The 272,224-nt window shown below is 36.3% G+C and overlaps 9 protein-coding genes and 1 long non-coding RNA gene across 11 annotated transcripts in view; 3 read left to right on the top strand and 7 right to left on the bottom strand.

Annotated features, from left to right (window-relative positions):
- Positions 1 to 13,055: 13,055 nt before the first annotated feature.
- LOC137393622 (uncharacterized) lies at positions 13,056 to 28,766 on the bottom strand. The gene is made up of 7 exons (XM_068080258.1): positions 28,611 to 28,766; positions 25,443 to 25,554; positions 23,858 to 24,078; positions 23,037 to 23,271; positions 18,559 to 18,689; positions 17,128 to 17,295; positions 13,056 to 13,562 (listed from the first exon to the last, which is right to left on the bottom strand). The coding sequence occupies exons 1-7, from the start codon at positions 28,726 to 28,728 to the stop codon at positions 13,537 to 13,539; spliced, it is 1,011 nt and encodes a 336-aa protein (XP_067936359.1). The 5' UTR covers positions 28,729 to 28,766; the 3' UTR covers positions 13,056 to 13,536.
- Positions 28,767 to 37,483: 8,717 nt separating this feature from the next.
- Positions 37,484 to 53,946, bottom strand: LOC137393621 (uncharacterized). Its single transcript, XM_068080257.1, has 9 exons — positions 53,660 to 53,946; positions 50,554 to 50,665; positions 48,635 to 48,855; positions 47,822 to 48,056; positions 45,520 to 45,650; positions 43,617 to 43,793; positions 42,467 to 42,601; positions 40,465 to 40,682; positions 37,484 to 38,047 (listed from the first exon to the last, which is right to left on the bottom strand). Exons 1-9 carry the CDS (start codon positions 53,775 to 53,777, stop codon positions 37,937 to 37,939), a joined length of 1,458 nt encoding a protein of 485 aa, XP_067936358.1. The 5' UTR covers positions 53,778 to 53,946; the 3' UTR covers positions 37,484 to 37,936.
- A 6,604-nt stretch (positions 53,947 to 60,550) lies between these two features.
- On the bottom strand, positions 60,551 to 83,535 carry LOC137393589 (interleukin-1 receptor accessory protein-like). The gene is made up of 9 exons (XM_068080215.1): positions 83,236 to 83,535; positions 80,128 to 80,239; positions 78,013 to 78,233; positions 77,203 to 77,437; positions 69,723 to 69,853; positions 67,928 to 68,104; positions 65,086 to 65,220; positions 62,383 to 62,600; positions 60,551 to 61,054 (listed from the first exon to the last, which is right to left on the bottom strand). The coding sequence occupies exons 1-9, from the start codon at positions 83,375 to 83,377 to the stop codon at positions 60,944 to 60,946; spliced, it is 1,482 nt and encodes a 493-aa protein (XP_067936316.1). The 5' UTR covers positions 83,378 to 83,535; the 3' UTR covers positions 60,551 to 60,943.
- A 12,496-nt stretch (positions 83,536 to 96,031) lies between these two features.
- Positions 96,032 to 162,322, bottom strand: LOC137394430 (uncharacterized). Its single transcript, XM_068081149.1, has 13 exons — positions 162,146 to 162,322; positions 160,117 to 160,201; positions 158,630 to 158,737; positions 156,728 to 156,811; positions 156,575 to 156,624; positions 148,365 to 148,398; positions 146,389 to 146,423; positions 133,158 to 133,416; positions 130,878 to 131,121; positions 126,753 to 128,061; positions 124,340 to 124,418; positions 120,008 to 120,835; positions 96,032 to 96,374 (listed from the first exon to the last, which is right to left on the bottom strand). The coding sequence occupies exons 1-13, from the start codon at positions 162,320 to 162,322 to the stop codon at positions 96,265 to 96,267; spliced, it is 3,402 nt and encodes a 1,133-aa protein (XP_067937250.1). The 3' UTR covers positions 96,032 to 96,264.
- LOC137392877 (uncharacterized) lies at positions 108,675 to 109,438 on the top strand. Its single transcript, XR_010978262.1, has 3 exons — positions 108,675 to 108,754; positions 109,020 to 109,085; positions 109,379 to 109,438. It is a non-coding gene; the product is annotated as an uncharacterized lncRNA (long non-coding RNA).
- Positions 162,323 to 174,845: 12,523 nt separating the features above from the next.
- On the top strand, positions 174,846 to 205,819 carry LOC137393325 (phosphatidylinositol 3-kinase regulatory subunit alpha-like). Its single transcript, XM_068079823.1, has 19 exons — positions 174,846 to 174,972; positions 183,276 to 183,357; positions 184,347 to 184,519; positions 185,546 to 185,680; positions 187,262 to 187,342; positions 188,344 to 188,503; positions 189,191 to 189,289; positions 193,320 to 193,436; positions 195,582 to 195,662; positions 196,756 to 196,887; positions 198,578 to 198,782; positions 200,040 to 200,170; positions 201,551 to 201,665; positions 201,800 to 201,901; positions 202,145 to 202,328; positions 202,824 to 203,074; positions 203,561 to 203,737; positions 203,850 to 204,125; positions 205,401 to 205,819. The coding sequence occupies exons 2-19, from the start codon at positions 183,345 to 183,347 to the stop codon at positions 205,594 to 205,596; spliced, it is 2,628 nt and encodes an 875-aa protein (XP_067935924.1). The 5' UTR covers positions 174,846 to 174,972; positions 183,276 to 183,344; the 3' UTR covers positions 205,597 to 205,819.
- Positions 205,820 to 205,878: 59 nt separating this feature from the next.
- Positions 205,879 to 242,432, bottom strand: LOC137393326 (protein ecdysoneless homolog). Of its 2 annotated transcripts, none has more exons than XM_068079825.1 (14): positions 242,259 to 242,432; positions 239,406 to 239,532; positions 238,442 to 238,529; positions 236,127 to 236,305; positions 234,518 to 234,710; positions 233,012 to 233,140; positions 231,469 to 231,615; positions 222,923 to 223,023; positions 218,829 to 218,932; positions 218,010 to 218,205; positions 217,159 to 217,214; positions 213,678 to 213,890; positions 212,716 to 212,852; positions 205,879 to 206,450 (listed from the first exon to the last, which is right to left on the bottom strand). In XM_068079825.1, the coding sequence occupies exons 1-14, from the start codon at positions 242,428 to 242,430 to the stop codon at positions 206,241 to 206,243; spliced, it is 2,052 nt and encodes a 683-aa protein (XP_067935926.1). In that variant the 5' UTR covers positions 242,431 to 242,432; the 3' UTR covers positions 205,879 to 206,240. The 2 variants fall into 2 exon arrangements, with proteins under 2 accessions (XP_067935926.1, XP_067935925.1); XM_068079824.1 differs by having other exon boundaries at positions 205,888 to 206,450; positions 212,716 to 212,858.
- A 363-nt stretch (positions 242,433 to 242,795) lies between these two features.
- On the top strand, positions 242,796 to 253,822 carry LOC137393058 (transcription factor RFX3-like). Its single transcript, XM_068079448.1, has 15 exons — positions 242,796 to 242,837; positions 243,391 to 243,602; positions 244,161 to 244,323; positions 247,171 to 247,240; positions 248,272 to 248,391; positions 249,166 to 249,347; positions 249,484 to 249,658; positions 250,154 to 250,345; positions 250,624 to 250,703; positions 250,790 to 250,944; positions 251,478 to 251,575; positions 251,814 to 251,963; positions 252,672 to 252,880; positions 252,998 to 253,151; positions 253,539 to 253,822. The coding sequence occupies exons 2-15, from the start codon at positions 243,419 to 243,421 to the stop codon at positions 253,722 to 253,724; spliced, it is 2,118 nt and encodes a 705-aa protein (XP_067935549.1). The 5' UTR covers positions 242,796 to 242,837; positions 243,391 to 243,418; the 3' UTR covers positions 253,725 to 253,822.
- Positions 253,823 to 256,416: 2,594 nt separating this feature from the next.
- Positions 256,417 to 257,124, bottom strand: LOC137394429 (uncharacterized). Its single transcript, XM_068081148.1, has one exon. The coding sequence runs from the start codon at positions 257,122 to 257,124 to the stop codon at positions 256,417 to 256,419; it is 708 nt and encodes a 235-aa protein (XP_067937249.1).
- A 14,038-nt stretch (positions 257,125 to 271,162) lies between these two features.
- The window catches only part of LOC137394428 (uncharacterized), a 5,607-nt gene continuing 4,545 nt past the window's right edge, over positions 271,163 to 272,224 (bottom strand). Inside the window, 1 exon segment of the mRNA XM_068081147.1 lies at positions 271,163 to 271,706. Within this exon segment, the coding sequence (XP_067937248.1) occupies positions 271,163 to 271,706 (544 nt within the window).

The raw sequence follows: 272,224 nt of genomic DNA, 5'->3' as shown, positions 1-272,224 counted from the left end.
ATTTTTAAAAGCCACGCACGACATGACGTAGTAATATAAACATGGTTTAGCTGATGTAATAAACTATATAATAAACATACATAGTACATCTCACTAAAATTATATAGCAGTCCCATACAATATATACAGAAAACACAGGCAATACAAAAACTAACAGAAAAAAAATACCGCAGAGGAGACAAATCCTATTATCACATTATCAGACGGGCGACTGTCGCAATAGTTACATTCTCTTTAATAAAGTCGCATTCCACTATTGTAATGTTTTAATGCTTGTCTGTAGTAACCGAGGGAGTAGTATGTTAAACCAAGTTGCTTGAAGCTGTTAATAAGATCTATAATATTTGTGCCATTTTTAAACAGAGCTTTTGTCATGTCCAATGCTTTAATGTGATACTCTAATGCTGCCCTGTAGTCACCAAAAGAGTAGTACGCTGAGCCTATGTTACTGTAGGTTGCAGCAAGATTAGCATGATTGGAATTCTCTCCATGTACAGCCTTCATCATGTCTATGGCTTTGGTATAATATTCTATTGCTGACCTGTAGTCACCCAGAGCATTACAGGCTAACCCAATGTTACTGTAGCTGGTAGCAATATGAGCATGGTTTGTGTTCGTTTCATATACAGATGTTATCATAGCTAAGGCTTTGCTGTGATTTTCAAATGCCAATTTATAATCATCCAAGAGCTGATAAGCAAAACCTAAATTATTATAACTGTTAGCAACATCCGCATGGTTGGTATCTTCTCCGTATACAACCTTCCGCATGTTTAATGCTTTAGTGTGATACTTTATTGCTTGCTTGTAGTTGCCCATAAATGCATAAGCTGCACCAATGTTATTGCAGCTAGTAGCAAGGCTAGAATGGTTCCTATCTTTTCCATAAACAACACTTCTCATTTTCCACCCTTTTCTATAATTTCTTAATGCTTTTTTATGGTCTCCTAGTGAATCATATGCTAAACCAATGTTATTGTAGCTAAAAGCTATATCGGTGTGGTTGGCATCTTCTCCATACATTGACTTTCGCATTTGAAGTGCTTTTTTGTAATATTCTATGGAGAGCATGTAGTTACCTAAGCACTCGTAAGTCGTTCCAATGTTGTCGCAGCAGGTAGCAGTCTTAGGATGATTTCCTTCACGCAAGGTTTCTTTCATTTCCAATGCTTTGGTTAGATATTTTAATGCTCTTCTGTAGTTTCCCAATGAGATGTATACTGTACCAATGTTATTGTAGTTTTCAGCAATAGCAGTATGGTTGGTGTATTTTCCATAAAATATCTTTAGTGTGTCTATGGCTTTGGTTATATATTCTAATGCTAATTTGTAGTCACCCAGTAATTTGTACGCTAAACCGATGTTAGTGTAACTGCCAGCTATAAAAGGGTAGTTAATATTCTTGCCGCATGTAGTCTTTAGTTTGAGCAGGGCTTTGCTGTGATAGTCTAACGCTAGTTGATAGTTACCTAACATATGGTGTGCGTTCCCAAGGTTAGAGTAATCTATGGCTATGTATGGGTGCATCGTATCGCCATACATATCTTTGCTCATCTGCATCCCTATGGTAAAACATTCCAGTGCTTTGTCGTATTTACTTAAAGCTTGATATACCAATCCTATATTGTTGCATGCGCTAGACATATCTGGGTGACCTTCTCCTGCTCTCTCTACATCATCGATCAGGTTTAAGAGGCTTTCCTTTTTGTCCATCTACAGGCATACAGCAGACACAACTAACAGTTATGTTAAAGCTGACAGATTTAAAAAGCAAATCAACTCAACTCGTAAACTTGCATCCCGAATAAATTAAATCTAGATACACTAGCGATGAGTTTAAATAAAATTGGCAAGAACTTGTGGGAGACTGAGTAGAAATGAATAGTATAGCTGCAATTGGTATTCATGAATTGTGATAAAACTCTGAAATAACACTTGTAGTCATGTCTATTGGGAGTATACTTTTATTTGTATGTTGTAAAATAACTTATTAATCCGCAGTGACATCCTGTGCTGAACTTTGTAAAACTTTAACCTTCAAAGTTAAAAAAATAAGTTATCCAGACATATCGCTGGCCTCAGTATGCCATGACCTCGCGAGTTAAGAATAATTCCTGGCAAGTATATACAACTTTAGCTATCTGCTTAAGTCAGAAAAATTACAAATATAGCTACTACAGCACCTATGAAGCTAAGAAGCACTCTCTAAACAGAGTGTCTGCTAAAAGACTAATCTTATAAGAGTAAACAAGACAATTTGAATTGCTAAGTTTTGACTAACTCTGACAGGTACTATGTTATAATTGATGTCAATCCTTGTCAGTCATCAGACCAATGAATTGGCAGTGATCAATGTAGAAATAGCGTAAACATGTAATGTAGATGAAATCAAACCAACCATTTGAGTAGGCCCTTGGTTTCTACATGAGTCAGCGTTGCATAGTGAAAGAGGGGCTTTAAGCCTGGTTCCCATAGACGTTGCAAAGCACCGGCGACAGCACCACAAGCTAGTAAGCTGTGAAATGAGAACCTTAGCGCCGGGTACCGCCGAGGATCGCCGAGGACCGCCGAGGACCGCCGAGGACCGCCGAGGACCGCCGAGGACCGCCGAGGACCGCCGGTAATTGTCGGCAGCAATGCAATAGTTTAGCGACGTTCAAATTTCGCAAAAGACGGCAGGCAAAACCTTCTTGAAATGCACTGTGCAGGTGAAGATCACCATTATAGAAACGGCATGGCGAACTAACATTTTATTTGATTAAGCGATTATGTTTAGCGATGCAGCTTATATATGAACATATGCCCCCGAGCCTAACATCGCAAATGTTTTGCTGCGCAAGTTACCGTCGAAGTATCACAATCGATATGGAAACCAGGCTTTACAGTAAAATGGAGGTCATAAGGAACCGAATAGTTATTTATTTTTATCAAGTCAAAAATCAATGTCACCAATTTAATCTCAGCACTGAATGTAAGACTACAGTAACTGACATGACAGTGATAACTGCTAACTTGTAAGGAGATTAAATCATTTTAAAATGAATCTAGTAGAATAAGTAAATACTGACTAAAGGCCCGTGAAGGGTGTGAAATGGAGGAACTCAAAGATGTCTTCAGTCAGAACTGACTATGAGGTCTACAGCAGATTTAAGCAAGTTAAAATTTGTTGCTAGCATTTCAATGATTTTCTGTTTTCTACCATTTCTTTCCCTGACCTATTTATTTTGCTTTTTAAGGAAACTAAAGAATAATGAAAACATACCTCATCAAGCAGTTGCAGGGCAGCTTGATAGTCTTGTAATTCATTGAAACAGTGTGCAGCCAGGAGGGTCCAGAGACTGCGACGATCTTTCTTTTGGAGAAAGAACTGAAAATACTCTAACGCATACCTGTAGTTCTTTGTATAATAGAGAAGATATGCACACAGTTCTACACGTTTTTTGAAGGTCTCTTTAGGTGAACCTACTTGTGTTGATGTTGAACTGCTGAGTATCTCACAGCATGAGAAGCAGCTGAGTGAGTCAACTGGTTTACCAAGTGCTTTGCTTATCTCAGTTTTGGCATTAGAATATTGACCAGTAAAATAGAGAACTTCTGCCTTTACCCAGAAATCATTTTTAGGGACTTTCATATTTTCAAATATTGATGACATTTCGATTGGTTCTTTGCCTTCAGTCGAAGTAGCCAGCTGAGTCATTTTTGAGTTGACAGACTGTTTGATAGGAATGAGTAAGCAGCCCATGAGTACTACCAAGTGTGCATGAACAGCGTAAGATAACTCCTGGTCACCTTGATAATACTTGTCAATCTGTACAAAGTCAGTCTGTGATTTCATCATGAGATAAGCTGAAGTTCGTATGTATATAGAGAGAGCGAGGAGAATGTTCAGATACTGATGAATGTCTGGGGACAGAAGGCCTTGCTGTCGAAGCTCTGAATAGATATCCCATGAGTGACAACAACCGAGTCCAAGACACATCTTCATATTGTTAGCGAGTAAAGTCGGATATCTGAATATCTTTTCCTTTACTTTGACATTCAGATTATCAGGTGGTTGAAACTTGACAAACTCCGGCAGAAAAACATATTTCTCCATGTCTTTTGTAAACATTTCATAACGCTTCTTTTGGACAACCTGCTTTTCCTTCATCACACGCTTTTCATATGATGCTCTTACAGTAGTAAACTGTGTGTACAGCTGGCTGAAGCCTTGCTCTTTATCATTAGAAAGTAACACAATGGTAGAGGAGAGCATGTCAGATTTATCTGCCAATTCCTCAATGGATTTCTCTGCCTCATTTTTGTAGAGTTCCATAAACTGTTCTACTGTTAGTGTCAGACTCAAACCTTTTTCCTTACCATTCCCTGTTGGGATGTTACCAGAGTTTGTAGTGATTCCATCTATTCTGTATCCAGTGACAGCTGCTTTAGCTAGCTCATTTAAATCACTGTTTGTTTTCAACTCATCGATATCAAAAGACTTCAGAGGACTCTCACCTAGATTTCCTATTCTGAAGTAGCTGTCTACTGCTAGTTTTTCAAAGTAATCTGATTCCTGTTCCACAATGATAGCATATTCTAGATCAGAGTACGGAGTTGCATCCCCCTTTGCTATAGAACCCAATCCAATGATAGCAAACTTACATTGAGCTTCTTTGTTTTTCTTCTTCAGCACATCAATGCTTGATAGGAGAATCTTTTTAGATACACGAATAAGCCCGTTGCGACAGATTTTACTAGTTGAGAATACTTTATCAGTAAAAACCTTTGCATTCCTAAGATTTTTTCTACCAAGTATGTTTTTATTGTTCAAGGCACTCATTGGGTCATAAAGAGTACTAAAGTATTTGCTGGTATCTTTTCGATACTTCTCTAGAAGTGCCTTATGGTTACTTATCATCTGCTGATGTTCATCATAGGTGAGAGGATGGTTTCCTTTGTACCAACTTTCTTCTATGTCATAGACTAGTCTGCGTCTGTTGTCAGTTGGATTAAGAGTCACACAGTAGTTAGCTAAGCCATGTGCCTGTTAAATAAAATTTTAAATACAAGATAAAAATCTTTGAAGTGGTTAGAAATAATTGCTTGAGCAAAATAAAAGATGCAAAAAGTGAAAAACTTTTCCTAATAAATTGTGATCAAGTGTCTTAAATTTGAAAACAGACAAAGTAATGGAGATTGAAGCAAAGTGGAAAAGAAAGAAAGAGAGAGAGTAGTCATAGCCTAACTGCCAATTGTTACTATAATATGAGTTGTGTTCATTCGTCCGGCTGTTTGGAACCACGCTAAATCCGCTAAGAAAATTTGTTTGCTCCTTTCAGAAATAAAACCCAGATATCCAGCTTCCTGCCAAGCACTCTACTAGCTGCACAATACGACCACCTATCCACATTTAAGAACAGTTGCACTGATACTTTTTACATATGTTGACCTCTCACGACACACAAGGCTACCTGCATACTAGTGTTTATAAATGTGAATATTTTTTAGCTAAATCCGATGCCAGCTTCTGGTCAATGCATGAAAATACATGTGTGTATCAGCTGCTGAAAGGTGAAACCAAATGATGTAGTTACCTATGTATGAATGTTCAACTGTATTGTTTATCCATTTGCATGCACTCTTTCATGTATGTATTTATACATTTGTTGGTATATATAATTATCATCTTACTAGCTGTGCTACCCAGCAGCAGGTATTAAAGATCAGCTTACAAATAATGAGAGGTAATGAGAGTTGCCTGTCACCTGCTATTAGCCTGGTGCATTGCCAATGGATAATTTGAGTAAGCTTACTAATAAGAGCTACCGCTACGCCATGACTTTGCGCCATGACCAAACGCGGTAGCTTATTTGCTATCATATAGTGACATATCTTGCCTAATGAATCTATCCAGCTCGTGTGGCTTAGTTGGTAAGGTGTCGGATTTACGGGTGGGACGTTTCGAACACTAATCTTCTGCTTCTCAGGTTTTTTATTCCAAGATTTTAATAGCACTAGCTGGAGGAACACACATACCAAAATTGAGAAATATATTATTATCGTATCATTAAACTCATTACATGCCAAAAAACCAACGATAAAACAGAAATCAGGAACTATTTAATGAGTTGAACAGACGTGTTTTAAAAGTTAGTAATCTAATTGTAATGCAGAAGACTTGGTGAATTGAAGGAGGTTTTAGGAACAGAAAGTTTATAAAATAAAACATACGATGGCGGATGTAGTATGGTGATGTCTTGAAAACAAAATGATATTGATCGTAGATGTGAAAAGATAAATGTAAATATTTTGGGCATAGCTTACGATAATTTGGCTGCAACAGAGAGAGTATAAAATGATTGTCAAGTCATATTATTATTATACAGAATATAGCATTGAGAGCTTGTATCTCTGCTGTAGAGACTCCTTATCTCTTTCAAGCCATTGTTGGCAACACTGACAACCTATTTTGTTTTTTATTCAGTTTCTAAACCAGCATTCTCTTACGAGTAGCTATAAGAGCAGACAGGAAAATAAAGATGAGATTTTTAAATGATGAGTGTGGAGGTAATACCTGATGGGATATGCGGTGAGATGAGAGAAAAAATAAGTTAAAAGAAAGGTAAAAGGGAGGGTATAAAATGCTAGTAAATCAACTTGTAAAGTAGAACTAAAAATAGTGGAGATGAAAGAAAAAAGAGTAAGAGGAAAAGGTGAGGTGAGCAAGAAAAGAGGCTAGAGAAAAAAATAGATAAGACAGAGAGCAGTGGCAAGAGGGAAGTGATAGAGAAGAAATAACAGGAGGAGTCAGAGGTATGAGAAATGAGAAGTGAGAGAGGAAGGACAGGTGACACGAAGTGATAGAGATGATGAGAGAGAGAGAGGAGAGAGAGAAGAGAGAGAGTGAGAGAGAGGGAGAGGAGAGAGAGAGAGAGGAGAGAAAGAGGGAGAAAGAGGGAGAAAGAGGGAGAAAGAGGGAGAAAGAGGGAGAGAGAGAAAGAGAAAGGGAGAGAGAGGGAGAGAGGGAGAAAGAGAGAGGGGGAGAGGGGGAGAGAGGGAGAGAGAGGGAGAGAGAGAGGGAGAGAGAGGGAGAGAGAGAGGAAGAGGAGAGAGAGGAGAGAGAGGGAGAAAGAGGGAGAGAGAGGGAGAAAGAGGGAGAAAGAGGGAGAAAGAGGGAGAAAGAGGGAGAAAGAGGGAGAAAGAGGGAGAAAGAGGGAGAAAGAGGGAGAAAGAGGGAGAAAGAGGGAGAAAGAGGGAGAAAGAGGGAGAAAGAGGGAGAAAGAGGGAGAAAGAGGGAGAAAGAGGGAGAAAGAGGGAGAAAGAGGGAGAAAGAGGGAGAAAGAGGGAGAAAGAGGGAGAAAGAGGGAGAAAGAGGGAGAAAGAGGGAGAAAGAGGGAGAAAGAGGGAGAAAGAAGGAGAGAGAGGGAGAAAGAGGGAGAAAGAAGGAGAGAGAGAGGGAGAGAGAGGGAGAGAGAAGGAGAGAGAGGGAGAAAGAGAGAGGGAGAGAAGGAGAGAGGGAGAGAGGGAGAGTGAGAGTAATATGTAATATTACTCAAATGTAGTAAGATTTTCAAAGTGATATATTTAGAGTAAATACCTGCAGATAATGTCTCCAACTACCGGAGTCCTCAGCTCTCTCCTTGTATTCTCTAGCTAATGTGTCTAGTTGGCTTAATTCATCATCCGCCATCATTTATTCCTCAAGTTCTTCTGCAATATTTAGCATGGCTGACACTATTCTGAGTGTTTAAAACCCAAGGTTTACCTTCTCAGTATTTCACTGCAGCAGATTTATGAAGGAAATAACTCACGTGTTAGTTTGTGTAAAGTATTGTGCAATATTTATCATCATTAACTATGCATTTTAATTTGGGAAGTTTTTGAAGAAGCGTTCTTCTATATGTCGTAAAATGCTTTTTACTCGCAATGAATCAATATGGTTGTTTGACAGAAAAATAGCCTTTTTCCTGTACAATTTGTATATGTAAAAGACAGCTGTACATTTGTATTTGTATTTGTATACAAGCTGTCCATTCTCATGTACAGCTTGTATACAAAAAAGATCTCCACACACATTTGCAAAGCATCAATGAAAGCCTGTGTCAACTTTATACACATGTATTTAATTTCTGTTGAGCATTCAGTTAAATAAATATCTTTACTTTATGTGGAGTTTGTACAATTTAGAGATTGTTTATAAATATTAGATGCTATTGTTATATAATGAAAAAAGACAGTCAAAGAGGTGTAGGTACATGAAAACTCTGGCATTTGCTTGTTCAAAAGAGAAAGGCTTTCAAATACTTTTTCAGCTTTCAATACTATTTTAAGAAAATATGAATTTCAAAGGCTATCTTTAGCTAAAGGTAGTCTGTCGCATGTCTGGTACAGTGTGTCATATTAACCTCTGTTGATATCAGCAGGTATATACACTTTATAAGGCCTCCGTCTTACTCTTTATAGTATTATTATTATTAGTGTTATTAATATTATTATCTACAGTATATCTATAGTATATCGTTATCGAAGAGATAACATCAAATAATTGTGAGAAAGTTAACACATGGAGGTATTATATTGATAGAAGTATTACTATCTGTCTCTATATTATATCATTATAGAACTTATTCCTAAAACGCTACCTACCTTTAGAGACAGAGAAGGATTCCTGAGTCACATGTTGATGATACAGGAATAGTAGCTAGTAGACACACATCTATGTATAAATTACTATCATTGAGACGGCTGATTACAAGACTCCTTCCAATCTGTGTCACATTTTAAGCTCACCTGTTTCTAGCTGTCCCTAATGAATACCAGTCCTCTCTCATTCACTCGCTGTTCAAAGTTAATCATTGCTAAGGGTGAACCATTACTAAGCTCTGCAAACATTGGCTAACATTGCTTGTAGAGTGTACTATCCTTTCTCCTCTGTCTGAGACTCCTTCCAATCTCTGTCACTTTTTAAGCTCTATAGTGTTTCTACCAGCCGCATTATTTATGTTCAAATTCAAACATTAGGCAGAACAAAAGCTTCTAGAACTGAGCAAGAGTGACTCAGTGAATCAATTTATTTCATTCAGAACTGTTTTTATCTCATTGTATGAGATTTGTATTGATGTCATTCAGGCCATTGAAAGAATTCATCGTCATCATAGCAGTCTGTCGATGCCACAATGACTGTCCTCATTTTGGTCTAATCAAACATCGAACTAAAAGCCTTAAATACTGCGGATGACTCACCTTAAATACTGCGGAGGACTCACCTTAAATACTGCGGATGACTCACCTTAAATACTGCGAAGGACTCACCTTAAATACTGCGGATGACTCACCTTAAATACTGCGGAGGACTCACCTTAAATACAGCGAATGACTCACCTTAAATACTGCGAATGACTCACCTTAAATACTGCGGATGACTCACCTTAAATACTGCGGATGACTCACCTTAAATCCTGCGAATGACTCACCTTAAAAATATTCAATAATTTCTTCAAAGCTGTTGCTAAAGAAAGTTTTATTTGCAAAAACATTACAATAGTTTTTATACAGAGTAAAACCTGCCAATTAAAAATTATTAAGAAGCATATAGATGAGCAAACAAGAACGGACAGAAAGTAAATACAAAACATTAACAAGTTCACATCGAAACAGAATATAGCAACTGCGAGAAAGTGGAGAAAGATCAAATAAAAAAAACATTTTTGTGCATAACAAATAATGCTGCCTTCTTTGAAGTTGACAATTACTATGTACAGAATGTTGTGAATCTACAGTGTTATACATGTATTACCTTTATCTAGTGAATGATATTTGCATTTAGAACATGTTTTATCATAAGACTGTAAAAGTTATAATCTATGCTGAATCGTTTTAGCCGAGAACTCGGGAGCCAACACAAAGACAGACAACCGAGCAAACATTATGGTTGTTACCAAGATGTTTGCTTATCTAGTCTGTAGTTCAGTTTGTCCAGCTATAGCTGTTAAAATATTAGAATAAAGAATCCGTATCGCAGATGATATGATCTCAGAACTTCCTGTTCAACAGGCAAATTGCTTATCAATTTAGCTACACGAGATTGATGGATTCAGGGGGCAATATACATTATGTCGTTATGTGGGTGAAAATATGTTATCGCTCTCCGTTACGGCGCAACATAATTTTATGCTTGCTCTGACGGCTCTTATTAGTAAGCTTACTCAAATTAGCCTTGGCAATGTGCCAGGCTAATTGCAAGTGGCAGGCGACTACTTTACCTCTCACTGTTTACAAGCTGATTTGTAATACCTGTGCAATGCCGGCAACTTTGCTATTCTCATATAAATGTCAGTCTGTAAACAACAGCAAATCCAAGTTCCTAAAGATGTCATTTGAATTTTGTTTTTACCAAATAAGACAATTTTCAAAAAATACGCCGCAAACAATCATTGATGAAGGCTCCATGCACACGATAGCACAAAGTTCTTGAGACACTATAACAGCACTGCTAAAAGGAACAGTCTAATCCTTGGTGCACCTTTTCATAACACTCTAAAAATGAACCCATGCCTGAGCAAAAGAATGAAAAACAATAAATTCTTATTGTAGTCTTTTTTCATCAGAAAAATGTTAAAGGTATTCTAGCACATCGCAATAAAATGTTCCTAGTGTGTTCACATAAACACAAAAAGCATAATTACTCTCTCTTTCTCTCTCTATCTTTTTCTATCTCACTGTCCCCTCTATTACTTTCTAATTCTCTCCCCACCCTCTTTCACATGCTTCCTCCTCTAACTCTCTCCTCCTGTGCAGCCAGTCAAGGCAACTAAGATTGTCTATGATTGCGATGTACATATGATAGCGGATTTCCAATCCGTTCAATTATCAGCAATCGTCTGCTACAAGTACCTACATGTCCTACATTTACCTAAGGATGTCGGCCATTTGTAGTAGTTATTTTGTAACTTTAATTCTTTTAAGACTTCTATATTTGTGATCTTATCCAGCCACTAGATGCTGATTACCAAGCGCTAAATAATGCTCTACACAAGGAGTGTAGATCATGGAGGTTTCTACATACGAATAAAAGAGTGTAGACAGATGTTTCTACATATAAATAAAGGAGTGTAGAGAGAGGTTTCTACATATAAATAAAGTAGTGTAGATGAAGATTTCTACATATAAATAAAAGGGTGTAGATAAAGATTTCCACATATCAATAAAGAAGTGTAGATAGAGGTTTCTACATATAAATAAAAGGGTGTTGATAAAAATTTGTACATATAAATAAAAGGGTGTAGATAAAGATTTCTACATGTCAACAAAGGAGTGTAGATAGAGGTTTCTACATATAAATAAAAGGGTGTAGATAAAGACTTTTACATATCAATAAAGGAGTGTAGATAAAGATTTCTACATATAAATAAAGGAGTGTAGATAGAGGTTTCTACATATAAATAAAAGGGTGTTGATAAAAATTTGTACATATAAATAAAAGGGTGTAGATAAAGATTTCTACATATCAATAAAGGAGTTTAGATAGAGGTTTCTACATATAAATAAAAGGGTGCTGATAAAAATTTGTACATATAAATCAAAGGGTGTAGATAAAGATTTCTACATATCAATAAAGGGGTGTAGATAAAGATTTCTACATATAAATAAAAAGGTGTAGATAAAGATTTCTACATATCAATAAAGAAGTGTAGATAGAGGTTTCTACATATAAATAAAAGGGTGTCGATAAAAATTTGTACATATAAATAAAAGAGTGTAGATGAAAATTTCTACATGTCAATAAAGGACTGTAGATAAAGATTTCTACATATCAATAAAAGGGTGTAGATAAAGATTTCTACATATCAATAAAGGAGTGTAGATAAAGATTTCTACATATAAATAAAAGGGTGTTGATAAAAATTTGTACATATAAATCAAAGGGTGTAGATAAAGATTTCTAAATATAAATAAAAGGTTGTAGATAAAGATTTCTACATATCAATAAAGAAGTGTAGATAGAGGTTTCTACATATAAATAAAGTAGTGTAGATGAAGATTTCTACATATAAATAAAAGGGTGTTGATAAAAATTTGTACATATAAATCAAAGGGTGTAGATAAAGATTTCTACATATAAATAAAGGACTGTAGATAAAGATTTCTACATATAAATAAAAAGGTGTAGATAAGATTTCTACATATCAATAAAAGGGTGTAGATAAAGATTTCTACATATAAATAAAGGACTGTAGATAGAGGTTTCTACATATAAATGAAAGGGTGTAGATAAAGATTTCTACATATAAATAAATGGGTGTAGATAAAGATTTTTACATATAAATAAAAGAGTGTAGATAAAGATTTCTAAATATCAATAAAGGACTGTAGATAGAGGTTTCTACATATAAATAAAAGGGTGTAGATAAAGATTTCTACATATAAATAAAAGGGTGTAGATAAAGATTTCTACATATCAATAAAAGGGTGTAGATAAAGATTTCTACATATCAATAAAGGACTGTAGATAGAGGTTTCTACATATAAATAAAAGAGTGTAGATAAAGATTTCTACATGTAAATAAAAGGGTGTAAATAAAGATTTCTACATATCAATAAAAAGGTGTAGATAAGATTTCTACATATCAATAAAAGGGTGTAGATAAAGATTTCTACATATAAATAAAGGAGTGTAGATAGAGGTTTCTACATATAAATAAAAGGGTGTAGATAAAGATTTCTACATGTAAATAAAAGGGTGTGGATAAAGATTTCTACATATAAATAAAAGGGTGTAGACAAAGGTTTCTACATATCAATAAAGGAGTGTAGATAAAGATTTCTACATATAAATAAATGGGTGTAGATAAAGATTTTTACATATAAATAAAGGAGTGTAGATAAAGATTTCTATATATCAATAAAGGGGTGTAGACAGAGGTTTCTACATATCAATAAAGGGGAGTGCAGATAGAAGTCATTGAAATCATTTTATAACTTATCAGCATATGATTTTCTTATTCAGCTAATTGAAGTTTTATAGATTGCTATGATTGATCAGCCTTAAAGATACAAGTAGGATGATCAGTTGAAAAAGGGAAAAAAGGTAAATATATTTGTTCCTTTTACTCATTAAAAAAATAGACAGTCTAATAATAATTTGTAGAGTTAGTTTTATAATAAAAAATAATTGCATGAGACACCTTGGTATGGTTGTCACGGCTATTCAATATAGAATAAAGGAAGACTCATTGAGATACATTAGTTACAACTAATAATAATAATAACAACATTATAACTAATTATTCTGGCTCTCCAAAATTAACAGTGAAATTTTAGAACACTTAGTGGGTGGCTGCAGCAAACTCACTGGAACTATCAATGTTAATAAATTACACATTTGATGTCAAACAGGTGCTATAACTCTAAATACAGTACCACAATGTGTTTGGTTTTATTATATTGAACGTTCACTACATAACTTTATGTCACGGAATTGTCTCAGGTTTGTCATCGAGTGAAAGCATTTGCTGGTACTTCATAAAAGGCATACGGATGCTCCGCTCAAAACCTTCAGAGCATCGGATGCACTTGAGGACCTAAAACAAACCGCAAGCAACCATAAACTCTGGTCTGTATGAGCCCAGATTATTATAAGCTATTTATCCATGAGGAAACACGGAAGCCAAGCTTAACTATCCAATTTGCAGCATAATGTTTGTCAGTTTGTCTGTGCATATGTTCAGTTATAGAGATAAAGTTTTAGAAGTGAAAAACCCACTCTGCACTGGATTTCAACTCACAACTGCTAGTTCTGCAGACAGGCATTTATCCAATACACTACACCAGGGGTGGGCAAAGTTTTTCTCAAAGAGCCAAATTTCAAAGTTGCAAGATTTTTGGGAGCCGCATAATATGTGTATCGGTATAACATTTCATTCTGATAATACAAGTTTGGTAGTGGTTGTAATAAAATTTATTTATTAGAATACTTTTACAATAGCATTGAATAATGTTGAAGTGAGTCTAAAGAGCTTTGTATAACAGTATAACATTTCATGAAGAGCTACATTATAACATTTCATACTGATAATACAAGTTTGGTAGTGGTATTGTAATTAAATTTATTTATTAAAATACTTTTAAAATAACATTGAATAATGTTGAAGTGAGCCTAAAGAGCTTTGTATAACTTAAAGTTTAGTGAGATACATGGAATTGTTTATGGCTGCTCATTATCTCTTGGTAGTCTGGCTCTCTACTGCAGCATGCTATTCTTCGGAGCTGACACAAGTGATCTTGGGTCAGAGTGGATCTCAACTCGCTCTTGATATTATTCATGTATGAAAATGCTGATTCACATATATATGTGGCAGCAAACACAGTGTACAACCATCTTCCTAGTTGAGCAAGCTGTGGATATTCAGCCTTTGTTGAAGCTTTCAAGTAGAACCCCTCCTCAATATCATCTATACCTGTACCTTTGAGGTTACACAACTCCAGTTGCAGAGATGAGACATTAACACTTTTCAATGGCAACTGAGCAACCCACTCTCCATTAGGCTTTGCCTTCTGTGGTGCCTTTATGAGTTGTATGATATGCTTCAAAGATTGAAACTGACTAAATCAATTGCTAAACTTTTGTTGCAGCTTTTCTATAAAGTGAGTGTACTCAGCTGTACAAGACGCCATTTCTTCATCGTCATCTAAAATGCTTTTAGAGTAGGAAAGTGAAGCGTATCACCTGGCATATCCATCAGAAACAACTCCAACTTATGAGAGAAGGCTTGAACAGCTGGTAGTATATTAATGATAGTCTTGTTCTTCCCTTCAAGCTTGAGATTCAAATCATTCAAATGGCCACAGATGTCAGCAAAGAAGGCAAGGTCACTCATATTTTTAGAAGAGCTCATCATCTCTTGAAACTGCCTTGCAATCAGGCTTGTGCATGTATTTAGAAATGAGGTTAGCTCATGACGAATACTCCACAATCTCAACAGAGCATTTCCCTTACTTAGCCATCTAATGTTATTGTATGTTAGTAAACCTTCACAAGTGGCATCGCTTTCTTTGAGAAACTTCCTCAAGTTTCTGTGTCTGAGAGCCGATTGACTTCTGAGGAAGTTGATCATTTTCATAGCCTTACACATTAGTTGTTGAAAGTGATCATTTAGTTTTCTGCATAAAACAGTTTGGTGGATGATGCAATGGAATGCTAGCATTGATGGCATATCCTTCTTCAATCTAGCTATGAGCCCTTGATCTCTTCCAACCATGGCTGGTGCGCCATCTGTTGTTACAGATATGCATTTGTGAAGAGGTATCTTCATCTCGTCAAGTCTTTTGACGAGAGCATCATAGGTAGCCTGACCGGTGGTTTCTCCTTCTAATCCAACCAAAGTAAGAAGTTCCTCCTTCCTTTCTTCACCATCAAAGAATCTGCAACACAGGGTATATGACTAAAGCATAATAATATGCTTTACAAAGAAACATACTGATGCTTCATAAAGAAGCATGTAGTATAAATGTGTGGGTTAGTCACTTTGAAACAAGTATCATAAAATAAGTGCAACATTTTCTACTTGGAGTTGTGTTCTCGCTTTGCTGTCTTTTAAAATGCACTTGTATGACTTCATCTTGCAAATGCATGGTAAAAATGATTACCAGTTGTTAGTGTACACACAGTAGCCTACATACCTTATGAAGACTTCTAATTGAGCTGCATCCATTATATCAGTAGATTCATCAATGGCAATTGAAAAGTAATCCGCCTGGTCTATATGGGTTAGCATAGTCATTCTGAGATGACCATTCATGCTTTCAATTCTACCAGTGGTAGTTTTCCTAGAAAGTGGTATTGCCTTGACTTTACCAATCACATCACGCTTATCTGGAAAAAGTGTTTGCATAGCCTCAACAGTGCATTCTTTTACAATCTCAGCATGAGAACAGGGAAGCAATGCTTTTGCTAGAATCTTTGAGACTCGTAGAGAAGCTTCTGTAGCGCGTTTATCAGTAGCTGGGAAAGAAACTAGTATATTTTCTGAAGAAGTTAGTGATTTTTGAAGTTTATCTAGCTTTGATGTCTAGCTAAAGATCCCAGTGAAAATGTTGCGGTAAACTCTCTGTGCTTTGTCACATGATGTCGTTTGATGTTTGTCTTCTTGTTAGCGGAGATCATTTCCTGACACAATAGACATTGCGGTTTGCCATGCCTAAAAATGAATGCATATTCCAGGGTCTACTCATCTTGAAATTCTCTCGTAGATTCGTTTCTATTTTGTTTACTTTGTGAGGCTTCCATTGTAGCTCTGGGAATGGTTCGTTTTGTTGAAGATGCCATTGCTACCCCCATTGCATTGGTATCACTTCTGTCTTCACCTTCCACAGTCTGTTTATCTCGAACCCAAGCTCTTTGTATTTACCAATCTTCTCATCTTCCTTCTGTACTACCCTTGTGTCTCCAGGTATTGCTATGTCTATGACCTGACATTGTTTGGTTTCTTTGTTTATTAGTATCAGGTCTGGTCTTCTAGCTTCAATAACCTTGTCTGTCTGCACGTTGAAGTCCCATAGCAGCTTCACTTTCTCATTCTCCAATACAGCTTCTGCCCGGTGGTCGTACCATTTTTCTGTGCGGGGCAACTCATGTTTCTTGCATATGTGCCAGTGCACTGCACTTGCCACTTTGTCATGCCACCCTTTATATTCTGTCTGTGCGATCTTACTGCATTCGCTGACTATATAGGTTATGATCACCTCAAACATCAAAAACAATTGCAAATGATAAAAAAATACTGATACTTTCCAATAAACCTTAATAAAATTTATTGTTAAGAATGTTTTTTATGCGTAATAATATTATTAATCTTTCACGACATGTAAACTAATAAGATTAAACTGTGCAATGAAAGTCTACACTGGATGCTGATCCCGTCATTCCCAGCAAGTCAGCACAGCAATCGGTGTTCAGCACGTTAAAACTTACAGCAGTTGTAAAATTTACTAGCTGAGAAGTAAGAATATATTTGCAGCTGCCACAGACATAATTTCAACAAAGTGAAATTAGTATGTTTTCAGCAGCATCACATAAAACAAGTAAAAAAATCACCACAATTTACCTACATGCTTTGGGCAGACATTAATACGTTTCAATATAATTACCTGCTGTTTGTTGAACTTGGCGGAGTATATGAACTTTGTACCAAAGATTTGCGTAGGCATTAAACTTCACCAGCAGAATGGTTGCTATGGCGACTAATAAAACAAGCAAGGAGAGAAGAATTCCAATCTTCAGGGAAATATCCAACTCCCTTATGACTTCGGATTCAGCTGCCAAAACATGTACCAAACAGTTTGACTGTTATATTTTTGTAGAATGATTCTCAATAGTTTCTCAGAGTTATTTTTTTTAGAAGTTAGGATTTTAATGAAGTGTTTTAAATTTTAAGAATTTTCATTAAAATACAAAAAAACATTTGGTAAATATTTTAAGTTTTAATTGTGATCTTTACACTACACAAACATTCTCAAGTAAAAATATGGATAATTTATTATTTGTGGGCTGTATGACAGGGGAATTTCTAGCTTATTATTCATAGTTTTTCAAGTTTTAATTTAAAAAAAAATAGGTTGAACTCCCTTTTTGCATTTTAATCTCTTAGCTTTTGGGTTTTGATTAACGACTTAATTATTTTGGTGTTTATTAGTGCTTCAAACATCTACATTTTAAACCATGATCTTGTTTTAAATGTTACCACTTTTAATCTCAGACAGACGATTGAAAAGTTGGCCAATGATTGAGCCCCCCATTGAAATTCAATTGGAATATTTTAGGAGTCGTTTTCTCCTTGTTTCACATGGTGAACAAAAAGTAAAAAGCAGATGGGGAAGTCTCTAACAACATCTAGTTCAAGTAAATTAGTTTATTATTGCCATATTTCTTTTAGCCTGTAGTCTTCACTTTCTTTTAAACTGCACTTACATGACCCAATGAAAAGCCAAAAAGTTACAAATCATAGGCTATCGCTGCCTATACATATGAGATACAGGAATGCTGTCTGTTATTGTTAGATTTTGTGTTACATGTACTCAATTGGGCAATAAGCAGTTTTTATTTGACATCAGTGAAGGTGCACAAATATTTACGGTAGACTTTTCATAAATAAAGGGCATAAAGTAGTGCAATGAATTAGATTAGAGAGAAGCATGCTCAAGCTGTCACAGCTGACATATAGTATAAGTGCTTCTCGGTGCTATAATGCAAACTTGGGTAGTCAGTTTTAGTGGAGTTAGGAAGTTTCCTCCTCATCACAAACTACTGAGCCAAGCATGAAGATACACACCTCAGAATATTTGTTTCGTTCATCATCAAAACATTTCAAGCAATGGAGTGCGGTGATAAGCAACCTAGAAGTCCTTTAAACTAAATTCTTTCCCCTGATTTACCAGCAATCAGTTTTCTGGCTGCAATCTTGTGTTTGATTTGTGTGACAGAGCTCTTGAACCTGTCCAAATAGTGATCAACTAATATTATTCGTAGATGAACCGTTTGTTAGTCAAGGCAGTGTGATTCATCGCTGAAAATGGTTTTACCTTCTCCACATATTCCTACGAAGAAGCTTCTCTTAACTGTAGGATTGGTGACTGACTGACACGTGTAGGTCTGGTTCAGGAACTCCGTCGTCACATTGTAGATCGTAATGATATACTGAACCTTGCTGAAACTGTAACACAGAGGAAAAGTAAATCGACATGCTAAATACAAAAATGTAGCATTAATAGGCAAAAGTTGTGGTAAGGTCAGCACGGTATGGTGTCACTCAATCAAAAAGCGCCCAACCTGTGAATAATGGTGCTCGGGCTAACTTCCTAATAAGGCTTCTGGTTGTAAGAGCATTCTGATCTATGCTCACCTAATAGTACAAGACTAGTACATTGTAGCCATCCAGAAGAAGACAAACAATAGTTCACTGAATAATATAACCTATACATGTTATAAGTTTTATTACATAATAGAATCAGAAGTCCTATTAAAATGTTGTTCGCTTAAAGGTTGACTTGCAATAAAATTCACATTACAGTTATTTGGTATCAAAAGATTCACCATGTCTTACTCTGTTGTGTTGTAGGTGCCAAATACATGGAAAAGTGATTACAAGCTCTTAAAAGCTCAAAAACGAAAAGCCGCCGTAGATTGGAATCTTTTTATTTATCTGACACATTCATTACAGTTTGGTTATCGTCTTGTCACGTGATGTTCTCACGTGAATTAAAAGGCCAATAAAAAGCTCAATATAAAACTTATCGTAGCACTAGTTTATGACAAACACTTCGGGTTTTACCGAAGACCCTGTATCAAATATAGATGTTCGCTACTTTACAGTTTTGTTTCGGCTTGGACTAATCGTCAAGTCGTAATCTGATCATGTGACCCAATACTTCGAAAATAATTTTTGCAGCACTTTTCGATTATCACAGGTAACCAACAGGCTCGTCATGATTATCAGACAATGATATGTACTCCTTCGAGCTAAGGTTAAAAAGTTTAACGAATTTTGTTGGTAAGTTATAAGATATCAGTGCTAAAAGTGACAGCATTACAATGACAATAAAACAGACGCGTAAGAACAATAGACATGGTTTTATTGAATGCGTGAAGTATATTTGTGAAAATATTTCAACGAATGAGATTGCATGAAAGTGTAAACAGAAACCATCCTGTAACAACTAAGTCCCATTTGAGCCGTTTTGGAAAGGGAATCCAAACTACGGCGGTCTCGTGTGGCTGCGATTAACTGTTCGTTTTTTAGCTTTGAAGAGCTTGTAATCACATTCCCATATATTTTGCACCTACAACACAACAGAGTAAGACATGGTGAATCTTATGATACCAAATAACTGTAATGTGAATTTTGTTGCAAGTCAACCTTTAACAAGTCTAACTTCCATCTCAAAACCGAACAGTGGCTAACAAACAGCAAATCATTTTTCCCTTATCAAGTTATTCTACATTGCTAACATTCTTGGAGAGTGATAAACCGAGTTCTGCATTTGTTAGCTTTTATACATTTTAACTTTAGCCTTAGCATCTAGGCAATTGCTAAATAGGTCAATAGTCTGAGGTCCTAAGCTTTGTCAAGGGCAGAGTGTTAGCACTTCATCGTCATACAGACTGAAACTGTATGCCTTACTTTATCATGTCTTATTCTCACAGTTATTAGTAGTACAGTAGACGTCCCTAGAGCATTATAGGGGCGTCTACTGTACCTGCACTAGTTGTTATATCAAAATATCAAGGCTATACTAGGCTACTACAAGGCTACTACAAGGCTACTACAGTACTAACCGTTTTTTTATTATGTACAAAATAACTATTGTACCGATACTGCGACCTTGTTTCGACACAAGTAATGCCCTCACAGTTAACAAAACTAGCCAATGAGACACAAGCTAAGCTCAACACCAAACCAACATGCTAAACGTACAACCAATGATGTCCAAAGCGTGTGTTGAACACATCAGTGCTTGTTTTTCTGCCTAACAGCAATCTCTGTATCCATGACTTCAAATCTGTTCAAAGCAAGCGTGCTAGTATGAGCTATCTAAATTATAACGTTTTTATAAATTATTGTGTTATCTAAATTTATAACAATGCTCGAGGCCAGACATTCTACTGAATGGCTTCGCTATATGCAAGCTTCAACATTAACGGATCAAAGTGAAACTCTAAAAGTATGATTGGCTTTCAAATGAATTACTGAAATGTCAGGGAGTAATGCATTGCTGGTCAGTTGCCAGCTTAAAGTATTTGAAATACTACAACGATCGCTGCTGGTCAAACTGTAACTACCTATCGCGGCCAAAGCAGCCACAAGTGTCGGGAATCAAACTTGAAAAGTTTACATCGTTCTATCTATTTCTTTTGTATTGTTATGAAACTCTATTGTTTGTTTCCTGAATCTTATTGAATGGCATATTATTTTATATATACTACTACATTATATTACATATAATACATATATACTCATATATACATACACATACATACATATAATACATGTATGTATATACACACATGTATTATATATACACATATTATGTGTATATATAATACTGCATATATACATAATATAATATATAACATATAATAATATTGTAATGAATTTGCTAAGCTCAGCTATTTTTAATAGCCATATGTATCAAGCTATTCTGGGACTAGCGTAGTAATACGCCAGCCAGCTTTGATGGAAAGCCAATAGACTATCACATAACTCAGTATATAAGGAGCTGTAAGCCAATGTTTGACAGGAGGGGTAAGAATATTGCAACAAGTGAAGACACCCTAGTGAGACGGAGAACAAAGAGCACAGGGCAAGTGATACACACTATGAACTACAAAACAAAGGACTGAGAATTACAAAGAGTTACGAATCATTAAGAACAGCTTGGTAACACTAACTTATCTCTGTGCAGCTGTGTATTTGCATATATTTTGACATTCTTACATTTAAAAGTGTAGCTGCTTGAGTATTTATTATTTGTGAACTCAATTCAGCATCACGCTTGATTGTGTCGAATTGTTCTGTCTTTTTATACTTATATAGCTTGTGTAATAAAGAGCCACGCTCATTCACCAGTCACCTTGCTTGAAACAATTACAGTTGTACATGAGAGCTACATTATTACTCATTTGATGTAAGACAACATATACACAGAGCCCACTTGCAAGTGGCTAGTCAGCGCTGACTTCCACAACAATATGCAATCCAATGTGGTTCAAGCTTTGGTTGGAACTGAACCAATCAAATTGTGCGTGACTTAGCCATCCAGTTTGAACCTTTCAGATTTTATTTGCTTTGGCTACTTCTTCCAGCTGAAGATTCCGATGTGTTTTAACAAATAGCAAAAGTTCTTAGTGTTTATATGATCTAGGACTAGGGTGAGAGCCAAAGTGCAGCTATGAATAAATACAGAAACCAAAATACTGCTCTAGTTTTATCCACCATATTAATGACCTTAATGTTCTGCGTACTTATTGCAAGTTAGTCAATTACTACATATTCATATTAGCCGTCAGTTTAGATGCAGTGCAGCAAAGTATGATTTTATAGATTATGACTGCGGTAATTCTATAATAAGATGATGGCGAGTGCACATCTTCGACATTCATTTACAGCGATTTGTTATTTTTCTAATCAGCAAAATCTATTCTGCAAAGTAAAACTAATAACAAATATTTTATACGCCTACAGTGAAACAAAACAAAAATATATTTACTATAGCTATAAAAAGTGGTGCTACTTGTTCACCATCTATCTGTATCCAGGGTTCAAGGTTAGCTTAGAAGATAACTTTCAATGATACTCCAACTTGTGACATTGTGTTTGGTTGACTGATGCTTTAACACCTGCTCTATCCAATCGCCTTCAAGTATTTATGAACAATTGTGCAGCTACCCTATTCTCTGTGTTGTCGACGCATCTACTAGTCTATCATGACGAACTCGCATGTTATATAAATTTGATATGTAATAAAGCAGATATAACGCTATACGTAAGTCTCTTTTTCTTGCAGCGGCAGCGATATAGGCTACCATTATCGGCAGCGATATAGGCTACCATTCAAATCGGATTTAAGAACTCACCTGACTTGACACTTTACATTATATGGAATTTTTTACGTAATACGAAGAAAAAACTTCACTTAAATTCTTTATAATTATGATGTGGGATTTAAGTTATAGAAGGTAAACATTATAATAGGAGCATCTACTGTATATAGATTGTTGTAAAGTTCTTGAGCATTTCAGTTAGTCTGGCAATATTTTCAAGTACATTTGAACTACTGCATAATAAAACAACAAACAGGAAATGACGTCAATGCAAAAACTAATTATAGAACTAAAGCACAAGTACTTGGTTAAACCAAGTGTCAGTATGTAGGACAGCTATTGGCAAGCTCATACAACATCAGCTAATTATAACCAGTACATAGTTCAAGAGCTTCCCCAGAAATTTTTGGTCTTAAGTTTTTTTCGACATAGTTGAACTGAACAGGTGGTCATAACTTACATGGGATCAACAAAGTCCTCAAGTATTCTCCGGGTCTCTCTAGGAACTGATTTATCAATGAGATCAGACACAGAGGTACCATTCTCCATCAACAGTTTTATTTTCTTTTCATAAAAATTCTCATTGCTGTCGTACCAGAGGTAGCAGAAAGCGTGCAAAGTCTGTCCTTCATATAGACATGTTTCCGCAGACGCATTGACAAATTCTGGGACTGATGCAGGCTCGGCAACAAGCTCTAGTAATTCAAGAAGCATCACTCGCACATAGAATTCTGATAAAGTCGTGAGAACACTTGTTAATGATTGACAATTTTTACGGAAGGGATCTATGAATGTTCAACTCTCTTATAGCAATAATTTATAGTTCAACACATGCTTGAAAGAAAAAATATGTTTTTAACATGCAAATTTATTTCTGTCAAATCGGTTTCATTATGCAATTTATATTTAATAAAATATTTTACTGATAATTTAATATTTAGAAATTAAACTGTGTATTTAAAACTATCCCAATTAAATGAGACAATAATTGATTTTCTCATTCACACCCTCTGACTACTAGCTCAACAAGATAACCAAAAAAAGCAAAAAAGAAGAGTTGTCTTCTCAATGTAGCTTTTCATTTCACTGTGTCATCTTACTATCAGCTTACACGTGTATTAATGCATGTCTGAGTCTCTCTTCTGAATACCTTTTCCAGCAAGTAAAAGTTGGCTAATACATAGCTAGGGAAAAATATGCCAGATTTATAGTCATAAAGCTGATATGAAAATTGTGAGCCCATAACAGAAGATAGATTACGACTTAGCCAACAAAACTCACCTTTATCATAGACTGTTACAGTGATGTTTTGGGAGACGCTTTCTGAACTGTTTTCAGAAAATGCTTCGCAGACAAATGTGCATTCATAAAATTTTGGCACTGATGTGTTGCTACAGTCCGCACTAGTGAGCTGATACCAGAAAACCTTTTCTCTGGTTTCTTCATCATTATACTGAAACATGTGGGGAGTTGATGATCCGAGCTTCACTCCACCTTTATACCTGTTGCAAGCGGGTAAAAAAATAAACGGGACAAATTTAAAGGGCTGAGATATATAAGCAATACAGCCTTTATTTTTAGAAAATTACTCCAGCCATGTTGCAGTTAGTATTTATTCTCATAGAGCTTATGACCTCATGAACCTTATGACCTCAGGAGTGGGAAATTTGAACGTAGTATTGCTTTTACAAAACTGTGCCAGGCTTGATTTCAGCATTTGAAGCTCAACATTTGTACACAGAATGTGAGCCAAATTAAGTTTTAATTTTTTTTCTAAAATCATACAAGTTGTGACATTCATACAGGTCGCTATGAAGCAATTTCACGCATATGTCATGTTGGCACACAAAACTGAGTACGTGATATAATGATAACAAGTTTTATGCCCACTCTTTGCTTATGCTAGCCAATCAGCTTGCAGTAAAGTGCTTCAACTGCTATGGCCTGGCATATTTGAATACGAAGTTTCAAGTGTCTGTGTTTTCACTCATAAGAGAGGTTTGTTTGGCAGTATACCATTTTTGCTAATAGTATGGTTAAAAATGGGCTTTTGGAAGGTTGGTTAAGTATAGTAAACTCACTCAACCACAGGTTAATAGCAAGTAGCTACTGAATATAAATTAGTATATATCATTCCTACCATAGCTTTGGTTTAGTGTTACCATCACTCTTCCCAACACAATGATGTGTACCAACTAAACATCAGATTAAAACCAATGCTTTGTTTATATTACAGAAGTGATGTTTTTATGTTTCGTGTTAAATTGAAAACTGTTTTGACTCTTTTGCCATGAATACCGTCAAAGCTTTTTTGCTTTGATATAAAAATTATCAAGTAGGCCTACCATTTTGTAGTTTTTATTAATCTTTGTTATTGCCTCCTTTTGACTTAATAAAATATTTCTTTGCTGTTAATTTATTGTTTCTCAAAAAACAAAACAGCTAAAAATTTCACTAGGTTGAAGTATTGTTTTTGTGTACATGTGGAATACTAAAAATGTAATACTGATATAACATTTTTAAAGGAAGATGGTACACAAAACAGCAAATAGGAGGCTCTAAATCATAATAAAAGGACAAGTTTTAGTATTTCAATAACTACAATGTATCATAGAATAGTTAGTGAGAAATGTAAATACATTTATGTAAAAGGAAAACAAGTTAGGATTTGGGCTATAAAGGAATACAAAAGCAATTATCCTATTTGCATTTACAACTAGCTGATGCTTTAACTCATGTAGTGAGGCAAGTTAGAAGTGGTTCAAGTTCAAACATTCTAATTCAGTGAGCATGAGTTGCATTGCATGTACATTGTTAGCCCCACATAATAGTCTCGTAGGTAAGGATTGTAATATGTATTACTCACCATCTGAAATAAGCATAGCCTGTGGCACAGCAATACAGCGAGAATGGTCTGTTAGCGTAGGTCATCACATTGTTCTGCTTGTCTGTGTGGTTTGCTGATACCATCTCCAAATCTACAAATATATAATCTATCACCTGTTTTGACTCATCTGATACTATTGACTGTTGAATATTACTTATTGAGGATTAAATCATAAGTAATTTTGTGACCTTGTATTTTTTTCTTGTTCACAGGCCTTAGTTCCAAGCTTTACATTTTCAGCCTTAAAACAAGCTGATGTGCGTACAGTTATATTGCTATTTGACAATATGTATAACTCAAAGAGAATGTTGAATCTTTAACTCATCTGGCTCATCATTTTGAAAATATTTTCTAGCGTTTAGCTAATGTCCCCTTTGATGGATCAAGATTAAATAGAAGAGAACTTTGATTTTGGTAAACAGTGAGCTATGACTCTACGTGCAAGCATATCTATTGGTTTCACTAGTTCTTGATTGATAACAAACCAATGTATATCTTTTGGAGCCCAATTATAGGCAGAGAACAAGGGATACAACCAGTTACATTAGTAATGTTGTTGGGTTTAGCTAAAAGTTTCTAAAATGTATGAACACTAGTACCTCAGCAGTCCCGTAAGCAGTTAGAGATTGTCATGAGTAACAAGTATGAGCATAAATATTCTTAAATGCAAATAGGTGTCAAGTGATGCCGATAGCAGCATGCTTGGCTGGAAATTTGAATATTTAGGTTTGATTCTGTGTTGTACAATCTTTTTGCTCTTTGCGTGGATTCGGACTGGTAGACTGACACTCTAACATCTGCACTAATCAATCACCCTTCTACATTTCAGAATACTTGTGCAGATTTGTGTTACACTTTATGATCTTCACGAACTGCTTGGGTACTAGTAGAAAATATATTCAGAATAAAGTGAGTATAGTTTGTGTCTACAAAAACTGTGCGAACAAGTATATTTATCAAGTTGACTAAGTTTGTTCAAGTTCATTTGCTACTAGTGATAACGAGTCACAAGTCACAAGTCAGTTTAAGTTGCTACTATGTACAGCGGTGCAGAACAAAAAAATGAGTTGCATGTAAAAATATGAATCAAGTTTCGAGTCGAGTAATATTTAGTATCAAGCCAAATTTAGTATTTAGTATTAATTAAAATATCAAGTCATATTTTGGCGAGAATCAGCTGATAGGATTTTAATTTTGAGTGTCGCTGAATCTCAGGTTCCTCACCAGTCACTTGTAACAAATACCATTTACCATTGCTAGAACACCTCCAAACGCACATGTTTATAGACTTTAAAAATACTCATTAAAATCCTGCAGTTTAAAATTCTAACTCCAACATTAAAAATAGTAAAATCTGAAACGAGACATGACATATAAACCACTTTTTCAAACTTTAGAATCAAGTTTAACACACTCGTTTAGACCTGTATTGATTGCCAAGTTAACTTGGCTGGTTAAATTTTTTAGTTTCTAGCTTGTTTACCACTGTTAACAAAATCCATGTTTGATTTTTTGTTTAATTGAATTTTATTTTTTCAGCAAGTAAGACAATTACTAAAAATTACATCATATAAATCAATAATGAAGGCTCCACGTACACAATAGCTTGGTTAATTGAGGCGCAGAGCTCAGTTGGCAAGCTGTGAGCAGAGTGTGACTCACATAAAATATATAAAAACCCTGCAATTTAGAGCAAACCAAAAAAGACAGCTAAACAACACACAGACTACTACAGCCTCGACAGCAGGTGCTGCTTCAAGACCGTTCTAAATAGATTAGTGTTTGTAATTTCCCAGATATCAGCAGGCAGCTGATTCCACACTTTTGATGCTTGGTATGAAAGCTAAAAATAGTTCATAACAGCTAGGTTCGATATTCAATACTTTATAAACCATATGCGTTTGGGTCACCCATTAAAGCCAAGATGAAATGGGGTGAGTAGTGATATCCTATAGTGTGTTGAAAAAGAAATGTAAATAGATATTGCCAATAGGCAGCCCTAGATTCTACACGAGTTCAAATGAAACAGTGACAAGTAGAGACTAAGCAAACATACATTGTTCCGTTATGTTCAAAAACTATCACCACTCACATCTTTCAACTTGGCAAATCTGTTTTCTTTATATTAACTTTTGTGATATAATTCTAATTTCCAATCAATACAACAAATTTTCATCTTAACCATGCCTTAAACATGGAATAAAATACAACTATAAATCTAGTTAGGTGGTAGAAAGTCTGTATACTGACATGTGTGTTTATTACGTGTCTATGTTGTCTGTGATATCTAAAACTGTGTCTGTGACTGTGTCTATGTTGTCTGTGAATGTGTCTATGTTGTCTGTGACTGTGTCTATGTTGTCTGTGACTGTGTCTATGTTGTCTGTGACTGTGTCTATGTTGTCTGTGATATCTAAGACTGTGTCTATGTTGTCTGTGATATCTAAGACTGTGTCTGTGAGTGTGTCTATGTTGTCTGTGATATCTAAGACTGTGTCTATGTTGTCTGGAATATCTACGAGTGTGTCTGTGACTGTGTCTATGTTGTCTGTGACTGTGTCTATGTTGTCTGTGACTGTGTCTGTTGTCTGTGACTGAATCTATGTTGTCTGTGACTGTGTCTATGTTGTCTGTGACTGTGTCTATGTTGTCTGTGACTGTGTCTATGTTGTCTTGGATATCTAAGACTGTGTCTATGTTGTCTGTGATATCTAAGACTGTGTCTGTGTCTATGTTGTCTGCGATATCTAAGACACTCATGATTAGCATAGTATTTCAATAGACAAACAAGACTCTAATCAAAGTTTCAAGTACTACAGAAATGAGATAAAAACTTTCAACAATATGTATATCGACAAACTTTAGTGTTCTTTTATATGAGCTCTTAGTATGAGAAACTGCCTTACATAATCTATGACTATCGAATTTAACAATCCATACCATATGCCTCCGTAATATTATCAGATTACCGACTTTTAAAATACTTTTGTTCAACTCACTCAACAACTCCTGATTTCTATTTCTTTCTTTTACAACAAAAAAACATAATTTTGTTGATGCTTACTAATACCACAAAAAGTTATACATACATACAAACTATTTTGAACATACACAACCATATTTACGGTTTGTGAACATAAACTTTACCTGCAGATTGATTGTTTGCTGGACAAACAGGAAGTAATTCCACCCAATTGCTGTTCTGTGAAGAGACAGCATAGATCAGCAATAATCCCCAAAATGCTAGTAGTGGCAAGTCAGCCATGGTGAGCTATGCTTCTCTTCTCATAGCTGTTAGCTTGTTCAAGTCTTGCGACAGTCTGTCACATGATTCTGGTGAGCTTGCATGTCATGATGCATTATCTGTTGAAACCTGAATTGTTGGCTCATTATATCGATGAAGTTTGATTGATAATTCTTGTTTTTGGAACAATGCAAAACACTTCCCTGTTTCCACAGTTGGCATGTCCAATTGTATAATTGCTAGTAACGTAAAAACAACTCACCAGAGCGTCGTGTGAATTATTAATTTGTTTTTTTTTAGATTAGTTTGCTTTCACATCTAATATACAATATCAAATAAATAGGGGACGTTCAAGAGACTGCCCTTCCTTCCAATGTAAAAGTTTGACATAGTGCCTTGCTAGTTGAATTATGACCGCTTACAGTCACCAAACCAATTTTGTGTTATTTTCTTTGCTTTTTTAAATCTCTCAAACTGAAAGGTCAAGAGATTAATTAAAAAAACAAAGAGCTTTGCTTTATTTATGTTTTTTCAATGTGGTATGTTGGTCGTGTTGTGGAATGTGATCCACTGAGAGCTGAGCCTATGACTGAGCTAAGCCAAGCCAGGCTGTGCTCAGTCAGGCAGAATGACGAGGTCAGAGTTTAGCCAAGCCAAAGCCAAGCCAAAGCCAAGCCAAAGCCAAGCCAAAGCCAAGCCAAAGCCAAGCCAAGCCAGAGCCGTGCTGAGTCAGGACTGAGCTGAGCCAACAGATGCCGGGTCCAGCCAAGTAGAGCGGAGGCGGAGCTTACTAGCTATATAAGCTCGAATATTTGTGTAGAAGAGCAGAGCTGTTCTGAGCCTGTTCATTGCCTGTTACTTGAGCATTCTTGGACAGCTTATGAACTAAGCAGAAAATATTTGCATAAACTCATGCACCGAGTCATGTACTAGTCGAGGAAAGTGAAGGTCGCTCAAAACCTTTACCCTGGTGGCAGTAGTGGGATCGCTGACAATCTCAAGAACTCCACCACAGGACTTGCGTCAGGATCACTGGACACTGGGAGGATTACTGGACTCTGGATGAACTGGGCTGCCTAAAAAACGGCGACACTGCTCCTACTAGAAGAACTTCTTGACAACAGGAAGAAACCCAAAGAGAGCTGTGGAAAGCCCTGCGGTATCAGACACAGTAGATGCACTGCTCCGGGAGCAGAAACCTACTAAAGGCTCCGACAGGACTTGCCTGAGGAGGAAGCGAGTTCCTACCAGAAGAACTTCCTACAGGAAGAAACCCAGAGAGAGCTGTGGAAAGCCCTGCGGTATCGGACCCAGTGGATGTACTGCTCCGGGAGCAGAAACCTACTAAAGGCTCCGACAGGACTTGCCTGAGGAAGAAGCGAGTTCCTACCAGAAGAACTTCCTACAGGAAGAAACTTGGAAAGGAGCCGACAGCCATGGACACAGTAAAGGCACTGCTCTGGGAAGAGAGCAGAAACCTACTGAAAGCCAGACATGGCCAATAGGAGAGCAAGAAGTGCTGACACAGGACCCGACCGACTAGTCGAGGCACTAGAACGAGTACTACTGATGCCAAAGGCTCAGGAACTGGCACCACATTTTAGGACTTCCAGTACACTGGAAAGGGAGATGTGGAGTACTTCATCACTTGCTTCACGAAGGTAGTCGATGCCAACCAGTGGATGGAAGGAGCAACCCTATTGCACCTCCGTGAAGCACTGGGCGAACAGGCTGAGGACTGCAAACGGACCGAGGACCAAGAGGCCATTTTCAATACCCTCCGGGCAAGATTCGGGCTATCCGCCAGGCAAGTGTTAAGCCAGCTCAACGCCCTTAGGCGAGAGGAAAGGACGACTCTTCAGGAGCATGCTATGGAGGTCGAGAGGTTGGTACGCATTGCGTACGGAGACCTGCCGAACCGACACCAAAATAGTATGGCTATGGAGACCTTCTGCAGCTCACTAAGGGACCCTGCCCTGCAGCGACATCTGTTGGCCGTACATACGCTCACGCTGGCTGATGCTGTACATGCTGAGAATGACTACCTCCAGATCAAAGGAGGCGAGTGTAAATCCCCCGGATCTTCAGTACGAACCCTGGAGGGAGGAACCTCGGAGGAGCTTGGAGCTCCCCCGTGGTGTTGGTCTGGAAGAAGGACGGGAAGTGGCGCTTCTGCATCGGCTACCGGTGTCTAAACGCCGTCACTGAGCAGGACGCCTACCCTCTACCCAGGATCGATGACAGCCTGGAGGCCCTGTCCAGCAGCCGCTATTTCAGCACGCTCAACCTGGTGAGCCGGTACTGGCAGGTACCACTGGATGCAAAGGTGCAGGAGAAGTCGGCCTTCTCGACATGGTCTGAATTATAGAAATGGAAAGTGTTGCCTTTTGCACTGACGTTCGCCCCGCCACCTTCCAAAGATTCATGGAACGTGTGCTACACGGTCTCCACTGGAGAACGCTGCTACTATATCTGGAGGATATTATAGTCATTGCCCCGGACTTTGATACTCATCTGCATCAGCTGGAGGAGGTCTTCCAGAGACTCTACAAAGCCGGACTGAAGTTGAAGCCATCTAAGTGCAAACTATTGCAACCCTAGGTCCACTACCTGGGCCACATAGTAAGCCAGGACGGAGTCTCTACAGACCCTGACAAGGTGAAGGCAGTCACGAAATGGCCGAGCTCGCGCGCAGTGAAAGAACTCCAAGGATTCCTCGGGACGGTCGGCTATTACCGACAATATATCCCAGAGTTTGCCACTATAGAGCATCCCTTGCACCGACTGACTGCAAAAGGAAAGCTCTGGATATGGACGGAAGGAGAACAGATCTCGCCTTCAATGCACTGAAGGATAGTATCAGCACCGCCCCGATCTTGGGCTACCCGGATCCCCGGAAGCAGTACATCCTGGACACAGACGCCAGCGGATGTGAAGTGGGGGCTGTGCTGTCTCAAGTACAGGCGGGCTGCAAGAGAGTCATTGCCTAGTACAGCAAGACTCTCACCCCCTCGGAATGCATTTACTGCAATGAAGCACTTTCGGCCGTATTTGTATGGCCAGGAGTTCCTCCTACGGACGAACCACGCGTCACTCCGGTGGCTATGCAGGAGGAAGGAACCCTCGAACCAGGTAGCCCGGTGACTAGAGATTCTGGCTGAGTTTCCCTACGTCCTGGAACATCGGTCAGGGACTCACCATGGAAACGCAGACGGGTTGAGCAAGAAAACTTGCGAGGACTGCTGGCAATGCGCGAGCATTGAGCAGAGGGACGGGGGCCCCTCACGGAAGGAGTTGGCAAAAGAACAAGGGCCGTTAGCTGCGTGGGTACCAACCAGTTGCCTGGATCCGACCCCCACTTTCGCCAGGGCGGGATCGAACCTGGGCAACATCGCATACCTCAGAGGGTCGGCCTGCAACTCGCACGGAACTTCTGCCCCAACAGTGGCGGGATTGAACCAGGGTGCAGGAGGTTCCTCCAAGGGGCTACCGGCCACACCAGGGATAACAGAACCAAAGAGCAAGCTGGCAAAGACACAGGCCACCGGACAAGGACCAGTGAACATCATGTATCGTGCCGTCGCCACGGGGGAAGAAGTGCTAGTGGAACACCTGGAAGTCGGGAGCAGATAAGCTGGATATCTTGCATCATATGCAAGGCTCTCTGCGCATAAGACAGGACGGCGCGCTGGAAGCATGCGTGGCCCCGCAGGGCCTCGCCAGATGGTGCGCCATCTGCCCCTCGGCCATGCGGGAGACCATGGTGTGGCAAACACACGTCCTGACTCACTCTGGGGCGGGAAGAACGATAAGCCACCTCCAGTTGATTTGGTACTGGCCCGGACTGACGGCCACAGTCAGACGGCTCATCAAGAGTTGTGAGGTGTGCCAGGCTGCAAAGCATGGAGGGACAAAAAAGAGAAAAAGAAGGCTCTATGTCGGGCGACCCTGACAGAAAGTGGCCGTGGACCTGGTGGGGCAATTTCTGGTCACACCTAAGGGGAACAAGTGAGTGCTGGTCCTCACTGACCACTTGGACCTCACCTCACCGACCACGACCTGAAGGCAGGACGCACTGGCACTACCTGACGCCACGGCCCTGCTGGTCGCAAACGCACTGGATAAGCGGGCCTTCTGCTACCTGGGGTTACCCGAGCAGATCTACATGGACCAGGGAGCGCAGTTTGAGAGCCAACTGATGACTGAACTGTGCTAACTCTGGAACGTGGGGAAAAACCCATACAACTCCTTATCACCCACAGGCCAACGAAATCGTTGAACAGAACAATCGGGTACTCGAAGACTACTTGAGAGCACTACTCCTGGCCCGAGGACAGGACGAGTGGGACCTGCTGCTTCCCCAGCTGATGAGGGCATACCGAGGTACCCCCGCTCCGCAACCGGAGAGACAACCAACATGTTGATGTTGGGACGGGAGCTGAGGTTGCCGGACCAGCTGGAAAGCCACCGACCACTGATCGAGTTCTTTTCTGCCCACGAGCATGCCCTTAAGGTGCAGCGGAGGCTGTAGACAGTGCACGAGGCACTACAACAAAGTCAGATGGAGGTGAGACAGGAGGACCGAGAGGAGCCACCGCTGTACGCCCCAGGCGACTGGGTATGACTCACGAATAAACGCTGGAGACAGGGAGAAAAGCCCAAGCTACAGGCGAAGTTCGTGGAACCATACCAGGTTCTGAAGGCCTGAGGAAACCAAACATAGCTGGTGGAAGGACAGGGCCAGTCTTCCATCCAGAGCGAAGGAAGGCTGAAACCTTATCATGCTTACCCAGAAAGGTTGGGGCAAGCCCCGGCCACCCTGGAGCCAAAGAGAGGTCCTAACATAAAAGGAACCCGACCCAGCAAGCCGGAGAGGAGGCAGGAGGAGGTCAGAATAGACCCTGTACCCATAATGCCACTCCCCAGCTAGAAAAGGTTGCTGCTAGAGGCTGCAGAAAAGCGAGGGCAGGAGATAACTCCGGGAGAAAATCCAGCCGGACCGGAGGAAAGAGAAAGCCAAAGATGCCCTCCGAGTTCTGAGGAAATCAATCCGACCACACGGAAAAAAGTTCTGAGAGAACTTGAAGCAAATCCAGTGGAGACCAAAGAGACCACAACACCAGATCCTATCAACCCCGCAATCCAATCAACTCTGGTCCGGCACAATCCGCGGCCGGCCCAGACCACCAGGAAGCCGGAACAGTACGGAGATGAGGTATGCTACTCCATGGAATTGTCGGAAAATGGTCCAGAAGTCGAACAGGAAGACAGCAAAACGGTCCTCACGAACGTGACCAAAGCTTTCCTTTTAAAACACTTGTTTTCTCTGAACGACGTTAGAGCACTCGAGAAGATGGACAGCGGAAGTAACACCTCCCTACGGGATTTATTGACAGGTCACAACTAGCTTGAAAGAAGCTGAGGTAGCACTGGGTGCATCAGAGCCGGTAGGTGGGGCAGCACCTAAGAGAGATCAGCAGTGGGAGGAGGTGACTGCCGAGGCCGGCACGAGCTGCTCCTGAGAGGCTGTCTCCAAAGCAGATGACGAAGACCTGGACAGAACCCTGACAGAAGAGGAGGAGGTCTGCCGAGTGGCTACCATAAGCTCTCTCCCAAGGTCTAGATTGGAGACCGTGGTCACCAGTGGAGGGGAGAGTGTTGTGGAATGTGATCCACTGAGAGCTGAGCCTAGGGCTGAGCTAAGCCGAGCCGGGCTGTGCTCAGTCAGGCAGAATGACGAGGTCAGAGTTTACCCAAGCCAAAGCCAAAGCCAAGCCAAAGCCAAAGCCAAGCCAAGCCAGAGCCGAGCCAAGTCAAGACCGAGCTGAGTCGAGCCGAGTCATGCCGGGTCCAGCCAAGTAGAATGGAGCCGGAGCTTACTAGCTATATAAGCTCAAAAATTTGTGTAGAAGAGCAGAGCTGTTCTGGGCCTGTTCATTGCCTGTTACTTGAGCATTCTTGTACAACTTATGAACTAAGCAGAAAATATATGTATAAACTCATGCACCGAGTCATATACATGTACTAGTGGAGGAAAGTGAAGGTCGCTCAAAACCTTTACAGTAGTTTATTGATGTGCTTACAACAACTTATGGGCCAACAATCAAAATTATCCCAAACTTGTTCGTATGGTCATTTGTGTTGCAGGTTTCAAAATACTGCATAAACCTTGCCCAGAATATTTGTATTTATCCTTCCACATATGTGACAAACATCATTTTCTATTCTGTTACACAAACATACTACATCCATTATCGTATGTTTCAGTTCATGAACTTTCTGTTACTAAAACCTTCAATTCACTATCCTGATTCCTCTACAATACAATTAGATTACCAACTCTGTTCAACTCACTTAATAATTCCTAGTTTCTGTTTCATTATTTTTGTTGTAGCATGTAACAAAAACATCTTTTTTATGATTGCTAATGTCAATATAAAGTTATACATGCATACATCGCAGCAGTCTTCACTTGTACACATTCCTCTGCTCACTAGATCACTACGATACATAAGTTATATCCAATAACGAGTGGGCTTAGTTATGACACTAATCCACTGTCAATTTTTAATAACAATCAAGTCAATTTACGCAACCACAGGCTAATAATAACCAACTACTGAATGATAATTACTATTGTACGCTCTAGGACTGCTCTTAGATATAATCTGCAGGAAAGGCTAGTGGTGCTCACCTTCACATTGTAGTAGTATGTAAAAACCAAATTAGCTTACAAGCAGGTAGGTAGAGGTGGAACGAGACAGGTTTTTTAAGCTCGAGACGAGACTCGAGACACTGTCTTGTAAAAATTCGAGACTCGAGACACGAGACAGTAAAATAATGAGCATTTGGTGATGATTTCACTACACAAGTACTAGCTACTTGGTATATATAAAATTAATAAAACTCTTTTTAAATTGAATTTTCACCTGGTGTAAACGATTTAAATACAACATTTTAATAGTGATATGCATGTAGTTTTTGTAAACAAAAGTGACACAAACAGCTTTAAAATACCGAAGTTATATATTCTAAGAATTTTGAGCTTGATTGATCATAATTATTATAAACATATTGCTTTGTACATGTATATTTTACTATCTATTGAATAGTTCTTACTTTTTAATGTAATGAAACCGATAGCCGTCGCTCTACAAAGAAATACCGCAACTAAAAGAACACACGATAACACTTTCATTCTTATCGTTTCATTAATGTTAAGTTTTGTTTGTGTATTAGCTGTAGTATGTGAATTATATTTAAATTGTACTCATGAAATTATATTAATTACTGTATACATGCACATGTATATTCTTACATTGAGCTAACAAAACGTCATTGTTAACCGAACACGGACTATGGTCGACACGGCCTTTCGTTCGTTTCTCTGTGTCCGGGCAAGTTTTACCCGCGATTGGTAGTATATACGTAAAAGAGGCCCGAATTTTATGATGGGCAGTTGGTGTTTAGACACGATACGATAAAATACAGATATTTTACCCGCAAAAGTCTAATTTATTAAATTGGATTATCCGAAGAGTAATTAGATACGACCCGGTATCTGTTTTAAGGACACAGAACCGAACTAAAAAATAACAGGGCCGTTGTCCGGACTACATGATTAGACTCAGTGGCCAACATAATCAGTAGCAACGGGTAGTAACGGACCGGGTATAACTTTAAAGGCAGTTGCCCGCAATCCATTACAATATATGGAGTTGTTGCTACCGCAAGAAGCCATGTTATAACAACCGTGCGCAGGCGCTTTAGTTCTATTTCCTGTCTCGAGTTTGGCAATAGTTAAGTCGAGACGAGACCGATACGAGACGAGACAGGTCGATACTCGAGACGTCTCGTGTCTCGTTCCACCTCTACAGGTAGGTGTACGGAATTAAGTATATAACAATTCTTTATTAAACCAAACCTGTGAATCAATGTTACTTATTTCTGTTTAATTATTTATTGTATTTTTGTTTGTATTATGTTATTTATGTTTACTTATTTTCTATTGTTTACTCCTTGGGAACCAGCGTAAGAAACTTGTGGTTAAAATTGTCTGTGATTAGAATACGTCATGTCATAATCTTTACTATAATAAGAACCATGTCAGCCAGTCAGTCTGTCTGTTTGTTTGTCTGTCCAGAGCCCCTCCTAAAGGTTAGGAAAAAAATGTATCTCTTGAAAATCAAACTTGGATATTTGGCTTAGATGATGGATACACTACAAACTGCACCTTGCTGTGGTACAAAATAACTGTGCACATAGTTATTACACCTGATGATCTCTCACCCTGCACGAGACTATTTATATGTTAGTAGTAATATAATAGAGTAACCTGAGTGCTAGTTTAAATCTTAAATAAAAAAATGAAAAAATAGACTGCTGTCGATCATTTACTACTAGCGTACTCACTACTAACCTAGCATTCTGTTACGGAAGAAGTCAACAAAGCTACTCAGCTTCTTCATAGGTGATGGTCTTATACAGTCCTTCAATTAAAAATTTCAAGATTTTTCATGGTTTGTGTCCTCGCTTTTTACATGACGGTTACAAGTTCTCAATTCATTTCAACTTACGTGATATGAACAAATTGCATACAACCACTAGCAATTATTTTAAAAATATCATTGCCAGCTGCTTTAACAATCTTCCACCTAATATACATTCTTTTAGCGGAGAAAGTCATTTAAAACTCTTTTTGTCAAACTATTTATTTGATTTCAATGGCTAACTGTTGCCTTTTTTTCTTTTTTTTCTATTGTTGTATGTCCTAATTTGAAAAGTATTTCTATTTTTGAAATGAAATTTCTGCCAACAAAACACTATATATATCAGTTGAAAAAGTGAAAAGAGATAAATATATTTACTCCCTTTACTCATTAAAAAAATAGACAGTCTAATAATAATTTGTAGAGTTAGTTTTATAATGAAAAATAATTGTATGAGACACCTTGGTATGGTTGTCACGGCTATTCCATTAGTATAAGGGAAGACTCATCGAGATACATTAGTTACAGCTAATAACAATAATAACAACACAACTAATACTTCTGGTTCTCCAAAATTAACAGTTAAATTTTAGAACACTTAGTGGGTGGCTGCAGCAAACTCACTGGAACTATCAATGTTAATAAAGTACATATTTGATGTCAAACAGGTGCTATAGCTCTAAATACAGTACCACAATGTGTTTGGTTTTATTATATGGAATGTTCACTACATGACTTTGTCACAGAATTGTCTCAGGTTTGTCATCGAGTGAAAGCATTCGCCGGTACTTCATAAAAGGCATACGGATGCTCCGCTCAAAACCTTCAGAGCATCGGATGCACTTGAGGACCTAAAACAAACCGCAAGCGACCATAGAGTCTGGCTTGTATGAGCCCAAATTATTATAAGGTATTTATACATGAGTAAACAAGAAAGCCAAATTTATCCAATTTGCAGCATAATGTTTGTCAGTTTGTCTGTGCATATGTCCAGCTATAGAGATCAAGTTTTAAGAATGAAAAACCCACTAGGCACTGGATTTCAACTCACAATTGCTAGTTCTGCAGGCAGGCATTTATCCAATACACTACGCTGTCCAACTGGTTATACTATGGAATAAATTAGGCACACACTTATTACATGTGCCAATCTTTCACAGCTTCATACTCAACACTGCAGCTAGTGTTATGCGTGAAACCATACCAGAAGAAAATTGCATACTCATTATAGGTGAAGAAAAATGCTTACTCATGTAGCCAACAAGACTATTGCAATCAGTATTATTAGAGCTGTAATAGGTACTGCAGCCGGTACAGTATGAATTACACAGAAATAAGCAAAGCACCCTCATCTGAAAGTTAGAATGCTAAATGTTGTATATGATAATTAAAAATAAATTTTCGGTGCAAAAACTTTTTTATTACTCATGCAAAGCTGGACATTCATTTAGTTCAGCTACAAATATTAAGCTATTTGCTAATGTAGCAGTTGGTTTCATTGTGTCAACACCAATAGTTCTATCCAACTTAATTAATACTTATCTTATTATAGTTAAATTTGTAGCATGTTATTGTCATATTAATGAAGGCTTGCTGCGCATATTCAGTGGTAAACATATCAATATACACGTATAAGCATTTTGTTGTTTAGCAGCATATAAAAGTTCAACATATTATTATTAGTATTATTATTATTGTTGTAAAAGTTTTTCTTCACAGTCGTGTGGTGGTAGGTGACTGGTTTTAGTCCGTGTTGAGTCCGGGTCTTAACAAAAGGCCAAAGGATCCAACATCTTCCTTAATTCCACTAAGAGAGAACCTTCCTCAGAATGTGAGCTGTTCCTAAGATGGCTGTTTTCTGTATAGTCTCAAAAGACATGTTCACTCCCACCTTGGCCAAGTATGCTATACGCCTCATTGATATTGTTCCGAGTGCTCCAATCACTATTGGTATCACTTCGGTCTTCACCTTCCACAGTCTGTTTATCTCGAACCCAAGCTCTTTGTGTTTACCAATCTTCTCATCTTCCTTCTGTACTACCCTTGTGTCTCCAGGTATTGCTATGTCTATGACCTGACACTGTTTGGTTTCTTTGTTTATTAGTATCAGGTCTGGTCTTCTATAGCTTCAATAACCTTGTTTGTCTGCACGTTGAAGTCCCATAGTAGCTTCACTTTCTTATTCTCCAATACAGCTTCTGCACGGCGGTCGTACCATTTTTCTGTGTAGGGCAACTCATGTTTCTTGCATATACTCCAGTGCACTGCGCTTGCCACTTTGTCATGCCGCACTTTATGTTCTGTCTGTGCGATCTTACTGCATTCGCTGACTATGTGGGACACTGTTTCATCTTTCTGCTTGCACAATCTGCATTTCGGATCGTTTGTTGACTTTTCTATCTTGGCCTTCCTTTAGTTGGTTCTTAATGCTTGATCCTGGGCAGCAATGATCAGGCTTTCAGTCTCTCGTTTGAGACATCCCCTCTTCATCCATTGCCATGTCTCCTTTGCTGCTTGATCCTCTCTCTGTCTTAGATGTTGTCCGTTCATTGGTTTATCATGCCAGTTTTGCTTTCGTTCAGTTTTCTGATGGTTTCTATACTCTTGTCTTCCATCTTCACTGTTGGTATTCATGATCTTACCCGCTGTTCTTATAAATTCGACTGGGCTGCCTTCTGTGTACTTTTTCAGACTGTGACTTTCGTAATTCACAGTTTCCTCAACACTCGTTAATCCTCTTCCTCTTTGGTCTCTTTCAACATATATTATTATTTTTATTATTATCAATATTAATATAGCGATCTGTCTAAAGCCATGTAAGATAGCTGTCTCATTCTAAAGGTTCCAATCTAATTATGACTTTACAAAATAAGGCTCCAGCTCATACATTGCTAAGTTGTACATTCAAAAGAATAAAATATTTTCCCAGTTTAAATAACAAGTAGCCTTTCAATACTTTAGTTTTTAAAATTTTGTTTGAAAGCTAGAATAAAAGCAATATAACTTTAATATGTTAAATTGGTTAATTTTGTATCAGATCTGGCTTAACAACATTTCCATTAGATCTCAGGGGCTTTGTTCTATTTATTATGCATCTTCTATACAAGCCTTAAAATTACTTTTTACAAAGAATTGTTGCATTAGCCACAGCTCTATGTAATACTATAGTTTATATGCAAAGGCTATGTATAGGTAAAATTTATTACTTGCTGTGAGTAGATAACTCCTTCATGATAAAAAATGATGCGCTAAAACTGTGGTAACATACTTTGAGAGCTGCTCTGATGTCTTTTCTCTTCTTCAGCCACTTCTGGTCAATAACCTCTAATAGAAATAGAACTAGGTGCTTGTTGAGTGCAAGGGATAGACTGAGAGACACGTCTGACCAGTCCTGAACACTCTGCCTGTCTTCAAACATGTCATTAGATAGGAAGGCAACAACTGTTTTAGAGGATTTTAGGCTTTCTGTTATGGACTGTGGTGTCACTGTAATATAAAAAAGATTAGAATGATAAGCACAAGTTAATAAATAATAATTTAATTGTCTTTATTGACCTTTGATCATATTTCCTTTCCAAGATAAAGAATTCCATTTATGCTAATAAATTATGTAATAGTGATACTAGGTTTTATTCAGATAACAAAAGTCAAATTTCATTGTTTATCCAGATAATTGGGCTTACATATATACTTTTATTGGGCAGTTCATAATAATTTTTAGTAAAAATATTTTACATGTGGCCCACAAAAAGAATAAATAAATAAAAAGGTAGTGCCATCTGGTGTCAAAAACTTGCAAAAATTTGGTTATTAGCAAGTTTAGTATCAAACTGTTTTGCTAACCAAGTGAAGCAAGAAGTAAAATATGGCTATATGCTTACAGAGAGCAAGCTCGAGGTAGTAGATATGGATATAATTATGCTTACAGAGAGCAAGCTCGAGGTAGTAGATATGGCTACACGCTTACAGAGAGCAAGCTCGGGGTAGTAGATATGGCTATATGCTCACAGAGAGCAAGCTCGGGGTAGTAGATATGGCTACACGCTTGCAGAGAGCAAGCTCGAGGTAGTAGATATGGATATAATTATGCTTACAGAGAGCAAGCTCGAGGTAGTAGATATGGCTACACGCTTACAGAGAGCAAGCTTGGGGTAGCAGATCAACTAGCGTTTGTCGATGTAAACAAATCATCGTGTATAGCTTTTAGACAATCTTGAGAATCAAAATTAATATGCCTATTTTATTGAGACAGTTTCATAGAACATTCATTTGTTTACAAAGAAAATTGTTTGTTATTTAGGTTGCAATGCCGTGGTAGGAGCTATCTTTAAAATACCTGTGTTATGAAGATAATGTTATTTGAATAATAGCAACATGTTATTCTTATACGTGTAAAGTTCAAGATGTTAAAATATAAAGAATGACAAGCAGGTGCTGTCAAACAGAAACATTCAAATATTCTTACAAACCTAAAATAAACCCGATAAACAAACGAAAACGGAAACGTTAGAACTGATGTACTAGTAAAAAGCATTTGCATTATCCATGTAATAGTTGCAAGGACTCCATGATTACGACCTCTAGAATAAAAGAAATCATGGCAAATGACTCGTAGGAGATGATGACTAGATAACAGATGAAAGTATGCATCCGTGCAGGAGCTCCTAATGCTGCTAAAGGAAGGAACAATACAGAGTTTTCTGACAATATCTAGTTGAGAATATCTTATCCATAAATGGCGCTCACAAACTAGTGCTGTGGTTTGCCACTTTAAACTTAAAAATCTTTTGTGATGTTAGCAAAAAGCCATTCAAGTAAATTTTGAGGCAGTCACACAAACTTATTGATAGCCCTCGGGCAAGGAAGCAGATGATAGCCCTAGGGGAAAGGGAGCAGATGATAGCCCTAGGGGCAAGGGAGCAGATGATCGCCCTAGGGGCAAGGGAGCAGATGATCGCCCTAGGGGCAAGGGAGCAGACAAATAGACAATCAAACATGCATTCAAAAAATAAACAAAATAGCATGAAAGCAAATAGAATAATAAACACTAACAGATGCGTAAACAAAGGGGTTTAAACACGCATACAAAGTAGCAAAAAAGGGGAAAAGTAAATGGTCAACTATGCACAAAGTATCTATCTATAACTATGCAGACAAAGAAAGACTCAAACATTTATACAAGTCAACAATCAGTCACACAGATGACATACAAATAGATCACGGACCAAAAATACACACAAAAATGATAAAAAACAACCAAAACCACAAACCTGCTCCTATAGAAAAGTCTCTCTCAGCGATGCATAGCTTTAGCTTGTACTCGTGCTCCAAAAGCTCAATAGACTGAGCTACTACAGGGTTGGAAATATCTTTATAGATGACATAGACATCATATGAATAGCCACCTGAAATAATGAATAATATAATTATTCAGACTGTGTGTAACTCAATGAAATATATTAACTGAGTTGCTGAAACTCCAACTAAAGTAGCACATATGGAATGTTATGTTTAGGAAGCTTTGTTCTGCTTTAAGAGCTTAGAAATAAACTTAATTAAAGATTAACAATTAAAGATCAACTTACACAAAATTTTTGCAGATTTTATCAGAAAGTAACGGAATTTTTCTATTATTTCCAATTGTTTTTGACGTTTGAGGAATCTGCCTGCCAGGATGTTTCAAGATAAAATTTGACCAAACTTGATCACAATTAAAACTCAGACAAAAGGTGGGAAATGATGTCACTAGTTGCTATCGTTATTAATGATATCAGCTACTGCTTTCAAGTGTTATGCGTCTCTATTCTGTTGAAATATTTCTATCAATAGTTGATATCAGCTATTGTGTTCGAGTTGCAGTGTTACGCCTCTCCATTCTGTCAGTCTCTTTGCAACTATAGACGGCAGCTTAATTAGCACTTTTGCTTGATCTGACCATTTCAAAGGCGATCAAATTTTGTCAAGCTTAATCTTGGAACATCCTGGCAACCAGATCACCTCAAACATCATAAACAATCACAAATGATAAAAAAATACTGATACTTTCCAATAAACTTTACTAAAGTTTATCGTTAAGAATGTTTCTTTTTATGCGTAATATTATTATTAATCTTTCACCACATGTAAACTAATAAGATTAAACTGTGCAATGAAAGACTACACTGGATGCTGATCCCGTCACTCAAAGCAATTCGGCGCAGCAATCGGTGTTCAGCACGTTAAAACTTACAGCAGTTGTAAAATTTATTAGCTGAGAAGTAAAAATATATTTGCAGCTGCCACAGACATAATTTCAACCAAGTGAAATTTATATGTTTTCAGCAGCATCCCATAAAACAAGTAGAGAAATCACCACCAATTTACCTAAAAGCTTTGGGTAGGCATTAATACGCAGACATTAATACGCTTCAATATAATTACCTGCTGTCTGTTGAACTCGGCGGAGTATATGAACTTTGTACCAAAGATTTGCGTAGGCATTAAACTTCACTAGCAGAATGGTTGCTATGACGACTAATAAAACAAGCAAGGAGAGAGGAATTCCAATCTTCAGGGAAATATCCGACTCCTTTATGACTTCAGTAGCAATGCTCGGTTCTAAAAAGGTTTGTATATGCAACAACGTATCAATTGTAAACATGAAGCTATCAAATGGCGATAGATTACTGTATGCTCAACTGTAGTTATTATATAGCTCAAACTTATGATGAACGTCCAGAAAAAACAAGTTGAAAAGTTTGAAGCTATTGCTTAGATAAGCTTTGAAAATAACTTTCATAATTACAAAAAGTTTCAGCTTAGACTCTTTAACATTTGTTTGAAGAAATAGTCCTTGTAGTAGCTAAACTTTATGACTAAAAAAGCTTATTATGATAGTTTGTAGCCTTAGGACCAAGCCATTTGTGAATCTCTTTCCAAGTAAATCGAGGTAGCTTGGGTATCCTTTAGTAGGCTTTACAGTTGTATTTTGAAATACACCTTTCATTTCAACTTTTGCTATCAAACACAGCAAACCTATTCTACTGTTATATTGCTCTACCTATTCTACTGTTTGACTACAAACATGTTTGTATATTCTACAAAAATATAACAGTCAAACTGCTACCAGACAGTTTGACTGTTATATTTTTGTAGAATGATTCGCAATAGTCTTTTAGAGGGTCGTATTATCTTTTTTCTAGAAGTGAGACCTTCATTTCTTATTTTTCTTTCAAAGTTAGACTTTCATCAAAATAAAAAAAACTCATTTTGTAAAGATTTAAATTTTTAGTTGTGATCTTCACACTTTACTCTAATATTCTCAAGTGCAAACATGAATAATTTATCATTCACAATTTTTCAAGTTTTAACCTAAAAAATAATAGGTTGAACTCCTTTTTACATTTCAATCTCTTAGCTTTTTGGTTTTGATTAACTAATTGATTCTGGTGTTTATTAGTGCTTCAAACATCTACATTTTAAATCATGATCTTGTTTAAATGTTACCAATTTTAATCTCAGACAGAAGATTGAAAAGTTGGCCAATGATTGGCCCCTTCATTAGAATTCCATTGGAATATTTTCGGAGTCGTTGTCTCCTTGTTTTACATGGTGAACCAAAAGTGAAAAGCAAAAGTGAAAATGGGAAAGTCTCTAACAACATCTAATTTGAGTACCTTATTTTATTAATGCCATACTTCTTTTAGCCTGTTGTCTTCACTTTCTTTTAAACTGCACTTACATGGCCCAATGAAAAGCCAAAAAGTTACAAATCATGCAATTCATACAATACATATGAGATACAAAAATTCTGTCTGTTATTGTCAGATTTCTTCATGCTACATGTATTCAATTGGGCAATAAGCAGTTTTCATTTGGCATCAGTGAAGGTGCACAAATATTTACGGTACACTTTTCATAAATAAAGGGTATAAAGTAGTGCAATGAATTAGATTAGAGAGAAGCCTGCTCAAGCTGTCACAGCTGACATGTAGTACAAGTGCTTTTAGTTGCTATCATGCAAACTTGGGTAGTCAGTTTCATTACTGGAGTTGGAAAGTTTTCACCACTTCACCATCTACTGAATGAAGCATGAAGATACACACCTCAGAATATTTGAATCATTCATCATCAAAACAATTTAAACAATGGAGTGCGGTGATAAACAACTTGAAATAAATTCATTCTCCTGATTTACCAGTAATCAGTTTTCTGGCTGCAATCTTGTGTTTGATTTGTGTGACTGAGCTCTTGAACCTGTCCAAATAGTGATCAACTAATATTACTCGTAGATGAACCGTTTGTTAGTCAGGGCAGTGTGATTCATCGCTGAAAATGGTTTTACCTTCTCCACATATTCCTACGAAGAAGCTTCTCTTAACTGTAGGATTGGTGACTGACTGACACGTGTAGGTCTGGTTCAGGAACTCCTTCGTCACATTGTAGATCGTAATGATATACTGAACCTTGCTGAAACTGTAACACAGAGGAAAAGTAAATCGACATGCTAAATACAAAAATGTAGCATTAATAGGCAAAAGTTGTGGTAAGGTCAGCAGGGTACGGTGTCACTCAATCAAAAAGCGCCCAACCTGTGAATAATGGTGCTCGGGCTAACTTCTTAATAAGGCGCCTGGTTGTAAGAGCAGTCTGATCTATGCTCACCTAATAGTACAAGACTAGTACATTGTAGCCATCCAGAAGAAGACAAACAAAAGTTTGCTAAATAATATAGTATACCTGTTATAAGTTTTATTACATAATAGAATCAGAAGTCCTATTAAAATGTTGTTCGCTTAACAAGTCTAACTTCCATCTCAAAACCGAACAGTGGCAAACAAACAGCAAATCATTTTTCCCTTATCAAGTTATTCTACATAGCTAACATTTACGGAGAGTGATAAACTCGAGTTCTGCATTTGTTAGCTTTTATACATTTCAACTTTAGCCTTAACATTTAGACAATTGCTAAATAGGTCATAGTCTGAGGCCTCAAGCTTTGTCAAGAGAGAGAGAGTGAGAGTGTTAGCACTTTATGGCTATACAGACTGAAACTGCATGCCTTACTTTATCGGTCTTATGATCACAGTTATTAGTAATACAGTAGACGTCCCTAGAGCATTATAGGGGCGTCTACTGTACCTGCACTAGTATATCACAATATCAAGGCTATACTAGGCTACTATAAAACTACTACAATATTAACTCGTTTTTATAACGTACAAAATAACTATTGCAACCAAGCAGCTACCTTTTCTTGACACAGGTAATGCACTCACAGTTAACGAAACTAGCCAATGAGACACAAGCATAGCTCAACACCAAACCAACATGCTAAACGTACAACCAATGATGTCCAAAGAGTGTGTTGAACACATCAGTGCTTGTGTTACTGCCTAACTGTAATCTCTGTATCCATGACTTCAAACCTGTTCAAAGCAAGCGTGTTAGTTTTGCTTTGTACTACTTTGTTACATTTAAGTAGTACAAAGCAAAAACTTCACTTAAATTCTTTATATGATGTGGAATTTATTTTATAGGAGGTAAATGTTATAGGAACATCTATTGTATGTAGATTGTTGTAAGATTTTTGAGCATTTCAGTAAATCTGGCAACTTGTTCAGGCGTATTTGAACCACTCAATGAGAAAACAACAAGTAGGGCATAACGTCAATATGAAAACTAATTATAAAACAATAGCACGCTGTTTGGTTGAACTAAGTGTCAATATGTAGGGCAGTTATTGGCAAGGTCATACATCAGCTAGTTATAACCAGAGCCGTATAGTTTCACAGTCCCGCGACTAACAGAAGCGTATACGGGATCTCGCTCGATTCCAAACAAACAGGCCACGCCTACTATTTTTATATAAGTTATAATGGAGAGGTCGCAACATCAATCAACAAAAACTACTCCCATTAGCAGTCATTTTGAAATTGATTGTTGTATCATAAACCATTTGAAAGAAAACAAAATTTCCTACAAAAAGGTGCTAACAACGTTTTTGTAAAAACGTAAAGTAAATGCAAAAAAGAGCGGTATTGAGAGTGAGGTATGAACATTCCATTATAGATCAGTATGTCGATCGAGTTTGTTTGGAATCGGACGTTTTTGTTTCCGGTTTTGGTCGCGAGACTTTTTAAAGCTATATGACTCTGACAGTACAGAGCTGTATAACTTCACAGAGTTTTGCTGCTAACGGATGCGCATATCGAAGCTCGCACGGCTCCAAGCAAACAAGCCGCGCCCACTATTGTTTTATATAAGTTATAATGGAGATGCCGCAACACTAACCAACAAAAATTACTACCATTGGCAGTCCCTTTGAATTTGATTATTGTATTATACACCATTTGAAAGAAAACAAAATTTCCTACAAAAAGGTGCTAACAACGTATTTGTAAAAACGTAAAGTAAATGCAAAAAAGAGCGGTATTGAGAGTGAGGTATGAATATTCCATTAGAGATCAGTATGTCGATCGGGTTTGTTTGGAATCGGACGTTTTTGTTTCCGGCTTTTGGTCACGGGACTCTGTGAAACTATACGGCTCTGGTTATAACCAGGACATATTTCAAGAGCTTCCCAGAAATTTTTGGTCCATGTTTTACTTCGACATATTTGAACTGAACAGGTGGTCATAACTTACAGGGGATCAACAAAGTCCTCAAGTATTCTCCGGGTCTCTCTAGGAACTGATTTATCAATGAGATCAGACACAGCGGTACCATTCTCCATCAACAGTTTTATTTTCTTTTCATAAAAATTCTCATTGCTGTCGTACCAGAGGTAGCAGAAAGCGTGCAAAGTCTGTCCTTCATATAGACACGTTTCCGCAGACGCATTGACAAATTCTGAGATTGATCCAGGCTCGGCAGCAAGCTCTAGTAATTGAAGCAGCACCACTCATACATAGACTTCTGATAAAGTCGTGAGAACACTGGTTAATGATTGACAATTTTTACAGAAAGGATCTATGAATGTTCAACTCTCTTATAGCAATAATTTATAGTTCAACACATGCTTGAAAGGGAAAATAAGTTCTTAACATGTGACTTTATTTTTGTAAATTCCGTTGCATTATATATTTAATAAAATACTTTGCTGATAATTAAATATTTAGAAATTGAATTGTGTATTTAAACCTATCTCAATTAAATGAGTCAATGATTGATCCTGTCATTTAGACCCCATGACTACTACATGTAGATCAACATGATAAACAAAAAATGGAAAGCAAAAAGAGTTGTCTTCTCAAAGCAGCTTTTCATTTCACTGTGCCATCTTACTATCAGCTCACATGTGTATGAATGAGTGTCTGAGTCTCTCTTCTTTCCAGCAGGTAAAAAATGACCGATACAGAAGCTAAGGAAAATTATGCCAGATTTACAGTCATTAAACTGATATGAAAATTGTGAGCCCATAACAGAAGAGAGATTACGATTTATTCAATAAAACTCACCTTTATCATAGACAAATACAGGGATGTTTTGAGAGACACTTTCTGAACTGTTTGCAGAAAACGCTTCGCAGACAAAAATGCATTCGTAATATTTTGGCACTGATGTGTTGCTACAGTCCGCACTAGTGAGCTGATACCAGAAAACCTTTTCTCTGGTTTCTTCATCATTATACTGAAACATGTGGGGAGTTGATGACCCGAGCTCTACGCCATCTTTATACCTGTTGTAAGCGGATAAAAGAATAAGCAAGGCAAATTTAAAGGGCTGAGACATATAAGCAATACAGCCTTTATTTTTGGGAAGTTACTGCAGCCATGTTGGAGTTAGTATTTACTCTCATAAAACTTATGACCTTATGACCTCAGGAGCGGGAAATTTAAACTCATTACTGCTTTTACAAAATGGTGCCATGCTTGATTACAGCATTTGAAGCTCAACATTTGTACACAGAATGTGAGCCAAATTAAGTTTTTATTTTTTTATAAGATCATACAAGTTGTGACATTCATACAGGTCGCTATGAAGCAATCTCCCGCATATGTCATGTTGGCACACAAAACTGAGTACGTGATATGATGATAACAAGTTTTATGCCCACTCTTTGCTTATGCTAGCCAATCTGCTTGCAGTAAAGTGCTTCAACTGCTATGGCCTGGCTCATTTTAATACGAAGTTTCAAGTGTCTGTGTTTTCACTCATAAGGAAGGTTTGTTTGGCAGTATACCTTTTTTGCTAATAGTATGGTTAAAAGTTGGCTTTTGATTATCAAAAAAGAATAAAGATCACAAAGACCATCATAATGGTAGCGTAAAATGTCATTAGAAAACTTTTTGCAAATATTGGATTTGTGATACAAACGCCACACAAACCTAGAGATCTCCATAAAGCGAGATCAATAAAATATTGTATTCAATTAAACTCAGAGATTGTATTTATCAAAACATAATTATATATGAAAACATTAATTTTTGTTTTTATTGTATTTATAAATTAGCTGAACTCTTTATCATTAAGTTAGTAAAAGACAGTTTATTTATAAAATAATATTTGTTTCCACATGCCACAGTTTTGACATGCGGAAAGGTTCTTGGAATAAATTAACTTCGTGTTGTGGTTAAGTATAGTAAATTCACTCAACCAAAGGTTAATAGCAAGTAGCTGCTGATTATAAATTAGTATATATCATTCCTACCATAGCTTTGGTTTAGTGTTTATATCACTCTTCCCAACACAATGATGTGTACCAACTAAACATCAAATTGAAACCAATGCTTTGTTTATATTACAGAAGTGATGTTTTTATGTTTTGGATTAAATTGAAAACTGTTTTGACTCTTTTGCCATGAATACCGTCAAAGTTTTTTTTCTTTGATATAAAAAGTACCATTTTGTAGTTTTCAATTTTCTTTGCTATTGCCTTCTTTTGACTTTATAAAATATTTCTTTGTTGTTAATTTATTGTTTCTCAAAAATCAAAACAGCTAAAAATTTACTCAAGAACAAGTTTACTAGAACGAGGTATTGTTTACATGTACATGTATACTATTAAGAAATGTAATACTGATATAACATTTTAAAGAAAGACGGTACACCCAACAGTGATTAGGAAGCTTTAAATCATAATAGAAGGACAAGTTTTAGTATATCAATAACTACAATGTATCATAGAATAGTTAGTGAGAAATGTAAATACATTTATGTAAAAGGAAAACAAGTTAGGATTTGGGCTATAAAGGAATACAAAAGCAATTATGCTATTTGCATTTACAACTAGCTGATGATTTAACTCATGTAGTGAGGCAAGTTAAAAGTGGTTCAAAACATTCCAATTAAAGTGAGCATGAGTTACATTATAAGTACTCATTGTTAGCCCCACATAATAGTCTCGTAGGTAAGGATTGTAATATGTATTACTCACCATCTGAAATAAGCATAGCCTGTGGCACAGCAATACAGTGAGAATGGTCTTTTAGCGTAGGTCATCACGTTGGTCTGCTTGGCTGTGTGGTTTGCTGATATCATCTTCAGATCTACAAGTATATAATCTCTCACCTGTTTTGACTCATCTAATACTATCGACTATTGAATATTACTTATTGAGGATTAAATCATAAGTAATTTTGTGACCTTGTATTTTTTTTCTTGTTCAAAGGCCTTAGTTCCAAGCTTTACATTTTCTAGCCTTAAAACAAGCTGATGTGCGTACAGTTATATTGCTATTTGACAATATATATAACTCAAAGAGAATGTTGAATCTTTAACTCATCTGGCTCATCATTTTGAAAATATTCTCTAGCGTTTAGCTAATGTCCCCTTTGATGGATCAAGATTACATAGAAAAGAACTTTGATTTTGGTAAACAGTGAGCTATAACTCTATTGCAAGTATATCTATTGGTTTCACTAGTACATGATTGATAACAAACCAATGTATATCTTTTGGAGCCCAATTATAGGCAGGGAACAAGGGATACAACCAGTTACATTAGTAATGTTGTTGGGTTTGGCTAAAAGTTTCTAAAATGTATGAACATTAGTACCTCGGCAGTCCCGTAAGCAGTTAGAGATTCTCATGAGTAACAAGTATGAGCATAAATATTCTTAAACGCACATAGGTGGTCGAGTGGTGCCGATAGCAGCGTGCTTGGCTGGGAATCCGCATATTTAGGTTTGATTCTGTGTTGTACAATCTTTTCGCTATTTGCGTGGATTTGGACAAACGGACAGATACAGCTCTTATTATAGTAATGATTCTGCCTTTCAGCTAGAAGTTATTTCAACATCTTTACTATAGTAAGAAAAATATTGCTCTCAACAAAACTTACTCTCCCAAATTTTGGCTTGGTAGACCGACACTCTAACATCTGCACTAATCAATCACCCTTCTACATTTCAGAATACTTGTGCAGATTGGTGTTACACTTCATGATCTCCACGAACTGCTTGGGTACTAGTAGATAATATATTCAGAATGAAGTAAGTATGGTGTGTGTCTACAAAAACTGTGCGAACAAGTATATTTATCAAGTTGACTAAGTTTGTTCAAGTTCATTTGCTACTAGTGATAACGAGTCACAAGTCACAAGTCAGTTTAAGTTGTTACTATGTACAGCACTGCAGAACAAAAAAATGAGTTGCATGTAAAAATATGAATCAAGTTTCGAGTCGAGTAATATTTAGTATCAAGCCAAATTTAGTATTTAGTATTAATTAAAATATCAAGTCATATTTTGTCGAGAGGCAGCTGTTAGGATTTTAAATTTGAGTGTCGCTGAATCTCAGGTTCCTCACCAGTCACTTGTAACAAATACTATTTATCATTGCTAGAACACCACACACACACACGCACGCACGCACTCACACACGCACATGTTTATGGACTTTAAAGATATTCAGTGGAATCCTGCAACTAAAAAGTCTAACTCCAACTTAAACAATGGTAAAAACTGAAACAAGGCATGACATATAAACCAGTTGTCGAACTTTAAAATAAAATATAAACCACTCATTTAGACCTGTAATGATTGCCAAGTTAATTTGGTTGATTAAATTTTTTAGTTTGTAGCATGTTTACAACTGTTAATAAAAATCCATGTTTGATTTTTGTTCAAGTAAACTTTATTTTTTCATAAAGTGAGACAATTACTAAAAATTACACCATATAAATCAATGATGAAAGCTCTATGTGCACAATAGCTTGGTTAATTAAACTGCAGAGCTCAGTTGGCAGGCAGTGAGCAGAGGTGTGACTCACATGGATATAAAAACCCTGTAATTTAGAGCAAACCAAAAAGACAGCTCAACAACACACAGACTACTCCAGCCTCGACAGCAGGTCGAGGCTGAAGTTAGTAGCTGAAGTAGAATTAGGGGAAGTAGTTAGAGGCTGAAGTAGTTAGAGGCTGAAGTAGAATTTAGGACTGCCTCTTTCCAAGAGGGAGTCCTAAATTCTACACGAGTTCAAATGAAGCAGCGACACATAGAAACTAAGCAAGCATACATCGTGACTTTATGTTACAAAATTATCACCGCCCATATCTTTCAACTTGGTAAATCTGTTTTCTTTATATTAACTTTTGTGATATAAATCTAACTTCTAATCAATACAACAAATTTTCATCTTAATCTTCTCTTAAACATGGAATAAAATACAACTAGAAATCTAGCCAGGTGGTAGAAAGTCTATATACTGACATGTGTGTTTACTACGCGTCTATGTTGTCTGTGTTATCTAAAACTGTGTCTGTGACTGTGTCATGTTGTCTGGAGTATCTAAGGCTGTGTCTGTGTCTATGTTGTTTGCGATATCTAAGACTGTGTCTATGTTGTCTGCGATATCTAAGACTGTGTCTATGTTGTTTGGAATATCTAAGACTGTGTCTATGTTGTCTGTAATATCTAAGACTTTGTCTGTGTCTATGTTGTCTGTGATATCTAAGACTGTGTCTATGTTGTCTGCGATATTTAAGACTGTGTCTATGTTGTCTGTGACTGTGTCTATGTTGTCTGTGACTGTGTCTATGTTGTCTGTGATTTCTAAGACTGTGTCTATGTTGTCTGTGATATTTAAGACTGTGTCTATGTTGTCTGTGATATCTAAGACTGTGTCTATGTTGTCTGTGACATCTAAGACTCTTATGATTAGCATAGTATTTCAATAGATAAACAAGACTCTAATCAAAATTTCAAGTACTACAGAAATGACGTAAAACCTTTCAACTATGTGTATATCAACAAACTTTAGTGTTCTTTCATATGAGCTCCTAGTATGAGAAGCTGCGTTACATAATCTATGACTATCGAATTTAGCAATTCATACCATATTCCTCCGTAATATTATCAGATTACCGACTTTTAAAATACTTTTCTTCAACTCACTCAACAATTCCTGATTTCTATTTCTTCCTTTTGTAACAAAAAACATAATTTTGTTGATGACTACTAATACCACAAGAAGTTATAAATACGTACAAACTATTTTAAACATACACAACCATATTTACGGTTTGTGAACTTAAACTTTACCTGCAGACGGATTGTTTGCTGGACAAACAGGAAGTTCTTCTACCCAATTGCTGTTCTGTGAAGAGACTGCATAGATCAGCAATAATCCCCAAAATGCTAGTAGTGGCAAGTCAGCCATGGTGCGCTATGCCTCTCTTCTCATAGCTGTTAGCTTGTCTAAGTCCTGCGATGGTCTGTCACATGATTTTGGTGAGCTTGCATGTCATGATGCATTTTCTGTTGAAACCTGAATTGTTGGCTCATTATATCGATGAAGTTTGATTTGTTTGAACTTCCCTGTTTCCACTGTCGGCAGATCCAAGTGTATAACTGCTAGTAACGTAAAAACAACTCAGCAGAGCGTCGTGTGAATTATTAATGAATTTTTTATTTAGATTAGTTTGATTTCACATCTGATATACAATATCAAATAAAAAGCAGGCGTTCAAGAGACTGCCCTTCCTTTCAATGCAAAAGTTTGACATAGTGCCTTGCTGGTTGTATTATGACCTTTTACAATCACCATACTAACTTTGTGTTATTTCTTTGCCTTTATAAATCTCTCAAACTGAAAGGTTAAGGAATGAATAAAAAAACAAAGAATTTTGCTTCATTTATTTATTTCAATGTGTTATGTTGGTAGTTTATCCATGTGCTTACAACAACTTATGGGACAACAATAAAAGCTGTCCCAAACTTGCTCATGTGGTCATTTGTGTTGCAGGTTTCAAAATACTGCATAAACTTTGCCCAGAATATTTGTATTTATCCTTCCACACAAGTGACCAACATCATTTTCTATGCTGTGACACCAACATACTACATCCACTATCGTATGTTTCAGTTTATGAACTTTCTGTTACTACAACCTTCAATTCACTATCCTGATTCCTTTGCAGTACTATTAGATTACCATCTCTGTTGAACTCATTCAATAATTTCTGATTTCTGTTTTTTCATTTTTGTTGTAGCATGTAACAAAAAACATCAATTTATTGATGATTGCAAATATAGAGTTATACATGTACCTGGCAGCAGTTTTCACTTGTACACATTCCTCTGCTCACTAGATCACTATATATACTATGTTCACTAATGAGTGGGCTTAGTTTTGACACTAATCCACTGTCACTTTTTAATACCAATCTTGTCAATTTACGCAACCACAGGCTAATAATAAGTGAATGATAATTACTATTGTACGCTCTAGGACTGCTCCTTTTAGATATATTCTGCAGGAAAGGCTAGTGGTGCTCATCTTCACACTGTAATATCTAGGAAACAAATTAGCTAACAAGCAGGTAGGTGTACGTAATTAAGTATGTAACAATTCTTTATTAAACCAAACCTGTGAATCAATGTTACTTATTTCGGTTTATTTATTGTATTTTTGTTTTTATTATGTTATTTATGTTTACTTATTTTCTATTGTTTACTCCTTGGGAACCAGTTTAAGAAACTTATGGTTAAAATTGTCTGTGATTAGAATACGTCATAATCTTTACTATAATAAGAACCATGTCAGTCTGTATGTTTGTCTGTTTGTCCAGAGCCACGCCTAAAGGTTAAGAAAAAAATGCATCCTATGAAAATCAAACCTGGATATTCAGCTTAGCCGATAAGCATGCTGCAAACTGCGTCACTCGACCTTGCTGTAGTGCAGAATAATTGTGAACATAGTTATTAACACAGAAAGACAGCAGAGATTGGCTCACATGTGCAAGTCTGTTGCTTTAATTGGTCAGTCGTACTTTCTTGACAATTTTGGATGACATCAGACGCAGAATATATTAGTGCTTGCCCATTCACACAAGGACAGTCCTTTCAGTGTCGTGATAAGTGGGTCTCTCTTATCGACAATACATAATCACTTTTTAATGGGACAATAGGATTTCGTCAGTAGATTTATTATGTCAATAGTGAACACATATAGAGTATTGTGATGAAAGCATTGGCATTTAGCCATATCATTATTGATTGCTTCTGATCCTTATAAATGGTGTGTTCATTGCTATTTTTAAATTTCTGCTTCAAACTTAGCTGTATGTAGACTCTTGATCAGAATATACTTGTAGAAATTTCTGCATATACCACAAGGTTAGAGATAAACAACTGATAGAGGCAGATACCAACTACTGTATAATATGTGAATACAAAGTGACAAACTAATTTCACTTTATATTAGTAGCTGAGACTAGCCGTTGTAACTAGCTGACATAATCTTAGCTAGTAGCTAATCAGCTGTTAGATGTTTTAGTTTGTTCCAGCGTTTAAATAATACAAGAGAGTTAGTTATTAGTTTTAATAGCCCCTTATCATGTGACTCCCCCCCCCCCGCCTTCAAGACCTTTTTTATGATTCTCAAATGAGGACAACACCCAAAGAGCATAAATATAAAAAACCTTGTATTCTATTTGAGTCTCTATTTTGGAACTTTGTTTGAATCAATATAGGTATTTATATCTTACCAAAATTGTGCTAAAAATTCTAGAGCTTTTTTGATAAATACTAGACATTATCTTGATATAAAAATAGAAACAGTCTGAATAGAGAAGGCTTAGTCAAAGGATATATAAACCAATGTATTTGCAAAGGAAAATGGAACTTGGTTCAGGCAAGTTCTGCGTGTATTCAGCTTTCACAACTGGCTCCGTACTCAGTTGACTTCTGGCAGCTGAGTCAGTGAAGTGGCAACTATAACAGCTCGTCCATTCCCAGTCGAGATTCCCTACATGGAGTCTACATCTTGGACCTTAAAATAACATTACAATGGTAGGCCTAAAGAATTTGGTTATAAGAAATGGAATCATTTGATTGGGTGTTTTTTAAAAAGATTTAAAAAATTTTAAATAGGTAACTTAAGACTAGCTATTAAATTTTTTAGCTTATTAATTTTTCCACAAAGTTCTTTAATTTTGTTTTCTAATGAAATACAAAATGAATATTTTATAAAAATTAATGTGCTACAAATTTTCAAACACAATTCAAATTACAATCAACAATAATAAGTTAATAGCAAATAAAAGGGTTTTCATTTATTTCAACAATAGCCGCCAATACGATTAGCTTTGCCATCATTTCTACCCATTTCTACCCATTTATACCATTTCTAGTATGGTAGTATTCAGCTTTCACAACTGGCTCCGTACTCAGTTGACTTCTGGCAGCTGAGTCAGTGAGGTGGCAACTATAGCGCGTCTATGCCAGTCGAGATTCCCTTTTGTTATTCTTGTTTTCATTTATTTCAAAAAGTGCTGCCAATACAGTAAGCTTTGCCATCATTTCTACACATCTTATTACAGCAATAATTTCTCTATAAATATTTATCTTTGTTTAGCACAGCAGCGGGCAGCGATGTTCCCGCAGTTTCTAGTCATATTAACCATCAATTCAAATATTTCTAATACTGAGTTGTGTCACTCATTCTGGTGTAGCTGATAGCTTTCTGGTTCAGAGAAAAACTAGTTTTATTTAGCTGAATGTGTTGGAATATGGCAAACACAATATATAGTCACATTAATATAGAGGAAAGGTTAAACATATGTACATGTATGTTCCTATGTGCTAAAAGTCACTGAGTTTGTATTGAACTCGGCTACAAAAAGTAGAAAATTTTTGCTTGTTTGAAAGCTTCTAGTATATGGGAATTGTGATAGTTTGCATCACGTTGTACACCTGTTCTCTGATTAGATTTCCTTTGTAACCAAACTTACTAACAAATAGAATACCTATCATGAATCCTCACTAAAACTTGCTTTATGTTTGTCAAATAATAGAAAGACATCAATAAAAGTATAAAATAGGTTCACAATTTATTTTTTTACAACGAAATATATCTAGCTTTAACTGAACAATAATTTTTTTTCTTTATTTGCTTTATTCTATCTAGTTTAGTCTCTAAAGTGAAGTGTTTACATTTAATAGTATTTTTTATACTGGAATTAAAAAGGTTAACACACAAATCAAAAGGCGTAGATCAAACAAAAGGTAAAGCAGCCATCTTGTTTTGATAATTGTTGCTGAGTGACTGATAGACAGAAAAAATTATCTTGAGGTCAAAGAAAAAGTGTGTGATCACCAAAACCAGCATCGCGCGTGTTAAGGGATGATCTCAAATTTTTTTTAGCACTCTCATCGCAGCCCCGTACTTCAAAAACACGCTAACCAAGGGATTGCTATACAGTATATTACCATATAAATTATGTGACAAACACAAGTGTGTTATCGTAGTCAACCTTTATATAAGAGAGCTCAAGTTCCGTGTTTATTGCTTTCCTAGATACACATACATGAGGTTTATAATAACAATGTTCAACTTATCACATTTATAGAGACGTTTACATCCTGTACTTCTCCCTATATGTAACTTTATTAAGGCACAATGCAGTGTTATCAGAAGTTATCAGAGTGTTATTGCCACTCCTGACAATCTCGATAGGTCATCATACTTACTGGAAGTACCAAATGTGTTTTGGCTAAAGTTATTTATGCTGCAGATTAAAGGATGTTCTTTGTTAACTATGTGACTATAAACTGGTAATAACCAGCCATGGTAGCCATATATATTCTATAGCTGTTGTTTTACTAAGTTGTGCAGCTAATGCAATTGTTTATCAAAACTGTCAAACCAACTGCGCAACTATTTAAAATTTGCATGTTTCCTAGCGACCTTTTGACAGAACTTTGCAGATCTGACCAAGAACTAACAAGGGTCAAACAACACTCACACAATAAAACTTACAGCTTTTTTTGTAAATATTTTAGTACCTTGGCAGTCAAGTGGTTTGCGGTGAGAGATTATCCGGTGTAATAACTATACGCACAATTATTCTAAAACGCCACTAGGTGGTTGACAAGCACAATTAATAGAGTGCTGGTCTACTACGCTGAAAGTCGTAAGTTCAAACTCTGTATGATATAATCTTTTCTACCCTACGTTCGGCCGTGGCTTCAGATGTTTGGAAATAATTTTTATTATAGTAAAAAGCTGCAGAATATGTCAATGTTAGCCGAGACTTGGCAAGCTGAGACTCTGCACAGCAAACTTAAGACTAGCCAATATTTAAAGCCATTTACCAGCCTGAAAGTGATATCCATACTGGAATCGATTACACCAAATCAGTTTTGGTTTGCCTCCTATATGTAACCTATTATTGTGTTTATCAAAGTGAGTTGAAAAGATAAATATAACTAACTCAAGAAATTAGTTGAGATGCATTCAGCCAACCATATGACTTAGCTGTTGCAAGATGTGAAAGGTAAACATTTGCAACCAGATAAAAACTAATTGTCATAAATTTGTGTTGCGGTAGAGTGTATAGTCATTCATCATGCATTCAATAATGGAATCAGTTTTCATAATTGACCTACAAAAGGGGCAATGGAAAAACCACTTCATGAAGCAAAACAATGATGGCAATGCATAGTAACACACAGCAAGGCATGGTAATGCATAGTAACACACAGCAAGGCATGGCAACGCATAGCAACACACAGCAAAGCATAGTAATGCATAGTAACACACAGCAAAGCATAGTAATGCATAGTAACACACAGCAAAGCATGGTAATGCATCATAAGACACAGCAGGGCATGGCAACGCATAGAAATACACAGCAGGGCATAGTAATGCATAGAAACACACAGCAAGGCATAGTAATGCATAGTAACACACAGCAAAGCATAGTAATGCATAGCAACACACAGCAAAGCATAGTAATGCATAGTAACACACAGCAAGGCATGGTAATGCATTGTAACACACAGTAAGGCATGGCAATGCAATGTAACACACAGCAGGGCATGGCAACGCATAGTAACACACAGTAGGGCATGGTAATGCATGAAACGCACAGCAAGGCATGGTAATGCATAGTAACACACAGTAAGGCATGGCAATGCAATGTAACACACAGTAGGGCATGGCAATGCATAGTAACACACAGTAAGGCATGGCAATGCATAGTAACACACAGCAAGGCATGGCAATGCAATGTAACACACAGTAGGGCATGGCAATGCATAGTAACACACAGCAGGGCATGGCAACGCATAGAAACACATCACATAGGAATAAGTATAATAGTTAACATAAAAGTCAGTGTTGTTTCGTCTGCCAATCGTCTGCCACAAGTACCTACATGTATGTATTGATTTGCATCCTTTTAAAATTCCTCCTAGCTACGTCTTCAAATCAGAGTCTAGGTCTTCCTTGATTCTGTTTACCATCACATAGACATAGTTATAGGTATAATACATTGTAGTTACACTAACATAAGAGTCAGTGTTGTTTCATTCCGTGTACACGACTAAACCATCTGTGACCATTTTTAATAAGGATGTCAGCCATTTGTAGTAGTTGTTTTGTAACTAATTCTTTTAAGACTTTTTTATTTGTGATCTTGATGCTGATTACCAAGCGCTAAATAATGCTCTACACAAGAAGTGTAGATAGAGGTTTCTGCATGTAAATAAAGAGGTGTTGATAGAGGTTTCTACGTATCAATAGAGGTATGTAGTTAGATATTTCTACATGTAAATAAAGGAGTGTAGATAAAGATTTCTACATATAAATAAAAGGGTGTAGATAAAGATTTCTACATATAAATAAAAGGGTGTAGATAAAGATTTCTACATATAAATAAAGGAGTGTAGATAAAAATTTCTACATATAAATAAAGGAGTGTAGATAAAGATTTCTATATATCAATAAAGGGGTGTAGACAGAGGTTTCTACATATCAATAAAGGGGTGTAGACAGAGGTTTCTACATATCAATAAAGGAGTGCAGATAGAAGTCATTGAAATCATTTTATAACTTACCAGCATATGATTTTCTTATTCAGCTAATTGAAGTTTTATAGATTGCTATGATTGATCAGCCTTAAAGATACAAGTAGGATGATCAGTTGAAAAAGGGAAAAAAGGTAAATATATTTGTTCCTTTTACTCATTAAAAAAATAGACAGTCTAATAATAGTTTGTAGAGTTAGTTCTATAATAAAAAATAGTTGTATGAGATGCCTTGCTATGGCTGTCACGGCTATTCAATATGGTATAAGGGAAGACTCATCAAGATACATTAGTTACAACTAATAATAACAATAACAACACAACTAATTATTTTGGCTCTCCAATGTTAACAGTGAAATTTTAGAACACTTAGTGGGTGGTTGCAGCAAGCTCACTGGAACTATCAATGTTAATAAAGTACATATTTGATGTCAAACAGGTGCTATGGCTCTAAATACAGTACCACAGTGGTTTTGGTTCTATTATATTGAATGTTCACATCATAACTTTATGTCACGGAATTGTCTCAGGTTTGTCATCGAGTGAAAGCATTTGCTGGTACTTCATAAAAGGCATACGGATGCTCCGCTCAAAACCTTCAGAGCATCGGATGCACTTGAGGATCTAAAACAAACCGGAAGCAACCATAAAGTCTGGTCTGTATGAGCCCAAATTATTATAAGGTATTTATACATGAGTAAACATGGAAGCCACACCTATTTATCCAATTTGCAGCACAATTTTTGTCAGTTTGTCTGTGAGTATGTCAAGTTATAGAGATAAAGTTTTAGGAAGGAAAAATCTACTGTGCACTGGATTTCAACTCAAAGCTGCTAGTTCTGCAAACATGCTTTTATTCAATACACTACACTGTCCAACTGGCTATACTATGAAATAAATTAGGCACACACTTATTACATATGCCAATCTTTAATGGCTTCATGCTTAACACTGCAGCTAGCGTTATGCGTGAAGCCATACCAGAAGTAAAATGTGTGCCCAAAGGCGAACTTCCATGGCCAACCAGAGTATTGTAATCAGTATAGAGCTGTAGTAGGTACTGCAGCCGGTACAGATGAATTACACAGAAATAAACACAGTACACAAAAATAAACAAAACACCTTCATTTAAACATTAGAATGCTAAATGTTGTATATGTTGATTCAAAATAAATTTCCGCGCAAAAACTTTTTTATTACCCGTGCAAAGCTGGACATTCATTTAGTTCAGCTACAAACATTAAACTATTTTCAATTTTTGCTGTTGGTTTCAGTCCACCAACACCACTCGTTTTAGTGATTTTATTTAATATTTATCTTATTATAGTTAAATTTGTCGCATGCTACTGTCATACTGATGAAGGCTTGCTGTGCATACTCAGTGGTAAACATATCAATACATAAGCATTTTATTGTTTAACAGCATATACAAGTTCAACGTATTATTATTATTATTATTATAATTGTTGTTATTATTATTATGATAGCAATCTGTCTAAAGCCATGTAAGATAGCTGTCTCATCCTAAAGGTTCCAATCTAATTATGACTTTACAAAATAAGGCTTCAGCTCAAACACTGCTAGGTAGTAGAATAAAAAAATAAGGTTTTTCCAAATTTAACATCAAGTTGTCTCAATATTTTAGCTTTCAAACTTTTGTTTTAAAGCTAAAATAAAAACAATATAACTTTGATATGCTTAGTTGGTTAATTTTGTATCAGATCTGGTTTAACAACGTTTTCATTAGATTTCAGGGGCTTTGTTCTATTTATTATGCATATTCTATACAAGCCTTAAAATTACTTTTTACAAAGAATTGTTGCATTAGTCACAACTCTATGTAATACTATAGTTTATATGCAAAGGCTATGTATAGGTAAAATTTATTAGTTGTTGTGAGTAGATAACTCCTTCAGGATAAGAAATAATGCACTAAAACTGCAGTAACATACCTTGAGAGCTGCTCTGATGTCTTTTCTCTTCTTCAGCCACTTCTGGTCAATATCCTCTAGTAGAAATAGAACTAGGTGCTTGTTGAGTGCAAGGGATAGACTGAGAGACACATCTGACCAGTCCTGAACACTCTGCCCTTCTTCAAACATGTCATTAGATAGGAAGGCAACAACTGTTTTAGAGGATTTTAGGCTTTCTGTTATGGACTGTGGTGTCACTGTAATATAAAAAGATTAGAATGATAAGCACAAGTTAATAAATAAAAAAACAATAATTTAATTGTCTTTATTGACCTTTTATCATATTTTCTTTCCAAGATGGAGAATTCCATTTGATGCTAATAAATTATGCAACGGTAATACCAAGTTTTATTCAGATAACAAAAGTCAAATTTCATTGATTACCCAGATGATTGTGCTTATATATATATACTTTTATTGGGCAATTCATAATAATTATTAAATGAAACAATATTTTACATATGGTGCCAAAAAGAATAAATGAGCAGGTAGTGCCATGTGATGTCATAAACTTGCAGAAATTTGGTTATTATCAAGTCTAATATCAAATTGCTAACCAAGTGAACCAAGAAGTAAAATATGGCTATATGCTTACAGAGAGCAAGCTCGAGGTAGTAGATATGGATATAATTATGCTTACAGAGAGCAAGCTCGGGGTAGTAGATATGGATATAATTATGCTTACAAAGAGCAAGCTCGTGGTAGTAGATATGGATATAATTATGCTTACAGAGAGCAAGCTCGTGGTAGTAGATATGGATATAATTATGCTTACAGAGAGCAAGCTCGGGGTAGTAGATATGGATATAATTATGCTAACAGAGAGCAAGCTCGTGGTAGTAAATAAACTAAACAAATCATCGTGTGTAGCTTTTAGACAATCTTGAGAATCAAAGTTAATATGCCTATTTTATTGAAACAGATTTGTGGAACAGTAATTTGTTTAAAAAGAAAAACGTTTGTTATTTAGGCTGCAATGCTGTGTTAGAAGTTATCTTTAAAATACTTGTTTTATGAAAATGTTATTTGAATAATAGCAACACGTTATTCTTATACGTGTAAGGTTCAAGATGTTAAAATGTAAAGAATGACAAGCAGGTGCTGTCATACAGCAACATCCTATAAAAACAAACTAAGGCGGAAATGTTGGATGTACTAAATAAATTATGCAACGGTAATACCAGGTTTTATTCAGATAACAAAAGTCAAATTTCATTGTTTACCCAGATAATTGTGCTTATATATATATATACTTTTATTGGGCAATTCATAATAATTATTAAATGAAACAATATTTTACATATGGTGCCAAAAAGAATAAATGAGCAGGTAGTGCCATGTGATGTCATAAACTTGCAGAAATTTGGTTATTATCAAGTCTAATATCAAATTGCTAACCAAGTGAACCAAGAAGTAAAATATGGCTATATGCTTACAGAGAGCAAGCTCGGGGTAGTAGATATGGATATAATTATGCTTACAGAGAGCAAGCTCGGGGTGGTAGATATGGATATAATTATGCTTACAAAGAGCAAGCTCGTGGTAGTAGATATGGATATAATTATGCTTACAGAGAGCAAGCTCGGGGTAGTAGATATGGGTATAATTATGCTTACAGAGAGCAAGCTCGGGGTAGTAGATATGGATATAATTATGCTTACAGAGAGCAAGCTCGAGGTAGTAAATAAACTAAACAAATCATCGTGTGTAGCTTTTAGACAAGCTTGAGAATCAAAGTTAATATGCCTATTTTATTGAAACAGATTTATGGAACAGTAATTTGTTTAAAAAGAAAAACGTTTGTTATTTAGGCTGCAATGCTGTGTTAGAAGTTATCTTTAAAATACTTGTTTTATGAAAATGTTATTTGAAAAATAGCAACATTTGATCCTTATGCATATAAGGTTCAAGATGTTAAAATATAAAGAATGACAAGCAGGTGCTGTCATACAGCAACATCCTATAAAAACAAACTAAGGCGGAAATGTTGGATGTAATAATAAACAGCATATGCATTATCCATGTAATAGTTGCAAGGACTCCTTGATTACGACCTCTAGAATAAAAGCAATTATGGTAAATGACTAGTATGAGATGATGACTAGATACCAGATGAGAGTATGCATCCGTGCAGGAGCTCTTAATGCTGCTAAAGGAAGGAACAATACAAAGTTTTATATTATTGTCTAATTAAGAATAGGTATCTTATCAGTGAATAGCGCTCACAAACTAGTGCTGAGGTTTGACACTTTGAATTTAAAATTTTGTCTGGTGTTAACAAAAAGCCATTCAGGCAATTTCTGAGGGAGTCACACAAACTTATTGATAGCCTTAGGGGCAAAGTAGCAGACAAATAGACAATCAAACACGCAATCAGAGAGACAAACAAAATAGCAGACAAGCAAATCCAAAAAACTTAGCGTTATAAGCAAACAAATGAACATTAGAATAGCAAAGCAAACACTCAGATGTGTAAAAAATGGGGTTTAAAGCAAAGAAAGAAGCATACAAAGTAGCAAAAACAGAGAAGAAAAGTAAATGGTCAAATATGCACAAAGAATCTATATATAACTACATAGACAATGAAAGACACAGACGCCCATGCAAATAAACAATCAGTCGCACAGACGACAAGATACAAAATAGACAAAAATGATATAAGAAACAACCAAAACCCCTAACCTGCTCCTATAGAAAAGTCTCTCTCAGCGATACATAGCCTTAGTTTGTACTCGCGCTCCATAAGCTCAATAGACTGAGCTACTACAGGATGGGAAATATCTCTATAGATGACATAGACATCATATAGATAGCCACCTGAAATAATGCAGAGTATAATTGTTCAGACTGTGTGTAACTCTTTGAAATATATTAACTGAGTTGCTGAAACTCCAACTAAAGTAAATGTAGCACATATGGAATGTTATGTTTAGGAAGCTTTGTTCTGATTTAAAAGCTTATAGAAAAACTTACACAAAATTTTAGCAGATTTTACCAAAAGTAACAATATTTTGGCGATCAAGTCTTGTCGAGCTTAATCTTGAAACATTCCGGCAGTAAGATCACCTCAAACATCAAAAACAATCACAAATGATAAAACAATACTGATACTTTCTGATAAACTTTACTAAAAATCTGTGCAAGTTCATCTTTAAGAATGTTTTTTATGCGTAATAATAATAATATTAATATTATTATGAATTTTTCACGACTAATATGTAAACTGATATAAAAAATGTATGTAAATAATATGTAAATTGATACGATTAAAGATGTAGTTGCGTCAAAATTTAAGTTGATCTTAAAAGAAAGCATTTTTTTTTCTCTATCAGTTGATATGTTGTTTGTTGTGTTACGCGATCGCATTGCCAAGATATTGGAAGATTAAAACCGAAAAAATCTGATCACCGTAAAAACGCTCAGACCACAAAAACGTGCCCAGCCTCGCCAAAAATGATGTCACGCGTTTGGCAACCTCTCTCTATCTCTCGTATTCACATCGGCTATTTGCGATAAAAGTCTAGTCTTACGCGGCTCTATTGGCATATATCTTATTTTGTATTTGCTCGTGTTGGCTAGAATAAAATTTTAAATCCTGCTACAGATGCATTATTATGAATGTTTAAAAGGCCTCAAATAACGAAAATTGAAAGTTTGTTCTACTCACTTTCTCCAAATGTTGTGTAAACATTTGGGTACCGACTACCAATTCTACCGGTCTACGGTAATGCTGTCTAGTCACTTTATGTAGAACGCGGTCTTTGTATCAGCACAGTTCTGCAGCTACCCATATAAACGATATACAGCCTCCCATAAGCCCCGCCCACATTATGTCGCCTATTACCTACTATTCTTACCGAATGCTAAATAATTGAAATAAGCAAGCCACCTCTTTGAAAAGAATATAGACAGGGATAGAGTTTTAAGGATGAGAAGTCTGCTGCAAACTAGATTTGAACTCACATTCTCCAGTTCTGCGGACACCCATATACCATATCCGATTCACTACAATATTCTGCAAATCATGTTTTGCATTATCTTCAACAATATTATTTTATTATATAATTTTTACAAGCAAAAATATTTTCATCTCGGCATAAAGCTTTTATTAAAAATCTTCATCAAGTCGTGGCCACTCACATAGTATTAGCTGATACAATAAGACAAATTCATCTACTGCAACAAACTCAAACAAAACATCATCCAGCACGCATTCAAGTCTTGCTTTCTCCTTTATAGCAGTTTCCACACTGACAAAGCTTCTTCGGCTGGTGGGACGACATAAACATTCTGTAATCAGTAAAACAAGTAAATGTAAACAAAGAAGATGCAATAAATATGTCATTCATAGATATGTCATTCTAAAGCGTATCTATTGACAGCTTCCAAATTGGGAGTTAAATAAATTGCGAGTGTAATTTTAAAAACGAATAAACATTTAATAAAGGCACAAGTACGCCAAGCCAACGATTCGAAGCTTTGGTTCTGGAAATTAAAGATTTGCAATGATCAATCGATTTTACCCACTTCCTACGTGTGAAAATAATTTGTAATCATGACTCTAATTTACCAAAGAAAATTCGAAAAAAATATTATAGCTAGGTAAAACGGCAGATAAGCTATGAAACGATGATTGGAGATAGCAAAGAATTATCATTTTATTAATTAGTATATGTATTTATGACTAAAAAATATTACATTTACTAAAGTATAGAAGACTCTAAGTTAATTTACCTCCATTCTGTCTTCTTCTGCAGCAAAACGCTGCTGACGCCTGTCAGCTTTGGCCATAGGCTGTCTACTCTAATCTTTTACTAAACGTTGCTCAGATAACTCTGAGTAGCGGTCGCTCGAACTTGAAGCCATTTTAAAACTATGTATAACTTAGTAATTGTTGAAACGCGTTGAATCAGTAACGATGAGCATGAATTCTCTAGCGATGAGAATCTTCGAGATCACAGACAACGCGTTTTACGAGTGATAACATTTATTACGGTCTATATAAAAACTTCGCGATCGTGATTGGCTAACGAAGCGACCTCATATTTATCGCTCGTGGTTTCGTTTCAGAAAACAAACTAGTTACGTCACGAAATTGGCACCCGCTGGAACGTGAGCTTTTTAAAAGAGGGCCTCATTCAAACGCATATATCTCTGGACAGGGTTGGTCTACAAAGACAAAAATGGCATCAAATTGTAGCTGATGTTTTAGCCTTTTATGGGTCCTAATTTCATTTTTGACGCAACTACATCTTTAAACTGTGCAATGAAAGACTACACTGGATGCTGATCCCGTCACTCCCAGCAAGTCAGCACAGCAATTGGTGTTCAGCACATTGAAACTTACAGCAGTTGTAAAATTTACTAGCTAAGCAGTAAGAAAATATTTGCAGCTGCCACAGTCATAATTTCAACCAAGTGAAATTAGTATGTTTTCAGCAGCATCCCATAAAACAAGTAAAAAAATCACCACAATTTACTTAAAAAGCTTTGGACAAACTTTAACACGTTTTAATATAATTACCTGCTGTCTGTTGAACTTGGCGGAGTATATGAACTTTGTACCAAAGATTTGCGTAGGCATTAAACTTCACCAGCAGAATAGTTGCTATGGCGACTAGTAAAACGAGCAAGGAGAGAGGAATTCCAATCTTCAGGGAAATATCCGACTCCTTTATGACTTCAGTAGCAATGCTCGGTTCTAAAAAGGTTAGTATATGCAACAACGTATCAATTGTAAACATGAAGCTATCAAATGGGGTTAGGCTACTGTATGCTCACCTGTAGTTATTATATAGCTCAAACTTATGATGAACGTCCAGAAAAAACAAGTTGAAAAGTTTGAAGCTATTGCTTTGATAAGCTTTGAAAATAACTTTCATATTTACAAAAGTTTCAGCTTAGGCTCTTTAACATTTGTTTGAAGAAATAGACCTTGTAGTAGCTAAATTCTATGATTAAAAAGGCTTATCATGATAGTTTGTAGCCTTAGGATCAAGCTATTTGTGAATCTCTTTCCAAGTAAATCGAGGTAGCTTGGGCATCCTTTAGTAGGCTTTACAGTTGTATTTTTAAATACACCTTTCATTTCAACTTTTGCTGTCAAAACATGTACCAGACAGTTCAACTGTTATATTTTTGTAGAATGATTCGCAATAGTCTTTTAGAGGGTCGTATTATCTTTTTTTCTACAAGTAAGACCTTCATTTATTATCTTTCTTTCAAAGTTAGACTTTCATCAAAATAAAAAAGCTCATTTACTAAAAATTTAGTTTTACTTGTGATCTTCACACTTTACTCAACATTCTCAAGTGCAAAGATGAATAATTTATCATTCAAAATTTTTCAAGTTTTAACCTAAAAAATAATAGGTTGAACTCCTTTTTACATTTCAATTTCTTAGCTTTTGGGCTTTGATAAACTAATTATTTTAGTGTTTATTAGTGCTTCAAACATCTACATTTTAAATCATGATCTTGTTTTAAATGTTACAGCTTTTAATCTCAGACAAAAGATTGAAAAGTTGGCCAATGATTGAGCTTCTCCATTTAAATCCCATTGGAATATTTTAGGAGTCGTTGTCTCCTTGTTTCACATGGTAAATCAAAAGTAAAAAGCAAATGGGGAAGTCTCTAACAACATCTAGTTTATGTAGCTTACCTTATTTTATTATTGCCATACCTCTTTTAGCCTGTTGTCTTCACTTTGTTTTAAACTGCACTTACATGACACAATGAGAAACCAAAAAGTTACAAATCATACAATTCATATGAGATACAGAGATTCTGTCTGTTATTGTCAAATTTCTTCGAGTGACATGTATTCAGTTGGGCAATAATCAGTCTTCATTTGACATCAGTGAAGCTGCCCAAATATTTACTGTACGCTTTTCATAAATAAAGGGCATGAAGTAGTGCAATGAATTAGATTAGAGAGAAGCCTGCTCAAGCTGTCACAGCTGACATGTAGTACAAGTGCTTTTAGTTGCTATCATGCAAACTTGGGTAGTCAGTTTCATTACTGGAGTTGGAAAGTTTTCACCACTTCACAAACTACTGAACGAAGCATGAAGATACACTCCTCAGAATATTTGAATCATTCATCATCAAAACAATTTAAACAATGGAGTGCAGTGATAAACAACTTGAAATAAATTCTTTCTCCTAATTTACCAGTAATCAATTTTCTGGCTGCAATCTTGTGTTTGATTTGTGTGACAGAGCTCTTGAACCTGTCCAAATAGTGATCAACGAATATTACTCGTAGATGAACCGTTTGTTAGTCAGGGCAGTGTGATTCATCGCTGAAAATGGTTTTACCTTCTCTACATATTCCTACGAAGAAGCTTCTCTTAACTGTAGGATTGGTGACTGACTGACACGTGTAGGTCTGGTTTAGAAACTCCTCCGTCACATTGTAGATCGTAATGATATACTGAACCTTGCTGAAACTGTAACACAGAGGAAAAGTAAATCGAAATGCTAAATACAAAAATGTAGCATTAATAGGCAAAGGTTGTGGCAAGGTCAGCACGGTACGGTGTTACTCAACCAAAAAGCGCCCAACCTGTGAATAATGGTGCTCGGGCTAACTTCTTAATAAGGCTTCTGGTTGTAAGAGCAGTCTGATCTATGCTCACCTAATAGTACAAGACTAGTACATTGTAGCCATCCAGAAGAAGACAAACAATAGTTCGCTAAAGAATATAATATACCTGTTATAAGTTTTATTACATAATAGAATCAGAAGTCCTATTAAAATGTTGTTCGCTTAACAAGTCTAACTTCCATCTCAAAACCGAACAGAGGCAAACAAACAGCAAATCATTTTTCCCTTATCAAGTTATTCTACATAGCTAAGATTTTTGGAGAGTGATAACACCGAGTTCTGCATTTGTTAGCTTTTATACATTTCAATTTTAGCCTTAGCATCTAGGCAATTGCTAAATAGGTCAATAGTGTAAGGTCCTAAGCTTTGTCAAGGGGTAGAGTGTTAACACTTCATGGCTATACAGACTGAAACTGTATGCCTTACTTTATCTGTCTTATACTCACAGTTATTAGTAGTACAGTAGACAACGCTAAAGTATTATATGGGTGTCTACTGTACCTGCACTAGTAGTTATATCAAAATATCAAGGCTATACTAGGCTACTACAAAACTACTACAATACTAACTCTTTTTTATTATGTACAAAATAACTATTGTATCGAAACTGCTACCTTTTCCCGACACAAGTAATGCACTCACAGTTAACAAAACTAGCCAATGAGACATAAGCTAAGCTCAACACCAAACCAACATGCTAAACGTACAACCAATGATGTCCAAAGAGTGTGTTGCACACATCAGTGCTTGTGTTGCTGCCTAACTGTAATTTCTGTATCCATGACTTCAAATCTGTTCAAAGCAAGCATTTTAGGATGAGCCATCTAAATTATAGCATTTTTATAAATTATTGTGTTATCTAAATTTATAATAATACTTGAGGTCAGACATTCTACCGAATGGCTTTGCTATATGCAAGCTTCAACATCAACAGATCGAAGTGAAACTCTAAAAGTATGATTGGCTTTCAAATAAATTACTGAAATGTCAGGGAGTAATGCATTGCTGGCCAGTTGCCAGCTTAAAGTATTTGAAATACTACACCGATCGCTGCAGGTCAAATGGTAACTGCGTATCGCGGCCAAAGCAGCCACAGGTGTCGGAATTCGAACTTAAAATATTTACGTCATTCTAGCTATTTCTTTTGTATTGTTATGAAACTTTATTGTTTGTTTCCTGAATCTTATTGAATCGGATAACATATCATTTTATATATTTTACTACATTATATTACATATAATACATATATACACATATATATTTATATATGTGTATATAATTATGCATATATTATGTATATATACAGTATGTATAATACTGAATATATACATAATATAATATAGAACATACACTAATATGCTGCATAATAATAATATTTTGAAATAATATAAAATAATATAGTTTGAAACTTTCGGATTTTGTTTATTTTAGCTGCTTGTTCCAGCTGAAGGTTCTGACGTTGGCTGACCTGTGTATGTAGACTTGTAGCTAATATCTATGTATATACAGTGAAACTCGGATAAATCGCCCTCGGATATATTGAACACATAATTCACTTGAATGGATTTGCTTGGTCCGTTCCCACGCAGTGATAAATGGCTTTAGATAACTCGACCGAAACTCCGTTAACTCGAACAGTTTTTTGCCAAACGGCTACCGAGACGGTTGTTACTATCACTTTAGAATATCACTTTATTCCAAGCAATAGAGATAAACATTGACTTTTAGTAGTTCTTAGGCCTCGTTATTACCAACATCGGCAAATATTTTCATTAACGACTTTTCTAAAGGTTTGCAAAAATCAAATTTTACCAAACATCCGCTTAGCGATAACCCTCTGAAAGCAAAAAAAGCGAGGTAAAATTTGGATAACTTTAAAGTAATATCGGCAAAATTGATAATGAGTTTTTAATAGTAAAGCAGTTTTGTAATAACTGACGTACTGCAAAATTGATCTTGGTTAAAACGCTCGGTAGAAAAATACGTATGTATTTTTTCTGAGCGTTTTAACCGCGATCAAGTTTTGCCAATTTTAATCTGAGAACGTCCTGGCAGTCACATCACCTAAAGCAACAAACAAACCTCAAGTAATAGAAAAATATCTATACTTTCTGATTAAAAATATTTAAAACTTCACACGAGAGACCCTTTAACTTACAACAAGCAATCTATGCTTTTGATTGATATATAGTTTGTATATGTACATGTATCTACTGATAAATACGTGCACTTATGACTGTCCTGATAACTTGAACGCTCTAATAACTCGAACACTTTTGGTTGGTCCCTTGAAGTTTGAGTTATCCGTGTTTCACTGTACTTTCATAGGGGAGTCCATTATCATTTTTATAAAAAAGAATGTCTTACATTTGAGGTTAAAAAATAGATAGATTAAAAGGTGTTACCATGGTGCCATATAAACAAACAGTAATTTATAGAAGGAAGACTTGACCTTACTAAATTTAGGTAAAGATAGAACTTATCTCTCTTGAAAACAGATTAAAAAAATTAGCAATACGGTTGTTGGGTGCATCTTTGATCAGCATCCGTATCCAGGTTTCAAACTTTAACGGTATTCACATTTCTTATGCAGCAATAGTATGTCTTTTAACAAATAGCATAAGTTCTTAGTGTTTTATATGATATAGGACTAGAGTGAGAGCTAAAGTGTGGCTATGGATAAATACAGTAACCAAAATACTGCTGTAGTTTTACTAACCATATCGATTACCTTAACGTTCTTCATAATTTTTGCAATTAAGTCAATTCTTACATATTCACACTAAACCATTAGTTTAGACGTAGTGCAGCAAAACCAATTTAATGCACTGCGGTCTGCAGAATTAATGAATATTTTATGATTTGAAAAACCCATCAGCTCACAAAATTACCAAAACCTGATCTGAACAGGGTGTATTATATAATAAGTAATCACTTATTTCAGTTAACTAAAAAGGAAGCCACCCAATGTTGCTGACAGGCAACTTAAAAAGACAACTTTAATATGAAGAAGCCACTCTTTTCTGATTAAGTTTGTAATATGGTAAATAGCCTTATAGCATTTAACAAACATTTTATAATAAAACACTGAACGTATGACTACAAATTTTATTGCTGATGGCAACAGTGTTTTCTAAGATAAAGCCTGTGGACTATAAAAGTGTGAGTTATCTCTAGGAGATAGAGTATGATGTCTGTTTTGCTTGCTGCAAGCAGAGGCTGTACATGTTTCTATGAGCATTGTTTTAAAAACAATGTCTCTGCGATCTTAGCTGGACATGTCTGATCTCAGTGGCGAGGGAACCTTGACAACTAGAGACATATCCAGTTGCGGAGAGCAATTTAAGATTGGATATTACTGGTGTCACACCACCAGAGGCCTTTTATGGATATTGAATTCCAACCTGTTGTTTGCAGGTGCTCTAGACCATTAAAACTTTTATCAAGTTCATCTCTACGTTTTACTTTTTCTAATGTGATAAAATTTTTCATTAACACGCATTGCTGCTAGTCTGTAATCAAACAATCTAGAGCTCAACTTGCAAAGTGAATAGAAACTACTGCATACCCCTGCATATAGGCCTATCTCCCATACAAATACTTTTGCATTCTAGAATCGGCTTTTATGCAGGAATATACAGTAACTAAATTCAATATAGCATGAAATTAAAGAAAATACGATATCTACGTAAGCTTTTGTTAAAATTTAGTATTTAACTAAATGAATACCTAAAGTTGCATCGGTAATAAAAGAGTATTTCCATTTACAATTTATTTTTAATCAACATATACAACATTTACTAGTCTAACTTTTAAATAAAGATGTTTGTCTATTTCTGTGTGTGTCCGGCCTTTAGCAGGTAATGTAGTAGCCATTGGCTAAGTTTCTTTACACAATGAACTTAAGTAACTTAAGCTAGTAACATAAGCTAATACTTTAATCCATACCATGACAAGAGCCGTGTTTGTCCGAAGCCAATTATGAGCATTTGGAAAAAATATTGCACCTCGCAGGACTCCAACCAATCCATTCAGGTACATGAATATTAAGCCAAACGCACTGTTACTAAACCATGTAGCAACCTTGCCATGCTTTGGAATAATTGTGTAAAAACTAATTACACAGAATCTCTCACGGGCACTAGACTGCAAGCTTGCGTGTTAATTAAACATACGACCAGCACTTCGACCTGTATACAGTAAGCACTCTTACAAAGTAAATAATCCGTACAAGGAACGTTTACGTACGTTACAAGGATTTTACGTTATAAGCACAATGAAATACATACATTGCCTAATCGATTTTAAGATCTTTTCAAACTCACCTCTTTGGCCATACAAAAAAGAACTAGGCTTAACCTTTTAGTTTGTTGGCTGTATCGTAACAGCAGTATTATTGGTTTGCATCGACAATTTTTCTCCTTTTTCTGATCAATTTCACTCGTTTTATAAATGTAATAATTTTGCACTAAGGTGATGGGAAGCGCATATCTTCGGTGTTCATTTACAACATATGTTTGTTTTTTCTAAACAGCAAAGTCTATTCTGCAAAGTAAAACCAATAACAAATATTTTATACGCCTACAGTAAAAAAAAACAAAAATATTTTTATTATAGAAAGCGGTGCTACTTGTTCGTCATCTTTCTGTATTCAAGGTTCAAGGTTAGTATGAATGATAGCTTCCAATGATACTCCAACTTGTGACATTCCGATTGGTTGACTGATGCTTTAACACCTGCTCTAACCAATCGCTTTAAGTATTTATGACTAATTGTGCTGCTACCCTATTCTCTGTTTTGTCGACACATCTACCGGTCTATCACGATGAACTTGAATGTTACATATATTCTATATATAATAGCACAGATATAACGCTATACGCAAATCTTGTTTTCTCACGGCGGCAGCGATATGGATTACCATTTAAATCGGATTTAAGAACTCACCTGACATGACACTTTACGTTATATGGAATTTTTTACGTAGTACGAAGCAAAAAACTTCACTTAAATTCTTTATATGATGTGGAATTTACGTTATACCCTACAGAATGAAAATACTCTTTGGTTATAAAAATTCGCGATTTCACGAACAGTCAATTCCGCGAATTATTAAATTCCGTGATTAATTAGTTCTATTTTTAATCACAAGGTAGAATAACTACTGCATTAAATTAAAAACTAGCTGCTGGGCTAGTTTTAAATATAAATACTAAACGTAGTTGAGTTTCAAAACATTTTTAAAATCATTCCCTGGGCTTTGAGCTAACACCATTGCCAATGCATCACATTTATTTACAAAATTATTCAAGGTTGTCACAAGATATGCAGAATGGCGTCATCGCAAAAATAGCCGCTAGGCAGAGTACTAAACGTAGCCGAGTTCCTAAACTTTTTTAAAATCATTGCCGGGCTTCGAATTTTATTGCCATTGCATCAAACTTTACAAAATTATTCAAGGTTTTTACAAGTTATTCGGCATGGCTTCGTCATCGCAAAAAATCTCTCCTAGTCTTTTTACATTGAAATCAACTCCATCAATCTCTAATACCGAAGTTGAGGACGATCATGATTCTGATCTGGACATTATGGTATGTATTTGATTTGCAGTGCAGATACGTTTTTCCATAATTAACTGCATTAGTTAATTCTTTTGTTTAAAAACTAATCGCTTTCATTAAATACTTCAGCTATTGTTTTTGTACTTCCTTCCCACTTATTAATAGTTGTTCTTTTTTGTGTTTACTGCAGATTGAGAATGAAACAACCTACTTCGATTACGAAAACTGGAGACAAGTAGTAATATTCATCAAGGCAGGAATATTGGCAGAGAAGCAACCAGTCAACCTAGACCCCTTCATCGACAACAACTCCTTGATATCGCTGCAGCAAACATGATTAAATTATATATTTTATTTCATGTATAGATATATTATAATTTATTACAAACTTGAGAGTACAAATAAAATATTTCAAATACAAATAAAGTTTTACAAATGATGAATGGAGTAAATATAAACAGCTTAGTCTATATGGCGGTTGTCTAGAGCAATAAAATTAAACTGATACTTTTGATACGTGAATACTAGCGTGTAATGGTGCTCTCTGACTAGTTATTTTTGTAATAGCAGCTCTATATCGCTGTCACTGTCTTGGGTAGATATTAAAGGCGATTCTCTCGCTACTACATGGCTGGTAAGGAAGTTATCATCAGAACTCTCCTCGTGGCTTACTATTGCAAAGTTCTGCCGGTTGGCCAAAGATTTGTGCTTGTAAAGGCGTTTTTGTTCCTTTTTTAAAACAGCTATATTCTCCTCATAAGTAGCTACGGTCACTTCTACCTCAATTTCCAGACATCCCTGAATGATTGGTGATCTTCTAAGAATGACATATACCACCCTTGAGGTCATTGTGCTTGCGTGTATGATGAAAAATCTCTCTCTCATACTAAAACAAATAATGAAGCGGTAGGGACGGAAAAAAATAAATATTGCGTTTTACCGAAGAACCAAAGTAAAATTCAACTAATTTAGTAAATAGTTTTGAAAAAACTCATTACTTACCACAAATTGTTGGTTCATCAAAGGCCTCAAAATCTATGAATATTCGTAACAACCTCTGAACGTAGCAAAAAGTTTATAGCTTATGACGACCTACCCGTATTTGTAAGCTATAGGGTAAATAGAAAACGAAACACGCAATGCGCGCATGCATGGGGTTAACTCTATTGCTAGACGTAATAGAGTTCTCTTCATAGAAAGTGACAGTTTTCAGTCGCGAATAAATTAATCCGCGAATATGCATGAAATGGCAATTTTCGCGAAATATAACTACGCGAATAAATTCATCCCGTAGGGTAGAAGGTGAACATTATAGGAGCATCTACTGTATATACATATATATGTAGATTGTTGTAAAGCTCTTGAGCATTTCATAGTCTAGCTACTTGTTTAAGAGCATTTGAACTACTTAATAAGAAAACAACAAGTAGGGCAAAACGTCAACATGAGAACTAATTATTAAACAAAAGCACATGTGTTTACCTAATTAAGCTGAGTGTCAATATGTAGGGCAGTTATTGGCAAGGTCAGAGACATCAGCTAGTTATAACATATTTCAAGAGCTTCCCAGAAAGTTTTGGTCCATGTTTTACTTTGACATAGCTGAACTGAACAGGTGGTCTTAACTTACAGGGGATCAACAAGGTCCTCAAGTATTTTCCGGGTGTCTCTAGGAACTGATGTATCAATGAGATCAGCGACAGCGGTGCCATTCTCCATCAGTAGTTCTATGTCCTTTTCATAAAGATTCTCGTTGCTGTCGTACCAGAGGTAGCAGAAAGCGTGCAAAGTCTGTCCTTCATATAGACACGTTTCCGCAGACGCATTGACAAATTCTGAGATTGATCCAGGCTCGGCAGCAAGCTCTAGTAATTCAAGAAACATCATTCATACATAGACTTCTGATAAAGTCGTGAGAACACTTGTTAATGATTAATAATTTTTACAGAAGGGATCTATGAATGTTCAACTCTCTTATAGCAATAATTTATAGTTCAACACATGCTTGAAAGGGAAATAAGTTCTTAACATGTGACTTTATTTTTGTAAAATCCATTGCATTATATATTTAATAAAATACCTTGCTGATAATTTAATATTTAGAAATTAAGCTGTATATTTAAAATTACCTCAATTAAATGAGTCAATAATTGATCCCCTGATTTACACCCTCTGACTACTAGCTCAACAAGATAACCAAAAAAGGCAAAAAAAGAGCTGTCTTCTCATAGCAGCTTTTCATTTCGCTGTGTCGTATTACTATCAGTGCACATGTGTATTAATGCGTGTCTGAGTCTCTTTTAAAAACTGCTTCCAGCAAGTAAAAATTGACCGATATAGAAGCTAAGGAAAATTATGCCATATTTACAGTCATTAAACTGTTATGAGAATTGGGAGCCCATAACAGAAGAGAGATTACGACTTAGTCAAAAGAACTCACCTTTATCATAGACAGTTACAGTGATGTTTTGGGAGACACTTTCTGTGCTGTTTGCAGAAAATGCTTCGCAGACAAAAATGCATTCGTAAAATTTTGGCACTGATGTGTTACTACAGTCTGCACTAGTGAGCTGATAACAGAAAACCTTTTCTCTGGTTTCTTCATCATTATACTGAAACGTGTGGCGAGTTGATGACCCGAGCTCTACACCGTCTTTATACCTGTTGTAAGCAGATAAAAGAATAAGCAAGGCAAATTTAAAAAGCTGAGATATATAAGCAATACAGCCTTTATTTTTAGGAAGTTACTGTAGCCATGTTGGAGTTAGTATTTATTCTTATAGAACTTATGACCTCATGAACCTTATGACCTCATAGAACTTATGACCTCATAAACCTTATAACTTCATGAACCTTATGACCTTAAGAGCAGGAAAAATTTAAACTTTATACTGCTTTACTATTTAAAATTTAACTATAACTATTTACAAAATTGTGCCATGCTTGGTTAAAGCATTTGAAGCTCAACATTTGTATATAGAATGTGATCCAAATTATGTTTTTATTTGTGATAAGATCATACAAGTTGCGACATTCATACAGGTCGCTATGAAGCAATCTCACGCATATGTCATGTTGGCACACAAAACTGAGTACGTGATATGATGATAACAAGTTTTATGCCTACTCTTTGCTTATGCTAGCCAATCAGCTTGCAGTAAAGTGTTTGAATGGCTCTGGCCTGGCTCATTTTAATACGAAGTTTCTATGTTTTCATTCAAAAGAGAGGTTTGTTTAGCCGTATGCCATTTTTGTTAATAGTATAGTTAAAAATGAGTTTTGGATTATCAAAAAATAATAAAAATCGCAAAGACAAAAATAATGGTAGCATAGAATGTCATTAGGAAACTTTTTGCAAGAATTAAGTTTGCGATACAAATGCCAAACAAACCTAGAGATCTTCGTAAAGCGAGATCAACAAAATATTGGATTCAATTAAACTCAGAGGTTGTATTTATCAAAATACAATTATATACAAAAACACTAATCGTTTTTATTGTATTTATAAATTAGCTGAACTCTTTATCATTAAGTTAGTAAAAGACAGTCTATTTATATAAGAATATTTGTTTCCAGATGCCACAGTTTTGACATGCGGAAAGGTTCTTGGAATAAATTAACTTTGTGTTGTGGTTGAGTATAGTAAATTCACTCAACCAAAGGTTAATAGCAAGTAGCTGCTGAATATAAATTAGTATAACATTCCTACCATAGCTTTGGTTTAGTGTTAATATCACTTTTCCCAACACAATAACGTGTACCAACTAAACTTCAGATTAGAACCAATGCTTTGTTTATATTACAAAAGTGATGTTTTTATGTTTTGTGTTAAAGTGAAAACTGTTTTGACTCTTTTGCCATGAATACTGCCAAAGTTTTATTTCTATGATATAAAAATTATCATGTACCATTTTGTAGTTTCTACTATTCTTTGTTATTGCCTCCTTTTGACTTAATACAATATTTCTTTGCTGTAAATTTATTGCTTCTCAAAAAACAAAATAGCTAAAAAATTTACTAAAACGAGGTATTGTTTACATGTACATGTGTGATACTAAAAAATGTAGTACTGATAAAACATTTTTTAAAGAAAGACTGTACACCCAACAGTAGCCTGTCTTGACAAGCTGTTGTTTTTGCGTAGTTGTCCCCCCATCGAGTGGCGAGCAACAACAGTTGTTGTTGTTGCTCGCCGCTCGACGGGGGGACAACTACGCAAAAACAACAGCTTGTCAAGAGAGGCTAACCCAAAAGTGATTAGGAAGCTTTAAATCATAATAGAAGGACAAGTTTTAGTATATCAATAATTACGGTGTATCATAGAATAGTTAGTGAGAAATGTAAATACATTTATGTAAAAGATGAAAAAGTTAGGATTTGGGCTATAAGGGAATTCCAAAGGCAATTATCCTATTTGCATTTACAACTAAATGATGATTAAATTCATGTAGTGAGACATTACAAGTACTCATTGTACTCAGGGTTGCATTACAAGTACTCATTAGTAGCCCCACATAATAGTTTTTTGGTAATGATTGTAATATGTATTACTCACCATCTGAAATAAGCATAGCCTGTGGCACAGCAATACATTGAGAATGGTCTGTTAGCGTAGGTCATCACGTGGGTCTGCTTGGCTGTGTAATTTGCTGATACCATTTCCAGATCTACAAATATATAATCTCTCACCTGTTTAGACTCATCTAATACCATGGACCATTGAATATTACTTATCGAGGATTAGATTATAATTAATTTTGTGACCTTGTATTTTGTTTTTTGTTCAAAGGCCTTAGTTCCAAGCTTTACATTTTCTAGCGTTAAAATAAGCTGAGAGATCATCTTGTGTAATAAGTATATGCATAAATATTCTTGAATGCACATAGGTGGTCGAGTGATGCCGCTTGTAGCATGCTTGGCTGGAAATTTGAATATTCAATCAAACATTCATCTTTGATGAATGTCATTCAATCAATCATTTTGATTTTTCAATCAAAATGTTTTGATTGAAAAAAAATCAAAATGCGGTGCAGTTATTTTGCTATTTGCGTGAATTTGGACAGACGAATGAACTTGGCCCTTATTATAGTAATGATTCTGCATTTCATCTAAGAATAGAAGTTATTACAAGATCTTTACTCTAATAACAGCCGTGTCCATCTGTCTCTCCGAAGCCACGGTTAGGGGTTAGGAAAAAACATGTCAGCAAGACTTAAACTCTCAACCTTTGGCTTGGTAGACCGACACTCAAACATCTGCACTAATCAATCACCCTTCTACATTTCAAAATACTTGTGCAGATTAGTGTTACACTTCATGATCTCCACGAACTGCTTGGGTACTAGTAGATAATATGTTCAGAATGAAGTAAGTATGGTGTGTGTCTGCAAAAACTGTGCGAACAAGTATATTTATCAAGTTGACTAAGTTTGTTCAAGTTCATTTGCTACTAGTGATAACAAGTCACAAGTCAGTTTAAGTTGTTACTATGTACAAAACTGCAGGACAAAAAAACCAACTGCTAATGAAAATAAGAATAAAGTCAAAAAGAGTCGAGTAATATTTATTATCAAGTCAAATTTAGTACTAAGAGTATTTGTAGAAACTAAGTAAAATATCAAGTCATATTCTTGCGAGATTCAGCTTTTAGGCTTTTTAATTTGAGTGTCACTGAATCTCAGGTTCCTCACCAGTCACTTGTACCAAATATTATTTACCATTGCTAGAACACCTTCACACACAGGTTGATGTACTTTAAAGATATTCAGTGGAATCCTGCAACTAAAAAGTCTAACTCCTACTTTAAAAATGGTAAAATCTGAAACAAGACATGACATATAAACCAGTCTTCCTAACTTTAAAATCAAGTATAACACACTCTTTTTAGATCTGTATTGATTGCCAAGTTAACTTGGTTGATTAGATTTTTTAGTTTGTAGCATGTTTACAAAAATCTGTTAATAAAAATCCATGTTTGGTTTTTTGTTTCATTGAACTTTATCTTTTCATCAAGTAAGACAATTACTAAAAAATACACCATATAAATCAATGATGAAAGCTCTATGTGCACAATAGTTTGGTTAATTGATGCGCAGAGCTCAGTTGGCAAATAGTGAGCAGAGTGTGACTCACATTAAATATATAAAAACCCTGCAATTTAGAGCAAACCAAAAAAGACAGCTCAACAACACACAGACTACTCCAGCCTCGACAGCAGGTGCTGCTTCAAGATCAACCTAAATAGATTAGTGTTTGTAATTTCCCAGATGTCAGCAGGTAACTGATTCCATGCTTCTGATGCTTGGTATGAAATCTAAGATAGTTCATATTAGCTAGGTTCAATATTTGTAGTCAATATTTGATAAATCATATCCATTTGGGTCACCTACTAAAGCCAGGATGAGATAGGGCGAGTAGTGGTATCCTATAGTGTGTTGAAAAAGATGTGTAAATAGATATTGCCATGAGGCAGTCCTAGATTCTACACGAATTCCAATGAAGCAGCGACAAGTAGAAACTAAGCAAGCATACACTGTTCCTTTATGCCGAAAAATTATCACCACCCACATCTTTCAACTTGGTAAATCTGTTTTCTTTTATATTAACTTTTGTGATATAAATCTAATTTCCAATCAATACAACTAATTTTAAATTTAATCATCTCTAAACATGAAATAAAATATAACTAGAAATTTAGCCAGGTTGGAGAAAGTCTGTATACTAACATGTGTGTTTATTACGTGTCTATGTTGTCTGTGATATCTAAGACTGTGTCTGTTACTGTCTATGTTGTCTGTGACTGTGTCTATGTTGTCTGTGATATCTAAGACTGTGTCTATGACTCATACACTCATATGATACACACAACATAGACACACGCTTCTGTGTCTATGTTGTCTGCAATATCAAAGACTGTGACTGTGTCTATGTTTTCTGCGATATCTAAGACTGTGACTGTGTCTATGTTGTCTGTGATATCTAAGACTGTGTCTATGACTGTGTCTATGTTGTCTGCAATATCTAAGACTGTGTCTGTGACTGTGTCTATGTTGTATGTGATACCTAAGACTGTGTCTGTGACTGTGTCTATGTTGTCTGCAATATCTAAGACTGTGACTGTGTCTATGTTGTCTGTGATATCTAAGACTGTGTCTATGACTGTGTCTATGTTGTCTGCAATATCTAAGACTGTGTCTGTGACTGTGTCTATGTTGTATGTGATATCTAAGACTGTGTCTGTGACTGTGTCTATGTTGTCTGCGATGACTAAGACTTTTATGATTAGTATAGTATTTCAATAGATAAACAAGACTCTAATCAAAGTTTCAAGTGCTACAGAAATGACAAAAACTTTTAACAATATGTATATCAACAAACTTTAGTGTTCTTTTATATGAGCTCCTAGTATGAGAACCTGCGTTACATAATCTATGACTATCAAATTTAGCAATTCATACCATATTCCTTCGTAATACTATCAGATTACCGACTTTTAAAATACTTTTCTCCAACTCACTCAACAATTCCTGATTTGTAACCCTTTTTTCCGTAACAAAAAACATAATTTTGTTGACGATTACTAGTGCCACTAGAAGTTATAAATACATACAAACTATTTTGAACATACACAACCATATTTGCGGTTTGTGAACGCAAACTTTACCTGCAGACTTATTGTTTGCTGGACAAACAGGAAGTTCTTCTACCCAATTGCTGTTCTGTGAAGAAACAGCATAGATCAGCAATAATCCCCAAAATGCTAGTAGTGGCAAGTCAGCCATGCTGCGCAATGCCTCTCTTCTCATAGCTGTTAGCTTGTCTAAGTCCTGCGATGGTCTGTCACATGATTCTGTTGAGCTTGCATGTCATGATGCATTATCTGTTGAAACCTGAATTATTGGCTCATTATATCGATGAAGTTTGATTGATAATTCCTGTTTTTGGAACTGTGAGACACACTTCCCTGTTTCCACAGTCGGCAGGTCCGAGTGTATAATCGCTAGTAACGTAAAAACAACTCAGCAGAGCGTCGTGTGAATTATTAATGAATTTTTTATTCAGATTAGTTTGATTTCACATCTGATATACAATTTCAAATAAATAGGGGCCGTTCAAGAGACTGCCCTTCCTTCCAATGTAAAAGTTTGACATAGTGCCTTGCTAGTTGTATTATAACCTCTTAAAATCATCATACCAACTTTGTGTTATTTTCTTTGCCTTTTTAAATCTCTCAAACTGAAAGGTCAAGAAATGAATAAAAAAAACAAAGAATTTTGCTTTATTTATGTTTTTTCAATGTGTTATGTTGGTAGTTTATCCATGTGCTTACAACAACTTATGGGACAACAATAAAAGCTGTCCCAAACTTGCTCATATGGTCATTTGTGTTGCAGGTTTCAAAATACTGCATAAACCTTGCCCAGAATATTTGTATTTATCCTTCCACACAAGTGACAAACATTATTTTCTATTCTGTGACACCGACATATACTACATCCACCATCATATGTGTCAGTTTAAGAACGTTCTGTTACTAAAACCTACAATTCACTATCCTGATTCCTCTGCAGTACTATTAAGTTACCAACTTTGTTCAACTTTGTTCTCAAACTCTGTTCAACTCACTCAATAACTCCTGATTTGTGTCTTTTCAATTTTGTAGCAAAAAACACCATTTTGTTGATTACTAATGCCAATAGAAAGTTATATATACGAACATGACAGCAATTTTCAGCTGTACACATTCCTTTGCTCACCAGATCACTATATAAGTTATATCCAATAATGAGTGGGCTTAGTTTTGACACTAATCCACTGTCACTTTTTAGTACCAATCTCGTCAATTTACGCAACCACAGGCTAATAATAAGTGAATGATAATTACTATTGTACCCTCTAGGGCTGCTCCTCTTAGATATATTCTGCAGGAAAGGCTAGTGGTGCTCACCTTCACACTGTAATATCTAGGAACCAAATTAGCTAACAAGCAGGTAGGTGTACGTAATTAAGTATGTAACAATTCTTTATTAAACCAAACCTGTGAATCAATGTTTCTTATTTCTGTTTATTTATTGTATTTTTGTTTGTATTATGTTATTTATGTTTACTTATTTTCTATTGTTTACTCCTTGGGAACCAGCATAAGAAACTTGTGGTTAAACTTGCCTGTGACTAATAATAAGAACCATGTCAGTCTGTCTGTCTGTCTGTCCGAAGCCACTCCTAAAAGTTAGGAAAAAAATGTATCTCATGAAAATCCAACTTGGATATCAGGCTTAGCAGATGGATACACTACAAACTGCACCAATCAACTACAATTGTTTTACTTGCAGAACAATTGTGTACATAGCTATTACACCCGGTAATCTAAATCTAAAATAAAAAGAGGAAACTAGACTGCTGTCGATCATTTACTACTAGCATACTCACTGATAACCTAACATTCTGTTACTGAGGAAATCAACAAAGCTTCTCGGCTTTCTCATAAGCCATGAACTTGCATGGTCCAAACATATTAATCATGTTTGCAGCAAGCTTTCATCCCACATGTTTCTTTTGAGGCATTTCAGATATTTCATAAACAGAAAGACAGCACTGTTGTTTTACTTTCAATTTGTGCATTTATATTTAAAATTGGTGTCTTTGGTTGAAAACATTGAGAAATATGGTGAGCCAGCCAGTGATCAAGTGATCAAAAATCAAATGATCAAGCTTTTCCTTCAAATTCAACAAGTGCTGACTAAACATGATCAGTAAAAATGAAGAGCAATTGACGATTTTTACTCCCTTCATCTGCTAGTCAGAGTGCCTCTTTTCACTCCAACGTCAGACCAGGCCTTTAATACCATCAGTTTTTGTTATACCAGAAGTTAATAATTGTAACAAAAGCAGCAACTTATAACCTCTCTCTCTCGTCAAATAATTATGTTCCATATTCAATAGAGTTGACATTCACAATAAGCTTAGGCAACTGTTATATAAATATGTTGACTTATTTTACATGCACCAGTTTAGCCTGAGAACAAGTTGTATCAATTTCATCATTTCTTTCAACTTTTGCGAAATTTTGCTTTATTCAAAATAAAATCATGACTAAATATTTCCACGAATTTCAGTACAAATTCTTCCTTAAAACTGATTGGTGAAGCTTAGATAGGTGCTGTTGAACTTGAATATTTAATTGTTAAAAGGTTTGAGCAATTCAGTAAATCTAGCAACTTGTTCAGGTGTATTTGAATAACTGATAAACATGAAAACAGGAAACAAGGCATAACGGCAGTAGGAAAGTAACTATAGAACCAAAGCACACTGTTTGGTTAAACCAAGTGTCAGTATGTAGGACAGTTATTGGGCAAGACCATGGACATCAGCTAACTATGAACAGTACGTACGTATTTCAACAGACGGTCTCTGAAGAGGTCCTGAGGACATCGTCACAGTCTATCAATGACAAACACACAAATGACTGAGTCTTATAATTGTTTGTTTGTGAACATTATTTATTGAGGTTTTCATGAGAAAATAGTATTCTGTTGACCTCATAGTTAAGAATTAAAGCTAATATAATGTGGTATAATACGATAATTGAGAATAAGATTGATAATGGCTACAATAATATGATTTCTATAAAAGGGTAATATGATTGAGCTGAGTATATATATATATATATATATATATATATATATATATTATATATATATACTTTGGATATATACTTGCATATATATATATATGTAAGCTGAGCTGATTGAGTATTTAGATTCCAAGTTAGTAATTAGTATAGTCATTTTTTAAGTTTTTTTTAAGGTGGGTGACACAATACTCTACTATTCTTATGTCAGTTATGGTTGTAAAGTGACAACCGATGGTTTTTAATAATTTTAGTTCAATGTTGTTATAGTATACCAGTGTTAGTAAATAAAATATAGAATGGTCAGTAGTCACAGTATGGCCAGTTAATCAATATCAGTTAATTGGCTGTTGAGATAAATTTACCAGTTTCACTATCCAAAAGTTGTTTGTAGGATTTTTGGCACAATGAACTCTCAACCTTCTTGATCATGAACTAGTGACAGTTGAACTGATTGTGTAACTAGGCTTGTGGTAAACTGACAGTTGCCATGGCTTATAACTAGCTATGACATCGAGGTATGACATCGAGGTATGCGCCGTAACTATGCTGATGGTTTTGTAACTTGGCTGTTAGCTGCTCACAGCCATTTTCATATAACTAAAAGCTACTGCAGATTACTGGCTATGGAAGCTGATGACAAAAGTCGCTGTGCTCAACCTTAGCTTTAATAACATCAGCATCATCCATTACCGAATGGTACAGTCGTGTTCATTTGGAGAACCTGTGCGACACTTGTGTTTCATCGCTAGATCTCTTCCTACCAAATATGTCTTCATTTAAATTTTACCAACGTTGACGAAAATGATCAGTTCTTGCGATAATTTCGCTTGTAGCTAAAAATAAGTATTAATTATAAAAACATTATCTTTGTATTTACACATATGATAGCATTTCGGCAAATTGAAGGCTTTGACTGAAGCGCTGTCGATTAGTTGGCAGTCGATCAATAAGTTTTTAGTTGAACCTGATGACCATAGCCTACCTGTTCAGTTAAATCTTTACTTGCGATCACCTCAATATAGGAACTGACTAGCAAGACAAGCGACACACCAACTAATATTAGAGAGAATCTGAGCAGTTTGATTATACCCTTTCAGTAATATCTAGCATAAGACTTTTTTAGAACTATTATAGCTTTGTAAGTGATAGAAAAAAACTGGTTACAAATAAAATACATAAAATCTAAAAGCAGTAAAAATATATAAATTAAGTTGGCTTAAGTTCCCCCTAATATAATCTGAAATAGATTAGTATGCATATTAACACCTCCATCTCTAAACCTGCTCATTGCTGACCATATGTATTTTTTCTTAAACACAGTAAAGACGAAAACTGTTTGTTATAATTTTTTGCTTTTTTTAGTTTAGGTTTTCAAATTCATTTTTATCTATTTTTGTTTATAGGTAATGCATTTCTATTAATGCTATGTTAAATTGTCTGCAGTATATTTTAAAAGGATTCAGAAGTTTCTGAGATGTGAAATAAATCCACCTTCTATTATTATAAAAGTACTTGCTCCAATGTATGACAAATTTAATGATTGAAGCCAATATCAGATCGAGTTAACTTTGCACTCAAGGTTTCACTCTATTGGGAGACAAAAGTGAGTCTCGAGAAGTAAGCGTATTAAGTGCGCCTCTGTGATTCTCACTCAACAACTGGTATAAGTTGAATTAATAATATTTCTATTTATGTCATCTAAAGAATTATGCCGACTGCGCAGTGATTGGCTTACACATGCAAGTCTGTTGCTCTAATTGGTCAGTCACATTTCTTGAGAATTTTTGATGTTAAACGCAGAGTATACTAGTGTTTGCCTATGCACAGAAGGACAGTCCTTTCAGTGTTGTAATAAGTAGGTCTCCATTATTGAAAATTTGTAATCACTTTTTAATAGACCAATATGATTTCATCAGTAGATTTATTATGTTAATAGTGAACACATATAGAGTATTGTGATGAAAGCATTGGCATGTAGCCATATCATTATTGATTGCTTCTGATCTTTATAAATGGTGTGTTAGTTGCTATTTTTAAAGTTCTGCTTCGAACTTAGCTGCGTGTAGACTCTTGATCAGAATATACTTGTAGCAATTTCTGCATATACCACAAGGTTAGAGATAAACAGCTGATAGAGTCAGATACCAACTACTGTATAGTAACTGAATACAAAGTGACAAACTAATTTCACTTCATATTAGTAGCTGAGACTAACTGTTGTAACTAGCTGACATGATCTTAGCTAGCAGCCAATCAGTTGTGTGTTGTTTTAGTTAGTCCGCTTGAGTGTATGAATAATACAAGAGAGTTAGTTATTAGTTTTAAGAACCACTTATCATGTGACTCCTCCCTCCCCCCTGCCTTCAAAACTTTTTTATGATTCCCAAATGAGGACAACACCCAAAAAGCATAAATATAAAAAATCCTTTCTTCTATTTTGAATCTCTATTTTAGAACTCTGTTTGAATCAATATAGGTGTTTATATCTTACCGAAATTTTGCTAAAAATTTCTAGAACTTTTTTATAAATACCAGAAATTATCTTGATATAAAAATAGAAACAGTCTGAATAAAGAAGGCCTAGTCAAAGGATACATAAACGAATGTAATTGCAAAGAAAAATTGAACTTGGTTCGGGCAAGATTTGCGTGTATTCAGCTTCCACAACTGGCTCCGTACTCAGTTGACTTCTGGCAGCTGAGTCAGCGAGGTGACAACTATAACAGCTCGTCCATTCCCAGTCGAGATTCCCTACATGGAGTTTACATCTTGGACCTTAAAATAACATTACAATGGTAGGCCTAAAGAATTTGGTTATAAGAAATGGAATCATTTGATTGGGTGTTTTTTAAATAGATTTAAAAAATTTTAAATAGGTAACTTAAGACTAGCTATTAAATTTTTTAGCTTATTAATTTTTCCACAAAGTTCTTTAATTTTGTTTTCTAATGAAATACAAAATGAATATTTTATAAAAATTAATGTGCTACAAATTTTCAAACACAATTCAAATTACAATCAACAATAATAAGTTAATAGCAAATAAAAGGGTTTTCATTTATTTCAACAATAGCCGCCAATACGATTAGCTTTGCCATCATTTCTACCCATCTCATAACTGCAATAGTTTCTCTATAAACATTTAACTTCATTTGACACAGCAACAGGCAGCGATGTTCCCGCAGTTTCTAGTCTTATCGAACATCAATTCCTATTATTAAGTTCAATAATTCAAATATATACTAATACTGAGTTGTGTCACTTATTCTGGTGTAGCTGATAGCTTTCTGATTCAAATATAAAATAATTTTATTTAGCTGAATGTGTTAGAATATGGCAAACACAATATATAGTCTCATTGATATAGAGGAAAGGTTAAACATATGCATGTTCCTAGGTGCTTAAAGTCACTGAGTTTGTATTGAACTCGGCTACAAAAACTAGAGCAAGTCTGCTTGTTTGAAAGCTTCTAGTATGGTAATTGTGATAGTTTGCATCATGTTGTACACCTGTTCTCTGATTAGATTTCCTTTGTAACCAAACTTACTAACAAATAGAATAATTATCATGATTCCTCACTAAAACTTGCTAATATTGTCAAATAATAGAAAGACTTTAATAAAAATATAAAATAAAGTTAAAAAATTTTTAAATTTAAGTAAATATATCTAACCTTAGCTGAACAGTAATTTTTTTCTTTCGCTGCTTTATTCTATCTAGTTTAGTCTCTAAAGGGAAGTGTTTACATTTAATAGTATTTTTTGTTCGTAATCAAAAAGGTTAACACACAAATCAAAATGCGTAGATCAAACAAAAAGTAAGGCAGCCATCTTGTTTTGATGATTGTTGCTGAGTGACTGATAGACAGAAAAATTATCTTGAGGTCAAAGAAAAATTGTGCGATCACCAAAACCATCATCGCGCATGTTAAGGGACTGTCTCAAGCCTTTTGAGCACTCTCATGGCAGCCGTGTACTTCAAAAACACACTAACCAAGGGATTGCTATACCATATATTACCATATAAATTATGTGACATTCACAAATGTGTTATCGTAGTCAACCTTTATATAAGAGAACTCAAGGCTTGTGTTTATTGCTGTCCTGGACACGCATACATGAGGTTTATAATAACAATGTTCAACTTATCACATTTATAGAGACGTTTACATCCTGTACTTCTACCTACGTGTAACTTTATTAAGGCACAATTCAGTGTTATCAGAAACCTATCAGCCACTCCCTGACAATCTCAGTATGTCTTCTTACCTACTTATTTACTCACTCACTTACTTACTGAAAGCACCAAATAGGTTTTGCCTAAAATTATTTATGCTGCAGATTAAAGGAGGTTCAATGTTAACTATGTAACTATAAACTGGTAATAACCAGCCATGGTAGCCATATATCTTCTATAGCTGTTGTTTTACTAAATTATGCAGCTAATGCAATTGCTCATCAAAACTGTCAAACCACCTGCTCAACTATTCAAAATTTGCATGTTTCCTAGCCACCTTTTGACAGAACTTTGCAGATCTGACCAAAACTTACCAATGGTCAAACAACACTCACACAATAAAACTTACAGCTTTTTGGTAAGTGTTCTAGTACCCTGGCAGTCAAGATGGCCGTGAGAACTTGTCAAGTGTAATAACTATACGCATAGATAATCTAAAAAGCCACTGGGAGGTTGACAAGCGCAATTATTTGAGTGCTGGTCTACTATGCTAAAAGTTTAAGTTCAACACCTGTATGATACAATCTTTTCTCCCCTACGCTCAGCCATGGCTTCAGATGTTTGGGAATAATTTTTATTATAGTAAAAAAATGCAGAATATGTCAATGTTAGCCTAGAGTTGGTAAACTGAGGCTCAGCACAGTGAATTTAAAACTAGCCAATATTTAAAGCCATTTACCAGACTGAAAGTGATATCCATACTGGATTCGATTACACCAAAGCAGTTTTGGTTTGTCTCCTATATGTAACCTATAATTGTTGCGTTTATCAAAGTGAGTTAGAGAGATAATTATAACACACTCAACAAATGAGGATGCATTCAGTCAACCATATGACTTGGCTGTTGCAAGATGTGAAAGGTAAACATTTGCAACCAGATAAGAACGATTTATCGTAAATTTGTGTTGCAGAAGAGTGTATAGTCATTCAGCATGTATTCAATGATGGAATCAGTTTTTACAATTGACCTAAAAAAAGTGGCCATGGAAAAACCACTTAATAAAACATAACAGCGCAAAGTAACACACAACAGGGCATGGTAACGCATAGTAACACACAGCAGGGCATGGCAACGCATAGTAACACACAGCAGGGCATGGCAGCGCATAGTAACACACAATAGGGCATGGCAACGCAAAGTAACACACAGCAGCGCATGGCAACGCAAAGTAACACACATCAGGACATGGCAAGGTATAGCAACTTACAGAAAGACAGAGAAATTCAAACATCACAATGCCTGCTAACATTCAGACTTGAACATAGAAGATATCGAAGCCAGTAAATAATATACAATATAATGTATTCTTCACCAAGCATTACATAGCCCTACATTATAACGTAGAAAATGATATTTTCTTGCACACAGTTTAGTAATATCTTAACTTTAGAGACCTTCTATGGTATATAGGCTCAGCCTTTGACCAAGCACAAATAAATTAATGAAATATCTTAAATACTGTAAATAACCCAAACATTATTTTTACAATTCATCGCTATACGATGTCTAAAAAAAAGCTCAAATACATGCATTTGAAATTAAAATAAAGATGCCACAACGTTAAAACATATTGAACCACAATCACCCAAACATTCGGTTTAAGGTATGTTGGCTCATCAAGACTCACCCAAACACAAAAAAAGAACACATGCTAACGATCCAACTCCGCTAGTTTGATGCACAAAATTAATTGAAGCTGAAAAATTAAAATAGTAAATCATAAAAGATAAAAACAAACCTAACATGCCAAAATTGGTGTCTTCAGATGAATTACAAACTAAAAACAGTAAATATTTTTAGACAGTCTAAAAATAGGAGATATTTTTAAGCTGTCTAAAAAAAGAAAATGTAACTAAACTTTTGTTAGTATTATGTGAATATTTCCAGTGAGATAGTGTTTGACTAGGACAACAATAGGCAGACTTAGCATACTGTTCACTATCTAACCTTAACAATATCTAACCTTAACACCGCTTATAGACAGCAGAACAAAGCCTGGCTTTAATTGGCATGCGGTTCTCTGACAAAACTTCATTAACATTGGAGTTGTCCCCCCAACTAGTAGTCTCAATGTACTAGCCTAAATAGTTTTTATTGATAGAACGGACTTCATCTGAGCTTTCTAACCTAGTTCTTAATCCATGACCATTCAGAGTTAGGGATGTGAAAATTGTGTGATGAAGATTTTTGTCTATCTACATACATTTGTTTATCAAAAACTCTTCTGTTATGTCTCAGCAAATCAATCAGGTACAATCAATTAATCAATCTGATCTATTTTGTCAAGACTCTGCTGTTGTCTCATTTTAGACCAAAAGCTAGAAACTCTCAAGATTGGTCAGGATAAAAAAACACAGCATATCATTGAGGGTGCAAAAGTGGGTGTATGGCATTCGCTGTTATCAAGGTTATCAAAATGTCTCTAAATGTCTCAAAATGTCGCTGATGTCTCTAGGAAGTTTAATTAAAACAGAAAGAATTTTACCACTTTTCAATCTGAACTGACCCCTTTACTAGGTTAGGATGCTATATTTAGGAGTGTTGACTTTATAGTTAATGGCAATGTATGTGAGAGGTCATTTGACTACTTGGCAAAATTAATTTTACATTTCTATGTTAGCTGAGGTAGAACGTTCAACTTGATTGATTTACCAAAATTACCAAAAATATTGCGATTGACCTGAGATAAACCTGAGATAAGTTTTTAAGTCATGCGCTTAAAGGTTGACTTGCAACAAAATTCACATTACAGTTATTTGGTATCAAAAGACTCACCATGTCTTCTCTGCTGTGTTGTGGGTGCAAATTATGCGGAAATGTGATTACGAGCTCTTAAAGCTCTAAACATACAGTTAATCGCAGCCATCACGAAAATGCCTCGAAGATGATCGGAATCCCTTTCCAAAACGGCTCAAATGCGACATAGTTGAACACGATGGCTTCTGTTTACAATTTCATGCAACCTCAATCGTTGAAATATTTTTACAAATATATCTCACGCACTCAATAAAACCAGGTCTATTGTACTTACACATCTATTTCATCATCATAGTAATGCTGTCACTTTGAGCGCTGATATCTCAGAACCCACCGTGAAAAATCGTTTAATTTTTTAATCTTAGCTCGAAAGAGTGCATGTCATTCTCTGATAGACATGATGAGCCTGTTGGTCACCTGTGATAGTCGAAAAAGGCTACAGAAATTTGTCGCGCTATTTTGCAAAAAGTATGGGTCACATGATCAGATTACGACAAGATGATTACACAAGGCTGAAACGAAACTGTAAAGTAGCGAGCATCTATACTTGATACGAGCTTTCCGGTAGGACTCGAAGTGTTTGTCATAAACTAACCCTACCAGACATTTTATATGAAGCCTTTTATTGGCCTTTAATTTTATGTGATAACAATCATAACATCACATATCACAACAATAACCACAATGTTTGAGTATGTCATCGAAATAAAGAGATTCCAAACTACAGGATTTTCGTGATGGGTATATATGATTAACTGTTCATTGTTTAGCTTTCAAAAGCTTGTAATCACATTGCCACACATTTTGCACCTACAACGCAGCAGAGTAAGACACGGTGAATCTGTTGATACAAAATAACTGTAATGGGAATTTTGTTGCAAGTCAACCTTTAAAGCAACTCAATCCAAACAATGCAAGTGCCTAGCTACATGATCAGTGACATGTGCATTTATCACTAGAGGATAAAAGAACAGATAATTCCTCTGGCAGCAATTTGTAAAATTAAATGAGCCATATATTTCTGGCTACATAATTACGAAATGAAAATAAAGCTATGGCTCTTTTCAGTCCAAGCAGAACAGCTAGAAGTTTTGCCTTCAGAAGAGAACCGATATCCTGTGTATTTATTCTCTTTGACTTTAGAGAAGACATACATGTACTCTTAATAAACCATTTCGAATCCCCTTACGCTACATATGTTCACCACATGAAGTACTAGTATGTCTAATCCCCTTATGCTACCTACATCTATTCACTACACGCAGTACTAGTATATCTAATCACCTTATATACTACATATATTCACCACATGCAGTACTAGTATGTCTAATCACCTTATACTACATCTATTCACCACATGCAGTACTAGTATGTCTAATCACCTTGTACTACATCTATTCACCACATGCAGTACTAGCATGTCTAATCACCTTATACTACATCTATTCACCACATGCAGTACTAGTATGTCTAATCACCTTATACTACATCTATTCACCACATGCAGTACTAGCATGTCTAATCACCTTATACTACATCTATTCACCACATGCAGTACTAGCATGTCTAATCACCTTATACTACATCTATTCACCACATGCAGTACTAGCATGTCTAATCACCTTATACTACATCTATTCATCACATGCAGTACTAGCATGTCTAATCACCTTATGCTAAATCTATTCACCACATGCAGTACTAGTATGTCTAATCACCTTATGCTACATCTATTACCCACATGCAGTACTAGCATGTCTAATCCCCTTATGCTACATCTATTCATCACATGAAGTACTAGCATGTCTAATCCCCTTATGCTACATCTATTCACCACATGCAGTACTAGTATGTCTAATCACCTTATGCTACATCTATTCACCACATGCAGTACTAGTATGTCTAATCACCTTATGCTACATCTAATCACCACATGAAGTACTAGCATGTCTAATCACTTTATGCTACATCTATTCACCACATGAAGTACTAGCATGTCTAATCTCCTTATGCTACATCTATTCACCACATGAAGTACTAGCATGTCTAATCGGATGTTTCCGTTGAATATTCTCATCATAAATTACTAGTGGTGCGAGTTGACGGGCCTTGAGTCCGGATCGACTCTCGGCACAGGCTGAACGGCCGGACATCCAAGAAGATGACCAAATGACTCAGAAGAGGGTGCAGCCATGAGTATAAAAGGAAGACCACGACAAAGAAAAAGGCAGAACACTCTTGTGCCTTGCTCATAAATGTACAGCTTTATTTCATTATATACAAATACATACATTGATCATGAACAATCTTGTTGTTGATTGAGATTTGGTGTGATATATAATAGTAAAATAGTCTTTCTGGTTTCCTTTACAGACTTTCCTAATGCAAAAAATCTCTAGATCATGTGATCTTGCAAGTAATTGAGCACTCACAAGAATTTTAGTATTGGAGACTATAACATGTTTGCGAGTGAAAATTGAACTAAAACTTTCTCCAAAGTGTTCCAAACAAACCTATGTTAGGTGCCACTACTTATGAAGATGAAGCACATCAAAAGGGCTTTGAAGAAAATGGTTGCTGTGAATAAACAATTAGCATTATATGTGGTTGATTAAATACGAAATGAGGTCAATAATTGGTCATGACCAAATCTTCTGAGTATCCGATGTTGGATTAAATACTTAAAAAGTCTAATCTAAAATTGAGATAAAAATATTGTCAGAAATTATTTGGGGGTGTGGAGAGGTGTGGTGAGACCGTTAAGACAAGATCATGCAACAAGTTAACATGTCAACATGTTAACATGCCTTTTAACGAAACCAGCACAAGTTTAGAAACATTTATTGTTGATTACCCCACAAAAGTGAGATAGTAAAACTTGTCTAAACCATCACTAAAGAATACGCATGTTCAGAATGGGTATTTACAAAAGACATACTCTACATTATATGCAAGTCATTTGTTAAATCATTCATAGACATAAAGGTCTACAGGCATTGATATAATTAACAAACTTAGAAGATAAACTCGAGCTTAACAAGGAATGACATTCAGCCTTTCACCATTTAGAGCTTTGGGCAGACTCTCCTGTGATTGGTGATGAGGTTTCCAGGGTTCTCTCCTCTCATTAACTCATTGCACATCTTGCATCTGACAGCAAACTTAGAAGGACCGCCTAAAATATAGCACTTTTTAGATAACGCAGCTGTTGGCCAAATTAGCTGTTTGGACTACATGGACTGCGAGCTATATTTGCTTTCAAGGCCAATCAATATTATCAACTTAGTGTCACATTGAGGGGAGAGATCCAGCAGTTGAAAGCCTTGCAATGTAAAGACAGCAGCTTGTAGCACATTATAGATCCTACCAAAGACTGTTCTAACAGATGACTACAGTTGTCATGTTAGCAGGACAAAGGCCAACATTTGGTAATATCTTTGAATGTATTCATAGGCATTATTTAACACTTTGAAGCCTAGTGTCATATATGCTTGCAGGATCCCTGATTCTAGTGTCATAATCTTGCAGGATCCCTGATTCTAGTGTCATATATGATTGTAGGATCCCTGTTTTTAGTGTCATATATAATTTCAGGATCCCTGATTCTAGTGTCATATATGCTTGCACGATCCCTGATTTCAGTGTCATATATGGTTGCAGGATCCCTGATTCTACTGTCATATATGATTGCAGGATCCCTGACTCTAGTGTCATATACGCCTGCAGACCTGTGATTATAGTGTCATATATGATTGCAGGATCCCTGATTCTAGTGTCATATATGCTTGCAGGATTCCGAAATCTAATGCCATATATGCTTGCAGGACCCTTGATTCCAGGCCGTTTTACTGATTTTTAGGGCATTTCTGTGAGACTACGGGCTATTGGAAATCTTATCAAATGGTATCTCATTTTAAAGCTCTGAGCTTGTAGATTAAGGTAACAAACAAAGATGAAATATCGCTGATAATCTTTATTTTTTGATTTCCAAAAACCTCGTTTTACAGGCTGCAGAAAACACTACAGCATAAAAATTGATACCATCCACATCAATATTACTATGGCTTTTGATGAGAACAGCATTGATACCAAGTTACTGTAGTCTGAGTTGGCGTTGAAAGTAAATCATAGCTACGGTTTATACATCATAAGAGAATATAAACTGATGAGGATGAGGCCATGTCCCATGCCAAAAGTACATCTTGCACTACCGCATTCTTCAATCTGCAACACAGAAGTGTTTCATATCATTTATGCATGCATGATGATGACAATCATTTCAACCTTTACTGTGTATTCATTACTATATTGATTATTATGTTTGGCAGTCCCATGCATCGGTGACATCGTAATGAATAATTAGTATATGCATAACTACTTCGTGAGGTGGCAAGGGGATGAGTGGTGAGTGCCGGATTGTAACACTGAGAGTCCAAGTTCAATTTCCATGTGAGGCAATTATTTTTCTAAAGCTCTTACCATGGTCTCTGAAAGACACTGCTCTTATTATAGTAAATATTGTTATCAATCCTTCCAACATTCATCAAGCGTTGTAAAGATTATTTTTCTGATAACGGTTGTATCTCAGTTTTTATATTTAACTTTTTATCATACCATAATAAACTTCTTCGAATACATGAAACTGTAAATTAATGAATACTCACCTTTCAAGGTTGCGTTGCCTGTCAAGATCTGTGATAGGGCAAAAAACACCCCACGCAAAGGGTAACGCCACAGGCCTGACACATCCAGCTTGACTCTTTGCGCACCGGCTTGCCGTTGTCATCTCGTTGTTTGGAGCACTGCGCACACACTTTAGTTGGCCTTTGTTTAGCTGGGGTGGGTGGAAGCCTGATGGGGAAGTGGTCTCCTGAATTATTATACTCAACACAATAATTGCTTTGACTGATATAATAATGAAAATATATTGCGCTTGAAACAATAGCAGTCTTATTTTTTTAACTAAGAATGAATCTACCTACCTGGATAACTTACAAGAAATTCATCCAATGTATCATTAGCAAACAATCTTCTTTGATGAGTCACTTTCATGAATAAGGTTATTTGAACAACCATCACACTTTTGGCTATTTTTCAAGAAATAGTGGTCTAATCTTTTTGAAGCCTTGGCGAGTCATCGGCAACACCCGAAAGAACGATCTTTGCCGTAGACAAACCGAAACACACCGTAAGTGGACAAAAAGAAAGTGAAACTATGCGTCAAAGTTTTTTCGAACTCATGATTAAGTGGGTAAACAACTCTCTAGGATAACTCAAGCATAGGCTTCAAAGTGTGAAAGCCAACCATTCAATACCATTTTACCACACTGCAACCAGAATAAAGCCAAATCTTACTTCTAAATTTTTTAAGGTACGATGTACAAATTAGCAAGTTTTAACTCTACACAAAAATTAATTTTTAAGGTGCACTTCTAAAGACCAAAAATAGAAATAAGATGAAAAATTCAAATAAATACATGACATATGAAATCACAGTTTCTTGACACATTATACTTTTGCTAATCAATACATATGTATAGAGTAATTCTTCTTGAGGTAGTTTAGTGCTACATTTCTCGAATCATATTAACCAGCACTTCATATCTTCCTTTTACAGTTTTAAAATCATGGATACCAAAAAAACTAGGACGACTGGTAGCAGTAGTAAAAATGGCTTTTCTTAAAACAAAAAAATCAGAAATTAAAAGCAAACCTACTCGGATAAATTTTTTAAAATATTCCAAGCTATCCAGCAGTTATTGTGAGAAAAAGTGACACTACTGTGAGCAGTATTTAATTACCTAAAGCATTTATCGTTAGTCTTTGGAACGAATTACACGAAATACAATGTATTCTTATAAAATATTAGATGAATGCCCGACATTGCACTGGTAATACAAAAGGTTTTGGCATAGAAAAATTACTTTTAATCAAAATATTCTAACTTTTTAATGAAGGTGTTTGTTAATTTTTGTGTGTGCTTCAAGTTTAATTAAATTTATGTTATATACATGTATAACCTATATTTATAGCATTGTGGGGAGGTCTGAGCATGTATTTTCCTTTTAGTAGTTTAAGTGTGCTAACAGAAGTGTGAATATTTTAACTAATCGCCATTAAAGATTGGCAGGCGTTATAAGTATGTGCACAATTATTTTATAATATAGCAAGTAGGCTGTGTGGCTTAGTGGATAGCACAACTCTCTGCAGAACCAGGGTTTCGGAGTGCAATTCCATTGCAAAACAGTTTTCTCATTTCTAAAAATTTATCGCTATAACTGGACATATGGATGACAGACAAACAACCTATAGAACTTTGATAAAGGAGAAATCCGGATGTAAGTTGTCCTTAAGGTCGGGAGGATGAGCAGGGGGCATTGTTGAGTACCAGAAAACATTTCAAGGGGAGATCATTCTCTTTTAAATATTTCTTGACAGCAGGACCGAAGCATACATTTACCCAATCAATAAATATGGCCCTCCTGACCAAGGCCTTTTCATTAAACCTCTAAAATACTGAAAGCCTATCCTTCATGATACTGTGTGCCTTGAAGGCATGAGGATTTTCTCAGTAGTAAGCTAGGAGTGGCTAAATTTTCAAGTTGCCACTGGCAGATGATAAAATGTGAGGGTAAGTCTGTCCTTCATCGGTTTATATCCAGAAATCTTCTTTTCTTTGGCAGTGATATATGTACGAGAGGATGATTTCATCCAAAAGAGGCCAGTTTCATCAGAGTTAAACATTTACTGAATAATGCAGCCTTCATTAAAAATTAATTCCTCAAACCTTCAGGAACTTGTCTGCTTCTTTCTTGTCAGAACTGGCCACCTCTCTCTCCAAGCCTGACGACTGAATAAATACCAGTCCTCTTAATCAAACCAACTAGGTTTTCTGTGCTGTTCCTTCATCTTCGCCTTCTCCCTGGGCTTTCTCAAGATCATCAAATATGGCCGTCGCCTTGTGCGGAATTGTCAACTGCATGATTGCATCACCAGCAACTTTTTTTTCTCTTTAACCCATAATAAAAGGAGCCTTTCTATCTCATCGTGGATTGAAGTCCTTCTACTGGCAAGGACAGTCATGATCTAAAAAGCCTTGCTTGCTTTAATGGCTTTCTTGTTTTTGATGAAGGTTCCAATCGTCGATTGGTTACAGCCATATTTTTAACAGTGTTAACAAATCGGGCACCTTCATATTTATTTATTATCTCTAGCTTCTTTGCCATAGTAATCATTTTTGTGCTTCTACCTTTAACAGCATTATCGATCTTAGAACCCATGGCTAACAAATTAAGTTATATACTATGAATTAGTTTGTAGTAAATATTATATTAAACACTAAAATGCAAAATAAATTTGATATAGTTTCACTCACGCCAGATCAAGCCATTACAAAACATGAAGAATACTGAACTGAGGGAGGCCATTGTAATTATTTTAGGCGTTGTGGGAGGGATTTCGGCAAATTGCATATCGACAGCACACAGACCGCCAAAATTAAATTCCGAGAAACATGTTTTTGATGTCATATGGCAAGGAAAATGCCATAACAAAAAACTGCAAAAACTTTGTGTTCCACATAGAAATGCAAAAAAACCAGGGTCCACGGTATATATATATCAACGAGTTCACATAGTTTAGGTTAGACTAGATCTATATTTTATCACTACCTCAACTTATGCATCTGTCTCCTGTATCACCAAGGCTAAGTCTAATTTTCTGCATTTAATGTAAAGATGATAACAACAACGAAATGTTTTCAGTAATCATAACAACATTTTATTTATTTAACTAACTTTATCTATTTAGTTTCTTACATATACAGTAATTCACTTTTTTTACATATTTTTATATAATGCATTTGATTTAACGTGGTATTTAATTACCAAAAGTATTTATCGTTAGGCTTTGGAATGATTTACACGAAATACCATGTATTTTGTGTACTAACTGAATGTCCGGCCCTGCAAGGGTAATAAAGAAAGTTTTTGCACAGAAAGCCTTTTGTAATCAACATACACAACAATTACTAGTCTAACTTTTAAATGAAGGTGTTGGTTTATTTTTGTGTGTGTCTGGCCAATGCATAATTCAAATATTTGAAACCTCGAGGTAAAACAGATTGCTGAAAAACATTACTTCTTGTGCAACACATTCGTTCAAGATTTAAAACAGCTTATAAACAGTGGTAAGTAATTGCCATTGGCTAAGTTGTTTTACTAAATGATTATAACTTAGCAGTAGTATATAGAGAGCAGATCTACACACAAAAGTGACGGATCCAGCGGGGGGGGGATAGAAAAAGGGGGTTGTGAATTAAATTGGCTAGGGGTGTAGATTGAATCGTGTGGAGTTGAATGAGATGTTGGGGTTTGGGGGGAAATTGTGGTGTAGAGTAGGGGGTTGAATTCGAGGGGTTACGGATCCGCTCCTGGCGTAATCGGCGGATTATCTGTGGCTGAGTCATCCGATTAGCGAGGGATGAGTCATCCGATTAAACGCGGATTATCGCGGGATTAGTCGGGGGAATCGTCGCGGATTAGTCGGGCGAATCGTCGCCGATTATCGGTGGAATAGTGGGGGTGAATATCTGGGACATCGAGGGCTGGATGGTTTTCCGGAGTGGATCTCGCGGATTATCGAGGAGAGCGAGAGATTACCTACCGGATGAGTGAGGGGGTTAATATCTGGGACACCGAGGGGTTGATTTTCCGGAGATTGTTATATATTTGAAACATGGAATATATATGAGAAAGTGTTTATGTGCAAAGTGGAGAATGTTATATATTTGAGAACGTTGAATATATATGAGAAAGTGTTTATGTACAAAGTTATTTTTTTTGAAGATTTGATGTTTTTGTAATGTTGAAGCTCTTGAATGGTTAAGAATTTTAAGGATTTTTATTTTCGGTTTTTTTTATATATGTTGAATGAAAGATCAGTTTTATTACAAAATTATTCACTTTAAAAGATATATTTATATGTATTATTCATTATTTCCATCATCATTTCGTTTCAATAAAAATAAAATAGTTTATGTTTAACTTGAAATATATGAAGTGTACAAGTAGATAAGTCACAATAAAGATAATATAGTATAAATGAAACATTGAATATATATAAGAAAATGTTCATGTACATTCTTTAAAACGAAGTTTACAAGTAGATAAGTCAGAATAAAGATAATATAGTATAAATGAAACATTGAATATATATAAGAAAATGTTCATGTACATTCTTTAAAACGAAGTTTGTATCGAGTTGTTCATCAATCACTCATCGTCATCGGAAATAAGTGAGATAGCAGGATCCTTTTTGCATTGTACCGAACTCTCGTAAAATCTGCTTGCTTCTTCATGTCCCATGACTACTACATCGTAGTATTCGCGAGTATTGTGAGATGTTACTAGCCCCTTGTATATAATGATACCCGGATAATTTTCTTTCAACGAAAGGGCACATCTCGAAGGCATCGTTAAAGTTCCTTGAACTTCCTCTCCATCAACTTTGGTTGAAAATGCTACAGTTGGTACCACATCCACATTGCCTTCACCATCTTTGTATTCACTTGCTCCAACATTGTGATAGTGGAAAATAGATGGTGCTTTGAACTCCTTGAGATGACGAATCTCGAAATGTTGTATAAGTTTTTCAAGTCTCTTCGATCTCAGATTGGCTAGAGTACGTTTCATGTCCGAGGGAGTTGAGGTTCCTTCTGTTACTCTTCTTAAGTCATGGTAACTTCCCTGTCCATTACTCTTAGGTTTTAATCCAAGATATACCATAATACTTGGATAAGACAGCGATCCATCCAGAAATCGTTGTGGAGCAAATACAGCAGTAGATTTACTAATCCCATTTTCCACATAGTTGAAGTGAATGATACAGCACGCTCCATGGATCGAATGAGCTTCTTCCGTTTTTGTCACCTCCATAATCAATCCTATTGAAAGATCTGACATTCTCTGCAGTGATTTTGCTTCCATTAAAGTAGCCTTACTTAATGTTCTTAACTTGTCTGCCACATCTTTTGCCCTTTGCTCCAAATTCGTTTCGATTTGGTTGGATTTCTTCTTCTTCGTAGGAGGAGTCGTGTTAGAAAGAGTTACAGGTGACATTTTCTTTTTCGACATCTTCACTGAACTATTCGATCCAGGTTTTATCACTCCAGATTGAGTATTATCCTCCATAGTTGTGTAGTGTGTTAATTCTCCGAGTTTGAATGAACAATTGATATCGTTTTAGTAAAATTCTGCTGGTTATATACAATTCTCCTCATCAAATGATTAATGAGTTTTGATAAATTTAGTTGCATCATCCATAATATCAGAAGACTTTTCGCGAAATTGAAAATCGCGAGATTCAATTTCGCGAAAGTTGACTATATAATATATATAATGTGTAATTTCGCGAAAGATGACTATATAATATATATAATGTGTAATTTCGCGAAATGGAATTTCGCGAAATTCAATTTCGCGAAAGTTGACTATATAATATATATAATGTATAATTTCGCGAAATCCAATTTCGCGAAATTCACTTTCGCGAAATTTAATTTCGCGAAAGTTGACTATATAATATATATAATGTGTAATTTCGCGAAATCCAATTTCGCGAAATTCACTTTCGCGAAACTCAATTTCGCGAAAGTTGACTATATAATATATATAATGTGTAATTTCGCGAAATCCAATTTCGCGAAATTCACTTTCGCGAAATTCAATTTCGCGAAAATCTGTTTACTATTTTCGCTTCATTAATTCCTTTGGACACACCCATCATTCTTCAATTCACTATATAAGCGTTGCATAATCTGATGGAATATTCTGCCTCATTAACCATCTCTTGATGCCTACTTATATTTGAGAATTTGGGTCGATCGAGTGTTGATACCATAAGGCTTGTATGCTTCAGCTAGAATTCTGTTAGCCGGCTACTCGCGATTAAGTTCGTTGAGTGTCGCTGTTTTCAGGGGCTGTTGTGTGGACAAGCGCCTTGGCATTCGACCTGATTGTTTTCCTAGGTTTACCTATGGAATTCTCCTGTTTGGTTTGGCTTAACCATTCCATAACAGTCTCTCGACCAGTAAATAGATGAAGATGATGAACTAGTAAAGGGGCATACATGGATTAATATGTGGATTATTTTGAGGATAGCTCCAACTCAGTGTGAGTATATCAATATATAAAACTTATATCAAAAAGTAAATAATATTCGGTTGTATTTGTTACCAACTTTATTTCGATATAAAGTATATATGTATATTCAATTGTAAAATATAGAAAAAAAAATTTATGTCAGATCTTCTAGTAATTTAACAATTTGGGAAGTTCCTTGAATATGTACATTGTCAACACCTTCATTTTCTTCGTTATTAAGACTTTTACTAATTTTTTTTCATTCCAATCATATCTATCTAGTATAGTTTTTCGAACTACATGATCTCGTGTATCTGTTTCAGAAATTTTTAGCATAACTGTTAGAAAATCTTCTATTGAACATCCTCTGCTCCAAAATATTGCAAAGAGAAGACAGTAATCTCCACATGTTGTTGAAAGAATTGTTTCCAATAAAACAACCTTTTTGCCAATCAGGTGTAACCAATAAAAAAAAAAAAATTTTTTTTTTTGTTTTTTTTTTGTTGAACATTTCCATCAATATATACATTTATAATCATTGCTCACTTGTACACCAACATAGACTAGTACAATCCTAGTTTTTTGTTTATTGTATCTTCAGTAGCTTTTATCTTACTCACATTTTATTATTATATATATTTATAATCACTGCTCCCTTGTATATCATCATGGACTAGTACAATCCTAGCTTTGTTTGTATCCTCAGTAGCTTTTATCTTACTCACATTTTATTATTATATATACATTTATAATCATTGCTCACTTGTATATCAGCATGGCCTAGCACAATCCTAGTTTTGCTTATTGTATCTTTAGTAGATTTTATCTTACTCACATTTTATTATTATATATACATTTATAATCACTGCTCACTTGTATATTAACATGGCCTAGCACAATCCTAGCTTTGTTTATTCTATCTTGAGTAGCTTTTATCTTACTCACATTTTATTATTATATATACATTTATAATCACTGCTCACTTGTACATTAACATGGACTAGCACAACCCTAGTTTTGCTTATTGTATCTTTAGTAGTTTTTATCTTACTCACATTTTAATATTATATATACATTTATAATCACTGCTCACTTGTATATCAACATGGACTAGCACAATCCTAGCTTTGTTTATTGTATCTTCAGTAGCTTTTATCTCACTCACATTTTATTATTATATATACATTTATAATCACTGCTCACTTGTATATCAACATGGTCTAGCACAATCCTAGCTTTGTTTATTGTATCTTCAGTAGCTTTTATCTTACTCACGTTTTATTATTATATATTCATTTATATTCGCTGCTCACTTGTATATTAACATAGACTAGCTCAATCCTAGCTCTGTTTATTGTATCTTCAGTAACTTTTATCTTACTCACATTTTATTATTATATATACATTTATAATCATTGCTCACTTGTATATCAACATGGCCTAGCACAATCCTAGTTTTGCTTATTGTATCTTTAGTAGTTTTTATCTTACTCACATTTTAATATTATATATACATTTATAATCACTGCTCACTTGTATATCAACATGGACTAGCACAATCCTAGCTTTGTTTATTGTATCTTCAGTAGCTTTTATCTCACTCACATTTTATTATTATATATACATTTATAATCACTGCTCACTTGTATATCGACATGGTCTAGCACAATCCTAGCTTTGTTTATTGTATCTTCAGTAGCTTTTATCTTACTCATGTTTTATTATTATATATTCATTTATATTCGCTGCTCACTTGTATATTAACATAGACTAGCTCAATCCTAGCTTTGTTTATTGTATCTTCAGTAACTTTTATCTTACTCACATTTTAATATTATATATACATTTATAATCACTGCTCACTTGTATATTAACATGGACTAGCACAACCCTAGCTTTTATCTTACTCACATTTTATTATTATATATACATTTATAATCATTGCTCACTTGTATATCAACATGGCCTAGCACAATCCTAGTTTTGCTTATTGTATCTTTAGTAGTTTTTATCTTACTCACATTTTAATATTATATATACATTTATAATCACTGCTCACTTGTATATTAACACGGCCTAGCACAATCCTAGCTTTGTTTATTGTATCTTCAGTAGCTTTTTATCTTACTCACGTTTTATTATTATATATTCATTTATATTCGCTGCTCACTTGTATATTAACATAGACTAGCTCAATCCTAGCTCTGTTTATTGTATCTTCAGTAACTTTTATCTTACTCACATTTTATTATTATATATACATTTATAATCACTGCTCACTTGTATATTAACATGGACTAGCACAATCCTAGCTTTGTTTATTCTATCTTCAGTAGCTTTTTATCTTACTCACATTTTATTATTATATATACATTTATAATCACTGCTCACTTGTACATTAACATGGACTAGCACAACCCTAGCTTTTATCTTACTCACATTTTATTATTATATACAATTATAATCACTGCTCACTTGTATATTAACATAGACTAGCACAATCCTAGCGTTGTTTATTGTATCTTCAGTAGCTTTTATCTTACTCACATTTTATTATTATATATACATTTATAAATCACGGCTCACTTGTACATCAACGCGAAAGTGAATTTCGCGAAATTGGAATTCGCGAAATTACACATTATATATTATATAGTCAAGTTTCGTGAAATCGAATTTCGCGAAGTGAATTTTGCGAAATTGGATTTCGCGAAAATTACATATTATACATTACATAGTCAACTTTCGCGAACTTGAATTTCGCGAAAGTACTACATTATATATATTATATAGTCAACTTTCGCGAAATTACACATTATATATATTATATAGTCAACGAAAGTTGACTATATAATATATATATTGTGGAATTTCGCGAAATTCAATTTCACGAAAGTTGACTATATAATATATATAATATGTAATTTCGCGAAATCCAATTTCGCGAAAGTTGACTATATAATATATATAATGTGTAATTTCGCGAAATTGAATTTCGCGAAATTACACATTATATATATTATATAGTCAACTTTCGCGAAATTACACATTATATATATTATATAGTCAACGAAAGTTGACTATATAATATATATAATGTGTAATTTCGCGAAATTCAATTTCGCGAAAGTTGACTATATAATATATATAATGTGTAATTTCGCGAAATTCACTTTCGCGAAATTCAATTTCGCGAAATTGTATTTCGCGAAATTACACATTATATATATTATATAGTCAACTTTCGCGAAATTACACATTATATATATTATATAGTCAACGAAAGTTGACTATATAATATATATAATGTGTAATTTCGGGAAATTCAATTTCGCGAAAGTTGACTATATAATATATATAATGTGTAATTTCGCGAATTCCAATTTCGCGAAATTGAATTTCGCGAAATTGGAATTCGCGAAATTACACATTATATATATTATATAGTCAACTTTCGCGAAATTACACATTATATATATTATATAGTCAACTTTCGCGAAATTGTATTTCGCGAAAGTGAATTTCGCGAAAATGGATTTCGCGAAATTACATATTATATATATTATATAGTCAACGAAAGTTGACTATATAATATATATAATGTGTAATTTCGCGAAATTCACTTTCGCGAAATTCAATTTCGCGAAAGTTGACTATATAATATATATAATGTGTAATTTCGCGAAATCCAATTTCGCGAAATTGAATTTCGCGAAAGTGAATTTCGCGAAATTACACATTATATATATTATATAGTCAACTTTCGTGAAATTACACATTATATATTATATAGTCAACTTTCGCGAAATTGAATTTCGCGAAAGTGAATTTCGCGAAAATGGATTTCGCGAAACTACATATTATATATATTATATAGTCAACTTTCGCGAAATTGAATTTCGCGAAATCTGTTTAGCTGATTTTACAATTTCGTGATCATAAATTACACAAGTTTAATCAACCATAATATTGATTCTGCTTACTATATAAGCAGCGAGAAAGAATAAGTTTTTCATCTCATTTTATTTATAATAGTTTACAATGTGTGCTCGAGACAAAAACGTGGATAGACTCCTAACTCAGACAAAATGCATCGACACGTGTGTTGAGATATGGTGCTACTGCCCTTGGGGTAGAGAGGTAGATCCTGAAAAACAGAAGGCTTTTCGATTCAAGATCAAGCTTCAAAAGAAAGTAAGTACTACATTATAATATTTTACTAAATTATATTTTTGATTAAAGGAAACTTGAGAATATAAACTACATATTAAATATATTTCGAATTATAGGGTTTGCTTAAATGAAACAATTAAATTATACAAAGTAATTTTGGAAATTATTGTAGAAATCATTGGTCATGCAGCAGCAAAGAGAGGAGTTCTTTCGTAACTTCGATGTTACATTGACTTTAAAAGTAAGTATTACATTATATTTATTTCGTCTAATATCGTTGTATAATGATAAAACATGTAACTAAAGATCAAATACATTCAACAGAATTCACTCCAATTGGTATGTAGGAATGTTAAAATGAGTATCAATCTGTGAAAACAGTAATTAATATTTTGTATAACTCCACTTTAAAACAAAAGGAGTTGGAATTGAAATTCAAAGTAAGACCTGACTGTGTTTTAATTTGTCTGCATGTTCTACTCTGACTATAATCAATGCAATTGTAGGATCCTGGGCATCACCGAACTAAATATAGTCCTTTTCGGAGAAGGCTTTATGAATTTGAATCTTCAGTAAGTAGTACATTATATTTATTTCTTTATTTTAACTGAATATCCTCCTCTGTCTGTGTGTCCTAGTCTGACTATGTGATGTAACATATTTGTTTTTCTTATTGTCTGTATGTCCTACTCTAGCTGATTGCATATCCTATTCTGTCTGCATTACATCTTGCATATCATTCTATGATTCGATGACTAATGCAATTGAAATTTACAATTTAAGTTGGAGTCCATTGTGAATGTAGAGTCTACTATCTCAGCAAGGTTATAGTAATCCATCCTGACTGTAATCATTGCAATTGCAGGCTCCCGTATCTCAACAGGAAGATTCCATTCAGAAAAAGGATGGATCTTCTTCTTCTTCAGTAAGTATTACATTATATTTGATTTTTAGTTTGAATGAATGATCTAATCTGATTGTATGTCTTACTTTTACTATATCTCACTAAAAATAATGTATGTTTTGATTGTAGACAGTTCATTCTCATTCGACAATGAAAGAAGAAGAAGAAAATTGGGATTGAATGAAATTCAATAGTCTTTTTTATATTATGTTTTAGCATTTTTATATACAAAACTTTTATTCAATAACATATCCATTGATAGTAAGTTTAAATCCCTATGATATATCATCAAATAAACTATATAAAATTTAATCATAATATCATTTCCTTAACTCATTACTGTCTTGATATACAGAGTTTATAATCTTTGTTTAATTTCTCTCTGAATTCCTTCAGATTGCATGCTCCGTCAATTCTGAAAAGTTTTAATCCTGATGAAGACTTAGAGTTCATGTAAATCTCACTTCGATCCAATATCATGAGAGCTGGTGTCAACCATTGAAATGATGAGGGAATGTTATACTTTTGAGGATCGATGATCGAACATAATACCACACGCTCTCCCTTACGTTCAACGAAGAATTGCAACGCAATCTCACAATTGTCATTTTCTTCAGACTTATTTGCTTGTATTACTTCTAACGAAGCTGGAATATCCAAAACTTTTAGATCAATCCATTTCCATGGTTCTTGCATTTCCTCGGTTTTAAAAACTGTTGCAATAGGTGACGTAATTTTCTCATCTCCTTCCATATAATTTTCCTTGGATTCGAATAACCGCTTTACTACCGAACTTTTTCTTGATGATCTTCGTAATGACGTAGTTCTGTTCAATCTAGACTTGGTTGGTCTTCTATACTCTCTTTGTTTCATATTCAATTGGGAAGTTCTTTCAGAAATTATGTCGATATTCATACTATTGGAAGTTGACTCCTCAGAAGCTCCAGTAACAATCAACACTAACTAATAATACTTCATCAATTTATACATTATCTTTAAAAAAGTAGTGGAACCATAACAGCGATGGATAATTTCAGAATTTATGAAGTTTACAATCAAAATGAATATTCGTTCGCAGACACATCATTCTCATTCGGGATCGGAAAAAAGAAAATACATACAAGCTCCGACGATCTCGAAATCCATCCGCCACCGTCCGTCAACCCGTCGCCACCGAGCTCTCCGTCAATCCCCGAAACGGCACGGAAGAGCGACCTCTACCGGACGCCAACGAAATCCGATAATCCCAAATACAACCGCGAATCGTCTCGCGGCCCGACTCACCACTCGGCCACCGACACCACCACCGCGACGTCACTAACCAACTCACACCATTACTCGCACCACGAATCACACAGCTCGCCATGACTCACACCATGACTCAACACCGCCTAGCTCCGCCCCCCAACTGTCAATCAAACAGATCCTGATGTGATGTCACTTCCTGCTCCCTAAGCTCCGCCTAGTGTGTGTAGATCTGCTCTCACTATACTACTCTTAGCTAGTAAGTTGAGCTAATATTTTAATCCATACACATGTATATAAATCTCAGTGTTTGTCCGTCACTCGTCTGTCCAGTTATAGCGATAAAGTTTTAGGTACAAAAACCCCTTCACAGAGGATTTGAACTTGAAACCTTCAGGTCTGCAGACAGGTGTGCAAACTCATTAGACTACATGTCCAACTAGCTGTAGCGATTAATAACAGTGCACATATTCATTACAGTGCTTGGGAAAACACTAGCAGCTTGATCATTGCAAGTATAATAATGTGTATTAGGCTGACTTCTAACACGGCTCTCACTATAGGAAAGGTTTAGACTAGCTTAAGTTACTAGCTTACTAGGTAAGTTACTCAAATTTATTGGGTAATTATTTATTACCTGTGCCATGCCAGGCATTTAGCAGCATTTGCTATAATAAGAGCAGTGTCTGTCTGAAGCCGGCGACGAGCATTAGGAAAAAGATTTCACCTCACAGGAATCGGCCTGTACATTCAAATGCATTAACATTAAGCCAAGTTCACTACCGCTGAACCATTAAGCCACCTTGCAATGCTTGTCACGCGTTGAAATAACTGTGCATGTAACCATTACACATAATGATCTCTCACGACACACTGGAATGCAAGCGTTCATATTTTAATCAATTGTTAAACTAGACATAAACATGACGACAGACAAACACTTGATTTTATATAGCCTTTTATACTAGCAGGATGCCCGACATTGAACGGGTATTAAAAATCAGCTTATAAGCAATAAAAATCAATGTAGTTGCCTACCACTAGCTATTAGCCTGGCGCATTGCCAATGGCTAATTTGAGTAAGCTTATTAATAATAAAGGGAATTTGTTTAAATTCAGCGAAATTGCTCCAACCTTCACAGAAATTAGCCAGCAAGCGTAGACAGTGTCTTGTATAGAAGCGATAATGTTTGTATTATGAGTAAAAATTGTAGTAACGATAATAATAATATTATGTGGGTATAACCGTAGTGATGCAGTAATAATATGATTCGTAGTTGATAATGTCGGTGTAAGCTCGTGATCAAAATCTAAAGTTACTCAAGAAAAAGCGCTTTTTTCTTATCTCCGGTCTTGAGCTCTTCAGTCCGGGTGGATAAAATGTAGATTAAATACGAGAGGATATCATGCGTTAAATACGAGAGTAATGCGTAAAGAAATTGCCATCGTTAGATTAAAAACAATAATAAAAGGTACTTACGGCTATACTATTACAATAAAAATAAGCAAATGATATTAATTGATAGTCTAGGTCAAACAGTACCGAACAGTATATGACAGTCTAGGTCGAACGGTCTTCATCTACATAATTTCACTTCATCGCCCCCTCCCTAAAGTGGAGTCCGTCCTCGGACTCCGGGGAGATAACTTATCGCATGGGCCACGTAGTCTCTCCATCTCTCGGGTACCCGTCGCTCCCGCTCTGAGCGCCTTGGGCAAGGAGGAACCGCTACTTCCGGCTCACCCACCTCATCACTAGCAGACTGATATGTCCCTTCTTCGGACCCCATTTCTAACGCTGGGATTTCTTCGTCTTGGACCGGCGGAGGAGTTCCTGACGGTGGGTCTATGATCTCCTGGTCTTCCTGGATCGCTGCATCGGGTACTTCTGTCTCGGCTGGGCCTCTGGCAGAAATCGGAAAAATTTCATCCATGGTTATCTCCTCGTACTCAGCTGGAGTTGGATCTGGTGGTGTTGTCGTTGTGGTTGTCTCGGTAGCGATGGATGTAGTTTCGAGATACAATTTGATCCGTCCTTCGTGTTGGACTGTACGTTTGCCGCGTCGTTCCATCTCGTATACCTGATACGGAAGACTCTTTGTAATTTTGTATGGCCCGATATTCTTCGGCTGGAGTTTAGCCCCCTTTCCTTTTCCCTTGTAGAACGATTTCAGCTATACTTGGTCTCCAACTGTAAATAGAGGTGGGACATCCACTTCTCCCTGGGGTCGATACTGTTGGTCTCTCAGGAGTTGTCCGGCTTGTTGCAATCGCTCCTGTAACTTGACAGCATATTCCTGCTCTGTAAATTCTGGAGCCTCTACTGGATGGTGAATATCCGGGGGTAACCGAGTTTCCCTTCCCATCATCAGGTAATTGGCGGATTCGCCGGTTACGCGGTGGGGGGTTGGCCCGAATAGTCCTCATTATCTGCGGTAACAGTCTGTCCCACTTATCCACCTCTTGTCCTGCTAGTAGGGCTCGCAGCGAGTTGCCCACCGTTCTGTTGAGACGTTCAACCACAGAGTTGCCTTGTGGTCGGTACGGAGAGGTTTGCGTCTTGTCGCATCCCCATATTTCGCAGCATGCTTGGAAGAGCTCCGACTGGAACTGAGCTCCCTGGTCGGAATGGATGACTTCTGGAATGCCAAAATATGCGAATACTCGCTCATCCAAAATCCTTGCGATGGTGGTTGCCTTCCCGTCTGGTATTGGTATGGCGTCGCTCCAACGGGTAAAATGGTCTGTGAGTACGAGTATAAGATTATTTCCAGCTGTGGTAGGGGAAAGTGGACCGCACAGATCAAAGGATCTGCCAAGGCCGACCGGCGTACAGATGATTCTCAGCTCGGCTGCGACGGTGATCGGTGCCCTTGGCTTGCTGACAAGCCATACACGTTCTGACCAGTCTCTTTACATGACTCGTCAGGCCAGGCTAAAACCAATTTCGTCTCAGCGCAGCTATGACTTTGTTTGCCCCAAAGTGAGCCTCCTGATGAGTCTTTTCGATCAGAGACCTCCTTTGCGCACGGGGGCAGATTGCCCGTCGTTTTCCTTCAAGTCCCGTGATCTGAAGCTCCTCTTGTTTTGTCAGAAACAGGTGGCTCCGGATTTTCCACAGCTGTGCTGTTTTAGCGCTCACCACTCGAGAGTCGATGCTGGTCTGTCCCAATATGGCCTGGATGATGGGCCGTAAGTTGGGGTCATCTTTCTGTTGCTGACTCAAGTGTGAAATCTTTGCGGTTTGCACTTCCCGGGCTCGGGGGAGAGCTATGTTTTTCGGAGTGGTGCGCACTACATCCTTCCATCGACGTGGTAGAGGCGACGTCGTGTTCAGCTCTTCTGGATTCTTCCGAGTTTCTTGATCGCTGGCTATCACTTGGCAGCGTTCCATAGGAACAGGGGCAAAGAACCGTGGAGGTCGTGAGACTTCGACATTGCTCTCTTGCGGTGTAGGGGCCCAACGGTTGTTGAGCTGGGGTACCATGCTACCCCGGGTTTGTGACACGACCCTGGGGTCTGCCACCCGACCTGGGTGCAAGTTCGTACTGTGATACGGTGGTCTCTGTTTTGTCGAAGGGGGTAGAGGCCACCAGTTGGTGGGTGCAAGGTTTGTATCCTCTGGTGGCCAAAGAACCCGCGAAGGTCCAGCACGACTCTTCAGAGATACGTTCGAAGGGAGCAATGGCGGTGTATATACCGCGGAGTTAGTTGGGAACCAAAGATCCTTGGTCTGGCGTACCATGCCTTCCGGAAGCAGAGGAACCTGGGGCGGTCCTGCGTGGCTCACCGGTGGCAAGTCCATACGATTCACTCGGGGTGCGATCTCCGACAATTGCTCGTGGTCCTGGAGGTGCTTGTTAGGTATATCGTGTTGGGCCATGCGGTTGCATTGCCGGCAATCTTTGCACACCTGGCGACTCAGCCCATCCACATTATTATGCTTCCTGCCTTTACGATGTTCTATCGTGAAGTTGTATGGTGCCAGTGTCTCCATCCATCGCGCGAGTTGGCCATGAGGATGGGTGGTACGCAGTAGCCACGTTAGTGAGGCATGATCGGTGCGCACAACGAATCGCTGGCCATACAGTTGGGGCTTGAAGTGTCCTATTGCCTTGACTATAGCAAGTAACTCCTGGCGAGTTACGCAATAATTACGTTCTTCCGCCGACATCATCTTGGAATAATACGCAATGACACGCTCTTGTCCGTCTTGCACTTGTGACAGTATGCCGCCTAGTCCCATAGCGCTGGCGTCGGTGTCCAGGATGAAAGGTAGGTTGAAGTCTGGATACGCTAGAATCGGTGCAGAGACCAGACGTTGCCGTAGCGTGCTGAACGCCTCCTGGCAAGCGCCTGTCCATTTGAATATCGCATTCTTCGAGCTCATCTGGTTGAGTGGTCTGGCGATCTCAGAATATTCGTGTATGAAGCGACGGTAGTAATTACACGTCCCGAGGAACGATCTTAGGTCTCGTTTGTGTTGGGGGCCAGTTCTTAATAGCCTCTACCTTGTCTTCGTCCATTTCTACACCAGCCTGACTGACAATGTGGCCTAGATATTTGACTCTATCTGCAAATAAGGCACATTTACTTGGCTTAAGTTTCAGATTCGCGGCTCGCAGTCTGGAGAAAACTTCTTCTAGTCGTTGGATATGAGTATCCACATCCGGTGCAAACACGATGATGTCATCGAGATAGATCAAGACAGTCTGCCAATGTAGTCCTCGTAGTACTGTCTCCATGAGACGTTCAAACGTCGAGGGAGCCGAGGTGAAGCCAAATGGTAAGACCTCCCATTCGTATAGGCCAGATCTCGTCACACAAGCTGCCTTCTCCTTGGCATCCGCGTCCAGCTCGACCTGCCAGTATCCACTGGTCAGATCTAAGGTGCTGAATACCCGGCTATGCCCCAGCGTGTCGAGGCTATCATCAATCCTCGGTAGAGGATACGCGTCCTTTGACGTCACGGCATTCAGCTTCCGGTAATCGACGCAGAAGCGCCAGCTGCCATCCTTCTTCTGGACTAGGACTACAGGGGAACTCCACACCCCTTTTCCCTCTGAGATTAGCCCCTGTTGTTGCAGTTCGACCACTTGCTTTTCAATCTCGGCCTCCTGTGCCGGCCCATGCCTATAAGGTCGCTGTTTTACTGGCTGAGCTCCTTTCGCTAACGGAATCCGGTGGCGTGTGAGAACTATCCTCCCCAAATCAAACTTTCCTACGCTAAACACATCCTGGTTTTGCGTCAGCATTTGTTTCGCTTTGGCATGGTCTTTTCCTTGTAACCCGCTCTGGTCGAGTAACGTTTCTAACACCTCGGGTAACTGTGTGGAAGGTGGCATTGGTGCTGTTGGCTTTAAGGCTTGCCTCGCCTGGCTACAAGTCGCGATATTTTTTCCTGGCGGTAACTCGATGGTATTCGCCGAAATATTGCACACTCTAATCCATAGTTTTCCCTGCTGTGGGTGGTGCACTGACGAGGCCACTCGTATATCAGTGTCTGGTGTTTTTCCTTCGATTAGGGCTAACTGTCCATTCCAATTCTGGTTAAGTCGGCCTGGGATGAGTATTTCCGAAAATGGAGGGATCTCTGTAGCTTCTACTGTTTGCACTCCCACTTGTAGTGGCCCGCCATATTGGTCACAGCATTTGATAACCTCGTCGTATAGATGTAGTTGCGCTTTTCTGAAATCTATGCGGCACCCTTTTTCTGTGAAAAAGTCTAAGCCAAGCAACACGTTTTCCTGTAGGTTAGCGATTAGAAATTTGTGTTCAAATTTTTGTTGTCCAAGCTGTATTGTAATCGTTGTTAGCCCCTCTAGGGGTAGCTTACTGCCACCCGCTAGTATTCCTTGACAGTGTACGGGTTCGATAGGCTTATCGTGTTTTTGCCGTATGCGATTAAATAGGCTAGTTGGCAGTATCGACTTTGAGCAGCCGCTATCTAGTAAGAAGGTGGCTTCTGCTGTTCCCACCCAACCGGTGATGTAGTAGGCGGCTGTGTTATCGGTATGCGTGGCTTGTTGAATGCCCAGGTGTATCGATTTCTGTCCAGGATCCCCATCAGGGTGTTTTAACCCTGAACATAATCTTTCCCCGCCGAGTACTCTCTCTTCCCTTGAGTTGCTAGGGGAGGCAGACTGCACTGTCTTGCCAGGTGCCCCTCTTTGTGGCACCTCCAGCATCTCCTTGTTTCTCTGCGAGGTTCCTTTCGTCTCTCTGGTAGTTGTGTCACTTGATTGACTAACGCCGTCACTTTTTGTAGTGCCTCTTGTGTTTGTAGTTGTGTTTTAAGTAGGCTTTCGTACATGGCCTTTGGTATGGCTGACTCCTCTTTCTTCACTTCTTCAGTTGCTATGTCTATGTGTAGCACTCCGGGGCTACTATTGTCGAATGCTTTGAGCTTGTTTTGGATTTCTTTTAAGTTCTTGGGTGGGTCCAAGGTCATGGCCCATGTGGCCGGGTGGTTAGTTGGTAGTACTCCCAATATTTCCTTGATAGCTATATCTTCCCTATCTTTGTCGCTTAGCGTGGGGTGTGCTATCCTTATGACCTTCTGGAGCTGGCTGGTGAAGGTGTATATGTCTTCCCCTGGCCTATACTGTATCCTTTTTAGTAGTTGATGAGCCTGTTTTTCTTTTATTCCATATTTTTCCAAAAGTTGGCTTTTTCTTTCCTCGTAGTTTGTGGCTGGTAGGCCTTTTGCGGCGTCTCCTTTCAATGCTAGTTTAAAACGTAAGTTAGTTTCTTCTTCGCTCCATTTGTTGTGTTGAGCTATCTCCTCGAAACTTTCTACGAACTCCCCTACATCTGTTGCTCCATCGTACGTTGGTGCTTGTATTTGTTGCCCTTTTGGTTGGGCATTTTTCTCCGCTTGTTGTTTTAAGTACTTTAGTATTTCCTTATTCTCCTCTCCTTCTGCCATTTTCGGTGTGTGTTCGTGATAGCGTTATCCCACGAGGCTGCCACCAATAAAGGGAATTTGTTTAAATTCAGCGAAATTGCCCCAACCTTCACAGAAATTAGCCAGCAAGCGTAGACAGTGTCTTGTATAGAAGCGATAATGTTTGTATTGAGTAAAAATTGTAGTAACGATAATAATAATATTATATGGGTATAACCGTAGTGATGCAGTAATAATATGATTCGTAGTTGATAATGTCGGTGTAAGCTCGTGATCAAAATCTAAAGTTACTCAAGAAAAAGCGCTTTTTTCTTATCTCCGGTCTTGAGCTCTTCAGTCCGGGTGGATAAAATGTAGATTAAATACGAGAGGATATCATGCGTTAAATACGAGAGTAATGCGTAAAGAAATTGCCATCGCTAGATTAAAAACAATAATAAAAGGTACTTACGGCTATACTATTACAATAAAAATAAACAAATGATACTAATTGATAGTCTAGGTCAAACAGTACCGAACAGTATATGACAGTCTAGGTCGAACGGTCTTCATCTATATAATTTCACTTCAATAAGAGCTAACTACTTTCTCTCACGATTGAGCACGCATAAAAATACGGTATCGCTCTCCATGACGTTGTGCCATCTCGTTGCGTCGTAATGGAGGGGGTAGCGTATTTGCACCCAATATAACCACATGTTTCGCCTAGTGAATCTATCAAGCTCATGTGGCTTAATTGGTAGGGTATTGGAGTGGTGAACAAGAGGGTCTGAAATCAAATTTTATGCGATACGGATTGTTTATTCCAAGATTTCAATAGCTATAGCCGGACATAAACAGTCACACAGACAAACTTTGAGAATTATATAGATAGATTTGCCTCAACACACAAAGGTCCTTACATATAAAGCAATTATAGCATGTGGTAGGAGGTATACGTTATAGGAGCATCAACAATTAAAACCTCTAATTGATCGCCATGGCGCCCAGTTTCCATCCCATCCTCTATAATAGTGGCGGTCAGTTGGAGACAGGGTTCAAATAGAGGCTGGCATTGCGATTTTCAAATGGCTCATCAGAATTGTGGGAAGATAAATTTAGCAGTTTTACAGGCGCAGTGCATGCAATAAATCTACTAACATAACTCCAACTTGACAAAGATCTCTTAATAAATATGCATTAAGAAACTGAGAAATATCGCTACTGGTAGATATTTATTGCTTGCAATTATTCTGCGATGAATTATAGCCTGTGTACTGCTTTGCGAATTGTTGGAGCTTTTAATTCTTATTTCATTCTAAATTTGAAAACATATTTTTACTTTATATGTATAATTAACAATGTTGCATAAAAGCTCAGTGCACTCATTGATATGTTTGCTACAGTTTGCAGTCATAACTGGCTTTTTATGTGCAAGAGAAGAGGATTTATGAGCATCGATCCATTATGGGCCACGTTGAAATAGCTGCAAGAATGCTATTAAATAATAATTATGCTATAGATCTATGGTAGCATCTATGCTATAGATGCTATAGATAGAATTTATAAGTTATATAACGATAATCTATCAAACGCTACAAATATATATTCATAAACAAGTGAAATAAATGAACCATATTTCTATTACATGCAGAAACAAAAATGAACGTTCTTAAAACGAAAATAATTGCATCGTTTGCTCGAATAGCTGCGTTCTGATTGTTGCATTCGACGGAAGAACATATTCTGGTTGTTCAATACCTTCCACAACGTCTTCTGACCTCAACTCTTCTTCTGCACTGCAGAACTAGTTGACATTAGCTTCCAAGTAATGTTTTGGCAGAACAATACTTTTACGCGTTGCATTTAGCACAAATGCAACACGTAAACATGAAGGTCTTGCTCGCTAAACGCAGCCTTCACCCTAAAACTAGTCCTTTATATATCATCGTAAATGCAAACAATTTTTTATATACATGTTTTTCGAAGTATCAAGCAATAGATATCAACTGGTAGAGACATATATCAGCTTCCTCGCGCATATTTATTGAAAGATCTGATGTACCAGTTAAAGGTAAGTTAGCAAATTGCTTGCAGCCAAAAGGATTAATGGCGGACCACCTGAAGGAGAGGGCGAAATTTGATAGGCGACATTCGATTCGCGCATGAAAGGGTTAGATTTAACTCCTTAAAATTTTGATGAGGTGTTTGAAAAATACAACGCCACCCTTTATTTAAACTCACCTCTAATAAAGCGCCACTCTAAAAAAGGGTTAAAAATGAGAGTGGAGTGACGTTCAAATAAAGATTTTATGATACATGTATTTTACAATACATGCAATTTACATGTATTCTACTGTTTGTATAACATGAAATTCCTATAACATAAACATTTCTGGAGCGGATTATTTAAGTTGTAGGAGCGTCTACTGTACCGCTGTTTATTCATTCTTACTCACCGCTGTTTGCTTGTCCGGGTGCAATCGCCGTCTGCTGTTTTTTAGGGGCCAAGGTTGTTGCTAATGGATTTTTAGCTATGCATTGTAGTGTAGGAACTGTCGAAGGATTTTGGGCTCGAACTATGCTGACTTGAGCTGGACCATTAGAGTTGGATACGATTTTGAGTTGAGGTGTCAAAATTGAACGCACATTGGTAGTTGGGGAAGGCGCGATGGACTTGATATTGTTTTTTGCTGGCAAAAGTAGTCTCTTAGAGGGTGATGAGCTCTTGCCTTCCAATGTGTCAGGCAGCAAAATACACTGCCCATTTGCCTTCTTAAAAAGAATCTGTCTAGGCTTTTCGATAACTGGTTTTCTTTCTCCAAGCATAGCAGAGGTTTGTAAGATTGCTGGATTAACTAAGAGTCTCGTTTGCCGTGAGCTGACAATTGTAAGAGTCTTTGACATGGACTGTGCGAGTCCAAATTTATACCCAGAATTGATAGATGAAGAAACGGTAGACACTACGAGCACTTTTGGAGAAATTGTGATTGGTTTTGCATGAGTGGATCTCTGCTGAGATACCGTAAGATTCTCAACCGAATCGTTAGTCTTTAGGTAATAACCCGAAGATGAGCCTGGCACGAGTGTTTTATGTTGACTCTGGTCTTTTATGGAACTTGGTGGACGACCTCTCACCCTAGAAAAAGGTAGGGTTCTTTTTGACATTTTATCAGCAACTGGGGTATAGTCCTCGTCTCTGCTGTCATCGGAATCCGACTTCTCATACTCAGAACAATCGGATGATTCGGAAACCATTTCCTCTTTGTATTCGGTGTCATTCTGATCTGTTAAGCAGACAATGCACATTTAGAAACTGTTCATGATCTCTAGTCATCATTTCCAATTTTATAATCGCTAGTGCAGCCCAGTTGATATCCATAGGCAAAAATTCTGCTATCATCAATTGAACATTAAGCGTCATATTTCAGGGGTGACTTATGACCATAATACTGTGACCATGAGATCATAACTCGTGATTTTTATAGCCTCATCTTTTCAGAAAATTGCGAATGCAAATTGAGATACAATCGGCCTACCCTAAAGGGTGAAAGTATTCGCCGAGTTAAACTTCGCGAAAATTGTATTTTCATGCATATTCGTGAACTAAATTATTTGTCGATAAACACATTGGTGAATAAATTAATCTGTGAATGCGGCTAGTAATAGAGTAAAACCTCCACTTGCGTATACCCCGTGCTTAGGTTTCTATTCAGCTGGGAATTTTATGTCAATTATGCTAAGCTATAAGTTTTTGGCTGCATCCAGAGGCCTTCATAAATATTCATCAATTTGGGGGCCTTTGGTGAACCGACAACTTGTGGTAAGTTGGGAGTTTTTCAACGTAAAGAACTGCAGGAGAGAATTTTGCGATGATGATGCCGTGCTGAATTCCGAATAACTTGTGACAGCCTTGAATAATTTTGTAAAGAAGTGTGATGCATTGGCAATAGGCTTACCTCAAAACCCAAATGGTGATTTTAAAAGTGTTTGGAACTCCGCTACGTTTACTAAGTCTGCCTAGCGGTTAGTTTTTAACTTGAGGTAGTAGTTATTCTTTCTTGTGTTAAAAATAAAACTACCCATTCTGTAATTATTCGCAGATTTTAATAATTCGCAGAATTGACTGTACGCGAATTTGCGAATTATTAAATTCATCGAATAATTTTATCCTGTAGGGTATTCACCAGTAAATTGTAATTGCAATCGCTGTATCTCTGGTGTTGGCGAACAAAAGTCACCATGAAATAGACAATGGATGAGAATAGAACCAGGGATGAGCACATGTATAAACACCCAAATAGTAAATATCCTCAGGGAGCCAAAATATGTAGAAACAAAATACTCAGGCAGTAACATTAATAAATGTGAACTGTTTAATCAGGAAAAAGGATCGCTATCCGTGATAGGTCAACTGGTTATGGCAAGTGACCTATCATAAATAGACTATTGATGCGACGAGCCACTTCTTGCCCACAATAGGTCGATTGGCTATGGCAAGTGACCTATAACAGACGGATTACTGATGTGACCAGCCACTTTCTGTCTAGACGTGTAATCGCCCATAGACTTGTTAAAACAACATGATCACTCTAAAATGGCCCAGTGTAAATTTAATATCATATCTATGTTCCAGCTGCAGTTTCAAGTCATCAGCTAAGGCAGGTGTGTCAAACTCATTTTCATCGAGGGCCACATCAGCGTAATGGCTGTCCTCAAAGGGCCAGATGTAATTTATAATTGTAACAAAATGTAATCGAATCATGTAAAACAGCTTTAACTAGTCTTTGATATTAAATAACTCTGACTTTATTACTTAAAGTTGCAAACCGAACAGTTGCACAGCAAAACACTTGTTTTCGAAAAAACCCAGAAAAATTACACAATATCCATTAACATGGGCATAATTTCAGTAAAATTAAAAACTCTGAGCTGCTAAGAACATGAATCTGTTTGCATACACACATTAAACCTGCAAACACTAAATAATTGCAACAGCAGCAACACAAAATCAATATGTAAGCAGCAAAAAACTAAAAATTGTTTGCTATTTGCTGAAACAAAGTTAAACTTGCACCAAAAAAATTGCAAAATATGCAGTGTTGGACTAAAATTACTTATTTATTACATACAATACAAAGTTATGAATATTATTTATACATATACAGTTAGTCATGAACATGAAAATCACGAAACTCTAATTTCAAATTTTTCCTTGCGAGTATTATCCTTCAAAGCATAGCAAATCAACATCCCAATATAACTCAAATAAACTGTCATAAACATGTTTCAAATAATAAAAATATGTTCAGTGACTCTGTTCTTGACTTTTCAGATTTCAGGGGCAGCTCTAAGAATTAATATGATCCTATCGAGATTGAATGATAACTTTAGTCTGACTACGGCTGACAGCCTAAAAGGGGCATTTTTATTCAAGCCTAACGATTCAAATTGACAAAATTAAAAGCTAGTAAAACCTTTGAAACATTATAAATAATGTTTCGATTTGATTTATGCAGTCTTTCACTGTCTTATCCCTTCTGAATCTGCATATTTACTTCTGGGGTTGAAAAAAATTGATCGCGAACGATAACTTCTTAAGTGACCGCGATGATTTTCGGTTTAGCTAGATGTCGAAATGGGTGTAGTATTTTAGATAAAACTTTTGCCAGAGAAATCATTGAGGCATATTTGTACGTTTGAAAATTTTATTTCTGACTATTCAAAATTATTCTTATGTAATTTAAAAATAACGATACAAGGAAAAGATAAATTTCAGAGGCAAGATAACTCACTGGGCGCCTAGCAACGTTATACATACCGGAGTTAACTCCGTCGCATGCAAATGAGTGCGAAGCTTTCGAGGGCCACATAAAATGATGTGGCGAGCCACATGTGGCCCGTGGGCCATGTGTTTGACACCTGTGAGCTAAGGTGTAGCAGAGAATACAAAAAAACAAGCCAATGTTCCTTATAAGAATTATATGATAGTATTTAATGACTGTTTAATACTCATTAAAAAAGTATCCATCTTTTGAAAATCTTACAAACATATGAATGTCAGTTTTTGTTATTTGCATAGAGAAACTAATTGTAAGGGCTGCGCATGAAAATGTGAGAAAGTGAGCCGACGGAAACATCACAGTTGAAAGCCAATAAAACCACTTTAAAACCGTATTTATGTTACCAAAGTGCGGTGAAAAACACCAAAAAAATTTTTAATGGTTTTAACAGTTATGCTCTGCGACTATTAATGTACACCAATGGGAAGTATCATTGAACACAAAGACTATCAAAGGAGGACAACTCCATTTTATTTACAATACTATTGAGGGCAAGAGCGCTGCCTAAATAAGGTACGGCGAAGTTAAATGAAAATAATGGGTAAAGTTGGTTCCAGCCAGCAGCCCTAACACTGGTTGACTTGTATCTGCCCATTCCATGTCTTGTCTGTTTACTGACAAACCGAATTGCAATAAAAAACTAAATACATGAGTAACAAACAGTATTAATACCCTGTACTATGATAAGTAACAAACAGTATCAATACTCTGTACTATGATAAGTAACAAACAGTATCAATACTCTGTACTATGATAAGTAACAAACAGTATTAATACTCTGTACTATGATAAGTAACAAACAGTATCAATACTCTATACTATGATAAGTAACAAACAGTATCAATACTCTGTACTATGATAAGTAACAAACAGTATCAATACTCTGTACTATGATAAGTAACAAACAGTATCAATACTCTGTACTATGACAGGTAACAGTATCAATACCTTCAGGTATATCATAATCATCATCTGCATCTGTTTCATCCTCAGATTCTCTTGACCCTTTAAGCCCTCCAGTAATATCCTGTTGGAAGTGTAGGAAAAAGAGCCATAACCAATTTTTTATACAATGTACTTGTCTTTACATAAATTTGTGTCTAAACTGATCAGGACAGATTTTACAGGCAATGATTTCCAACATCACTTCTAACTAAAAGAAAAAGTGGCTCGTGTACGATTTATCTTGCTAGAGCTCTGGCTACACGAACTGAGAAAATGCATCGCCAACCTGTAGTGTAAATATTTACTGTAAATAGACATTGAGATACACACCGGCGTTACTAAATGACGTGTTGTGTTGACAAATAAACAGTTCAATGAGAATTGGCCCCAGTTGTGTAAAGGCCATGACACTGTGGCTGGCCTTTGCAGTACCAATTTGGAGTATTGTCAGGAAGGTTATATTGTAATATAGATCATCGTTGACTTGTTATAGCAAAAGCCTCTGCGCTACTGTTTGTATAGCTAATATAGCTAATATAGCTATTTGTATAGCTATATTTTGACTAACGAGCAAACATGAAATCAGTACAAAGACATTTTAAACTTATAACAGAGATTAAACTAAAAGAGGATTTCAACATGCTTAATCTTAGCTGAAATGTGTTATAAACAATTACATTTTATGCTAGTGGCTTTCATTTATATGTTACAAATGAAAAAATATTTATCCATAAATATATACAGTGATGCGAAAAATAAACGGACCGCTCTCGAATTTTGACCAATTTCAATAAATACGGTGATGTATTTGCTAGCCAAGTTTTTGAAGTTAGACATATTATATATCAAAATGAAGTACTGAGTCTCCTCTATTCAGGTATGTTATTAAAACACAGTTGAAGTAGTTTATTACTGAAAATGCGGACTTGTGCTGCTTGCTAGCATAAAAACTGAAAATTGAAAGATTTAAATTTTAGCAACTTTAAGGAAAAAGTTTTCTAATCAGAAAAAAACATCATGACATGAGAATTGAAATCAGACATCTTTGATCTGAGTAACATGACTGCTATAAGTTTGAATGCCAATAAAATACAGGTTTAACTTTAGTCAAAATGAGTAAAAATGTCAAAAATAATTGTTGATTTCACTCTCTCTAAAACTCATCTAGCATTGTTGTTTCAAGTTAAAATTAATTTTATTAAGTTCAACTTATTTTAATCTTTCTTTTGATGTATACTCTGTATCGGGTTCTGCTCAGCAACAAGAGTTTAATAAGGAATTTAATTACTTCGAGTGCTAAACAATAGCAATAATAAAGTTTTATAGGTCAATTTATTTTTCATACCGCTAGTTGTTTGTGAAAGACTTGTTGTCAGTGTCATTGGAAAGCCAATCTTCGCCACTAGTTTGCATTGAAAACAAATAAAATGGAATCAAGATCGTTATAATAAACTATTTTAGCCAATCACCGCTGGCTGTATCTCCATTGACAAATGACCAACGCGCTTATTTTGAAATTTCATTTCAACAATGAGATGGGATGCATAAGCCTCATTTTGGGTATGTGTATAGCCAGGCCTTGTTTTGCACTTCCGAATGCCCTATGTAGGATTGCTGTAACAAACAATGCTGTATTTTTCTCACCATGGACGCACTTACAAGCTTAGAGTTTTCTAAAAAATTTTACTACACACCCTTTAATATGGTGAACTGTGTGTTAACTGAGTTCTAGAATCTGTTGTGTGCCTTTGGTGAGTGCACTACAAATGCCGCTTGGTGGACAATTTCCTGATAAAATGACTGCTAAGAAACAAGAAAAACTTACGATATACTTAGCAGGAGAAAACTTCCAAGTATAGAGCAGATGGGTGCTGCTCATTGCTATTTACTTATTAAAGAAAACTCCTAAAATGGCATCGATAAAGCAACGGGCTGATATGAGGCTCGGTTTAAACTGGAAGGCAGCGGTGGACAGGTTACACCACCATATGTGGTGGACTGTGGACACGTGGGCTAAGGTAAAGCCAGCCTCAATTGTTAGAGCTTTCCAGAAAGCCGATGTCATTGTTGAACGACAAGCGGCCAACGAGTATGACTCAGACAATGATCAGGAGCCCAGAACGTTGGACAGAGTCTTGAAAAAGTGAATATTTCATCCAATGAAGTTGGCTCATAGTTTTGCCTCTGTTGTTGCTTTTTACATGTTTTAAAATGCATATTATAATAATATTATAATATGTTATATATTATGTTGCACCTTATATATTGGTTATGTACAGAAATAAACCATGGGATTAAACAACACCCTATGATACGGTGCGCCCTATGGTGTGGAAAATACAGTAGATATGTTTGTAGCAGTTGCGTAAGGATAACGTAATTCCAAGTACAACAAAATTTTCTAAAATAAACATACCGTCTGTTCCCAATCATGAGCGAATCTTTTATAGCCACTGGAATTGATGTCTGATGCCCTCCTCTTTCTCTCCCGTACTCCTGCTGACCCAGCAGCACATTGCGTGCAAGCGAGCTTAACGACCTTTGTTGATAGCTCGCGTATTTGCTCCGCATGAGATGTAGAGCCTTCACCCAACATGTGGGTGCAAACGCCGTGCTCCGATATCATGTGTCGAGACCATGCCGCCCTTCGACAAGCTTTAAATGTCGAACAGAGTCTACAACTGTAGCGATGTAGGTTTATGTGATGTTCATCGATATGAGTATTCATTTCATCCGATAGCGCTGATGCGTAAGGGCAAAAATAACATCGATAGAGGCCCTCAACGTCGATTTGAAAAAAGGCTGTAGTCAGGCGAGCAGCTTGGTCATCTTCGCTTTCCTCCTGCTCCTTCTGCTCCTCGTATGAACAATGCAAACTGGCGATTTCTTCTTGAGACTGAAGCTTGCGTGGTCGCCCTCTACTGCTCGGCATAGTCACAACAAAATCTGAAAATCGATTACTAATATACCCCTGGGTTTTTTTAGCATAAACCTTTTTGCGTATCTCGTGAACTGGTGTAGAGCTGTTGGAGCAGATGATATATGCTGTATCACAGAACTCCATGTACGCCTGCCCGTAAGTGTGGCTCGCACTCAATGATCTCTTACAGACAAGACAAGAATCTCCGTGACTATGTAGATGTGGCAATAAGGCACGAGCGTCAGCACCAGGTACCTCTGAGGAGCAAAAGGGGCAGCAATGAATATAGAGACCTTTAGCTACCTGTATGATACTGCGATGAAATTTCCGCAAGTGTTGAATATATAGATTTATCAAACAGAACTCCTCGACTGCCTTTCCACAATTGCACGACCAGTGACATATGTGGTCAGCGCTTAGACGGCTGCAGTGTACGCAGCCAAATAGTGAAGCGTCTATTTCGACCTGATAGAGGTTACCGTTGTGCTCGGTTTTAACGTGACGAAGCAAACTTTTCCTTTTTCCTCCACATAAAACCTGACATGCCGGGCATTCATATTTGCCTTGCTTCATGACCAGAGCCGTCGGTTGATATATCTTAACATTCCTTGGTCCGTGCACGAAGGGTATCCCCTTCTCTTCTAATTCTTTCATAGCGCGCTCATCGTCATCATTAGAATTATCTTCGCCCCTTTCCAGATTGTTCTGAGGTTTCTCTTTGCCATTTTTATGAGCCGAAATTTTTTTGTGGATAGCCAGAACACTAGTAGAACATGTTTTGAACTCGCAGCCCCTCCACCCGCAGCTAAAACCAAAATAAAATGTTAGAAACTTCTAAAACTACATTATAATGGTAGCTATATACCAATACAGTCACACTTTTACATACAAAGTTTATTTGTTATGTCATATTAAAATCGTGGCGAGTCGGAACAGATGTTCTAAAAAGAATACACCATAAATCAAGTAATTTATAAACTCATAATTCCCAAATACTGTAGGTAATTACAAATTTCTTTAAAACCAAAACAAATAAATAAGCAAGAACTGGCTACAAAAGACTAAATTAGAGCCAAAACCTCAAGTAACACCTGACATAGTAACACCTGACATAGTAACACTTGACATAGTAACACCTGACATAGTAACACCTGACATAGTAACACCTGACATAGTAACACCTGACATAGTAACACCTGACATAGTAACACCTGACATAGTAACACCTGACATAGTAACACCTGACATAGTAACACCTGACATAGTAACACCTGACATAGTAACACCTGACATAGTAACACCTGACATAGTAACACCTGACATAGTAACACCTGACATAGTAACACCTGACATAGTAACACCTGACATAGTAACACCTGACATAGTAACACCTGACATAAAAAGGAATGCAAAAATGTTTTTATAGCAAATTTACCTTAGAACACGCGAGTGGGAGTATAGCCTCAGTGATGTAGAGAATTGAGGGTAAGTATGGCAGGGATAAGTGATGTAACTTAGTCTAACTTAAGTGCATGGAGGTTCAAGCTAAATTAGAAATTTTTAAATTTCATTTTTAATTTACACTAACCTCTTAACTATCACTTAGAGAACTATGATGATTTTAGAACCTTTGACCATTGTATGTTTCAACCTACTTTAGGTACGAGTCAAAAAGTACATAACAACAGTGATGTGGTGCTGACTCACACAATACTGTATGACTATAAAGGTCAAATAACCATGTCAACAGAGACGTATATATACAGTGTGATTGACCTGAGCTGGCGACCCTTATATTCAGTGGAACATCTACTTATGAAAGTTTCATGCTATGAAATCTTTTGTTAGAAATTTTGCTTCAGCTTAAAAAATATTTCCAAATACAAAAAGTCTCCCATGTTATCCTGTTTTTATGTTTCATATCTTGACCGGTTTGCTTCCCATGGAGTACGACGTACAACACACCTCACTCAGTTTTATTTGCCAGCGAATGTGAGTAAACAGAAAGCGTTTTATTTCCGTTCGTTGTATAATTTGGAGTTATCATTCATCACATGCAGAGTAGACTAGTGCTGCACGATAAAGCTATATAATTCGATGTGACGATACATTTCAGTGGAGAATTTATATTGGGTCAGTTTTCAAATCGATATGAATATCGAAGCCGATATTTTATCGAAATATCGGCTTATTTTATTTTGCGAAACTGGAGTTGTCCATTCTCCTTATGATAAAGAGGGGACAACTCCTGTTTTCAACCGATATTAACTAATATCTTTTTATATCGTTCATGTTCAAGCCTAACACTATATATCGAAAGAAAACAACTCCAATGTTCGATATTCAATCTATTTAGAGACCCAATAATCAAATGTACATGCAAAGATATCGTGCAGCACTAGAGTAGACCCATGTCGTTTCGACCAGTTCTATTTTTGTGATTTTGTATGATGACATAGTTTTCAGTTTGTGCTGCAAATGTAAATATGTAAATTAATCTTTTCACATACACTCTTAAAAATATTTATTCTAAGCAAAAAACAAGAAAAAACAGCATTGACCTCTTCTGACTACCGTCCTCCCACTTCCAGCGGTCTTCACTTAGCTTCGTGTAGACAGCCAATGACAAAGGTAAACAAATGTATCGTTTGTAGTTTTAATCCTTTATGTTTATGTTATTTCTTATTCCAAGTTTCTTTATTTATTTATCATGAAGTAGTATAACTCTAACATGTATTTGGTTCAGGTTTCAGTCATTGTATGTACCGTGCTTTTCGGACTATTAGCAGCTACTTTTTTCTGATGATTTGAGCCATGCGGCTTATATAAGGGTGCGGCTAATCCGTGGCTTTTTCTTTCACCGCTAGGGCGCATTAACCAGAATCTCCTGTTAGTGCACCTCTAGTGGTAAAAGAAAATACGAAACAATGCCTAACAGCACTGCTCCGTTAGACTCTAGGTTAAGAAGCGCCGGTTAATACGAAACGGTGCCGTTAGGGACTGTTCCGTTTTAAACAGCAAAGTTGCTGCTGCGTTAAAAAGCACCATCCTGAGTTCTTCGGCCTATACAAAGGTGTGGCCTATGTATTGTTTTATTATCGTTTTTTGGAAAATAAAGCAGATGCGGCTTATATAGGGGTGCGGCTTATAGTCCGAAAAGTATGGTACTTATAATTTATACAAATGTTATGTCTGAGTTTTATGGGAGCATTGGAACGGATTAGGACATTTATATAGCAAAATCAGGTCTACTTACAAAATTTTCTACTTATAAAATGGTTTCCAGAATGAATTAATTTCGTATGTAGAGATTCCACTGTATGTATTTCCCTTCTAATGGAATGTAGTAGTCGCAAAACCGCTACCATAAAGAATACGAAGTGAGATGCTTAAAGTTTCAAGCAAACTACTAACACACTAGAAGTCTAATCTTACGCTAACTGAAAAATTGGGAAAGGGGGATTAGTGTATTTCAGGTTAACAGCTACACCAAACACAAACTGAATGACAAAACATCTTAGTTTACAACTAAACAGAGAGTTATCCAACGATTCATCGACAGCCTCCTATCTGTATATACGAATTAAAAAGTAAAATATAACCGGCCTGACTCCGGCGTACCTGTGAGCTGTCTCGTGTTTAACACCAAGCACCTTCCCGCAGTCATCACAAAGACTTGGAGAGACATCCGCGTGGTCCTGCGCGATGTGATCGTTCAGTTCAAGTTTGCTTCCGCACACGAACTCGCAATGTTGACACTTGTATGGACACACGCTAACAGGAGCTGACCTGGTTACAGTGCCAGGGTCTAGTCGTGCAACATAGTCTCGTAGCACATTGATTGTAAAGAAATCTGACTCAGCGTCTAAAACATGAAGTTACCACCTTAAAATAGTTGATAGCAAGTTGATAGTAAGTTGATAAGGTAGTTATTTATTTGATACGGTACCTATTTTATAATAACCTTAAAGGTTGACTTGCAACAAAATTCTCATTACAGTTATTTGGTATCAAAAGATTCACCATGTCTTACTCTGTTGTGTTGTAGGTGCCAAATATGTGGAAATGTGACTACAAGCTCTTAAAAGCTCAAAAACGAAAAGCCGCCGTAGATTGAAATCTGTTTATTTCTCTGACGCAGTCATGAAATTTGGCTATCGTCTTGTCACGTGATGTTATCACGTGAATTGAAAGGCCAATAAAAAGCTCAATATAAAACTTATCATAGCACTAGTTTATGACAAACACTTCGGGTTTTACCGAAGACCCTATATCAAATATAGATGCTCGCTACTTTACAGTTTTGTTTCGGCTTGATCTAATCGTCGAGTCGCAATCTGATCATGTGACCCAATACTTCGCAAACAATTTCTGCAGCACTTTTCGATTATCACAGGTGACCAACAGGCTCATCATGATTATCAGACAATGATATGTACTCCTTCGAGCTAAGGTTAAAAAATTAAACAAATTTCTACGGTAAGTTATAAGATATCAGTGCTAAAAGTGACAGCATTACAATGACGATGAAATAGACGCGTAAGAACAATAGACATAGTTGTATTGAATGGGTGAAGTATATTTGTGAAAATATTTTGACGAATGAGGTTGCATGAAAGTGTAAACAGAAACTATCTTGTAACAACTACGTCCCATATGAGCCGTTTTGGAAAGAGAATCCAAACTACGGCGGTTTAGTGTGGCTGTTTGTCATAAACAAGTGCTACGAGATGTGTTATATTGAGCCTTTTATAGGCCTTTCAATTCATGTGAGAACAACCCGTGTCAAAACAATAACCAAATTGCTTGAGTACGTTGTCGAAATAAATAGATTCGAAACTACGGCAGTTTTGTGATGGCTGCGATTAACTGTTCGTTTTTAGCTTTTAAGAGCTTGCAATCACATTCCCACATATTTTGCACTTACAACACAACAGAGTAAGACATGGTGAATCTTTTGATGCTAAATAATTGTAATGTGAATTTTGTGCAAGTCAACCTTTAAGTTCATTTGTTTACTTTCATTCTCTAAGGACCATCATCACATCCCTAAACAATATAAAAGTCACATGAAATACAAGCTTGATTCAACTATCTATATATATATTTCTCAAAGTATGTCCGTATGTGTATTCTAGGTTTGATTGTCCGACTATAGCAATTATTTGAATAGCTGTAGCTGGACAACAATGCAGACGCAAAGACATGGCTTACCGCCATTAGAAGCCTATCTTATTAAGCAGCTTACTGGAATTTTCCATTGGCAATGTGCCTGGCTAATAGCTTGAAGGTTGCAGTTGTTTGACAAAGTTTTAAAACCTTTACAGTTGTTTTTATATTTCTCTTAATTCATTTCAACTACACAAAACACTTCTCTCATTATATGTAATTTGAAAGTTAGAATGGGAAATGTTGTGATATGTTGAATACAAATCAATTTTCTGTCCAAAGACTTTTTTATCACCCGGGCAATGTCGTGTAGCGCAGCGATATATATATATAAATCTTAGTGTGTATCGTTTGTCTGTGTGTGTCCGTGGGTCCGTTACAGCAATAAAGTTTTAGCAACAAAACATTTGCTTCGAACTCGACACCTCCAGTTTTGGAGGCAGGCGAGCTAACTCATTAAACAACATTGGCTACTCGGAATACAAAGGGTTAATCGTGCTCATGTTCATTACATTGGTTAAAATATGTGCACTGACATTGTCACTAGCGCTAGCTTCACGGCTCTTATTATAGTAAGTTTAGCAATATGCTAGCTTAATTTACACAAATTAGACAATTTTTTGATTTGAGAAGACATGGTAAAACTTAACCAATGGCAACTACATTACCTGCCACTGTTCATAAGTTGTTTTTATTACGGGCATTCAGCAAGTAAATATATACAATATATACCTGAAGATGCTTTGGGAGAACTAATCGGTGTTTTACGTTTCTCTTCGACCGATGAACAGTTAAGCCCAGGGTGACACTCCTGTTGGTGCTCCTTGATGGCATCATTGTGGCAGCTAGTGTAGCTGTACTCACATTTGTTGCTGTCAACTAGGCATGTATAGCAGGTGTTCTCAAACCATGAGTGCACACTCTCACAAGAGCAACAATAAAAGGGTGAGTCCTCATCTTCATCTGCTTCTTCAGCCTCCTTTAAGTCAAGCTAACAAAGGTACAAATAAAGGTACAAGTGAAGGTACAAATAAAGCTTGAGTTCCTTATGCATATACAAAAGTACAAATCAAAGTTGTAGCTGTAAAACCTCTTTTTGAACACCACCTCTAATGAACGCCAATACAGAAGGATTAAAAAATTTAGCGCCACCAGTTAATTGAGCGCCCCCTCCATTTGCACGCCACTTTTGACAATTTTTGATCTTCGTGAACCCGTAATAGAAAGTGATCAGTAGAAAAGTGTCCACAAAATGGTACTAATGAATTACTAATGACTCGGTTACATCGATATCAACTAGAAATTGCCCTGTCATACAGCCCACGACCAAAGTGATATTGGAAAAAAATAGTAAAGGATGATTGAGAAATGCAATATTAGCAGTCAAATGCACTGATATTATTAGAATAACCAATATTATTAATATAGTAATAATAGAAAACCAATGCACAATTTTGTTTACATTTCAAAACGTCTTAGCTAACAATATCAAGAAGTTGTGATATTTATATAGATTTTTAGAAAAATTATTTAAAAAATTGCTTGGTCATGACAAACAGCAATAATGAAAGAAAAAGATTATATGTTTATATCTCTTCCCCTGCAATAGGAGAAATGCAATATTGGCCAATATTAGAAATAAAATGCACTGATATTATTAGAATAACCAATATTATTAATATAGTAATACAGTAATAATAGAAAACCAATGCACAATTTTGTTTACATTTCAAAACGTCATAGCTAACAATATCAATAATTTGTGATATTTATATAGATTTTTTGAAAATCTATTTAAAAAACTATTTAGAAAAAATAATAACAGTAACATACTGCCCATCATCGATGTTGTTAGTGTGACTATAACACTTCAATAGTCATCCAAACTTACAATTAAATATTGTAATAATCTCATAAAAATTGTTAGAAAAAAATATCATCATTTTCTTTACTTTCACTGCTTTGGACATCAGTTAGAATACCAAAGTACTCAAAAGTTTCCAAAATGTCAGTCGCAATTTATTATCGTTACTTTGAAATCGGCAAAAAAGAAACATTTCTGTACTTCTACGTTAACTACAGAAACCTTCGGCAATTCAACAATGCTATAGACTGGTGAAATGTGCACATTATTTTTTCGTGAAATGCGCACGACTTAATGGTTCAATTCTTTGTCGCTCGGCGTTTCGTTTGCCGGTCTTAATTTTGATAAAAGTAAGGCTTGGCCAATTTTAATAAAAAAGTTTTTGGCCAAATTAATCTCTCTATTTGTGTATAATCTGATCAGATGAGCAAGTTTTAAGATACTGTCGACAATTTACAAAGACTTGGTAACATATTTAAATAGGCTTATACGTGTTTTGTATCGTTATTATACTTTAACAACTCTACAAAACGATGGTTAAATTTGTTGATGAGATTTCGAAACAAGGGTTTGTGACGTTGTTGATGAATAATTTTCGTAAGTTGTGTGCACATGCATTTATCATAAAAACTCTCAAACGTTTGCTCCGCTCGTTTGGTCGTGTGATTAATCTTTTTGTTGTTGTAGTGGGTGCCATGGTTTTAATAACTGCGTACCTTAGAAGATTGATCATCACAATCATCAGAACTACACTCTGATTTAAAGTCAGTAAGGTCTAAATCCGATCCATTCTCTTCAGTATCGTCCATAATGGGATTTACAATCTTGCCTGAAGATTTTAAAGCATTTTGATGAATGATGAGAATACTCTTGAGGAACACCGTACCCTAGGACACTTATGTATCCACGTCATATAACTTTCGCGTTTTCATGCTCTCGCGAAAATTTCATGAGCGAAACTAAACTATCATAACGAACGAGCGAAAGTGCAAAATTAATAGCTTTGTTCGTTGATATGCACAATAAAATTGCCATATAGAAGGACCTAGACGTCATTGATAGTCCAAGAAACAATGGCAGCAAGCGATCAAATTGAATTACCCTAGGACACTTTTATTTCGCTAGTATTTAGTTTCGTGAGTGGCACACAGAATAAAATTGTGCGGCTCTGATGAGTGCGAAAATATAGTGATGTGAAAATAAATGCAGTGGAGCAAACAAATTAGATTCCTCAGGTCCAGTTCTCTAATAAGAAATTTTTTTTAAATTTGGGACTAGTTTGTATTTGTAAACCGCAGGTAGAAGTGTGTGGGCGAGATCGATAATTCAATTTGATCGCTTGCTGCCATTTGTTTCTTAGACTATCAATGACACCTCGGTTCCTTCCGTCGTGACTGATATGGTACCAATATTAGATCTCAAGTATTTATAGCACGCGATGGCCATGGCACGTTTTGAGTTCACTTGTGTGCTGAGAAGACTCTGTTTATCGAGAATTCTGGACTCCTGACATGGAAGATGTTTTGGCAGTGTGTTATCAACAATAGCAGAGGAGGAAGGCAATTACTCATGGACTTTTTTTGTTAAGGAAACGAATGGTGACTTGATTTAATCGATGAACAAAAATATAATTAAATTTATTATTAAAAAAAATTTATCAAATATCATATTAAACAAATTTCAGAAAATCACCATTGGTTTCCTTAACTTTCTAGCAATAAGCTTCAAAAGCTCATAAAATACTTGTATAACTAATCACCTCCTACAGGCGATAAAACCGAGGTGTTGGCAAGTAGACTTGTTAGCTTCCAGATCAAATGAGTGTAGACGGCCTAGTCGTTACATAGATGCACCAATCACAACCAGAAAGTGAAATACTGCTAAAGTGTACTTTTTTATCAGTCTGGGCTCGATGTGAAGTGATCAATGATTATTTTTACTAAACTCAACTATCAAGACAACTTGACATAAAAAGTAAAAAAATAATCATTGACCACAAACATACATAGTAACAACGATATTTCTGTTTTTCACATGATCATTATCACACGCTCTTGGTGTTGTTATTTATAGGTAGAGTTAGAATCAAACAATGTGGTTGATCCTTTTGCCGTTAGAGTGAAGACCCAAGTTAATGGGAGTGTCAGGACAGTTGGACATCTACCACAAGAGATATCCCGTCATATGATGCATTTCGTAAGACATGGTGGGCTGGTGACATGCATGATACATTCTACAGCGGTAAAGAAATCTCCAATACTCCTTGGCGGGCTGGAGATTACTGTCAAAGTGTGCACAAGTCACACAATCAAACAATACTTGGATAGGTCAGTGACTGTGAAGGTAACTCAATTACTGTCTTTTCCCCATGATAATGTAATATTACCCCTGCTTTAATCGTGACCAACCACTTGTTACAAATGACACAATCAGTGAATAAGTTTTTATTGTGACAATTTGACAGTTTGCATAACAGTTCTATGGCTGTGGGGGGGGGCTGGTGTAAATTTGACATTCAATTTAAACAATACATATTATTTTGCAGAATTAAAGAGCTGCTCCAGCCATCAATTGAAGACTGGGATAAGAAGCAAGCCAGTGCCTCACATATTCCTCCTGCTCCTACCAAATCCATCACAAAGCGTGTGTCAAGCTCTGATGAAGAGAGCTCCGTAACAGCCAGGAAGAAACAAAATCCAGAGTGATTGTATTATCTGATTCAGATTAATAATTTTTACATAAATATATTTTAAACTTATTTTATTATAGATATTATATTATTACATATAATTAAAGTATATTATAAACTTCAAATAGAACATAAATCAAAATTTACTTAGCCATTAAATAAACAACCAGTATTTCAGTAGAGTTGATCAAGAAACAATTCATGGAAGAATATCATCAGGTCTACTGCAATTCAAGTTTGTGAATGGGTAATCATCTTTGGGGCCTTCACGGACTGCATCGGAAACCCCGGCAGCCTTGAAACCATTGGTGAGAATTTGAGTCTGCTCCGCCTGATTGTAATGGTGGTAAGCCCTCACCATCCACTCACAACTTAGTTCCCTGAGCTGTACTCCCGATTTCAGAATTGTGGTAGCCAGGTCCCCACTGTCATCCTGTGAAAGCATGTGCTCATACCAGTCATTAAACTGCTTGCTGATAAAATTCTTCAATGACTTTTTCACGCTCAAATCCAGCGGCTGTAGGTAGTCCGTGAAACCGGCTGGCACATGTACTACAATAGCATTCAATGATCTGCACCTTTCTTTGAAGGCGGCTGCGAGATGTCCTTTAAACTTATCAAATATGAGTAGACATTTCTGTTCACTACCATGCATCTCCCTCTGGGATTCAATATGTGGTCTGAGAACATGATCTGCATACTCACTCATAGTCTCCTCATTGGACGAATGAGTTGCATTGGCCGTTATATGGAAAGATTGTGGACATGGGAATTTAGGGGTAGAGCGTTTGGTTAATCCTTTGTATATCAGCTGGGGTGGCAAGAAGATTCCACCCATGGTTATTCCTGCTACACATGTGAGATTTCTGTTATCTCCTTTACCGTTGATCGACACACCACTAGAACCTTTGGCAGTCATAGTATATTTTCCTGTTGGAACGTACTCGACAGGGGTCTGATCAAAGTTAATGATCATGTTTGGTGGAATGTTATGAAGACGGCATGCAGAAGCAATTTCATTTGTGAATGAGTGCTTGATTTCCAAAAGCGAGCTCCTAGGGACTTCCAGTTTGCCAGTAGTGGCAGCTCGCTTAGAGAATCCCATCCTATTGATGAGTGAAGCAGCCCACCCTTTGCCCAACACATACTTATGCTCATTCAAAGGATCTTTTTTCTTAATCAGTCTACGCGCTATTCCAATTACAGTGCGGGTGCTGATGACTCCACCCTTCTCTCTGAGCTTTGTCACAAGCTCCTTTACCTCTCCGTCATAAGTGCCAAGATTAAGTGGTCTGCCTGTCTAAAAAATGCAGACCGTTTATAATATATTTTATAACCAAAAACACACTTGACAGCTACATCTGTAACAATGGAAGCGCGCTAGCATTTAGGCAAAAACTGGCCCATACCAGAGGGGTGGAGGTGCGGGAATGCCCAAGCTAGGAGTGGCTGATAAGTTTTACCACCACCTCGTAGGTAGTACACAGTGACAATTTAGCCAATATGACATGGTGACAAGGAGGTAATGCGAATGTTTACTTGTAATATACATCAAAGATATTGTCTTGGAATACAAGAATTCGTATAAAGAAACCTTCGCTTCTGATAGTGTTTCAATGGAGTGAACACTCTCATCAAAATTAGCCCCATTTTCTCGCTGTAGTTTCTTCTTCCTGTTCTCATATAGCCCCCGCCATGTTCTTATTGTTGCACCTGGAATATGGGGGTATTTGAGCTGCGTGGCCTTCACAGTGTTTGCTGCAGCAAATCTCCCTACCATGGTCCTGAACTCTGGTGTGTACTGCTTGTAACTTCCCCTTTTACTCGTGTAGAATGAAGGATCAGCAAGCTACAAAACAAATGAGTGCTTAGTATGTTAACTAAATAATTACCTTGTAATTAATTACCTTACCTAGCTAATTAATTAATATGTTAACTAAATAATTTATGTAGTTGCTATCCCAACTCCACTCAAGGAAAATCAAATACAGTACATATCTTTCACACTCAAGTCCCAAAAAGAAGAAAATAGATAACAACCAACTTCGCAACCAGAACTGAATAACATGGTTGGACCTGGTGAGGGTTTTTATTGTTTTTGGTTGGTAATAAAACTCATCACTATAATAAGTATTATTCAATTTTATGACTTCACCTACCAGACTTTCACCCTCATCAGTTACAAATTCGGTGACTAAACTGATATCATCATCTTCTTCATTTGTCTTGGCTTTTCCAAAAATACTTGTTATTTTAATTTGCTTTGCCATGCTGCTCATTCGGTGTATTAACGAGTTTACCAGAAATTTCTCAATGAGCTCAACCACACACGAAAACTACCTGCATTTCTAATATGACGATTTTATTGTGGATATCAATGAACAAAGCTATTTAATTTCGCATTTTCGCTCGTTCGTTATGATAATTTAGTTTCGCTCATGAGAATTTCGCGAGAGGATGACTCCGCGAAAATGCGAAAAGTTAGATGACGCGAATACATAAGTGTCCTAGGGTATCGATCTCGCCCACATATTTCTACCTGCGGTTTACAAATACAAACTAGTCCCAAATTGAAAATTTTTTCTTACTAGCGAACTGAACCTCAGGAATCTAGTCTGTTTGTTCCACTGCATTTATTTTCACATCACTCTATTTTCGCACTCATCAGAGCCGCGAAATTAAGTTGCAGCGAGATCTTACTGTGCGCTACTCACGAAACTAAATACTAGCGAAATAAGTGTCCTAGGGTATGACATAATAGCACTGCCCTCTGCTGCTAAAACCACTTATCTCCCTTAAAATGATTTTTCGCTGTGCAGCTGGTCAATTTTACTCTGATTAATTAGTTTGAGCAAAATTCTATTACATAATTCCTTCATCTATTATGTAATTTAAGTTCATCAACAAAGGATTATGTATTCCTGTGTTAATCTGTTATGAGTAGTTCTATCCGCAGTTCCCTTAAACAGATTTGGAGAATTCTGCAGATAAAACTACTTATCAGCTGTTAAGTAGTTTTATGTGCAGTTGAGGGTATCTGATTCATGCAATGTCTGCTGCAGAAACTGTTTATGAAATTTAATTAAGGCAACAGACAAAATTTTAAAGCTCACTATACAAATATTATCTCCTTTTACCTACAGTCAAACATGGATAACTCGAACTTCACGGGATCGAGCGAAAGTGTTCGAATTATCAGAGCGTTCAAGTTATCAGAGCACTGTCACAAGTCCATGTATTTACTTATTTATTAGTAGATACATGTACATGTACAAACTATAATATAAATCAAAAGCATAAATGGCTTGTTTCAAATTAAATGTTTGCTTCTAATGCAAAGTTTAAAACTTTTTTATCAAAAAGTATAGAGATCTTTCTATCACTTGAGATTGGTTTGTTGTTCGAGGTGATCTTATTGCCAGGACGTATTTTAGATTAAAATTGGCAAAACTTGATTGTTGTTGAAATGCTCAGAAGAAAAGTTCAGAAGAGTTTGAGTATATGTAGAGTTTTTGAAAATCAGTTACAATGATAAAACATTTATCCATCAGAGTGTTGACCAGCAAGCAGCGAATAAAATTGCTCTCGCTTTAAGAAATGGAGAAGTTTGTTTGTGTAAAGACTTATATACTTTACTTATATTATACTTTACATGCTGTCCAAAGTAATCTTAACATGGCATTTTTCATTTAATATGTACAGTCATACTTCGACTTACGAGCTTAATGCGTTCCAAGACTGATCTCGTATGTCCATTTACTCGCATGTTGGGGCAATTTATTTACATAGAGAACAATTAAATATATATTGATTGGTTTCCATACTCTAAAAAATGCAAATAAAACTCTCAAAACAAGATATTGTAACAGAAAGAACATGTTGGTTATTGTGCTAACTCACCACATGCTTTCAAAAAGCAACAAATAAAAAATAATGCAAGGAAATGTGATAAATTAAAATGTAAAATTAAATACAAACAATAGCAGCTAACGCTAGCATTTGCCAGAGAGGGAGATATAAGTTATCCTTCATTACAACAGTTGACTTTGATAAGTTTGGTTTTATCAAAGTCTTAAAAGACAAACTTAGAAACAAATCTAAAAGCAAACTTTCATTTTTAACTTAACGTAATTAAAATTTCTTCGGCGTTCGTCGCTTGAAGTTTCTCGCTGGTTAGCTAATTTTTCCTTTGTTTCGCTTTCACGACTAGCCGGCTGTTTTCAGATGAACCTATCTAAGGACGTTTGCCTTTGTCACCCTTTCAACATGTTGCGATTTGGACGAACACAGGTGTCGTCACAAAGGTTTAATGCACGACCACTAGCCAACTTGTTCGAATGTCTATTTTTATAGTTTTGATAGATAGCACCGGCCTTTTCAAATAGCGTCATTTCAGTTACGCTATTACCGGCCAATTGTTTATCTTTTATCCAATGCCTGAGCGATCCCTCCATCAGCGGTCGTGAAGATCGCTGCGCCATTTAGAAACTACGGTTAATCCTTTTGCGAGCTAAATGCCCTGAATATAATCCTCCGGTTTGATAATTGTGGATGTATTTCTGTCATATTGCTGAGCTAGCTCAATTACGCATACACATTTCACATATTTTTCAATAATTTTCCGTTTAATATCAATTGTTATCATTTGCTTTTTCTTTGCATTATTTTTCATTTTACTGGCAAACTTTCGGTCTACGCACAATACTTTCAATTCACATAATTCTGCACATAAAAGCGCGCACAAAAACACCATAAAACACCATAAAACACCATAAAACACCATAAAACACCTCCGGCATACTTGGCAACTGACTCACGTGCTCGTATCTCAAACATGGCTCGTATGTTAGTGCTAAAACTTGCTTAAAAGCTGGCTCGTATCTCAAGTTTCTCGTACGTTGGAGCACTCGTAAGTTGAAGTATTACTGTAATATAAATCTGCATGGGACATTCTGCATATATCATTTAATTATTTTTCATATACCATTTTTTATTTTCCATATACCATTTTACACAATATTTCATATGTTGCTTTATATCGTACTCTAAATATAAAATTTTGCAGAATAATTCTTTTCTTAACACAAATATTAAGCAAAACTATTTTATTATTTTGAACGTTAGAAATTAGGTTTGTAAAATAATTTATATACTTTACTTATATTATTTGTTACATAGTGCTCAAATTAATAAAATAATTTTGCTGAATATTTGTGTTAAGAAAATAATTAGGTATTCTGCAAAATTTTATATTTAGAGTACTATATAAAACAACATGAAATATTGTGTAAAATGGTATATGAAGAATAATTAAAAGATTTATGCAGGATGTCCCATGCAGATTTATATAAAATGAATAAAGCCATGTTAAGATTATTTTGGACAGCATGTAAAGTATAATATAAATAAAGTGTACAAATCTTTATACAAACAAACTTCTCTATTTCTTAAAGCAAGAACAATTTTATTCGCTGCTTGCTGGTCAACACTCTGATGGAAAAATGTTTTTTATCATTGTAACTGATTTTCAAAAACTCTACATATACTCAAACTCTTCTGAACTGGTTTGTTTTTTGACTGTATAATTTTGAAAAATCAAAATATGGTCTCAACAGATGTTTAGATCTTTCATACTGTATCTTGTCTTTTTAAACGCGTCTCTGCTTTTTAGCGAGTTTTCAGGTATGCCAATATGTAAGTAAACACTGCTTTTTGTGAGCTGTCCAAATTTATAAATACAGTCAAACATGGATAACTCGCCCACGGATAGCTCGAACACATGGTTAATTCGAACGGTTTTTTGGTCCGTTCCCACGTAATGATAAATTGCTATAGCTAACTCGAACTCAACACTGTTAACTCGAACTGTTTTTTGCCCAACGGCTACCGAAACGGTTGTTATCGCTTTAGAAAATCACTTTATTCCAAGCCATAGAGGTAAACCTCAACTTTTCGTAATTCATAAGCGTCGTTATTACCACCATCGGCAAAATATTTTTGTCAACGAATTTTCTAAAGGCTTGGTGAAATTTGATTTATACCAAACATCCGCTTAGCGATCGCCCTTCGGAAGCAAGGTAAAGTGAGGTAATCTTCGCATAAACTTTAAGAAAAATCGGCAAAATTGATCATGGTTTAAATGCTCAAAAGAAAAAGATGTCTTTTCTTCTGAGCATTTCAACAACAATCAAGTTTTGCCAATTTTAATCTAAAATACGTCCTGGCAATAAGATCACCTCGAACAACAAACCAATCTCAAGTGATAGAAAGATCTCTATACTTTTTGATAAAAAAGTTTTAAACTTTGCATTAGAAGCAAACATTTAATTTGAAACAAGCCATTTATGCTTTTGATTTATATTATAGTTTGTACATGTACATGTATCTACTAATAAATAAGTAAATACATGGACTTGTGACAGTGCTCTGATAACTTGAACGCTCTGATAATTCGAACACTTTCGCTCGATCCCGTGAAGTTCGAGTTATCCATGTTTGACTGTAGGTAAAAGGAGATAATATTTGTATAGTGAGCTTTAAAATTTTGTCTGTTGCCTTAATTACATTTCATAAATAGTTTCAGCAGCAGACATTGCATGAATCAGATTCCCTCAACTGCACACAAAACTACTGTACTTAATAGCTGATAAGTAGTTTTATCTGCAGAATTCTCCAAATCTGTTTAAGGGAACTGCATATAGAACTACCCATAACAGATTAACACAGAAATTAATAATCCTTTGTTGTTGAACTTAAATTACATAATAGTTGAAGGAATTATGTAATAGAACTTTAACTAATTAATCAGAGCAAAATTGACCAGCGGCATAGCGAAAAACCGTTTTTAAGGGAGATAAGTGGTTTTAGCAGCAGAGGGCAGAGCAGCCATTGTTATGGCGTGTCGAAGTCCATTTTATAACTCTTTATATAGATTTATGGTTTATAAACTTTAAAAGATTACTCGCAACAAAATTCACATTACAGTTATTTGATATAAAAAGTTCACCATGTCTTATTCTGTTGCATTGTTGGTGCAAAATATGTGGAAATGTGATTAATAGCTCTTAAAAGCTAAAAAACGAACAGTTAATCGCAGTCATCACGAAAATGGCGTAGGTTGGAATCCCTCTCCAAAACGGCTTACACGGGCTGTAATTGAACACGATGTGCTTCTGTTTACACTCTCATGCAACCTCATTCGTCAAAATATTTTCGCAAATAAACTTCACGTATTAAATAAAACCATGTCTATTGTCATTGTGCGTCTATTTCATTACCGCTGTAATGCTGTTACTTTGAGCACTCATATCTCAAAACCAAGCCTAAAAATTAGTTTAATTTTTTAACCTTAGCTCGAAGGAATACATATCTGATAAACATGAGAAGCCTGTTGCTCACCTTTAATAGTGAAAAAATGCTGCAGGAACTTTTCGCGCCATTTAGCAGGAAGTATGGGTCACATGATCAGATTACAACTAGATGATTAGATCAAGCTGAAACAAAACTATAAAGTAGCGAGCATTTATATTTGATAAGGGCTTTTGGGTAGAACCCAGTGTTTCTCATAAACTAGTGCTACGAGACGTGCTACGACAAAATTGTCAAAACAATAACAGCGTCGAGTTGAGTAGGCCATCGAAATATAGGGATTCCAACCTACGGCGTTTTCGTGATGGCTGCGATTAACTGCTCGTTTTTGAGCTTTTACAAGCTTGTAATCACATTTCCACATACTTTGCACCTACAACACAGCAGAATAAGATATGGTGAACCTTTTGATACCAAATAACTGTAATGTGAATTTTGTTGTGAGTCAACCTGTAAAAGCGACACTATCGAAATAATTAATAACTGTATCCAGGTAATATATTTTACTAAAGTTAGTTATTCGGTCTGATACTTTGACATATATAAAAAATGGTTTAGCAAAATGCTGGGGCTGATGGCATTAGTTTCGCTCCACCCGAAGAAGAGTGCAAAATATAGGCTACACTAGCTGTGCCACCCGGCGTTGCCCGTGTAGTAGAGGAGTATTTGGACAAAAAATTGATTTGTATTTAACATATAACAACATTTGCCATTCTAACTTTCAAACTACATATCGTGAAAAAAGTTTTTTGTCTTATAAACAATGAGAAGTAGTGAGAGTTTTGCTATTAGGGCCATTAGGCAGTTTAATAATGTGAGCGAACAGCTTCTCGTGACGTTCTGCTATGACTTGCGTCATACATAAAGCAGTTAGGTATAGCTCTGATATAATGCCTTATATTGGTTGGCCAGCAACTTCGACTTCCATAGTCCAGTGGGCTAGACAGGTAAGACCTGTGAACGGCTTGGTGTGGGATAGAATCCTCGTCGGTACGTATTATTTATTCCAAGATTTTAAGATCTATAGCCGGATTTCCGACGAACATACGTCACACGGACTTTGAGAAATACATATATAGATTAGTATTGCTTCACCTATTTTTCGTTTGGATTTTACTTTCACAAAATTCTGATAGGCTAGTCGAAAAATACAGTGCCTCTATTTGACCGTCACATTTAATTTTTATATGGTATACACACCATATATAGCATGTATGCAACATACATGTATATACAGCACATATACAACATATATACAGTATATATACAGCATGTATACACCATATATACAACATATAAACAGCAGATATATATAGAATATATATACAGCATATATAGAACATATATAAAAAACACAGTGCCATGGCAATTAAATAGAGGTTTTATAATGTGCATACTTGTAGGTACAAATAAAGCCATAGTTCCTTATGGGTAATAAGATATAATGTTAATATGATCAATGCTAACTAAAGGGTTGAGACTTTTTTGTTGTTAAACAATGGATTTTTGAATCCATTAACTATTCTTTACAGATCCCCAAATGATGAGCACTTACCAGCTCCTCGTATACAAAATAAAATTAGATAAAACATAATATTTAGCATTTACTCTTGCAAGTGGTGCATCACTCCATTTCTAAAACATATCGACCAACTTTGAAAAACCTTAGATTGTAACGCATTACAAAACCTTTCCCGGAACTATGAAGTAAAAAATTATGAACAAACACAAAAAAGTAAAACTGAATTCCCAGAAAACTTACCTATGTTATGGTTTGATTACCTAAAGCCATTATTTTTATTTGTATGACCTGATTCCATTATACACGTAGTCGGTGAATATATAAAATAGTGTTGGACAACAAAATTAAATCAGTCATTTATTTTCAGCTAGAAATGTAAATGTTATTATCAATATAATACAACCAAGAACCAGACCAAACCTAAATGAAAAGTGAAAGCAAGATTAGACAACTACTACTACACAAAGCACACACTGAATTGTAATAAATTAAATTGGAGAGATTAAGATTCTGTACATACCTGATCATCACTGACTGTCGAAGTGTCCTGGGCATCTATGGAAATCAGATGAAACTCAGTTATAAACCAACTAGCAATATAGAAGTAGCGCAGAATGTGCACATGCACAATTGTATCTAGCTACAACTACATGTATATGTACTACTCCAGAATAAGCTTGTTCAAATTAATTACTTTTAAGCTAAAAAAGTTACCCACTTCTCAAAAAAAAAAACATTTGTTTGATGTGAGAATTGAAATCTATTCTTCCAAAAATATCGCCCAACTTCCTATATACTAGTGTACAAATCGAGCCTTAGTTCCTTATTGGTAAATGCCAGTACGATTATTGTTAGCCTAAGCTCTGCTTTGTTGTTAGACAATAACTTTCTGATTCTATTTATTTTCTCCATAGAGACCAAAGTATGAGCCCTTACCAGATCTTGAGCCCTTACCAGTATGAACCCTTACCAAAGTATGAGCCCTTACCAGATCTTGAGCCCTTACCAGTATGAACCCTTACCAAAGTATGAGCCCTTACCAGATCTTGAGCCCTTACCAGTATGAACCCTTACCAACGTATGAGCCCTTCCCAGATCTTCGGAAATGGATTTAAATTTGATGAAATGTAGCAGTTTGTATATGCTTATTGTCATGACAATTTTTGACATTTAGCCTGTGCTCCTTAGCGTAATTGTTATAAGTGTTGCTGGGTGCCCTTACCCTTCAATCAAAATTATAGAGTGACAAAATTCTTTGCTCATGCGTTTCATGCTTCGTGCAGATCACTACATCCTGGCATGATCCAGCACCCTGGCATCATCCAGCATGATAAGAAAAGGAACATGTGCTTCCTGATTATTTTGCGCGCATGTATTATATTACAAGTAGTGTATATGTTGTATATGATATTGCATGTATTATATTACAAGTAGTGTATATGTTGTATATGATATTATATGTATTATTATATTACAAGTAGTGTATATGTTGTATACGATATTACATGTATTATTATATTACAAGTAGTGTATATGTTGTATATGATATTATATGTATTATTATATTACAAGTAGTGTATATGTTGTATATGATATTACATGTATTATTATATTACAAGTAGTGTATATGTTGTATATGATATTACATGTATTATTATATTACAAGTAGTGTATATGTGTATATGATATTACATGTATTATTATATTACAAGTAGTGTATATGTTGTATACGATATTACATGTATTATTATATTACAAGTAGTGTATATGTTGTATATGATATTACATGTATTATTATATTACAAGTAGTGTATATGTTGTATATGATATTACATGTATTATATTACAAGTAGTGTATATGTTGTATATGATATTACATGTATTATTATATTACAAGTAGTGTATATGTTGTATATGATATTATATGTATTATTATATTACAAGTAGTGTATATGTTGTATATGATATTATATGTATTATTATATTACAAGTAGTGTATATGTTGTATATGATATTACATGTATTATTATATTACAAGTAGTGTATATGTTGTATACGATATTATATGTATTATTATATTATAAGTAGTGTATATGTTGTATATGATATTACATGTATTATTATATTACAAGTAGTGTATATGTTGTATATGATATTACATGTATTATTATATTACAAGTAGTGTATATGTTGTATATGATATTACATGTATTATTATATTACAAGTAGTGTATATGTTGTATATGATATTACATGTATTATTATATTACAAGTAGTGTATATGTTGTATATGATATTACATGTATTATTATATTACAAGTAGTGTACATGTTGTACATGATATTACATGTATTATTATATTACAAGTAGTGTATATGTTGTATATATTACATGCATTTAATGTTATAACAGCATATGCATCTATGGCCTAGCAAAAGGTAACGACAACAATATATTAATTAGAATACAAATAAATATCAACAAACAATTACTCACCAATATTATCCACGTTTTCTTTATCGCCACAGTCCTGCAAATCACCAACATGTAGTAACAGGCATGAAAAATAAAAAGTAAAGTCTCCATGACCTTGTTATTTACATTGTGAAAGCAAATAACTTTCCTATGTGCAGTTCAAGGTCATTTTAATGTATCAGCCTACATGTAGTTAGTTGAATTAAAAGAGGTAAAACGAGGTGCAGTGAGTAAATTAAGGTGATTTGTGTCACTGTGAGGCGAACCTCTGTTAGACAATACTTTAATCGTACAAAGCTGAAATAAAAGATATTAACTGTGTTTCAAATTTGGAGGATGCGTTACATTGAAGAGTACAGGTGATTTTGGATTCGCTACTCATAGAGGTTTGTTCTTGGAGAATTCCCTACTCATAGAGGTATTCCCTACTCATGGAGGCATTCTCGCCTCATAGAGGTATTCCCGACTCATAGAGGTATTCCCTACTCATAGAGGTATTCCCTACTCAAAGGTATTCCCTACTCATAGAGTTATTCCCTACTCATAGAGGTATTCCCTACTAATAAAGGTATTCCTACTTATAGAGGTATTCCCTACTCATAGAGGTATTCTCTACTCATAGAGGTGTGTTCTTCGAGAACACATGAAATATTCTGATTCTAATCATATACCCTTCCAATTGTAGGAAAATCACAACAGCTTTTGCTGTAATTGTGCAGTATGAGAGTGCATGATAACTGAGCCAGGTACAGTCATTTGACAGTGGCCTGAGATCTTTATAGATAGTTTTTAAGCTATGATATAACCAAGTGCTTGCCTCACAGCAAATACTTTTAGAGCATATTTTATGTTTTTTTATGAGTCCACAATAAGCTGTCACACTTATTGCTGTCACACAGCAAGCAACACCCATTTCACGAATAAATATTTTCTGGTACTTTATCTCTCGCACCCTCTAAATTACGTGTGACTATCCAAAAGCAAACTTAACTTAGCACTAGAGAAATATCGAAACTTGCTTATATAAGCACAGATTCCTGATAAGTGAAGATTTTTATTACACCCTGCAGGATGAACTTATTCGGGGAATCTTTTTCGCGCAAATTACCTTTTCCATGCATATTCGCGGACTAATTTATTCGCGGGTGTAAAAAATCACACACATTTGCGAATAAATTAATCTGTGAATGTAGCTAGCAATAGAGTTGACCCTTCACATGCGTACACCACGTGTTTAGGTTTCTATTTAACTGACAACTACGAGTTGATAATGCTATGCTATAAATTTCTTGCTGCGTCCAGAGGTTTTCACAAATATTTATCGATTTGGAGGCCTTTGATGAATCAACAACTTGTGGTAAGTAATGAGATTTTTTAAAACCATTTACTAAACTAATAATTGAGTTTTACTTTGGTTCTTTGGTAAAACGCAATAGTTATTTTTTCCATCTCTATCGCTTTGTTCTTTGTTTTAGTGTGAGAGAGATAGCCCTATCATCTGCACGACCTATTTGCACTAAAGCTAATAAACGCGAACTGCGCACTGGTTGGTCATCTACCCCGTGAAATAAGTAAAGTAAGCAGTTTTTTCATCATACACGAAGGCGCAATGACTGCAAAGGTGGTGGATGTCATTCCTAGAAGATTACCAATCATTCAATGAGGTCTTGAAATTGAAGTAGAAGTGACCACAGCTGCTAACGAGGAGAATACACCCATAGAGCTATCTCCCCCTAGAGTGATAAAAACACTAGCATTTCCGGCGCCAACAAGGAGCGTTTAGGCCACGCCCCTTTTTTGTGCTAGTCAATCGTAGTGATTGACTAGATTAATAACATCAGCCATGAGAATGGTTAAACAATGATCATGAATTTCCATAATTAAGATAGTAATTAATGCTCATATTAAAGAAATGATGATTATAGTTTATTACTCTAATATATGCTTATTATTTAAAGCAATTCCATACCTACATTACTTGCAAAGGCACTGAATAGATAGCGTTAAGTGAGTTAATGCAATCAATTACTCATAGATAAGATAGATAGTCATACTGGGGTTGTATTACATTAGTGTGATAGGAAGCTAGTCGACTGCCATCGATTATGAGCTGTACTACCCAGCGTTGCCCGAGTAATAAAAAAGTCTTTGGACAGAAAATTTATTTTTTATATAACATACTGTATACAACATTTACCATTCTAACTTTTAGACTTCATATCATGAAAAAATATTTTTAAGCAGTTCAAACGAATTAAGAGGAAAAAGAAAACAACTGTAAAGGTTTTCAAGTTTTTTCAAACAGCTACAACTTTTAAATTTCATATCATGAGAGAAGTGTTTTGTTGAAATAAATTAGGAAGAAAAATGAAACTGCAAACGTGTTTAAATGTAAATGTGAAATAATTAGCAAGTAATGGCTAAATATAATCTGCTTAGCTATGATTACAATAAAAAATTATTTAATAAATAAAGTAATAAAAAAGTCTATTTAATTTTTATATAATTTAGCATAATTAAGTATAATTTATTTTTATTTAACATACAACATTTGCCGCTATAACTTTCAAACTTTTTGCTTGCTTACATCAAGCAAGGATGTCCACTAACTAGTGGACATCTTTGCTTCAAGCTAGTCTACCTATGTATTTGATTGATATGTATTGAAATCTAGTATTACATGCAAGGGCTGATTGTGGACTGTGGTGTCGATGAATCACTCTATCACCATACAATGTCAATACTTTCAGTTGTTGGCAGTCGATTAGCTTCCCATCACACCAATGTAATACAACCCCAGTATGACAATCTATCTTATCTACGGGTAACTAATTGCATTAACTCAATTACTTAACACTAGCTATTCAGTGCCTTTGCAAGTCATGTAGGTATCGAATTGCTTTAAACAATAAGCATATATTAGAGTAATAAACTATAATCATCATTTCTTTGATATGAGCAATAATTACTATCTTAACTGTGGAAATTCATGATCATTGTTTAACCATTCTCATGGCTGATGTTATTGATCTAGTCAATCACTATGATTGACTAGCACAAAAAAAGGGCGTGGCCTAAATGCTCCTTGTTGGCGCCGGAAACGCTCGTGTTGTTGAAGGCACTGTTATCACTCTAGGGGGAGATAATTCTATGAATACACCATACAGGATGAAAATATTCAATGGATATAAAAATTCGCGATTTCGCGAATAGTCGCGAATTCCGTGAATTATTAAATTCCCCAAAAATTAGTTCTATTTTTGATCACAAGGGAAAATAACTACTGCCTCAAATTAAAAACTAGTCGCTAGGCCTAAATACTAAACGTAGCTGAGTTACCTTTTTAAAATCATCGCCGGGGCTTCAAATTAACCCCATTGCTAATGCATCACATTTCTTTACAAAATTATTCGAGGTTGTCACAAGACATGCAAAATGGCGTCATCGCAAAAATAGCCGCTAGGCAGAAGTACTAAACGTAGCCGAGTTCCAAAACTTTTTAAAAATCATCGCCGGGGCTTCGAGTTAACCCCATTGTCAATGCATCAAACTTCTTTACAAAATTTTTCAAGGTTTTCACAAGTTAATTGGCATGGATTAGTCATTGCAAAAATCTCGCCTCCAGTCTTTTTACATTGGAATCAACTCCATCAACCTCTAATACCTAATTTGAGGACGATAATGATTCTGATCTGGACATTATGGTATATATTTGATTTGAAGTGCAGATACGTTTTTCCATAATTGACAGCGTTAGTTAATTCTTTTGTTTAAAAACTGATTGTGTTCATTAAATACTTCAGCTAGTGAATTTGTACTTCCTTTTCACATGTTAATATTTTTTATGTGTGTTTACTGCAGATTGAGAATGAAGCAGCACCTACCGGTATTCTGATTACAAAAACTAAAGACAAGTAGTAATATTCACCGTGGCAGGAATATTGGCAGAGAAGCAACTAGTCAACCTAGTCAACTAGTCCACCCCTTCATCAACAACAACTCTTTGATATCGCTGCAGCAAACATGATTATATTATATATTCTATTTCATGTATAGATATAATATATTATAATTTATTACAAACTTGAGTGTACAAATAAAATGTCAAATACAAATAAACTTTTACAAACAATGAATAGAGTAAATAAAAACAGTGTCGCCCATATGGCAGTTGTCTGGCAATAAAACTAAACTGATACTCATGATAAGCAAATACTAGCGTGTAATGGTGCTCTCTGACTAGTTATTTTGGTAATAGCAGCTCTATATCGCTGTCACTGCCTTAAGTAGATGTTAAAGACAATTCTTTCGCTACTACATGGCTGGTAAGGGAGTTATCATCAGAACTCTCCTCGTGGCTCACTATTGCAAAGTTCCGCCAGTTGGCCCAAAATTTGTGCTCGTAAAGGCGTTTTTGTTCCTTTTTAAGACATATATTCTCCTCGTTAGCAGCTGCGGTCACTTCTACCTCAATTTCAAGACCTCCCTGAATGATTGGTGATCTTCTAAGAATGACATCTACCACCCTTGCACCCCTGGCAAAAGTATGTCCTGCAATAAAAAAACACTTGGTTGCGGTTACCACAATGTGATGTCACAATTATTATTTAGCCTTAGATAGTCGATCCCTTTCGCTGCTATTGAGGCTGCGCTTTTCTGTGACAATCGGTGCTGTTAAACCCAAAGAGCGCTAATAATAAACTAGGATTCTAGATAATCAACAATGCCCGGGGATCCTGCTAACGCTCGACCAATACAAACATATGTTCTGAGTTAATTAATTATGCTTCAATAAATATACTGTCGTTGCTAAAGGTAATGAAATCACATCGATTAAATTGTGACCTGTAGTTGCGTGGCCCTAGGACTATATGTCAAGTGCACTTTCGCGAGATCACGCAATGCTTGAAATTAATTAGTCTCAGTCCATGTCCCTCAACATCACGATAAAAAGAGAGGGCTAGTGCATAACATCATCGGGAAAACATAGTATGGTGCTTGGAATCTGAATTATTTATCATAGAAATAATCTGTACATGGAGAGCTAATGAGACGAATTCTTTTGTCATCTTCATTGGTTCTCTGGAGTTGTCCTACCTACGCCTGCCAGTTTGTAGTTGATAAATTTAAGCGGTAAGCAATAAAATAAGTGGTTAGAGCACACAACAACGAATATGAAAAATGAGACGTCACAATTTTCGAGCCTATACCATTGAACATTTTTGCGGTAGAGCTCTGGGGAAATCCTATAAACACCAACCAATGTCTGTCTCACCATGTCAAACAATGGCTCACTCAAAAGCCAAGACACTGATGTACTGAAATATATGATAAAAAATTATGTGATTTATGTGCTTTAAAATGCCTTCATTTACACATCAGCTTTTTTTATGGCTTCACAGAGTCAGACTCGTTTTAAATTTATATGCCTACCATAAAAGATTATGATTTGATGAAGTCTTCAAACGGTTTATTGACTGAGAGTCTAACAGCTGCAGTATGTCAGTCATGTTCTTCGGAATCCATCAAACAAACTGCAGTTGAATATTGGTTGGTCTGAACTATGCCCTGCAAACAATGAAACACAAAACAGGATTTGGCTATGTTATAAAACTGATACACCAATTTAAGAAAGTATCAATCTAAAATTTAGGCTTACTTGCCTGCAGATCACATTCATGGAGCTGAGCTAGCTCTTGAAAACCTCAGTGTTGTGGGCTGAAAAAGCGTCATAAAGAAGAAGAGCTGGCGTATCTGGTTTGCCAAGTCGAGTCCTTGTTTCATCTAAATATGGTCGAATGACATTCTCCGCATATTTAATCATTGTCTCCCCGTTAGACCGGTGGCTAGGGTTTACTTGTAAATCAAAGCCGAGAGGCATTTTGTGCTGTGGCAAACTTTTAGCAGTTTTACCTGAGTAAATAAGCTGATAGGGAAGCATTGTACCCTCCATAGACACTGCTAATACAACAGTAATCCCTCTTTTGTCGCTCAGGCCGTTAATGGCTACCTTTGACAAGCCCTTGGGGGGGGGCCATGGTTTTATCTGAAACTGGCACATACTTGAGTGGTGTTTGGTCCCAATTAAGGATCAGACATGAAGGAAATTTTTTGGCCATCACATGCTGGGAAATCTCATGCGTAAAAGTTAGCAACACTTTCTCTATGTAGCCCGGAAAGAGCTGAAGCTTTCCAGTAGTAGCCTTCTGTTGTAGTTGGCCTTCCGATTTCGGTATCGGAATCGGTGCCGATATGGGTCTTAAAAAATCTGAAACTTCAGATACTGTTTACAAGTCAATTATTTAGCAGAAAACAGTATTTTAGCCTGCTACACTAATAACGATCATCGGCTGCAAGTTCCTTACTTTTACCAAACTAATTCTGGGCTTGTCACACTATTTATTTCACGTCTATAGCCTGATCAACATCGACACAGTTGAGGAACGTTTTTGCTTTAGTTAGGACGTGATCACAAAGTGTGGTATTTCCCAATTACAGCGATGGGATATATTACAGCCAATCACAAACAAGATAACAAAGAAGGGAAACAAGAATGCAGTGTAATATTTCTATTTACTAGCATTACGAAAGCAATTTGAGCAGCCGATGCATAAAGTCGCCTATCTCTCTCTTGATCCTGACGATACATAGCTTGTTCGTTGAGTTGTTTTCGTTTGGTTTGGTTGTGGATGTAATTTGTTTCTCCCGTTTATTATATTTATGTACACATTAACTTTTGAAGTTTGTCTAAATAACTATGGTCCTACAGATAATTTGATGAGCTAGTTCTTGTGAGTAAACTATCGCAGGTATCACTATAAATTGAAAAATGCTGTTCTTTAACAGGTGTAGCTAACGTTGTTGTCAACAAAAACAATTACTTTTATTCATTAAAAAACAAATTACTATTATTAATTACAAATTACAAGAAACATGGACTGTTTTGTTACTACATGCACGGTATGTCAGTATGTGAATATATATACATATATATCTTTTTCCATAAATACAAACAAATAAACACATTAATATTTATATTTTCTATAATAAAATGAACAATTATCTATGCAACACAAAAGATCTGAATCGGTATCTGAATCGGATTATTTTTCAATAAGAATCAGTATATTGGATCAGTATCTGAATCGGCTGGTGAATTTAGAATCAGGGCATTTCTAGTTGTGTGTGTCCCATTCTCTTGAACAGAGACCTCACCCAGCCCTCAGTCAGCTCAATGCTACCTCCATTTTCCTTAAGAAGACCCGAGTTTCTTTTGCGAATAACTGCCCTTGCCACGCACAGGGCAATCCGCCGATTAATCAGGCCACCAGCTGTGCGAATTTCTTGAAGTTTTTTAATAACAATATTGTCCATGTTGTTTCCTAGCTTCTTAGGGCGTCCGCGCTTATCATCACGCTTGTCATATAAGCATGACACCAAATGGATTTTGGGATCATATTCTTCTTTGAATTTGTTTTTTAATGTGGCAACTTTCTCCTTGTAGACTTTCAGCCACGTTCGTACAGTTGATTCGTTTCTAATATTTGGAAATTTTCGCAAAGTAGATGCTGTGCCATAATTATACGCATATTTGCAAACTGTAAGGCGTTCACTATCAGTGTAGTAAGAATACTTCTCTCTAGTTTTCATAATTGGAATAGTTTTCATAGTTTTCATAATAGGTTTTGCTTCATTTTCAATCTGCAGTAAACACAAAAACGAAAAATATTAACAAGTGTAATGGAAGTACAAAAACAATAGCTGAAGTATTGAATGAAAGTGATCAGTTTTTAAACAAGATAATGAACTAACGCTAGCTAACGCAGTTAATTATAGAAAAACATATCTGCACTGCAAATCAAATACATACCATATTGTCCAGCTCAGAATCCTTATCGTCATCAACTTCGGTATTAGAGGTTGATGGAGTTGATTTTAATGTAAAAAACTGTAGGAGATTTTTGCGATGCCATGCCGAATAACTTGTGACAACCTTGAATAATTTTGTAAAGAAGTGTGATGCATTGGCAATGGGGTTAACTCAAAGCCGTGGCAAGGATTTTTAAAAAGTTTGGAACTCAGCTATGTTTACTACTTCCGCCTAGCAGCTAGTTTTTAATTTGAGACAGTAGTTATTCTCCCTTGTGTTAAAAAATAAAACTAATTATGCGCGGATTTTAATAATTCGCGGAATTGACTGAACGCGAACTAAAAATAAGAAGAGCAATCACCTTGACATCTAGCTCGAGATCTACTGGTTCTTCTAGAGCTTCCATTGACACTACAAGTGAACAAGCAAGTGAAGTGGCTAACAGCAGACTTTTACACAGAGGAAGTTGTAAAGAAGAAATTTACCAACCAACAGAATTGCTTCAAAAACTAACTTGCTTCGCTGACTACAGAGGCAGCATCTTCGTCTGCACCAAAAGAAATCAGATCGGTATTGTCCTTTGGTACTTCATTCTCATCTAAAAAAATCTCTAAAATAATAATTCTCCAAGAATAATAATAAAATAATTATTTTATTATTTTATGAATTTTATAATACTAGAAATTCCACTGTCATACAGCCCACGACCAAAGTAGTAATGGAAAAAAGAAAGGGTATTGTTGGTTGTCGAAAAAGTAGTTCTCAGCAGGAATTGACAGAGTATAATGTAAATGAGACTTGTTTGAGATGATATAAAATAAATTTGAGGGAGCACGATTCTAAAAAGGCGCAACAGAAATAACAGAAATGTAACAGAAATAAATATTAATAAAATAAATAATTAACTATCTCAAACTTATGTTTTACAATAATAAAATAAATATTAATTCAAGCTGTAGACCTAAACTACTGTACGTAATTTAAATAACAACAGCAATAATGATACATGTTTATTATATCTCTTATTATATTGAAATGCAACATTAAAAGTAAATGGCAAGCTGCCGTGTAATATACAATTTGAAAGTTGTTTGTTGGTTAAAATAAATATTATTTCAAGCTGTAGACCTACATTACTGTAAGTAATTAAACTAACAACAGCAATAATCAAATATGTTTATTACATATCTGAAATGCAATGTTAAAAGTAAAATATATTGTAATATACAGTTTGAAAGTTGGTTGTGTTGAATGTAGAATGGTTTTGACAGCGATATGTAACAGAAATAAATATTAATAAAATAAATATTTAACTATCTCAAACTTTTGTTTTACAATAATAAAATAAATATTAATTCAAGCTGTAGACCTAACCTACTGTACGTAATTTAACTAACAACAACAATACCAACAATAAAGAAATATGTTTATTATATCTCTGAAATGCAATATTAAAAGTCAAACGGCAAACTGATGTGTAATATACAGTTTGAAAGTTGGTTGTGTTATGATGAATGTAGAATGGTTTTGACAGCGATATGTAACAGAGAGCAAGCGTTGGCATTTACGCGTCTGGAAGTTTTATGCAAACTGGAGTGAAATACAGAAATAGTCTTGTCATAAAAGGGCGTTGTAGTAACGCCCTACCTTGTAGATAAGATGTAAAGAAATCTGGCTGATGTTCTAGATAATTTGAAAAACCTTCGGTAATTGGACAAAAACATAGGCTGATAAACTGTGTACCACATTTTCGTACCTGTAAATCGGTCTACGCCTCAAACAGTAGACAAACAGTACACAGTAAACAGTTCTACTATCTGTCGCACGGCTTTATTGGCGTTTCGTAGGTCGGTCGAAACTATTAATAAACCAAGCTGTTCAAGCGTTTTGTGGCGATTTGTGGCTAGACTTTATCGTTCTATTCTCTGTCGCTGGGCATTTCAATTTCCGGTCTTAACTTTTATTAAACGAAGCTTTTCAAGCGTTTTGTGACGATTTTCGTCGTAATAAATCTGTCTATTTATGTATAATCCGATCAGATGGGTTAGTTTTAGAAATTTGCGTCAACCTTTCAAAGGCTTGGTAACATATTTAAATAGGTTTATATGCGTTTTGTATCATTATTATACTTAAACGACTTTACTGAAAAATAGTTAAATTTGTTGATAGGATTTCGTTGCATGGGTTTGGTGACGGCCGTTAACGGATAACTTTTCGGGAGTTGTGTGCACATGTGCATTTATCATAATTCTCCCAATCAATCGTTTCACTCTTGTTTGGTCGTGGGATTATTTTCTATATTTTATCTAAACATTTTCAATAAAGATCGAAAATTCTAAGGGTACAGCAAGAAGTAACTCGAACAGATCAATAACGATGAAATACAAAAAATTGTAACAGGACCCATAAGACTGACCTGTAGGTTGTTTCTCTTGTTGGATGCTTGCATTAGAGACAGCGTATTCAGTCATAACAGTTTCATATTCTAAATCCATAACCTCACTCTTGACGATCGCTCCTCTTCCTGTAGAAATGGTTATATAGACTAATAGTTAATTGAATTTTAAAGTTACGGTAAATTCGAACTAAGTAAAGATTATCTGGTTAGACCAGCCGATTATATAAAGAACAACAGACCTCTAAAGCAGGCTGGTGTTATCGGTGGAAGAGGCTCGAAGTCAGCAAGAACAATAGTACCTACTTCTAGGCACATTTACTACTGATCTGGTCTGCAAACCGACCAATCAGTATGCATTGTTAGACAACTCTGAAAGCATCGGTTGCCTTGCAGGCCAAACCAACTGCACACTAACCAACAGGCCAGAGGTTGCAGTGAATATAACAAGTATTGGTAATCAGTAAGGCGGTACAGCGACATCCAAACCCTCATTTAAATTGTTTGGCTACCAGCTAATGCGAAGACCTAAGGCTATATGCAACGCCTAAACTTTCAGAAACCTATTAGTTCCGGATTACATATTTAATGTTCGCTTTATCAATTTTTAAATCTGTTATCTTTATCAAAGAGAAACTGAAGTGACACTTGGCACATATATTCGTGTGATAATTACCGAATGCCTGAAAAGGTTTCAAGCGTATCAAAAAACCCCTTTTAAAACTTTTAGCCACGGATGGCTAAGCATATTATTGATACCACTTTCTTACCAGCCATCTTTTCAAGGCGCACGGCACAAAAAAAATTGAACAATCGCTGATAAATTGGGGGAGAGTAAATTAAGATCGGATGCCCTTTTTGTCACAACCAGTAACCTTTCCCTAGAATCAAACTTCAAACTAGTGTTCACAAGCAAACTACTCTAAGCCACTATGTCCTGGCAGCTCAAATAATACTATCACTGTGCGTAATATCACGACCCAAATTCAGTCTAGAGTTACTAAACCAGCAAACATTGAAAACATAAAACTAGACAAGAAGGCCTGATGATTTATCCCAATAAAGTATCCTATTAGCACAAATGATAAAAAGTAGTACTGCATAGATGTGGAGCAATCACGGTAAAGATGTCCTTGACACGATAAAATTATCATGCTATTATTGCCTTCTTTTGCTAATAGTCTGCTGGCCCCCGACTCTCCTACCATAACATATGGTGGATTAGCGTGCCCCGAGTTCGCAACCCGAGTTGATAAACCGAGTTATATTTACAAAGTCGAGTTTGTAAAAATAAGGTGCAATATACTGGTATTACTGTAGCATAACCGTATATCTGGTTATATTAACAATGGTAAACCAACAGGCACCCGTTAGCTAATAGAAATTAAACTATGTTTGTACTGCAAAACTACAACAAGTTTAACAACTCGGGTTGAGAACATAGAACACAGGGCACTATAAGGCTCCATAATAACACAATGTTAGCTAACTAGGTTAGCAAGTGTAACCTTCGGTGTTTGATGTCTCTGACACTTCTGGTGATGATGGCTTATCTTCCGTGTTTAGGAGTGAGAGAGAAATACCTTGAACAGTCTAAAATATATATATTATATATGTATATAATATCTACATCAGCTAACCAAATAACATGCAACACATGCACAGACATGCTAGGACAACTACAATTCGCAATATTCGGTCAATGCTGCATCATATTTGAGAAAGCAGACGACATAAAAAATTCCAGACAATGCTGTTAAACTTTGTGTACTAAAAAGGCTATTGCCAGTGATTTAATCAATGGGAGCTCGACTACTGAGAAATGTGCTTGACTGCACGGATAAAACACAATACCGATTTCAAATGAAGTAAGAATGAGTCTATTCCATGTTCTTCGAGCAGAAACTGCTAAACCGGCAGGTTTTTAAGCCTAACTAAGAACTTTGGTTTTACCAGAGATTAGTCCTAGCTTGATTGTATCTCTATTCTCTACTTGTGAATATGTGGAAGACAAAAACAAAAATTCTAAAATTTGTTAATCAGGTACATGCGATTCTTTAAACCAGTTCGTAACTGAGCAAAACAGTTTAATTATAAAAAATATCAGATCATTTTAAATAGTTTTTGTGTATCGATTAATTTACAACAAGAACCATTGTTTGATAAAATACATATGAACCTCTTAGTAACATACCCTAGGACACTTATGTATTCGCATCATCAAACTTTCACGATTTTGCGGAGTCATCCTCTCACGAAGATTTCATGAGCGAAACTAAACTATCATACAGACGAGCGAAAGCGCGCAATTAAATAGCTTTGTTCATTGATATCCACAATAAAATCGTCATATAGAAAGACCTAGACGTCATTGATAGTCCAAGAAACAAATGGCAGCAAGCGATCAAATTGAATTATCGATCTCGCCCACACATTTCTACCTGCGGTTTACAAATACAAACTAATCCCAAATTGGAAATTTTTTCTTACTAGCGAACCGGACCTGAAAAACCTAATCTGTTTGTTCCACTGCATTTATTTTCACATCACTATATTTTCGCACTCATCAGAGCCGCGAAATTAAGTTGCAGCGAAATTTTACTCTGTGTGCTACTCACGAAACTAAATACTAGCGAAATAAAAGTGTCCTAGGGTATGTCAGTCTTTCAATGAATGTTTATTGGCTTTAATCTGAAATTCACTCAGTAGTTCAGTCTCAAAAATTTTCATGCATCCCAATTCAATACACTTGAATTGTTTAAAGTACGAACTCTTCCACCAACTTAACTAATTACATCTAATCTGCAAGCTAAATGAATCACTGATCTATATGGTACTACAAGATGATGTACTACTTAAAAGGCCTTTTTGTAGACGTTCAACAATAAAAAAAAACTAATTCACGTCAATTCTTGAGTGATTTGTACTAAAATCTAAATCTTGAAATCGCAAATAATCAACTAACAGAACTAACTACAAGGATGAGACAGATGGTTAAAAAAACCTTATAGAAAAATACTTCGACAAAAAACTATTGGGCTCATTACAATTATAGATTGAGAGTAAAATAGCTTTACCCGAGACGTAACAGTAAAGGGCTATTTAGTTGTTGAAAAACACACAAGAAAAAACATGCACAAAAAAGCTGACAACTCAATTATTGAACAAAAACAAAGGCTACGTTTTTGGTATATGGCATGAAATGTTTTATTGTTATGATTACTGATCTGGTTAGCCATGCTGTTCAATGGATCTGGTGCACACAGTTTACATGACCATAAAGAGCAAAGGTACAATAAACAGTTTCATTAAGATATATATTAAAGCTCACACCCACTTTAAATATCCACACCTGCCAGTCACTGAGCTAACTACATCTTGGAGCCGGGGCCATCTAAATGTGTGTATCAGAAATGGAGAACAGTGATAATAACGATAAAACAATACTGAACAAGACAACATTGTGTTGAAGTAAAGTTATTCTAGATCACAATTATCTTGATAGTTGTAACAAACCCCCTGCTGACTCTGACTCACCTTTTCAGGCTGCCTGAGACCACTTAGCTCTAGACTGGCTAAAGATCCCTGGGCTGAACCATAGCTAGTAGGAGTGGATGCAACAGCCAGCGTATTGAGATCGCCTGTTGCCATCGCTGGTGGATGCATCCCATCGATTGCATCCTCAAACTGTCCTGCTGATGTGCCCATATTCATCTTTTCGATCACACTCTTTAGAAATGATCTTTTCAATTCCACCAATGAATGGTAGGCCGGCTGACTAAACATTTTAAGCCAAAAACTGGCAACTGTCGAAAAGAGGTTTCCATCCCAATCAGCAAATGTGAGTTCCATGCAGAAGGCTACAGAAAAACCAAAAAACAGTGACTACGCAGAGAAATTTGAACAGCAGTAACGAGTGAACCCCAATATTCATATAGATATAGTAACAGGTAAGTAACAAACGCTGTGATTTAATACACATGTATAGCAATATTAGCACACCAGATAACTTGAGAGTTAAGGAGTTTATGAAGTCATCCTGAGAAGCAGTGCTGTTTCCAGATGCCTCGAAGATTGCCGGATATAGCAGACTGAGGTGTTTGATGCTGAGTTGCTTGGCATCAAAGCAGTCATTGAAATTATCAATCTCCTCCGTCTTCATGATTGCAGAAATGTCATGACAATATGATGGCAAAATAATACTTGTTTAATGGAATTCCTTAATTCAACTCCGTCAGCTGCAAATAAAGACACCAGAAAGTACGATGATTTGGCTAACAAAGAGACAGGCTGCTTCAGAAATTAGATAGTAATTATCACTATCTAATAGTGAGTATAACAAACTTCTATTATAGATAAAAGAGTTTGTCTAAAGGATACCATGCAAGACCAAACTGACACTGTGAAAAACTTATCTGCCAACAAAGAGTTTCAAGTACATTAACTTCAATTATTAACACTACCAAAATAAAAGCATTTTTAAGACATGCAGGCACAGCTTGAAAAAGATTATACTACATTTGATAATTACTTCTATATATATAACAATTTCAATCTCCCTATGCTGTTCGGTATATCTAGCTATAGCCATTAAAATATTGGAATGAAGAATCTGTATCACAGCCGATTTGATCTCGGAACATCTCGTTCTCCAAACAAATAAATGCCTTACTAATCTAGCTACACAAGATTAATGGATTCATTGGGCGATATAAGTTGCCATGTGGGTAAAAATTTGCTACCGCTCTCCGTTACTGCTCAATATAATGGCACTCTTATCAGTAAGCCTACTCAAATTAGCCTTTGGCAATGTGCCAGGCTAATGGCAAGCAACTACATTACCTCGCATTGTTGATAAGCTGACTATTAATACCCGTGCAATGCCGGGTATTAAAAATTCCAGGGCATTCAGCTCGTATATTAATAAATCCCATTTTGCCATTGTGTGTGGTGTTAATCTGTTTCCTTATTTTTGGGCGAATTATTCCAAACTTTGCACACAAATGCTCTGTGTCTTCCGTAAGGTCATCAAAAACATTTGGTTTCAAATCTTCGCCTGGATTCCTGAAGACCAGCCCCTTAAACTCTCAACGCTCTGACTCAAAATGAAAGAGATCCAGGGCAATAGATAGCTTACTGTTAGTTGAAGACTAAATTTTCTCCTAAATTGTTATTTCTCCAGAATTTATAAATTTTATGGTTGAATTGAATCCTTGCAGTAATTTTTGCAGCACTTATCGATTATCACAGGTGACCAACAGGCTCGTCATGATTATCAGACAATGATATGTACTCCTTCGAGGTAAGGCTAAAAAATTAAATGAATTTTTACGGTAAGTTATAAGATATCACTGCTAAAAGTGACAGCATTACAATGACGATAAAACAAATGCGTAAGAACAATAGACATGGTTTTATTGAATGCGTGAAGTATTTTTGTGAAAATATTTCGACAAATAAGGTTGCATGAAAGTGTAAACAGAAACCATCTACCACATCTATGTCACATTTGAGCCGTTTTGGAATGAGAATCCAAACTACGGCGGTTTTGTGTGGCTGCGATTAAATGTTCGTTTTTTAGCTTTTAAGAGCTTGTAATCACATTCCCACATATTTTGCACCTACAACACAACAGAATAAGACATGGTGAATCTTTTGATATCAAATAACTGTAATGTGAAATTTGTTGCAAGTCCACCTTTAATGATGATGTAGCGAGTTGCATGCCAACCGAACTAGCTTGATAATACAACTGGCTCAGAACAAATAATACAAGTAGCGTTATGTGACGATATAGCAGTGTGCTTGTGCTATGTCCTTCTATGATATGATAAAGAAGTGAAATACAGGTTGACAACTTTGTGCTTACTTTTCATAGTGACATGATTGGTTTCGCATAGCTTCACTATTTTAAAAACTAGATTTATGCCAGGTGCACATCGACTAATAATAGTGGCAAAGCTTATTTTATCATACAATATTATCATTTTGCACGAGTCTTGTCTGTCAAACAAGTTCACCAGCTCCAGTATGTTTATGGTTGTTTCAGGCGGCAAAGCTCTAGATGCAACTTTTTTTAAATTTATATGTAAACAAAAAACTAGTTTAAAACCGCTACATGTTTTCAAAAGCAATAGTGAGCACGGAACAAGTCAAACGTTTGAAAAAATTGATCTATGTTTCCCAATCGAACAGTTTGCTAATGCATGAAAATTAGAAATTCAACATCTTATTGAGTTAAGCATCTTCTTTCACAGTTTTTAGAGTTTCTATCATGTCTAAACTAAGCTAAATTTATTGTTTAAAGCTAATGCTGGACAAGTTGAAAAATATTTGAATTGACAGTATAGATACATTTTTTACTTTTATGTTGAATGATTCTGTAGAAACTACTACTTCTGAATATTTTACCGTAGTTGTTTTCAGTATATAAAAGCAAACAATGATGTCATCACTAAAGTCAGAATATGTATGGGTAGAGCTAACACATAATCTACCGCACTAATATTTGACATATACCTACTAGTTTTTTAGACTCAAGTTTTTACGACTAGCGCAAGAGATCATAGACAAGGCTGGTTTTATAAACTGGCTATGACAGCAATGAATGTACAAACATTGACAACTCAAAATATATTTTCTGCTATTGTGCAAGGCTAGTTTTTTGCAAATGATAACTTTGATAGTTCTATGATCGTGAATGAGGTGCTTCTCTGAAGGAATGATTTAGCGCAAGCAAATTAATTACATTATAGCAATAAATGGAGCAGGGAATAGGTTTGTCAAACATTTTAAGCAGGATTTTATTGCCTGACTTCAAAATGAAGTACCATATGAAGTACACGAAGATGGCTTTACCTAAAGCAGCTGCAGTATTTTCATGTCACATCAATGGCGCCTTAATTTGTTACAAAGGTTGGTGTAATGTTGCATTGCCTATGTAGATGTCAAAAATTTGTAAGCAATTAAAATGAGAAACTAAACATAATTTCTAAATTATTCTAATTTTTGTAGTATAACGACTAGCGCTCGCCAACAACGATTATACAGTCGCGTTCTTTCAAGATTTCAGCAAGTATTTCCTTTCATTTTGCTTACACCAATTTTTCTTTCAACAACTACCAGCTCCCAAGCTGAATGTATAAACTATACAACAAAAATATTTTTAAAAAAATTGCCAAAATGCGTAATCCACGGCAGCCAATGAAACACATTGCAAGATTTGCGTAAATGTGAATATGACACACTTTTCAAACTAACGAATAAGGTAATGAAAATATTGGTAAAATTTAGTGCATCAATAAATACTTCGCCATAATAGTGACTAGAAATCAGTTCATAATAATCTAACACGATGTTTTACAATTTTGTCAGGGCCTATCGCGGGATTCTAAAATTAATCCCGATAAGTTTACGACCTTGACTCACGCAGACCAAGTTTTCGGTTTTGTCATGGTCACTGTTCTGTAACATATTAATACATCATATGAGTTTACAAGGATTTGAACAACGTTTCCTGGTTCAACTTTTGACTTTTATTTATTTGACGCAGACAAGCGGTAACGATCTTATCGCTTACGCATAAGCGTGTTTATATTTTTTCAGGATTTATGCATTGTATGTGTTACATTTAGTCACAAACATTGAGTCACGCATTAAGAAATATTCTACGTGTTTAAGAAACTATTTTGGTTTAAAGGTTTAGAATATATGCATGTCAAGCCACACAAAGAGAAGTTGTTCTCTCCTGTATCTTCACTAAGTATCATAAGTACTAACTAGTAATGGGCATTGAGTCGAAAAATTACACATTGGCATCAAGAGTACCTAGTTGGAACATGGAAATAATAGAAATGTTCTCATCGGTACAACGGAATCTAACTTTAATACATACATGTAGCTGATTAGTGTGTTGTAAAATTTTTCACAGTTAAGATAACTACAACCACCAATATCATTTGTGTTTTTTGTTCAAATTTTCCAATATGATTAATTCTAATTATTTGTCATTTACTAAAGCACTAAATTATTTTATCAAACTCTAGCAAGAATTAGTTAGTATTGCATAGTATGTCTCCGGTGGATGAACAATTATACACAATTGCATTAACATACAAGTGCTGATAGAGGTAGTGTTACAACCAAGCTTGTTTCATTCACATAGGTTACTAAAATTGGTACAAAAAACAACAGTAACAAAACAACCTGATCATGTAGCAATTACATTGAAGCTTCAAGATGAGTAAAAAACTACTACTGTGAGTTGTTAATAAATAACCCTCAAGTAGTGTTACACATTGCAGCACTTCTTATTCAACTGTTTTCATTTAAAGAGAGCTGAAGTTTTAAACTGTGAGCAAATTAATTGTGTTATATTTCAGACAGTTTTTAACTTGTGTTTTACTGGTACACTGTTTTAACTTGATAGATGGTTGGGTGTTTTAGAATTATTTTATACCAAAATATGTTAGTCATTAAATGCAACATTTTACCATAACAAGTTGTAATGGACAAAATGAATTCATGGCTGCTTACTTTAGTAAAAAATAAAACTATTACCTTCAATTGTAGTTGAGTGCAATAACCTATTCTTGTGAATACTATTACAAAACATTCCGATGTTGGGCTGTGTTCAGCGTGTAGATGTACATAATATGACAACAATTCACGATTTTGAGAATTACTTATTATTTTAGTGGCTAAAACAAATCAGAGATAATAAATATATCTTTAAGGATGCTGAGAGGCAAACTGAAAACAATAAAACCAAAATGTCTCTTGAGCTTTGTAATTGCACGATGTAGTTATTATTATGTGCTTATGATCTTCACAACCACGGATTAGTTCAGCCACCAGTTACTGCTTTGATGTCAAAACAAGTTCAGCGTTTTACTTTCTACTTCCATCACATCTGCATCAATAAGTAGAGACATCAAGCCAAAGTGGTAGGATAGCCTCTTGCTTTATTGTAAAACTGTTAAAAAAATTCAGTTCAGCAAGACAGCTTTACGCATGTTTTTACACATCACTAAAGTTTGTATTTTATATGAAGCTCTCATACTGTGTTCACTTTATGAAGGCTTCCAAATGTGTTATAATCGACGGAGTACTGAAATGAGGCTTGTTCTTACACACGCTTATCATATCTATTAATATTATTGTTTATATATTAAAGACTCATTTTACATTTGATGCTCTTGTTTCAGACAGCAATAAATATGGAGATGTCAGCAATCAAAGGTTTCATCGATGCACCAATCAAGAGCTTACCCTTGCAGATTTCTAAAGGAATATTAGAATTGGAGGAACTATGCTCTCATAGAGTTTAAATAAGGTTTTAAAACCTTTGTTTGCGTTTCAAACAAGACTTCTACAAAAAAGCCGCGTACACCAAATCCTTTTACAAATTTCTGAACTCATTGACTTGAACTAATCTCTAAGTGCTTGTTGCAAATCTTTGAGTTGTGGCTTTTTTGTGTGAATAAAATAAATGGGATGTAAATCATTTAGAACAACTGGGCCTAGACATTTTTTATCATTTTGTTAAACCCTGTGCTTTACAAGTGCTGTTGATCACGATACCTGAGACCATTGTATGGACTCATGTTTCTTTTCCTTTAAACCTTCAGCTCTGAGCCCAACATGGGCAATATTCTGTCTCATCTTGTATTGAGTCCACATGCCAATTTACATGCAATTCTTCCCTATAATAATCTTCAGTTTATTTTATGGCTTTACTATTTACCATCTTTAGAGTTGAACTAAAACATTTAAGTGATAATTTCAGTCTCCCAAATCCTATAACATCCCAAATTTACTATTTACCATCCTTAGAGTTGAACTAAAACATTTAAGTGATAATTTCAGTCTCCCAAATCCTATAACATCCCAAATTTACTATTTACCATCCTTAGAGTTGAACTAAAACATTTAAGTGATAATTTTAAGCTCCCAATTTTGCGATTGTTGCTCAAGTTTTAAATGGCAAATAGTATTGGCTTTCCTACTCTTAGAACTTAGCGTATTTAAAATCTTCCATATACAACAGTAAATAGATTTTTTTTTTAAGCGCTACTTTTGGTAACACCGCAGTGGAGTATGGTGCCTTACTTTATAGGAATTAATTAATTCATAATATATAACTGATATATACTGATTATATGTTATAATAAATATTATATAGTACTGATGCGGTAAAACGGTCACTAGTGAGCCTTTTAATAACACATATATTCTCACATGGAACACTGATTTTCCCTGCTGCATTTAAAAAATGATTTATTGCAACTGCTCACGAAAGGTGTAGCAGAATTTTGATTATATAGAGTTATATATGATTTGAAATTGAAATTTGGCTGCTGCCCTACAGATGTGTATGTAAATCTATTACATACACATCTTGCAAAATACCTACAGCAGTAGCCATCGTATAAAAGATAAAATGTCATGAAACATATAATATATATATAATATATATATAATATATATATAAAAAGGATTAAAGGATCTATCCTATCTAATTATCTATTGAGGTGCAATTCAAGCAGCCTCAATATTGCTAGCAGCCTTGTATATATTTCCACTATATAAGTTGCTATTTGGTACATGACGGTTCGGCTTTTTACAACATATATTTTTGCATCTGAGGACTGTAAACTTGCGTAATATTTTAAAGCGCAAATGTTACTCTTTAAAAATAAACAACTTTTACGCTATTAACTGGAATAAATTTGTCATATTGCTGATTTTGTTGCACATGTTGGTAGCGTATTTGCATACAAATAGATCGAAGGTTAGCAAATTTGATCATATGAGTCTATTGAAGTGGAGGTATAAAGTAACCAACTCTTGAATTTCATTTTATGTAAGCGTTGTCAGACCTAAATGACAATTAGACGATGTTTATTAGAAATACATAGCCATGCACTGGGCTATCCATTTACGTGTCTTACTAATGCATTTCATAGCACCGATCAAATATTGATATTGAATGATTGATCACCTATTGAATGATTGATCACGTATTGAATGATTGATCACGTATTGAATGATTGATAAAGTTGAAAAGAATGCTGAGTAGGAAAATGTTTTGTGTAGCTTCTGTTGTAGAGGTTGATGAAATGTGTGATTCGTGTTCAATCTGTATTAATAAATCACACTGTATCATTGTATGGCCCATGGTGTATGTGGATGGAGCGTGTCCGTGTGCGTGAACGCTATGCATTTTCACATTTTTGGACGGCTTCGTCGAACATTCACACGCCACTTCAACTGCTCAGTGCTTTTCACCGGTTCGCTAGAATATTTTGTTTAAAAACTCTGTCTGGTTCATAATAATCAGCCTTTTAAAAACCCACCTGCAGGCTATCGGATTAAAAATATAATAAATCCAAGGCAATGCCTGACTTACTGCTAGTCATTTATACATCAAAATTTTATAGTTCCATTTATAGTCCAACCTCTACATTGAAAATTCATCTATCAATATTTGCTTTACATCTCAAAACTGTTGTATGTAAAAACAAATATTCCCACGACCAAACACGAGCGAAGCGATTGGTTTGGGAGATTTATGATAAATGCACATGTGCACACAACTCCCGAAAAATTATCTGTTAACGGCCATCACCAAACCCTTGTAAAGAAATCTTATCAACAAATTTAACTATTTTTTTGTAAAGTCGTTTAAGTATAATAATGATACAAAACGCATATAAACCTATTTTAATATGTTACCAAGCCTTTGAAAGGTTACCACAAATTCCTAAAACTAACCCATCTGATCGGATTATACACAGATAGACACATTTATTTGGACGAAAATCGTTATTAAAACTTGCTAAGCCTCACTTTTATCAAAGTTAAGACCGGAAATTAAAACGCCGAGCGACAGAGAATAGATTGATTAAGTCGTGCGCATTTTACGAAAAAAATAACGTGCACGTTTCACCAGTCCATAGCATTGTTGAATTGCCGAAGGTTTCTGTAATTAACGTAGGAGTACTGAAATTGCTTCATTTTTGCCAATTTCAAAGTAACTGACATTTTAGACACTTTAGAGTACTTTGGTATTCTAACTGATGTCCAACGCAGTGTAAGTAAAGGAAATGACGATGATAGTTTTTCTAACGGTTCTTATGAGATTATTACAATAATTATTTATAAGTTTGGATGACTACAGAACAATGACTACGTAGTACAGATTTTCTAAAAATCTATACAAATATCACAACTTCGTGATATTGTTAGCTATGACGTTTTGAAATGTAATCAAAATTGTGCATTGGCTTTATATTATTACTATATTAATAATATTGGTTTTTCTAATAATATCAGTGCATTTTACTTCTAATATTGGCCAGTATTGCATTTCTCCTATTGCAGGGGGAGAGATATAAACATATAATCTTTTCCTTTCATTATTGCTATGTGTTGTATATAATAACACCCACACCCAGTACATTGCAGCTACCATTGCAGTGATCCTATTGCACTGCAGTGCCATTTGACTGCTAATATTGCATTTCTCAACCATCAGTACCCTTTCTTTTTCCAATATCACTTTGGTCGTGGGCTGTATGACAGTGGAATTTCTAGTCTTATAATAGTACACTGAATTTCGCATAATTTGTTTCACCAGTCAAAAACATGATGATAAATGCTTCAGAAATTTCCATATGGCATGCCATCAAATGTATCGCACGAAACTATGTAAAAAGCAGATGTGAAGATGTAGGAATTAAATTTATATACAAGAAATTTAAGGTTATTAAGTAAAAATCAATGAAAATAGGTTTTATTGTCACTTTGCTTAATGAAAAGACATAAATCGTTGCGTAGCCTCCGCGGTACAGAACATGGAGTATGCATACGTGAGCCAGAAATACGGTGTCAGCCTAACTTAGGTTAACTTTATTTTTCAACTATTTTCTTTGTTTTTATATAAAAGATTTTTGTGTTCATCGATAATTAGCTGGGGCAGCCTCTCTACTTTCACTACTGTAATTCTCTCTTTTCTTCATCTCACTTTTACTTTCCCTCCTCACGGTAACTACAGTCACACATAGACTGCAAGCTTGCGTGTTAATTAAACATACGACCAGCACTTCGATCTGTATACAGTAAGCGCTCTTACAAAGTAAGTAATCCATACCAGGAACGTTTACGTACGTTACAAGGATTTTACGTTATAAGCACAATGAAATACATGTACATTGCCTAATCGATTTCAAGATATTTTCAAACTCATCTTTTTGGCCATACAAAAAAGAATTAGACTTAACCTTTTAGTTTGCTGGCTGTATCGTAACAACAGTATTATTGGTTTGCATTGACAACTTTTCTCCCTTTTCTGATCAATTTCACTCGTTTTATAAATGTAATAATTTTGCACTAAGGTGATGGGAAGCGCATATCTTCGGTGTTCATTTACAACATACAGTCAAACATGGATAACTCGCCCACGGATAGCTCGAACACATGGTTAATTCGAATGGTTTCTTTGGTTCGTTCCCACGTAATGATAAATTGCTATAGATAACTCGAACTCAACACTGTTAACTCGAACTGTTTTTTGCCCAACGGCTACCGAAACGGTTGTTATCGGCTTTAAAAAATCACTTTATTCCAAGCCATAGAGGTAAACCTCAACTTTTCGTAATTCATAAGCGTCGTTATTACCACCATCGGCAAAATACTTTTGTCAATGACTTTTCTAAAGGTTTGGTGAAATTTGATTTATGCCAAACATCTGCTTAGCGATCGCCCTTTGGAAGCGAGGTAAAGGGAGGTATTCTTTGCATAAACTTCAAGAAAAATCGGCAAAATTGATCGTGGGTAAAACGCTCAAAAGAAAAAGATGTCTTTTCTTTTGAGCATTTCAACAACGATCAACTTTTGCCAATGTCAATCTAAAAAACGTCCTGGCAATAACATCACCTCAAACAACAAACCAATCTCAAGTGATAGGAAAATCTCTATACTTTTTGATAAAAACGTTTTAAACTTTACATTAGAAGCATTTAATTTGAAACAAGCCATTTGTGCTTTTGATTTATATTATAGTTTGTATATGTACATGTATCTACTAATAAATAAGTAAATACATGGACTTGTGACAGTGCTCTGATAACTTGAACGCTCTGATAATTCCAACACTTTCGCTCGGTCCCGTGAAGTTCGAGTTATCCATGTTTGACTGTATTAGACGTGCTAGTTTTTAGCATCCAAGATTTCAAAGTTGAAAAAAGTACCTGTATGGAAATCTGTATAATATTATTCAAGTACTATAAAACCAAAACTATGGAAAGAGGAGGATATTGGCTGATTTACAAGAATTCAATGCTTTGAGAAACTGCATGTTGTACATTAGAAATTTCATTGTATAACAGACCGATATTAGGTAAAAGTTTATGTGGTACAAGTATATTGAAAAAAGTGGTGTGTTGAGGTGATCGTAAGTCAAGCCTTGACTGTGCATAATAATTTTTCTCAAGCCAAGTGGTTTAGGCTGCTGCAGCTTTTGTTTTTTATTGTGAGGTAATAGGCATATAAAAGTCTTGGAAGGTTGCCTTCGCTATGCTCCTTGAAAGGCGATCCCTTCCAATTACACATACATGTAATTTGGTCTTCTCCAAGCCATTGGCTGGTGGCTCTTGTTAAACATCCTCGAGTTATGTTAGCATCACCATTCCTTTAATACACTACTTGTTGCAGTAGAAAGTGCCAGAACCGCTTGACAAGTTGTTTCTATATAAGATGAATATGTCATTCTGTGAACTATTTATAGAATATTTAGATTCTTGGAACTTACATACAAGGAACTACTTGTCTATGGTTGCCAATTCTCTTAGTGTAGTTGCTTCTCTTCTCCGACTTCCTGCTTTCGTAGACTATCCGCTGTTTTTCTTGCTAGCTTATTGACTCCTACACTTGCTGTAGATTATGCTTTCTCAATTCAATCCCACTGGATTTAAAACAGTTTTAAACAGGTTTGAATCCCCACTGTTTCAAACTGTTATTGCTAGTATGATTTTTACTTTAGCTATGAGGAGAACAAGTTTTTGTGGCAATGTAACTTTTTTTCAAAACTCATTAAGCAATTGAATGTGTCTACTCAAGATAGCCGAGATACCACAACATAACCCATTTTTAAGTTGTCCAATAGAAATGTTTCCTCATCCAACACTGACCATGGGCCTTGTTATACCGATTAGTCAGCCATTATGCGAACATCTGGCAATACATAACTGATAAACCATGAATTACTTGATCTACTGAGAAAATACTTTGGCAAGTTGGTGATGAATATTCTTTTAGAGGAAGTAGCGATATTTGTGCAAGGCAACGATATTTTGTACAAGTTGGAATTCTCCAGAGTTGATAATTCCGTGGTGCTCACTTCTTACCAAGTCTATCTTTTAGTATATGATATCCAGCGGTTAAGGCATTCGTAGCAAATGATTTTGATTAATAGGTGGCCATTTTAGGTGCCTCTCTCTCGAGTCACACTGCATGCACCTTTTTTTACAAGAGTCACTAATACCTCTACGCACATGTATTGTAAACCATTGGAGCATGGCGTTGTGTTTAATTGTATTAGTCAGCTCTGCAAAACTTGGAATTCTTTTTGGATAATTTACAGCATAATAACAGGGGTTTGTTTACCAAACCTCAAATGTTGTTTTAATTATTTTAAGAGCATTTGTGACTTAGGAATGACATTGTGCAGTTGTCTTCTCATGTACATCAGCTGTTCCTATTTTTGAACGCCCGAATCCGTGGATATTAGATCTTTATGTTGTATGCTAGCATGTTCCAAAGTTTATTTAATGCAGATCAGCACAGACTGAGCTACCCAACTCTCTTTTTGTCTCAGTAATATTAGTCCTTCCTTTATTGTAATTAGTTCCACTTGGTGAGAGGAAAAAGTACAACAGGACAAGTCTGTTGGTTGTTGGCATTGCTCCAAATTTTCTCCTTCACAGATTCTCAAGTACAAAAGAACCAAGTATGGTAGACCATTTGGCCACCAGACCGAGTATAAATCTTTTGACACGCAATCAGTGTGGTTATATGCACTGGAGTTATTCCCCCATTGTATTTCTTTGTTTCCACTCTCTTATTCAGGTCAACCCTAATAACTTGGACAGCCAATGAGAGCGAGCATCAATTGGCCAAGGCTGGGCCTGCTATTGAAGCGTATTGAAGCGTTCAACTTACTGACAAAGTGATTGTGGTGGGCCAGCTGATAGTGCTGTGGTTACTACTCTCCGGTAATTGTCAGAATCTGGCCATTGGTAGGCAACTTATAACAACAGACAGACAGTTTCAGCTTCAACCACAAGGAATTTGTCACCCGCTTGGTATGTACTGCCTTTATTGTTTCGCATACCTGATCATCTTCATGCTAGTTTCTTCAGTATGATCGGTATTTGCCTCGCCAACTAGGATACTATTACCTCTCGGTGTTTTACTAGCCACACACTGAGCTTCTAACACATCATGACATTCTCTTGTAACATCTAGTTTGTTGCTTCTACTCGGAGGTATTCTATGGATCTGCTCTTACATTTATCGCTAGTTTCATTTCATACATCAGTAGAGTTATCCATGCTCTCTAATAAACCTATGACTAACAATGCTTAGCTGGCAAACATGTCACTCCGAAAAACGTTACTGCAATGTCACAGATGCTCGTATCATCTCTTATGACTATTTCTTATAAACTAACTGCTCTACACATTTGACTCTGCCCCCACCCTCTCTCTTTCTCTGCCCCCACCCTCTCTGCCCTCACCCTCGCTCTCTGCCCCCACCCTTTTTCTCTCTCTCTGCCCCCACCCTCTCTCTCTACCCCCACCCTCTTGATCTGCTCCTGTCTCTCCCTCCCTTGTTTCTGCAAATGCTGTCACTTAATGTTGTGTCAAGTATTATTTCCATTTGGAATATCTCATCATCTATCATCATTCTGTAGTGTGGAAAACTTAGTGTAGCTTTTACCGTGTCCAACTTTGTCATTTTGACATCAACTCTCTTTCACTCTCGAGTTATTTATTTTAAGTTCTAATCTGTTGGTCATTAACATTTTAAGCTCTGATTTTGTTACCATGTTGGCATCTTCTATTCTGCTCTATTGGTATGCGGGGAACCAGTTGTGTTGCAGACGTTACCTATTAGGTTAGCGCTAATGTTGATGTCTAAGTCCATGCTAGTTTTGGCAGCTGTCTATCTTGCGTTATTGTCAGCGGGTTCTTGCCAAACAATGTAGCATGTTCAAGAGACATTGGTTGGTTTACGAGTTAGTTTGTACCTATAGCTCAGTTGCTTGAAGGTGCACTTTTGCTTGCAGCCATTCGCATTGATTCTGGTATTTAATATGGTAGCAGTATGATAATGAGGGGTGGCAGACGCCATCAATCATATTCAATAAACAAGCGGTTATAAATGCAGACATAATGATAAATACTTTGTTGGTTTCGAAACTCCCAATCAGATAATTTGAAAAACGAGCAAATTGTAGTAAATCCGTTTTCCCTACCTTTGAGATCTTGAGGTTAAACCCATGCTAACCCTCTAGTTTGCAAAGTGCATGTATTAAGCCGATTTTGACAGATTGCGATCTTGTTGTGGAGCATGGCTCTAAATAAAATTGCTACAAAAAGTGACACAATCAGACGCAGGTTTAGGGGTCAGCAAAGCCAGTTGACAGCTAAGGCATAACCATAGAACGAGACATTTATGGATTAAGGATAAAACGAGTGCTGATCTAGGATGCCGCAACTTGATACGCCTCTATAGATATGACCAACAACTGCTACGCCCTTATCAGCCACTAACTCAATCCTATGCTAGCAGTTGCCTATCCACTTGAGCCTTGAATGCAACTATTACACTCACTGGCGTGCTCAATTATGCTTCATTACCTGAGACATTCAGTAAATCTCTCGACTAGCCGTTCTTAGTATATCCAAAGTGCATAAATATTGCGCTCCGCTAGCTAGCACCGCGTTTAACAGCTCTAACCAGACCCTATGGCAGCACGTCAGCATCGTCCTTCTAATGACAATATCCTACTCTGATACTCCTAGCACGATCCTGGTCGACTCTAGACAGCATAGGGATGTTTTATGGCACTTCTCAGACAGCGGAGGTAGTTCTACTACAACACATGCTTGTTTTTATTGCTGTCTGTCAACATGAACAGTGTCTGCAGTTATCCGTTCGTAGACTTATCTATTTCTCATTGCGGGTCTTTCGTTAAGCACTTTTGACATACTACAGCTATGTCAGGACCCGAGCTGTTGTTTAGCTGGTCGAGCGGAAGATGTAAGATATAGCACTTGTTTATCTCTTGCGGTCGTCATGGCCCGCCTTACACAAACTTATCACCTGTCTTATAACAGCCAAGCTTCTTACACTCTCCTCTTATCGTTCAATTACGTCCTGAGCTAAAAGCATCGGGTACAACCGGCCTGTTGACTGCACCAACTGGATTTTGTTGACCTATTTCGCTGTCCGTGGTCACCGGGTCGGATTAAAAGGCAGTCTTTCTAGCTCGCTTTGTGGATCGGATTCAAATCTACTATTGGGCCTTTAGACTAGTACAGTCGATTCAACTAGCTGGCCTCGAGTTGAGGCTGTGGTCAGCTATAACAAGCTTACATTCAACAGCATAATCAATAGATCAGCCAGTAAGTTTTCTCCCTCTTCATGCAGCTTTAGATAATTATGAGCAAATGCAGCCTAGCTAAAGGAGCCACGGCATTTTTGCGGTTAGCATCCATTTTCATTGTGTTATACAATGAGAGTGGCAGTAGGGTTACAATGCTGAAGACTGGAGGCGATTTGCATGCTGGAAAACGCTTCATTGTAAGTTGAATAGTGCTTTGCTCTAGCGAGGCTTGACAAAATAAAGAACTGCAAACAAAGCGAGCTAATATAAAGGATTGACCTGGAGCAATCAACCGTTCATACACATATTGTCTAGTCCTCTTTCTTAACTGATGATTGCTTAGCGTGTTTACGGTTTTTTTGTCTGCATACGTAACTTTATGATAATAAAAAATTAGTGTCGTCTATTATGTAAGCATGAACGAGCTCGTGTCAAGACGAGACTGCTGTGTAAGACGGTGAGAATAGAATATTTAAGCCCAGAACTCGCTGGCTGTCATTCGAGTCTCTTATCGCGTCTCAATCAATACTTAATCAACTAACACAATGCTGCTGGTCGCGGGAGTCTCCCAAATAATCGATCGTCTCTGACATTATGTTTAGATGGGGCATGCCCAGAGCGGAGAGCTCGCTTAGCACGTGGCGCCACCGGAGTTGTCTCTTGCCTTAAACCGAACTTGCTCATTCGATTTCTGTTACAGGTTTTAAAATCCTGCGTAAACTATGCCCAGAATATTTATATTTATCCTTTCACATATGTGACGAAAATAGTTTTTTATTCTATGACACCAACATACTACATCTACCATCATGTTTCAGTTCATGAACTTTCTGTTACTACAACCTTCAATTCACCATCTCGACTACTCCGCAATAATATTAGATTATCAACTTTGAATCATCTTTGTTCAACTCACTCAATAATTCCTGATTTCGGCAGTTTTCATTCTTTTTGTTTTCTGTCATTTGGCATGTAACGGAAAACCCTATTTTGTTGATGATTACTAACGATGTCTCCAAAATATATGATGCTTTAATTGAAACATTCCAGTTGTCTCGGTTGTCATTTTGGCTTTGGCTCGGTACTAACTACCAAAAGTAAAAACTGGCTTTTCTGAGGAAGAAATGAAGACATGACATTTATCAGGTTTTATTGACTTGATCGGACATTGAATCTTTTTATACATTGGCCATCCTCTCGCTATTATGTCAGTGATTGGAAGCATTAATCCACACACGGTGCTGAGGGAGAAATGTTAAACGCCAGCCTTGGCTGGCATCAGCCTTCGATATCGGCCAATGCTCTCTGCCGTAGCTTTGAAATGTTCCTAATTCACTCAGCATATAGAAAGAGCTCCCGAAAACAAACACTCTGCAAGCAAGAATGAGCTCCTCATTCTTTACTCATAGGACTACCTATAGTCAATATCTGGTCTCAGTCTAGTCATTCTGACGGAATGCAGACTGTGTGGTTATTGCCCTATACATGTATTATAATACTAGCTTACAATGGGATATATATAGCTAAAAGCGTTTAAATATAGCCCAGATAATGCTGTGAAATGGCTGGTTTTCTTTCCTCCTGCTACACTCGCCTCATGAATGTACTATCACCTCCTATTACACTCGCCTCACGAACGTACTACCACCTCCTGCTACACTTGCCTCATGAATGTACTACCACCTCCTGCTACACTCGTCTCATGAACGTACTACCACCTCCTGCTACACTCACCTCATGAATGTACTACCACCTCCTGTTACACTCGCCTCATGAACGTACTACCACCTCCTGCTACACTCGCCTCATGAATGTACTACCACCTCCTATTACACTCGCCTCATGAATGTACTATCACCTCCTATTACACTCGCCTCATGAACGTACTACCACCTCCTGCTACACTCGCCTCATGAATGTACTACCACCTCCTGCTACACTTGCCTCATGAACGTACTACCACCTCCTGCTACACTCGTCTCATGAACGTACTACCACCTCCTGCTACACTCGTCTCATGAACGTACTACCACCTCCTGCTACACTAGCCTCATGAACCTACTACCACCACCTCCTGCTACACTCGTCTCATGAACGTACTACCACCTCCTGCTACACTAGCCTCATGAACCTACTACCACCACCTCCTGCTACACTCGCCTCATGAAAGTACTACCACCTCCTGCTACACTTGCCTCTTGAACCTACTACCAGCTTTAACCATCTAGTGATGCGGAATAATTCCAAAAAATGCACTTGATGACCTCTCCTCCCAGTTTATGTTATGGTTAATGTGCCACTGACAGAATTACATAGTCTCCAGAAAAAAAGGTTTGTGGACGCAGCTGGAGATTTGAAGAGACCGCAGATACCTAGCTGTCACAGTTTAAACACGGTTTTTAATTCTTGTGTCACCCACTTTGTATATTCGCGGCTTGAAATAAAGCTTTCAGCTGGTGTCTTTCGGTGCATCTTCACCAATAGCGGGCAGTTTGCCACCTCATTTGACAGGCACTTACTACAATCCCTTTGCGCTTCACAATGCATCTCAACTCTGATAGATGACAGATTATCTGGCACTGGCCTCCTAAATGCAATTACTTCGTTCAGTTGACACTCTGTTTTACTCGGAGTTGGTTTAATTTTTTGTCGCTTTTCTAGGATCAATAGTAGGTAAGTGAAACGCTATGATCGCTGTATACAAAGCTTCAAATTTGTAGGTTATTTATATGTAAGTCTGCATTAACGTATTAGGTAAAAAAATCAACAAGGACAGTGGGTAGCATATTTAATATATGGTACCTTATCTTGTAACAATAAGGTTATATATGAACTTGGACAACATTTTAATGGATTTTATCAGAAAGTATCCGTATTTTTTATCATTTGCGATTGTTTTTGATTTTTGAGGTGATCTGACTGGCAGGATGTTGCAAGATTATGCTTTAAAATGCTTCTAAAAGCTCAGACCGAGCGAAAGTGCGATTATAATGTCTATAGTTGCAAAGAAACAGAATAAAGACACATAATGCCGCAACTTGAACACAATAACTGATATGAACTCTAGCGATTAGTGGCGCTATTTCAGCACTTATTTATCTTCTCGACATTTTAACTGCGATTAACTTTTGCCAATTTTAATCTTGAAACATCCTGGCAGTCAGATCACCTCAAACATCAACAACAACCTCAAATGATAGAAAAATACCAATACTTTCTGATGGAATCTACTAAAGATTTGTGTAAGTGAAGATAATGTTGAAAAATAGTTATGCTTGCTATAGGAACTCTATAGTTATGCTTGCTATAGGAACTCTATAGTTATGCTTGCTATAGGAACTCTATAATTTTGTCTGAAAGTTTAGATTAACAATCTAGCAAACTGACCTTGGAATAGCCTTCCCTAGTAAATAGCGAATTGATGTAAACATTTAACAGGTATGCTAAGGTTTGTGTAATGTTGCACAGCTATCAGTTACATGAAGTTCAGAGTTATATGGATATTTTTCAGCAAATCTTATCACACTTGCTAGAACAGAAGAGCCTAGGCAGCGTGCACTAATGAAGTTTGGCAGCGCGTGCGAGGCACGCCAGCCCTCATCAAACCAGTATTATTAATATTGTAATATCGAGTAGGCTGCCTTATGGGTGATTATTTCTCCTTGACTGGTCATTATACCCTACTATCTCAGCACTAGGCCACCTCTTAACACACTTTCGCAATACAAATAAATCTACATCAGCAGACACCAAAATTTTTAGAGTTTGTTTCGCTATTCATTACAAAATGTTCAGTCAAGTCCCAAGATAGGTTAGACATCGTTGTCTTTTACAATCTATTAAAAGGAAAACCTTGCACAAAAATATTCATATGGCAATTTGGCTATTATACATAATCACATGAGAACTATAGTGATACGCAATGAGCTGTTTGTATAGAAAGCTTTCTTTCCTAGTCACATTTACAGGTCAAGGTTGGCCATACCATTGACTGAATTATGAGTATATTTTAGTAAATTGCCTTTTGCTGTTTCGGTTTCAGGAAAATAACATTTTTCCTTTGATACTCAATTTTACACCGACCGCAGCAGATGAACAACGAGATCAACAATATCGTTAAGGAATAAATGTGACAATTAGAATTGCTGGATATTGGTTAACCAATATAACAGAGGGATTAGTTGCGCTATATGTGCGTTGTTCACCCTGTTCATTTCGAAGCTGTCCTGCAGTATCAGTCCATAATGAAAACTTCGCTAAGTCAACTAATAGTTGGATGTTGAAGTTATTGGTATATCACTAAACAACTCTGGAAATACTCATCAGTTGTATATAAAAATCTTCAAATTCTGCATAACTAACAGAAACATTTGTGCCCAAAAATCTTGGAGAAATATCAACAAACTGGGTATCGCTAGTGAGTAGCTCAGCCTACTAGCCGAAGGAACTGTAATGTTATTAAAATGGGGCCACTAGTGCTGCGCTATTCATGCTAGTTATATCTCCTGTCAAGTGGTGTGAGCTAATCAAGGAGCCCTCGCTTGAAAGGAAGCACTCAGCTGCTCTGTCTATCACAGGCCCATTCCTCGTGATTTATCTGCCAATTTCGAGAGATAGATGGCATCACTACCATGGCAGATTTGACAATGGTTTGAATAAGTCTGTCATACTAGATCATGTCCAGAGCTCATCCCTCTCGCTAATGCTTTACATTCTGAATAACTTAGCTATTCTCCATCTCTTCTCTATTCCTTTGTCTCAGTATGTTTTTCTCACAACCTCTAGAGCTCAGCAAATTCAGAAGCGAGCTGATTTCCAAAGTTTCGGACGACTATAGTGGGAAGTTATATGCATCTAGGACTCATTTTAAATTTAAGATGCTCCAACTTTAATGTAGCCCACATGGAAGTATTAAGGCGTGGTCACACGAGCACCGAACCGACGTAGGTTCGGTTCGGAGGCTGGTTCGGTTCGTGGCACATGTCACACGGCCACCGAAGTAACTTCGCTTCCTAGATACCATACGTATAGAGGCAGGACACGGTTTCATTAGTAGTTGTTATGTATTTGAGTTAAATATTTCTATTGTAAACAAAAAAACTTTGAGGAACAATTATAAATTATAATTACACAGCAGATTTATCAGAAGATCGTTCGGCTGCTCAAAGTAAATCACTCGATACAAATATTTTGCTAACCCTTCCCATCAAAATAATTATATTTTTTTATTAACATATGAATGTTTTTCTATGCTGAGTACATAACAAACAAAAACAGTCTTTATCATAGTACTGTGGTTTTACATAAATAAATCAGTCAACGATAGTTCATCAGGATGAATATGACACATTACTTATATTTTACACGAAAGAAAATCACAACCATTCCCCTACATTTATGCAAAATTTAAGTGCAACATCTTACATTTATGCAACCCAATCACAAGTCCGGGTGAACCTTGTCGTAAATTGCTTCATGTTGTTTATTTAACGAAATAAAAGTATCGTCCCATTTCTTTTTTAACTTTACTCACACGCACGTAAGAAGAAATGTGACGCGTGCTCGCTAGAATTCTAGAATTTTAACCAGCCAATAAGAGCTAGGGTTCGGCACGAAATTTCGAGCAGTACCGAAATAGTTCGTTTCGGCCAGAAATGTCCTCAGCCGAACTTTTTAGAGCTGAAAACGACGTCGTTTTGCGTCATTTAGTTCGGTTCGGTGCCCGTGTGACCACGGCTTTAGTGTAACCACTTATCTAACCACCCTATTACCAGGTTCTCGAGGGGGAGCATCTGCAGGTGCTTCAGCCCGAATAGTTCAACCCTCTTCGCGATCCATTACTTCAATTCGATATCCTGCAACTTGATTAAAGATAACTTTTTTGTGTAATTCATTTTTATTCAGTTAATCATTGGAATTTAATATAATTAGCTGGTGTAATATTACATATTGGTTGGTTTGGGTGAATTTATGATGCGGTTCATCTCTTTGCAGATCAATCAAAGGCCATCATCCGTACAGTATCTCATCTTATTAACAGCTATCATAAGATGATAGGAAGCTATGAAGTTTGAAGGTGAGACAGCGTCAGCTTATCTTAAATCTGTAGAATCAGCTGAAAGATTTCGATAAACGCCTGCCTTTAAATAGATGGCCTTGAGATAACTATAACAGGTTTTGCACAGTTTGTTAAGCAAATAAAAATGGTTATAATAGATGCTGACAGACAGTTTTTTAAATTTAATTGACTTACATGATTATTTCAGATATAACAGAAAAAAATTTCCGTACTGCCCCATTTTTGTTTTATCAACTTTACGGAAAACCTTAGACGAATTTAAGCGTAATGTTGAATAGTTATGTTATGTTATGTTGAATAGTTATGTTACGCTATGTTGAATAGTTATGTTATGTTACGTTATGTTGAATAGTTATGTTGAATAGTTTTTAACTATATTATATCTTGCAACTAGTTACGAATCTTAAACTCTTCTTTGATCGCAGTGATTGCTTCCTGAGTTTTTAACGGACGAATAGGTTTCTAATAGCTCCCGAGTCATTAGTCATTTCTGTTTAGCATAAATGATGGGTTGGGCCGGCGCAGGCCACGGTCCGCTGGTAAGACCCTCAGCTGACTGATTAATTCCCACCAGCCTGTCCATGTCATAATCAATACTGCATTGCATATATTTATAGTATTGTTAGCAATAACTCGTTGTCACATTAATCTTCGTAAAGGCCTTGAAATGCTCTTTGAAATGTTTAGCGCAATCAAGTGAAAATTTAAAGTTTTCAATCAAATTCGGCGAATGCCAAATCACTCGGCCACTATCCGGACATGACTTTTAGCATGGGCAGAACCTGCCGTGCGTCAGTCACTTCCAACTCTCTCCTGGGAGTCATAGCTTAGTAGTTACCGTCTCTTTAGGGAGTAATGTCCCTTTGGTTACAATCCGCTCAAACACAGTCAAAGAATATTTTATGTATGCGTTACTCTCGTATTGTTACTAACACATACAAACTAGAGATTCGTAGCAACCTTCTCACAGCCTCACATCATTGCAGTTCACTCAGCCAGGAAGACAGGTTTCTCTCATTCTGCTTGCCAACTTCCTTCTGTTGAACCTTCCGAGGACGAGTTGAAAAACGCATCTCAACCCCTGATGGCACAGGTGGACACAGTACAACTAAGCTTGCCTAACAGAAAGATGATGGACCGACAAGACTTGAACGTACAGGTGAGTTGCAGGCTGCGCGCCCGCCAGATGTATGCTCAAGGGTATGATCTACACGTAGCATAGGAATCATTCTTTTTCTCGTCAGGTTTTGTGGCTTTAATGGGAGCTGAGTGCAAGAATGGCATGGCTGTCCTGCTGCCTCCTGGATGTCATTCTAATCATAATTGAAGTATTATCACTCGAGTGATTGTTTCGTGCTGTCGGCAGGTGAAAGAGGTCACTCGCGTGTGCTTGTCAGGTGGGCCCACTGCCTACGCATGACATGTTTTTTGCACATGCAAATACATTAGGTGATCTAGAGTTCAGTCAAGTCATAAGTCTCTTAAGATCTTCTGATCCTGAATACTCTATACTTTGTTGACTCGCATTCTCTCTCAGTTAGATCTTAGTTCTGCGCTGTCTGTGCTTAGCACTCTCGTGTTAGGAAGGCATAAAATCTAGCTCACCATCAAATATGTCTTACGCCTCCCTGAGTCCTTTATCTACTCGGCTCACAGGACCAGCTTTTGTCTGTAGCTAGTCGACCCTTTCCATTCTTCCAACGCTTCATTAGTTTCTAAATGTCTTTTTTTCGCTGTTCAAATAGTTTTGTGTAGAGAATTTGGCTCTTGAGTTTGACAATGGGCACTTTGTGAGTGTCTAATTGGCCCTGCTGGGGCAATGTGTGCGGGAGCCCAAGCATGGCTTCATAGCTTTGTCATTGCAGGAACGCTAACATTTCTACAATCATATAACTCTTGCGTAACGCTACAATTACTCCTGTTAGTACTCCTCAGCTGTTAGCAACCCTTGTCTACTATAAACAACACTGGGAAATTTATCTAAAAAGTGGGTCAAAGGTTTTCCTTGAAGGCCACTGAGGTAATCACTGTGCCCCCTGGATCGGGTAAGTGAGGGGGGCATGCCCTTGTGTCACTGGCTAATGATTGCTGATTGTCTTTGTTTATTTGTGAGTGATTATTGGTTTGCTCTGGAGGTCACTTATTATGGTGAACTAATATAGATCTCCTTTCTCTATCCCTGCAGTCAGTTTGTGAATGGACAGAGAGCCAGGTGCTAGACTGGCTGACTTCCATGAATCTTTTTAAAGTGAAAGACAATTTCCAGTTGAACCATATAACTGGCTCTAACCTGCCTGGCATGACAGACACTAAACTCAAGGTATGTGTTCATAGCAGGATGCTCTATGTAGTGCCCTTTGACAACTGATAGCGAGTGTAATTTCTTATAGCATTCACAAAGTTTGAAAGATTACCTACTACTTCAAGTGACTGCGTTAAATTAGCCGAGGGGCGCCGATGTTCCCTCAGCGATACAGTTAAAATGTCAACATTACATCATACCATTGTCAACAGCTACGTGCTTCAAGTCATTTGGCACTGCCTACTGAATGGATATTATAGGAGGGATCACAAGTCATCCAGGGTTCTGTTTGAATACCGTCCCTGGTATTACAACAGCAGGAAAATATCTGCGAAAAATGATACGGCTATTTATGTCACCAATATCTCCCATGACCTCACTAGATTTCACCACAGCTCAATTTTATTGAAACCAGCCGCGGGGTCTTCAACAAATCTTTGTTTCAATCAAACGTATTACTAACATCAATTCACCCAAGTACCCCGTGTCAGCGTAGTCAGCGTATCAATTCTTATCAGCACGCTGCTGCTCTAAATTTTTAACTAGTGTAGCTTTGTTAGTGTCATGGACTGCTACACTTTATCCTTTTGGACAGGAAATATTTGAAATACTCTCAACTAACTGAAATGAAGACACCAGCTAAACATAGCATAGTTCGGTACAAGTACTATAATTTTCCTAGGGTCTTTTTGAATTAGTTGTTTTTAGCATTGGTGTATTTCTACAGCTAATTCAATTTATATTAATAATTATGTTTATAAAAAACTCTTATTCAAATTTATTAATATTTTGTATAATTCTTTTATATAGTTGTATTTATATATTTTAATTATATGTAACATTAAGTTTGTCACATTACAGTACCTTAACCACAAACGGGGTGAGCAGTTAACAGGTATAATTTTTAGACTGCATGTATAAGCCGCACCCCAAACATTTAAAACAAAATTTTAGGTTCATAGGCTCGGTTTATAAACTAAGTTTACGGTGCATGTCTTTACTGACTGAAACGAAAATACCAACTGAACATGTATTGTCCGCTGAGTAAAGGTTTCAGCCTATGCCAAATCTGTTTAGAGGTAGGCAACTGTTGGAGCTGGTGAGAGCTTGCGCGCATATGAATATTCATGTGATATGCATGAGCGAGGGAGATAATTTTATGTCTGCGTTCATCGCCAGACCGTGTCAGCTCATGATGATAATCTGTTCAATATCTGCTTTCCAATCAACTTCTCTTGAGTTTGTCGTGAAACACTGACATCGGTCAGCTTAAGGCAGTTTAAGCAGGTCAGATTTATGGTGACTGCATTATGAGTCTGCATTTGATAGAGATGCTTGCCTGGTGACGTTGTTGCAGCAATGCAAGATATCAACGGCTAGCATCATGCAGAGTTGCATCAAGGTCTAAAGTCCAATCCTTTCGTCGCTCTATACTCCGAACTCTCACTTTCTTGGCAGACCCAGTTCGATCTTTTATAAATTGGTCTTTAGTTCAAAACTATTTCAACCTCGAAGCGTTCGAATATTGCTGCCGAGTTCTTGGTTGTTGTCATCGCATCATATGATACATTTATGTATGTTTCTCCATGACTGTTGCAGGAGATAGGAATAGAGGACATCTTTCAGAGGAGAATGGTTATAACATGTCTGGATGAGCTCTGTGAGAGAAAGGCATCCGAGGTAAGCTGTCTTATACCCTCAGTTTGATCTCTAGCTCCCATGTCAGCTGCGTGTTGCTGGCGCGTATTTCATATGTACATCATCAACAAAGAACCTGCGTGGATGGTTAGTTTCCTTTTAGTATTGAGCTAGACCGCTATTCAACGATTGTAAGGAATATAGATAAACTGAATTTGTGAGGCAGTGGAAGAGCCGTCAGCTGACCACTAGACATGTTAATCTCTACGCTCTATAGAAAGCTGTGAACTGCCGCGAGTCTCGCACTTATGGTATGCCATACCAGCTATATATATTCATGTCTCCTTTTCCGAATAGAATGCTAAGTCTTGCCAGTATACTAAGTTTAGTTTCATTGGAATGCGCCCGCTGTATCAGCAATTCAATCTCTAGGCATCAGCATTAACTGGTTCTATTCCATGACAGCTTGCGGTGTTGCAACCCACTTATCCTTACGTCAGTCAGATGATACTTGCTGGCCAACGAACCTCCTAAATCTGTTACCCTCATGACAAATACCTTGGCAGCCACTTTGGCACTGCGTTTTTCATGGCAGATGCTTAGCAGTTGCTATAGGATCTGGCAAGCAAAGCAGGTGTCATGCCTTTCTCAATGCCTCTTTTGTTGCTGTCTGAATCACTCTGACAACTACTGACTACTTGCCATACCTGCCATAGTTATATTATTCTGCGCTTATTTCACTTGAGTTTTGCTGTATTAAATGGAAAGTTGCTTTTGTCTTCTTTCCAACACCAATATGTCGCAAAATGTTGCGCAACCTGAATTAGCATTTAGAATGTTTAATGTCAGCACCAACAAGTGCTTGTTCTTCACTTCTGACACCAGACTAGAACTGTCAAACGTTGGCTCTTGTTAATGTCACTGACACTACGGAGCACAGAACTAGTAACAAAACGAACAGTTTTCACTCCGCATAATCTCCATCTTTGCAACTAAAAATGCTGCTACTTCCGGTCAACATTTTAAAAGCCTTTTATTTACAGGAGGACTCCGAAGGTTCGTCTACGGAGTCGTCGGACGAGTGCACGAGTGACCGAAGTGAGCATGACCTACAGGAGCAGTTATTTTCAGCGTCCATCAAGTGCCACAAATGTGGCAAAGGCATTATTAGAGGTTCCAGTCGGCAGGGCTTTCAATGTGCAGGTCTGTTTCCCCTTCTGATACTTCGTTCTTCCTACAAGAATCGTATATCAAATTATATTGTGGCTGTCAACAGAGAAAAATATTTGTAACTAACTTGTAAAAGTCGATTTCTACTGAACTTCTATGAACCAAGCTTTTCTGAATAGTAGATATTTTCAAATGGTTGAAACTATGGAGATGCTAAACGGGTTTGGCTGCGGCTTTCTAAGAGTGATCCTCTTCTATAACTGCACCTGGCTTTGTTCTCTGATAGCCCATTATGTTGGTGGTTTAGTACTAGTATTACTCCCCTTTATTACTAATAAGATGGTCTCTGCAGTCACTCACTATCAGTTATTCCCTCTTTTATTGCAAATTAACTAGCTATTAGCTCTCTCTGTCGGTTTCAGACGTTTCTGCAAACGTAGAGATTGCCAGTTCATACCAGTCATCTTGACAACTGCTTGCTAGATGTCAAATTTCTGCCTGATTGCCTGGGAGTAGTTATTACATTGCCAAACTAATTTAAGGCAAGGCTATCCCAGGTTATTGAAAATTTTGGCACTTGAAACTCTATTGCAGACGAGAGGAGATATTTTTCCAAAAGTTACCTCGACTTCTCGCTAGTGCCAACATTTTCAATGTAATTGTGGAGGTTTGCAAAACTAGGCACATGATAACCTACTGTGTCTTGATTTCTATCTGTAGCCTGTGGTCTCTGCCTGCACACCGAGTGCATCAAAGGCAAGATACAGCCCTGCAACAGCGAGAAGCTGGAGTCAAGAAAGAGGCAAACACAGTGCAGCGGTGAGTATTCTATTAGCGGCTTTATAAGATCGATTGATCAGCTTAAGTTGCACCTATCGACTCCTTGACCTTTGCAATCAGCGATGCCTTTTTGGATAACTTTATTAGCTGAGTCCGTTGTGACTTTAGGTGAGCACCGGCTTCTAGTCAGTGCACGCATTAGCTATTGAGCAACTGCTGAATGCTCCCTACGCAGCCTAGGTTCTCTAGGGTCGTATGGTTGTGGGATAGGAGAAAAGCCGAGGATATATACCTTAAAGATTGTTTTGGGCGCGATATCGGTACTTGTCGATCTCCATATAGGCGTCTTTCAAAAAGACCCTGTAATGTTGTCTTCACTGATTCAACGTGTTGTTCACACTCACTTCATCACATTTTTTGGAGTTTTAGAAACCAAAAACCACATGATGGAAAGAAGACTTGCTTTCATAGCGATCAGTGAGTTTTCAAGAGACAATGCGCTCAAAATGCTAATAATCTTGGAAAAAACAGCCCTAGAGCACTTCAAATTTATTCACTCAGATATAATATTTACCCCTGTCTAACTTAATAGCATATATAATATTCTAAGACAATTCTGTATGAAACCGACTCGATGATCTCCCAAAACTACGGCTCCGCGTGTAAAGAAAGATCTAGAAGTTTAGTTAACACCCGATGAATCATAGAAAATCATCTAGCGAAACCATAAGGCTAGACATGTCCACTATACAGTCTAACAATAGCATATCATTGCTAACATCTGAACTTTTCGTCAAACGCAGTAAAATTTAAACAAATACTGGCAGCTCATAACAATATTTGCAGCTCCAACACTTAACATTTCCAATGTTCGGAAGTGTTGCTGTTTTATTAGCAAAAGGAAAGACCTGAATGCTGTTTTATTAGCGAAAGGAGAGACCCGAAGAAAGGATAAACAATTTGTAAAAAATTTTCTGAATTATAAAATAGAGGTTAATCAATAAGCTAATTGATTTGAAACCCGTAGTCTAAGAACCAGTAAGTTCAGTTGTGGATCTCTATCGCTACCTTTACAAACGTGCTGTCCTTCGCAGCGCCAAGGCTATGTCAGTCCCACCAATAAAAGTAATGTGACCATTGATTCGTCGTTTATTAAGTTTTACATGTATATTTTATATAATACACTTGTTTTAATGTTACTGTGATCAGCTACAGTATATATTAGTGAGTTTATCTTGGATTATCTCAATAGCAATGTAACCGTGGTTGTATTGGATCCAACATCCACCAGTTTTAGCATGCGAAGAGCCCCAGAGTGAATTTCCTGTGTTTGGAGGATTACCTCCAGTCTTAGCAGAATTTGGCAAACAAATGCTAGTGTTGAACCAGTCAACAGTGTGGAATAATAAATCTATTGAGGTATTACATGCATAAGATACGTGTAACCTGCCTATGATGTCATAATTGGATGTCAATGTCAGCTGCCCTGGACCATTTATAGGGGTGACTTATTTCCTTGTATTTTCTCAATCAATTAATAACTCAAAAACCAGTTCGTTATTATAAGCCAGCACTTGTTGTTTTTCCGAGCTAGTATCCATTTCCTCTTTACCAGCAGTTCACATGACTCTCCTCGTCTGACGTGGTCATGCTTGATCCCCTGAGAAATCGCTGCTCAATTTTTCCTTTCCTGTTTTAACAAGAAGGTAACTTGAGCCACAATAGCCCAGGCAAAACTTAACCTCGTCCGGCGCTCCTGGGCTAGTAATGACGGGCTACTTACTTCTTGGCTTATTGATTTACCAGGCAATCATTCTGCAGACAGCGTAGGTTCACGAGGAAATATTGAAAACTGATTGCCAATCCAGGCCCGCACTTTGTTGTTCCGTCTCTATTCCGTCTCCATTCCGTCTCCATTCCGTCTCCATTGCTCGTAGAATATGATGAGAGAGAACTATAGAGGAGAACTTAGGCCTCTATCTCAGAGTAAACTGTTCGCTTGACCAGCTCTACTGTTATGCAAACAATTGATTGATTTAATACCCTTTAATTCCCATTGATTCCTCTGCTTTCTCTTTATCAACATCAGCGTAGAGCAGATCTTCCACAGGTACTATTGCGTGTACCCTCGATAGAGTATTACATATGTCTGCCAGCTTCTACACTGCCCAATTTATTGATGTGAAAACTTCTCTTTGAAAGAAAGTTGGTTTTCTCCTTTTTTGAGGCCAGCTGAGTTTTCTCACTTTCATTGGTCATTGCCGCAAGCTACCGATCACGTCATTTGAGGAGAAATACTTCCAGGAATGCTCCTGGAGTAGCCAACCATATAGCTTCCTCTCAAGGAGTACTTTTTAGTAAAAAACAGTGTGGCGCATTCCTGCTCCTTAACCAAAGTGTTTTTTCTTATCACCATGTGCCATTTTCGTTAGCGGTTGTGACGGTAAGACAGACTTTGCAGTTGCGGAAAGTAAATACAGCAATAATGAGCCTAAGTTATTATGGAAGCTAAGGTGTGTCGACGAATGCCTAGAATTTGCAATAGACAGTCATTCACATACCCTAGGACACTTATATTTCGCTAGTATTTAGTTTCGTGAGTAGCATACAGAGTAAAATTTATATGCAACTTAATTTCGCAGCTCTGATGAGTGCAAAAATATAGTGATGTGAAAATAAATGCAGTGAAACAAACATAATTAGATTTCTCAGGTTCGGTTCACCGGTAAATTTTTTTTTTCAATTTGGGACTAGTTTGTAATTGTAAACCGCAGGTAGAATTGTATGGCCGAGATCGATAATGCAATTTGATCGCTTGCTACCATTTGTTTCTTGGACTATCAATGGACAAAGCTATTTAATTCCGCGTTTTCGCTCGTTCGTTATGATAGTTTAGTTTCGCTCATGAACGTTTCGCGAGAGGATGACTCCGTGAAAACGCGAAAGTTAGATAAGGCGAATACATAAGTGTCCTAGGGTAACTTGCTCCATTTTACTAGTTTATCACGTTTGAAACTCATTAGCCCCATCTGATAATTTTTAATCAGTTGACTTCGAGTTAACATGCCCTTTAGTATCCTTCCTAACAATGGAAAATGTGGAGTTGCATTCTTTATTTTGGAGTAATGTCAAAAACTGTTTTCCGTAGTTTGGTTTTCCTCAGAGATAATCTTTGTTGTTGTTACGTTTCAAATAAAACAAGATTCCACACAGAAAATGCTGTTATTGTGATTATTTATTGTATTGGCCAAACTGAGTAAGTCATACATAGGCCCAGCATCTTTGTTGATATCGGGAGTTATTCTATCGTATGGACATCAAGCCATAAGGAAACAGTTGAACTGAGAATCAGGATGTGGGTGAATAACACGCGTCCATGGTCAAGAATTTGGGGAATTCGTTACATAGCGCTTGCCAACTACATGGATCCTGTTTCATCTCTTCATATCCGCTCAATCTCTACACTCCCAGTGCGCTCGTAGATAAGCTCAGCTATAGTGATATGTAAAATTAGCCCCTAATGTGTTTTCAAGGGCATCGAAATCAGGCTTATGTTATCTCATTTTGCCATCCCTGGGTTGTGACTCCCAAATTGGATTTGTGCAAGGCAGTTGACTATTACCAGACTCAGGGCTATCAGGTAACCTTTAGCCCCGTCTATCACTTAACCCTACTGCAAAGGTCAAGGTTGCCATCTACTCTACAAGTCTAATGTAAATGTTTATCTTGATTGAAAATAGAGAAGGCTGTTTATTAGGGTAGATCTTCCTTTTGGATAAATCTTTAGCTTGCTGAGTACACGCTTGTTTGTGTCTAACATCTCATGAACTTGGCTAAGACGACTTAATTGTGTTCATAATAATAAAAGTATTGCGCTTTGATAATATTTATTAATATCGATGACTTAGGTCTATCGCCGATTGGCTGTCACACGAGGCCACAACTCCTTCTCACCAGTAAATGGTGTCTTCTTAACCCTAGAGATCTTTTATGCTTGGAGAAGTTTTTTTCGGCATAAAACAGGATGCCATAGAGTTGTATTCTTAGAAGTTTATGGTTTTGTTTGCAGCGCCTTCTTTTGGCTCTGACCTCTGTAAGGATGTCCCAAGGAGTAAAAACAAAACAGTTCCTGATATTATCTGCTTATGTTGCCAGGAGGTCGAACGACAGATGCAGACCTCTCCAGGTAAAACAGGACCCCCCCAAGTAACTCTTTGTATATTTTGTGATGGCTCTTAGGCTAAGAGAAAATGTTAACTGGTATTTATTATTATCATAATTTATCTACCAGTTCTATCAGTGATATATAGTGATAGATTGTATATAAGTATATCGTACACACTCGAACTATTCTGGTTCAATATGATATGTCGCCATGTCTCCATTTACTCACCCCTTGCATGACAGTCTGTATATATTGTCCTATTATTCCTCTGTTGATGTGGCTTAGTTGTACTAGGTATTTAGATTCCTTCTGATTTTGCCTGGCTATAGCTGTTGTTAATCTGGAGGCAGAAAGCAACCTATATATATATATATATATATTCAGTAACTACCCGAGTTATGTCTTGCTTGACTTATCTCCACCTGTAGTTACGGACTACGTTCCAAAAATTTGAAACATGCAAAATTGTAGGCGTGAACCGTAGACAATATGCACCCGAAAGTGGATTTTAATTTTGTGAGTTTTTTGTATATTTCCTAGTTTTTATACTTTGTATCTTTGCGTAATGTGTATTTTCGTTTTGTGCTTGAGTATATACCTTAGATGTATATGGTACGAGTTATGACCACGTTGACTTACACATTATCCATGGGTAGGAACAGATCTAGGTCATAGCTTGGATAGTGAATGTGTATACATGTATGTTACATTAGGAGAGGCAGCCATCGCATGGGCTACTTGCATGCTGCTGCAAAGTCAGTTTGGTTCAGCCTTGTGAAACCTATAGCCATCAGGAGAATAAGTCTATCAAACCCTCTGCTAGCCTTTTTAATTGCTTCATTCCACTAGGAAAATTACTCTTTCACAATCTTTGTTATTCATTCAAGCTTTTAACAGTAATGGAGCATTGCCAAGCTTAGCCTTAGAGTTATTTAGTGTTTGGTTGAAGGAGCCACTCCTCCAACCCGTACTTGTTATCAATTATTCTAAATCTAAACCTGTTGCCAATAGGTTTAGATTCTTCCATGATATGATTGGTTAGAGATTTGCTGACTCTGTTTTTTGTCCACCTTCATGGCCTGCCACTAAAGCTCAGTTATATACCCTCATGGCCTGCCACTAAAGCTCAGTTATATACCTTCATGGCCTGCCACTAAAGCTCAGTTATATACCTTCATGGCCTGCCACTAAAGCTCAGTTATATACCTTCATGGCCTGCCACTAAAGCTCAGTTATATACCTTCATGGCCTGCCACTAAAGCTCAGTTATATACCTTCATGGCCTGCCACTAAAGCTCAGTTATATACCTTCATGGCCTGCCACTAAAGCTCAGTTATATACCTTCATGGCCTGCCACTAAAGCTCAGTTATATACCTTCATGGCCTGCCACTAAAGCTCAGTTATATACCTTCATGGCCTGCCACTAAAGCTCAGTTATATACCTTCATGGCCTGCCACTAAAGCTCAGTTATATACCTTCATGGCCTGCCACTAAAGCTCAGTTATATACCTTCATGGCCTGCCACTAAAGCTCAGTTATATACCTTCATGGCCTGCCACTAAAGCTCAGTTATATACCTTCATGGCCTGCCACTAAAGCTCAGTTATATACCTTCATGGCCTGCCACTAAAGCTCAGTTATATACCTTCATGGCCTGCCACTAAAGCTCAGTTATATACCTTCATGGCCTGCCACTAAAGCTCAGTTATATACCTTCATGGCCTGCCACTAAAGCTCAGTTATATACCTTCATGGCCTGCCACTAAAGCTCAGTTATATACCTTCATGGCCTGCCACTAAAGCTCAGTTATATACCTTCATGGCCTGCCACTAAAGCTCAGTTATATACCTTCATGGCCTGCCACTAAAGCTCAGTTATATACCTTCATGGCCTGCCACTAAAGCTCAGTTATATACCTTCATGGCCTGCCACTAAAGCTCAGTTATATACCTTCATGGCCTGCCACTAAAGCTCAGTTATATACCTTCATGGCCTGCCACTAAAGCTCAGTTATATACCTTCATGGCCTGCCACTAAAGCTCAGTTATATACCTTCATGGCCTGCCACTAAAGCTCAGTTATATACCTTCATGGCCTGCCACTAAAGCTCAGTTATATACCTTCATTGCCTGCTCCTAAAGCTCAGTTATATACTTTTCCAGATGTGAATGTTGTTCAAGCCTACAAGCTTTCTAAATCAAACGATAAAGTGGATGCTTTGAAAAAAACAGTTGAAAACTCCGGTAAGTTCATCTAGCCATATGATGCACCTGCTCATATATAATAAATAGTCTGGTAAGATGGTAACATCTCTCAGAGTCAGTTAATACATTTCATATGAATTACCATGCTGCGTCTTACCTGGGAATTATACAACACAGCGGTTAAAGATATGCTTCAAATGATCAACATGTACGTAACAAAGCAGTAAAAACCTTTTAGCCAGGGCGAGTTAAACGGCACCTACGCCGAGTGTAACAAGAGCGTATTCCTGGTGTGAGAATGAGTGACTCACTCGCACTCGCGACCAGCTTGAGACAATGCGAGATAAGAGAAGCTTGTGGTGGAATGTTGGTTCTTTGTTAACGCTTCCGAACTTACCAGTTCATTACATTTTTTTCCTCCGCAATACAATGTTACATACCGCGTCCTTATTTCTTAGAGATGGACTTGCGCAAAATGTTACTAGATTCTATCAATAAGTATCGACATTTTTATCATTTGCGATTGTTTTTGATGTTTGCGGTTATTTGAGTGCCAGGATGTTTCAAGATTAAAATCCACAAACATGATCGTTGTTAAAATGTTCAGAATAAAAATACGCATGGAGTAACGTCACTAGTTGCTATCGTTGATATCAGTTATTGGTTCTCTATTCTGCCGGTCTCTTTGCAACTATAGACATCACAATCGCACTTTCTCTTGATATGAGCGTTTTAACCACTATCAAGTTTTGTCGATTTTAATCTTGAAATATCCTGACGGTCAGATCGCGTCAAGTATCAAAAACAATCACAAATGATACAAAAATTCTGATATTTGATAAAATCTACTGAAGTTTGGTGCAAGTTCATCTTTGAATCAATCCTTGCCTGACTAGTGGCAGCATGGCAGCACTTAAACTGGACATATAGCAGATATATTAGCATTGCACAAATACCATGGGATACCAGCGTTATATGTTAGACCTAACAGCTGCTTGAGGAGCTGTCTGTTACTAAAGGTCAAGAGATCAGCCAAAGTAACTCTCAGGCTTGTTTGTAGTTAACATCGAACAGTTTCAAAGTCCAGATTTATGAGTCCATCGATTAACTAAACCGTTTGATTTGTTGTCAGGTGATCCATTTGCTGTGCCTCTCCACGACTGGGATCTATTAACCATCTGCGGTGTGTTAAAAAAGTACCTGCGAGAACTGGCAAACCCTCTGGTACCTACCGATATGTATGAAGACTTCCTGTCCGCCGCCAGTAAGTAGTAGCCATGTTCATTAAGTAAACATCGGACAAGCTGGCATATATTGTGTCAAAAAGGTATCACTTTGACAATATTAGGCTTAACTCCTGATTGGTAACCTTTCACATTCTAAACTGGTAGAGGTCACTCGGCTATGAATGCAGGCTCATTTTTTAGAGTTTGTAGGGAGGGTCACCGCTGTCTCCGTCAATTAACAGCGTCCTTGAAATGTTATGCATTTTTATAGTCGACGATGGAGTGTTTATCCCTCAACAGGAAGCGTTTAATGATTTTGCATAAGCTTGGGATTGCGTGTTGAGTTCTACTGACGTGCAGTGACAGCACGTGTGTCCTGTGTAACTCCTTGCAGGCTCGGAGTGAAGAATCTCCTTCCCTTCCACCTTTACCATCCGCAGTAGACGCGACTCTACAATATTAGCCATAGTATTCTAGACCCTAGTCTTAATATAGCTTGTGCGTAACTACGTGCGTAACTACTCCGATATTGGTTCATCTAGATAAGATGTTGCAGACGAAAGGGGGTCCGATTTAGGGGGTCACGAGGTTGCTGCGCTGACTTACTGATACGTTATGCAAAGAGTCGCTGTGCAAACACTCTGCTCTCAAGTGCTTTGTTGTCAGCTCTTGCGCTATGTTTAAACGCTATCTCATGGCTGAACTCGACTAAATGTCATATTCAATTCATCGCCTTTGGACTTCTTTATTAATAGTATGCTGCTTGCTACCCGAGGTGATAGTGCTGCTAGACTCTGGTTATCAGAAATTTCCTCAATTTTTAGGCATCGGTGAGTTTTTTAACTGGGAAGAAAGTTTTTAATTTATTCTAGGTTTGTACTTTACACAAAATGATGTCTTAACAGTTCAGCTGTCCTTGTTGTTGCCCATACAAGTCAATACTGCAACTCTCGCTTTCGCTATTCTTCTGGATTGTCTAAAAGTAAACATTTAATATTTAAGTATGTTTCATTAAATTTATTATAGCCATTGGTTGCTATAGACCACAAGTGTTGTTGATTCGTAAAATGCTGCAGTGATCACTGTTAACACATTAAATTCTTCAGCAACTGAGGCTAAGTTTGGCAGCAGATCACCAGATACTCAACAAAATAGATGAGGTATTTTGAGGGTACCAGATATTATTTACTATGTGACTGTTGGGGTGCATATTATTAAAATGTTATTTGCTGAGTAAATTAAACCTGAAGTTGTCTATTCCGCCATGATTTTCATAAATTCCAAAAACTTTCTTTGTTCGTCCTTCAACGCGGTATTTTTTGAGTTTTTTTGGAGTTGCATTACGCTTTCTTTAGCCATCTGTCTGGAAATTGCTTACAGTGGGCAATAGAAATTGTTGAAAAAGCTATGTTTTTCATGAAAGTTCAAATTTGGTTTTAGCCCAGAATTGATTTGAAGCCTGGAATAGCAGACTCGGGCTAATAGTAATGGCGAGAACCTAAACTGCTTCGTAACAGAATAACCCTAAAAGTTATTGCGGTCAATAGCCTCAGAACATGGGTTTATTACTTTCCGCGTCTGCCTGGTGCCATAAAGCATGCAGAGATAAATTGCTCTGAAGTATTTTTAGAATCCTATCTCAGGAGGCCAGCACTGGAAACACGTGCGAGTAGATAATGTCTGCCTCAGTTTTCAGGCAAAGCTAACTGTTTCCTGTGGATTTTACAGAGGAGACGGATGAACAACAAGGAGTCATCGCTATCGGAGCGCTAGTTAATGAACTACCAAAGTATCACAGCTCCACTCTTCAATTTCTATTCAACCATTTCTCCAAGGTGGCGGAGAGCCGCGTGAGCAAGGGAGACGATGGCAAACTGGATTTTGCAAAGATATTCTGCCATCTCATACTGCGACCTGATTGGTCAGAGATTATGTAAGCTGTCTTTGCTCGACTATAATCTGTTGCATTCTCAGTAGCTATGTGACTGTCTCTATGTGTTTATTTTTAATTTCATGAGGCTGCCGTCGAACGTGTCTTAATGTTTGCCTTCGATGATGGTGTTACATAATCCCTTAGGTGGCCTTTATTGTCGGACAAGGTTTGACCCGTGATTTATTTCAGATTTTAAATGTCTTCATTACTTCGATGGCGTCTTTGTTAATCAATTTGAAGCCTTTTTCATCAATCTATTGAGGCCTGCAGACTGTTTTAGTTAGAGCCGAGATTTGATTTGTGGCGGAACACAATGAGCGATAGAGAAATCTGATGGAACACGCTCGCAGTCTGCCAACAACTGTCTCACCTCTTTAGACTCAACACAAATGATTGAATAAGAGTGTCAAGTATCTAGCGATAGGCGATACGTTTTACGATTTATAGTTAAACAAGCCCGAGAGAATTTCTTTGTCTGTTTGCACGAACTCCCATAGTTATATCGGAAGACCTCGGAGATATTGAATCAAGCATGCCCCTGGCATTGGCTCTCGCCACTCGTCTCCATGAGCGGCTAGGTTTTGATTGTTTTATGTAAATTATTGGAATGAGCCTTCGCTTCCTCTTTCTATATCCTGTTGAAATCCTTCCAGAAAAATGGTGTGATGTAACGAGCATTTCCTAGGCTTAGAAAGGATGACCCATGACAGTAAAAGTCCGCCTCTGTCTTTGCTGTTACATAAAGAAGTGGCCGAATAGTGCTATGTTTGGGCGCTGATGTTTCACAAATCTTTTTACAATGGCTCTATGCTAAGTTGCTATTTTCCAATAAAAATCGCTCTGGTTACATATTGGTCAATAGTTGGCATATTCTACTTTTAATGATTTTATATTTTATTCGTTGTGAAACATTTTATCACGGGGACTGGCTTTTTGTCTCCAGCAGCTTCCTAAATGCCTAAGCTACACTTTCTTCTAGCAGAATTAGCCATTGATATGCACACTGTAGAAAATCCTCCAAACAAGTAACAACTTTTTGAATCTGGTGTCAATGCTATTCGAAGCATATTAGGGACAGTTTATCTTATGACTCCTCCTCGCTCCGCATCCTGTTTAAGTGGCAGTAGAAATATTTAGACTGCTTGGTCAACATTCGTGAAGTTGTACGCTTATTTCAACTTGATAAGAGAAAAGTTTAGGATTGTAGATTCTCCAAGGTTTTCAACTGCTTCACATCGTTGAATGTTACTTTTACAGGAATATGGTTGACAATACCTCTGATCATATGACCGTCATCAGACGACTCTTTATTTTCTATGATAATAATAATAATACAGATATGGATGAGTCAGACACTTCATGTTCTCTACCTCAAAGTTTAGCATCAGGTATGCATCGGCTTGTTCCAGTTAGGTGAGAGTGCTTGCCTCATTTCCAATGGCGTCTGCTTCTATTGAGTGGTTATTGCCTTCCACTCGTATGTAAAACTCAGCCTCTTCTGTGGAAAAAAGGCTATAGTTTATGAAGTAGATAGTTTTAACTTTTTTTATTGAAATAATTTTAGAATGTGTCAATAAACCGTCCTTTGACATTCAAACTTGGTTTCAGTTACTGATGGACTGAATTGGCAATGATTTTGTAGTTTGATACGAGAAAAACCAAAGTGTTTCATGAGAATTATACCAACTTTTATCCAGTAATAAATTTTTAATTTTTTCATGGAAGTTAAACTCAATTTTAGAGTTGTAAAAGGCAAACCAAAGGATGCGTGATTGTGTGATCAGATACCGCTAACTGCATAATGCTTCATATATACGTAAATAGGCAAATTTTATATAAAAGTGTTTATATATATATATATATATAAACAAAAGTTTAAAAAAATAAACAATTATTATGTTTTTAGCGCAGTTACCCAGGATATTCGACATTTGTTGATTTTGTGCTACTTCAAAGTTTGATAAAAATGATTAGAAAAACTCAAGCAATGTTAAACTTTGCTGGCTTATAATGTTGTTAGGGTTTCGACTGGTTGGAATTCGACTTGAATTCTTTAGCAATACACTTACAGTACAATCTATTAAAAGCGATAAAAATGCATTCATAATTATGTTTATTGTATGATTATTCTTGTGACTAGTATTAGGATATTTTAAATGAAGTTTTAGAGAATTGCCAGACAAAAATTATGCAATCAGCATTTAGTTAACCAAGTAGACATAACCATAATCCATAAGACCCACATAACCATAATCACAATAATTTGCGTCTGTTCTTGACCCGCGCTACTGCTCATGCGCAAGCATTTCATGTGGAAATGACTCCTATTAAATATAGTTGTCCCGCAACAAGTTTGGCCAAATGCGTACACTTGGCCATTATCCTTTAACTGTAACGCATCTCTTCTAATTGTCTCGCTGTCATTTGGCGACGAGCTGCTAAGAAATTCCAGTCGTTTATAAATAGGCCTGACAATAGATAGGACTTGCCAAGCTTCTAATTCGCTCCACTGAACACGTGTAATTTTTTTCTGTTCTTACTGAATAATTCAAAATGATTGCCAAGTTGTTGCGATACGCAATCATTTCTTATTCTGCCTATCCCTTGCTATTTATGACCCTGACACAGTTGCCGTGGCTGATAAGGTCGAGCTCGGTGTGTTGTGATTGATTGTCTATAGGCTTGATGCGCTGCATCACCTGGCAAATTAGCATACTAGAGAGAGCTAGCATCAGTCAGCGCAGCAATTTACCGTGTTACTTTTGTAGATGGACTGTATGAAGCGCCATCCACTCCTTCCTCCAAGACACTTTTCGCCAACCAATATGAGGAGAGGATCCTTCCCTTAGACCAATACCCCTGGTACTGGGCAGATGTTTCCAGGTAGATGCTTAGGTTCTGTTAGATAGACGCTAGGATTGGCTGATAGATATCATCCTCTAGCTAGTTTACTTGATGGATATATTTTGCTGTTATATAAGTGACTCCTTGATTAACCTTTCTTTTGCGCTTGACAGAGAGGATGTGCAAGAAGCAACTACAGATGTGGAAGAAGGCTCATTTTTAGTAAGGAAAGCTACCTCATACCCGACACACGGGGACTACACTTTAGTATTGCGGTAGGTTCACAGGCTATCGTATGATAATCTTGGCACTCAGTCATAATCTTTACCGAGTCTGTTTTATTTGGAATGAAACAATTGTGCATATAAATATAGTTAGTGAAATACCAATATTCGACTGTTAGTTGTAAAAAGAGGCATAATATACTTGCGTTGCTCGCTCAGTCTCTCCGTCAGGGACTGTCCGTATTTGTTTGGGGTTAGTGGTTGTTTCATGCATGTCACTAACTATTTTTGTAGGAAGGGGGGTGGAAACCTCCTCATAAAGATCTACCATAGACATGGCCAGTTTGGGTTCTGCGCTGACTCTTGTCCTTTTGAGTCGGTTCCCTCTCTCGTGAGCTACTACCAGCATCACTCGCTCGCCGAATACAACGCTAGTCTCAACTTGACACTGCGCAGGGGCATTGCTAAGCCTAGTCAGGTAAGATGAAGAAAATCTATTCATTTTTTGAAGAAAAATGTTTGTTTTTCAACGTTAGAATTAGTTGCAACTAATAAATAATACAAACCAGAAACATGTTGCGAATGTTGAAACACTTGTTGAAAAAATATTACGGTAATCGTCTATGTCTATCAAACATTTTTTTCTTAATATAGAATCCTGAGATCGCTTGTCTGCTAGGTTACTAGTGCTGCATGCTGACTTGGATACACTTTCTCACATTTGCGACCATATAGACAAAACTTGCCCTGACTGTTTTACTGAAGATGTTTTAATAATTATGAGGGCAGAGGGCGCTGAGAATCTAGTCAAAGGAATTATTAACAATTTAATCTATAAATATCAGAAAAGTGTTTGTGAGTGTACTGCACTAGAATATCACCGAGAGTAAGCAGCTGGTCTCCAACTGTTATCCACTTACTATTCTATAGTGCATACAACTTGTGCTGTAACTAATATAATATTTCACTTCAGTACGACCCGTACCGCAGCAGTGACCCACAGAGCCTACTCTCTCAACTCACGAGGAACCACACAGAATTACTAAGTCTTACTCGCGAATGCGACTCGTTGCTTGAGAAACAAGCTCGCATGTCACATGACATGCAGAAGCTCCATCAGGCCCAAGAGTCGTTCAAGGAGCTCAGTGAGATATTTGAGGAGCAGGTTGAGTGGTACACGCAGCAGAAAGTGGCGACCGATGGCTCGGCTCAAGATAGCAACGAGTGAGTATGACCTTTGATGTTGACAAGCGGTAGATACCCAGGTCAAACATCAATGCGGTTTGGCTTATTCTGCCACATGGTAGATAGCTTTCCATGTTTGCTGTTAGAACTTTGGTTTGTTGGTACCCAGTACGATGAACTTTCACCAGCAATCTAACAGATTGCTCAATAATTTAGACCCTGGTCAGTAAAATTTGGCTAGCTATTATTGCTTTCAAGCTCGGCATATGGTCCTGCACCCTGCATGAATTTTAAAATAATTAATGATTATCAGTTTAATGGTTAAAAATGATTAAAGCGTTTGTGTTTCAGGAAACATATTTTGATGAATCTAGGGCCATAGTTCTGTGAGATTTACCTAAATAACCTTCCCATGAAACTAAAAAACTGGAAACTTAAAAATTTATTTCATTCAGGTAGTCCCATTTCCCATGCTTATTCCGTTGTAAACTAGTAATTAGCATCAAGTTGTTGGTCACGTCGCAGGGTGCAGAAGAATGCTGAGGAGCTGAGAGCGAGGCTGCACAGCATAAACAAGAGCAAAGGACAGCTCGGGCTAAACATTCGTCAGAAGACTGGCGACAACCTCAGTCTAACAGCTGATATCAACAGTATCAAACCAGCCCTTCGAAGCCTTCGTAGGAAGCAAGATCACATCGTCAAGTATGTTTTCCACTTTCATCGCAAATTGTTCAGCTAAAATTTAATCAAATGAATTAAATTGCAATTCTAACTGCGGAAAGAATAGTTCTGATATCATAGCTATTTCTTGTAGTGCCCTTCTCAGTCAGGGAATCACCAGACACGAGCTGGAGTATGCCATTCGAGGAGACCACCACACCGCCTCGCACACTTCACACACTTCTAGCAGACTAGAGCCCCTTAGTGAATCCGCACTCTTCGCTAACAAGGACATCCCACATATACACAAATCGACCTGGTATGTGAAATGCACACGCGCGGAGGCCATAGAAAATCTGCAGCATAGGAAAGATGGCACTTTTCTCATTCGACCAGGCAGCCAGGACAATCCCTACTCTCTCTCTATAGCGTGAGTGTTCTTAGTTTTACCCGGCTCAGAGTATGATCGTAAAGGACTTTTGTGTTTAGGGTACTGTAGGCTAACACTTCATTATTAATTTTGCCACTTGATGAAAGGCAATAACTTTACAAGATTGGATTTCGTATTGGATCCAACCTTTGACAGATTTGAATGTAGCAGCCTATTTGACAGTTTGTGTTTATGCTGGCACAGGGCCATGAAAGGTCGAGAGATAAAAAGCTCACATGTCTATAGAATGACAGGCTGTGCATAGTGATGAAATATAAATCACCAATTTGCAGTTCTGACAAGGCGAGCTAGTTCCAACAGTGACAACCTAGCATTTGCTCACTTTGATGCAAAAGATGTACTCTGTTATTGATGCCCAAACTCATCAGATTGTATTTACATTTTCACGATATGGCGATTTAATTGTTTGTTGGTGGTTCTTCAAGTATACGGTTTAAAAACCGCTACCATTTAAAGATATTTCGCCTGTCGTATAAACGATATTATCGTGTAATGACGATTTATCTCCCACCTGAAGATTTTCGGAGTTGGCGGTACTGAAACTAAAACGCACGAGCCATCTAGTTGTATACCATCTAGTTGTAGCCATCTAGGTAATAAGCTCATTCCATGGCCTTATACACATCACAAAATAAATGTTTCCAATTATCACAAACACAAAAAATATTATTTTTATTTTAAAAATATACAAGCAGTATTAACAAAAATTTACAAGCTTTTTTTGCATAACAATAATATCGCGATAGATCATGAGTCATCTATTTGCAATATCAAATCGTCTGATGATTTTTGAAAATTGTGAAGCCCTACTTGTATTAGATTTTTTTGCAGCTGTTTGTCGGTAAATAACAAGTATTTGACAAAATTGTCATGCGTTTGCTAAAAACAGTCATACTGATGACATTATTTCCAAGGGCTTCTATGTGCGATCCGAATTCTAATTCCATCGCGAGGCTAGTTCCACGTTGAGGCTAGTTCCATGGTGGGGTTAGCTCCACGGCAAAGCTGGTTATACCCTTCTGTTCATCATCATTTTATGAAATAAATGGTTCTAATTAACATGAACACAAAACATTTATTACACGCATTGCTCACTCAAAGCCACTCATAGAGTTGCTTGTAAGGGGATCTACTCCAGGATACCTTCTCCTATTTTGTCATACTTTCGTCTCACCATTTCAAAGCACATTGATGAAAGAGAGTGTAGGGGCAGTGAGAGTTCATTCTATCTATTCAATGGTTATTCTATTACAGTATCAACGGAATGGTTGGACATTGTAAAGTGCTCGAGCAAGATGGACGGTACGGTTTCGCTGCCCCCTACATCCTGCATGACACTTTAGTAGATCTCGTGCTGCATTATAAGGACCACTCGTTAGCCCATCATAACTCACAACTTAACACTAAACTATTATATCCTATCAACAGCCATTCTAATGACTACCAATGACAGATGATTTTACCTGCGGACACCTGTCTCAGACTATGACACGCAGTTATTTTTCTCCGCTTCATTTATCTTTTTGTGTAAATAATACAAACCTACATTTTTATATTCAAATCATAGAGTTATAGAGATATAATATATTATAAAGTATCCAATGTGTGATAAATCTTTTTTATGCGAATCTGCTGCTGGGGATATAGCATTAGCTCCTAGAATATTGCCATCCCCGTGCGCCAGTCACATATATTACTGTGTCCATTAGTTTAGACCCTCAAGCTGTGAATTCCTCCTCACTGAGGCAAACCGTGCAAGTGATACCTTCTGTATGTTATAAGTATTTGTTGTGGCTATCAGTGACACATAGAATACAGAGTTTGCGTCTGCTCGCAGTAAAAACGTTGCTATCTTTTAATGGGTTTATTGCAGTCCTCAAATCATTAATATATAACAGAATGTGTTTTTATCAATCTATATAAATTTTAGGCTTTATCATTAAAATGTATTTTTGAGCTTTGCTCACAATTATATAAATTGTATATTAAAGTATTGCTTGAACCAATCATTAGTGCAAATCTGATCAATAAAACAACAAAGCAAGCAAAGCTGTTATTCTTATAGTTGGAGTTGTTCGCTCCAGCATAGTTACATCACTCATCAGCATTTTGTGGCAGTTTGACACCCATGCTTTCTATAAGATTGGAAGTGGGTCCAGGCAGTCCCATTTGGTGATTATATGATTCCAGGAGATTCTTTACTGTGTTGAAATCTACATCTACGGGCTCGAGTTCCTCATCTGTGTCTGATATATCTTCCTCTTCTGCTAATGTTGCCCGTCCTTTGCCAGATAAGTTGTCAGCCTAAAATACATCATTGAATTCAGTTTCTATTCACTACAAACCCTATAACTTTTCAATGTTCATCACCATGTGGTTAATGGATCGAGAGTTGTTTCCTCATGAAAAAATCATTAAACCTTTAACTGCAAGCCATGGTACGACATTGTATTTTCAAATGGCTTGTCAGAATTTTGAGAAGATAAATATAGTTCTTTTTCGGACAAAGCAATTGCCCGCAAAGCAATGCTTGCAATTTGTTTGTGATAATATTATAGCCTATGCCTTGCTTGGCAATTTGTTGGAGTTTTCAATTTTTATTTCACTGTAAATTTCATAGACCTATTGACTGTATAGTATAGTTAATAGGTCTATGGTAAATTTGAAGGCATATTTTTATTTTATATCTATATTTAACAGTGCTGAATAAAAGCTCATTACACTCATTGATATGTTTGCTATAGTTTGCAGCCAAAACTAGTTTTTGGCAATATAAGAGGAGTTATCAGCGTCGACCCATTGTAAGCCGTGTTAAGATAACCACAAAGATGCTATTAAATAATACGTTATAAATCTGCAAATTTATAAATTATATAATGATAATTCATCAGGCGCTACAAATATATATATTCAAGAACAAGTGACATAAACGAACCATACTTATATTACATGCAGAAACAGAAATTAACATTTTAGAACAGAAATATTTGCATCGTTTGCTTGGATAACTGTGTTCTGATTGTTGCTTTCGATGGAACGAACATTCTCTGGTTGTCCAATACCTTTCACAATGTCTTTAGATCTCAACTGTTGTTCTGCACTGCTTGGCACTGCACTAGTAGATATTAGCGTCCACACAATCTTTTTGATAGATCAATACTTTCACGCGTTGCGTTTAGCACAAATGCTATGCGTGAAGGTTTTTTCGCTAAACGCAAACTTCACCCTAAAACTAGTCGTTCATCTATCATCATAAATGTAAACCGTTTTTATATACATGTTCTTCGAAGTATCAAAACTGCATTAAACAAAGAACTATTATTAGCCTGAAGCAGTTGTTAACTATTTCTATGGTGTTGCTTTCAAAGTTTAAAAGAAAAAAAAAACACGGAAAACTCTGGAACTGGACAACGAGATAATTAATTATTAAGACGATTTTGTGGACACTTTTCTACTGATCAATTGATATTATGGGCCTGCAAAGATCAAGTAATGTCAAAGTGGCAGTTAAGTTCCATTAGAGAGTGACGCTCTATTTTTCAACTCTTCTCTCAGGGTGAGGGTCAATTGGTGGCAGCATTCAAATAGAGGTTTTACAAGATATATATTAATAGACTGTCACATATCGTTCCATGTATATATATAAATATACACATGTATATACTTTCAAAGTATGTATGTGGATCTGTCTGAATTCCGACTATAGCTAATATAAATCTTGGTATAAAGAATCTGTACTGAAGAGGATTTGATCTATGACCCTCCCTTTCACCAATCCGACGCTGTACTCATTAGGCCATAGAGATTGATGTGTTCGCTAGCTGATATATGTCGCTATATGGGAGCATATACCCAACGGGTTTGCATACTACGCAGGGTCATTGCGGAATGTGAGACGAATAGCTAATATTAGTAAGCTGACTTAGATTTTCCATCGGCATTGTGCCAGGCTAATAGCAGGTGGCAGGCAACTCTCAATCCTTCTCATTGTTTACAAGCTGATTTTGAATACCCGGGCAATGCTGGGTAACACAGCTAGTATACATACATACTACAATGAATTAGCTTACAAGAAACAGCTTATGTTGGCTTCTTTAATAAAGCTTTGAGGCTGTACATCGAATTTATCTTAAAGGTTGACTGGCAACAACATTCACATTACAGTTATTTGGTATCACAAGATTCACCATGTCTTACTCTGTTGTGTTGTAAGTGCAAAATAGATGGGAATGTGATTACAAGCACTTGAAAGCTAAAAAATGAACAGTTAATCGCAGCCACACGAGACCACCATAGTTTGGATTCGCTTTCCAAAACGGCTCAAATGGGACATAGTTGTTACAGGATGGTTTCTGTTTACACTTTCATGCAACCTCATTCGTCGAAATATTTTCACAAACATACTTCACGCATTCAATAAAACCATGTCTATTGTTCTTAGGCGTCTGTTTTATCGTCATTGTAATGCTGTCACTTTTAGCACTGATATCTTATAACTTACCGTAAAAAATCGTTAAACTTTTTAACCTTAGCTCACAGGAGTACATATCATTGTCTGATAATCATGACGAGCCTGTTGGTTAACTGTGATAATCGATAAGTGCTGCAAAAATTATTTGCCAAGTATTGGGTCATGTGATCAGATTTTTGAATTGACGATTGAATAATGCCGAAACAAAACTGTAAAGTAGCGAGCATCTATATTTGATACGGGATCTTCGGTAAAACCGGAAGTGTTTGTCATAAAATAGAGCTATGATAAGTTTTACATTGAGCTTTTTATTGGCCTTTCAATTCACGTGAGAACATACGTGACAAGACGATAACCAAACTGTAATGACTACGTCAAAGAAATAAACAGATTCCAATCTACGGCGGCTTTTCGTTTTTGAGCTTTTAAGAGCTTGTAATCACATTTCCACGTAATTGGCACCTACAACACAACAGAGTAAGACATGGTGAATCTTTTGATACCAAATAACTGTAATGTGAATTTTGTTGCAAGTCAACCTTTAAATTTCTTGAACCGTTTGCATTGCAAATCTATTTATATTTGTTTGGCTTGCAGACGTCTTACTTGATCTTCAGAATTGATGTTGCATTTCTGTTCAGAATTTAAGGAAGGTATGTTAAATGTTAATCAATTATTTGGAGCAAGTGCTGAAATTCAACAATTGGTAGTTGAGCCAGCTGCCTTACTTCATCAAAACTTGGTATGTTATTCTAACACGGAAAACCCTAACATCTTACTGATGTTTTTACAGCAAACGCATGATACAGGAATCAGCCAAATGATAATAACTATTGCCAACATCCAATACAATGACGTACATAGAGTTGGAGAGGTTGAAGAGAGTGTGAGTATTGGATAAGCTGGTTTGAGTAATCTGTTAAATACGTAAATACTGCCTTCTTGGTTGTATTCTTAATGTATATCTATCATGGTGCACAGAAACGTTAAGGGCCTTAATACGGAGTATGAGTGCCCAAATTTATACCTACAGTAGCTACAGTACTTATTGTAGTTCACATGAGAATGAATCTCTAACAAAACCGAGGACTAAACGAAACATCAGTTCGCAACTGCCAAAAATTTTTCTGATTTGTTCGGCTTGCTGATTCAGCCAATAATAAATTAGGTTACATCTAAATATCTTGGCTTTCCCCGCAATCAATTAAACAATTGTATAAATTTAGCTTCATCCAACAAGAGACAACAGAAGCAACAACTCCCCAATCATGGCGATCATATCAAAACATTAAAAGATTCATCATTGTTACAAGGTTTTATTAAGAGGCGCGTCTTTGTATAAACTAGGCATAAAATTGGCCATAAAGTTAGATACGAGTTGATTCCTCTATAAACTAGTTTCTCTGAATCCTAACTGAACCAAAAGACTGGTCATACAAGACAACTGAGCTCCGTCTTATAGCTGGCAACAATGGGAGCTTAGCTTGTCCTCATAGTTTATACGGAGCCTAAAGGTCCGGCCACACGTAACGAATTATTCGTTCATTCTGACCGAATTCACGAGTTTCACAGAATTCACAGATTTGTTCTGCCGAATATCCCATAATCGTCTGAGCTGTGCATGCACACCGAATTCGTCGACGAAACGCTTTTAATTGGCTAACAAATTTTTTTTAGCGAGCACGACTCTAGTAGCTTTGACAAGTGGTATAGTCCAAGACACGTACGGCGACACGCAATAAAAGTATCACCGCGATATGACTTTATACATACGATGCAACTGCCTATATGCGCTATTGTTGGTTCTCTCTCGTTGGTTCACCAAGGCAGGAACTTCTCATCGTGCATCCAGTAATTTTTTTAAAATGTTTTAGTAGCTATAAATTGTTTCTTTTCAATAATAATAATTTCTTTTTATGCAGTAAAAGCTTCGTCGTAAAAAACAGTCGCTATCTCTAGCGCATATAGGCAGTTGCATCGTACGTATAAAGTCATATCGCGGTGATACTTTTATTGCGTGTCGTCGTACGTGTCTTGGACTATACCACTTGTCAAAGCTACTAGAGTCGTGCTCGTTAAAAAAATTGGTTAGCCAATTAAAAGCGTTTCGTTGACGAATTCGGTGTGCATGCACAGCTCAGACGATTATGGGATATTCGGCCGAACAAATCTGTGAATTCTGTGTAACTCGTGAATTCGGTCAGAATGAAAGAATAATTCGTTACGTGTGGCCGGACCTTAAGCGAGGGGGGGGGGGTCACAATGAACTCAACATTAATAATGAAGCAGTTTAATAGCATGTTATAAAACTGACAACCACCAAAAGATGAATTGACTTGAAGAGTTTACCACCTGACTTGAAGAGTTTACCACCGCTGTATGAACAAGTCTGCTTGACTATAATCAAACTTCGGCTTGCGATCATTTTAACATGCAAAGTTTCAACATATGAGGTAAAATTTGAGCAAATATTGGCTTAAAACGTACAAAGTAACTTTAAAAATATTACATCTGATATTTCTCAAAACATTACAGTTTTGTAAAAAAGTGACAATGACAATAAACATAAAAATAATAAAATATAAACTAAGTTAAATTAAACTATATTTAGTGAAATTTTTTGAGTAAATTGTAACAAGTACATGAGTATTTTCAGCACTTACTTTCCTAGTGAACTTATGCATTTGTGAAGTAGCAATAAACACCATATCTGATTAATTACATTTTCTAAATTTAGTTTTTAATATAATTCAGGTTTTGACATTCAGTTTTTACAGTTTTATATAAGGCATTGGCTTTACTGCTCGATGCAATTATTTGAAATAATTATGACTATGAGTATGACGGACTTATATCAGGTATCTGTGAGAAAACTCTCGATAGACAAGAAAAACTTAAAAGCAGTTACATTGTGCAATATATACAAAAGAAAAAAACGATGTACATATAGCGCTATATCTATTATATATACAACTTCCATGACATTCTAATTCGTCGTGGTAAATCGGATGCGTCGACAAAACGAAAAATAGGTAGCCGCACAATTGTTCATAAATACTTAAAAGTGATCGATTGGTGAAGGTGTTACAGCCGTCGGTCTACCAATCTGATTGTCACGAGTTGGAGTATCATCGATAGTTATCTTTTATCCTTATGTTGACCCCTGGATACAGATAGACGATGAACAAGTAAACACTGTTTTTTTGTAGTAAAAGTATATTTTTGTTTGGCTTTATTGTAGGCGTATAAAATATTTGTTATTAGTTTTACTTTGCAGGATAGATTTTTTTGTATAAAAAAATAAACAAAATGTTGTAAATGAATGTTGACTGATTTGATAAACTATGGATGTGCACTCCCCATCAATTTATTGTAAAATTACTGCAACCATGATTTGTAAAACCAGTGAAATTGATCAGAAAAAAAGAAAAGTAGCCAACGCAAAACAATAATACTGCAGTTATGGTATTGTTACGGTAAGTACAGTTAAGTACAGTTAAGTAAACAAAACCAACAAACTAAATAGTTAAGTCTAGTTTTTCCTTTTTGCACGGTTGAGTTTGGAAGATCTTGGAATGGATTATGCCACTTATGTGTATTTTTTATTGATCGTATAACATAAATTCTGTATAACATACTGTAAACATCCCTGGAACGGATTATTTACGTCGTATGACTGTCTACTGTATTGTAACATGGATAAAAAAAAAAACTTTCCACCTTTCAATATTCTTGAAGTCCTAATCACGGTATATTTTGCTTGTTGCCGAGGTAATAAAAACACAATTTCATATTTATACCAAGTAGTTAATAGACTCCTTCAGTAAAGAATGAGGTGATATTGGGAAACATAATTCTACCAAACATTTTAAAACACAAAAATCTGCATAGTTCTGTAATGTGGATAATAACTTTCAAAATTTAAGTCATTGATTGGGATGTACCTAGACTGAGAGCCTTTGCTAGATCAAGACCATATTAGATCAGGGTCGTAGGTTGCCACACTTGAAATTAAAAAAACTAGTCTATTGCAGTAGGCAGCTGCAGAAAGTGATGCTACGATGTATGACTGATATAATATGATTAAACGGTGTGTACCTCTGGCCTGCTAGGTGCCGCCTCTTTTCTCGCTGTCTGCCTTTCAAATGTTTTGCCTACATTTGTCCTAGACAACTCTCGATCCATCATCGCCATGAAATCCTCAATCTTAGGCTCTTTTTCAGGCTTTTGAGATTCTGTAACTACATGATAGAGACTCCAACATTCAACAGCACTAATAAAAGTTCAAGATCATTTAACAGACTAACAAATCCTTAAGGTTATCCTCTCCTGAAATCACATACCAGCGAGAGGACAACTCTTTAGAATAGTTTTCGGCAAAAAAATTTGAAGTTTGCGAATTTGACTTCTTGGCTCAAAAGTGAAAATTTTTTCGTCATCATCATAAAACAAGAAATAAAAATATATTATTGATCACAGCAAGTAGCTCTATAACAAAACCAGACATGATAGACGCTTGAAACATTTGGAACTCCTTCATTAATAGAATTATTATTTCATGATTACAACCGGACTAAAAGGTGGATGATAGATTCTCACATGAGCATTTATAACTTCAATGTCAAGTGAAGTGTTCACTGTCAGCATCGCGATAAAAAATTTGTTGATCGATATACAGATTTCAAGAAAATGGTTAAAATCACTCTAAAGAAGGCTTTATTTTTGATGTGAGTATAATATTCGACATGATCACTAGCAATCAAACCTTGCGACAACCAGGATATTGTTATTATCTTATATGGCTGACCATTCATAGCTAAACAGCTCAAGTGTTTATCCTTGACATTTAATAAGCAAGGTCAAAGCATTAGGCTATTTATTTATCTATAAGTTCATAAACCAATGAAATAAAGTACCCTACCTTCCACATAAAATCGGTTTCATAAGGCGATCTACATAAAACAATAACAGAAGAATTTTGTGATAATAAAAATAAAATTTGAACTTACACAGGTTTCAAGGAAAGATAACAAACATTACAGCCTGTCTTAGTAACTCACCTTTTGATTTGGTAGACTGGGAACCTGCAGAAGTGTCAAAGGTAACACCCTCTTTCTTAGGAGTTGAATTTTGTGCCGCCTTGCTGGCCTGCATGGGTCTATTTGATGTATAACTGCGTGATGCAACCAATTCATCACTGGGTAAGGAATCGTCCGACTCGTACTCATTGAGACTTGAGTCATCCGAGTCGAGGGCAGCCTCGTCTTCACCATCTGCTCGTTAACACGGTTACTTGTTACTAACAACACGGTTACTTGTTACTAACAACACGTGTAATCAATTGAAAAAGAACTGATTGTGTGTACCTTGACAATAACCTAGACTGAGTTTTCTATAACATAAATTCCATGCTCCAAGACTTGTCTATGAATAGACTTGCCTAGCCTGATAGCATACTCTTGAGAATCATTTCAAACTTATGACATGTAAATACCGTAATACCTCTATTTGTACTCCATGGCGGTCTATTTATTAACTCTTCCCTTACAGTGGTGCTTTATTACAGGTGACGTTAAAAAAGGGTGGGGTTGTATTTTTTAAACACCTCATCAGAATATTGAGACGATAAATTGAAACTTTTCACAAGCGAATCGAATGTAACCTATATTCTGCACTCTCCTTCCGGCAGGGCGACATTACCCGTTTGTATGCAAGAAATGTGCCAACTTACCTGCAACTTGTGTCGTAGATCTTTAAATAAATATGCACGGAGAAGCTAATACATGTCTCTACCAGTTGATATCTATTGCTCGCAATTAACCTATGATGATTTAATAGCCTGCGTTGCAGCTTTCAAATTTTTCATCTCATGCTAAATTTGAAGGCACATTTTCATTCTATAACTATTTTTAACAAGGGTGAATAAAAGCTCATTGCACTTACTGTTCTGTCTGCTACAGTTTGTAGCCAAAACTGGCATTTTATGTGCAATAGAAGAGGAGTTATGAGTGTCAATCCATTGTCGGCTGAGTTCAAATTACCGCAGGGATGCTATCAAACAATACGCAATAAATCTGCAAATTTTTAAGTTATACTAGCTATGCTTCCCGGCATTGCTCGGGTATTAAAAATCAGCTTATAAACAATGAGAAGTAATGAGAGTTGCCTGCCACTTGCTATTAGCCTGGCACGATACCGATGGAAAATTTTAGTGAGCTTACTAATAAGAGCTATCCGTCTCACATTACGCAATCACCTTGCGCAGTACCAATGGGTATTTGCATTTCATATACATCAAAGTAAAATGTATCAAGACCGCGTCAAAAAATAAGCTACTATTAGCCTGATACAGTTACTAATTATTTCTATGGTGTTATATTGAAAATTTTAATAAAAAACAGAGACTTAGAGTTGGAGAACAGACTGCGATACAAACGAAAACAACAAACGAATTAATTGTTACTATTGTAATAGAGTCATTATTAGTAGAGTTTTGTAAACCCTTATCTACTGATCAATTGCTATAATGGGTTTGTAAAGATCAAGAATATTAAATAGTGGCGGTCAAATAGAAGTGGAGTTCAAATAGAAGTGGCATCTAACTAAAGGGTGACGCTCTATTTTTCAACCTTTCTCCAATAGTAGGGCTCATATAGAGGTGGCGTTCAAATACAGGTTTTACGGTATGTGAAATTTTATGACGATAAACTTTTTCGCTAACTAAAATCACCATATAGCCAATCATAGGACTAGAGCAAGCCATTCCTTACATATTGCACTGCGAGTAAAACAGATAATAATAACAATGATAATACATGTAATAATATACGTGGATAATATAATAACAGTAATAATATAAGTAGATATAACATCAACTACAATCTAGCCAGAATTCATTATACGAGACCCTGAAATGAAATCCATAACGTTTCCTCTCTAGGCAAGCGTGAATGAAGTGTATAGAGCGTTGGAAAGGAACTGCAAGGACCCACTTATAGTAATAGTCTACTATAATGAGAGCTATGTCTGTCCGTAGCCCCACTAATAGCGTTAAAAAAGATTGCCTCACTCTGGAATCTAACCCAGAGCACTAGATCCTACAGCAAGCACACTACCACTAGACCACTCAGTCACCTTACCACACCAATGGATAATCATGCGAATATTGATTAATCACAACAATCTCTCACAGTGCACTGGACTATCAAGCGTATTAGTGCTGTATAATTGTATATTCATGGTTGTGTAACTGTAAGGATGCTTTTATGGTTACCGATATTATCAGGGCACACTCATTGTTATGTTACTGTAAGAACACACTCATTGTTATGTTACTGTAAGAACTAGTGTTGGGCCGGTATTGGGTTATCCGCTCTTACCGATACCGAGGGATTCTCGGTATCCGAGGAAACCAATCATTTTCGGTGTCAGCTAGGTATCCGCGGCCGGTTTGATATGATCGGTATTTATCCGTAAAAGCCTACCGGTAAATGGTTATACGGATATCTGGAGAGATTTTTAAAACGCTTCATGACGAACATGGTAATCTCAGCACGCATTGGCGAACAAATTCAACGAAAATTTTCACGCTTACTGTATCTACTATTATATTACATTACATTGATAATGCCACCAGCCTCGAAGGTTTGGGAGTTCTACACAGATGGGAGGACGGACGTATAAAGACTCTAACGGGACTGGACTCCAATTGGACTGCGTATAATTATGTGATTACATTACCTGATTACAATATGTGATAGTAAGATTTTTTTAAACTGTTTCAGTATATTTAACAAAGAGAGCCCCTTGCCATTATCTATCTGTTCTTTATTATACATAACGTTTGTATTAATAACTATATTTTTTAATAGAATAAACAATAAAAACATCTATCATGCAAATTATATTTCCATCTTTCTTTTCCTTTTTGGCTTTCTAAAACAAGGAGTCTCTTTGCCGTAACAATATACTGCTGACTAAAGAATGTTTTTTGCACAGGCTACTTTTTGCACAACGATAAAAATTGTTTGAGACAGTTATGATTTAAAGTTTAAACCATTTAAAGACACACTGATAACCACATACCGAACAATAGTACCGACAATACCAAACTTTCTTAGTTGGCAAAAGGATACCGAAGATGGTAAATACTGAGGATACCGATACCGGGTAAACCGATAAAAATGTGCACGGATATCCGATCCGGCACTAAATTAGATACCGGCCCAACACTAGTAAGAACACACTCAGTGTTATGTTACTGTAAGAACACACCCAGGGTTATGTTACTGAAAGAACACACGCATTGTTATGTTACTGTAAGAACACACTCAGGTTATGTTACTGTAAGAACACACTCCAGGTTAGGTTATTGTAAAAGAACCCAGACCAATATGGTATTGCATAAGTGCGCTAACGATTATGTTGTGGTGTTGATACACAAATGCATATGTTATTGTGAGGGTACACTAATGTCTATGTTATTGTGAGGATACACCAACGGGTATGTCATTTTATGGGTACAAACAAGCGGTGACTTACTTATCATCTGCTCTATCGCTGCCAAGAAGCCTTTTCCATCGAATTTGAGCTCATCGCTGTCAAGTTCAAATAACAAGAAGAATTACCACACGCACAAAACGCAGAAAGAAACCAGCTTGATCTGTATGCACCATTTTAAAAATATACTCTCAACCATTATTTACCATCACAGAAACAGAATGAATGCCTTAAGAGATGCGAGTTTTATGGGACGCAAGACTAGTTAGTTGTGTGAGAACTGAGTATTACCTGACCACATTATATACAAGTGGTGACCCTACACTGCGTACTGCATACAATATTTAAACTTCTCATTACAATGGAAACAAGTTATGCCTTGGCAGTACACTGAGCTATTACAAGGTAGCCACTGTTGAGAAACAAACAAGAAATTTAGCACTCACTACTAAAGCTGTTTAGGACACAAACCAATGATTACAGCATATTCTATAGAGCACTATTCTATAGAGCTCTATGTAAAACCTTTGTTTTCCCACCAGATTCTACGCCCAAGTAAACTTTGCTGCTTCGTTTCATAGTTTTTGTACTTTTGGTTTGCGCAGGATCACAATATGATGGTACTGTACTGCAATCAGTATGTTTCTACAGTTACCTTAATAACAGCACTTTGAAAGCGTGTAAAACAACTATTGACTATTTAATTTCTGTTTTTTCAGTTCAACTTGGGGCCTCAACATGATATTCAGCTAAAAAGGAATCGTGTTATTCTCAGTACTTTCACAGTCAATGTAAAGTTGTTATTACGGTCTAGGAACAGAGGGTCCTACTTGTATATAGAAAACTAGGCATATATGTGTTAAGGGCTTCCAATCTGCTGACTTCTAAATCACCTTGTGGGTAGCTCTGCTCCTGACAGAATGTTGGATTGTTTGTTGATAAAAGCATTCATACTGTTGGCTATTTGTTGGGTATCGAACTCAGCTGTTGGTTTTTTATTGAGGCTCGGAACGGCTGAAGGCTTGTCTGTATGATACTCCTCTAGTAGTTGGTCTAGCTCAGCATAAGTCATTGACAGCCACGAGTCATCTGAGAGGTGAAAATACACTTGAGCGATACTTACTGAGTTACATGTAAGAAACTGCAGTAGTTTTGGAGTTATGTTACCACAATTTTTGACAATTCTATTACTTGAGATTTTGCGCTGTTTTCTGTGATTGAAAGAATGATTAGTCCACAGTCTACAGAGTAGTTTAGAAATATTTTGGTTAAGGATACTGCTATTATATTTTCTCCTCAGAGTTTTTTGCGTATGAAAATAATAAATGCAAACATTATCTCAAAGGTGTTAAACCTTGAACTGAAATACTACGGATACTTACACAACCTTTTACCTACTGTTACTTCAACTTACAATGCTTATTTTTACTAGTAGTTGGAACTTGGCAGCAATTTTGGAGATAATGTTAATTAGCTGGCCCTAAACCATGCTCAAGATCATTGCATGAGAACCTAACTCCGTGAGATTAGTCAACCGAAATAATGTTCAAGTTCTAAAAACGAAAAACGAAACAAGCTGCCAAGACAATGAAGTAATAGTGGAGAAGAGATCTAATGTGGAGACAACTCTCAGTACGAAGTATTAAAGTACCACTTGGGAATAATAAAACCATCTATCTTAATGGCGTAGCATGTAATCTTAGGGGAATTACCATCATCTGGTGTGAGGTGTTTCTCAGCTTCCCTCAGTTCCTTTTCCGTAACTTTGATTGTCTTCAGTTGCCTCAATATTCTGTCTCCAGTATTTTCTCTTGACCTGTGTCAGGCAACTAGAACTAAACCTTGGCTTACAAATGATCTTCACACGTAAATTTTTTGACATACAAAGTGAAGTTTTTCTGAATATTTGTCTTGACATATAAAATAAATTTAAATAATTATCAGCATGTAATATCTGAATATTTTAGAGCAACTTTGCAAGTACAGTCAAACATGGATAACTCGCCCACGGATAGCTCGAACACATGGTTAATTCGAACGGTTTCTTTGGTCCGTTCCCACGTAATGATAAATTGCTATAGATAACTCGAACTCAACACTGTTAATTCGAACTGCTTTTTTGCCCAACGGCTACCGAAACGGTTGTTATTGCTTCAGAAAATCACTTTATTCAAAGCCATAGAAGTAAACCTCATCTTTTCGTAGTTCATAAGCGTCGTTATTACCACCATCGGCAAAATATTTTTGTCAACGACTTTTCTAAAGGTTTGGTGAAATTTGATTTATACTGCTATACGATGAATAGCACGGGCTAACCGGGTCACGAGCGCAAGGATTTTCGCCACGCACATACAAAACAAAAACAGCATGTTGTTTTTGTTTTGTATGTGCGTGGCGAAAATCCTTGAGTGCGTGACCCGGCTAGCCCGTGATGAATACCTAGTTTTCCGACGTTGATTCCGTGTTGAATTAACGTCGGAATGTTGAATGTTTAAAACGTCTTAAAAATTGTTGTAATTAAACGTATACGTTGTCTTAGCTAAAAAACTATTTATCGTTTGACCTAAACGCAGAATACGTGTGTACATTCAAAAAGCGTGAGTGATATACAATGTACCGTAAAACCTCATAAAACTTTTAATTGAACTGCCTCGGAGTGTTGCTCTTAATGAATCCCAGGTAAAGTAAGGTAATCTTTGCATAAACTTCAAGAAAAATCGGCAAAATTGATCGCGGGTAAAACGCTCAAAAGAAAAAGATGTCTTTTCTTTTGAGCATTTCAACAACAATCAAGTTTTGCCAATGTCAATCTGAAAAACGTCCTGGCAATAACATCACCTCAAACAACGAACCAATCTCATGTGATAGAAAAATCTCTATACTTTTTGATAAAAACGTTTTAAACTTTACATTAGAAGCATTTAATTTGAAACAAGCCATTTGTGCTTTTGATTTATATTATAGTTTGTATATGTACATGTATCTACTAATAAATAAGTAAATACATGGACTTGTGACAGTGCTCTGATAACTTGAACGCTCTGATAATTCGAACACTTTTGCTCGGTCCCGTGAAGTTCGAGTTATCCATGTTTGACTGTATATGTCAAAATACTAAAAACTCAAAATAAAATATAAAAATAAATATAAATTAAAGTAATTTAAACTATAATTGGTTGAAACTAGAATAAATTATGCCATGTACCTTTAGCACTTACTCTACCACTGAGTTTATTCACTATGTCCACTTTTTAGCCTACACTTCTTTTCACGGCTCTTTAGGGTAAAATAACATTACAAACCTCTTTTTAGCGATTATTGATCTAGTAATCTAGTCGTTACAAATATATCTGGCTTTTACATCGTAAATTAGTCGGGTTGAAGTAATAGTATTAACAGTTGAAACTGACAATCTATCTCATAGCCTTGATACCGACAGTCTTTGTGTGCAAGATACCAACAACCTACATATGTAATACTGTATGTTTGTACCAGAGCTATGTGATAGATCATCATGATTTAAAATGCATCGGAAAATAGCTTCAACCTCACAAAAAGAGAGTCATCTACAAAACTGTATGGAAAATTGACTCTACCTCCAGCAACCACTACATCTACGGTATGTTGAAAACTTGGGCTAAGCTTACAGCGAGATCGGAAGGAAAGAGATACCAAGTTGTGTATCGGCTAAATGTTTTCTTGATATGCATGTTTCAGCAAGCAAATTTTATCCACTACTGTGCATTAAACATCGAATAAAAAATATTAGCAAGTCGATAGATGCAAATTTTTGTGGCAGAAAAGCATTTATTTGTAAAACATTACCAGAAAAATAGTGCTGCTCATTTAAAAACACTCCATCTAAACCTTTAGAAAGCCCATTCTAAAGCTGGCTCCGGTATGTATCGCGTTGAGCTAAATACAAAAATCTACCACTCGCAGTAAAACGACAGGTTCAGTTTCAAACCAAGTGGCGAGTAAAATAAGTGCAGACAACTTCTCCAAAAAAAGATATGGGTTTCTGTGTGTATAATACCAATGATATAAACCCACCCCCCCCCCACAGGATAGGCGACGGTTATCATATGGGCGGGGTTTAATGATCGAGCTCTGTTGGGATGAACCAGAACAAAGAAATATGCTAAATAAAGCCTCTTGTAAACTTACAAATATTATGAACAATGGTGGTTATTTTACTTATCTGTTGGTTTCATTTTGTTGTCAAATAAATATAGTTGCCTAATATTGTCACCGTTATGATCAGTCAGTTGCCATTCACAAGCATTCGTGATATTAATAGTCGCCATTGTGAAATAGCCCAAATTAGGTTTATATTTAGATTTTGGGTATGAAAACTGCACTGCATAGCTTTGCCTGTTGTCTCATCTTATTGGCCAGGTCAAACAATTTGACAACGATAAAAAACTTTGTCATTTTATATTAAGGGTGGCAAAATATTAATCAAAAACTAGGGGAAAAAGCAAGTTGTTCAAGTGATTTCGGGTAAATTATATTTAACTTTAAGCCTATATTATGACCTCTACCAATCTCAAAATTGGTAAAAATAGGTAATTTGAAATGTTTTATTTTCCGTGAATCCATTTTTTTAGTTAGGTATTACCCTTACACTGTAGAAATTCAAGGTTTGCTATTGTGAACCGCGGGGTCTACTGACTGAATGAGCTAATGAAACAATAACAGCAAGTCATGTTTTCCAAAACCTAACAAAGCAACGCGGACTGCCCTGCGAGAACTGTGTTAGCCCCGAAACCCAGGCTAGCACAATTCAAACAGAGCTCAATCATTAAACCCTGCCCATATTATAGCCGTCGCCAATCCTTGTGGGGGGGGGGGGGGGTTATATTATTGATAATACACAAAAAAACAAACACGGATGGCTCTAAATTGTATTTTCTCTTTCATTATAAATATTACAATCATAAACAACATCAAGTTTAGCCCGAGTTTTGACAATGCATTTGGAACCAAAGAATGTGGCTAATAAAGCAGTTTTGTTACAAGCATTTCTAGACCTGCCCTCTACAAACATCAACTCTTTTGACGATGAACTTACACAAAATTTAGTAGATTTTATCAGAAAGTATCGGCATTTTCCTATAATTTGCGATTGTTTTCGATGTTTGAGGTGATCTGACTGCCAGGATGTTTCAAGATTAAAATAGACAAAACTGGATCACAGTTAAAGCACTCAGAAGAAAACATGTGCCAAAATGATGTGACTAGCTGCTCAGCTGCCTATTATTGATATGGACTAATGTGTTTGAAGTGTCTCTATTTCAAGTGCGATGGAATAGATATGCATTACGATTCTCTATTCTGTCAGTCTTTTTGACGAAGTGCAACTACAGTGTCATGATAACACTCTTGCTTGAATCTGAGCATTATAACCATAGTCAATTTTTGTCGATTTTAATCTTAAAACATCCTGCCAATCAGACCAGTTCAAACATCGAAAAAAATTGATAGAAAAATACTTATACTTCTGATAAAATTAAATAAATTTTCTGATATTTTCTTTAGCAAAAACTAATGAAGAGCTATTCCATCTGGTTCAACCGACCAATAGGCAAAGCAACATCATTACGTCTAACATTAAAAGCAGGGAAAACAATGGCCAACAATCTAACCTGCCACCTTAATAATATGTAATGGTTAGAGAATGATGTGAGATATAAATGATTAGAAATGTGAGCAAAGTCAACAAATGAAATAATATTGAATATGAAATAACAAACAGGAAATCAGTCGAGAATGGCCGTAATCGGTTTGATGACTCTCAACGTACCCGCTGGATGATTCCTCAAGAAAAGCCTCTTGATTTACAGTAAAGTAACGCCTCGCTTCCAACAAAAGTTGCTGGTGCCTAACAGACCCTTCAATCTCTCCCTGCAACAACAAACTGATATCAGTAAGCAAGAAGGTGGGAACACAGTCTACGAGTGACAATTATAGGCATGGTCTTCTTATAGCATGAAAATCAAAGTTATTTATTTGTGTAATGCGTGTAACCTGATTCAATTCGAGAGGGTGTCACCTGCTAATTTTGTTAACAGTATTTCTTCTAAAAACAGAATCTATGATTATGAAAAGGCTACCAGAAAAAGATTAAAATTCCAACAATGATTTATAAAAAAAACTATTTAGGCTGTTATCTAAATCTAATTGCTGCCTGACAAGATTTCATAGACGTTTTACCACAGACTTATGAATTATTGAGACATCTAAGAGAAAGATAGCTTTCAATAAAACCAAAAAATGATTACGTAAGTCAAGCTTGAAAACTTTATGGCAGAAAAAAATGAAGCACTAATGAGACGCCAACACCTAGCTAAAGGCCTATAGCTCTAAATTATAAAAGATTATGGGCGGGTTTCCTCACCACCCAACAGTTTCACTCATCGTAATAACAATAATACTAAACCAGTAAACCTCTTCTGGCTCAAACCAACCCGGCTGCTTTCTACATGATTTGAGGCTTTCGCCTTCAAAAAAGAATAAAAAAGTAATAAAAAATACACAACAATCAGCTCCCAAACACAGTCATATTCTTACCGTCAGCAGAAGTAGCAGGAAAGTGGAGAGCACCTCAGCGGACGGACGTGTATTATATAGTAAAGAGAGGAGCCAAGGGAATAGAAATGATATGCTAAAACCGGCATATAATAGCACGTCTGACTCACTGTCCTGCGCTAACAAGCCAAACAGTGATTCATCTATTGATTGAGAGGAATAAATCATCGGTAACAAAGGCTCGATGTAAAGAGTAGTTGCCATGCTGTTAGGTCGAGTAGAGGGGTAGATTTCTAGAAGCCACAGCAGATGCTAACAACGCACAAACAACTTGGCTATCAGCCCATAATACAAAACTCCTCCTTTGTGTTGACTGACACTGCAGTCATACCACAGTAACTACACACCTTCATCGTAGTAGTTACAAGTCATACCACAATAACTACACACCTGCAACACAGTAGACGCAAAGTCATACCACAGTAGCTACACCGTCGCCGCAGTAGCTGCACAGCAGTTCAACAGTAGCTCCACACCTATAACATTGTAGCTTAAAACCTGTAACAGATTACCTACACCCATAGTTAGCTACCCGTAGCTAGATACACTCCATATATTGATCGAAGCTATGCAATTATTCTACAACAAACCTACCAGGGTATCATACAATAAGTTTAAACATGATTCTTTGTTTCCATAAAGCCAACTTCTCACTCCAGGCTTAAATGCTAGGCTATCGACTCCTAGCATCTAAGTGTTCAGGATAAGATAGACCGCAAAAGATAGAGATGCTTGCACAGCTATCGGTTACAAGAACAGATGGGGTTTAATTTGTAATGAGAGAATATTGACTGATTAATTACATAGGGAATTGACAGCAGCGGCAAACAGAGCTGATGAGAGATGAGCCCAGAGCACACAGGGTTACTGTACTGTATTGTCAAACTGAATATAGTTTAACAACAATCCTCCAATGTGAATAACTCATCAAACATGACTTCTCATATTAATCCTGGTTACACGATGATCTACAAGCCTATAGCCTTCATTTCACGATCTGCATAATGAGCAAATGTGCATACTAGCAGAGGAGCTCCCATTTATCAGTGTCACATCAAACACGAGGATGCCACCTCAGGGCTTCTTTTATACACAAACAATCTGAGGACGTCATCAGTTGAAAAGAGACTACATGTCAACATGTATAGGCAAGTTGACAAATGTCTTCCAAATTCATTGGAGTTGTCCATTAGATTTGTAGTCCAGGAGGATTTAGAGCCATTTTTATGACTGTTTATTGAATCATCTCCACCTTTCCAGACACAACAAAATGATGTATGTGAAATTGTAAAATAACCATATTGGGATAAAAGGCAAAATTAAAAATAATTTATGTCAAATACTTTAAATAATGACATTCATATGTACATATATGTAATTAGTCAATAAGAAGAGACAACCCTCATTAAATGTAACTTGTTTTTTTTTTACCCGCATTTATTTAATGAAATATTATTGTTTTATATCCAACCATTGAGAGTGAAAATCTTTTGATCAGGGTGTCAGCGCTAGCTCAGGAATGATAGAAACCTTTAGTATATTAAAATGAACTACTGAACCCTCCTGCTGGCAGACTTTTTCTTTACAGCGACAGGATTTTAACTTTCTACAGTTTGAGGAAACAGCATTTGATTTATTTAAATAGCAAACTAATCACTTTTGGCAGATATTTTTAATGTCTGTTTTGGCATCCTTAAAGGTTTATATATGCTACAGAATACCAATTTACTACCATCTAAGTCAAATAGCGTGCCAATGATTTGACTGAAAAATGTTTCACCTTGACAGGTACCTATTTTATAATAACCTTAAAGGTTGACTTGCAACAAAATTCTCATTACAGTTATTTGGTATCAAAAGATTCACCATGTCTTACTCTGTTGCGTTGTAGGTGCCAAATACGTGGAAATGTTATTACAAGCTCTTAAAAGCTCAAAAATGAAAAGCCGCCGTAGATTGAAATCTCTTTATTTCTCTGACGTAGTCATGATAGTTTGGTTATTGTCCTGTCACGTGATGTTCTCACGTGAATTGAAAGGCCAATAAAAAGCTCAATATAAACTTATCGTAGCACTAGTTTATGACAAACACTTTGGGTTTTACCGAAGACCACGTATCAAATATAGATGCTCGCTACTTTACAGTTTTGTTTCGGCTTGAACTAATTGTCAAGTCGTAATCTGATCATGTGACCCATACTTCGAAAATAATTTTTGCAGCACTTTTTGATTATCACAGGTGACCAACAGGCTCGTCATGATTATCAGACAATGATATGCACTCCTTCGAGCTAAGGTTAAAAAGTTTAACAAATTTTTACGGTAAGTTATAAGATATCAGTGCTAAAAGTGACAGCATTACAATGATGATAAAATAGACGCCTAAGAACAATAGACATGGTTTTATTGAATGCGTGAAGTATATTTGTGAAAATATTTCGACGAATAAGGTTGCATGAAAGTGTAAACAGAGACCATCTACCACAACTACGTCACATTTGAGCCGTTTTGGAAAGAGAATCCAAACTACGGCGGCCTCGTGTGGCTGCGATTAACTGTTCGATTTTGAGCTTTTAAGAGCTTGTAATCACATTCCCACATATTTTGCACCTACAACACAACAGAGTAAGACATGGTGAATCTTTTGATATCAAATAACTGTAGTGTGAATTTTGTTGCAAGTCAACCTTTAATATAAAGGTTCCTTTTGCTTTTAATAATTATCCCACCAAAACTTGAAGTAAACTTAATCAAAAACAATTCATCAGCCATTTAAATGCAACTGCATTGGGGTTTTAGTCGATATGACCAACTTTATGCTTTAATGGCTAGAAAATAACCCATAGCAATATTTAAATAGTCGTTGGCAAGGAACATTTCCCTTTTCACATGGTAAGTTGATAAAAATGCAAAGAGATTGACTCAATAAAATGCACAGAGACTCACTCTATACATACATCTATATATATATATAAATCTCTGTGTTTGTTTGTCTTTTATTAATCTGCCCCCCGTCCGTATGTCCAGTTGTAGCAATTAATATCTAGAAATGAAAAATCCACTTCGTATTGGATTTGAACTCTGAACCTCCAGTTTTTCAGACAGTCGAGCTAACCATTACACTAAGCTGCCTTATCAATCCTATCTTACCATCCTTATCTAAAATCTATTGATCACTATTGTTTCAGCAAATCGGCATTGTATTACCAATTCCTTCTATTGCAGATTACAAGCCAACTATAAACTTATTATTAATTAATATTACCTTTTGTGTTTGTTTTTCTTTCCAAAGTTTTTGAAACGCCTTACATTCAGTACTTTTTTTTAATTTGTCATTCTCAAATGTGCCGTTTCAATTTACACACCTTCAATTGCCGGTTCTTCCTAAGATCAATCGCTAAAAACTGTAAAAACTAAAAATTATCACATGGACAGTTTTATGTTGCGTATGCTTGCTATCTTGAGAGACAGTTGTATGTTGCGTATGCTTGCTATCTTGAGAGACAGTTGTATGTTGCGTATGCTTGCTATCTTGAGAGACAGTTGTATGTTGCGTATGCTTGCTATCTTGAGAGACAGTTGTATGTTGCGTATGCTTGCTATCTTGAGAGACAGTTGTATGTTGCGTATGCTTGCTATCTTGAGAGACAGTTGTATGTTGCGTATGCTTGCTATCTTGAGAGACAGTTGTATGTTGCGTATGCTTGCTATCTTGAGGGACAGTTGTATGTTGCATATGCTTGCTATCTTGAGAGACAGTTGTATGTTGCGTATGCTTGCTATCTTGAGAGACAGTTGTATGTTGCGTATGCTTGCTATCTTGAGGGACAGTTGTATGTTGCGCTATCTTGAGGGACAGTCGTATGTTGCGTATGCTTGCTATCTTGAGGAGCAGTCGCATGTTGCGTATGCTTGCTATCTTGAGGAACAGTTGTATATGTTGCACTATCTTGAGGGACAGTTGTATGTTGCACTATCTTGCGGGATAGTTGCATGTTGCGCTATCTTGAGGGATAGTTGCATGTTGCACTATCTTGAGGGACAGTTGTATGTTGCGTATGCTTGCTATCTTGAGGGATAGTTGCATGTTGCGCTATCTTGAGGAACAGATGTATGTTGCTATCTTGAGTAGAAATTGCCTCTACATTCTCTCTCCATTTGATCAGACAAAGTATCCTCGTGCGCTTCACAGCCTTCACTGCTTCAGTGATTTAATTCTGATATCTCATTTTTATGTTTGCATCTGATCGGGAGGTACCAGTAAAATTGTATTAAAACTTTGATGGAGTTTCTGTTGCAACAGTAACTTTTTTATACACACGCTTTTATGTACTCATTGTTATTATTAATTCACAATATTCATGATTTTTACTTAGTTTTCTCGGTTTGTATCAATTATATCAATAGCAAATCATTTTCCATTGAAGTTATTGTAGCAGGAAAAACTTTATCTAGCCATTACTCGCAAATTATTTAACATTTAAACACCTTTACAATTGTTTTATTTATTCTCTACAATTATTTGAAATGCACAAAACACGTTTTTTCATGATATGAAGTTTAAAAGTTAGAATGATAAATGTATATGTTAGAAAAAAATGAATTTTTGTGCAGAACGTTTTTTGTAACATTGAAACTCCGACCCAGCGGCCATATAGGAATAACTTTAGCCCAATATGAGGCCTCTTCTTTCCTAGTTATCTAAGACTGGCAGAGTATCTAGTCCAATGATCATTTTTATACATATCAAACTTGAAACACATCTTTGTGTGTTCAAGTGAAGTTGTCCTAGAAAAGCTTCCAACTTTAGCTTACCGTCAACCGCAACTAGGAAATAAAAACAGTTCCAAAATTTTAGATATACATGTACAGTATATAGACATTTATCGCCGGTCCATACTGACTTTCAACTGTTGCCAGTTAAAAGCCACAATTAGAAAGTTAAAACCAGTTCATTTTGCATATTCATGTTGAATTGGACCAATGGTAGCAGTATAAGATCTTGGCTTGAAAACACTGGTGAGAGACGCCTGTGACCACTGACCAATGAGCTATATTGTCCACATAAACTATCAACTTGTCACTTACTTTGAGAACTACATACATGTATGATGGTCCGCCTCTATCAATTTACAATCTTGTAATTTAAAGAACCTTAGGTTAGCGTTATCTTGTGAACATGTATTGCTATTTCATAGGAAATGCTCTGGCACCATTAGACAGGACAATCAGGAAGAAATTATAACAAACTGTATACATATAGACCGTCTATGAGGACCTGGAACAGGTGTCTTTCATAGACTAACTAGAAACACTGTAACTACTGGTATCTAATCTCACCATACCGCTACATATCATTAGGACATAAAACTGCTTCAGCTCAATTATAGGCACATAATAGACCCAGTACCATGCACTCACTGCTGGAGCGTGCTGGAGGTCAAACAACATTATATATGCTCCTATCTTTCTACTACCATTACAGATATGAAAAGCTTCAAGTAGCTGAATAGTTTCAAGAGAAGACAACTAACTCCCTGTTTAGGAGGTCAGTTAGTGATCTCACTGCCACAGTATTATCTCAGCTCTTACCGAGGTTGTTGACTTGATTAAGCCACCTCTCCTTAATCTCATCCTTCTTAGTTAACACATCTTGATAAATGTGGAGCTAATTTATATTGATGAAGTTAATAAAAACCAACTACTGCAGTCTGAGAAACTAATACAATGTATATACAGACGATAACAGTACTACTATAAAAGTGATAACAGTACTGTTGTAATAGTGATAACAGTACTACTATAACAGGGATATCAGTACTAGTATCATAGTGATGACAGTACTACTGTAATAGTGATAACAGTACTACTATAATAGTAACAACAGTATTACTGTAATAGTGATAACAGTACTAATATAACAGGGATAAAAGTACTACTATCATAGTGATAACAGTACTACTATAATAGTGATAACAGTACTACTATAATAGTAATAACAGTACTACTGTACTAGTGATAACAGTACTACTATAATAGTGATAACAGTACTACTATAACAGGGATAACAGTACTACTGTAAAAGTTATAACAGTACTACTGTAATAGTGATAACAGTACTGCTGTAATAGTGCTAACAGTACTGTTGTAATAGTGATAACAATACTACCGTAATAGTGATAACAGTACTACTATAACAGGTATAACAGTACTACTGTAATAGTGATAACAGTTCTGCTGTAATAGTGCTAACAGTACTGCTGTAATAGTGATAACAATACTACTGTAATAGTGATAACAGTACTACTGTAATAGTGATAGCAGTACTACTGTAATAGTGATAACAGTACTGATGTAATAGTGATAACAGTACTACTGTAATAGTGATAACAGTACTACTGTAATAGTGATAGCAGTACTACTGTAATAGTGATAACAGTACTGCTGTAATATTGATAACAGTCCTGCTGTAATATTGATAACAGTACTGATGTAATAGTGATAACAGTACTACTGTAATAGTGATAACAGTACTACTGTAATAGTGATAGCAGTACTACTGTAATAGTGATAGCAGTACTACTGTAATAGTGATAACAGTACTGCTGTAATATTGATAACAGTACTGATGTAATAGTGATAACAGTACTACTATAATAGTGATACCAGAAAAGGCTGGATGAGAGAGTAACCCCATACCTACTACCTACCGTGAAAAATGTAGAGAGTAACAAAAGGGATTGAAGAAGAACTAATGAATCTCATAAACATTCACTCCGTTTCACTAATCTAATCTTTATACTTCTTGATCAAATATAGAGACCTTCACAGCTTAAACTGTCTGTTCACTTAGATAGTAGTTGAACAATAACAACTAAACAGGCATCACCGACTATACTAGGTGCATATGCAGAGGGTGTAGGAGCGATATATAAGCATGTAGCTAAGATCTACAGTCATGAGAACATAGTATAAACCTTGGAGAATAAACTTCTCTCCTTCCTATTTTATATAGAACATTATAATAACCGGTATAACCTTAGAGAATAGCAAAGGTTGGGGAGGAGCACGACCAGCCATTAAAGGAACATGCCATTTTAAGATAAACAGAGAATAATGTTGCTACAGAAAACAGCGAATCATCAGAACCCTTGACATGGCCAAGTTGTGACTCTAAGCAGTGGCAATAAGGCATGAGAGAATGACACCGAATGCTAACAACCAATGTTACCCACATTATACCTCTTCAAGCCTATCCGCATGGTTAATGGTTAACATGTTCAACACAGCTATTATTTAGTAAAAATAACACTGCCATCTGATATTGCTTCTAGTATTATAAGTAAAAACTAAGAACAACTTACTGAGATACCAGAGAACATTAAAGAACTAAGAAAAAAGCAGAGAAGCATCTTTATAATAACTGGACCAGGATAAAAATTAGCAAAGCTTTGCGTATGAAAGGACAACTCTCTAAAAGTGTATTTGTACGCTCACAAGGCAGTGTAGCTGTTGAGCTCTATATAGTTCACACAATGAAGAGAAGGAGTTATCCACCCTTCAGGTCAGCAAAACATTTTGGCTTTGCATAGACTAAAAGTGTTGCACAACAAAAAAACTAAAAACTATCCACAACCTTTTATAACTTTCCGGGTCCTAAAATGAATTTTTTCTCACAAATTTTTATTTCTCACAAAATCATAGATGCATCATAAATTAATAAATACACTGCATGTCAAAAAATAGCCCATACTCAACACACCTGAAAGTAATCATACTTGTGCAGTGAGCTGAGGTACTGTGCCCATTTCTTTTCATCCAACTTTGTTATTTCCTCACTATTTGCATTTGTACTGGAGTTGTCCTCTTTAGTCCTTGAGTTCGTGCATAGCATTTCAAACCCAAAAGCCTGTAAGACGCAAACGGCAACTGGTACAGCGTATTGATGCTAAGTGAAACGTACTAGATCTCGAAGTTGCCGTAAATGTCTGGCATGTTTGTTTAAATGAAGCGTAGTTATCTCCCCTTGGCAACAAAACACTGCTTTATTGGAACAGATAAATGTTAGCAGATGTTAAGAGGTAGAAGAGATAAAAATATTTTTAGTAACAATGAAAAAGATAAAACAGTGAAAAACTCAATGCTATTATATATATATACTAGTACCCTGACAGTCTGGTGTACCACAAGAGATCATCAGGTGTGTTAATAAAGTACAGAGAATAAGTATGTGTACAATTATTATAAAGTGCTGTAAGAGATCATCAGGTGTGTTAATAAAGTACAGAGAATAAGTATGTGTACAATTATTATAAAGTACTGTAAGAGATCATCAGGAGTGTCAATAAAGTACAGAGAATAAGTATGTGTACAATTATTATAAAGTGCTGTAAGAGACCATCAGGTGTGTTAATAAAGTACAGAGAATAAGTATGTGTACAATTATTATAAAGTGCTGTAAGAGATCATCAGGTGTGTTAATAAAGTACGGAGAATAAGTATGTGTACAATTATTATAAAGTACTGTAAGAGATCATCAGGAGTGTCAATAAAGTACAGAGAATAAGTATGTGTACAATTATTATAAAGTGCTGTAAGAGATCATCAGGTGTGTTAATAAAGTACAGAGAATAAGTATATGTACAATTATTATAAAGTACTGTAAGAGATCATCAGGAGTGTCAATAAAGTACAGAGAATAAGTATGTGTACAATTATTATAAAGTGCTGTAAGAGATCATCAGGTGTGTTAATAAAGTACAGAGAATAAGTATGTGTACAATTATTATAAAGTACTGTAAGAGATCATCAGGAGTGTCAATAAAGTACAGAGAATAAGTATGTGTACAATTATTATAAAGTGCTGTAAGAGATCATCAGGTGTGTTAATAAAGTACAGAGAATAAGTATGTGTACAATTATTATAAAGTGCTGTAAGAGATCATCAGGAGTGTTAATAAAGTACAGAGAATAAGTATATGTATAATTATTATAAAGTACTGTAAGAGATCATCAGGTATGTTAATAAAGTACAGAGAATAAGTATGTGTACAATAATTCTACTATCATGCAAAGTGAGTGATTGGTGCAGTTGTTAGAGTGTTGCTCTACGAATCTGAATGACGCTAGTTCAAAGCCTAATGAAGGCGACCTTTTTCCAACCTCTGTTCATTTGTCTACAGACAGACACGCCTCTTATTATATAGTGAAGGTTGAATCATACCTAATGAAAACTCATAAAAGACGCTCAGACTAAGAAAATGGCAACTAAAGTTCTATCTCAAATGAAACTGAACAGCACTTACAATTTTCATGCCTAGATCATGTGACTTGTACTTAGGACTGTTGGCCGGCGGAATGTTCCAGATTGAGCGCTTAGGAGGAAAGAATTTCTGTTGTACAAGCTGGGCATAAAGGCACCGGGTGAGTCGTACCTACAACAGACAAGATAATGATAACACCATAGCTGATAGGACATGCAAGAACCACCAACCCAGAATAGAGCTGTTGGGATGACTGAACCTAAGGAAAGCAATGAAACTTCTGAAAATAGGGAGCACCAAACAACTCCAACCATACCAAAACTCTTTTATAAAACTGGATGCTGTGTTCGTTATTTATTTGAAGAGAACACTGAGGAAGCTCCATCAGCAATGCTGCTGTTATTAATAGCTGCGGTCATTATGCCAGAACTTCTCACCACAATATGATTGAGGCACACGTCTCACATTAACTATATAACCAACATTCCCATCACATCCGTTATCGGTAAAAAGGTCATTGTACAAAATGGTCATCATTTTATTGACACAAAACCATATATAGTACTTTAATGATAGAGCTGTTAGAGTTCTGGACTAGACCAAATGTTTTGCTTTTGCTAAAGCTAAAATTTATCATCCTTTTGAAATTCGTTTTAAAAATAGAGGAAGTTCCTTTTAAAATAAATTTGATTCTTGAAGATGAACTTGCATCAAATTTTAGTAGATTTTATCAGAAAGTATCAGAATTTTTCAATCATTTGTGATTGCTTTTGATTTTTAAGGTCATCTGACTGGCAGGATGCTTCAAGATTAAAATTAACAAAACTTGATAGCGGTTAGAACGCTCATACCAAGCGAAAGTGCGATTATGACGTCTATAGTTGCAAAAAGATCGACAGTTTATAGACACAATGCTGCAACTTTAACACAATAGCTGATATCAACTATAGCAATGATAGCAACTATAGCAATGATAGCAACTATAGCTGATATCAACTATAGCAATGATAGCAACTATAGCAATGATAGCAACTATAGCAATGATAGCAACTATAGCAATGATATCAACTATAGCAATGATATCAACTATAGCAATGATAGCAACTATAGCAATGATAGCAACTATAGCAATGATAGCAACTATAGCAATGATAGCAACTATAGCAATGATAGCAACTAGTGATGTCATTTCCCACTTATTTTTTTCTGACCATTCTAACTGTGATCGAGTTTCGTCAATCCTAATCTTAACACATGCTGGCAGTCAGATCACTTCAAATATTAAAAACAATGGCAAATGATAGAAAATTACTGAGACTTTCTGATATAATCTACTAAAATGTTTTCCAATTTCATCCTTAAAGAGCTTTTCCGTATAAAAAGTATCAAACATAGAGACAACTAATAACCCTGAAGAATAACTACGGTATATGAGAATCAAATGAGACCCGCTATCAATGATAATTTGCATCAGGTTGGCACTGAAATAACGCAGTGTTCTGAGTCATCTTTTTAAACCTACTCTAATTTTGAGCCACCACAACTGACCTTGACACTGACTCGGTTGTCAGGAGGAAAATAACACATGTTTTGACAAGCTTTGACATCAATGGGATCTCTGAGATAAAAAGCTCTAGTAGCCGAAGATATCAATTGAGGATCATCAGCCAACAATTGAGCAGCAGATACAGGAACATAGCATGTGGTACTATGGATATCAGCAGCGGCCTGTTCCGGGTACCTGCAGTAAGAAGAGAAACTAAGCACCGCAGGTTACAATGATCTGAACAAACTTATGGAAGAAGTGGAGTGACGACTGATCAGCCATCAAGTACAACAAGCATAGCAGCTACAATGGACCTTTCTTACATTTACCTCTAAAAATTAATAGGTATAAAAAGAATGTGCTTAGTCACAGATGTTATGGAGACCTCCGTGAAAGTTACCCTCAAACGTGGACAGGGTTTTAACAGAGTATTGAGTATATTTCTATTATCCAGAGTCCAGCATAGCAATTGCAAACTTACTCCCACACAATATACATTGTAACAAGAATTATATAATTCCGGAGTGTAAATGCGAATAAAATATTTACAAGACTAAGTGACAAGCATGTCTAATTATATACAAGTATAACATCGAAACATAGAGTTAATGTCCATAGAGTTGTCACATGACATTTCACTTATGATTATTTGGGTACAATTATTGACACGCTGCAGGCACACCGGTCGAGACTGGAGGGAATGCCAATTATCAAAGCATTACCGGTGCAGGACTCGAGGTCCACAACTGCCTCAACGGAATGAGAGTGCTTAAGTCGACCATCTCGGAAGGGCAGATGGCGAAAGTGTGACACCGACTGGCAAGGCAGACCACAACCTGAAGACTGTCAGATTATCCACTGCTTATATGTCCTTGCTTGGATTAGCTAACTTTATATTGTTTTTATCTAGTTGAAAAGTTTGTATTCTGATCATTTACCCGCTGTACTGTTTTCTTACAGGTATTCCGTGTACAGTCAACACTCGCTTCTTAAAACTTAACTAGGTTGAACTTTTGTTTGTCCGGACAACATCCGGAGTCCACAGAATTGTCCGATGCGGCCGTGTCTGTACGAAAAATGACAACATTGCCCGATAGGTAGCGGCTCGAGTGAGGCAGGTGCTTGAGTTTTCCACCAGAGTGTTGTACTGTATTTTCATTTGTTATTATTACTGTTATTAAAATTATACTGCGCACTATTACAGGTATAACCATATTTTACTCTCTCATCTATACTGTATACGCATATAGTATTCTAGGAGTTGTGTGTGAGGCAATAGAGGCGGTTTAATATACAGTACTGTACAATACTCCATTTTCAATAATCAGACTTTTTCAATGGCCGAGTCCGACCAAACGACTCTTGTCTGTATATAATAGCTCTTTCTTAATTTGATCTCTAAAAGGTAATAAGTGCTCTCCATATATAATCAGCTATGTATGCACTAGGAGGTAATGGTGATAAACTACATACATCTAGTGCTTCTACACGTCTGCACCAAATAAGCTTGTGATTACACTCAAAGTAACTTGTCAATTCAGGAGAATGCCTGACTTCAAGCCGTACTCTCGTAGACCTACCTCTATGTATAAACGGAACAGAGCCACTTACCGACATAACCTTTTGCTTATAGAGTCCTGGACGGCCTGGCTAGCCCTGGTGACCTTATTGCAAGCGCTCACACACTGCACGGCAGCCTTAATGGTAGGACAGCCAGTGGCTAGAGGAGTTATATCTGCAGGACTACTGGCTAGCGGTATAAGATGCAGCTCCCCTTCATACAAATATACCTGTGTGAATAGAAAATAGGCTATGTAGAAGTTATCTCCTTTCCCCTACATTGCAATGTGTTTATATAAAGGTAAATGTCAAAAATCCAAGCAATTTCACCAGAAACAAAGGGTTATACAGCTGAACTAATCAGAATAAATTATTAACTATTCTTAGCCATTTCAATTCGACGCATATATGGTGACGGAAAGTCATAGAGGTATTATATTTCGTATATTATATTCGCATTTATAAACAAAACCCTAAAAAATGATCATCTTAACAGGGAGATGAGAAGCTCATATATGAAAAAAGAACTAGGCAAATAACTCACCTAATAAATTACTTCCTGTACTAAACCATGTCTTTCAATGATGGAGGCCATTTTGTAGGAGAGCACTAATACTACCAACTAATAACTGCTATCACATTGTGTATTTATAATGAATTTTCACTACACTCGTAGCCCCTTATACAACTATAGTCTATACAAATGCATGCCTTCTCCTTAACACTTCAATTGATGAACCTTTATTTGATTCACTGGATGTTAACGTAAAGACCCATCAGATATTGTTTGTTATGCATATGATTCTGTATATGCTATATATACATATATAAACGGGAATATATGCTATATGTTATGCATCTGATCCTGCAGCAGCCTGTAGATGCTAATAAATCGATGATCGAACAACTGCAATTTTTTAAATTACTGTAAAACCTCTAGTTGAGCGCCACTCTGGGAGAAGGGTTGTGGAATAGAGCGCCACTCTTTAATTGAACACCACTTCTAATTGAACACTACTTCTATTTTACCACCACTATTTGACATTCTTAATATTTACGAACCCATTATAGCAAGTAATCAGTAAAACAATGTTGACAAAAAATGTGTTAATAAAAGCTCAATTACATCTATAGCAATTAATTCGTTCAGTGGTTCTGTTCGTATCGAAGTTCGTTTTCCAACTTGCAGTCTTTAGGTTTTTTCGTTAAAAACTTTGATTGCAACACCGTAAAAATAATTAGTAACTGTATCAGGATAATAGCTGTTCCTTGGTTAACGCGGTCGTGATACTTCGACGTATGTGAAAAATGTTTTAGCAATTACAATACCTCGGACGACTTGTGCTAAGCACGCATCCGGTTGAAAATTTAGCATTTTTTTGCAACAGGTTTTTCAGACAGCGACGCGTTAAAGTTTTGCTCTGCTAAAAATTGTTTATATGCTAATATCAACTAGCTCAGCAGTGCAGAAGAAGAGTTCAGGTCAGCAAACACTGTGGAAGGTATTGAATGACTAGCAGATGATGAGATGGTTCCATACAAAAGCAACAACCAGAACGCTACATGTCGAGAAAACGATGCAAATATTTTTGTTTCAAAAATGTTAACTTGTGTTTCTGCATGTAATATAATGATGGTTTGTTTATGTCTCTTGTTCTTGAATATATATTTGTAGCATTTGATAGATTATTATTATTATTATTAGCATAAAACTTATAAATTTGCAGATTTATAGCATACTATTTGACTACGGTAATCCAAAATCAGCTTACAATGGATTGACGCTCGAAACTCCTGTCCTATAGCACATCAGAAGCCAGTTTTGGCTGCAAACTGTAGCAAACATATCGATGAGGGCAATAAGATTTCAAGCAACCTTGTTAAATATACTGTAGTTATAAAATAAAAATGCGGCTTCAAATTTAAAATGAAATAAAAACCTTTAAAGCTCCAAACTGCAACGCAAGCTATAAAATTAGGTTAATTGCAAGCAATAAATATCAACTGGTAGAAACGTGTATCAGCTTCCTTGTGCATGTTTACTAAGATACCTCCAACAAGTTGGAGGTACATACACAAATTTCTTGTATCCAAAAGGGTGAATGTCAAACCACCCGAAGGAGAGTGCAAAATATGGACGACAGTCGATTCGCCAATGAAAGGGTTAAAATTTATCTTCTCAACATTCTGACGAGATGTTTGAAAACTACACCACCACCCTGTATTTAAACATCACCTCTAATAAAGCGCCACTTTAAGGGAAATATTGACAAATAAAGCGTCACGGTGTTCAAGCAAAGGTTTAACGACAATTTTAATAATTTCAACTTGCATTGTGAAAGGATGTAGCAAAAGATAGTACTCACCCGATTTGTCGCAGTCTCAGGTGTGACCCACTCTGGCAAGTGATTGGCTGCTTCTATGAGCAAGAACTCTCCATCAGAGTCTTGTAACCTGAACAATTGAGGAGATGAACACTGTGTGCTTGTTGAGACACAATTAATCTAAGGGAATTACTTTAGATGCAATCCGGAGCTGCTTATTGAACACTAGCAAATACCTGCTCAGTAGATTTAAAAAGCACTTCGGGGAACAGGTTGTATAAATTGTACATCATGAACATTTCTATTACCACTAATGAAACTTGAAAATAAGAGTTGTTTTCCCAATTACTTAGGAATCAATATAAAAAGAGCAGACAACTTATCATACCAATTGTTATAATATAATGATATAAATATAGCAATTATTATATAATTGTTGACTTATTATAATAATGATTATAATTATATAATATATTATATAATATTATAATAACTGTAACTTGAATAAACAATTGTTTGAGCTGAACACAGCTCCAACACATCAACAGCTCAGTTAGGTGACTAGTTTTTCTAGCCAGTGTAGAAGTCAAACAAATCAGTGAAAAGATTAAAAGGTAAATCTTTTAATCATTATTTAAAAGAAATCCATGTTTAATTAGTGAGAATAAGCAAAATTAAGTAGTATGTTCAAGTTACTTTCATGTATAACTTTGTACAACTGAGCAAGATTTAATCATATCAAACAATAATTTCGATTGCGGTATTTCAGAAAACCAAGCAAACAGCATCCATAAATGCACGACTGAGTTTTGTATGAACTTCAAACAACTTAACAGACACAAGTTTAGCAAAATTAGAAGCGTGTCAGACAGTGACAATTATATTAGAGCAACTTTGCCAATAGTTGATACGATATTCGACCGATGGCAAGATCATACGAGTCATGAAATAATCTCAATTATTGGCGAGAGGATGACAGGTTCTACTAAAACTGGTCTATACATACTTGACAATTAACCCTTCAATCTGGAGGGTAAGTCTTTTGAGAATATAGGTTATGAACCACAGGTCACTGACATTCTCTCCATAATCAGTTGAGCCAAACAAGTGGGGCAATTCTATTTCATCTGACTCTGAAAATCCAAGCAAACATATTATGATATTAAGATGGCACCTTTTAACGGAAGGCAAAAGGTTGCAAAAGTGCAACTGATTTATCAACTCCATGAGGACCAAATGCAAATTGCGTTAAGAATATTCTGCTGTAGGCAGGTCCTCACCCCATGATCCTCTCTAATTGCCCTCACGCATCGCTAATACATGCTAAATAACTAAGAAAATATAAGATATACATGTACTACTGTAACAGCAATCTTATTATCATCTATCTATATATTTTGTTTCAAAGTTTGTGAATGTCTGTGTTTTCGTGTCCAGCTATAGCTATTAAAATCTTGGATTAAAAGCTCGCTGTATTTGAACTCACAGTGATTACAACTAAAAGTTTCAACTCACGCGTTTTACCACTGAGCTATACACGCCCTATTAATCCAAGCCGTTATCGTATACTATATACTGCGTGCACAAGCTAAATGACGTATTATTTGAGCATTGCGCTCACGCGTTACAATGCCCCTGTTATAAAATATTTTTCGTCCGACTCTATGAAACACAATGCTTTTTTGTTAACTTTTTGTTAGAGAGAATTTTTTTCTGCCACACGATATCAACAATAATTTCTCTTGAAATTAAAATTTGATGATTTGTGTACTGATTTTATACGTTATTAAGAGATATTTGTTGCTTGGCATGACGAGTTCGGCGTTATCCGCTGTGATTAAAACGGATTCGCAAACAAAAAAATGATAAAATTTTAGTTGAAAGTTTGAAGTTTACTGAAATATATTCTAAAACTTCCTTCAAATATGTGTTTAGTAAGCTAAGTTTATTTATGTTAGATTCAGCGTTTATGTTACACGTCTGTCTCCGAAAGTAGGAACTCTCCACGTAGTACATTGTAATGTTACATTATCTTGCTGATCATAACCACAAAATGCACCAATGTCAATGTAGGTACCTATAGTTACTAAGGCTTGTTACTAATTTTAATGATGATGATTTTGATGATTTTTACCAGGAGTTGATTGCATGAGATAATTACTATGGGTTTCTATAACACTCTATGTACATCTATAGCCTACGATATTTTCGCATTATGATGCCAACACTGAAAGGAACTAAAATCATATACCCGATCATTTTTCATTGTAATCATAGCAAAACAGACTATATTTAGCCATTAATTGCTAATGATTTCACGTTTAAATTTACAAATAAATTTACATTTTTATTTTTCTGCCTAATTTATTTCAACAAAGCACTTCTTTTATGATATGAAATTTAAAGGTTACAGTTGTTTTGAAAATGTTTGAAAACTTTTACAGCTGGTTTTTTATATTCGTTTGAACTGTACAAAAATACTTTTCTCATGATATGAAGTTTAAAAATTGGAATGGTAAATGTTGTATATGTAAAAAATAACACATTTTTTGTACCGAAAGTTTTTCATTACCCACACATTCACCTAGTATATTTATGAATCTCAAAGTTTGTCTGTAGTTCAGTTTGTCTAGCTAAAGCTATTAAAATATTGGAATGAAAAAATCCGTATCACCAAAGATTTGATCTCGGTCTTCGGTTCACTAGTCCAATCCCTTACCAATTAAGCCACATAAGCTTGATGAATGAATTGGGTGATATATGTCGCAATGTGGGCTAAAATATGCTACCGCTCTACGTTACGGCGCAACGTCATTCCATGTATTAGTAAGAGCTTACATAAGTTAGCCAATGGCAATGTGCCAGACTAATGGCAATGTTTATGAGCTGAGTTTATAAGTGTAGCATTGCTATCACTGCTTATAAGCTGATGCCTGCGCAATAATAATGTCTAATGTAATAATGTCTTGATACCTGTGCAACACCGGCCATTTCGTCAGTTTTATTTCTAATTTTTAAAAACTTGACAATTTTTCGTCACAATAGCGCTTTAACCCTTAGGCGCATAGCAGTGTAAAGCAAGTTTAAAGTCATGGTAAGCACAAATGATAGACTTGTTGATGCATTTAGTGATGGTGTGCAATGAAAGGTTTGCCAAACATGGATGTTGTTCTAAAGAGAATTCGGTTGATAGTTGATGGAACAGTACAAAGCTGTGTTATGCAAAGAACTCTTTTACATTAATCTCATAAACCTAATTATATTACAACCTAAAATATTCGAGCCGAAGCCATGTAAGCATTGTCATTTTAGTAATACAATCCTCATTGTGGTAAGGCAAAGTAATTTTAATCATTTCCAGTACCGTTAGTCAAACATTCTGGAATTTCATTAAAATTGCCAATGATTTAAAAAGTCGCACTACTTTTTTAAGCTTCAACCAATCAAAATGTAAGTCTTACAAGGTAATAGGAAAAAGACGCAAAAAGACAAAATAACTGTATATCTTACATCTTCTTCATAGAACGTACTAGAGCCGGTTGCGGCAAGCGGCACGCCTCATATGTTGAGCAGTTGTTAACACTAGATAATATTGTAATTTATTGCCATATTAGCAATTAATTGTTTATTGTTGATGTGATGTACAGGTGTAGTCAAATAACAGGTGCCTAAACCTTTTCATTCGTGGCCTTCCATTTTATTTGTATAAACATTTGATTACTACTATATAAAACTAGCTTCTTACAAATCGATTATATCTAAAAACTTCTAGCGTACACCTATGTTACGATTGTTAGATGTTACGATTTAAACATGAACAAACAACTTCTCGATTGATTTCTTTGAGGGTTGAGTTCACCTTTGGAGAAGTGCAAACAGAAACTTTCATTTTGCCATATGTAACCACTACTAATGTGAGCTGATAATGCAAGAATATCTTCCAAATGTTCCTCAACTGCTTCTTTCGGAAGGAATAGCCAATACGACATTAGCGAATTATCAGATTGTCGACTTCGTTCGACAAGATCCATGTTTTCACAAAAGGAAGCCTGAAAGAAGTTAGAACAATATTTATATCCGCAAACAGTTTCTCACTTTAAATATTTAATTCGGCAACTAATTAATGCCGTGGTAAATAAATGCTATAAAGCAGATGTCAACCCTTTGGCTGTTTTTGTTCCGCTGAAAACTAGAAAAGTTTTATTACATTTTAGTACAAGTAAATTTGCGTAATGTTTTAAAAAATTATGTTGGAACAAGTTTTCACATATTATAATTTGTAAACATTGTATGAAAAACAATTATATGTAGCTTTGTTTTGTTGATGCCGCCATGTTAAACTGCGCATTAATATTGTAGTTGTACTTGGCGTCTGGCAACAGTTGCTAATAGGAATTCACCATAGGCACCGTAGCTGTGACTACTGTAACCATTCAAGGTAAATTTGAAATGATATTAAAGTCTTTAGTTGGTAACTGTCGTTAAGACTAGTGATTCTTAACTGTTCGATGATAAACTACCAAAGCTACTTCATTAAGCTAGAACTATTTGCAGTATTTGTAGATTTATGATGAGATAATGGAGCCATAAAAATGCCCCACACGTACATTTAGACGCTAAACTACCAAAAACCTTTAAATTTTGTGATTAGACTCTGGATGGCAGACAAATAGATTTTTCTTTTTTAATTACAAGCTATTACTTTATTAGCACGTCATGTTTGCTACTTTGTTAGATTTCAAATCTTATTGCTTGGTTAGTTGAACAGGAAATTAATGTTTTCTGGATAATAATGGTGTTGATGACAGAAACGCTCTGTAGCGTTGTTGCAAAAATGTTGTTTGCGTATGCACGTGTGTTGAAAGGCGTTTCAGCACAATAAAAAGGAAAAAGTGGAAAAAGGTTATTGTATTTTTTATCTCTTATAAAAGGTATATTTCTAAATTCTCATGATTGCTGAATTTGTTTAACATGCTTCGCTGGTTTTTAAGGTGCAAGGTGATTGGATGTCGTTTTGGCATGGAAGATCCAAGCAAAACGTTTACACCAAACCCTCCAAAGAAAATATTAGTTGCCAACTCTGGCAGTGTGGCTGGAGGCAAACAATTTGTAGTTACTCAAAGCAAAGGCACTACTATCATCCAGCCAGCAGTGGTTCACGGATCCTCCAACTCGGCCCAGCAACCGCAATATATTGTTACAGGTTACATTTAACATGATAGTCAAAACTAATGACAGAAATTTATACATAATTTACAACAAAATTTGGTTTAAGTAATGAATTGTAACATTGGTGTGGTGGTGTTCCATTAGATATTTAGTAGGTGATCAAATTAGTTTTGATGAAATAATTGGGACATGTTGGCAATATTTTCTATTGTTATTAACTTATTATATAATTAGACCGTTTTGTAAGGAAACCTTTGAAGTTGCACATTTGACATATTTTTATGCTTCAGCATGAGAAATAAAAATCTTTGAACGTTTTGGTAATTTTTATTAATAGTTTAGGTGCTTCTTCTTATTTTGATGTCAGTTTTTACTGCAAACCATTTAATTTTGCAAGATGTTTTATGAATTTTAATATATTTATTATACATTTATCATATTTAGTGCAAAAGGTTTGTGTAAGATGTTTTCGTTCTTTAGCATATGGTCTATAATCGGTTAACACACCTTTTTTGTTAAGTTAGTCTGGCAATAGAATATATCATATTAGCCATAATTGTAAAGAAACAAAGTCAATTGATTTTTTTTGTAGCTGTAGGCTCAGGCTCGCACTCATCCCAAGCCCAGGGTGGCTCTGAGCACTCTTCTACCTATGGACAGTCAATCTCTGTTCAGTATGGAGACAACTCCAATAGGCACGGTTCTACACCAGACAACATAGTCTATACAGGGACAACACCAAGTGGCAGCACTGTGTAGGTGTAACCTGATATGTTCATAAGTAGTAGTTTCGCTTTATCAGGTGTCCATTTGCTGAATACACCATGGCTTATGCTTGCTTCAACTGAGTGTACAAGCTTTGCTGTTCCAACTTTGTTATGAAGTGTTTGATTTACAACTTGAATCAATTCATTTGTTAAATATTGATGCTCAGTGTATGTCTTCAGGTAGATAAAAGCACGTTTAATAGCGTATATAACTCACATTACATGACTGTTTGAACTATTAGCCATGTTTTCTTTCACTAGGAGAAAAGATACACATTATTTGGTTGCCAACGGTTTTTAAAGCAATGCTTTGTGTGTCAACAATGGCTGCAAACAATGGCCACAGCGACTGTTCTGTTGATTAACGCTATTGAGTAGCTAATCACCATCCTCACCGATACGATTCAAATGTTGACGATTAGCGTCCTTGATCAGCTGTAAACGTTTTTAAATGCTTATGCGTAGCCATTTCCTTCTGGTTGTTATCTTCTGCCACCCAAATTTTATTGATGCTATTTTCTGATACTTTTCACGCATACTTTTTACAATCAATTCTCTTCCCGCTGTTTCATCGTTGAATTTAAACAGTTTCATCGTTGATTTAAAGATCATATGAAACATTATTAATAGCACGCGGTTGGAAATCATCTTAATTCTCACCTTTTTTTTAACAACTCTAAAATCAGCTTAGAGAGTTCCTGAGCTGACTTCCACTACCGGCTCCATGTCAGCTTCAATATATTGATCATAACTCACCCTTGAACAACAAAAGTAGTGCTGGCAGATTATGAGATGTAACATTAGCTCTCCTTCACATCCCAGCTGGATAGTTTTTACACTGTGCAGTTACCAAAATGGTATTTTTTTAAATGTATTTCACAGTTGGTAAGGCTTTACCCATATTTTTATAATTTAAGTTAAAGGTTGACTTGCAACAGAATTCACATTACAGTTATTTGATATCAAAAGATTCACCATTACTCTGCTGTGTTGTAGGTGCAAAATATGTGGAAATGTAATTACAAGCTCTTAAAAACTCAAAAACGAACAGTTAAGAGCAGCCATCACGAAACGGCCGTAGTTTGGAATCCCTTTATTTTGACGATATACTCGACGTGGTTATTGTTTTGACACATGATGTTATCACATGAAATGAAATACCAATAAAAGGCTCAATATAAAACGTTTCGTAGCGCTAGTTTATGACAAACACGAAAAGCCTGTATCAAATATAGTTTCTCGCTACTTTACAGTTTCGTTCCAGCCTGGTCTAATCATCTAGTCATAATCTGATCATGTGATCTATACTTTTTGCCAAATTTCTGCAGCATTTTTCAACTATCACAGGTGACCAACAGGCTCCTGATGTTTATCAGAGGATGATGTGCATTCCTTCGAGCTAAGATTAAAAAATTAAACAAATATTTGCGGTAGGTTTTGAGATATCAGTGCTCATAGTTACAGCATAGCAATGATGGTGAAATAGACGCATAACGACAATAGAGATGGTTTTGTTGAATGTGTGAAGTATAATTGTGAAAATATTTCGACGATTGAGGTTGTATGAAAGTGTAAACAGCAACCATCGTGTTCAACTACGTCTCATTTGCGCGTTTTGGAGTGGGATTCCAACCTACGGCGTTTTCTTGATGGCTCCGATTAACTGTTCGTTTTTGAGCTTTTAAGAGCTTGTAATCATATTTTCAAATATTTTGCGCCTATAACACAGTAGAGTAAGACATGGTGAATCTTTTGGTACCAAATAACTGTAATGTGAATTTTGTTGCAAGTCAACCTTGAAGCCAATCAAAACCTCCGTATCGCCTCCCATAGCTGTCAATATATATGTTATGCAGTATTGGTCATTTTCACATCAAATCACCAGCTGGAATCTGGAAAATGATAAAAATGCAACATTGAGTACAGACTGTAGTTAACTTTTAATACAATATAACATATATATTTTTAATATGTATATCAAGAAAAGCAGCAGTTATTAGCTAGTACTAGTACATCTTCATGCACTGTAGATGTACGAATACTCAATATTCATGAATATTTTAAATATATATTCATAAATATATAAATGCACATATATTATAATTATATTTATTTATATGTATTCATAAGTATTATAAATATATGTATTCATAAATATTATACATATATGTATTCATAAACATTACAAATAGATGTATTTATAATTTTTATAAATATATGTATTCATAAAATTTATAATATGTGTATTCTTAAGTATTATAAATATATTTATTCATAAATGTTATAAATATATGTATTCATAAACATTATCAATATATCTAAATAAATATATCTAAATATAAACAGCTAGGCTAAATTTTTACTGTAATGAGAGCCATGTCTGAAGCCAGCTTAGTAATCGTTACATTATAAGCTTGCTAGTATTAACCGATAGTATTTCTCCAAGCGCTTTGAGCATGCGTATTTTAACTGATGTAATTAGTATGACCACAGTTATTCCATTGTATAGCAGTGTAGCTGCTTGGACTAGTGAATAGAACGTTTGCCTGCAGCACTGGAGGTGCTGAGTTCAAATCCACTGCGAAACGAACTTTTCGTATCTAAAACTTCATTGCCATAACTGAACAAACAACGAACAGGAAAATGACCAACACTGAGATTTTTATATACATACAGCCTACATGTATATTTTCATAAATATATGTAAGCATAAATACAACAAATATACGTTTTTAACCTTGAAAAGAAATAACCTGTTTTTCTAGAAACAATGTCTATTGTTATTTAGTAACATAGAAATAAAACATCCTTTCATAGCTCCATTTTTATTAACAGGCAATATCAGTATGGGGAGGGTTATTCATCACCTGCTGCACACTACACAACATTCAACACAGCTAGCTCGGTAAGTACTCAGTCGTTGACTTACAGACATACATAGTCTTTACGACTGGTGATTGTGGTGAGTATCAGCAAGTATTGTGCTTTGTATGTCTAATTAATAGGGTACATCTATGTAATAAAGTACTTCTATGTAATAGAGTATATTTTTGTAACAGAGAATGCCCACATGATAGAGTACATCTATGTAATAGAGTACATCTATGTAATAGAGTACTTCTATGTAATAGAGTAATTCTATGTAATAGAGTGCTTCTATGCATGTAATAGTAATACATGTAATAGTATCCATCTATGTAATAGTGTACATCTATGTAATAGAGCACATCTATGTAATAGAGTACTTCTATGTAATAGAGTATATTTTGTAATAGAGAATGTCCACATGATAGAGTACATCTATGTAGTAGCGTTTATCTATGTAATATAGTACTTCTACGTAATAGAGTACATCTATGTAATAGAGTACGTCTATATAATAGTGTACATCTATGTAATAGTGTACTTCTATGTAATAGTGTACATCTATGTAATAGAGCACATTTATGTAATAGAGTACATCTATGTAGTAGACTACATCTATGTAATAGAGAACATCTATGTAATAGAGTACATCTATGTAACAGAGTACATCTATGTAACAGAATACATCTATGTAATAGAGTACATCCTGGTAAGAGAGTACATGTAAGCAGTTTAATTCACACTTAGTTCTATCGAGAGCAGTTGTTCTTCGTTCAAGAGGTGCACGAATTACCAGAGCACCTATTCGCAAGCAGTTTAATATCACCATCGTTGTGATAGTGATAGTTAAATTATTAACCATTATTAATAGTCTTGATATGTTCATCTAGAGATTATCCGTTTAGTGTTTCACCAAAAGTAGTAAGAGGCATTAGATGCATTGTTCAATTTCTGTCACAAATTGTTTCGTAACCATTTTAATATAGCAACTTTTTGTATGACCAAAATATTCCAACATTCTTCTGTCTTGAGTAGGGATTTTAGCCTACAATTGCACTTCTATACTTGCAGCAGTTCCAAGGAAGCGGAGAGACTGCACAGCATTTAGGACAGACTTTCTTTCTTCAAGGAGGCACACTAGATGGTGAGGGGTATCCTCTAGCACACACCACTAGGGCTGCACCAGCAACGGTTAGTATCGATTAGGGCTGCATCAGCAAGGTTTAGTATTGATTAGGGCTGCACCAGCAATGATTTTCACCGATGAAGGCTGCAACAAGTTGTATCGATTCCGCGCCACAACAGCTTGTTTTGACTGCCATAAGAGTTTGCGACAGTCAGTATTAACTTCCATTAGGGCTGAGCCAAACATTATTATTTTTTATGTCTAATAAGGCTGTGAATCAATTTTTTTGTCTGGTGATGAATATTGGTTTGTTAGAGCAGCAAAGATTATTGCCAATTTTTATTAAGGTTGCGACAATGGTCGTTTGTTTTTATGAGTTCGCTAACAACAGGATGAGCTATCGGGGCTGCATCTGTCAGTGGTGATTCCTATTAGAGCTGCAACACCAATAGTCATTCTCAATCACCTCTAGGGCTGCACCACCAACTTACTCTGTTCTATCTGTAACTGCAACATTCCCCCAGTACTGGTAGTAGTCATATGTTAGCACTAGCTTCCTAGTGTACCTGACATACTGTACATTGACTAGCCTGCTAGTACACCTGACATACTGTACATTTACTAGTCTACTAGTACACTTGACATACTGTACATTTACTAGCCTGCTAGTACACCTGACATACTGCACATTTACTAGTCTGCTAGTACACCTGACATACTGTACATTTACTAGTCTGCTGTTACACCTGACATGCTATAAATTTACTAATCTGCTAGTACTTCTGACATACTGTACATTTACTAGTCTGCTAGTACACCTGAAATACTGTACATTTCAGGTAAAATGGCTTCTAGAAAACTTTGAACCGTGCGATGGAGTCAGTTTACCCCGTAGCGTTCTGTATAATTTCTACCTCCACCACTGCGGATCAGAAAATGTTGAACCTTCTAATCCCGCCTCTTTTGGCAAACTTGTCAGAATGATTTTTAGAGACCTTAAAACTCGGAGACTGGGTCAGAGGTAAGCATTATTGTGGTTTTTTATCATTTGTGAATAACAAAGGTAAATATACATAAGCACTTTCTGGCCTCATTCTAGGGTTACGTTTGCATTTTCAAGTTGAAGATACATGTAGGATGTGATTGGTTGCTTGTAGGGGTAACTCTCGCTATCACTACTATGGCATTCGCCTCAAACCAAACAGCACTCTCAACCAGCTAATGCCTGATGAGACACCGGTGGCCATACGGCAGCCGACACATCCTACTAGGAGAGTGAGGCCGGCAGCCAGCGATGATGGCACTGCTGACTCTAACCCTGTCACACCCAAGGTGGTATAAATAATATGGACTGTTTGTAGAAATGAATAGCTTTATAACTCATTAATCTTTGTGTCTAGCAGAGGTTTGGACAATAGTGAACGACACAATGGAGAACCTGAATGAACCAGTTTTTGAAAAGTTAATGGAAATTCTATGAAGTTTATTACCTATATGTGCTTGCATAGGTATCGGTGCCAGTATCTATGTCTGCACTGAGACTTTTAGGTAGAGCAGCTGTTTTTCACTGGTTTCAGCTTTCATTCTGTATTAGTTGTTATTCTTTGAACTTTAATGCATCTCCTGGAGTCTATCTGAGAATTGGAGTCCTTTGGAGAGTTGGTAAATGACCAACGTTACCATCTTTTCAAAACTGTCTGGCTTCATTTGAGATCATTTGAGTTTATTAGAATATGCTGGTTTACATCAGTTCTTAGAGAGTAACTCAAACTGTAGTCCACATCCTTCTCTAATCCTCTGAGGTAAATTGTTCATATTTTATTACAGTCCGAACCTTTGTCAGTAGCCTCAGAGACAGTAACAAGCAGTGCGGAGGACAAACACAGACAGTACTTAGGCTCAGCAATAGATGCAATACCACATAATGTTACACTGGTAATTGATGCTGCCAGCATGCCTGAAGGGCTGACGCAGAGAGATTTTGATGTCTTCAAGAGCTTATATATTGGACACTGTGAGGTGAGATGGCTGCTGCCAATAACATTGCTATGTAAATATATTTATTGTCAATAATTTCATTTTAAACAAACATGTTTCCCAAATTATGCCATGCAAGAATCGTAAAACAAAAAAGGTCAACAGTTAGCCACTAAAATCAAATAAAAAGTTTGCTATAGCTACACAGTGTCTGCTACTTACACCGTCTCATACGGCGCACACAAGACCAGAAGTTGCACCACTGTTTAACTATAGCTATAGAGTTGCTTGTGGACTCCAGATTGTTTTCGTGTTTGCAGGCAATCTTGGAGCTGGTAATTGACCTCAAATTTAATGAGATTGAGAGCCACTGGCAGCAGTTCTGGAGAAAGTCAGCAAGGTATACAGCATGTTTGTTCAGTTGCATCTTTTCTTACTCGCTGCTATTTATCTGTGGTTGATCACAGCGAACTCTATATTCTTCAGTATGACCCCAAGTTTAGAGGCTAAATTACCCAAGGAGAACCTGTTCATGATGTCACGTGTTACCGAAGTACAGATCTTTATTAAGCAGATGGACTACCAGTTTTACCAGTCACTCACAGAGGTGCTCATCCCTGACGTGCTCCGACCCATTCCTGGTAGGGGAGTCATCTGCTCTTTGCAATATTTAAATAGCCTTATTCATAGTAGTGATTATGGACAGAATTCTTGGGCATTATTTTTGCATGTACACTGTCAAGAAAATGAGGTAGATGCAAATTTTTATAAGCGAGTGAGCTTATAAGGATAAGCATTCCATCATCTATCTGAGAAAAGGTATCGCAACTTCACACTATTAGTGCTGAGCGGTTGTAATGATATGTGGCATTGCAGACATTATTTTAATAGTCTTTTTTGGCTAACAAAGTGTATTGTTAATAAACTCCTGACTTCCCGCTAATAATTGAGCGCAATTAATTGAGAGTAGATAACTCTCAATTTCTTTTTACACTTTCTCCAAATCATTCCTTTTTTTTAAGTGAGCACACAGAGCTGATCTGATAATATCAAGTGCTAGCATCTTACTGTTCTAGCATTAGGATTCATACCCTGGTTTCTATTGTTGCTCAGGGTCAGAATTCATCCAGAATTTGGTCTCACCATTTTGGGGCTGATGATTGCTGTTTTGTAGGAGCTCTAACCCAGACTTTGCGGAACTTTGCCAAAAGCCTGGAAGGTTGGCTTCGAAGTGCTTTGGTGGGAGCACCTGATGTGATTCTTAAAACAAAGGTATGCGGGTGGTCCAACCCAACAGTTACCTAGCTGATTCTGAGGCTATGAAGTGTTTAATGGAATTTCAAAACAAGCTTTTTGTGTTGTAACTCTTGGGGAAAAAGAGCCTCGAACTAAATATCATTTTATATTCCTTTTTTATTGGACAGTTCTATCAGCACTTGTGAATATTATATCAAGGTATTAAAGCAGTTCAGAACTCAACATTTCAATAGCTTGTCAATAATATTTTTAGCTGACAGCGCTGACTGCTTTCTCTCAGACCCTTCGTCGCTACACCTCTTTGAATCATCTGGCTCAGGCAGCTCGAGCTGTTCTCACCAATTCTACGCAGATACAACAGATGATGACTGACTTGGCTCGTGTCAACTTCTCTCATATTCAGGTAAGTTGTCGGCCCGAGTATTTTTTTTAGTTTACAAGGAATAAGCAGTGTAGACTTTGTGTAGTTGAAATATTTCAAATAACCTTCCGTGTTTACATTATAGTGTTGGTATAACAAACAGGTCTGAATTTTATCTTTACAAGTATAGGCAGTAACTATTCGAGTTATGAGCTGTTTGATTTATGACCCCTTGTACTTACGACCACATTTGACAGATTCAGTCTCATTCACTCAATGAGTAGATATCGTAAACACAGTACTCACAAAGAAGCCGTGGATAATGTATAACCAAAAAGTACATATTAATTTTATATGCCTAGTTTCTATTTTTTCTTCGTCTTAGTTTCAAATAAGAAAGATTTGAGCTGGATTTACACTCTGCATTATATACCCTTGAGTATACACCTCAAATGTATGTTTCAAGTTGCAACCATGCCAACTTGCGACCAGTTGCTCAGAACCAGTTTAGGTGGACATAGTGAGTGTAATAGCGGAAAAACATTTTAGCCATATTCTTTTTTAGATTTTCTATGTTAGATATAATTTTTTTTACTCTTTAAAAGTTCAGCGGAAAAATTGTTTTCTTTTTCATTCATTTTATTTATAATCAGATTTGATGTCCATACGAGTGGTTGGCCTAGTTCAGTCAGTTACTGAAGTTTTTCCACAAACTGTAACTTTGGCTCACAGTATGCATTGGATTTATAGGAGCAGTCGGCTTGGGTGTGCCAATGCCCAGACTCTATGGTTAGCAAAGTAGAGGGCAGTTTTAAGCGTTTCCTTCAAGGGGAGCACACGCTCGAGGAGTGGAGGGACTGGTTAGAGAACATTCTAGATGATGTTTTATCTGGTTATGAGGGTCTCGATACATACAGCAAAGCAGCAAGAAACTTTCTACTTAAATGGTCCTTCTACAGGTACTTTTTATGGGACCATTTTATTAGTTTTAGATTGTTATTGGTTCTTTTCACTGATTCTAACAGGTCATTGGTTGATTCTTTTCTCATTGCGGTTGTTTGCCTGTTCTGTAACAGTTCAATGGTGATTCGAGACCTGACGTTACGCAGCGCTGCATCCTTTGGTTCATTTCATCTCATACGCCTGCTTTATGACGAGTACATGTTTTACCTGGTAGAGCACAAGGTAGCTGCAGTGACTTCCCGTACACCTATCGCTGTCATGTCACAGGTATGTATTGAGGATTTATCTACTTTTACAGATCTGTGAGAAAATAACTTCAAGTTTCTTATACAGTTTTTCCGTACATGTGCTAGTAGCTAGGAATGTGTGCTTGCCGTACTGATAGCATAAACATTTATATAAGGACCAGGTGTTTTTTGTGGCATCCTATTGATATTCAAATTTCAGTCAACGTGTTGTATACCTGGTGCTCTAACCTATATAGTATTATTAGCACCTGTCACCCTTCATGTTTAAACATAAATACCGTACTGAAAATGCCGATATGGTTTACTGTACACATATATTTAGTATGCTAGCCCATAGGCCAGTACTGACATTCAGCCAGAGTTACTAATTTAGTAAAGCTGTAAACGTGCAGTGATTATTTTGTAGCTGATAGAAAACAATGATCAAATTAGAATGGCGAGTCAAGCGGTTTCTGCTGCCTCCGTCAACTCTATGTTCAACAGTGACGGCGTTAGGAGTATTGTCGGGCCAAGTGGGGATGATATATTTGCCTCTAAAAGGTGTAAGGTGGATACTGACCCATTGGGCGTGGCAATGAACACCCTTAAATAGACATGAACCATAACTGACACACTAATGACTATGAGCTCCCAAATGGTGCTGTCTATAAGAAACCCACTGGTTGTGACAGTCAACACTCCCCGATAGATTAAGACAACTTGAAAGTATAACATTAAGAGTATAACACTAATGTACGACATTAGTGTTATACTCCGCCTTCTATCACCCTATGGTACACTGAATAAATCTAGCAGGGAGCTATTTCATCAGTAAATTATAATATTTTATATTCAGTGTTTACACTATATATAGTATATAATATTATTAGAAACAATTAATTTTGTATATATATTGTTTAGCCAAATGTGTTGTCCGTCCACGTACTAAACCATATGCCTACCTATACAGGATCTCATTCGCAAAGTCATCATGTTTTTTTGTATTTTTCTATTTCTATTGTTGGCTCAATTCCAATATCTGTGATTTTATATTATATAAATCCCTCCAATGCGCCATGTAACAGAGCTTACTCTGACATCCAGCTAATCCACCTATTTCTCTATTATATCAATGTGTAGAACTTTTGTTTCTATAGTTTTTACTTGCTATGTTGAGGACGTGAGATGCATATTCACTTCTCTCTGTTTAACACACCCCTTATTTTCATTGTGATAACTTATATTTATTATGTGAAACAATTAATCTTTTTTGGTTGCTGTGTTACTCTCTTATTATATATAATAAAGTAGTCATTTCAGTGAGCGCTTGTTTATTTAGCACTAATAGTATTTTTATTAAATAATATATTATATAAATCATCTTTTGCAAGAAGTTGTGTATACAGCGGTCACAGTTACACTTATTGATTTTTAGTGATTTAGGTATCTCTGATGATTGATAAATATTAACGCTGTGCAGGTATAAATGCGTGCGTGAGCAAAAACGAAATGCTCATAGCCTGAGCAGTAAATACAGAGCTCTCATAACTATATTTTGTTAGCTGCAAACCCGATAGTGGGGCGAGTTGACAGCATGGACAAAGGAAAATTCTTATTAATATAAATCACAAAATCTATGGCGCGCTCGCATAAACAATGCGAGGTAACATAACCTCAAACTAACAATAACAGATAACGTCCAGTACTGTTTGGGGTTTCTGACATATTATGTAAGCGGTAGTTAACATTGAGCTGACTTGGTGTGTGACTAGTTTGTGAGTATAGTGTATCTGAGTATAATGGCTCTGAGCATACGGTTTCGATGGATTGTCCCAAATGTTAGTTGTAATCTTTCCGATATCAGGCAGGTAGTCTAGTAACTCTTCCGGCTCTGGTAGTGCATGGCGTGTTGCTGTTCTGCACACTTCAGGTGACAATAGCTCCAGTGATATTTTTGCTTTCCTGGTGCATATTGTCTCCTGGGTTGCTTGGTCGATGTTAACACCGACCAAGGTGTTAACAAAAAGGTGGCAAGATAAACACCTTTCTTCTATTGTTCTGAACTGGATGAACTGTTGGGTTCATCTCTATATCACATTCTCCAGGCAATTCCCCATTTCTTTGAAGATATCTTCAAATGTTTCAGCCAGCTGTAAGGTTTCTGAGCTTGTCATTGAAACCAGGTTCACCGACTCTTTGTTGATAGAGAGAAGCTTCAGGTTTAAACAAGCACCCATTGACAGTAGACTGTTTTTTGGTTTCATTACATAGAATGATAGCTTGTTGCCCCTGACAACGATGTCGCATTCGCCTTTTGGCTTTACTGCTAAATTGTCATACGTGTGTAATGTGGTTTGGGTTGCCATTATTTCAGCAGTTAGTAATACCTAGCACCTAATTACCTAGCAGCTAGTAATCTGTGTAGTTTAGCATATTGCATGACGCTGCTGTATCCAACTGGAACTCAAGGACGATGGTAGTTGTCTTTGATGAAGCTTTGACTGGTAATCAGCTTGCGGTTATTTCGCTGAACTTGTATGCATAAACAAGACTCTGCAGAGTCTGAATCAGTGTTGCTGGCCGGATTGTCAACTAGGTTTACTTGACGTTTAGACCGACATAGTTTTTTGAAGTGATTATATTTTTGACAGCTATGACACTTCTGACCATAGGCTGGACACTCTCTAGGCCAGTGGTTCCTTTAGTGTATCAAGACTTCTGGTGGCTGGCTAATTCAAAACTGTTTTATTTTTACATTACAAGCAATATACATGTGTATACAAGTCATCAATGATTCACCATAGTGATGATTTCAGGTGCAAAGAAACAAACATATTGCCACATTATTGCAATTGTTGACAGTATGATTCAGGTCGCATATTTATGACTCTGATACACTACATCCCTTACCAATTTTACAAAGTTGAAAACTTACGTAGTACAGGTACATAGGCTAAAAAGGAGGATATGACAATCTTTGACAATTCAACAAACATATAAACATATTCCTTCCTTTTCTCAAAAAAATGAAATATTCACATGAAACAAATGCAAGATCTGTTGAGAAGTTCACACAGTACTAACTCAAATTCTGGCTTGACTACACTGGAAGCACTACACACAGTAGGTAGCAGAGAGACATCACACACAGTGAATGGCTGAATAACGTCACATTTCAAAATTGAGCAAACAGTGCTGACTGGCTAACTGACTAGTAGATTTACTGGCTAAGCTGACTGACTTGAAACAGGGAATCATCGTCCTCGTAGTCAAATAATTTTTGTGCCTTCTCAACAGCTCTGATGTTATTCTTTGGGCAGGCCGGGGGTTTTTGCTAGATGACCGTTGCCTCTACATTTAAAACATAAGTGCCCTTTTGCTGGGCACTTATGGTTAATCCGTTGCTCTAAACCACAATCACCACAGAATGCTTGTCCCTTGCTGAAACAATTCCTCTTGACTGCACTCATTTCAGATTTCACATCTGGAAGTGTAATCTGCTCTATAGCGACCTTGGCATTTGCTTCTTGCAATAACACACTAATATCAGTTAGCTTTGATTCCTCAAGTGCGATCAGCTTTGACCTCAGCATAGTATCCCAAATGCCACGTAGAAATTGTTTCACCAGGTTGACGTCCAGACTACTGGCAAACTCACATTGGCGAGCTGTCCTTTTCAAGTGGCTGACATATTCATTGAGATTCTCACCCGAATTCTGTCTCATCTCTCTGAATGAAAGTCGTTCCACCAGCCAGTGCTTTGACGTACCAAAGTGCTTGCACACAAGGTCAACTAGGCCACTGTATGTCAAGTCCTTAGGCTTCTGTGGGGCTGCCAGATCTCGTATTGTATCGTATTGATAGCCTTTCAAGCCCATGAGCAGTAAGGGCTGATGAGAGTCTCCCATAACCTTTTTCACAGCAAAATATATCTCCAACCGCTCCAAATATGACTCAACACTCGTAGAGTTGTCAAGTTCTGGCAAATTAGCCATGGCTTTATTATCCGGCATCCTCGTCGCCAATTTAGTGTATCAAGACTTCTGGTGGCTGGCTACTTCAAGACGGTTTTATTTTTACATTACAAGCAATATATATGTGTATACAAGTCATCAATGATTGACCATAGTGATGATTTCAGGTGCAAAGACAACAGCACAAAGAAACAAACATATTGCCACATTATTGCAATTGTTGACAGTATGATTCAGGTCGCATATTTATGACCCTGATACTTTACCGTTCCCAACCTTTTTTCTGCATTTACCCCTTTGCAAAATTTTCAAATACAAATTCCCCCCTGGAAAATGTGGAGTGTGAACCTATACTATATTGTATTCACTGAAAGGGCTACACAGGTACATATATGTAGGTCAGCAGCATATATACATGTATTTATTTGTTAAATAACTGAGAGTAGCATATATAGTAATAAATCACATCAACATTATTGTTATTCCGGTACAATCAATGGGTGTGGGGTGAGATTATGAATTTTAATGAGACCGCTCCTGCTGACGCCTCTGTGCAAGTTTACACAAATTAGGCTTTGTTCTTTATAATGCACATCTCAAGTCGCTCTCAAGGTCAAGTTGATTTATTTTCTCATTTTTAAGGTGCAGCATTGATGAAAATCTTATTTCGCATTGGTAAATAGAGCTAAATGGCATCAAAATCTTTATTGCCTTTTCAGCAATGAGTGGAGAAATGTTTCTTGCTGAGAGCCAAAACTGGTCAATAGACATTGATCTGAGATCATCTTTCAGTGCAGAAATGTTAACCAACTCAACCAACTCCTATTGTAGCTCCTCTGGAATTTCTTCAACAGTGCGTTAAAATGGATTTCGTGTGATGTTGAGCATCTTCTTCTTTTCTGAAGGTAGCTCAGGGAAGTAGCATCCAAATTCTGTTATGAGATCAGACAGGTGTTCAGTAATGGTTGCCACTAGACTACCAGGAGCAGGTTTTGTCTTCCAATAGTTCAGTGAGTGTGGGAAAGGATATCGCGTTCCCAGTGCAGGTTTGCGTATGCCACAGTACCAGCTTTGCTTTGAATGCACCAATGCTGTCATGAAAGGCAAGGGAATGATGATTGCTCCCTTGTAACTTCAAGTTCAACTTGTTTAGCGAGGCAAATGTATCAACTAGGTATGCGGTCTCAAATACATAGTTATCAGCTTTCATGGCTGCTAAAAGTTCATGCTGGCCTTTACTTTCAAGAAACTTCATAACCTCGGACGTAGCTCAAAGAGCCTGCCTAACATGTTTCCCTTGGGCAACCACCTCACTTCAGTATGAAATAACAAAGTTGTAAACACGACAGCACCTTCATAACATAGGGCTAAGAACAATTTGGTATTTAGTGCTGATGCTTTGATTTAATTCACAACTTTTATGTTTACATCCAAGTTTGATTTCAACACTTGTGGAAGAGTTTTTGATGCTAATGCTTCACGGTGAATGACGCAATGCACTCCTTCTATATCAGGGTTCTTCTGCTTCATCTGTCTTACAAAGTCTGATCTACATCCTAACATAGCAGGTGCTCCATCAGTGCATACACTTATTAACTTCTCCTAACCTAACTTGGCCTTTTCAAGGAAAGTTTCAACTATTTTCAACACATCTCTTGCTGAAGTTGTTCTAAGCAAGGGCTGACAAAACAAAAACTCTTCTTCAATGGATGTGTCATGCACGTATCTATCATACACCAATAGCTGGGAAAGACCGGCAACATCAGTTGACTCAGCAAGTTGTATGGCCCAAAATAGGGATGCTTTAATCTTAGCAACTACTTTCTTTTCAACATTTGCTGTAATATCATCAATGCGTCGCTTCACAGTGTTGTTGGATGGTGGGAGGTCTTGAAATTTTTGCCCAGCTGGTTTTCCAAGTACTATTGATGCGCAGTCTAACATACATGGCTTGATCAGAGTCTCTCCTACTGTCTGTGGCTTTTTACACTGAGCAATACGATAGGAAACAGCGCATGAAGTTGTAATAAGTGCATTACTATGAGCATAGAGATCTCCACTTGCATGAAGTCTACTTCTCTTCACTTGCCGCTCTTTCGACTAAAAGTAATCTTGGTTATTCTCAGCTACTGTGGGGTGAATCTTTTGCGAGTGTTGCTACAACTGAAAGGGTTTCATGAAGTCATTTGAGAATGTTTTCAGGCATATCACACATTGCGGAAGCCGAAGACCGATTTTCATAAGATACGAAAACCCATAATCCAAGTAACTCTCAGTGTAGGTTCGTTTCTTTGCCTTTGACATCTTGCACTAATTAATAGTTGTAAAAATAAAGCGGCGGCTGAAAAATATTATTCAAACGACCTAGTATCTCTTTGTACAATAATAATCATCTGTGACTGTATTAATATTTTTTATTTGATCTACTACTATAGATGCATGATTATGTGACTTATTGGCAGAAAAGCGAGTAAGACATAACATGAGTGATAATAGGAAACAATAATGTGAGCATATATGTAATTATACTTATAAAAATAATCTTACAGATAGTTTTTCTTTTACATGTGATGCAGTAGTTGATAAGTGAGTGTGTCCTTGTGTCAAATACATGTGCGCTGTGAGCAGCACAATGTCAAACTAAGCCTTAGTTTGACCTTAGTTACTAAGGTCATTAATTAAGGTTAAGTTGGCTTATTGGAATTTTTCCAAATTGTTTTCCAAATTGCAAAGATTATTACATTTACAGTACCTACATGCTGACTGTATTACAATGAATGTACAGTAAAAGGTACTTGGTCCACTACCCCAGCCAGAATATACATGTAATAGAAGAGGAATGAGAACAGAAAACACATCTAGGATTTTGTTAAGGCCTGAAAGCGCATTCAAAAAATGCGAAATTATAAAAACTAAAATTTCCCCCTTTAAAATGCCAAATCCCCCTCTGGGGGGAATTCCCCCCAGGTTGGGAACCACTGCTTTAGGCAGATGTGAGGTTCCACAGTTGCCGCATGTACTCTTGTTGGTAGGTCGCTTGGGTTGTTTACGTTTATTTTCTTCGCTGTTTCGCAGCCCCACTGCTGACCGTTTATCTTGTGTCAACTTTAATTGTTTTTAGATTAGCCGTGGTGGCTTCATTAGCTTTGCATATCTTCAAAACATTGTCTAGTGCAAGTGCTTCAGTACACTCAAACAGCCGTCTGCGTAGGCGATCATTATAAATGCCCAAAAGAAGTGCCTGTAGTACAAGACCGTTATACATATCGCCTAGATTGCAGTCTCTGGCAATTTTATGTAATGGTGTAATATATCCGTCAATAGACAGACTACCTTGTTTTTTTGTGTGATAGCAACTGGTGTCTGAGTACCGCAACCCTTTTTCTGGGTCCACACAAGTTGTCAAATTGTTTCACCGCATCCTCATACACATCTTTGGACTTTCTAGCTGGGAAGTTGAACGATTCAAAAATGTCATTGCCTCTTGGGCCAATGCATCTTAATAATATAGCAACCTTCACTTTGTCAGCACTGTCAGCTTTTTCGCTAGCTGTGAGAAACGATGAAAAGTTCTTTTTGAATTGGGCCCACTGATTGGGTAAGTCAGCACCATCTTCTATAGGTTTGGGTGCTAGAATCTAAAAGCTCTTGATCGGTTTGTTATTTGTATTCAGGCCCTCACTCGGGCACCATGTTTGTTGTTATAGCCTTTGATATGTTAGACAGCGATAAAAACCCGCATTTATAAGTATGAGTTCAAGATGGCGACTGCCGGTATTGATAACCTAAAAACTGCAACATAAAATAAAGCGAAGTAACATAACCTCAAACTAACAACTATAAACAATTATCAACACCAGTACTTCTTGATACTGGTACAAATGTAAAAATGAGATACCGGACTGTTTTTTTGTCTGGTAATCTGTCTGATCAAACGGAGAGAGAGAATGTAGACTATTCCTACTCGAGATAATAAAATTGTCCGCGTGAAGATTATTAGCCTTTACCGATTGGGCAATACAGGCAAAATTTTACAACAAACCGGAATCAGAAGTGTAACGGCACATTTCAAAATTACAAACTAAAAATAGGTAAAGGTAGCAAAAATTAGTTTTTAACGATTTAAAAAAAATGAAGAATGCAAAAAGTAATTTTAGTTAATAATCAACAGTGTACACTCAGTTTGTGCATACGATATATGTTATATGATAAGAGCAATAGAATACTAAGGACAGTTTAGCTCAGTGATTTAAAGGCATGATTTTAAACTTGCGGTTACAATCTTCATGAGTTTGTTTCCAGCACGCAGCCAGCTTCTCATTCTAAGATTTCAATAGCTATAACTAGACAGCCGAATATCCGAACAGACGATGACAACAAACTTTCATATTTAATTATATGGATGGACAGAAGACAATGCAAATTACCAATGTCAGATCAATTTACTGTACTTTGAGAAAAGACCACGATAAATACAAAGTTGGTACGATTTTCAACAGCAAGTTGTATGACTTGCGTGATATCGAACCAAAGTTATCTTTCAGAAAGTGTTTATTATTATAAGATTTCCGTTTGAGAAGAAAAAGGCATCATCACCTTTCTATCATTTCTTTTGTCTGCTTCTATCTTCCAGGCGCATTATAGAAAACATGCCAGAGATAATATTGTTCGCTAAATTTTCATATTGACTGTTTTTCTGAACCTCTTTTTTCTGTAAAACAGTGTAAAATGTATCAGCAGTGTTTGTTCAAGACTGGCTTGAAATATTGCCAGAAAAGTGGGAGTTTCCTCCTCTCTCCCTCACCATCCCAATAAGTTTTACGAAGGTAATCCTCTGGCTGTCTGAAATGTTGGTCCATAACTAATGATATGAAATCTGATGAGTGGCATTGGCACATAAATGAATTGCACAATGCAAACTTTCACTGTGATCTAGCAAGTAAATCTAGATATCACTTTTATCAGGGTCAAGAAGTAGGGATGTAGATGTGTAGCATTTTTTCTTCACAAAAATGAAATTTTTATATTTTGCAGTTTTAACTTATTATCAAAAATATTAAACATTCTAATTTCGTAATGCTAACTAGTCAGAAATATATTTGTTTATTAAATTGTTTGTCAAATTTTATCATTTGTTATGAGTGCAACAGTTGCTGTTCAACAATTCATTGTAATCTATATGAATCTTTACTAATGGACAGCTGTAAAATATCATAAAAAGGAGATGATACGATAATGTAGATGATAATATAAAAAAATTGAAGTAAAACTGTAGAATTTGAAACAATATGGAGACAATCAGAGTAGGCTACTGGAAACAAGTGACATTTTTAAAGAAGCTGGTAGGAAAGCTCACCATCAATGGTTTTCTAAAGTTTAATAGATTATATGAATAGAAGGAAAAATTGTCAGTTTATTCTAATCAAATGAAAATGATACTAAGTGTATGACAGCTTGCGTCAAGTAGCTCGCAATTAAGTCAATACAAATAATTTTACCAATCCATCACTTTTACATTTGAATAAAAGAGGGCCTTAAGGACATCTGACATAATTTAATATTGTTGCAAAAGCTGTAACTCAGTACAAAGCAGCGTATGAATTCACCCAGTAAGCATTGGACTATATATCATCACACAAAACTAGAATTGATTTTCATATAGACATGTTTGAGTTGGCAGCAATACTAACCAGCTTTCAATACTGAAAATTGGTAAGTGGATACCAGAGTTGCGTTAGTGAGCAACTGTTTGTCAATGTTTGTAAAGCTTATGTTTCTCCTTAGTATAACTTGGCTTTGAACTACAAGTGGATGATAAAATATTATCGCTATGTATTAGTAACAGCTAGAAACAGTGGCGCTTGAAATGTGAAAGAGATTAGGAGTCTTGTAATCAGCAGCCTCAATGATAGTAAATTATACATAGATGTGTGTCTACTAGCTGCTGTTCCTATATCATCAACTTGTGACTTAGGAATCCTTCTCTGTCTGTAAAGGTAGGTAGAGTCAGGCCTGTAGTCCCGGGTTGGAAGTTGGGGCGGCAAATGTTAGGCGACTAGTTATGAACACCTGGGGGTTTGGAGGGGGCAGTGTGAGCCCCCAACAGGTTTTCTCATGTAGGGCCTCTCATGTAGTTTTAAATTTTTTTATCAGAAAATATATTTTTCTATTATTTGAGATTTGTTTGTTTTAGGTGATGTGACTGCCAGGACGTTTTCAGATTAAACTAGGCAAAACTTGACCGCAGTTAGAACGCTCAGAAAAAGAGATCTTTTTCTTTTGAGCGTTTTAACAAAGATCAATTTTGCCAATTATATTTTAAGTTCATCTGAAAGTTTCCACGCTTTCGATGGGCCATTGCCAAGTAGATGTTTTGTAAAACTTGATCTTTTGCAAACCTTTATAAAATAAAAGTCGTTCACGAGAATATTGTACCGATGATGATGATAATAATGATACCTAAAAACTACTAAAAGTTGATGTTTATCTCTATGGCTTGGAATAAAGTGATATTCTACAGCGATAAAACCATCCCCGTAGCTGTTGGGCAAATAACTGTTTGAGTTAATCATGTTGAGGTCGAGTTATCTAATGCAATTTATCATTGCGTTGAAACGCACCAAACAAATCTGTCCGAGTTAACCTTGTGTTCGAGATAAATTTTTGCATTTTATCCTAGGACAAGTTATGACTGGACTTAGCCGCTAAAAATTCTTGAAAAGTTGGGGCGGTTCAGCCGACCAACTGCCCCAGGGAATACGGGCTAGGGTAGAGTTTTTTAGGAATAAGTTCTATAATGATATACTATAGAGGTAGATAATAATGCTATAAATATAATAACACCCTGTGCTAACTTTCTCACAATTATTTGATGTTGTCTCCTCTTCTCTCAGCACCTTCACTAATGCTTTTTGCTCACAGATTGCCATAATATCGTTATTTGAGCTCCACCTGTATCTGAGTGCCACTTCTAATAAGGGAACTCCATTTATTCACTTAAGCTTATGCAGGTGTGCGACTGATGTGAACTGCTATAGCTATGAAATTGCTAGAGGGCGCAATTAAATTATGTACACGCTCTAAAAAAGCATTGTTCTGTGTGGTTATGCAAGGATGCAGCACCTCACATGCCATACATTTGACATCAGCTTAAACCAGGCACTACAGAGCTAAAACAGAATAAGTGAAGTCAGTACAGGTTTCAACTGATTCTGCCATTGTACATTGACTTCCCTATTTTTTAACAGTTGGTAAAGTGAACAACCATTGAAGTGTTCATAGTGGCAGAAACTCAGCAGCAATCAGCATGAGCCATGACTATACACTTGTTGGTCAGCTTTGATATGAAATCTGACTCTATATGATCTAAATGTGTGCTATATGACATATGTGTTGTTGAGCTAGAATATATCTTACTTTACTCTGTTTATTCTAAAAATTGGTAAGTCAATCTACAGATATAAAAAAGAAAAACAAAAGAATGTTGATTATAGCAACATATAGTTTTAAATTGTTGTCATTTATCTTCCCCTCTAGGATTCAAATAAAACATGTCAGATTCTAGACACAACTCCTACCCGCCTCTATATCTTCTGGGCTGTTGCTGGTTTGGTATATCAAATAACAATTACTATTTTTGTATTTCTTTCCTTTAGCAAGACGTTGTGCCAAACTATTTTTTGCGCAAAGACTGACAGCAGTGAAAATTATCAAAAATTTAAATTCTAGAAAAACAGCCCAAAGCAAATCAGTGCTCAATACCTTTTGGTAAAAAGATCTTCAAACTGTTTGCTTGAAATTGAATAGTGGGTCACATGAAAAAAATTGCCTTAATCACTAGTAACATCAGGGATTTATCATTTGGCGATTTTACAAAGATTCTTTGTTACACCAGGTGATGCAATGTTGGCACATAAGCGAGAGTTAATACCATGTGTGGATTTTCTTTTTTTGCGAAAATCAAATGAACTACAAAATGCTTAATCAGCCTTGGTCACAAACGCTATGTTCCTCAGCTTTTTAATTAATTGATTCCAGCCAACAATCAGTTAAGCAGGTCATAACTGTACCATGTGTAGGTAACTATTTATGTTGGCAAAAAAAAAATTTGTTACAAATCAATTTTATAAAATTAACCGGTGTATATACAGGGGTCAGTGGTATGCACAGCCATTCATGGCTGAAATTTGAGTAGATATGCTAACAAGTCAGTGCAATGAAATAGAAGTTGCTAAGCATTTAATGTTATGTAGTGATAGTGATCAATAATTGCAAAGCTCTGTGGACGGTAAATATCATATTCTGTTGTCGACATAATAGAAGTAAAATATGGGGTGAGCAATAATTACACAGCAAAGTAATGATAGAAACAACCTCCCTTACACACTGTCAGAGATAAAAAACATTTTACAACATCCTTTTCTAAATATATGCATGTGTGTATGTGCGTCAATGTTGTCCTCTGTTAACAGTCGACCCAAATCAGCCGAGCTCAACATGATTGGTCTAGAGTCTAGCAGTATCGGGAAGTATCCAAAAAGAGCTGCAGAGTCTCTTATTTTGAGCAGTGTTTGAAGTGAAATGTTTAACTATCTCATAGGAAATCTAATCTCCTCAAATTTTCATTGTTTTGCTTTGATTCAAATGGTTTGTAAAATATTTTATTTGTAGACGGAAAAATATTTGTCGCTTCTGTTCTTTATTTACTAAACTAGTAGATCTAACTAGTCAATTTTAATCGTCTTTAAAACACTATAACAGCAGTTTTATATAGGATGCTACAATGAAGTAATCCAGTCCACAATTAGGCTTCCTTCAGCTAACAGTTCATTAATACATTGAAGCCTCAGCCAGAATTAATTCAGGAAAATATTGTCCCCGTTATTTTATACCTGAGTAAACGCAGTTTTGCATTTTCACTTAATTTGTTTGAACTTTTTGGCTTAGGTAGGATTATAAAAATTAAAGTAGTTAGTTTGATATACAACTTTTCAAGTTTCAAGTCAGGTAAATTATCAGTTCTTGAGATATTGCCAAAATACCGAGGGTACTTTTAACCAATGGATGTATGAAAAATGACCACTGACGGAATATTAGTCCTTTTCATGTTTTCGTACTTCTGCTTTATGTACAACTACAAATTTTTGAATTGCCTTAAGCTATATTATGTTTTAGTATAAATTCAAAGTTTCAAGTTGAACTATTGCTCCTTTAGATATTAGCAAAATACCAAAGGAACTTTTCATACAAAAAATGAAAAATGGCGCCTGATAAAACATTGGTTTTTAATGAAATACTGATAGAAATTTTAGTAATAAAGATCAAAATAGAAAAAACTACAAACGTTTTGCTTTTTACAATAAAAGACTCACTTTAAAACTATTTGATTGTTCATTCATGAAAATATACACACTCTATCAGGCTCAGTGTACATAAACTATTGCTTCTCCGGCTACCTCAAAGCATCACATCTTTGAAAAAGTGTGAAAAAATCAGTTATTAAAATGAAAGCTTGGAAATGATACTCAGTTGACATTAATAATGCTAATAATATTAAATTAATGACAGTATTAGAGCTCAAATAAAACTCGCCACAGTCAGCTCTGCCACCCGGCTAAGCAAATCGCTCACCTTGCATGATTATAAAATTATTATGTATATATATATACTTATTCTTAAATTTTGTTTACACACCTAATAATCTCTTGCAGAACACTGGACTGTCAGGGACTCTTATTTATATAATCAACTAGCTGTGCTACTCGGCGTTGCCTGGGTAATAAGAAAATCTTTGGACAGAAAATTGATTTTTATTTAAAATATAATAACATTTGGCATTCAAACTTAAAAACTACATATCATGAGAAAAAGGGTTTGTGCTAGACAACTAAGTTAAAAATAAATAAAACAACTGTAAAAGTTTTTAAACAACTGTAAATTTAAAGTTTCATAACTTGAAAGAAGTGTTTCGTTGAAATAAATTAGAAGGAAAAATAAAAATGTATAGGCGTTTACTAGTAAAATCATGAGCAATTAATGGCTAAATGTAGTCTATTTTGCTACAATTACAAACAAAAATTATTTTGTGTACAATTATGAGTTCAGTCTGTTTCAGTGTTGCCAAGCGAAAATATTGAAGGCTATTATAGACGTACATAAAATGGTATAGAGACCCATAGTCATTATTTAATGCAAACACCTTCTGGTAAAAATCATCATTAAATTTAGTACAAATTAGTAAAATTAGTTAAAATTAGTACCAAAATACTATGTTAACTTTAGTAACTATAGGCACCTACGATGGCTTTAGTGCATTTTGTGGTTATGATCCTCAAGATAATATAGCACTACAACATACCACGTGAAGAGATCTTATCTTGAAACAGACATTTAATATGAACGCTGAATCTAACGTAAATGAATTTAATTTGCTGAACACATACTTGAAGGTTTTAGCACGTATTTTAGTCAACTTTAAACTTCTAACAGAAGTTTTATTAAAATATTTTCCCATGACCAAACGAGCGAAGCGAACGTTTGAGAGTTTTTATGATAAATACATATGTGCACACAACTTACAAAAATTATTCATCAACAACATCGCAAACCTTTGTTTCGAAATCTCATCAACAAATTTAACCATCGTTTTGTAGAATCGTTAAAGTATAATAACGATACAAAACACATATAAGCCTATTTAAATATGTTAACAAGTCTTTGTAAATTGTCGACAGTATCTTAAAACTTACCCATCTGATCGGATTGTACACAAATAGACAGATTAATTTGGCCCAAAATCGTTATTAAAACTGGCCAAGCCTTACTTTTATCAAAATTAAGATCAGCAAACGAAACGCTGAGCGACAGAGAATAGAACCGTTAAGTCGTGTGCATTTCACACAAAAAATAACGTGCACATTTCACCAGTCTATAGCATTGTCGAATTGCCGAAGGCTTCTGTAATTAACGTAGAAGTACTGAAATATAATCGTTTTTTTGCCGATTTCAAAGTAACTGACATCTTGGGAACTTCTTAGTACTTTGGTATTCTAACTGATGTCTAAAGCAGTGAAAGTAAAGGAAATGACGATGATATTTTTATGAGATATGAGATTATTACAATATTTAATTATAAGTTTGAATGACTATTGAAATGTAATAGTCACACTAACAACATCGATGATGGTCAATATGTTACTGTTATTATTTTTTCTAAATAGTTTTGTTAAATAGATTTTCTAAAAGTCTATATAAATATCACAACTTCTTGATATTGTTAGCTATGACGTTTTGAAATGTAAACAAAATTTTGCATTGGTTTTCTATTATTGCTGTATTACTATATTACTAATATTGGTTGTTCTAATAATATCAGTGCATTTTACTTCTAATATTGGCCAACATTGCATTTCTCCTATTGCAGGGGGAGAAATATAAACATATAATCTTTTCCTTTCATTATTGCTGTTTGTCATGACAAAAAACTTTTTAAACAGATTTTCTAAAAATCTATATAAATATCACAACTTCTTGATATTGGTAGCTATGACATTTTGAACTGCAAACTAAATTGTGCATTGGTTTTCTATTATTACTATATTAATAATATTGGTTATTTTAATAATATCAGAGACTTTTACTTCCAATATTGCATTTCTCCTATTGCAGGGAAAAGATATAAACATATAATCCTTTCCTTTCATTATTGCTGTTTGTTGTATATAATAATACCAACACCCAGTACATTACAGCTACCATTGCAGTTATCCTATTGCACTGCAGTGTCATTTTACTACTAATATTGCATTTCTCAACCATCAGTACCCTTTTTTTTCCAATATCACTTTGTTTGTGGGCTGTATGACAGGGGAATTTCTAGTATTATAACCGCTTTTATTATAACATATCCCAATTTACTGGATAACAGTTACAGATAACTCGCCATTGCGAGTTCAGCCACGTATATATCTTTTAATAATGTACAATATTTAATCACTACACAAATTTCCAAATTTTAGTAATGTGAGCCAACAGCTTCTCGTGACGTTATGCAATGACCCTGCGTCGTACACAAAGTCGGCGGGTATTTGCTCTCATACATGTATATTGATTTATATTGCCAACCTAGCAACTCAACCCCGTTGGCTTGTTAGGTACGGCATTGGACATGCAAAAAGGAGGGTCCGAGATCAAATCTTCTTTGGTACGAATTCTTTATTCCGAGATTTTAAAGATGTGGTTGCATCAAAAAAATCGATATCATGAAATTTAGCATAATAAAAGGCTAAAACATCAGCTACAATTTGATGTCATTTCTGTCTTTGTAGACTAACCCTGTTCAGAGATATATGGGTTTGAATGAGGTCATCTTTTAAAAAGCTCAGATTCCAGCGGGTGCTTCATTTGTGATGTAACTAGTGATACATCTGAAAAGAGTCAACAAACAATAAATATAAGATCACTTCATTAGCCAATCATCAGCACGAAATTTTTATATAGGTCGTAATAAATGTAATAAACTCGCAAAACGGGTTGTCTGTAATCTCAAATTTAGAGATTTTACTCTATTATTAAATTGCATGGACATCGATATTTACTAAATTAATTATCATCATTACTTTAATGAATTACTCGATTGACAAATTTTCTTGATGAACAACAGAATTGTAAAAATTACTGTAAAGTTACTGCAAAGGTGACTCCGAGTTTTCTGAGCATCAGACGGTTAATGTGCTACAGAGGAAGATAGGAGAATGAAGGTAAATTTATCTTTTAATTTGAGTCTCCTATAGATATACTGTTGAGTTTACATTCAGATTATATTTTCCTGTTTGAGGTTATAATGTAATTGCCTGTGTGCTCGTGCGAGATACGTATGCACAGTGAGTTTTTGAGTTCTTTTTAATCCATAGCATTTAGCAATACAATGGCTTAGATTAATGAATATACTAAAGGTAATAATTTTAGTACTCCTTAATACATGTACTAATTAATACATTGTAACATTATAACTTTTTGCTATCACCAATCATCATTTTATAATTTTTTATTGTTTCACCTAGCTATATTTGCTTCAAATTTCTTTGGCAATTTTAGCTACTAAATTAGATTTATGATTTGACTTTAGATGTTCATTTCACACTTGTAGGAAGTGAAGAATATTGATTGACCAATGCACACCTTTAAGTTACAGTACCAAAGCTTCAAATCGTTGGCTTGGTGTACTTATAAAGTTCTTTGAACTTTAGAAGTTATTTATCATGCGTGTGTGTATATTTGTATTTAGAGTACTTCCCAAAGTACAACGGTGGTTAGATCTTTGTTGACGGTGACTTTATTTCCAACCGACCGTGAAACCTGAAAGGTTTTTAAAAAACAAATTGATTCACAATCTTTAAAGCAAAATTGCTGTCTGAATCAGAAAATGTTACGTAAATTACTTGATATCAAATGTTATAACCAAAAATATTAGATAAAAGACAAGTAAACACAAAACATACCTCTGCCATACTCCAGAATATACATATAAGTTTCTTGTCCGTAATATCGTTAGAATAATGTTTGTTTGTCAATGGCACACACGCAACTGACTTGATCGAGCCAGGTGTCAGACAGTCTTTTGTGTAGTTCTTTTGAAATAATGTCTGATGACAGTTTATAGGTGAAATGAGTAAAAAATGTTTATTGAACGACCACCATGGCAAGTGTAAAGGCCTGGAAAACTCATTAAATGTTTGGCGACTCGTGAGAAAAGGCAGCTGTTTTATTGTCTTTGTAAACAGGTCAATCAAGTTGTTCTACAGTCATTTTTTATGGCAAGCGATAATAAGTGCTGTACGTATACATCCTAAGAACTGGATTATTTTTGTAGATTTTGTGTTTTGCAAACTTTACACTCTCCCACCTAAATTTTTCTAAAAAATTTACTAGTTCTATATGAAGTTAACAAATCTAAATCTAGTATAATGTAATTGTACTGAGTGTATTCGTGTATACCTAAATAATTGATATTTGGTACTACTATGATAATATTTATGCAGGAAGAGAATAACATACGTTTGGTTAAGAACACTGCACGTTAGTACTTGGAGTTTACGCTGACCAATAGCAGTAGTTTCTGTATGGGTCTGTAAAGCATGTTAGGTTCCCCTTTCCGCTTGCCGGAACGCGTTATCTGTTCTGGGTTTGAGATTCTGACAGTAGCGGATCTGACCAACCCATCTCTACCTGTGTTCATGGAGTCGACGGCTCCCACCTTCCACTGACTACGCCAAGTGTTTTCATCAACAACTGCGACAACGTCTCCCACCTTAAGGTTTTGGCATGGATTTCTCCATTTTTGTCGGGTCTCTACCTTTGTCAGGTAGTCCTGCCAGTGGCGCCAGAACTCATCGGCGAAACGTTGCGTCTTTTCAAACATGTTTTTTCCGTATACCTCGCTGTCTGGCACTTCACCTATCTCCTGATGTGTAGGTACTGACACAGGCTTCATGGTGATCAGATGATGTGCGGTTATAACTCCTTCATCGGGATTGTTCAGATTTGAACAGGTCAGTGGTTTCCCATTGATTATGCTGCAGGTTTCGTACATGGCGGTCCGTAGTCCGGCGGTGTCCATCCTTGCGGAAAACCTGCCTTTCATTTGGTTGAATACATTCCTAATCATTCTTATTCCCCGTTCCCATACGCTGCCCTGGTGGCTAGCACCGGGAGTGTTTGTCTTGAAAGTTATTCTTGATTGGAGCATAGTCTTAGAACCCATGAAATTGGTTCCGTTATCGGAGAAAATTGTAACTACAGGCCCTCGTATGCTTTCAAGACACCTTAGCGCTTGTAGGAAACTATCTGTGGATAAGTCACTTACGACTTCGATGTGGATCGCTCTGGAATACATACAGGTGAAGATGATACACCAGCGTTTCATCTCCTTCCTGCCTTCTTTGACGAGGAAGTGTCCAAATGTATCTACCCCTACATGGGTGAATGGAGGGCTATGTTCCACTCTTTCTTTGGGTAAGGATCCCATCTGTTGACGCAAGGGGGCACCTCTTAGGCGTTTGCAGCCTACGCAGGTTCTGAGTAATAATTTGATGAGGCCTTGTGCACCTATAATGTAGAATCCCGATTGTCTGATTGCAGA

The sequence above is a fragment of the Watersipora subatra genome, chromosome 4 (genome assembly GCF_963576615.1).
Source record: "Watersipora subatra chromosome 4, tzWatSuba1.1, whole genome shotgun sequence".
In the NCBI taxonomy this organism is placed as follows: domain Eukaryota; kingdom Metazoa; phylum Bryozoa; class Gymnolaemata; order Cheilostomatida; family Watersiporidae; genus Watersipora; species Watersipora subatra.
The sequence above is the reverse complement of the archived record's forward strand: the minus strand, read 5'-3'. Positions and strand labels throughout refer to the sequence as shown.

Excerpts from the sequence above, each read along its gene's own strand:
- LOC137393058 (XM_068079448.1), top strand. The coding sequence starts at position 243,419 with ATGGAAGATCCAAGCAAAACGTTTACACCAAACCCTCCAAAGAAAATA. Across the intron at positions 247,241-248,271 it reads CATTCAACACAGCTAGCTCG|CAGTTCCAAGGAAGCGGAGA; the intron begins GTAAGTACTCAG and ends CTATACTTGCAG. Across the intron at positions 248,392-249,165 it reads CTAGGGCTGCACCAGCAACG|GTAAAATGGCTTCTAGAAAA; the intron begins GTTAGTATCGAT and ends TGTACATTTCAG.
- LOC137393622 (XM_068080258.1), bottom strand. The coding sequence starts at position 28,728 with ATGGCTGACTTGCCACTACTAGCATTTTGGGGATTATTGCTGATCTAT. Across the intron at positions 25,555-28,610 it reads AGCAAACAATCAATCTGCAG|ATTTGGAGATGGTATCAGCA; the intron begins GTAAAGTTTATG and ends ATATATTTGTAG. Across the intron at positions 13,563-17,127 it reads CCAAGTTCAACAAACAGCAG|GTCCTCAAGTGCATCCGATG; the intron begins GTAATTATATTG and ends GGTTTGTTTTAG.
- LOC137394430 (XM_068081149.1), bottom strand. The coding sequence starts at position 162,322 with ATGAATATGGGCACATCAGCAGGACAGTTTGAGGATGCAATCGATGGG. Across the intron at positions 148,399-156,574 it reads ATCTCGAGCTAGATGTCAAG|GACTGTGGCGATAAAGAAAA; the intron begins GTGATTGCTCTT and ends GGTGATTTGCAG. Across the intron at positions 96,375-120,007 it reads ACCCGGACAAGCAAACAGCG|GCGGTCCTTCTAAGTTTGCT; the intron begins GTGAGTAAGAAT and ends GCTATATTTTAG.
- LOC137393589 (XM_068080215.1), bottom strand. The coding sequence starts at position 83,377 with ATGAGAAGAGAGGCATTGCGCAGCATGGCTGACTTGCCACTACTAGCA. Across the intron at positions 78,234-80,127 it reads GGCTATGCTTATTTCAGATG|GTATAAAGACGGTGTAGAGC; the intron begins GTGAGTAATACA and ends TGCTTACAACAG. Across the intron at positions 69,854-77,202 it reads GAGGACCTTGTTGATCCCCT|TTTCAGCAAGGTTCAGTATA; the intron begins GTAAGTTAAGAC and ends TCTGTGTTACAG.
- LOC137393325 (XM_068079823.1), top strand. Across the intron at positions 187,343-188,343 it reads GTGAGAGAAAGGCATCCGAG|GAGGACTCCGAAGGTTCGTC; the intron begins GTAAGCTGTCTT and ends TTTTATTTACAG. Across the intron at positions 203,738-203,849 it reads AAGCAAGATCACATCGTCAA|TGCCCTTCTCAGTCAGGGAA; the intron begins GTATGTTTTCCA and ends TATTTCTTGTAG.
- LOC137393621 (XM_068080257.1), bottom strand. The coding sequence starts at position 53,777 with ATGGCTGACTTGCCACTACTAGCATTTTGGGGATTATTGCTGATCTAT. Across the intron at positions 50,666-53,659 it reads AGCAAACAATCCGTCTGCAG|ATCTGAAGATGATATCAGCA; the intron begins GTAAAGTTTAAG and ends ATATACTTGTAG. Across the intron at positions 48,856-50,553 it reads GGCTATGCTTATTTCAGATG|GTATAAAGATGGCGTAGAGC; the intron begins GTGAGTAATACA and ends CGCTTACAACAG.
- LOC137394429 (XM_068081148.1), bottom strand. The coding sequence starts at position 257,124 with ATGCCGGATAATAAAGCCATGGCTAATTTGCCAGAACTTGACAACTCT.
- LOC137393326 (XM_068079824.1), bottom strand. The coding sequence starts at position 242,430 with ATGGATCTTGTCGAACGAAGTCGACAATCTGATAATTCGCTAATGTCG. Across the intron at positions 218,933-222,922 it reads CTTGAGGAATCATCCAGCGG|GTCAAGAGAAAATACTGGAG; the intron begins GTACGTTGAGAG and ends TGCCTGACACAG. Across the intron at positions 218,206-218,828 it reads ACACCTCACACCAGATGATG|ATGACTCGTGGCTGTCAATG; the intron begins GTAATTCCCCTA and ends TTCACCTCTCAG.